At 43.0% G+C, this 286,263-nt stretch overlaps 7 protein-coding genes and 1 pseudogene across 33 annotated transcripts; 3 read left to right on the top strand and 5 right to left on the bottom strand.

Moving 5' to 3' along the window:
* Nucleotides 1–8,736: 8,736 nt before the first annotated feature.
* KPNA3 (karyopherin subunit alpha 3) lies at nt 8,737–63,186 on the top strand. Its single transcript, XM_074566215.1, has 17 exons — nt 8,737–9,053; nt 28,713–28,757; nt 42,490–42,579; nt 42,788–42,817; nt 42,903–42,955; nt 43,045–43,140; nt 45,565–45,650; nt 48,630–48,716; nt 49,115–49,284; nt 50,407–50,451; nt 53,028–53,159; nt 54,342–54,470; nt 56,209–56,313; nt 56,449–56,520; nt 56,621–56,783; nt 57,745–57,839; nt 60,443–63,186. The coding sequence occupies exons 1-17, from the start codon at nt 8,970–8,972 to the stop codon at nt 60,539–60,541; spliced, it is 1,581 nt and encodes a 526-aa protein (XP_074422316.1). The 5' UTR covers nt 8,737–8,969; the 3' UTR covers nt 60,542–63,186.
* A 9,578-nt stretch (nt 63,187–72,764) lies between these two features.
* ARL11 (ARF like GTPase 11) lies at nt 72,765–80,786 on the bottom strand. Its single transcript, XM_074566201.1, has one exon. It carries the CDS (start codon nt 80,444–80,446, stop codon nt 79,841–79,843), a length of 606 nt encoding a protein of 201 aa, XP_074422302.1. The 5' UTR covers nt 80,447–80,786; the 3' UTR covers nt 72,765–79,840.
* Nucleotides 80,787–89,546: 8,760 nt separating this feature from the next.
* On the top strand, nt 89,547–115,815 carry RCBTB1 (RCC1 and BTB domain containing protein 1). Of its 3 annotated transcripts, none has more exons than XM_074565974.1 (12): nt 89,547–89,746; nt 95,689–95,859; nt 96,464–96,614; nt 97,117–97,283; nt 99,637–99,795; nt 100,863–100,970; nt 101,878–102,020; nt 104,610–104,800; nt 108,673–108,799; nt 109,288–109,439; nt 110,131–110,261; nt 113,393–115,815. In XM_074565974.1, exons 2-12 carry the CDS (start codon nt 95,716–95,718, stop codon nt 113,531–113,533), a joined length of 1,614 nt encoding a protein of 537 aa, XP_074422075.1. In that variant the 5' UTR covers nt 89,547–89,746; nt 95,689–95,715; the 3' UTR covers nt 113,534–115,815. The 3 variants fall into 3 exon arrangements, with proteins under 3 accessions (XP_074422075.1, XP_074422095.1, XP_074422085.1); XM_074565994.1 differs by having other exon boundaries at nt 89,550–89,746; nt 95,709–95,859; XM_074565984.1 differs by lacking the exon at nt 89,547–89,746 and adding an exon at nt 94,565–94,582.
* On the bottom strand, nt 115,059–116,510 carry LOC141737628 (uncharacterized; annotated as a pseudogene).
* Nucleotides 116,511–122,045: 5,535 nt separating this feature from the next.
* Nucleotides 122,046–145,815, bottom strand: PHF11 (PHD finger protein 11). Of its 8 annotated transcripts, XM_074566133.1 has the most exons (13): nt 145,664–145,785; nt 142,293–142,436; nt 141,579–141,697; nt 140,554–140,689; nt 138,856–138,963; nt 137,911–138,044; nt 134,764–134,810; nt 131,495–131,553; nt 131,061–131,135; nt 130,306–130,372; nt 128,617–128,739; nt 126,940–127,011; nt 123,914–124,837 (listed from the first exon to the last, which is right to left on the bottom strand). In XM_074566133.1, the coding sequence occupies exons 4-13, from the start codon at nt 140,659–140,661 to the stop codon at nt 124,698–124,700; spliced, it is 933 nt and encodes a 310-aa protein (XP_074422234.1). In that variant the 5' UTR covers nt 140,662–140,689; nt 141,579–141,697; nt 142,293–142,436; nt 145,664–145,785; the 3' UTR covers nt 123,914–124,697. The 8 variants fall into 8 exon arrangements, with proteins under 8 accessions (XP_074422251.1, XP_074422234.1, XP_074422272.1 ...); XM_074566150.1 differs by lacking the exon at nt 131,061–131,135 and having other exon boundaries at nt 122,046–124,837; nt 145,664–145,815; XM_074566171.1 differs by lacking the exon at nt 140,554–140,689.
* A 5,800-nt stretch (nt 145,816–151,615) lies between these two features.
* SETDB2 (SET domain bifurcated histone lysine methyltransferase 2) lies at nt 151,616–173,103 on the bottom strand. Of its 5 annotated transcripts, XM_074565963.1 has the most exons (16): nt 172,970–173,103; nt 172,320–172,617; nt 171,440–171,499; nt 169,047–169,169; nt 167,593–167,658; nt 164,754–164,853; nt 163,498–164,064; nt 161,835–161,954; nt 160,464–160,633; nt 159,809–160,037; nt 157,746–157,830; nt 156,663–156,771; nt 155,536–155,867; nt 154,267–154,355; nt 152,255–152,331; nt 151,616–152,038 (listed from the first exon to the last, which is right to left on the bottom strand). In XM_074565963.1, the coding sequence occupies exons 2-16, from the start codon at nt 172,351–172,353 to the stop codon at nt 152,031–152,033; spliced, it is 2,169 nt and encodes a 722-aa protein (XP_074422064.1). In that variant the 5' UTR covers nt 172,354–172,617; nt 172,970–173,103; the 3' UTR covers nt 151,616–152,030. The 5 variants fall into 5 exon arrangements, with proteins under 5 accessions (XP_074422064.1, XP_074422027.1, XP_074422047.1 ...); XM_074565926.1 differs by lacking the exon at nt 152,255–152,331; XM_074565946.1 differs by lacking the exon at nt 152,255–152,331 and having other exon boundaries at nt 160,464–160,606.
* A 108-nt stretch (nt 173,104–173,211) lies between these two features.
* CAB39L (calcium binding protein 39 like) lies at nt 173,212–242,892 on the top strand. 13 transcript variants are annotated; one of them, XM_074566017.1, is made up of 11 exons: nt 173,260–173,310; nt 175,759–175,885; nt 194,817–195,036; nt 203,974–204,122; nt 216,994–217,158; nt 221,445–221,563; nt 227,144–227,312; nt 230,814–230,873; nt 232,456–232,521; nt 233,200–233,343; nt 241,040–242,892. In XM_074566017.1, exons 4-11 carry the CDS (start codon nt 204,021–204,023, stop codon nt 241,217–241,219), a joined length of 1,005 nt encoding a protein of 334 aa, XP_074422118.1. In that variant the 5' UTR covers nt 173,260–173,310; nt 175,759–175,885; nt 194,817–195,036; nt 203,974–204,020; the 3' UTR covers nt 241,220–242,892. The 13 variants fall into 13 exon arrangements, with proteins under 13 accessions (XP_074422199.1, XP_074422156.1, XP_074422118.1 ...); XM_074566078.1 differs by lacking the exon at nt 173,260–173,310 and adding an exon at nt 173,399–173,427; XM_074566098.1 differs by lacking the exon at nt 175,759–175,885 and having other exon boundaries at nt 173,212–173,310.
* A 7,746-nt stretch (nt 242,893–250,638) lies between these two features.
* On the bottom strand, nt 250,639–267,936 carry CDADC1 (cytidine and dCMP deaminase domain containing 1). Of its 2 annotated transcripts, XM_074565915.1 has the most exons (10): nt 267,822–267,936; nt 266,607–266,775; nt 264,211–264,305; nt 262,456–262,633; nt 261,060–261,638; nt 258,063–258,112; nt 256,623–256,792; nt 255,939–256,128; nt 255,212–255,272; nt 250,639–253,901 (listed from the first exon to the last, which is right to left on the bottom strand). In XM_074565915.1, exons 2-10 carry the CDS (start codon nt 266,632–266,634, stop codon nt 253,828–253,830), a joined length of 1,425 nt encoding a protein of 474 aa, XP_074422016.1. In that variant the 5' UTR covers nt 266,635–266,775; nt 267,822–267,936; the 3' UTR covers nt 250,639–253,827. The 2 variants fall into 2 exon arrangements, with proteins under 2 accessions (XP_074422016.1, XP_074422007.1); XM_074565906.1 differs by lacking the exon at nt 266,607–266,775 and having other exon boundaries at nt 267,822–267,934.
* Nucleotides 267,937–286,263: the final 18,327 nt, after the last annotated feature.

Raw genomic sequence — 286,263 nt, 5'->3', positions numbered from 1 at the left:
CCTGACTGGATGCCAGGTGCCCACCAAAAGCTGCTCTATCACTCCCCTCCTCAACGGACAGAGGGAGAAAAATACAACAAAAGGCTTGTGGGTCGAGATAAGGACAGGGAGATCACTCAGCAAGTACCATCACGGGCAAAACAGACTCAACCTGGGGCAATGAATTTAATTTATTGCAAATCAAATCAGAGTAGGAAAAAGAGAAATTAACCAAATCCTAAAACACCTCCCCCGCACTCCTCCCTCATTCTTCCCAGGCTCAACTTCACTCCTGACTTCTCTACCTCCTCCCCTTGAGCGGCACAGGGGGATGGGGAATGGGGGTTGTGGTCAGTTCATCACACGTTGTCTCTGTCACTCCTTCCTCCTTAGGGGGAGGATTCCTCACACTCTTCCCCTGCTCCAGTGTGGAGTCCATCCCATGGGCCGCAGTTCCTCATGAATTGCTCCAGCGTGGGTCCTTTCCATGGGGGTGCAGTCATTCAGGAACAGACTGCTCCAGCGTAGGTCCTCCACGGCGTCACAAGTCCTGCCAGCAAACCTGCTCCAGTGTGGGCTCCTCTCTCCACGGGTCACAGGTCCTGCCAGGAGCCTGCTCCAGTGCAGACTTCCCATGGGGTCACAGCCTCCTTCAGGCATCCACCTGCTCTAGCGTGGGGTCCTCCCCGGGCTGCAGATGGATATCTACTCCACATTAACCACCATGGGCCGCAGGGGGACAGCCTGCCTCACCATGGTCTTCACCACAAGCTGCAGGGGAATCTCTGCTCCGGTGCCTGGAGCACCTCTTCCTTCTCCTTCACTGACCTTGGTGTCTGCAGAGTTGTTGCCCTCACATATTCTCACTCCTCTCTTTGGCTGCAATTGTGCTGTTTCCTTTTTCCTCTTCTTAACTACGTTATCCCAGAGGCGCTACCACCGTCACTGACAGGCGCAGCCTTGGCCAGCAGTTGGTCCGTCTTGGAGCTGGCTGGCATTGGCTCTGTTGGACATAGGGGAAGTTTCTAGTATCTTCTCACAGAAGCCGCCCCTGTAGCCCTCCTGCTACAAAACCTTGCCACACAAACCCAGTACAGAGGGTAACGTGCTGGCCATTCACATCTGTGCTAGTTAAATACACCTGGCTTGGTGGATCAAACCACCATTTCCCCACCCATCCACAGACATTAACATGTGTCAGTTGATGTACATCACTCAGTACCTGTTCAAAACAGCAGTGTCATGGCAACATAGTGTTCAGGAATCTGGCAGTACATGGGGCTTTCAGCATGACTTCGCACTATGATTTGGAGGTGATGAAGGTCACTCCAACCACAGAGCTCCAAACCTCCAGTTTGTTTACTTCAGAAGTGATCCTCCAGTGCTGCCAAACCAAAGGCTACAAGAGAAGAGACATCTTCTTCCATTGTGCTGCTGAAAGGCAAAGAATTGTCTAATGTGCATCAAACCTCTCATTGCCTGGGGCTGTCAGCACAAGGGAGTTTGCGAGCTGAGGCCTGACCCAGCCGACTACCAGTGCTCCAGAGACATTTTAAGTGTTCATTAAAATGAGGTTGTCCTGTCTGGATTGCCTTTGGGAGACCAACTAGAGCAAACCAGGTCTCTCCTGTGTTTCATAGGCCAACTGTAGCCCTGAGCTGGGTATACAGGCTGGTCTGCAGGAGCTTCAATACCTCTGGGGAGGACAGGCCATGAACACCAGTCCCGCCAGCCAGCAGTAGAGTAGGCTGTGACAGAAGAGCTGCCCATGCACTGCTGAACTTCACCACCACTAGGCCCAGCTGGCACACCCAGCTCTGCATTGTCCATCTCGCGCACCTGCTGCAACCACATCAAAATGTGCAGTACCGTCACCCTGCTGCAAGTGATGCTGGTGAGGTCTGGCCACAGAGAATTGCCCCAAGCTCACCCACAGTCTTCAAGATGAGGTCAGATGGTTTGTAGCAGATGGATCCTCCTCATGCTAGAGCTTACAGGCTGAAATATGCCCTGTGGCTGATGACAGTTGTCCCCATGGGCCCAGTGGCCATCTTGTCATACATGGAGAGCAGCAACCTTCAGCTGGGCCCATGACTCTTGCAGTGTGGAGTACAGGGGGATTTGGGTGCCTAACCCTGAGTCCCAGGACTCCAAAGACAGGCTGTCCCTCACTCGCTGTGTCACTCTTGACTTCACCACAGTCTCCACAGCTTGCATGAGGACTTCAATGACTCCTTTACAGGGTTCCCCTGGTGGCGTCGGTACAGCTTGGCACTGCCATGGCTGATGGGCCTGCTTTACTAGCCAGGAGGGACACCTGTGAAGCCACATGATCATACAGTTGACACAGGGCTACCTGCACCACATTCCCAGGGTCACAACACGTGGATGTGTACCACCAAGGATATCACCCAGGGGCATTGACTCTCCCCTCCTTTTTGCCATGACACAGAAGTAATCCTCTCCTGCTCCAGAAAGTGAGGAATGTGGTACCCCATACCCTGTGACTAGCATGTTTAGAGGGGAGATCTTTATTATCTCTGCAGTTTCCCAAATAAGATGACATTATTTACCTGGTTGCAGACCACTTCTGCAGTTACATCCCTCCCAGACATGCTTCCCTCTCACTGTCTCTACTGCCATATTCTGTGCATCCATAATGAAGAGAAGAAAGAAAACCCCCAATTATGCCAATTAAATTATCCACTTTGAAATGTAAATTAAGAGAGCCATCCTGCGGACAGTCACTCCCAGGTCCTCAGGGACATTTCCTGTAAACTACATCCCTTTGCTGTCTCCTTCAGGCACAGCATAGTCTATGTTAGGGATTTCCTGGTCCTTTTTGGCTCTGGGGCTGGGCTTCAACCGGTGCATTGCTGGGCTGCCTGTGCCAAAGGCTCTGGGACATGGAGGAGACCGCCCGGAGCTGTTCCTACCAGGAAAACCAGCGAGCCGATCAGGTTTTGCTGTTCATGGCATGGCACAGCCCAGCCCAGCCTTCTGAGCGGCATCCTAAGGCCAAAGTCTAGGAGGCTGGTAGACCCAGCACTATGCAAACAGTATCTCAGGAGCTTTGCTTGGATCAAAGCTCTGGGTAGGATGGCATTCTGGCTCCTGATCACCATCTGCCTTAAATTTGGGAAAGCTGTTCAGGCCCTGGTGTAAGACTGTGACCCTTCTGGTTCTGCAGCAGCTGGGAGCTCAGACATCAGGAGAAAGGGATGTCTTCAGCTCCAGGTGGGTGCCCAAGCCCTGAGCATACCCCCCTCCTCCTGGGGCTTGGGCTGCCTGGGCCCAGGGCCAGCTTTGACAGTGCAGCTGGCTGGCCTTGAATCAAAGAGCTGTTTGAGAACAAGCTGTGAGGAGCCTCGGCGGGAACTCGCTCCCCTTATCTTGGGAACTGCTTTTAAGCAGGGCTCTTGCCCTTAGTGTCTGCCTGAGCTACATGGCAGCTGTGCCTGTGCCTGGCCATATAACTCACCAGTCTGGACCCTGATGTGACCTGGGACCTACCCCATCACTATGGTCTTGTCTGGTGATTGGGCTTTTGACTGACCTCAGCTACCATCGCCCAACCAAGCTCTTCTTGCTTGGGTACCGTGGCAGCAGGCCCTTGCTCATGAAGCCCCTACTGCATGCCCACCTTGCTGTCACCCTCAACCCTAGCTCACCTTCTCATATGGAGCTTCCTGACAGTGGGAAACAGCAGAAGATGAGGAACCAGTATGTACTTACTCTGAGGTTTCTTGTGAGAATAGCGGAGGAGGAAAGTGATGCTCTGTCCCAGAAGGAGCTTCCCCTAATTCTCCTCCCAAAGCGTGGACAAAGATGCTGAGACAGCAACTTGGCTCAGACTAAACACAGAGGGCTTATGAATAAAAAGAGGTTTTACGGTTCCTCCTTCACTAACAACATCCCCCAGAATCTGGAAACGCTAGCAGACCAGCCAGCTGCTCCCTCAGTGCTTCTGTTCCCGATCTGCAGATAATGAGGCATTTATAAATCCCAACCCTTGGGCTGTCCACTGGTTCTTCTGTCCACCAGGTCTTTGTGTTGCCCCCAGAAGCGACTTCTCCCAGCAGCAAGGGCAGCTCTCTGGGACTGGGACTGGTCCTGGCACAGATGTACGTGGGAGGGTGCTCATTTCCCTGAGCCCTGTACCAGTCCACACACCTCCTGACAGCCCTGTTTTCGCAAAACACCATTGACTGTGGGGCCTATGGGTAGCGGGATATGGTGTGCTGCTCCAGAAAGGTATTAAAGACTGCCAGGTCCATTGAGACACTGTTGAAGGACTAGGAAAGGACATCAGAGGGCCATTGTAGCCAGGGCAGGGATCTCTTGTTTGTACCATCCTAGCCTGTGGCTGGAGTTTTCTGCCAAAAAAAACCACCCATGGGGGTTTCGCCCCAGACTGGAGTCTGGCACTGCCCCCACGGCGGGTGGCTGGAGAACCTGGACCTTGGTGTGAAATGGGCAAAGTAGCAACAAGACAGCATGGTGACACCCATAACCTACTACTTCGAAAATGAAGGACCATACTGTACCTTGAGAGTATTCAGGTGCCAAATTCATACTGATATGGTTCACTGAGCACTAAATTGCTGGTGTAAATATAAGGACTATTCTGGGCCAGACCAAAAGCCGTCCTTTTCAGTATGGCATCTCCAACAGTCATCAGTAAATGGGTGTCTTAAGAAAAGCATAAGAACAGGAAAAAAGGTAATGCTTCCCCCAACGCTTTCCCAGCTTTCAGTCATTCAGATTAGGGGTTTCCTGATCTGGGTGTGGATCTTTGTACACAGCAACTTTCCATGGGCTTCTCTTTGGTGGACCTATCTCATCTCTCCTTGAGTGCATGTTACCTCTTCGCACCCATGGTATTTGATGGCAGCCTTTGACGAAGCTGGAGTCTTTACCAGGATTTACATCACATTCATTACTAAGCCTTAGTTACCATGAGGTAAGAACATAACTCTTTTCCTGTGAATTTACACTTCAGTGATGGAGAGAACTGCAAATGTGCATTAATAGTCTCACCAAAATGATAGGTGTATCTCAAAGGAAAATAAGTGTCGAAGGCATCGTTTGTAGGGGACTTTGACTTAGTTTTCTTTACGTGTTACTCATCCCTTTTTGTCAGAGAGCAACACCCAATGAGATGCTGCTCAGCCAGTTGCTGGAGAGCTGTACGTACAGTGGGGACAGCTGCAGACAAAGTGGGCAGGGACCCCGGCTGTGCGCGTGTCTGAGCCTGCGCCAGTCACGCTGCCTCTAACAGACCTGAGAAAGCAAGGCATGAAAGTTAACATCTGCTGGGAGTTAGAGACCATGTGAATAGTGGCAAATTTTGTAGGGAAAAGCTTTCCTCACTCTGCCGTGCCAATAGCACTACACAGTTACAGCTGTCAGAGATGCTTAGGCATCCCATTTTGAGACGGGTGAGCAAGACGCGAGACTCACGAGTGGTTTAGAACAAGTTAAAGGCTTAAATAACTGTCCTTGTACCTTTCCGTGATTACAAGTTGCATGACTGCATGACCACTGTTCTTGACAGGTGGTCTATCGCCAAGTCAGCAGCAGTAGTTTAAGATGATACCACCTTGTCAGCTGTCCCACTCCTCTGCTGGGAGCAGCAGGAGGCATCCACACCTCCTCCACCCCACAGGTCTTGGCTTCAGCTGCTTGTGGCTGTGAACAGCGAGACTGAGGAGCTGCCACATGTTTTATTTGCCCCTCCCTCCTCGCCTTGTAACATCCACTAGCAGGGTGGGACTGACAACAGGTAGCGTCTTAAAGCACTGCACCTAAATCTCTGCCATCCCTCTTGGAGGGACTGCCAGCAAGAGCATGACTCAGGTTCATTAGATTTCTTTTACATGCTAGTTTTCTTGCAGCTGTATCGACTGGTGGATATAGATAAAATCAGTGACTGCAAAAGAACAAGTGACCAGCTATCCCGGGGTGAGTGGCCTCTGACTCTGGAGGTGTAGGTGAGGTCATGAGCTGATCCCACGGACTTCCCAAAATACAGCAATATCACCTGCTCGTTTCATTTTGGTTTGCTGAAGCCAACAGATCATCCCAGAAACAAGCACAGCTCAACTCTGTTCAGTAATGGGACACCCAAAGAATTGTTATTGTCCCACATCTTTGAATTGTGAAAGATCTTTCTTCCCCATAGCTCTTTAAGATAAGAAGTGTTTACATTGTCAGGGCACTAAAGGCACCCACAGACCGCACTAGCCCTACCCAGCCTCTTTTTCTCCCCTTCACCCTTTCCCATCACCCCCAGCCCAGGACATCAGCCTGCGCATCTGGGCCGGGGCTGTGATGGAGCTGGAGACTGGCATCGCTGCAGCGTTGCTGGTGCAAGGGGCTGAAATGGAGTGTGTGTGGGGGGACCTTCTCAGGAACAGTAAATCCTATTAGTGTGCTCAAGGCCCTAACATATATCTTGCAGGTCTTGGCGACAAGAACACATTGATATGAAGCTCATATGGTGAGGAAGAAGGGCCACCCTGAACTGCATGGTTCATTCAGCTTTCAAAGTAGCAAAGTATTCGTTCCTCATATTTTAATAGTGTCTGTTAATTACAGTGCCAAAAAGTAGTATTTGCTTAAGTACATCAAAATGTTTTCTCTCTGAGTACATGCAATTTTAATTATCTAGTCAAGATCTTCACCAAGAAGCTTTATTCAGGCAGTAAAACTAATCAAACTTCCATGTAGCTCTGTCTAAGAGGCATTCAATTCCTGAGTGTCTACTAAGACTAATGAAATGCACTACAGAAACTCAGAAAGGCTTTTATCATCTATAGGAAAAAACGGGAAAGAAAAGACATCACCACCATTGTATCTATAAATCCTATCTAGTGGAATGGGTATAGATTTATGGATTGGTAAATTGAGTTGTCCCAGTCTGGAGACACTCCATTTTTTATTTGCAAGTTCCCCTTTTAGCTCACAGATTACGCTGGATGGATCTGAACAAAGCTCTTTTGCTCTTGGTAAGGTGGGCAGCTCCTTCAGAGGATAACTGCAACAACCCTGCCTAGCAGGGATGAGATCGGCATTGCTCTGATGCCCTAGCAGGCCTGAGTAAGCCACAACTGGCAGCTACGGCCACCTCCCTTGGCGGGTAAAACAAAGTTCTCAGCTATTGAACCTGCTTTAGCAGCTCTCTTGAAGACAGCTGGACAGCTGGATCCAATTCTCCTTCAAAAGAACAAGTGCCAGAGCCCACAAGCCATCTCTGACATCTCTTGACAACACACCGGTCACATTGGTTGTGCTGTTTGGCCTTCGCCCACTTCTGGCTCCTTCTTCTCTTCCATTGCTAGCAATAATGGTGCAGCACACCCAGACAAAGCTGTTGGGAAAAGGCACGGGGGAACGTGGATTGGGAGCCGAAACTACTTGGATACAAGGGAGATGGAAATGCTACATTGATCCCTCAGATAAGAACATTTGGCATGCAGCTGAACGACAGTGAAGAAGAGCATTAGTCTTCCAGATTTTTATTCATCTCCATCAGGCTGTAAGCCTTGTTTCACCAGAACTGTGAGTTACAAGTTACAGTCATTTGAATGATATAAAGAGGGGCTGGGGGAAGGCAGTTAAAAAGCCGAGCTGTCAGTTAGAGGGAGAGACTCTGAAAGAGGCCTGTGAAAAGCTTATATATAGCTATAAGGGTCTGCTGCAGAACCCAGGGTGGTATAAGATGAGCTAGATATGAACATTACATGGTTTTGTTATTTTGGGGTTTTGGTTTTCTTGGATACTTTTCTCCCAAAGACATAATACTGTGCTTTATGGAAGGTGTTAGATCACTGCTTACTGGTGTCTACGACTACCTTACATCACCCCCCCCCATTCTCTTTTCTAGCGTGGAAATACAATGTGCGACTTCGAGGCGCTGTGTTTGATCCAACCTGCTGTGCCCAGGCTACTGTCGATCTGGAGGTCCTGGGTCTGTTTGCTGCCTATACAACTACCACCGCAGCTGCACGGATGACTTGTTTGCAGTAATTTTGACGGTTTGAGGACAATTTGTTGGACTGGCAGAGGTGCCTGGTGCCCTGCATGATGGTAGATACAACGCCCAGGGGAAACAGGCAGCTGCTGTCTGCAGGCGTGGTGCAACAGGGCACCCTCACCAGGTGATGGATTTGCTTCCCAGGCAGGGCTCGCTCGCATGGCACACAAGCTGAGGGAGACTAGAGGTCTCGCAGAACGTCTGGATTTGCTGGATGCTTGTTGTGCAGGGTTTCTCCAGCGACACGCGTGTTCCTGCAAGTCTCTGGGAGCAGACCCTGGCACATCAAGGCCAGATTTGTGGGCGAGCCCACACCAGGGAGCTCACCGCTCGCCACATTTTGGGGGCCAAACCTGCAGCTGACAAGTGCATGGGGGCACTGGGCGCTTCCCGGCAGCCGGGGCGGCCCTGAGCCCACCACAGCTCCCCTCACACAGTTGATCCCGCCGGGGCAGGTAGGGCCCCAGGCCCCCTCAGGAGCATGAGGCCACGGACGAGAGTATGCCCGGCCCTCGGCGCTTCCCGGAGCCCCACGACGTTCAGCATCGAGCCGAAACCCGCTCAGTCGGGCCAAGCCGAGTGGCGGTGCCGGCGGCCATCCCGCCCGCCCGGCAGAGCGCGCCCCCGCCCGCTCCACGTGCCAGGCCGCCGCCCGCCCCCGCCGGGACTACAGCCCCCAGCATGCCCCGCGGCGGGGCGGGGCGAGGAGGGGCGGGCCCGGCCCGCCTATTGGCGGAGCCCGCCGGCGCTGCGTCACGTGCGCTCGGCGGCCGCGCTCCCCCGTCACTCAGCAACGGCCCCTCGCGCTCGTCACGGAGCGTCCCGCTCTCCCCCCGCCCCCCTTCTCCTCCCTCCTCCCCCCCCCCTCCCTCGCGCGAGCCGCCGGGAGCCGCCGCTGGAGCCGCCTCGCAGGAGCTGGGACCCGCCGCCGCCGCCGCGACCCGCCGCCGCCATGGCCGAGAACGCCGCTGCCGCCGCCGCCGGCCTGGAGAACCACCGCATCAAGAGCTTCAAGAACAAGGGCCGCGACGTAGAGGTAGGTGAAAGGAAGGAGGGCCGGCGGCGGCGAACCGGCCGGGCCCGGCCTCCCTCCCTCCGGCGGGTGAGAGAGGAGGGGCCGGGGCCTGGCGGCGCTGCCGGCGGCGGGCGGCGGGAAGGAGGCGGGGAGCGGCCGCCCGGGGCGGGCGGGCGGCGGGGAAAACGCCCGCGGGGTTTTTTTTTTTTTTCCTCCTCCGTCATGCGGGCGCGGCCGGCGGGGGGCGGAGGAGGCGGCGGCGGGGGGGAGGGTTGGGGCGGCCGGGCCCAGCGCGGCCCCGGCGTGCCGGCCCCCTCCGCCGCCTCCCCGGCATGCCGAGGTGCGCGAGGGCCCGCTGGGGCCCCGGCAGGGCCGGTCGGCGGCGGGATGAACTCCCCACCTTCTCCGTGCTGCCGCCCCGTCCTGCCGCCTCCCCGCCCCCGCGCTGGGCTCGGCGGGATCGGGGCTGGGATGGGGCGGACAATGGTGCCGGCCGCCTTTTGTGCCAGCTCCTCCGGGCGGTAATAGCTTTTTCCGCCGGGGCCGGGGGCTGCCCTGCCCGGCCCCCCCTCTCCTGCCCCGCCGTGCCGCTGCCGCACACGGAGGCCTGTGCTGGAGGCAGGGGCCGCTCCCACACTCCGATCTGCCTTTTTACACTGCGCTGTCCTGGCCCATTTTGCTTCTTGTACAGCCTTAAACCAACCTCATTTTTATTTTTTTTGAATGCTGGTAGGCACATAAGTAATCGTCTGCTGGGCGTCTCCATCTAAATCGGGAAGGAGTGTGGTGCTTACTAAGGCCGATGGGGTAGTAGTTTACTCCCCCGAATTTCAGAGGCGCTGTGTGATTAGAAGCTTATTCCCTGGAGGTGTCATTACCTCTGTGTCACTACCGGGGACGTCTTCAATTCTAGTGGCAGTCAAAAAGGGAGGAAATCCCAGATCTTGTGTTTAAGGTTCTGTGATAGGAAAGGAAGGGGGAGGGAGTTGTTCTGAAATCAGACTAGGATTGAAATCGGATTAGGATTCGCTGGAGTGAAAACCTAAATATGTGTGAGATTACATTGACATCACCCGAGGGGCTTTTCCATGCTTCTGTTGATTTTATTGCTTAAATTCACATCTGTGATCAGTAGGGCTGGAATTTTGGTCCTTTGAAAGGACGTTTTGTATCTTAGCAGAATTCACACCTCTGCTGCTATTGTTTGGGTGGAGACAATTTTATGCAGGTCAGGCTTAGCAGCAGCAGTGTCTTTAAGATGACATTCACAGTGTAAACTAATCTTTATCTTAATTTTTTTTGAACTTGGTGACAGTGAATCTTTCTCACAGAAAATGTTGTGTGTAAAGACTATGATAACTTCAGCACTTCTGGCTAACATTAGTAAATGTTAGAAAGTAACTAAAAATTGCCCATCCTTCTGTTTAGCAGTTGCTTTTCAGGGTAAGGAGGAGGCGTGGTGGGTTTCTTTTTCCCCTTATCATCCAGTGAGACTCTTCCTGCTGCTCCTCATTCATTTTGTCCTTGTCTCATCTCCCTGTATTGGTTACTGGCTTTGTTGCTGCTTTCTCAGTCACTGACTGGCCTGAATCCATCAGAGCTCTAAACAGGGAAAGGTTAGGTATGTTCATGCCTAGTGTGAACTGATCTGTCATCCATACTTGCTTATATTATAGCATGCCCAAGACTAGGGGAATTAAGTATCTGCCTCTGGGGGGGGGAGGAAGGGAAATGACTGCCTAAGCTTTACTGAAATTAGTTATACTAGACCAGCTAAGGTAGCTTAGCTCTCATTTCTTCCTGAAGGGGAGTAATTATTTTGGAATAGGGTATTTGCTGTTATGGAGAAGTCTATCCTCTAGGGTTATCTTCCAGTATGCTGACTGACTTCCTTTTGTGGCTGAGCCGAAGACTCTTTGGCAGATAGCTCCAACAATGTTAATGTGGTTAAAGCTTTCATCCACACTTTTGAAAAGAGTTAAAATCTAAGAACCATCTTTCTTTTGGGGACGACTTTAAACAGATTAAACACAGAAGTATGAAGAAAGTTGTGTACCCATGGAGATATGCTAAAATGATATAAACATGTCAGTGTCTTTCAAAACAAATTGATTTGTATTAAATGTCTGAAATTTTCTACTGTACCTCCTTTTTGACTTTTTTTCTGATCATGGTGCTTATTTAAAAGTTCATATTAGAAGTACCCTTCTAAGTAAACTTTATCTAACTTTAGTCTCTAGAAGTAGAGCAGTGTAGGTTTATGGTAGAGAATGAAGGAGAGCAGCACTGCTATGTAATTTCCATTACTTAGTGTGCTTCTCTTGAGATACTGCTGCACAGACTGGCTTGCTGACTGGACAGTTTGTCTGTACTTAGTGAAAGTTATCAGTTCTCCACAAAACGTGGTTTGTTTTTTTTTCTTCCTAAATCAAATATTATATGTAGTTCCCAACTGTCAGCTACTAAATACACTTGTTTTGGTCCCTGTGCAGCACTTTTCAGTAGGTAACTTTGGAATCCAGGAGGCATCAGTGCTATCATTGGCATTGACCTGCATCTACACATTTTGTCAAGTTCCAGCAATAAGAAAATAAGTGGTTAGGATGATGAAGGAATAAATTCTGGTCTGATATCTAGATTGTATCCTTTGGAAAATCTAAAATATTCTAAGCCGTATGCTCTGAAGTTCAGTTTGAAAACAGTGGCGTTTGAGTCACCTTCTGTCTGGAGACAGTCGCTGCCTTTGAACTCATCAGGCTTGAATACATTCTTTGGTAATATTCCTTTTGGCTTCTAATAAATAGTGATGAGTTGTTATTGATCCCCTCTGGGTACAGACTCTTCTGCCAGACCAAAATACTTACTCCTTTAATTTGTAGTTAACTGATATTTTATTACTGGGTTTGCTAGGCCATATAATTGTCTTTGCTTTTTTGTTAATGCAACTTTAAGGGAAACAAAAGATGAGTAAGTACTTCTGTTTTGTGTTAAGACAGACCTCGGTCCCCCATGCAACTTCTCACTGTGCTCCTTTTCTGAGAGCAAAGCGACATATCTGTTGAGCAGAAGTCAAAGCTTCTGAATCCTTGGCCTGCATGGGTTCACTCTGCTTTTCCTAGTTTCAGGTTTGGGTGGAAGTTTGTTACACTTTTGCTGGCTTCCTCTGTTAAGGAGATAAAGTTGTGTATATAGAACTGAAATTCTGATTTTGAGGTATTAATACTCCCAAAAAGTATTTAGCCCCCAAAAGGGGTAATAGCAAAATCGAATGCCAGAAATGAAGTGTTACTCACTTAATATGAGTTTGTGTTCTTGCTTTTATTAGTGAGACTCTTCTACTTTTATAGGTACATGTGATTAGCAGCAGACAGACCTAACCTGAACCTGCAGAGGTGAGCTATAAGGAGCCAAGACACTAGTGGCTTCATCTGGACAAACAACTGCCAGAACAGTTTCTCCTCACAATCTTCTCAATTTTGTATTCTCTAGAGATGTGAAAGGGCTTTTTAAACTGTCCCATATATAAAGAAAACTTCCCTGTGTTGCTCATAAGTGTATAGTCTTAAGTCTCAGTGGGTTTCTTCTAAATGTGTGGCTCTGATTATTCCAATACTATTGAGACTTTACAGGACAAGATTAAACAGTGCAATCACTTAATTCATAATATCCGTTGTAACTGATGGATTTATTTGGTTTTTTTGACGTCTAAGCTCACCTAGCTTTTAGAAAACCTAATTTGAACCTTCTGATCTTTCCATTTGCAGTTCTTCAACTTCATTCTTTGCTTAGTAACTTTCTTCTTAGACTTTTTTACTTCTCAACATTCTTGGACAGAACTGTTACTTATTCTTTATTACAGTAGCAGGCACCCATATGTTGGCTCACTGTTCTGATGTTTAAGGTGACAGATCAAACAATTCAGCCCATTTCTTTGTGTCAGGATTAGTCAGCATCCCTTACTAAAACTGAGGAAAGATTATTGATGAACAAAGATGTTATAATTTGTAGGGCTGTCTGCATGCCTTACTGTTATTTTTGTGTGTGGTACAATGAGACTATGTGATCATCTAATTAGAAAAACACACACTGCATCAAATGTAAAGTTCCATGTGCACTCATTAAAAAAACCCAAACAAACAACTAGCAAGGAGTTAGTGCCTTATAACCTAAATAACTTTCTGTAAAAACACTTCAGTGACTGGGATTAAAATTTCCTTTTTGTATACTTGTCATACACTTAATCATAAGTTAAAAGAACACAAGTCCTTGAACTTCTGTTGCTTAGGCTGTAGGATTAACCTCCTGAAATTTGTTGAAGATTGTTTAGCAAAAGGAGACATAGCCACTCTGTCATCTTTCACCTACTCCTGCTCTATTTGATTTTAAGATTCAGAGGCCCTGGCCACTGATGTCTTTTCCCCAGTTACTTTTTTTTGGGGGCAATTGTATCACCTTTGGGCGCAGGGACTTTGAAGGATCCATTTTTATTCTGTACCTTCAACATCCCGACCAAGAAAATGGGCTTAGCCCAGATCTCCATCATCAGCTCTGGCAGCTTCAGTGTATTTACTGTTGCTGCTTTGCTAACAGTGTGTATCTAGTTCTTGAGGATGCTTGAATTTATTCACATTTTTCTGTCATGCTGCCATAATTTTTTTTTTGCAAGAAGAGAAATACCGTCCTGGGGAGGCCAAATCTGTACAGTCTCTGGGCATCTGAGAAAGGTATAGGTTGACTTAAAGCCATGTTCCCGTCAGATATCAAAGGTTTATTGCAGTGGAGGTACCATAGCTGCACAGTGTTAAGAAATGAGCAGACATGCTGCTACCAGCTCATTTCTTGATGCTGTTCTGTGCACTGACTAGTGTTCTTGCTGTCTGCCTGTATTCCCCTCAAACACTGCATGGAACAAGTAAGGCTTGTAGCAATTCCAGAAAGTCTGTTACTCCCAGATACTTTGCAACAATCCAGTTTCTTTCAGGAGATGCCTTTTACCTGTGCTGGCTCAAAGAGGTCAGTGTGAAGGGGAGGAAGTATACCTTGTATAGTGGTATTTAACTATCGGATTGTTAGCTTTTCACAGTCGGAAAGATTGATCAGCTTTCTGCCTTTCACTTTGCTGGCACAGGAATGGATACTGGCAAAAGAAGGGCTGGGAGGGAGTAGGGCTGTAACAGCTGATTTAGGCTGGTTTAAGCTACTGTGGACGCACTGTCTTAATAGCCTCGCTGGCTTGGTGAATCTCAGTAGTTTAAGTGAAAACACAGGTGTCAGGTAGCTTGCTGTTGTGAACGGAGTTTAATAAAAGGTCCAGTACTCTCATGCAGAGTTTCTAAGCTCTGACTCCTGCAGCTTCTTTATTGCCCTTTCAGGCCAGTATACTCTTGGCAGAATAGAGGTGTACATGTTTGTACCTTGGAAAGAGTTACCTGGGTAGGAAGTAAGAGGTAGATGTGGAAAGCCTCCTCAGTTGCTATTGCTACAGAATTCTCCAAACTTTAGTTAGTTTGCAAGTGAGTAGTACAATGCTGTGAAACGTTTGTGACTTTTGGCAGAAAACAAACAGCTGATAGGTCCACTTAGATATACTCTCTTTTATTTTCCTTGTGAGGTTCAAAATCAACTGAAAGCATTGCATTTTAAAATACTTAAAGACACGGATACCTTAGAATCATAGAATGTGTTGGGTTGGAAGGGACCTTTAAAGGTCATCTAGTCCAGCCCCCCTGCAGTAAGCAGGGACATCTTCAACTAGATCAGGTTGCTCAGAGCCTCATCAAGCCTGGCCTTGAATGTCTCCAGGGACGGGGCCTCCACCACCTCTCTGGGCAACCTGTGCCAGTGTCTCACCACCCTCATTGTGCAGAACTTCTCCCTAATGTCTAATCTAAATGTACCCTGCTCTAGTTTAAAACCATTGCCCCTCATCCTATCACTACGTGCCCTTGCAAACAGGTAAGGTATGACCTTAGGAAGTCGTAGTTTATTTCAGAAATACCTGTGGAGAAAACAATTTGGAGATGGCATCTCATGATGAGCGTAATCTTCGTAAGCTGATTGGGATCTGTACTTGCTGGATTGAGGCCCAATTATTGCTGTTTGTTGTTGTGATATACCAAGCCTTAGCTAATCTTACTGTAATTACAGAATCTGTTTTTCTTCATTTGTGTGTATTTGTAACACTGCAGCAGTTGCACTAGTATCTCTAAAGTTTCTTCTATTAAAGAATTGATTTTTAGCTTGTAAACTGTCAAAGTTGGTAGCAGCATAACTGTCATACTAGTTTTAAGAGGCCTTTAGATATTTTTACATAAGTTCTTTGAGGCTGTAAAACCTGTATTTTCCAAGAATAGGGTCTATCAGCTGTTTCCAAAATACCCAGCAGTGTAAAACTCTGATACTGAATTGGTATTCCTGATTGCTTCTTTAATATCAGAAGCTGTGGGCTTTACATTCCATTTCACAAAATTTCATATGGGTAGTAAAAAGAGCTAGTTTCTTCCAGAAAGTTAGTCCTGCATCAGAACTGGCTGTGCGTTGGAGTGAACTAGCTACAAAGCTCTTTGTGTTTCTTTAATTTTCGGCTCCCTTAGCTTCCTGAGCCAGCCCTTCACGTCTGGGGAAGACCAGTGCTGGCTCAAAGAGGTCAGTGTGAAGGTGAGGAGGTATACCTTGTCTAGTGATACTTAGCTGTTGGATTGTTATCCTTTCACAGGCAGATTGACACCATTAAATCTGCTGGGGAAGCTCCATATCGTTTCTTCTGTGTCAGCTGACACTTGTCTCCTTTCTCAGGTTAAGCAAATGTTACAGTCAGTTTTAAACTTGATTGTGTGTGTGTAATAAATGCAGCAAGTACAAAATAGGAATATGTATACGCTGTATGAATGCCTGCAGAATGTGACACAGAATTAATATCTTCCCCATTCAAACACCTATTACTGAATTACTTGTTTCCCCATATTCTGTCATGTCTGACCAGCTGAGCATCTCTTCTTGTGCATTTTTAACCTTGCTTATTGTCAGATTCAGTAACAGGTGGATTTGGGAGGTAGTAATGGACTAGGTGATTTGCAAAATCAACTTGGAGAAATGGCTTCCTCATAGTTTGACTTGTTAGCCCTGATGGAGATGTATTTTAATGAGTGTTCAAGCCCCATTGCAAACTTGCTGCTGTGGAACGTACCCAAAGCTTGTTTTCATGAGGAGAAGATGGTTAGAAGGTGGTCAGACAGGTTGCTAGGGTGACTTGCATCCAGGTATTTCAGAGGTGCAGTAAGGGATTCCTGGCCAGGTACAATGTGAGATTTCAGGTTTGCAGTTCTCAGAAAGTCCTAGTCCTTGCCTTTTCTTAGTCAACTACAGTGCAAGTCAGAAAGTTGATGAAATTATGCAGAGAGACATTGTAGCTCTCTCCCAGGTAGGCTAAGGTCACCCTAACCAACAGATACTGTCTTTGCATGCAGCTTTTTGGCTTTAGGGTCCCTTGCTGCTTTTCATGCACACAAATGTTAAATGCAAAGTCAGTGGTAGTGATTTCTCTGCACCAGAAATGTGACTTGCAGCCAGATATAGAAGGCTTTTCACATCAAGAGAGAATCCTGAAACGAGAGCGCCCTGCTAGGGGTCAGTAGGATGCTGTTGACCACTGTTCGTCAAGTGTGCAAGAAGCACATGGGCTGGTAGTGGGTAGTGTTCATAACACACAACCGTCAGCAGTGAAGAGCAACCTTTCAGACAAGAAGAGACGTTTATGGAGCTCTGACACAAGCAATCAATGTGACAGTGTCTTTGAGCATCACGAGCTGCCAGCGGAAGTTCAGAACCTGTCAGTACCCTCTTCCCATGCCCATTGCCTGTAGGGGTATGGTCTGTGCTCTGTATACCTCTGTGCTCAGTGTAACCTGTGTTTTGATGGGCACTATAGCTGTGAGGTTTGAAGGAGTTTTGTATTGGTTCTTGTCCGTCAAAACCAGACCATTTCTGGTGGTCTAAGCAACTTTTTAGGGCTAGCCTTTTAATGGAAGGATGTCTAAATTGGAATATTTAGAAACCGAAGGTATCCTCGAGGAGAGAAGTATGATACCCAAAACGTTCAAATGGCAGAAACATGTAATCAGGGCTTATGTCATGTTAGAAAGTGAGGTAGAAGCATCTAGAATTCATGGTACTGAGATGATTAAATCAGAAGGGTTGCTGACAGGGTTCATAAAAGATCGTGGGGTGTTGCTGGAGTGTATTTTCTAATTCCTAATACTCCATCTTCTTCCTGGGTTATCCGCTGGGTTTGTTGTTTTCTCTTGCATCTTGAGCAGAATGATCTCTTCATAGATTTAATTAGGCAGCTAGCACGTTTAATCTTTTTTTCCCCTTTTGATTACGTCTTTCAAAAAATAATAAAAAAAAATCTGATTTTTATTTGAGCCATGTAATGGCTCATGTACACCAGAAAAGCTTACTGTGGTTGAATATATAGACTAGCTCTCTAAGGACTTGATTTGTTGTTTTTTTTTTTCATGGCACCCTGTGAATGTATGCAAATTGCAATTATTATTTCCCATTTTATAGATAGAATAATAGCACTTTTTTTTTTCCTCACTTCACAGGGAGGTGCTTATAAATATATCATAGAATCCTAGAATGATTGTCTGAGGTACTTTGATATTATAGTTGAAGACTTTAAGTATCTGGAAAGGGAGTGGCTTTGTTCAAACATAGATTGCACAAGAAGGTAGTATCTGGCTAGTAGGCTTTTTTTTGGTTTTTTTTGGTTTTGTTTTTTTTTTTTTTCCTAGGGGAAACTAGTATAAATATTTAGCAAGCTTAAGAATGTCTGGTCTTCTGCAGCATTTGCCCCAGAAGTCTGTGAGGTCTTTCCGACCAAATACTTCATTTTGTAATTAGATTCTTGAAAGGGGTTATCTACGATTTTATAAAAGCTTTTACATTTAAAAGGGCTTATTTATGTCTTTATGCTGATGTAAAGATCAAAATTCTGGTCTGATGTTTGCACCTAGTTACCGCGAACGGTAATTTTAATTTTTCTCTTCTGTTTTCTGTTTTCATGTCCTGTATACAAGTGAAGACTGTATTTTGGCTGTGAAATATGGCATTAAAAGTGGTGGATTTGGTTTCTGGTAACATCTGTTAGAAAAAACTGAACCTGTACCTCTGAATTGGGGTCAAGATTGTAGAAGGGGAAGGGGACTCCTGCTTTTTTGCAATGGCAATCGACTGTTCTGCTTATTCAACTGAATAGACAGGTTGGTGTACTTTCTCTTCTGGCTGAGGGAATGGGAGGGATGCTTGCCTAGAAATTCTAGGAGAGGACAGAGGTGGTGTCATGTCTTGAGAGAGACCAAGGAGTCATGTAGGTGCTTTCCTTGGTCTCTCTCAAGGACAGGATAAACTTCCATTTCTAGGATATTCTGAAGTGTCTGCCATGCTGTTTGTACAGTACAGGAAAATAATAAGTATCTTTTTAGTGTTCACGTATCTGCATAGAAATTTGTATACTCGTGAAAGCAGATTCCTGTAATATAAAACTGTACCAAATTTCAAATCCTTTTATGTATTTTAAGTGTTCCAAGAAGGCTTAGTCTTCTTTTTCTAAAAGTGTGACTAGGAATCACTTGTAATTAGGTTATCTTGGTTATCTACTGTTCTTGCCTATTTGGCATACCACAGTATTCGGATAAGGTAAAGCTGGCATAATTGTAAAATTCACTATGCCCTTCTGTTTCCAAAAAGTACAGGAAAAAATGAAAGACTTGTATACTTCAGACCAGTAGTTTCTATTGGGCTGTAGCATAAATGAGAAAACTCCACAGTTAAGTTCCTCAAGGTGGGCCCTTGTCAAAGCGGAGATAACAGTGGCTGCGTTGCCACCGCTCTTAGTAAAACTACGGACAGGTTTCTTGCTCTGTTAGGACCACAGGACAAAATGAATACTTTGAATTAGTTGGTGATCCTTGCTGCCTGCCTGTTGGTCTGTGCAGACCAACTGATGAGTTAGCTTGAGGTGCTGTGGGATTACCTGGAAACTTCAGTTTGACTTCAGATGGAGCAATGGAGCCCATATAGGGGCGATGTTGTGGTCTTTGGTCTGATGTCAGTAAAGGTATAATTAACAGTGTTAAGATCTATATCTTAATGGATATGCTGTAAAACTTTTGACTAGGTATGATGTCCTTCATTCACATGACTGCAGTAACTGGAAATCTTTTAGATTCTGTCTTCCTTCCCCCAGTTGAGTTTTGATGTTGAATTCTTTTATTCTATATTAAAACAGCAGATAACATGTTGATTGTATTCTGGACTGCTTTGTGTCCTTCAGCTTTGGTGCAATTTGTGTTGAATGCATCCAGCTAAATTGCTTCAGGTCCAGTCTCCTGAGGATTGTTTGATATGTCTGTACTTGTAAACTGGGTAATTGATATATGGAAATCAAAACATGAGCGCTCACATCTCAATTCTTTGCTGGTAGTAGCTCGGTAGGCAGGTTAAACAAATGCAGAGAGGATGTTGGGACCTTGAAGAATATGCTTGCAGAAGAGCTGGTAAGAAATAAATTTAGCAATTGCTTTTCTGCTGTCTTTTGGAGCAGTAGAAGTAGATAATGTGAATGGTCAGCTTTGTCTGCTTCCATAGGGCTTTCAGGTGAGTCTGCACCATGAAGCAACAATGATTGGAGGCTTGTGGCTTTCCATATTGGCATGCATGTGTGACTTCAGTGAGTCATTACCCATCACTAAATAAGAGAGTCACAGTGGATATCTGATGTATCCAGTTTGCTGAGACTAGCCAGGTTCAGATACTTGAATTGTCTTGCCACAGACTGGCTAACAAAAAGCAGCTGGTATTCATTTTAGGGGCCCCAAACTGGGGATTAAAAATCAAGTAGCTTGGCAGCTCCGACTGCATAAGAACTAGTTTTCCTTCAGCAGCCCTTACTAACCTTGAGGAACGCAAGTCCCAGACAGGTTATGGCATAAAATACAGTAGTGTAAATATGTCACTCTGCTCCTAATGTACCTAGTACTGCATTAAAGGTTATGAGCCAAAAGGAAACTTTCTAGCATTAAGGTTCTGCAGCACACAGAGAATCTGAACCAAGTTGTCATGCTTTCTGCAAAATAACAGAATGTTTCCCCAAAAGAGGAGCAAATACCTTTTGGTTCAAACAGCAATCAAAAGAAATAAAACTCTCTCGGAGTCTCAGGTCAGGGTACAGGCACATTGTAAGTGTATTTGGCTGCTTTGGTAGATCTGTTGCTTGTACTGTGGAATCCATGTCCCCTGCCTGCATTTCTAACTGGGTCAGCATAATTTAATATGGAGCTATGATAACAAAGCCAGAGGTGAAGTTGTTCTAACTTTGTAGTCTGTATGACTGAAAAACATCACTGTTTTTCTTAGAAGGACAATTTGGAGCTTTATGGGAGTACTTGGTAATTAGGTAAATCTCAAAATTGGGTGAGGGGAAGTGATTTGGTGAAAGAGTCTGCCTAGAACATACACTGAGGGGGGGTAAAAAAGGCTGGGTAGTAATCCATGATGCTTGTAACTAAAGGAATAAACCTAGTAGGAAGGGTTAATTTTGACTAAACACTTGTTTTAGTTTGGTATGGATGTCAAATCTTTTTGCACATCCAAAAGAAACAGAGGGTATTAATGTGTACAATGTCATTGGTTTTAGTTCTTTCAGTTGTGATTAAATAGTTGCATTCTGACCATCGTGTTGCTGTCTCAGAATTTCAATTTAGTAGTCTCAGAATTTTTCCTTCATATATTGTGATTTGCTTGCAATTCTTGGAGTAGGCTATATGCACTTTGAAAGCGTGAACAGGTAGAACAGCAGCATCACCTTCTATCAGCGTCCCTTTGTCTCTCTGGTTTTTGACTGAAGCTGCACAAGAACAAGTGGAACAATAACATCAGTTTAAGCCTCAACTTTACACATACTAACAAATTATATTCATATGCAAACATGGAATATTTAACTTCTAATGTTAACAAAAGATAGGCAGATGACAATCTTAATCATCTCAACTATTGTATACAAACAGGCACTTTAAAATTTTTTCCTGCCCAAAACCAGCCCAGCTCCCAGGCTTCTGCATTTTCATGTGCATTGCAGTATTTCATGCTTGTTAAAAGGTGTCAGAGAAGGAATAAGGAAAAAAGGCTAATAAAGCGATTTCTAGGGAAGAACAGCATTTACTTCATCAATGCAAACACCTTCTCCTTTCACTGTATTGCACCCGCACCTACATTGTGGAGTATTTAAACTGTACTCTAGGGTATGCTCATATGCAAGAGGGGAGGTATTAGTTAAATCCAATCCAGCTGTTGGAACTGGGCCAGTTTTCTTTTCTGTCAGTTAGGCAGGTGGAAGTAGCCTGGAATTGACTTGCAAATCCTAATCTCTTCGGGTACGCTGTATGTTTAATCAAGCTACTTTGCTATCCCAGCTATGTATTCAGGGTAGCTCTTTCCTGTAAGATTTGTATCTTCTGGTTTTCTGAGACCAGTTCCTGTAATGTTGAGAGGCAAGAGCAGAAAATAAAGAAATTTAAATGGCCGGTTATCTCTTAATGAAGTTTGTAGATGCGGAGAAATTAGAATCAGTCAGTGAACTTATTCTTTCTTTTCCACTTAATAGCTGAACTTTCAAAAGCAGCTAAATGCACATCTTACCAAAGTTCCTGAAAACTTAGGTTTTGTATCCAGAGAATAGCCAAAACTGATATTAGTGTGTAGTGTTCATCTTGTCAAGGTGAGCTTGGCTTTCCCGCTTATGTGGGCTAGCTGCAGGCTGATGCATGCTGGTTGGACAGCAGGAGGGCAGGGGTGGCCAAGCAGGAGAGCAGGGGTGGCCAGCTAAGTGCTTGTGGGGCAGCTGGCAGGCCAGCCGTGCTGGCAACATTGATATGCTGGCTGGCATAAAAACATCTGTTCCCTGCCTCTCCATCTCTGATGTTTTCTGGACTTGCTCCTGTTGCAGTGAAAGTGGTGTAAATGTGTTGATTAAAAGATGACGCTCCTCAGGTATCCCACTTAATGAAGTGGCTAGTCTGGGTGAGAACCACACTGAGCTCCAGATCTTGTTGTTACAATGGTAAGCAGATTTTTAGTCATTAGATGGTGATGCTTTCATCTTCCTTCTCACACAATTGACATAGCTAAAAACGGTTAAAATGTTTAAAATTCATGCCACTTACTGTTGCAGCATTTGATTATTTTTTTTTTTGCTGTACAGAGAATCTACATTATTAAACCTCTTGTACGTGAAACTTCATTTTTAATTTCATTTAAGAAATCTTTATCCCAGCATAACAAAGGGAATGTAATGACTTGAGCTTCTCACTAGTTGTGTCATTCATACATTTAATAGTTTTGATTTTCTGATTTGTACTGTAACGGGAGATGAAGTATAAACAGGTATCCAGAATTTCTTGTCTCTGAAAGTGATACTTAAGGGACTTTAAAGTGCTTATAATTGATTAAGATTGATTTTTAGATATGAAGTAGAAATTTCAAATTAACAGAAACCCTAAGACTAGTCCTGATATTTCATTGTGAATGAGATATAACTTGCATAAAATGGTACCAATGTTTTAAATCATTCTTTCGTAAATACAAGGACTCTTCTGACTGCTATGTCTCAAATGTGGTTTTGTCCTTTTGAATTAGCCTGAATTATTTTCCTGTAGTTTAGTATGTCTTTGGGAGAGGTTTGGTTTTTTGTTTCCCAGGAAAAACACTCTACGCTATGTATTTGCTACAGAGGGTTTTGGAACATGTGTTACTTTGTTCTGATGTATGTAAGACAGGTACAGCTGATTGGTTTTGGAATTCCTTGATTTTTTGGGGGTGTGTTTTTTTGGTTTTTTGGGGGGGTTGGTTTGTTGTTTGTTTGGTTGGTTGTTTTTTGGTTTTTGTTTTTTTTTTTTTTTTTTAGTTTACAGAAGCTATATCAGTTGCCTTTTGGGGTAATGTATTATACAGTTAAATGTTTTCTATGTTAAACAAAGGCTTAAGCAGCCAGAGAAGCTTGCTAGACTTAATTCTCTCCTCTAGAATCTCAATTCTATTCAAAACTTCAAAGTAGTCTTTTTTTTTTTTTATGTTTGCCAGGAGAGTACAGATAGGCTGTCTTAGGACATCAAGTGGTAGTGTTACAGCAGTGATTCTTGCTCTTTAAGTGAGTGTCTTGTGCACCTTTGTGCAGGGTTTCACAAATGGTACTTGTGAAGTATGTGTGGTTGAGCCAGAGGGTCCCAGATGTTCAGTCACTTAAAAATAATTGTTTGAATGTGCTGGCGGTAAGGGTTACTGTTACACTGATAATTCAGAATTGTCCGGGGTTCTCTTTAGCCATTGCTTATTGATATCAAGAATTTTATGTACAGTTTTGTCTTCTGTCATAAACCAAATATCAACTGAAAAATCAGTAAGACGTTTCCCTTCTCCACAGGTGGCTCTGAAATTGAGCTTTGAGTTTCCTGTCAGCCTCTTGTTGGAAGAGAAATACCAGAGCTGAAAGAGAGATACCAGAGCTGAAACGCTGATCTGATGAGGATGGCTGTATTCTCTGTCGCTTCTGCCCATTGAGTGTGTCAAAGGCAGTTTTACAGGGGCTAAGGCATTCCTTGAAGTCTTCTTTGAGGCTTGTTTTATTTTCAAGGTCTAGTGTCTCTTAAATCTCTTGTCTTTTGTCAGCTTAGCATTTTTGTGTTTTTTATTGGCCTGAAGCAAGGTTCCCTTACGGTCCGTAACACAACAGCCCTAATGTGCGTAGTGATTTTCTTTATTAGCGTATAAAACTAATTTCAGTTTTGATACTTCGATGGAACTAGGGATTATTTTTCTTTCAAGTGGAAGGTGCTAAGGAGAGATTCTTGGCACATAAACTTGGTATCTGGCTTTGGAAGGCTATTCAGAAATTCAAGGTAGAAGTGCGAATACTGGTGTATCTAACAGCATCTAGTAGATCTTTTGTTATGCAATTTATTATTTTTTTCTGGTTTATTTTATAAAATAACAAAATATCGGGGAAATTGAAATTAGAAATATTGCTGAACATCTACTTTGGGCTTGTTACAAGACTTAACGGTACTTGATGCGTTACTGTGGTTATGTCAGCCTGTCAAACACACTGGTAAGTAATTGTTCTTCACAGATAGTGAACTGGGGAGAAGAAATCTCTTGTTGCAAAAGCCTTATGAACTTAAGTCTGACTTGACTTGTAATGTTGTAGCACAATTTGGTAAGTGTTGTATGTTCTTATTTCTTAATAGTACATGCTGACTGATAGTTACTATTCACAATTTACACATACACCTTGTGTATGGTGCATTAATATCTCTGTTTTGGAGCAGCCTCACAGTTCGGATTCTGTGTGAATAAACTGTCATATTTTTTGTGATTTATAGGATTTTCCCTACGGGAAGTTTTGCCTTTCTGAGATTTGGAGTCTGGGGTTTTTTTAATTATTCAGCGAAACAGTTCAGATTTGTCTTGGGGGGTAGTTTTGAGATGTGCTGTTTGTGTGACATGAATTTTAGTACATTAAGCCAAGAAGTGACCGCGGTCAGATGCTGTGGATGTCAAACACTGTATTAGATCCATTGGTAACATCTCGCTAGACTTCAACTCATGTTGCATGTGTGCATGGTTGTCCTCCCAGCCTGAAAGCTGGTAATGAATCCGTGGGGTTAAGTTGCAGAATAATTCTGTGTCTTCTCTCTGTTTTAGCTGACCTGTGTCGGTTGGGGAAAATGTTCGACCTTTCTACTACTATATAAATCTCTTGTAAATGCCTATGAGTTCCCTACATGCTGGGACTTGCAGGTAGCATAAAAGTGTGTTATTTTGGATGCAGTGGTAATGCTTCCTTAAGGGGAGGCTTGCAGTGGTACTTAGGACTGCTTCTTTTATAAGCTATTGTATTATAGTATGTTTACTGCTTCTGAGGCTGTAGGAAGGTGCTGATAACCTGCTGTATTTCTAAAATGTTTCGTCTGAAACACAAGCTTTAAATACCTACCTTTTAAGAAATGCCAAGTCAGGACAAAAAATTAACTGGATCACTTAAGTCTGGGTTTTGGAGAGTAAAATTTGGGCTTTTCCCCCCACATCAGATAAGGTTAGAAGTTGTACCTTGTTTAAAATAAAACTTGCAAAAGCCTGGCAAGAGAGTCCAGTATATAGTATGGTGCTGTATGTATACGTGCATTTCCAGTAATCAAATGAGGTTGAAGCATGTTTTGGTCTTAAGAGTATGGTCTCTCAAGGCAAGGATAGCCAAATTGCAGACATTCAGAGGTCTATCATAGAGCAGTCCATCACTAATGTGGACTAGTCCATCAGCTCCTGTTGTAAAGAGGAGAAAATCAAGACGGGGAATAGTCTGAACAAATCCCAATTAAGTGGCAGGCATAAAACTAAGAAATCAGGCCACTTGCGAGTTCATACATTTGTTTTTCACATACCTTCTATAATTGCAACAATCGACATGTATGAAGTGAAATCCATGGTGTTAAATATGTTGGTATGTAATGGTCATCTCATATGTCAGGGACATGAAGTGGAACAGTAGTATCATCAAGTTAGAAATAATGTCAGCGTTACATCTAGCTGAGGGCACTGGTCATGATCCCACCATGGCAACCAAATTTAACTGCCGGAATGTACCATAGGCTCTTTGGGAACTTCAGTCCCATGTACTTGCAGGAAGACTGTAGCCCAAACACTGTACTACTGATTCCTGGATGATCCTGGTGATCCTGACGTGCTGAATTTTCAGAGATGCTGTGCCAGCAGCAAACTTTGCAAGATGGGAGCCCTTAGTTCAGTGCAGGCTGGATGAAACTCGTCAGTTCTGTGACATTGAGGCTAAGTGATATCCCCAGTTACCAGCCTACTTGCTTTGAGAGTGGAGAAGTGGCTCTGGATTTAGTGGTGACTACTACCTATTGTGCCTTTAAAGGAAGAAGGAGAAAAAAGATGATGTACTAGAGCTGTTTTGAAAGAGAAACTATATATAATAAGTTTAAAGGGAAATACAAAAGAACATCTAAAAGTATGAAACCCAGGTAGTATGGAGATTGCCTTAAGATGTGTATTAAAGCTCAGAAAATGTGTGCTACTGGTCAGCAAAAACATCCACGTAGTTGATGACCTTTTTTGAAGAGTCTTTCTAAAGAGGGGTAGCTTTCTAAATGAGGAAAAGACGAGAGATTCTTGCACGATAAATGTAAAGCCATAATGGAGTAGTCAAATATTTTGAAGGATCAGTTTGATAAAGGTGAAAAACTAGTAAAAAAATATTGAGACAAAATTGCAATAGGGTAGGATCAGTGGGGCTGAAATAATGGAAGTATGAAACAAAGATAAAACCCTAATTGAAAAGCTGAAAGAATTATTTGCCTTTAGAAAGAAGCGTAGAATCTTCCCAGTAGAGCCTTTATGGATGACTCTGAATAACTATCTTTAGTCCAAGCATTGTTAGAAGATGTTTTAGAGTAAATGGATGAAATGAATAGTAATGCCTTGCCAGAGATTGCACTGTATTTGGTTTGTTTTTTTTTGTAAACCAAAAATATTAATCTGCTGAACTCCTGAATACAGCTTATAGTCTTTCCTAAATCCACCTTGCTTCCAGAAGAATGGTGGGTGGCAAATGTTATCACTGTCCTCTGAAGAGCTTCAGATTTGATCTGATTTTCCTGCTTAGTAGGAAATATTCTAGAGTGTTATCACATGGATAAATGAAAAAATGTAGGAGTGAATTGTAATTACGGGGCAAATTTAAAAGTAAATTATGCCTTGCATCCATTAAATTTCAAATCTGGTACATACAATAGTGGATTTTGGGGAGAACATGCTAATGGACAATCAAGTTAACTGATTTGTCATGTGATGGCAAATTTAAGAAAAGTAGGAATAAAAGACTATATTTTAGGAAGAAGTGCGGCAATGTTACTAGTGAGAAGTTCTGCAAAGGATTCTGGTGTCTAGCACATTTGGAATGCTCAAGAAAGAGTTTTATAGCAGAAATGCAGCTAGAAAGACAGCCTTGTCTCACTATATTTTTCCATTGAAATGCAGAGTTATCATGGGGAAGACGTATTGAAAAACAGTTTAAGGCTATTTAGTGCCCTTACATTTGATGCCGTTTTTAAGATAATTCAAATATAAAACTCTAATATAGTGAGAAACTTGAATGACTGGTCTAGCTAGTTACATGTAATGACTTTTCAGGTTCTTCATTTGTCCATTCCCAACCTACCCAATGTTCTCCGATTCCCCATCAATCCTGTCCTGTCATACTGAGGTGCTGCAGCAGGCTCAGATGGTCGCAAGAATCAAATGGCTTAGCAAAGTGATGAGTAAATCAAATGTAGCTCTGGTAGATGCTCTGGTGCTCGTGTCCTCTTACTGTAATGAGGACTTGCTTTGTTTAAAGTAGTATAGTTCACGCTTGTAGATATAAGAGGAGAATTGTGTCTGTTGAGTGAGTTGGTTAATTGAGCAGTGGACAGGAAGACAAGCCTTCCTTACTCTCGGGTCAACCTAAAATAATTAAATGAACACTGCTGTACAAACTGGTTGGGAACAGTGAAGCTAAGACAAAATTCTAAGCACTGTAACTACATCCTGTATAGGTTCATGGTGTGAAATCTGCTCATTTCATTTACCTGTGTTTGAGCTTTAGCATGTTTGGTATTTCCTCTGCTGGATGACAGGGAGCACTGGTGTTTTCTCTGTACTGCTGCTTTTCACTGTTACTTTTGAGCTCAGAGAAGTTATTTGCCCTAACTCAAAAGGAACATGATAGTAGCAGTGAAGGTCAGTAGGAAGGATAGGACATAGAAAGTATTTTAAAAGGCTAATTTTAGTTAGTGTGGGTGATCTTTCTAGGCTGCCAGCAGTCATCCAGCCCTGATTTTCTCTGAATTGCATTCTGATGGTACATGTCTCTTCTGCTGATTGTAAAATGAACCTAGGGAGATTGTCTCCACTAAGCTAAAATTGTTCTTTCTCAGTCTTGTGATCTCTTTTAGCTAAGAGGTATAGCAGCATTGTAGGGAATGCGTTCTGAGTGCCCAGTATCTTAAAGGAGCCGAGGTGTTTATGGACTGGTTTTCTTTTACAGTGTTTAGGCTATAGATCCTAAGTAGACTCAATGTCACTGTACTTCTTTGTTTCCTTTTGCCACAAGCTGAATCTGTCTTGTTTTCATTGAGCTCAGTCATCTTCTGTCATTCGTGGTTGATTTCGGCGAGATAATTGGCATAGGTTACGTGCTTAGGTTGTGAATGTGAGACTGCCTCACCTGTATTTACTTCTTTCTTTAGTGTGCACCTATAAACGCTTGGAGAGTCATTACAGTGAAACTCTACAAGGAAGTCAATGTTTTCTGCCTTTGGGATACTTATTGTGGTTTATGACTAAGCTTTCTGTAAGGTGTATAATCTTGAAAAAAAAATAAAAAATAAAAGACACTAAAGAAACAACTCGACCTTTCCTAGCAAGATGCATGAGTTATAAATTACGCACACTGTTTTCCTCATCTTTTTGATGAATAGCTGCACTTTTGACCTAGAAAAAACTGACTCCAAAACAAAACACTTCTTTCTTTACATACAAATCTTTTTTATTCTTTATTTACAGACTATGAGAAGACACAGAAATGAAGTTACAATTGAATTGCGGAAGGTGAGTCTGCTTCTGTTTATCAACTGTGTTACTTTGCTAGTAATACTCTGATGTCTTAGCTAAATATTTTACCATAAGCTTTGCTTTATGGACCCAAACTTATATAAAAGCGTTGTAAGATTGTAGATTACTAATTGTGGATTCTAGTGGTAATTTTACTCTCCAACTCCTTAAGCTCAGTGCGGCAGAACAGTAGTGCCTTACTCCAGTGTATCGCTTGGAAATAATCCATATTCAGTTGCTGTATCAGTTCTTATATTATTACAGTGAAGCTGTCAGCTGTTCAAATGTTTTAAAGTCTCCAAATGGGAAAAGGGAGAGTTTTAGCATTTAGAAAGTGTGGATGTTCTTTTATTTGTTTTCTGGAAATTACTGTTTCTGTGCTGTAGAGGGAGTTAATTTTTAGGGTCAGATTTGGGTTATATTGGGTAAATACCAATATAGTTGGGAAGATCATGACCATGAGAGGTAATCTAGTTCAGTGCTCTGCCTAAATACAGGATTAGTTACATCGTTGTCATTCATAACACTTGGAGCAACCTTTCGAAGCACCTTAAAGGATTTGCTGCTGGAGGACATTTTCTCAAGCTAAACTACTCTTTGGCTGTGTGTGTAAAGAGAAGGGGTAACTGTTTATCTGCCTTTGTATACCTTCAGTATATTCGAGGACTGATACTGGCCCCTTTAGTTTTATCCTGTTGAGACAAATTGAGTTCTTCACTCTTTCCTTGAAAATTCTGTTTCCTGGATTTTGACTTGTTGCTGCTCCTCAGATCCAAATTGTCTGTATCTTTCTGGAAGCGTGGAAGTCTGGAAGGATGCAGGCCACAGCTGAGGTTTAAATGGCATAGTGAAAAAGCAATTCTTAACACAGTATTCCTATTTATATTGAGTATGTTGTTGACTTGCACTCAGCTTGTGATCCGTTATATCCTTCGGACGCTTTCTACAGTACTGCAAGGCAAGGGTAGTTGTTTACGTTCTCTATTCGCATAGTTAAATAAATGCAGAAGTTCTAAATGTGATTGCTTCTTGTCTTTTGAATTACATCTGCTTTTTCCAGACTTTCTTAACTTGAATTCCCATTCTGTTCCTCAGTATGCTTCAAAGCCTCCCTACCTTGGTGTCACACATGTTTTCTAATATTTTTGTTAATGACCTGATGGAAGTTTGTGCTTTCAATGTTCTAGATGTGGGCCAAGCTCCTTTGAGTTTCCCATTTGATGCATATCTCCAGTTTGCCTGTTGACTCATTTAGAGTCTGAGTGGGACTTGCTTAGGATTGCACACCCACCCAATTTAATCTAATTTTTTTTTCATTATTTGCAAACTGAGAGAGAAGACAAAAGCCTTGCTAAAATCATGGTGAAGGGTTTGTAAATAGAAGTTACGTTGATAGAAATTAACTTGGCTTGTTTTTGAGAAATTTTGTCTGCACTTATCACCTGATTATGTAGGAGCTACCAACAATCTTGTGCTAGTATTTTCTTGGGATCCTTCTACTCTTCTTTAAAAAGAGGCTTTTTCTTTTCTTTTCTTTTCTTTTTTTTCAGGTCTTGTAGATAAACTTCTGTATCTCATTACAGTATCAAAAATAAGTGTTTGTGAGATTCATCCTGAGACTCTAAAAATTAGTTGAAGAAAGCTAATTGGACCCAGATGACTGTGGAAAAAAATAATACTTACATGAGCATGATGCCTCATCTAAAAATTGTTTAATGCTTTCATGTTTTCCTAATCAAAGAAACTAGCTGAACATACCTGAATGTGTTGTGTGGCTTAAGCTGGCTATGGCCTCATCAGTACTGGCAAATGACTGAGGTGTGGAGAAAGCTACTTTTACATATGGCAGCAGGTACCAAGTGAAAAATGAAATTAGCTAGTTTTTGCTTAAAATGAGATTTTTGGTAATTAATTTTGACAACTGAATTATCAGTAGTTGAGGTTTATGCTGACATGCTAGAGGCCCTCTCTGTTCAGAACTCGGTGTAAAACTTGCTGTATTACCGTGGAATCTGCACTGGGAAGAGTCCTTCCTAGCACTTGGGCAGCCTATGCCTGCTAGCAAAGCAATGCTGTAAAAGATGGCTTAGCTAATGCAGCATATCCTCATGTATCTGGTTAAATTAAGACTGCATGCGAGCATTTCAGTGCAGTCTTTGGAGAAACCTTTGCGGTGCAAAGTGAGAATTTTAATTTAATCCTCATAGAATCATATGGTTGGAAGGGACCTCTGGAGATCATCTAGTCCAACCCCCCTGCCAGAGCAGGGTCACCTAGAGCAGGTTGCACAGGAATACATCCAGGCGGGTTTTGAATGTCTCCAGAGTTGGAGACTCCACCACCTCTCTGGGCAGCCTGTTCCAGTGCTCAAAGTCAAGAAGTTCCTCCTCATGTTTAGGTGGAACTTCCTATGTTCAAGTTTGTGCCCATTACCTCTTGTCCTGTCCCCGGGCACCACTGAAAAGAGCCTGGCCCCATCCTCCTGACACCCACCCTTTAAGTATTTATAAGTGTTGATAAGGTTCCCCCCTCAGTCGTCTTTTTCCCAGACTGAAGAGACCCAAATCCCTCAGCCTTTCTTCATAAGAGAGGTGTTCGAGTCCCCTAATCATCTTGGTAGCTCTCTGCTGCACCCTCTCCAGCAGTTCCCTGTCCTTCTTGAGCTGGGGAGCCCAGAACTGGACACAGTACTCCAGGTGCGGCCTCACCAAGGCAGAGTAGAGGGGGAGGATGACCTCCCTTGACCTGCTGGCCACACTCTTCTTGATGCAGCCCAGGATGCCATTGGCCGGCCTTTTTGGCCACAAGGGCACATTGCTGGCTCATGGTCGTCCTGTTGTCCACCAGGACTCCCAGGTCTCTTTCCACAGAGCTGCTCTCCAGCAGGTCAGCCCCCAACCTGTACTGCTGCATGGGGTTATTCCTCCCCAGGTGCAGCACCCTCCACTTGCCCTTGTTTAATTTCATAAGGTTCCTCTTTGCCCAACTCTCCAGCCTGTCCAGGTCTCTCTGTATGGTGGCACAGCCTTCCAGTGTGTCAGCCACTGCCCCCAGCTTTGTGTCATCAGCAAACTTGCTGAGGGTGCACTCTATCCCCTCGTCCAGGTCGTTGATGAATATATTGAAGAGGACTGGACCCAGTACTGACCCCTGAGGAACACCACTTGTCACTGACCTCCAACTAGACTCTGTGCCCCTAATCACTACCCTCTGAGCTCTGTCTTTCAGCCAGTTATCTGTCCACCTTACTGTCCATTCATCAAGCCCACTCTTCCTACGCTTCCCTATGAGGATGCTGTGGGGGACTGTTGTTGAATGCCTTGCTTAAGTCAAGGTAGACCACATCTACCGCCCTCCCCTCATATATCCATCCAGTCATGCCATCATAGAAGGCTATCAGATTAGTCAGATGTGATTTCCCCTTGGTGAATCCATGTTGAGTACTTCTGATAGCTTTCTTTTCCTCCACGTGCCTTGAGATGACACCCAGAACAAGCTGTTCCATCATCTTTCCAGGGATGGAGGTGAGGCTGAGCGGCCTGTAGTTCCCCAGCTCCTCCTTCTTGCCTTTTTTGAAGACTGGAGTGACGCTGGCTTTCCTCCAGTCCTCAGGCACTGTGCCTGTTCTCCAGGACCTTTCAAAGATGATGGAGAGCAGCCCAGCAATGACTTCCACCAGCTCCCTCAGCACTCTCGGGTGCATCCCATCAGGGCCTATGGACTTGTGAATATCTAATTGATTTAAATGATCCCTCACTCGATCTTCCTCAACCCAAGGGAAGTCGTCTTCTTTCCTCGTTACTTCCCCCAAAGCCTGGAACTCCTGAGGGCTGGGCTGAGCAGGAAAGACGGAAGCAAAGAAGGCATTCAGTAACTCCGCCTTTTCCGCATCCTCCATCACCATGGCTCCTGTTTCATTCAACAGTGGGCCCACGACTTCTCTGGTCTTCCTTTTGCCTCCAGTATACTTGTAGAAGCCCGTCCTGTTGAGCTTGACATCCCTAGCCAGGTTGAATTCCAAGGCGGCCTTGGCTTTCCTCGTTTCATCCCTGCACACTCTGGCGGCATTCTTGTAATCCTCCCAAGGGGTCATAATTGGTTTTTGTAACAGGTTACAATTTCAAGGCCATTTTATTACAGATGCATGGTGGGGAGTAAGTTGCATACTTAATACAAGGTGTGTCTGGGTGGAAGGAACCTTGTATGTGCCAGTAATACCTGAGTGAAAATGAGGAAGAGGTAGCCTATGAGCTGCTAGTGACTTTACACTGAAAACTGCACGTGCACAGATCAGTTATACGCTTCAAGAGGCCTTAGCACTGGATGTAGGTCAGGCTGTAAATCAAGAGTGCACAGCAGCTGCAGAACTCTTAAATGCAGGAAGCTGTGTTCTTCTGGAATGTTTGCTGAACATCTTCCCCTGCAGAGACCAGAAAAAATCTACTTTAATAAGAGATTCAGCATGTGTCCGAGTTGTTGGTGCAACTGAACTGGTGCTGGTGGGAACTGGTTTGCTGTGGGAACTCTGTGGCAGACGTGAGGCCGTTGCTTCTGGTACAGAATTGGGATTGAAATGTAAAGGGGTATATTCTATTAAGCTCCAGCAGTGGAAGGTGTAATATCATTGCTTCAGTCTTCGTCTTTATGGCTAACACTGCTACCCTAGCATGGGTATGCCAAATTCAAGAAATGTTTGTGTTGGTATGACCTCAGTAATCCACCAGTGCCCCTTCAAAACAAAGGAGTATCTTCCTTTTATCCCAGATATCCAGATGCTGAGTGTACACCTGGCTTTTGAAGAAAACAGGCAAACCGAGCGTATTCTTCATCTGTACAGTTGAAGCACTGTGTAGTCGTGGATTCATCTTTTTAATCAACTTTTGTATAAATATTAAATGAATGGATCTGATGAAGTTGCTTACATCTGTTTTGTAAGATGGAATAAATAAAATCACAGCTTTCAACAGTAGTAAACAGTTTCTGCATGCATTAGTGTGAGCTGTTTATTGTTTTGAGATTACAGACATCAAGGTGCATTTGCAACACATTCTGTGTTTCAAGAATGTATTATTTCTATTCACTATCTTCACACCATAGCTCTTATTCAGAAAGAAACTTTTTTTTTTTCCTTTTTTTTTCCTTTTCTTTTCCCAGTCACTTAAGATTTGATTAGGAATTGAGCTAACAAAGCTATCCCTGACATAAAAGGATAGGAGTCATCTGGCAGAATCCTGGCTGAGGCATGGGTTGGCACAGAGAGCCAGTCAGATGACACTCCTCATGGTCAGGTGCCCTTTTCTGATTCCATATTGGCCTTGCTGAGCATGTATTTCACGCATTTTGGGAATGGACCTCCTACAATTCTGGAAAGATGGTCTTATCTCTGGCTGTATTGTTAATGCAGCAGCAGGCCTAACAGCTTAAACAGTAGCCATTGCTCTTTCCAGACAGACAAGATAACGATGTCGCTTTTGGTGATGGAGACTGGACAAAGAGGAAAGAATTTAAACTTCTCAGTGAAGTCTGATTTGCAATGTTTATCACTTAATTTCAGCATCACAGAAACCCGAAGGATTAATTCTAGGGACCCTAGAATTAATTGGCTAACCTAGCTGATTATTCTCACTCTAAAGGGGAGTGGGGTGGGTGAGTAATAGTTAGGATTCAGTTTAAGGTTCCATACCTAAATGAAGCCTGTAACTCCATTGCTGTGAGAGATCCTTTTGTTCTAGGTGCTTGACTCTGAGGAGGAAGCTTGATTTGTGACTGCTTGTGTGCTTAGGTAGTCCTTAGCCAGGTCAATGCTATGGTGATTGAGTTAGATGCCACCTGTCAAAGGAAGCCTTAACAGTCCTAACCTCAGCAGAAACAGAGGATCATGTCCTCCTTTAAGGCCTGCTAACTGGAATCCTAGGAACCTTTGGGATCTCTCACACGGTTTATTTTTGACTTTCTTGGCAAACTCAGCTGCCTCTGAGAGCTCATAGATGTGGGCTCATGAAAGCTCTAATTGCCAATTAAGTTTGATGCAAGGCAAAGCAATTATTTGCTAAACAAGTGGTAGATTAAGGAGCAGTGGACATATGTGTTTTTTACCCATTTCTTGGGCATACTGTACTTGTCCCTGTTCTGATCTTCCTTAAAGAAGATTACTTATGTCTGCAGTAGCTCCAAAATAAAGTAGTGAGCCTTGAAGAACGGAGTCTGTCTTCATCATTCAAGGATCCCCTTCTCCATGTCCAGGAGCAAAGTATACCAACAAAGAGGAAGGCAGGAAAGAATGCTAGGAGACCTGCCTGGATGAACAAGGAGCTCCTGGACACGCTGTCACACAAAAAGAATCTTTACAAGGAGTGGAAGAAAGGACAGCTAGAATGGGGGGCATATAAGGAAGCTGTCCGAGCAGCAAGAGACCTGGTGAGAAAAGCTAAAGCTCAGTTAGAATTAAATCTAGCCAAGGAGATCAAGGGAAACAGCAAAAATTTCTATAGGTACATTAATGGTAAGAAGATGACTAGGGAAGGTGTGGGCCCCCTCAGAAAGGGAACGGGGGACCTGGTGACAAGTGACATGGAGAAGGCCAAGGTTCTCAACAACTTCTTTTCCTCAGTCTTCACTGGCAAGGGCTCCAGCCACACTCCTGGAGTCACAGAAGACAATGGCAGGGGTTGGACAGAACTGCCCATTGTAAGTGAAGATCCTAGGAGGAAGATTATATTCCTGGTGTATTCTTCTGGAGACTTACCTTGGAGGCTTGCTTGAGCCCATTTTAGTAAGAGCATGCTTTTGCCTAACTTAGCAGGCTTCAGTCTTTGCAATCTGTGCGTGGGGCTGTTGGGCCACACACTGTTGTACTACTTATTATGCATCTACTTATTTTTAGTCAACCTGCTCATCTTCTGAGAAGGATGTGCACAAGCCAAACAGGAACATTATGACTGCTGTCTCTTGTCACAAAGGTGAATTATCAGAACTCAAATGTACAAAAGTTGCCTTTGTCTTCTAACTGCATATCTGTAGCTGTGATCTTTATCTGAAGAACAGTATTGGAATCTATTTGACCACCTTTTGGTGGAAGGGATCTAGTTCGCTAGGCATGTAGGATATAATTTTGATATCTATTGATTGTAGGATCATCAGATTGACTTGTTCAGCCTTTTTACAGGTTTACGGTTTTCTTTTTTTTTTTTTTTAAATGTTTGTAGATGTTAATGAGTTCTAAGACAGAGAGTAGAACCAACTAATGGTCCTTTTCCAACCATTAAAGAAATTGAATCTTTCCCCAGGTTCATATCCAAGAGCTGTTACTAGAAATTCACTCAGGCTAGATAGCCCACCTAAGAAAACTTTAATTAAGAGGATATTCAGTAGAGGTTTTCAGGGCATCACTTTATCACAATGAGGTTGGGCTGGTAGGCATTTTCTTTTTCTTCACAATGGAGTGAGGCAGGTGCTCTCACCCCCCCACAAGTGAAATTGGAGATTACATATAAGTGAAACCTACAGGTTCAGCTCGGTCTGTCACAACAGCGGTAGCTTAAAAGTGATATCTAGACAACCTGAATCTATGTCCGGCACTGTCCTGATCCTTTAATCTTTCCTAGGATGTGAGAGCAGAGGAAAGAGCTGCTTCTTGTCATCTGTGGGTATAGCTAATGCTGGCTGGCACTCCAGTTCCTAATGTTGAGGCGTTTTTGAAGTTCTGCTCTTTGCCCACAGAAGACTCAAAACATCTTAACTTTCATGCCAAAAGAGCTGCTTCTTACTAGCCACTGAGTTCCTGAACCTTTCCCTGACCTGAAGAAGTGTTTTATAATGTTATTTGTTACCTGAGGGCAAAGATTTCTTGTTTATTTATTTTCCCTTTTGATCTTGAAGCTTTCCAATGAATTTGAGAGTCTTCATGGAGTTTTGCCCATCTGTCAAGTGCTGAAAAGCATGTATAAAGTTATATTTAACACCTTTCACAGCTCCATTAGAGTATCTTATTGGCCATGTCCTATAGTACTAAGTGGAATGCAGCGCGTAGCTTGATGGACATCCTCTTTGCCCACAAGGATTCTTCTTCTGTTACTCATGTTGTTTTTGAAATGTGTTTGCATCGGTGGGCATTTTTTTGAATCCTGTGGCCATCTCCCAAGAAGGTAAACAAGAAGTACTGCGATCTGCAGCATTTGCATTTACTGCTCAATGCAGCCTGATCTTCCCACTGTCAACAAAGCAAATGATGGGTATTTGTCATCAAAAACTCTTAACAGATTATCACACTGGGCAAGAAAGTGCACTTGTGGTATCATTATTGTTGTTTCTAACCATTTGGCATTTTTGCCTGGCACGTATGGCCACGTGCCTTTTGTTTGTATGGAAACCTGTTGTAGCAGGAGTACACAATGTTGACAAGCTCGTAACCAGCGTCAGCTGCTGTTTATAAACTTTCAGGCTTTATTGCTCATAGCACCTATGGTTTGGGTAGTGGTTGAGGATCTTCCCTTTTGAAGGAGAGCTTCTTAGTTTTGTTGGTGACAAGGTCTTACCCTTCATCAGGAATTACAGTCTGATGCCACTCCCTTTGAAAGGACTCTCTCACCAGTCTTTGAACAGGACAGCTGTATCCAGGTATGCTCATTTGTCTTCATTTTCACCACAGGAGCCTGCAGAGGAGGCTGGTGCTGTGATTTAGGTAAAAACTGTTTTAGTTTGTTAAAGTATGACAAAATGTGAGCATTTTAAGGTCATGCCAAGCTGCAAATCACGTTCTTTTACCTTACGCAGGTGAGTGATTGATCTATCAAATTACTGTATACAGTGGTTTAGGAGTTCAGGTATTGAACGCTTTTGCAAACGGACAAAGCTGTTTCAAGTAGCCTTAGAGCTACTTTTTAAGACTTTGACTTTATAAGAAATGCTAATAAGAATAGCTTTTCCTTAGTAAGAAGTTTTTAGTGCTTCTCAATAAATGCTAGCCTCTCTGCTTCAGGCTGCTGTGGAAGCTCCTCTATGTATGTTCTTGAGAGTGGTTTTCAGCGCAACCAACTGCAAACAGTGAGTAGTTACAAGAGCGTTCTTGCTCACTCTTTCCCTGGCTAAGGTCATTTTTTCTGGAGCCTGTTGTACCGTATGACTGACGGTCATACGGTGTTGCCTGCATTTGCAGAAATTCCAGCATCAGCCTGTGGTCAGTTATGTCCTGGGAAGTTCCTGAGAGTATCTTGGCATTAGAATATCCATGCTTACTCATACTTTTTTTGGTTAATGTTAGGGAGCATTCTCTTAGGCATACTCAAGTTGCTAAAGGAATTGGATAGATGTGTATGCAGGCATAAAAGGCTCTCTAAGGAGCTATTAACTTCCTTGCTGGAACAGGAGAGAACTAGGCTCTTGGTTAGCTCAGTTATGGTGTATCTTATGGCCATCTTTGACATGTAGCTACAAACGGAAGGCTTTTCAGTGTTACTCAGTCTTACCATGCTAAGATTTCTGATTAGTTTGATGCAGTTTTCCTCTTGTTGAGACACCCTGTCCCATAGTGGAATTTAAACCTAGATTATGTATGTTTGATGAACCAGAGTTTGAAATGTCATTCCTTGATTACCATGTTCACCATCACTGGTCTCCCAGTGGGATGTCTTTATTCCTGATAGCTTTATTTTTGTTAGTTGGAGCTCTGTTTTATTTAACCTCTCAGCCTACTGCCACCATTAGGAGAATAGTCTTTCAGTGTGTTCATCTAGGGATTCGTTGGACTATTCTCCTGGTAAATGGCGTTTTTGTGAGTAATACTATGTGCTGTTTGGAGATACTCACTGCATCAACATACATAGGCAAGGACATTGCTTGAAGGAGAGAGACAAGTTACTTATCTGTTACTATGCTTCTATAACTGTGTGTTCATTTACCACCTGCCCTTCTTTCTTCTTTGCCCAAGTCCCTGAGAGTTTTCCAGGGAGTTGGAAGAACTTAAAAAGAAACATGTTCACCGCCCATTTTATGGCCAGAAGAAGAGAGAATTTGTGCGTGCCCCTCTAAATGCTATTCAAGCAAATTATTTCAGCTAACGGTACTTGTATAGAAGTGCACATGCTGTGATGGTGACAAGCAGGTAGTCTTTCTGAAATTCTTCAGGTGAAGTGGCATGGAATAATTCAGTGCTTTGTCCACTAGCATGCTTTAGACTTACTGCCTGGTGTTTGTGGAAGGTGACTTTTCCAGCTGTTTGGCTCTTGAAGGCTGTGCAGGTCTTTCCTGCTGTTCTGTGAGGATGCTGTTCAGTCACCCAACGTGGGACTCTTGCTTTGTTCCACCTGTGTTCTCTGTATTCCAGCTGCTGCCATCCTGGTATTTCAGGATGTTTGAGTGAGGATATGAAGATACATCTTCATTGTTGCTTTCTGGAGTAACTGGATACCATAGCCCTCCAGCAGAGGCACAACTCTGACAAACACCAGTCACTCACAGGATGATGTAATTGTATATGTTGAAGAGACACACATCTAGAGAGGGGTACACATTCACATTCAGTACCACAGTTGTTGTAGTGTGACTTTGTTTTGCATCCAAAAACTTCTAGATCTTTCAAGCTAGAAAATGCATGATATAGTTTCAACTCTTTCTGGTTAATGTCTTTTTGGGAAGAAAAATATTGAGGGTGGAAGTAATATGCACGATAGATGCAGCCCACGTGTATGTGACTATCAAATGTTCTTACCCATTTTAATAGTGTGATCTTCATTCCGAATAGATGCCATCTATTTAATGTCAACACAGTTGAGAAGGTTTTGGCCTTATTTGAGTTTCCACTTACTATAGCGTGAAGTAATATGACTTTAAATGGCTCTTGCATACCCTCTGCATTTTGGAGGGATTTCAGTCAAAGCTTTCTGAGGTTCATCCATTCTGTGTCAGCATAGATGCTTTTGCGGGGAGCAACGTGGAATGGCGGTGTACCAGTTTCTATCCTCAAATATGCAGACAGTTCCTTAAGGTCAGAAGATACAGCGGTGGGGAAATCTAATAGGGTGGTGTGAAACACCGAAATGGGAGAATCTACTGTTTGAGCTCCTGAAAAGCTTTATCTTTTTCTTACTGACAGAAGAATCCTGAAAATAACAAATGAGATAATGTCACATTTCCTAACTGGAATTTTTTCTTTTCAATAAAAATAGTTCATTTGCTAAATTCTTGACTATTCTAGGTGTTTCATCGTGTTTTGAATCAAAGGATCTGCAAGAGGCTGGCATTTAAAAGGCTTTTTTACAGAAATTTAAAATAAAGGATAACCTGTCTTTATTGTAAGGTGTACAAACACATAGTTGAGCACCACTGGTGCCAAATTATTTGATAGAAAAATAGGTAGATATCACCAGCTGAATCAGTTGGGATAACAGTTCTTACATCAAACATATTTTAGAAAAACACTGCAAAGCTCTTTCCCTGAATTTTCTGAGCATGGGATGTAGAAAATCCAGCCAAATATTTTAGGAGGAACAGAATCAGAAAACCCTACCTTGTACCACAGTAGTTTGGTGATAATGAGAAAGAAATGTGACCCTTCCCAGTAAAAGATTTATATGAAACGTTTAACTTGCTCCAGCAGACAGTGGTGACAGTTCTGCTCTAAGACCCCAGTTCCTTCAGGCTGCACTTTTTCTGAAGACAAGGAGTGTCTGCTGGACTGGTGTCTGCCATCCTCATAACTAAATACATCTCCCTGTACATTCATGCGCGTGTGGACTTGCTCACCACCATGATCTGTGATGGTACCTCTGGGTAGGAAGAAGACAATTGACTAAAGACATCGGGACCCTCCTCCAGCTTCAGTCCCTTCTCCTGGTATTAACTTGTTTTACCACAACAGTGCAGGTGATCCTGTAGGAACCGTTCATCTGAGGCAGGAAGGAACTGCTTCCTCCGCGGGTGGATGGGTGTAGTAGTTGTGCACTGGGGAGAACAGCTGACGTGGTCATGGAGAGGGCTTCTGGAAATGGGGTCCGGTCCCTGAAGCTGGCAAAGTATAGGCTTTGGTTTAGACCAACAGTAGGAAAAGGACTTGCACCTGAGCAAAGCCAGATTGACTGGGGTTGAATGTTGTTTGTGTTTTCCTTAAACTGTCAGGGCGTAGTACTTGGTGTGGAAAAATAAGAAAAATACATTATAGGTCTTTATGGTGAATCCATCCATCAGTGTGTAGCTGATGCAGTTTGTCTGCATAACACTGTTTTCTCTGCATTTAACTGCCTGCTCGTTTCCATCTTCCTTCTTTCTAAAAACACTTGACAACGAAATACCTATAGTGCTTGTCTGTATGGATGTGCTCCACGAATGCTGCCGTTACTGTACAGCTCTGGAGAGGCTGCCGTAGCTGATCTAGGTGATCTTGTGCACTCTTTTGGGATTTAGTTTCTTAAACTTGACAAGAATTAAATTATGCTAAGTTTGTGGAATGTTGTCTTCCACATTAAAGGGTTATTTAATTCTAGTGCTTGTTTATTGCTTTAGCATTCTTTCATAAAAAAATCTTAATATATTGCTTGCTAGCCTTTCAGACTGAGTCTGGAAAAGTTTGGGGTTTTTTAATTCTTTTTAAAATGTCTAAAAAGTAAGCAGGCCCCAGAAATTTTGGACCTGAGGCTGCTGGTTTTTTTCCAACATAAAATAAAATATTGGTGACTCATTCGAAACGTGATTCTGTTGGAGGTTTTTTTTTTTAATATATATGACAAGCAAGGCGTGATATAATACAATCTCTATAATCAGTACTGCTTGGTTATCAGATAATTGTTTGGAGACTGGAAAGCCTGCCTTTCCTTGCTAGTATAATAGATATGTTTTAGGTGTTATGGCTGTTTGTTACATCTTTTCGATGTTTTGCCTTATTAGAGATTGAAATCTTAATGCACTTATAAAAAAAAAAAAAACAACAAACAAACACAAAAAGGTGTTCAGATATACATGCTGCGTCATTGTGTTCCTTGCCCTTTCTATCTTTGATTGTACCTCCAGACACACCAAGCAAAAGATAAAGTCTAAAATTTAGAAAAGACCGGTTCATGCTTTTGGAATAATGCTTTTAAGACATTTTAAATTTGTAAAAAAGTGCATTTGGATACAGTTACAATTGATTATTTGATTCCTTTTTTTTTAAATTAGGGCATTAGGTGTTCAAATATTCTAATTAAGCAAGGTAGAAATATTAAATGGGTACTTTACCACTGAAAAGGTATTTTTTTCTTCAGTAATTCCTTGAAGGAGCTAAGGCTGGGGAGGGTGCTTTTTTTAAAGTCAGAAACTAACAGTGTGAGTGGGAAATGCTCCAAGTGTCAGTGTACATGGAGCATGCTACTTTACACACAAGTTGAAAATACACGTAACCAGGGAATTTCAAAACAGGTTTAGCTGAAGACTAATCTTACACTGGAAAATAATTTCTGTTATGTGTGGCTAAATGTTAATGTCATGCAGATCTGTGTGTATTGTAAATGTTTGTTAGAAAATTGATCCCCAAACTATAAGTTTTGATTCATTCAAATGTTATGGATGGTCATAGTTCTGTCTGTGATTAGCAAGCTGCTAGATTCTTACAGCTGAAATACTGCAAATTCTATTTGCAGTTACAAATCTTCTTTTTAAAAAAAGCAAACTTACCTAAAGGCTTCTTTTGATAGGGGCCATTATATTGTCACCCTGTGCTAATAAGCACTAAGTGTCCTTATTTTTCATTATTCCTTTACAGAACAAAAGAGATGAACATCTTTTGAAAAAAAGAAATGTTCCTCAAGAAGAAAGTTTAGAAGATTCCGATGTTGATGCTGATTTCAAAGCAGTAAGTTCCTCAATTCTGGAATTATTTTTAAAACTTTGGTGGTGTCTCAAAACAATGTATTCTATTTTTACTTTAACACTAGAAGTCTTGCAGTTATTTGAAAGCAAAATTATGAACTGATACACTGTTAAAATTAGTTTGTATTAAATGTTTAAAAAGAATGTAATTTAGCAACAAAATTACTAAAACCTTTTTTTTTCTGTTCAAGCAAAACGTAACACTAGAAGCTATACTGCAGGTATGTTATATTTAACTTTTCTTTTTAATTATTATAAGTGCATGTTCTGTGCGTTTTTAGTTTTTACTGTTACTTGTTTTTTCAGAACGCCACAAGTGACAACCCAGTGATCCAACTGAGTGCTGTCCAAGCTGCAAGGTAAAAATAAATAAAAGCACAGAAATATATTTCCTATGCATTTTTTATGATGGAAGTTACTTATTTTATTTTTACATTTAATTTCACAGAAAACTCCTATCCAGTGACAGAAATCCACCTATTGATGACTTAATAAAATCAGGAATTTTACCAATTCTGGTAAAATGCCTAGAAAGGGATGATAAGTAAGTATACTTTTAAAAATGTTCACCTTTACTGAAAATCTGCATCCAAAAAATCATCTCATTATTTCAAATGAAGCTGAGGATTCGTAACACCATATAATCTCACACAGTGGATCATATTACATGATGATAAACCATAAATTCTCCAGGAGTGTTTATTCTGCCACTGAAATGTCATTTTATTTTTTAGAGCTTGCACAAGCATATCTAGCTAATGGAGAAAACCTTACTAAATTCCTCATTGGTTTTGAATATTGCAGACTTTTTTGTTACTTGTTGTTAAGAAACCTGTCTCAGATTTACTGTGTTTATTTGTGTGAAGGCAGAGAACATGCCTGGGTGTGAACAGGGCTCTTCTCTTTGCCAGAATACGCTTGTCATCTTTTTCATTAGGGTTATTAGCTTAAGTTTCTAGCTGCTTTCATTCTCACTGCGAGGTGGGTTTCCTCCTGGCTCTGTGCTGCTCCCCCATGTGATGGTACAACACAGTGAGCACGCTGTCTGTTATGATTCTTTGTTGGAAAACTTCGGTAAAGGAGGTAGAGAGCATTGAGCATGTAGTTGTAAGAATTTAATGATATGTAAGAAAAATGCCATATTCCACAATCCGTGAGCCCCTTATACACATAGGTGGGGATTAACACATTTGAGGTAAATGTTTTAGCCTATCTTTGAGGCAGCCATAAATGTATTTACAGTATTTCCATTTTCAAGGTTATTTCTGCAGCCATGAGGACTAGGAACTTCAAAAATGCAAATTGGCATTTTGGGTATAATTTGGTGGCTGCAAAAACATGAAGAGTGAGTAGCTTTGGTTTTAGCTTGTTTAGCAAAACAGTTGCTTAGAAGGCAGCTGGCAATAATGTTCAAATCGGGATAGCATTTTAAAATGGGTCATGAATGCCTGTCTGCTCTAGAAGTAAATGGTTCAGGGCTGTGAGAATTCTTTTAATTTGAATTTTCTGTCTGGTTTTTGTATGATTGACCTTTGTAAATGTTTAATAAGCCTTTTGAAATTGAACAAGCCTTTTGAAATTGAACTCAGTGTTTATCTTAAGTAGTCCTTCTAATTGTGATTGCTATATAATGTTTAGTGGAGGTAAACTCTGCAAAGATTTTGTGTAACAGATTGTTAAAGCTGTTGTTCATGTTATAACTTAGTTTATCACAAGAGGAGGAAGGACCAACCTAGAACTGTAATTTTAATGCATTTGATCCTAGAATGTGAAGGGTTATAGATAGCTGCTGACAGGTACTATTTGTTTTTACAAATCCATATTTACACATCTTAGGTCTTCCTATCTAATTATTTTCCAATCCAATCCACAATAAAACCTTAAAATGCTTTGGAAACTAATGCACCAAAAAAACTTAAAGAAAGCAGGTGCTATGACTATATATAAAACATAATTGATAAAGACCCAAAAAAGCATGGAAATGAAAAATAGTCACATAACAGTAAATATTCTCTGCTCCTCCCAAAGCCAGACATCTTGCTGTTACACTAACCACCATAAGCTGTAAACTCCGTTATAGCTTCTAGAACTCTTAACCTTTAGCATTTGCTGGAACAACAGTTTTCATGCAGACTCTTTTACTGAACTGCTGTTGGCATAGACAACATTTGACAGACATCTTGGAAGAGATGTTCCCCCAGCTTTCATAACATCTGTAACTAATTTTGTCTGCATTTAATAAGTCAGTTTTAATGCAGGTATGATGCTGTCTTTTGATATTGATGCTAGATCTTTCCCCTGTCTGTGATGAAGCAGAAAAATGTCTCTTTCCCAGTATCCCAGCTTACACTTGATCTGGGATGTAATGGTCATGTAATTAGTTATTATAGTCTGTATCTATATATTATAGTCTATATAGTCTATATAATATATATCCTATTATATTAGGATGTAATTAGTTATGGTCAGACATGATTAATTTATTGAGAACCACTAATGGCAGCAAGGCAGTTGCGCTTTCTTCACTAAATATAAATGGTGTTTGGATCAGCTGGAAGTGAGGAGGTCTCCGTTATCCATTAGAGAGGCATAATTAAATTTTATGATGAGGGGCGGTAGAAATCTTTCATACAGGAGATAATTAGTTGACTAAGGTAGCGATCAGCTTCACTGGTTGGTGTGTGCTTCAACAAGTATTACTGCTTTTATTTTTTTATTTTTTATTACTAATACGATGTCAGAATAATTGGTGGTTTACAAAAGGCCATAGAGGGTAAAATCTTTTTTTTTCTTACAGCTTTTCCTCTGAAATGTCCAGGCTTAGAGGTTTTCTTTAAAACTTTTAGTTCAGTGGCACTCTTAAATGTAGAGTGTCTTAGAGTAGATGCTGCTAGTAATATTGAAATGAACCATAAAATAATCTGCAAATCATGTTTCAATTTATTACTATAAAATTATTTCATTACAGTCCTTCATTACAATTTGAAGCCGCATGGGCATTGACTAACATAGCATCAGGCACTTCTGCACAGACTCAAGCTGTTGTACAGTCTAGTAAGTATCACAGTTTGTTTTCTGAGGGGTGGCGGATATTATGGGTAAAAGGGAAAAGGGGGTATGCGGATAACAAATGCCATTTGTTATCAAAATCATTAAAATAATAAATGCATGTCTGTCCTCTTTCTCAAAAAAAATTAAAAATCTACATTTGTTCTTAAACATTGATTTGTTTGTCACTAACAATTAAGGATCCCAGACCTGATTTTCCCATAATGAAGATACAGAATAACAGATAATATAAAGAGTTAATTAGTTTGTTAATGACTAACAAAAAATGTTAGTCCTTTCAAATTCTTGGGTTGATTTCTGAAATCATGTACCGTTAATTCCCCTGTGGCTAAAACTTATGTTAGCAAGTAATTCTTTCTACCTCCAAGGTATGTTCATAAATTTTATTAAAGTTGCTAAATACATATAGTTATGTAAGGTTGCCCATTTAAATACAAGGTTAAGAAAATTACCATCCTTTCCTTGCCCGTATGATTACTATCTCCTGTACACACTTGATTTTGTTGTGCTGCCTTCATTGCTTGCTTAGCCAGCCAGTGAGACTTCCATTACAAAAAGAAATAGGAAATAAATTCTAAAGTTAACTGAAGATAAATTATTCAAATTAATTTTTCAGGATTATATATATATCTTTTATGTATCAGCACGCTTATCTTAAAACAATCACCTTTATTCTAAATGCAACATTTTGTTGTTAAACAGGAGACTGTAGATAAGTAAATACATACTAAATTGTCTTGGCTTATTCATATTCAGTGTTTTTATATGGGAAAACGGTGAGTCAGTTATTTGATTTCCTTTTTTTTAAGTGCATGAACCTGCCTTTCAAATCAAAATGCTGTTTTGTACATTTAAATAGCTAATAAAATATCTCACTAATTGTTAGATTCTGTATAGTTAAGATATTGGAGCAATAGAACAAGAAGGCTTATCAAAATGAGCCTTTTAAAAAAAATAATAAATCAGTGTCTTGAATTTGTTTCAAAAAATCCTGATGTGATTTGGGCACCTCTGGTTTTAGATTGCTTTTCCGGTGTCTAAATATCTTTGAAAATCTATTCCCAAGTTTTTTCATCCTTCCCAACTTGTTCATTGGTTAGTCGTTGTTTTCTTCCTTTTTCAAGTCCCACAATGTTGTCATATTTGAAATGAATGAATCTAATGAAAAGACTGTTTATAGTGTTAGCTTTGCAGAAAAAAATCTGGAAAAAATCTTTAAGTAAAATTTAAAATCAGAATGAAAATATGTAGACCACAGCCAAAAGCGTTGCTGTTACCTGAACAATTACTAGAAGTTCAATCTGGCATACGTCTCTCCCAAAATCTGTTTAGCTAATGCTTGAAAAGAAGAAAATGTGATAAAATGACTTTAAAGAAGCAAAAAGCGTTTCTCAAGCTTTACTGTTTATATGTGTTGATATGACATGTGTTTAGTCGAAAAGTCTTGCTGCTTTGGCTGTGAGATGACGAAGGGAAAAGAGCCTCCCAACTCTGCTCCCTTTGAGTATGGGATGGTTTGAGGAAACAAAGCCATGGGCCCTTGCAGCTATAGAAGAGGCTGGTGCAGCCTAAATCCAAAGAAGGTGGCCTCCTGCCATCAAGAAGGACACAGGTGGCAGCTGGAAGGCCCAGCAAAAGAGGACAAATACTGTACAAACAAAATAAACCTTGGCAGGAGCCAATTTGGAGCAAAAGTAATTAATTCTTTGAGATTGGTAGATCAGATAACCTGCCACTCGCGCTTTCTCGGACTGTCCTCCTGCCTGCGTGCTGCTATGAAATGGTTTCATTCGTGCTTTTGAAAGCATAGAAGGATTGCAATCTAATACAAACTACGTACTTGACCCTCCTCTCTGAAGTATGTTGAATACACGTATGGCTGAAGTGTAATCTCAGTAATCACTGAGAAGGAAGCTAGAATATTCCATTTGAGCTAATGGAAGTGGGATGATTGTTACAAGAACAGCAACAGTGTTCTTAAGCAACAGTGTGTTGCTGTCCCTCCTAACTTGTCAGTTGTAGGCAATTGCTGAATTGCTCATCTAGGGCAGGAAGGAATTTTAGGTAGTCTTTATTCTTTGTATTTTTCAGGAAAATACGTCAGGGGTTTTTGACTCATTATCACACGTTAAAATTATCAACAGAATATTGATTCACAGTTGCTTACAAATTGTGTTGCAATTTTTTTAAATTTCTGAAGCTATTTCTGAAGCTATTTCTACAAGAAAAAATATTATTTCCTTCAATGGTATATAAATTGGTCTATTTTACTTTGCTCAGAAAGACTACAGGATGAATATGATCATATATAGATTTAAAAAATTGCTGCAAGAATTACTGTCTTTGGAACAGTGCGGGCTGTCCAAAGGGAAGTAGTGGACGGGAATAGTAGAGGGATGGTTTCTTAGCTCTGTTAAATTTATTTAATTCAGCAGAGACTGATATCTAAAATCAGTGTCACTTCCTTAATCTGGTATGTTGCTTGCGTTATATAAGAGCAAATTAAAATGTGTCTTAGGACTGGCAGATGGATTTAAATCTTCACTGCATATGGAAACTAACTATAGCCACCTCTTGGGAGGAAGCTATTTTCTTAAAGTCAAGATTTGAAGCACGTTTGCATGAATAGGCATGTCATTCTTCTAGGTATATAGTGGAAAAATCTGAATTACCAGGACATTAAACCTAGCACCTACATACTTGAGGCTCTTGCATATCACTTTGAGAAATATAGGGAAATGTTTAAATGTGGGGAGCATTGTTGCTTGTTCTCAAGTCTGTTTTTTCCCCTCTCTAGATACATACAGAAATCTTTGACTGAGGTTTTGTATGCTCTTCATAATAGAAACATCTATCTTAGTATAAGGCATGGTGCGAAAGTGTTTTGTGTTAATCAATGAAAGCATTGTGCATATACCATGTTCCAGTAAAACCAAATACAATCTTTGTCTGATCATTCTGTAGATGCAGTACCCCTCTTCTTGAGACTACTTCATTCACCACACCAGAACGTTTGTGAGCAAGCTGTCTGGGCTCTCGGAAATATTATAGGTAACTCTTGTTGTTATTACAAAGATTTGAATTCAGGGAGCGTTTCATTTTAGAATTTGACTTTTTGAACATTGGCATTATCATATGAGACTATGTTTCCTCTAAATTCTGTGGCTTAGTGTAATTTTTCATGTGGCCAGAATTATATATGTACGTCCTGTTTTCTCCTGAATAATAGTATCAATTGCTGCACAAAATATAAACTGGATAAATTTTCTGTCTCGTAAAATATACATACATATATATGTACGTATGTATATTTAACTGAACACAAACTGTTAGTAGTAGACTATTGGTGAGGAAACATAGAATTTCAGTATCCCAACATGTCATTGCATACATTTCAGGATTTTCCATTTTTAATGTAATTTCTTTTACAACAATTTTCATTTCTGTAGGTGATGGTCCTCAGTGTAGAGATTATGTCATATCACTGGGAGTTGTCAAACCTCTTCTGTCCTTCATCAATCCCTCCATTCCCATCACCTTCCTTCGGAACGTCACATGGGTCATTGTAAATCTCTGCAGGAATAAGGACCCCCCACCGCCTATGGAGACAGTCCAGGAGGTAAATAAAGAATTACAAGACAGATAATTTTTTATATTCTGGGCTAGAGGCCAAATGTTTTACATTGTCATACTATGAATTTATGCATGTTTTTTGCCACCTCTTGTGCCACTTACCAGTTGTTAAATGAAGTAATTTGACCAATTTGATGCTTCTTACAAAGGTTGTAGCAGAGGTATTTGTAACATCTGAAATTGAGTGAGACTAAAGACTGATGAGTCGTATATTAAAGTGAACGCAACAAAAAATTAACACATGATTAAGCGTTAACATACTCAGCACTTCATGTTTTTATCAAAAAAAGGCTATGAACATGATTTGTATATAGAAGTATTCAAATGTAATTATTTTTAGTAAGAGGAAATGTAACTAAACTAGTGAATGTAGTGTAGTTTGTGTTTTGACTAGCTGTGAACATGCAGTCAATGTAAGTCCCCACTTGAGAAGAGAAGCATCTGAAAATCCCTTTAGGCTGGCGAACAGAGCAAACGTGGTGTTTATAGAGAAGGCACAGCAAGTAGAGTGATGCTGTTTGACTAGAACTATAGTTGTATGTAAAGTTCTTCATTTTAAGATACATGCCGAAGTGTAGATATAGTTTTTGAAGCCACATGAAGTATCATATTGTTAGCAACTAAATTTTAATGAAATTTTTAAAATGAAGCAGAGAACAGGGAAACTTTTACCAAATTCTAAGCAGTCTTATCATGGCTCGGGTTTTTTTTTATATTTTCTCCATATGTGAACACAAAACCAAAATTTTACTTTAATCAAAGAGAGTTTAATATATTAGCCTAATGATTTTTATTATATTGTGTGGTAACAAAGCTTTCAAAATAGCAGGGGGATGTCCCTATCTCTGTTGTTATCTTGTTTTCCCTCAAAATATAGTCTGCTCTCTGTGTGTTTTTGAAATATAGTAGTCTTGTATGTATTTTTACAAATTTTAAATATAATATATATCTTTTTATACGTACTTTGAGGGAATGACCAGCTGCTGGGAAGTGTGTGAATACAATATGCTAATGCAGTCTCAAGCTATGTTTTGTGACTGCAGTACTTGGATTCATGATTGTACAGTCAATTTTATTCTACTGTAATGACTGATGAACTTCTTTTCAGATTTTGCCAGCATTGTGTGTTCTCATTTACCATACAGATATAAACGTAAGTAATTTCTAAACTTTTAGATATTTAGATTCTTTGTTTTCTCTAGAGAGAAAATGCTGCAAGATTGCGTTTAAGTGTCAAACTTGGTTTTGTGTATTAATTTATGTATAATTAAGTAGTAAATGCACAATTAAATATGAAGACTCATATAATTGTAATTATTTACAGCACGAAAAAGAAAGTGCTAACACCATTTCTGAAATATCTTTTTCTTAAAGTTTTTTTTTTATCCTTTACATTAGCAACTACACTAAAAAAAAATCCTACCTTGTGGAATTGAGCACTAGAAATTTAAAGTGCCAGCTTTACCATCAGCTTCACTTTAATTCTGCCCCAATTTATAATTTTGCATAGATGATATATAATGCATGTGTAGAAAAAGTATATCTAATTCTGGATATCAGTCCAACCAAATACTGTGATCATATGGGTAAATGTGACTTCTGTAACCTGTTGGGTGCCTGGCTTTGCAACCTGTCTAACTAAGGAAATCATGTACAAAATATACTTAAATAAACAACAATAAACTATTGTTTTGTGGCACCTTTGACAACTTTTCTTCAGGTTTCTAGTACTAAACCTTCAGTATTTCCCACATTCGTGATCCATGGGTTTACGTACATATTTTCTGTGTAAAGTCCTAGAGGGGTGGACTTAGCCTCCTGAAGTCTTATACTGGCACTTCAGGGACAAAGATCTGTGTCACTAAGGGATACTGAGCTGCTCTTCTCCTCCTCCTCCTCCTGTCAGGACTTTGTAATGTCTTTGACTTTTGCTTCTGATAGTGATCCTTCAATTTAGGGAAGCAGGAATTGAACCCTTGTGGTGGGTCTGGCGATAGAGCATAAGACTGGTGGAACTATCTTTCACTACTTCCGTGCTGTGGTAGTGGTGTTTCCACTGCTCTTTTAATGGGGAAGTGGGCTTGGCTCCACAAAATATTTACAAACAGTTTAATTTGGGATTTTGCCAGGGTTTTCCCAGTGTAATGTGAGTGGGAGACAGCACATGGTGACTTTCCAATTTGTAATTTGGACAAACCTGAATGGAAATTCATAGCAAAACCAAATATACTTCTACCCTATAGGCTTTTTTTTCACCTGCCAAATTTGAAAGCTTTTGCAAGGAATGATTGTGTGAGAGCTTCTTGAAGTAGATATGAGACTATGTGATGCCAGGTTTTGACTGATCTCAATTAGGGTGCCCGTCTTTTTGATCCTGAGAGTCAGGTGCTAGTTTGGAGGTACCAGTCTGGTCCCAGCCTCTCTGTACTGGAGCAGCAAACCTATCTTTGGAGATGAGTCAGTGATGCAGGTAGGTCAGCCAACAGTCCTGTGAGCGCTTCTGGCGGCTGCTGCTCTCGTCACCAACAGGGCTGTGGGGCAGCAAACTGGTGAGGCACCATCTCTCACTGCTTCTGCTGCGATACTGGCTCCACTGCAGCACATTCTGCTGTCCCTGTGGCGTTAGCAGGTGAGGGCAGCAGCAGGCTGTGCCAAGAAGGCATTAGATCTGTGCTGTCTGGTCCCTGGAGCTGGGCGGAAGCAGCCTGTGGGTCAGGACTTTAAAGTCCTTCTTTTCCGTACTGTTGTATTTAGCTATCTTAATAGCTGGAAATTTTAAATGGGTATCTATTTTAAAAGTAGAGTAGATCTAGGTACCTCAACAGGTGATGTCCTCAGTGGGGTCCGGATTTCTCTTCATGCAGTTCCTAACATCATCTCTAAGTCATGGGATATTCTTCTTTCTGCTGGCTTTGTTTCTGCTTCGGATACCACCTTTCAATGACTGTAACTTTTGTACCTTTCTTTCTTGGAGGGCTCTCAAATCATCCTTATCAAGTCATCAGTGACTTGGTCTTTGTATTCTTTGAGATAGTAAGATTGCCCTGCATGACAGTAATTTCTCTGTGGGTTTTCGCTTTGCTTGAACAGTTGCCACCTTACAATAGTTGCTAGTCCTTTAATTGGTATAAGAACTCCTTTCCTTTGCTGTGGATTTTAATCTTAATGTGAAGGCAAAAAAAGGCATATATCTAGAATAGTTTGCAGTTTCACTTCAGAACTGCACTATGGATCAGAGATACTAAGGTGTAGATAAGTGGGTTAGAGACTAAGGGGACTTAGGTGTCCTGTAATCAAAAGCAGAGCTCACAAATGACAGCAGTGCTAGGAGCCTGGGTCGGTATGTTCTTCAGAGAATTACTAGTACAACTGCTTATTTGTGCTGGTTGTCGTATCTTTGAAATGCAAACCAAGCCCAACAGTTTACCTTTGTGAGATGCTCTATGCTGTCACTTTATGCACCAAAATTTGGTATTCAATTTCAAAAATCTTTGAGAGAAGACATATAGAATTTATTATTATGGAACAAATGGCCCCAGTTTTCATAGTTGTACATAATAGTCTAACATTTTATTAATTAGGTCTCATTATAATGTTTGAGTTTTTCTGTAACTAAATTGCATGCTCTTTTCCAACCCCCAGACACGTGAAATGTTGTTCACTAAATTAGGACTCCGTTATACGGATTGTGCTGTTCAATGTGTAAACCATGTTCTTTCCAATTTTTAGATTCTTGTGGACACTGTTTGGGCTTTGTCCTACTTAACAGACGGTGGAAATGAACAGATACAGATGGTGATTGATTCAGGAGTTGTACCTTTTCTAGTTCCCCTTCTGAGTCATCAGGAGGTTAAAGTTCAAGTAAGTCTGGTTCAGTTGCTATTGAGTAGTCCTTTGTAAGCTGTTTTCTAAAAAATGTGCTTTAGATTATTTATTTGTGGAGTACTGAGATGAGCATTTATAGCTACATTTGTTACAGGTAAAACTGAACAAAAAACGTTATCCACCCTGGGGAAAAGAAGATTACTAAAATGAAAGAAAACTCTAAGAAAACAGTTCTAGTACAATTTTAAGTAAAATGACAGGTTAAACATTAACTTCCATTGTGTGATTATGAGGGGTGCCTTTCTTTTGTTGTCCTGAAATATTTAATGACAACAGATCTTCTGTTTAACAGAATTTAAGTTATATGCACTCTTTTCTGTTGCTGCATGGTTGTACGTATTCTGTCTGAATAATTTGTGGAAATCAATTAATATTTTGGGACCTGTTGAATGTTCAAATATTTGCAGATGCTGAGTCCTTTTAGTAAAGTAAATTTCTCATTAGCTACAAGAGGTAGATTAACTGAGCTTGTCTGTTTAATTTCAAAGACAAAGGGAACCCAAAAGTTAGTTAATGTGTGCTTGATTTTTGTAAATCAACTGTTGTAATTGGGAGCTCTTTTATGTATCTGTGCATTTGTCGTGTTTGTTTAGTTTGTACTTTGGATTAGACGTGGCTGTCTTGAAATTTGTCAGACCAGGTCACTTGATGAAAAGGAGTTTCTCCAGTATTCTGTCACTTGTAAAGCATTTACTAACCAACACATGAATTCCATTTCTGAAAGTCAACTGAGAGTCAATAAGAAGAGAAGCAGTCGTGGATTTTTTAATTCTGTAGTGGAGGGCTGAATGGAGGAGGAAGCAACCTTGGCAGATGTAGTCAAAACCTAGAAACAGTTAATGTAGTTGTAACTCAGATCAGATACGTGGCGAATTAACTCTTCCATTATTTTAATTTTCTTTTAATTTCTAATCTTTACACTTTTTGAGTTGAGCTGCAGTGCATCTATTCAGTAAAACGCTGTACCGGGTGTTGCTGTTTTGGTGAAACAGTACCCATTTTTAGGATGTAGCTCAGAGGATGAAGTACTAAATTGTATTTAGCAAAATACAGTGTTTTTATGAAAAGACATCTTAAAATGTTCTTTGTTTTAGCATAAGTAACAGCAATGCCTTTAACATGCAATTTTTTTTTTTCCTTCCTGCTTTGGATATTCAGACAGCAGCACTGAGAGCAGTAGGCAACATAGTAACTGGTACTGATGAACAGACACAAGTTGTTCTCAATTGTGATGTTTTGTCTTATTTCCCAAATCTCCTGACGCATCCAAAAGAGAAGATAAATAAGGTATCATTTGTTTCTTCCTAATTTAATGTTTTAGTGTAAGAAATAAAGCAGTAGTCTGTAGCATATTACAGAAGAATTTCTTCCAGCTATTATTGCCAGCATGTGAGCAATTTTGTATAAAGACGCAGCCTTTGAGGATGGTGCTGAATTAGGGCTAAAGCCAAACAGGCATAATGAGGATCCATGCAGTGGTGTTGATGCCTAGTGCTTTTTTGGGGGGACTGATGGTTTTTGCTTTGCAGTGTGATACTTTTCATTTGCAAAGTGAGTAACTGGCATTATAGTTTTTCATAACTAAAGTGTGTTACTTTTGGTTGAGTCCAGTGAGTTGAGTAAGATCGATTCAGATTTTCCACTCCATCTTTTCATAGTGGAGTTTGTTCTCTTGTCCATCTTCGCCTTCAAGGTCGTAGGGAACACCACTGTCTGTTTCTGAAAATGATCCCTGCATGTCCTCTCCTTCCTTTTGGCAGAGGGAACTTCGCTGCTGCAAGGACTCGGTCGAATAAGGGGAGTGAGATGAAAGAAAGTGATCAGTGCCCTCTTTTCCAGAGCTGTATTTCATGTTATTTGCATTTTTTTTTTAATCATTGAGCCATCTTCCACTGCAAAAATGGGGCTGGCTGAGGAGGAGGCTTTTTTGTTTAGCTTAGGTGATTCCGACGCTTATTGTACATTGAGAGGGGGAGTGTATTTGTGAGGAATCTCTGTTTCTTCAGGCCCTGTCAACTGTCAAGAGCTCTGAAGAAGTTACCTTTGATGGTTCAAACTGCTGTGATTTGTGTCTGCCTGCCCTTCTAGCTCTCACAAAAGAATGATGAAAAGCTCTTTTTGAATGCCAAAAAAAAAGGAATTAGTTTTGTATAATGGGAGTCTAAAAATGCTTTGAGTTTTAAGTGTATGTTGTGAGGGCCAAATGCAAATAAAACCAAGATACGCATCCCTAAAAAATGGAACCCATTACGTTTTTTTCCTGCGGTACTTCATAATTGTCTGCTTGCCACATCTGCTTGTTTTTTACTTAAGATTGGAGCCTTTTTAAGATGTTCTGGGTTGCTTTGACCAAGTATTCCCCCCTTTGTAACCAGGAATTTGTAACTGCCATTATAGGTGTTAGCTATGCCGATGTTATCCCCTGAAGGAGATAACTGCTGGGTAAAGTCTTGGGACTGAGAGTCCCATCTGATACTTGAATGAGTTTTGTGAGCTCCACTTCCATGTTTCAGGAAGAACATGGGAGCTGGAGTTGGTCTTCCTTGTATCAGCACAGAGAGCTGCTACTGAGCTGTCAGTAATAGGATTACAGGATAAGTCCTTTTTTTATTTGAGATTTTACCAGTTTTCCTATTTTCTTTGCAAAACTGATTAAAAGTTTAAAACATGGCTGTGACTGCAGTAGGTCAAAGTGCACATAAGGTTTAAGTCAGTATTGCTCCCGATGTATGGAGACCCTCCTTGTGTAAGTAATAACCTGGCCCCATGAATTAATCATATCATTTTACATTGATCCCTGCATGTTTGGCTTTCACAGTGCAATAAAAGGTTGTGTGCTAGAAATGCTATGGGGGAGGAAACCTGGAGATTCCGTTTAGTGATTGGTCATGGTACGATTTTAGGTTTTGAGGTTGTTTTGTTTAGTTTGGTTGGGGCTTTGGGGGTTGTTTTTGGTTGGTTTTTTTTTTTCATCTGTTGACTATTTTTTAAAAGTGTTTTGCTTTTTTGTTTTGTCCAATTGTAGGAAGCAGTTTGGTTCCTTTCCAATATCACAGCAGGAAACCAGCAACAAGTTCAGGCTGTAATAGATGCTGGGCTAATCCCTATGATCATACACCAGCTGGCTAAGGTCAGTCAAACTATCAGCTATGCAAGTTGTCATCCTCTTTTTATAAATCTGACATGAGTCGTCTGTGATTTTTAATAATAAGCTCGACAGATGTTTCCATGCTGATTTTAATGAGCTATTAATTTTATTTGTCAGGGGGACTTTGGAACACAAAAGGAAGCTGCTTGGGCAATTAGCAATTTGACAATAAGTGGGAGAAAAGATCAGGTATGTGTAGTGGGGTTTCAGATTGTCACCAAAACATTGCACATGCAGCCATTTGTAAGAAGCACAATGTTGAAAGCACATATTTTTTTTCATTATTTAGGTTGAATACCTTGTACAGCAAAATGTAATCCCACCATTCTGCAATCTACTCTCAGTAAAGGATTCTCAAGTGGTACAGGTGGTGCTGGATGGTCTGAAAAACATCCTGATAATGGCTGGCGATGAGGCTAGCACAATAGCTGAAATTATAGAAGAGTGTGGAGGTAAGTGCGTATTGGGCTTTTAAAAAATTTAATTTGCTGGCTTTATTCTGTCTTCCCCTTGTTGATGTTGATATTTACTACAGCATTTTTTTTTTTTACCATGGACTATTTGAATAAGCAAGTGAGGCTTTTGCATTGAGTGAGACGTTTTTTTTTTCTGTTTAGTTTGGTTTAGGGATTGTCGTGTTGGAAGCAATTGTTAAAGGGGCCTTCTGTAGCTTAGGTATTTTTTAGGTTTAAATGAGAATTTTACCTCTTTTAATTTGATTATTGCATATACTTCGTTCTGTGGTAAAACACACAATTCTTGCTTTCGTTTGTTGCCTTGGGAGCAGTTGTTAGGATCATAATAGCATTACAGACCAAAGCAGGATGAGTCGTCAGGCTTTTGGATATTGCAACCCAAGTTTTAACGCATGCTAATTAATGTATTATAGTAAGATAAGAGTAAAGGGATGTTTAAGAACTATGTTACTATACTGAAAGTTTTTGCATGTATTATACCATGTCCAGTATGAAAATGGAACTAGGGTTTTAAGCTGCTCTTGCCGTGAGTCTTTGTCACCTTGTTGTTTTAACTTCTACACAACACACAAACGAAACCACTGTCTTCTGGTGATACACAGAAAGCACAATGACTAGAACAAAAACTATCAAGTAGCTTATGTACTTAGTACATACTATGTATGTAGTTTTATCTAAAAAGAGAGAAGGTTCTATTATTCCTTCTTCAGAAAATGTGATATTCCATGTATGCAAAGGTCCACAAACTACTTTTTTTCCATCTTGGAGACAAAGATAGCTACTGTGTTAGACAATGTTTGCGAACTGAGCTACATCTTTTCTAGTATGTCTCAATAGTAATGTTTTGTTATTTTTCTTAGTTTATTTATTGTCAAAATAGTCAGTAATTCACTTCAGTTTAAACTTATAAAACTCTTCTCCATTTTCTTTTATCCAGGGCTAGAGAAAATTGAAGCCTTGCAACAGCATGAGAATGAAGACATTTATAAACTAGCATTTGAAATCATAGATCAGTATTTCTCTGGTGATGATGTAAGTATGCTAAAGATTGAATAGTGTATATGCTGTGCGGTTACTTAGGAAGTACATTGTCGTTGTTCCTTAGTTCCAGTTGTCATGGACATAGGCTATCTGGGAAGTCTGTTTTCCTGCTCCTTTTTCGGTAGAGCTTCCCTTAATTGAAAGCTACCTCTAGTGGGAGGTCCCTGCCCATGGCAGGGGGGTTGGAACTAGATGATCTTTAAGGTCCCTTCCAACCCAAACTATTCAATGATTCTGTGAAAGTCTTTGAAGAGTTTCTCAATGCCAAAAATTTTCTTTAGCAACATCAAGATGACTGCTCTGGTTTTGCCTAATAAATTGGTTGACGCTGACCTAATTTTGTCACACTGACATGTAAATTGACGCGTAATTACTTGTGATTAGAATCTAAACAGTTCTCTGGCTGTCCTTTTTGCTTTCTCATGCACCAGTCTTTGGAGTGGGGGCTGGATCCTTATTTTCAGATAGATTACGGTATTTCAGCGCTGTAGTTGCTCTGTCTGGATTCTGCATTGAGAAGAGTCATCAAAACTGTAACACTTTCTGCAGCTGATTGATCTAGATCATCTGATATTTTGTTGCACTGGGATTACGTATTTTGACCCTTTGGGTTCTAGCTCTTTTTGCTACTGGGTGCTTGTGAGTGCCTCAGAATCGCTTCAACAAGCAATTTAAAGACAAATACTAATTATCCTTTCTAGGCCATCCAGAGCGTCTGTAGTTCTGCAGCCTAGCAGAACTGTGTCTTCAGTTCTTCTCCTGAACTCTCCAGATACCAGCTCTAACTTTAAGACTTATTAATTTTCAGTCATCGTGTGATCCATCATGTGATTGCAAAGTTAGTCGCCAGAAGTTATTTGAGAAGTTCCCTATGCTCGTAGTGATTCTGTGAGCACTGTCTAATAGTCTCCATAATGGCTCTGACAGTTCTGGAGCTAACTAAAGAGCACAGTCTAGTTGGTGTGGGTGGGAAAATATCCATTTTGAGGTCAGTACTCCCTTATGTGCATTTACTTTTTAAGTAAACTAATGCAATTTAATCTATGCCTGATTTGCTGAATTTACCTCCTTCACTGAGGAGCAAAACTTTACTTCAGATTATTATTTATACTTCTGCCATGGTTTCTGGGGCTTCTGAAACTCAGAACTGTAGAAATTCCGTGACTGGGAGATAGGAGTTAAAACATAAAACCAGACAAATTTTCAGGCAGTGACCACATGTAGGAAAATAACCTTTGTCGTTTGAGGACCTCTGCAAAAATAACCCAGAAAAAAATCCAAATTGCCGTGGGGAGACAAGAGACTGGTTATTTTAGCCTGCTTGGCAGTGTTAAGATGGACTGCTCAGGAGCGTTCCTGCCTTCTGTCACTTCAGGATCTTCTGTATTCTCATGAGATGTTGCTGGCTACTAGATATCCCTTCATTGTTAATCCCATCAGCTCCTTTACTGAGCCCTATAAAATGCACAGGCATGTATTTTAGGACCAGCAAGTACGTGTTAAAGGCACGTAAAGTTAGGTAACATTACTTTGTAGTACCCCTGCAGAAGGCAGAAGGGCTAATTTATTAACTGACAAACATTTTGCAAAGCATTCTGAAACCACATTCGATCTTCATTTGGGCATTCCGTGCCCCACTCTTCCTCCTGAGGATTGTTGCTGTCACCAAAGCCTTAATCTCTCCCTCCAATTTAGGTATTGTCACCCAAAGTAAAGAGAAATAAAGGTTTTAGGTGAGTCGGTTCCGTCATCCACACGACTCCAAGGCTGTCGAAATGCCCCAGGCAAGGGCTCTTACCTGCATCAGGACGACACATGTTTTTAAACATGGCATATGGTTCCCACAGCCTGGCCTGTAGAAGTGGTGTGTTCAGAGAAGAGATGCAGCTGATGATTTGGAGGAGGATGGGTAGGGTTTGAAGTTGTGCATATCGATGCTACTGACTTGTGTTATTCGCTGTTCCTAGAGGCAGTAAATACCTAAATTCTAACAGCTCTGAGGAAGTTGGGTGAAGCTGGGTACTGATGCCTTTCATTCTGTATCCATAGAGTAATGAAGTACTACTGGTTTTTAAAAAAAAAAATCAGATTGTGCTTATGAGCGCTATGTAAAACTGCTCTGAAGTGAGTAATTCCAAATCCTTCAGATTCTGATAGGAAATACTGAGAACTCTTTTAAGCTTTGTGTAAGTATTTCTATCAGCTGCTGATAAAAATTATTTTCATGTTGAAAGAAAATGCGAGAAAGTACAAAACTAAGTTTGGAATTCACAACTAGTGATTTAGCCAAATCCAGAAGTACTAAAAATTGGCATTGAAAATTAAATCGCACAGCTAAAATAGCAACTGCTTTGACCAAGCAGCAACCCAGTCTCTAACCATTTCAATTTTTGTTTCCCTAATGGTATTAGAGCAGAGTTGATGTGTTGCTCTTTTTAAACATATTTGAGGAATTGAATTGGAAAAAAAGATCTAATTCGATTGCAATAATTTAAAAAAAAAAAGAAAAGATGAACATTTGTGAATCTCTTCTACGTGTACTGAATTGTGCAGAGAATTGGCCTCTCATGTGTTTTTGTTGTTGTATTTTATAGATTGATGAAGATCCCAGTCTCATTCCTGAAGCCACTCAAGGAGGTACTTACAACTTTGACCCAACGGCCAACCTTCAAACAAAAGAATTTAATTTTTAAGTTCAAAAAAATGCAGCTTCTCTGTCCCACACCAGTATGAAGCACCACCAGATGGCTACCAAGTGAAGAAACAAAAGGCTCCAAGACACACATGCCTCTTCGTTTTGATGCTTCTAAAGCAAGCCATGTATCGGTCACTTTGCAGTTGCCAAACGTCACTATCACATGGACTGTAAATGCATATGCATGATCTCTTAAACTGTTTCGGAATTCTTTTTAACAGTCCCAAGTACCTTTTTTTGCCTTTTTCCTGGTGCCACATGCTGACAACCGCAATCTGCAGTTTTGTTAGGAATATTCCATAGTGGTGGCACATTGGCTTTCCACGGAAAAGTAGCTTCTTTGGAAAATGGTGCGCTGTGGATCAAGACACTTTGGTATGATGCGTACATTTTGGAAGACTTTACAGGGGCCCAGTTTGCTCTGAGCCTCCATCATCGTCCTCCACAAACATATTTTCATATACTTTATGTGGAAGAATAGATTCAAAAATGCAAGCCAAAATTTCATTGGTGAAACTGAAATAAAAGTAACTTTAAAAAAAAGCAAAACAACAACACTTGGCAATTGATTAAACACTTAAGTTTAAAACAAACAAAAAAAAACTACTTCAGCTGTCAGTAATTGATGTGTGTTCATTAACTGCCTCAGAAACCAGGGTTGGAGAATGAACTGTAGATTTGGACTGGTAAAGCTTTTGCCATTATACCTAATTTTTGAGAACAGCGAGCCCTATTTGACCACTCACTTCAGCCTGTGTGTTCCTGCTGTTTTGAAGTAATCAAATGCTGTGCATGGTATTTTACCTGAGCTACAACCTGTTATGGACTTGAACTTCTGTTTAAGCTGAAAGCAAGAGTCCCAGACTGTAGAAAAAAAAATAAATTTCTGTCCAAAAATGTATTAGTTAAAAAGAATCTTGCTTTCAACTTTCAGTAGTCAATATATTTTGTTTTAAATTGATAATTGGATATGGTTGATTTATATTGGGTTTAAACTGTGGAGCTTTCATGTTTACTGTAATTTAGTCTTAAACTATTTTTTACTTAGTAACCAGTGCTTATGATGATGTGGTTGGCAACAAACCAGCAACTACTTAGAAGCGTCATAAAAGCTTCATTCTTGGAGTATTGGAAGAGTGATTCAGAAATTAGTCTCAAATCTTATTCACATGATTAAAAAAGATACAAACTGGTTGATGTGTGAGGCTGTATGGAAGCTGCCGTTGTTCAGCGTAAACCGGATGTGCAGCGCACATTAAATAACTTTACATAAGGTATGTGAGGTCATTGCTTTTGGAAAATCGTCCGACCCAGTCATTTTCAAAGGGATTTTGGTATTGCTGGGGTGAAGATCGATAATTTTGAAATTCTGTAAGCTATCACACAAACTGGTTTTGTTGCTGTTGTTTACTGGGTGTAATTTCCCAATGCATTGATGTGAAGGGATAGAAAAATCTAAACTAATTTAGTTATTGGATGTGGGTTGTATTTACTGTGATGAAGATAAGGACAGATGCCATCAGAGCTTTGTGGATCAGCTGTTTTTCCACTGATGAACAACGCATAGCAGGTGTGCATTCATTAAATATATATCTGCCAAGGTGGAGCCACTTTAAAGAGTGAGTTATCTTGTATCTCAACTGGATACAAGCGTATGTTTAAACTGCAAGATTTTTACTTGCTAGATAATCTGTTTTAATATAGTGGTTTGGCCTCTGATTATTTATAGGTTTTATAAATTTTAGAATCAATTTCTCTTTAAGGTGGCTCGGATTTTTCAACTCTTGTGCACATAAAATTGAGTTGAAGTTCATTGTGCCTTTTTTCTTTTCCCAAAAGTTGAGTTGAAGCTTCATATGGTAACTGCATCCTATTCACACACTATAGTCTAAAATCTTGAAACTGTGTGGTGTTCGCTAAAAAACTAAACAATAAAAAGTCAAAGTTAGGTAAGGTCACAAAGTTTTTGTGAAATTAGAGTTCCAGCAGATGTTATTGTGAACAAATATTTCCCCCCTTCTAATTCAATTTAGTCTCCCTATATGCCGTATAGACTGACGGATACCCTGTTCCGCCTGCACTCACTGTTATCCTAGCGATTACGTACAAATTGATATTTGAAACAACAGTTTTCCACTACTGTGAAGATTTGATCCTTTTCTTGCACTCAATGCATTACATTAAAAGTGAACATCGGAGAACTGGGTAAGGCAGGACCAAGCGTTTGCTCAGTTCTTTCTGTTGTGACCTTATCAGCTTTTGATTGGGATTGCACCATTTCATAGTTAATAAAGGAAACAAAGTATATTGCTGCACTTTTACGTTTTCAGAACAGTGTTTAAAATTGCATTGTTTTTATTATTTTTTTAAACTATCAGTTAAAATAGACTAAAACGTTCTTTCAAAGAGGCATCTAAATGTGTTCCTAATTTTGTATATGGGCTTAGGTTTTGTAACCAATAAAAAGCTGCTATCAAATACTATAAAAAAAAATTCAAGAACTTATTTTGAGGATTATGAAACTGCTTAGTCTTCACAGATTGACCTAGGGGGTTTTGTCTTTGACTCGCTAGTAGTTGGCAGAACTCCACATCAAAGTTTGAAGTATGTTTCAAGAATGAATAAAGTAAGCTAATGCAGTCATCTCTGAAACTTTGGATGCTGTTCCAGCACGTAGTTTTACACTTTTTAAGGAGCTGTTTCCCAAACGTGTGCAGGAGGCCGTGGTAAGTGGGCTGCGGCTGGTCCATAGAACTATATTAAATCGTGGCTTCAGTTTAAAGGTGCACCATAGCCTCAAGAAACTTCCGCGATCTTTTTCTGCCTCCAGAAACATCCTTTCCAGGCTCCCAGTGCTAGGCCCTGATTCAGCAGTAATTTTAAGCTCGGGCTGCTGTACAAGAAGGCCCTACTCCTCCTGCCGGCTGTGCCTTGGGAAGGGGTGTCCACCAAGACACGCTTTAGGAAGGAGACTGGCCAGAGATTTACCTTGTCCGGCAGCCCCCTAATTTGTGCAATTCTGCTTTAATTACGTGACCGCGCTAGCGGAGAAAAACCTCTTGAACTGCTTGAGAGGTTGCTGCGACTCTACAGCTGTCACCTGGAGAAGGCCCTCTCTCTCCATGGGTAGGTTGATGATGGAAGGTGAGCTTCCCGTGCCTTATTTTCATCTTGGCAAATGCTCTTCTGTGGGGATAGAAAGGAGAAAGATCTCCAAAGAAGCCAACCCCCATTTCCAAACACAGTTTAATCTCTTCAGTTCCTTCAGCTTTCAGTCAACAAAAAGAAACTCCTGAATCGTGGGGTTTTTGCAACCTGTTAGTTGTCCAGCAGGTCCTGCCTATTTGGCTTGAAAGACACTATATTGGAATAAAGAATGTGTGATTTTAAGAGACATTTAGAAATAATAAAACAGAGAATATCTCGATATTCCCCATACTTCTAAAAATATGAACACTCTCATTTTGTTTGCTTGACCTGCTAAACAGAGAAATGAGTAAGAAGATCATCTAAAAGGTATATTTTTTGGAAAAAAAAATAAATTAAAAAATTCAGTGGACTGAATGATAGTTCAGGCGCATTTTGTTATTCTAATCTGATCTATAATGTCCTCTGGATTCTGAGTGTGTTTCAAAGTAGACTTTTCTACCAAAACAGCCTAGTTGCGTTGTGTTCCTTCTATTTTGTTGTATTAAAAATACTCCCTTTTGTGGCATAATTACGCCTCTATTCAAACATATATAGGACAACAAATTACGCCAGGCCATTGGAAAGCACTTTTGAAGAAGAAAAGGGAAAAACCAGTAGAAAACCGTGGTCTCCGACAGGCAAAGTCATGGAAGGTTTTGCTGCAGGGGTTTGTCATGGTTGCCACCATCGGCTCCACGGCGGCGCGGGCAGGGGGAGCTGGAATCGCTCTGCTTTGGGGTTCTACGTTACTTCAGAGCGCTGTCCTGGTTTGGGGTAAAACAGAACCAACTTTCTGTCCAGTAATTTTTCTTCTTAGCTAGGCCTCTTCTAAGTCTCTGAAATTAATGGTATATTGTGCCAAAAACAGTTCATTCTCAGAGTGATAAGAGCAATGTTTACAGTTTGTGCCAAGGAATGGTACGCAGAGAGGCTCTTGCTTATATTTATTGCTATAACAACCAAGGTCAGCTAATTTCATTACTTGCCCTGTTGGAGGGTCAGAAGCAGAAAAGCGTAGAGGGGTCCCACCTGCGGGGAGGAGCCGACAGGAGATGTGACCCAAACCTGACCAACAGGGTATTCCATCCCATCTGCCCCATGCTCAGTATAAAAGCTGAGGGATCGAAGGGTCAGTTCTCTCCTCAATGGCCAATGTCCAAGGAGGACCCTGTCTGTTCATCTGCCTTTGATCCCGATCCGTGTGTTCTGGAATCCAGTTCCCACCCATCGCTGAGTCCAGTCTGGGACTTCCCTAGTGCCTGCCGGTGACGTCATCCTGGGAGCTTAATACGGTTTTGTATATACTGTATCTATTTCATTATTTCCTTTTTATTTTATTATTAATATTCAATTAGAGTAGTTTAGTTTCTTCTAAACTCATAAATATCTTTACGTCTTCTCCTCCTCCTCTCCGTGTGCGAGAGGTCGGGGGAGAGCATCTGTCGCCAGCCATTGGCTAATTTGGCCAAAACCCAGGACAAGCGCTCAGGAAAGTTGGCTGGTGTGAAGGTGTGGTTACGCACTGGAGCAGCTTTGCGCTTCCCTGGTTCTGGTTTGCGTAGGCATTATCCTGCAGGAGAAGGGGTGACGAGCAGGTCTGAGCTGTGCTGCTGGCTGAGAGACCCAGCGGCAGCACGAGCAGCTTCCTCTTCAGATGCATTCACGATACAGCTTTCTTGGGGAGCACGCAGCTTTATAAAGGAACACAGGAGCTGGGTTTTTTTCCAACCTTACTTTTAAAATAGTGCGTTGGGGACATTACAGCCCGGTGCATCACACCTAAGGGTATTAAAACTGTGATTCTTCTGTTTTTAAAATGAAGGCTGAAGTCTTTACTGCTCTCTGCCTCCACCCATCAGCAGTAAAATACGGTGAATGTCACCGTGCAACCTTCGGAGGAAAAATTTCGTGAAGGATTTAGATACCTCCCAAGGAGGGCTCTTCCCTGGACACAGGGAGGGAACTGCAGGAGGAGGTTAGTTGTTTTCAGTTTGCTGAATGTACATTAAGGAGGGCCCAGGGACACACGAAGATGCAGAAGATGGATTAGCCACCCTCCTCACTAAATGGGGTCCTGCAGGAGAGGGTGGTGGTTGTTGGATCCTTCTAATGTGCTGAAATGAAGCATAAGGGAGCTCGTGTCTGCATCCTAATTATTTGCAAGCTGATCATCTTTAGTGGCTTTTTTCCTTTTTTTTTCTTTTTTTTTTTTTTTCTTTTTTAACCCTACCTCATGAAGCCAGATGATGCCCCATACAAATTCTCTGTACGTGAAAAGGGAAGATGGAATTGAAGTGTTTTGCCAGTGGCTTCAGCAATTTCAGCTCTAGGTTTGTGCAGGGAGATGCTTGGGGCAGCTGCACCTCTTGCCCTGGGATTCGACCCATCGCTGTTCCTTTCTGTCCGATGCAGTTTACAGCTGGTTTCTCCTGCGTTTCATATTTCTGCATCCTGGTAGGGCTCCCTCAAATCTACACACTGCGTTTTGTATTGCAAATAAGGAATCAAGTCCTTCTCCTTGCCGTGGTGACCCAAGCTTACAGGAGAAACGACCGCAGTGAGGTCTGGCCCCGTCCCTGGAACTGTGAAGGAGTTGACATTAGTTCTCTGGGAATGGTTTGCGTGGTCTTGGCTTTTGTCGCCCTAAGCACGGCAGCACAGGAGGTCTCAGGGGATGAAATGTATGTACGGGGAGTCTTTGGACTTGTCAAATTCTCATGTTTAAATCAGACACATACAAACTCTTCCAAAAGTGTGGAGCTTCCTCAAAAATGTAGTCTTCCAGCTTTTGCATCCCTTGATCCCTGTAATGACAGGTCTCTGAGCCGTTGCCTTTACTGGTTTAGAACAAATATTAAAAATAAAAATTTTTTTAAAAAAATGAGTGTTTAAAAACCCAACTTCTTTTTCTGCCTGTTCAGAAGCGAACAAAAATGGTTCAACTGCTGCTAAAACACACACTGACGCTTGCGTCTCATACGGAAAAATTTCAGTCCAAAGGGCTCGTTTGTGAACACCTACAAGGCTTTGGATGTGCAAATACTCTGGGACACTTGGTGATAACAATACTCACTTCCAGCTCAGTCTGTAATCTCAGCATTTAAGGCCTATGTGCTGAAATGTTTAACCCTTTGCTGATAAAAGGGCACAGCCCGAGGGGAATATTTAGCGATATTTATACTCTGCAGCAGGAGCGTGTTCCCTCTCTCCCTGCCATCAAACTGCTGGGTTGTAAACCCGACCTCGGTGTCAGCAGCTCGGTGTGTCCGCACTGAGCTTTGCACGGCTATCGATATCCAGGGAGGTGTTTTTAGGGGAGCTCGACCAGAGGTCTGTGCGGGAAATATTAAAAACTGATGGAAAGGGAAGAAATCACTCTTTGTAGTGGTCACAGTTTTCCCTGTATTTGGTATTTTGGTCAACATCTGAGCTCTTGAAATACTCCAGGGGTTTTACTGGCCTAAGCAGTTGCAAATTAGCCTAAATTTAATAGAAGAAACATTTGGCCCTTAAAGATGGGAGAGAAAATTTGAAAATGTGAAAGCTACAGGTTTAGAAATAGAAGTTTAAAAAACTCCATGATTCTTCTTGATGTAACCCAGGGACTGCTTCTTGTGCTTCCAGTTGCAGGAATACTGCTACAGGTATTCATTCCTCAGAGCCTTGAGCCCATCAGTTTTTTGCTCTTACCCCAAACTCAATCACCTACTCAAAGAGAAATGCTGCATTAAAGCATTAAAGTCATAGAATCATAGAATCATTTAGGTTGGAAAAGACCTTTAAGATCATCAAGTCTAAGCATTAACCTAGCACTGCCAAGTTACCACTAAACCACGTCCCTCAGCACCACGTCTGCCCGTCTTCTAAATACCCCCAGGGATGGTGACTCAACCACTTCCTTGGGCAGCCTCTTCCAGTGCTAGGCAACCCTTTCAGTGAAAAAAATTTTTCTTTATATCCAATCCAAACTTTCCCTGGCTCAACTTGAGGCCATTTCCTCTTGTCTTATCACCTGTTGTTTGGGAGAAGAGACTGACCCCCACCTCACTACAGTCTCCTTTCAGGTAGTTGTAGAGGGCAGTGAGGTCTCCCCTCAGCCTCCTTTTCTCCAAGCTAAACAGCCCCAGTTCCCTCAGCTGCTCCTCATAAGGCTTGTTCTCCAGACCCCTCACCAGCTTCGTTGCCCTTCTGTGGAGCTGCTCCAGCACCTCAATGTCTTTCCTGTAGTGAGGGGCCCAAAACTGGACACAGCGCTCGAGGTGGGGCCTCACCAGTGCCGAGTACAGAGGCACGATCACTTCCCTGGTCCTGCTGGCCACACTATTCCTGATACATGCCGGGATGCTGTTGGCCTTCTGGGCCACCTGGGCACACTGCTGGCTCATATTCAGTCAGCAGTCAACCAGCACCCCCAGGTCCTCTTCCGCTGGGCAGCTTTCCAGCCACTCTTCCCCAATCCTGTAGCGCTGCATGGGGTTGTTGTGACCCAAGTGCAGGACCCAGTACTTGGCCTTGTTGAACCTCATGCCATTGGCCTCAGTCAATCACCGGAGAATCACCAGAGAAATACAAACTTTACCTTCCACCCTGTTTAAGGACAAGTCGGGAAGTGCCATGGGAGGAAGCCGGGGAGTGACCAGCAGACGTGGGCATGGCCAAGCCTCCTTGGCCTCTCCTCTTGCCCGGTGGGTGCCAGAAGCAACGTTTCACCAGGGCGATGGGTGATGAGGCCAGTGACTCCTCCAGTCTGCCGCCCAACTGTGTGAGCTGGGCAGAGAACGGGCAGTTGTAGCCTGGTTGCAGTACGGGAAAATAGTTTAGTTGAGATGGATCTCTCCCCACTTTATCATTGATCTGTCACATGTATTATAGTCATGCCTTTGGTATTCCTGTGCCCACAAAGCAATGCCCAAACTTGCTAAAATGGCTTGAAGTGCTCGGGGGAACATCACTCTGCAGGTTGAAAACCTTTTCAACAGAGCCAAGCCCCTGATCCACGCTACCCCCTGGCCACCTTGGGGGGCAAAATCCCGGTCCCTCATCCCCAGCCCTCGATGGAGAGCAGACTTGTAGGAAGTGGGAGGATGTGGGACAGACACATCTGGCCTGTCATGGAGCAGTGTGGGCACTCAGCCTCTTCAGATGCTTGCAGGGTGGCTAGCTGGAGGCTCGACCCCTCCAAATGTGCAGGGCACATTGGATGGACAGGTCCCCTTTTTTTTTTAGCTCCTGCATTTGGCTCGTTAGGTTATACAGAGAGAAAATTAGGAAGGCGAAAGCCCAGCTGGAGCTCAACTTGGCCACTAGCATTAAGGACAACAAAAAAAGCTTTTATAAATACATCAACAAAAAGAAAGCCAGGGAGAATCTCCATCCCTTACCGGATGCTGGGCAGAAAGTTGCAACCAATGACGAGGAGAAGGCTGAGATACTTACTGCCGCCTTTGCCTCCGTCTTCAATAGTCAGACCAGCTATCGCCAGGGTGCTCAGCCTCCTGAACTGGAAGATAAGGCTGGAGAGCAGAACAACCCACCCATAATCCAGGAGGAAGTAGTCAATGATCTGCTTCTGCACCTAGACACACATAAGTCTATGGGGCTTGATGGGATTCACCCAAGAGTACTCAGGGAGCTGGCAGGAGAGCTCACCAAGCCTCTCTCCATCATTTGTCAACAATCCTGGTCAACAGGGCAGGTGCCAGATGACCGGAGGGTGGCTAATGTAATGCCCATCTACAAGAAGGGTTGGAAGGAGGATCCAGGGAACTACAGGCCTGTCAGCCTGACCTCGGTACCAGGAAAGATCATGGAGAGGATCATCTTGAGTGAGCTCTCACGGCAAGTGCAGGGTAGCCAAGGGATCAGGGCCAGCCAGCATGGGTTTAGGAAGGGGAGGTCCTGCTTAACCAACCTGATCTCTTTCTATGAACATGTGACCCGCCTTCTGGATGAAGGGAAGGCTGTGGACGTTGTCTATCAGGACTTTGGTAAGGCCTTTGACACCGTCCCCCACAGCATTCTCCTGGAGAAGCTGGCAAATCATGGCATAGACAAGTGTACTCTTCGCTGGGTTAAAAACTGGCTGGATGGCCGTGCCCAGAGAGTTGTGATTAGTCAGGTGAAATCCTCTTGGCGGCCCGTCACCAGTGGTGTCCCTCAGGGCTCAGTTTTGGGGCCAGTTTTGTTTATCTTTATCGATGATCTGGATGAGGGGATTGAGTGCACCCTCAGTAAATTTGCAGATGACACCAAACTAGGTGGGAGTGTTGATCTGCTTGAGGGTAGGAAGGCTCTACAGAGGGACCTGGACAGGCTGGATCGATGGGCCAAGGCCAACTGTGTGAGGTTTAATAAGGCCAAGGGCCGGGTCCTGCATTTCAGTCCCAACAACCCCAAGCAACGCTACAGGCTTGGGGAACAGTGGCTGGAAAGCTGCCTGGCAGAAAAGGACCTGGGGGTGCTGGTGGCCAGCCAGCTTAACATGAGCCAGCAGTGTGCCCAGGTGGCCAAGAAGACCAACAGCATTCTGGCTTGTATCAGGAATAGCGTGGCCAGCGGGAGCTTGGAAGTGATGGTGCCTCTGTACTCAGCACTGGGGAGGCCTCACCTCGAGTCCTGTGTTCAGTTCTGGGCCCCTCTGTACAAGAGGGACATTGAGGTGCTGGCGCGTGTCCAGAGGAGAGCTACCAGGCTGGTGAGGGGTCTGGAGACCAGGTCATATGAGGAGAGGCTGAGGGAGCTGGGCATGTTTAGCTTGGAGAAGAGGAGGCTGAGGGGAGACCTCATTGCCCTCTACAACTACCTGAAAGGGGGTTGGAGAGAGGTGGGTGTTGGCCTCTTCTCCCAGGTGAATAATGACAGGACCAGAGGAAATGGTCTGAAGCTGCGGCAGGGGAGGTTTAGATTAGATATCAGGAAGAATTGCTTTACTGAAAGAGTGGTCAGGCACTGGAACAGCCTGCCCAGGGCGGTGGTTGAGTCACCATCCCTAGAGGTGTTTAAGAAACGTCTAGATGTGGCCCTTCAGGGCATGCTCTAGTGGCAGAGACTGTAGGTTGTTTGGTTGGACTCGATGATCTTAAGGGTCCTTTCCAACCATGAAGATTCTGTGATTCTGTGATTTCACATCTCTCTTGCAAAAGGAGATTCACTGTGCTGCTCCTCTCATGCAGGCTCCCAAAAGTCACACCCAGGTGTCATGTCAGTGCGGGCAGTGGCATGGCAAGGTAGCAGGAGGGGGTCTGTGCCCACCAGCCCATGTTAGGGCAGGACAGGTTTGTTGACGGCTGCAGCAGCCACTCCGCACCCCTCCATGCTGCCTGTGGTGGGACCAGCAGTCAGGGCACCCCTGTGCTGCCCACTTCCTTTTTTTATTCCTTTAATCTGACGTCTTCTGCTGGGCTTCATAAGATCTCCGTTAGCTCCATGGTGAATTAAATGCATTTCAGCCTGAGCAGCAGCGGCTGTTGGGCATGGTATTTCAGCTATGGCTGCGGACAGACCACTGCACGCTTCTGCAGCAATTCCTGCAGTGTGGGAATCTCGGCATCCGTAAGGTTTTCTGGAAATTTGCTCCCCAGATGGGTCCCTCGGCTTGAGAGCACCTTGTTCCCAGTGCCTCTTGCTTGTTGAGGGCATTCACCCAGCTGATAGCGGGTGTCAGGCAGGATGCTTCCACCAAGGAGCTTGGAGAGGACGCCAAGGGAAAAGCACATTCTTTTGCTTCCAGCTTATTTGGAAAAAAGAAGGTGTCCTCCTTACACAAAGCCTGCTGTGTCTGTAATGCACCAACTGCTAAACCAGCGTGGAAGGCACGGCAAGATTCCCACCGACCGTTCCTGCAGCTGACTCAGGTGAACGTCGCCCACACATCACCAAACCTGGACTGACAAAGTGTCCCACAAAAATGACTGGAGCTTTTAAAAGTTATTTTTATTTCACCACTTCTAAACCTTTAAAAATTAAAACGAAACTTTCACGGAGCACTGACCGTTTCTGTTTCTGGGGAGATCTTACTCCTGAAGCTCCAGCGCGGGGCAAGTACTGCAGTATCGGCTGCGGCTTATTCCCTGGGAATGGATGTGCCGGGTTCAGTCCCTGAGTACAGAGATGCGCAGCGCTGGGAATACGCAATGCTGTGGTCCAAACTAGGTATAAATAAACCAAAATCCGGGTAGGACACAACACAAACAAACAGTCTGACCCCAGCTTCTTAATTGTCTTGACTCCCTAGTTGATGACTTTAATGAGGCAGCCTGGTTTGGGCGTAGATTTTGTTTTGCAGATGAAACTTCCTCCACTGTCCCTGGTTTTTAGGGTTTGGGGGTTTGTTTTGTTTTTCTTTCTTTTTACAGATGTATTGTTTACATTGCCACTTTATCTTTTTTCCTTTTCAAAAGGTTGACATGGCTTTTAGTGCTGCACTTGTACTAGCATCATGGGTATAACACGGCATCTCGAAATTCACAGCAAATATGTTCTCAAGAGCTCTTTCCTTGCGCCTATTTTCTTTCCTGGGGCACATCAACTTCAAGAAAACATCAAGAAGCGCCATTAAGCTCCGGCACCAAAATGAGACTGAAATCATTTAATTAGGGTGCATCTCCCATGAGGAAGATGGCAGAGACCGTGAGATGCTCCTGTGTAGCTGCAGCACTCGTGGTCGTGAACTGGGCAGTTGTGGGACGGCATCGCAGCAGACTGCTGCCTGCTGGTGACGAGATCAAAGTGACAGACACAAGTAGGGCAACCTGGGGCCAGCCCCAAGGACGCAGTAAGGCACGGCCTGCCGTAAGCCAGTCTGTGGCATTTTTGGCTTCTCCCTCTGGCCGAGGCCCTGATCTTTCCCAGAGACTTAACGCCCACCAGGGCTCCCATCATATGTCAGAAAGGACCTGTCCTGTGATTTCCCTGCATGTTGTGGTTTAACCCCAGCCACCAGGTGGGACCACACAGCCCCCCGAGCTGGGAAGGGGGAGAGAACTGGAAGAGTAAAAGAGAGAAATAACTCGTGGGTTGAGACAGTTTAATAGGTAGAGCAAAAGCCCCGCACGCAACCAAAGCAAAACAAGGAATTTATTCACTGTTTCCCATCAGCAGGCAGGTGTTCAGCCATCTCCAGGAAAGCAGGGCTCCATCATGGTTTGGGAAGACAAACGCCGTAACTCCGAATGTCCTACCCTTCCCTCTTCTTACTCCGGTTTTATATACTGACCATGACATCATGTGGTACGGGGTATCCCTTTGGTCAGCTGGGGTCAGCTGTCCCACCTGTGTCTCCTCCCAACTTTCTGTGCACTCCCAGCCTCCTCACTGGCAGGACAGTATGAGCAGCAGAAAAGGCCTTGCCTGCTTAGCAACAACCAAAACCATCAGTGTTTACCAACACCGTTTTCATCCCAAATCCAAAGCACAGCGCTATACCAGCTGCTAGTGAGAAAGTCAACTCTACCCCAGCTGAAACCATGACCCTGGATCAGCGCTTTCTTGCCAGCAGCGGTGTGTGAGCTCCCATGCAGTGGTGGAGGTAGCTAATGGGACCTTCAGCTCGGCGAGCAGAGGGAACAACAAGGTCATTTGTTACCCCTGCTGATGGTGCTGGGAGGATAGATGGCAATCTGAGCAACTTTTTATATGGTGCTGGGAGGATAGATGGCAATCTGAGCGACTTTTTTATGTAGGATGAAGATAGGGTGCAGAAAAGGACCACAAAAATATTGAGGCTGTTCTCTTTATCGAAGACCGAACGGCATCTGGTTGAAGTCAGTCACAAGTGCTTCTTCCCAGGGAGAAAATATGAGAGAATAAAAGGAGAAAGGGAGAAAGCCCAGGGCGAAACTGAGGGGCCAAACCAGCGCCTTCCTGTTGGGCCATGGTGCCCGTGTTGCCCGAAGACCTGGGGTTGCCTGCAGGCTCCTCCACATGGACATGTCCCCAGCCCTCCCAGTCGTTCCCATGCACTGTCTTTGAAGACCTGCTTTTTCTCAGGGGCTCGGTGGACGTTGTCCCCGTGCCTCCTGGGGCAGCTCCGGAGGCTCAGGACCCACTTCCCCATGATTGCAGCCCCAAACGTGCTCTTCCTTGCTGAGCGTCCTTTGCTTTGCTGCTGACGGGCCCATCCTGTCTTGCAGAAATGGGGCATCCTCGGGAATGGTCTGTCATATTTTGCCTCCGCATTGACTTTCCCCCAGGTACAGGGGGAAGCTGCTTCTCCATCCTTGCGAAAGCTCAACCCTGAGGCACGCTGTGTGGACACAGCTCTGTGCGGTGCTGGACTCCTGCTCCAGCCCCGTACTGACCCAAACCTCATGTCTCGGAGCATGGACTTTTATCATTGGTCTTCATTTACGATATTATCAAAGAAAAAGGCCTAGTGTTAATTGCTGTCAAAAGCCAGAAAATAATGAGGTGTAAAGTGCTTGTCCTTATGAGCAGAACAGACCCTCGACTGACCATACACCCCCGGGAAATGAGGGCTCCATCTCTGCTCTCAGCTGGTATTTTTCTTCCCAAGGAAACCTCCAGTTTGATCTTTCCAAAGTCTTTTCCCTCCGTTATCAAACTTCACGTGGGCCCGTGGGGGTTTGTCCTCTCACTGCAAAAACCAGTGGCTTCGTAAGCCCACCACAGTTTGATTAAAAAGCAAACATTGGACCTATGTCCAAGGCCAAGTGGGTCGTTACCGCAGAGCCGCCCATCGCCAGGCCGGTTTTCTTTGTGCGAGTGGTTGTGGCTTGTTGGAAAAACCCTCGTTACCACATCCAAATGTGGTTAGCCAGCACAGGCCAAAAAAATTAAAAAAATAAAAATCTGAGGCCTAAGGGAGAATTTAAGAATGGTTCATCAGCTCTGGGAGCTCCAGGGAGATTGTTTCTCACAGCAATTAGCAGACAAGGCGATGGTGCCGGACTGATTTAAAGCATTGGAGCTTTGGAGGTGACAGACCTTGGATTGGGTCGGAGCCGAGGTTCGTGCTTCTGGTCTGACCACAGAGTCAGGCAAGGGCACAGGCAGAGGGGGATGCGCTTGTGGGGTCCGGGTTGGCATCGCCTTTCACAGCAGTTGGATAATTTATCTTTTTTTTTTCCTTTTTTCTTTTTGCAGGAACTTTATACAAATCTCATTGTGTGAAGTGTGAGGTGAGGGAATGACAAGCTCCCAGCCATGGATGCGTCACTGAGGTCCTAACCCAAACGCCAGCCTTCACCTGGCGTTTTTAGTGATGTCCGGACGGCAAGCTCAGGGCTGAGACTCAAGCAAATGCATCATTTAAAAATCAAGTATCGGAAAGTTTAGATGAAGGCCAGTTAATTAACCCTTTGAAGGCTATAATGTCTTAAACTGTAGTTTGTCATTTGTCTTAGTCATAATTGCATGACTGTTTTTTAGTACCATTTGGCGAGGATATTAATTTTTTTTTAAGAGGTGGCATCACCTGTGGTTTTACTCCTTGTTTTTTCTTGGTGAGTTACATGTGGTGAATTTTTACAGGTGGTATTTCAGGGTTTCTTTAAGAGGAGGAAATTAATTTACAGCCGTTAGGTGTATTAAAGTGATAATTAAGACATTCCATTGCATTATACAGCCTGTCTCCTAAGAAAAGGGCTTTTTTTTACAGTCTTCTTTATGTTGTAGCTCTTCTCAGCTTTTTAAAAAATTCTTATTGACCTTTTTTGCCCCCAGGCCTTTCCCAGGTCTCTGGCTGCTGCCCTAACACTCTTCTCCCGGGGTTACAGCCGGTCACAGCTCCCTCTCGCGTGTCCCGTGGCTGCCTGTTCCCTCTTTAAATAGTTCCTTGGCAACCGTTCATGTCCTCACCCTGCAGCCCTGGGATCGCCTGGTTCCCCTCTGATCTAAAGCCCTTCAGCAAGACCATCAGAGAAGCCCCATCGGTAACTGCTCAGCAAATGCCATGTAGGTCCATCCGAAAACAAAGAAACACTGCCAAGAGCAGAAGTGAGCCAACGTGCAAGTAGAAAGCGTTTTGTGTCATGGAATGGCTGAAATATGGAAGTTGTGAAGAGACCAGGGAAAAGGTGACTCGTCCTTCCTGTTACTGGTTTTTAGCATCGGTTGGGTTTTTTCCAGCTCTTTGCTTTCCTTCTCTCTGGGGGCGGATGGAAAACTCCTTGTCAGAAATTTAAAAAAAAAAAAAAAAAGGGGTTGTTGAAGCTGCTTTAAAAACCAGCCCTGCATAGAGGTTAGTAAGACAGTGAGTAATTAGCTGTGCCCTTTCATAAATAGTGTGCAAGATGACCAAAGTGTCTCGATGGCCGCAAAAGAGGCAGCAGGACCCGGAGGCAGCTCCTGCTGCAGTGATCTCCGCAAAGCTGAGAAGGGATGGGAGGTCTCAGGGGTGGAGGAGCTGATGGCCCTGGGCAAGGAGCACGCTCTGACAGCCCAAGCAAGGGCAGATACTTACCAGTATGGCTCTTCTCAGCGGAGTGACAGGGAAGATTAATGCACGATTATGAATTCCGGTTACATTACTGTAAGGTTAATACATACCAGAGTGCCTCTAAAGGCATTGGGTTGTTGAATCTCCGTCCTTGGAGACATTCAAAACTGCTGCACCAGGCCTTGAGCAACCTGATTTAAGCAGGGTATCGTACCAGATGTCCCTTCCAAACCTTACTATCCTATGAGTTGGCCACTTTTGGCAATACTTTTAGCTCATAACCACCAGATTCAAGATCACAGAAAAGCAGACCACATTAACAACTAAATACTGACCAGGTCAGCCAAAGAGAGAGACGACGAAACCGTAGGAAACTACTAGCAGAGTCTGGAGGCAGGATGCAAGTTACCGCAAGGGTGGTGGGGTCAAAAAAACAGCAGTGAAACTATTTCCAAGCAATGCTTTTCCTTTATAAAGAGAGCCAAATAAATACTTGTTGCTGAAAAAAACTAAAAGGAAATAAAAGGGAAACAACCTGCTGTTCCAAACACCTCCTTTTGGCATTGAGACAGCCAACACCAGGGATAGCAAGTGGATGGACTTAGCATCCAGAAAAACTGCTAAAAAGGAATCTCGAGCAACCAGAGTGGGCTCTGGGGCCAATAACCCAAAGGATATTTCAAATTTGTGAGGAACCTGAAACAAGAAAACGTCCCAAGGACTTTTCTTTTGTCTGCTACTAAGAGAGAAGCTGTGTTATTTTAGAAATCAGCGCAGAGGTTGTGACACCTATCACACACACAGGAAGATGGAAACTCTAAGTTCGAGGGTGCCCTCCTGGCTGGAGTCCGTAAGTGCAGACGTTTAAAGGATTAATACAGCTCCATGAGGCAGCAGCTCTCGGCAGCAGCAGAATTACTGAGAAAAAGAGGCAACAAACTTCCTTCCCTAGAGCTGGCTTCTTCCTGCAAACCCCCACGCTTCTCCCTGGCTTCTTCCTGCAACCCTCCACACTGCTCCCTTTGAACTGGGCGGGAGTTTTGACACTGAAGCATTTTAAGTGCCGTTGGGTGAGCGTCCTGCAAGCATTTGATGAGAGCAGAGCAGGGCTCGTTAGATTGGCTTGTTTTAACACGTTTTCCAGCGCTGGAGAAAAGAGAAAATAATTAGAAGTAAACTCCATGTTGCTGTTTCAAACATTATGACACAGCATCATTTTGACAGTCTCTAACAATAGCATAAATGAGCCGAGTAATGTGACCAAGCGTTTAGAAAAGCCTTATTCCGGAAAACAAGGATGTTAAATCACATGATGCCCCATGAGATGGGGTATTTTTCCAAATTACTGCTTCAAGGGAAGTGAGAACACTTTCAGTAACCGGGAGGTTGCTTCCTCAGTTTCAGGCATTCAGGGTTCCCACTGCCAAGAGCAACCTCTTCTTCCCCACCACCTATCCCGCTATTTTCATTTTTAATAAGTCATATTTACCAAAGGCTGGTGGTTACCTCTATTTGCTGCCAGAGGAGCCTATTTTTTTCTCTTTAAAGGGCTTAAAAAACACTCATGGGGAAATGGAAAGTTTTCAGTGCCCTTTTTCACCACCAGCAGACAATCCTGTAGAGTCAAATGCATACATCAAGAGCCAAGTAGGACTGAAACACCATCACGACAACCCTTCAGTCTGTGTTGGGTTTAAAGTATTGGTGATCCCCCACCCTGATGTACAATACTCGGCTTTGTACCACATGAGATACAAGACCGAAACAGCAGCAAACTCAATAAAGAGAAGGTTTTTGGCAGGGCAGTACCACACAGAGCCTTTTGCGTTGGATGGGTGCCAGAGAAGACATGGCTTTTTCATGTACTGGTGACCAGGTTGCATAGATGACCTGAGTTCATTCATCTCTATCTAGATACTAGCACGTGTGCTGTCTCACAAGAACTGCTCCGTCCCCCTCTGACAGTCAAATACCCAACACGTCCACTGGGGACTTGTGTGTTAGGAGCAAACGATGATCACCTACAACCAGCCAAAGGCAGATCAACCGGCTTATGTTAAATGCAAAGATTTAGAGATGTGATTTTGTCCTCCTTACCATGCACACAGCTTTGTCGTATAATTCATTATACCATTCAATGCTGTTTAAATATACCCATAACCATGACCACTGAGGCCAGCTCAGCACTGGAGTACTATTTCATAGCATATCACAGTTCTTATATATTAATGCTGCTAAAAAGTCTGGCTTTTTCCACTGGGAAGGATTTCTTTTATTGAGACCTTCCTATAAATGTCATATTCTGTTTCTTCATGACTGTTCAAACCTCATATTCCAGCTGCTGCCTTCAATGAAATGAGGCTAATAACAGTACCAATAACAGCTGGATGATTAATTCTTTAACAACTGTGAAGTGCTCTGGTATGAACAGAAGAGGATTTCACCATGTATTTCTCTTTGGTGTTTCTAGGTGGAATAAGTTCTGCCTCGAAAACGGCTGACTGCTGCTGCCTGAAAATTTTGTGTCCTTTCTCTCCTCTGCCCCCACCACTTCCATTCATTTCATAATAAAGTAGGGATTGCTAGGAAATTTCTTAATTTTAACCCTGAATAACAGAGTTTTGAGTACAGGTAGCTCTCAGGCACACATTTTACAGGTTTTTCCAATGGTAGGTTCAGCAGGATCAGACAAAGACCATCACTGCAAGAAGGGACCCAGCCCTGTCATGATCCACCAGGGGCATTTCAAGTGCCCCCGACACAGTTGGGTGTGGAAACCCCTTTGGTTACCAACCTGCCTGTGCCCAGAGGTGCCCATGGTTACCAATGTCCATAGAGTAGTCTCATCCAGTTTCAAAAAGTCTGAGAGACGGGACTTTGTCTTGGTTGTTCAGGCCACCATGAGGATATTTAAAGGTTGACTGGCCATGCAGGCATGTTTCCAAGCATCTAGAAGTCAGATTTCGTTTCTTTATATCCAAATATAATCCAAGGAAAGTGAGGTACCATTTTCATGAAATCAGTATTTGATAAAAATAACAAACGTAAAAGAAAGACCCAAAACAAGAAATGCAGAAATAAATATATACACATCCTTGAACCACATTACGCCATCCAATTCTGAGTCACATCGATGGTTTGAAGATTATACCCGTAGATGCCTCATTAAAACCAATTAGCTGTCGGTTGTTCGAAGTCCTGCACTTACACTGCTCCAGTTCAGCCCTTCCCTTTTAGCAGCTGCTGCTTTTCCAGATGATGAACAATGATGATTCGAGCTGAGCGAGAAGCGGCATGGGGCACGTTCAAACACCCGCCTGTGGGGATCACCCCATCAGGATAGATGCATTGGGGCTGGGAGCCATGGAAAGAAAATAACCCCCTCTGTCCCTTGTGTGCATCTCTGGTGTGATTTATACTGCTCTGGCAAAAAGCATCCCTGCGGAAGCACTGGACACACAAAATGGATGAGCAGAGCCTGGCGACTGCGGGAAAAGCTGCAGCCAGTGATAAGAGTCCAAGAGATGGAGCCAAAAATGCTCCACGGTGGGAGTTTTGCTCAAAGGTCTTCCTGGTGGATTTCGGTGGTGAGCGGCTGGCTGTTTTTCGGTGTTGCTTGTGCCAGCTGCTCATTTTAGGGGACACCTGGAGGCTGGGATCCTCCGCAGCAAACCTGCGGGCTGCAATGGGTGGGAAGGGTCTGCTCAAGGTTCAGGTTTGCCCCGGAGCTTGCCTCCTCCCCGTTGGCCCTGCAAGGGGCTGCTCTTGGGCTGGAGAACTCTGCTCCAGACCCCGCAGCAGCTCTCCCAGGATGGCCAGGACTTCCTGCAGGCCCTGTCCCGTGTGGGCACTGCAACCCCGGAGCACCCAGCGTCGCTCTACCAGCCGCCCCCGCTGCAGCATCTCCCCCAGCTCGGCGGGAGCCAGTGCTCCTGGCACCTCCTGCTTGTTGGCCAGGAGGAGGACGGGGACGCCAGCCATGCTGGGGTGGCTCAGCGCTTCCTCCAGCTCCGCTGCTGCTTCAGGCAGCCGGGCCGTGTCTGTGCTGTCGAGCACAAAGACGAGGGTACTAGTGTCCTCCAGGTAGTCAGGCCAGCTTGCCCGCAGGCTACCTTGTCCACCAACGTCCCAGAGGGTGAAGGATAAGCCACAAGGCGTTTGCAGAGACTCCACGTTGAAGCCCACCGTCGGGCAGGTCTCCACAGCCCGCCCACTCTTCAGTTTGTAGAGAAGGGTGGATTTGCCGGCGAAGTCAAGCCCCAGCATGACAACTCGAGCATCTCTTTTGCGCCAGCCTTTGGAGATCAGCTTCCCCATCAAGATGCTGTCACAAACGCGGCAAAAAAAAATCGCAGCCAAAAAAAAAGAAAGCAAGCGTATTTCCTCAATAATGTCAGTTAATAACAGAGTGCTCAGTTCTGCCTCTCCGAGAGGGCACCTTAGGTTTGCTGAAGAAAGACACAGGCAGCTTGCTTTTGCTTCTCTTCGTAGCTAAAATGAGGTAAGAGCTATTATTTATGAGGTGTGGAGCAGAGCCAGGGAGCGCCGCTGGAAACAACAATTTCTATATCCCAGCTCCGCTGCCGCTAACTTCCATTTCCATTCACGACCTGAAGTGATCAGTGCAAAAGAGAGCCAACTTTTTGCAGGAAGAGGTGGGGAGATGGTGGAGCAAGTTTCCTCCTCCTCTTCCTCCTCCTTCTCCTCCTCGCGTACAGAAATAAACGAGCTTTTGTTCATTGGCTTCTCTAGGGGAAATCCACCCCCTGGCAGGATAGGACAAGGAGGAACCCGGCTTTCGGACCAGAGTTACTCTGGGAATTTGCTGAATCACAGCTCAAGGGTGTGGATTTAAACATGAGCAACAAGACGACTGACAATTTTTCTGCCAGCCTTACGGTAGAAAGTACAAAACCAATCTCCGTAGCATGAGCTTTTACTACCTGTTGCACAGACGGTAACGACAGCAATTTAAAAAAAAATGCACACAAGCATGTTTTTTTATGTCTCGTTGATATATGACCAGTCAAAATGCCTTTGCTGGGGTGAAAATCTATAAAATTCTTTACATCAAGGCATTTACTACATTTTAACTTTTGTAAGTGAAGCAAAGTCAGTCCTCTGTGGCTGAGGGGGTAAAAAAAATCCCTTAAAAGAAGGGGAAAATGTTTAACGAGACAGCACTGCTTGAACTTTAAACGCCAGAGGCAAAAATGTGCTGCTGAAACAGCTCCGAGAGTCGCTTGTGTAAGAGCGGCTGATGGCAGCCAGGCAGAGGCCCAGCAAAGGCAGTGTTTACCTTCTTTATTGGATGGGTTTTTCTCCTAAAAGGCTGCTCAGAGGCAGAACTGAAAGCGGCTGTAAATCTCACATCACGGCACTAACGCAGAGCTGCTCTCCAGCCACAGTTACTTGAGGATGAAGAAGGAAATGTGATTCATCTGTGCTTCCCTGCGGGGGGTGGGGGCTTCCACGTGTCTCAGGATGCAGTTTCCCCAGCGATGATCTCCGCATGATGCCTCCATGTCGCAAGCCACCCTTGCTGGGATGAAATTCGGCATGTGGAAGGGACTGTCTGGTCAGCGACCAGGTCACTGGTGGCCAAACAGAGGCATATTTCTTACCCTGGGGGCAAGATGTGGCAGTTTTCCATCTTTTGAGGAAAGCAAGATGAATGAGAAACAGAACAAAACAAGGATTCCAGCCCAGATAGACTGCAGGGGATTGCAAAGGGTCCTACAGACCATGTTTTGTAAGATACTTCTGTGATACATGTCTCTCCTGTAGTTAACCCACAGAGCTGGTTGGCACCAAGAGCCTCCACAGGCTTTGTGCAGCTTGTGGATATGTAAAACGTGTTGCAATGGTCAGGCTTTAGGTTAACCCAAAAGCTACTGCTTATTTACAGCAGCTGTTGCAGAGTTAATCTAACAGTATAAATGCACCACCATGCATCTGAAACCAGTCTGTAAATGGAAAAAGGGCAGGAAGCTCTCTAGATGGGAATAAAAGAAGAGAAGTACAATGTGCAGCGGATCCTGATCCTTCAGGCAACCGTTTGCACACTCTGCAGTGCATGCTGCTACCCGAGGGTTACCCATTTGTCTGAGTTCTTTATTTTCAAAAATAAGTTAAATTGTTCTCTGGTTCCTCAACCTGCTTGTTCTCCATTTTGGGAAAACCTTCCTCCCCATATTTCATTGTACTGTAAGATCAATGTAGTTGGTATTTTTTGATGTACCAGTGGGTTGAGTGAATTGTCTCTTGATCTTTTCGTGTTTCTCCTGCCTCTGCTACTGCTCATCTTCTCTGAGGTTTGGTAGGAGACTGTGGTACGCAGCTGTTTCATCTGACCAGATATTCATAGCGCTGAAATTTCTTTTAAGTAAACTAGAATATAAATACAGGAAGCAAGGGTGGAAATCCTAGCATTCAATGAATAATTGAGTATTTGAAATATGATGTGATGGAGTCTTTATTGCAATGCTCTCTAACACGCTACAGAAATAGGCTGCTTCCGAAAAAAAAAAAGAAAAAGAAGAAATAAAATTAGAATTAAGAATGCAACTACGGTATCATTTTATTGAAGACTGCTTTCAGGTTTTCTATGGTACAGAACAGAGTAATACACGAGGAAATAGAGGCAACTCTATATTTTTCTGCAGCCTATTTTCTTTCTGCGTGCCAATTATTCCAAATATGGGGTACAAACTGTGCCTACAGAGTCTGTTCCACCCACAGCTATGTTATAAAAGCATAGTATTTCCAATAAATAATACATAGAAGCAATCGGAACGCTGTTTAAGAAAGAATGAAAGAAAAGCAAGTAAAAGCAGACGAGATGAGCTCTGAGTGAATCTATTGCTAGAGCAGAAAGGCCATACACTAAATAATTCAGAAATTGTGTTCAAAGATGAAGACAGCCTCTACCCCTGCTATGTGTTAACGTGGGCAGAATGAATGCACTTGCCTCGTGTTTCATGTCTCCCAATTCACAGGAGCAAAGCCAGTGGTCACTAATTCCATTTATAATTTCATAGAACTTCAGTCAATTTATTTGTTTGCTGTTTGTTAGGCATGCATTTCCCTGTATCCTAGACGTTCACCACAAAGAGCAATAATCAGGACTAGTATTATAGGAGAGAATCCCCCCTTCTCCCCATGCCCTAAATATTCCAGTACCTGGAATTTTGTCCCAATGACTATATTCACTGTCAAAGCACTTTGCCCTCACTCCATGGGGCGCAGACAGGAGGAAGAAAGAGAATTTGAACTGAAAGAGGGTTGATTTAGATTGGATATAAGGAGGAAATTGCTTTCAGTAAGGGTGGCGAGACACTGGCACAGGTTGCCCAGAGAAGCTGTGGATGCCCCATCAGGTTGCTCAGAGCCCCGTCCAACCTGACCTTGAATGTTTCCAGGGATGGGGTATCTACCTCCTCTCTGGACACTGGCACAGGTTGCCCAGAGAGGTAGTAGGTGCCCCATCTCTGGAAACATTCAAGGTCAGGTTGGACGGGGCTCTGAGCAACCTGATCTAGTTGAAGATATCCCTGCTCATTGCAGGGGAGGTTGGACTACATGACCTTTCAAGGTCCCTTCCAACCCAAGCTATTCTATAATTCCATGACTGCTCAAAGTTGTTGACTGACTACCAAACGTTCAGAGTGACAAGATTCACACAACAAAACACACAGCAGATGTTAAGCACCTGCCCTTCAGGTGCCCATCAAGCACTCTGAGAGAGGTGCTGGTACCTCCAGGGCATTCCTGGTGGGGTTGGAAATAGGACATTGTTCTGTCAGCCCAGCTCATCCTGTGATCTCTGTTTTGCCTCTGCTGCTTGGGACAAACATTTGATGAAGGAAAATGTTTTTTGGTAGCATAACTGGCAGTGGATACGCTACTGGCTTTGTGCATGCCTTATCACAGTTGACTCTGCCCAGAAGTGTATGACTCCAGCAGGAAAGCACAAAAAGTCACCTGCTATGCCCTCACTGATACCATGTCACAGTTTTCAAAGGAGAAAGCTGGCCGCGGCTAAGCTCTGAGGAGAAGAGCATACTTCTGAGCTCTGCCTTGCAGAACAACCACACAAGTTTCCCCCCATGTCACAGGTTTGGATTTGAAAACTACAGGATGGGAAATCTCAGTCCAAGACCTTCCCTACATGTGGCTATGGCCTCCAGCAGCCTCCTGCTTGTCATGAGTTCAGTGGCGCAACAGAAGCTCAGCTCCTTCTGTGGTTGGGCTCAGTGTTCACAGCAGGTTGAATGGACACAATGAGTTGGTCCTCGTACCTGCAAGTGTCAAGAGTGCCCTGGACGGGTCCAAATAGTCTTCATTTGAACTCCCATGAGTGATGTCCTCCCCACTGTGATGGACCAGCACTGCCTGAAACAGTGTCAATCATGACATAGCATTGATTTATTTGTCCTCCGTCGTCCAGAAAAGACATGATATAGGCTCCAGGGTATCTGGGAAAGGTTTGATGCCTCATACAGCCGGAACAGAAAGTTGTTGAGAAGATGTCAGGGCTCTGAGCGCTCCAGCCCATCCCCTTTCTCAGGCAGGTACCTGACGCCCAGGGCTGGGGCCATCCCTACATGCCCCCCAGCCTGCCTGGTCCCTGGCTGGGGACAGTGGGATGGGTCCTGGATGCCAGGCCCTGTCCTGATGCCCCCTTGGGAGCCCTCATTGCACCCTGACAGCGAGACAGATGTGGAGAAATATGTCACAGAGCAAAGACTTTTCTCTCGTGTTCTCATCCCTTAGCTGGCAGGTGTTGCAACAGCTGATGAGGAAAAGTACTTACCTTGCTTTGCTTTCTGTTTGAACTACTACACCTTTTGAATGCGACTGTAGAATATTTTTCATATTGTTACTGCAATCTCTGAATTTATAATTTCCAAAGCTGTTTAGAATTTTACCAGGACTCAGGTCCACTCTCGTTTATTCAAGTGCTACCCAAATTGTTTTAGTTTTTCCCATATAAATTAGCAATCCTCTGTACTCTTCTGCCTACACCACTGGGACTCTCATTCCAGGTCCTTCCTCTTATGTCTTAAATTCACAGATCTCTTTCTCCTTGACTCCTAACATCTCAGCTTTGCCTCCACAGCGCAATTCAAAACTGAGCTGGTTTGGCTTCCTTACCTACCCTAACACCACCACTCCCTTTTCTGAGCCTATTCGTTAACTCTTCCTCTTACAACTGGTCTCTATCCCAGTTTAGGTCATACATTCATCTATGCTACATACTGCATACACGCTGTTTTCACCTTAGAAACTAGTTAAAATACAGCTCTGACTATCTTGCAATGCCTTACTCTCAATTCTTTCATTATTCTTAATATTTCTAGTTGAAAAGAAGCGCAAAAGATGGGTAAACGTACAAAAATATCAATGTCATGTGTGCCAAAAAAAGGCTTTTACTCCACACTCTTAAGTACCCTAGTTGAATATATCTGTTGAATATAAAAGCTATGAAGCAAGGGCTGTTTTTTTTACTATTCCTTCAGTTGCTTTCAAGAGGAAGCCCTACAGAGGCTATCTAATGATGCTCAACCGTACTGCCTGCCTGCACATAATATAGGTAATATCTTATCTGTTACTTCTATGGGAAGTAAAAATTACAGCTTGGAGCTATGCTGATGAAGCTCAGCTTTCAAAATTAGTCTGGAGGAAATTCTGCTTTGGAATATACAAATCCAGTTCCTCTTATGGGGCCTTTCCTCCTTCCAGTGCCACAGGAAGAAATGTGATTAAAATGTCAATGTAAGCATGGACCTGAAAATGAGCTTCAATATAACTTGCCAAGTTCCAGAGCAACAGTGGAGTCTCACCCTCTGTGCTCCTCAGATTCAAGGGGTTTGGATGCAAGGTTTTGTTTGATCATTTTTTTTCAGTTTTTGTCTTAGCTTACGTGTTCAGGACATTTTATAACAATAAAGGAAATGTATTGAAGAGAGACTGGAAATTACCAACAGGAATGAAAACTACAAACTCATCTTTACTACCTTTCTGTCTGGTAAAATGGATGATGGCAAAGACAAACTGTGAAAATTCAGAAATTGCATTTTATCTGGCTGGCCACACAGTGTCACTGTTATCCCACACACGTCTCAATGGAGAGCCTCTCTCCAGCAGAATCGTCTCCTGCCAAACCGCAGATGACAGAGCTCCTGCTTTGACTAGGGGAGGACTTAGAGCCCTCAGGCCTTTGGCACGCTTTTGCAGCAGGACCACTTTGAAACAGGTTTTGCTGAACAACAGCTGTACGTATACGTTGTATACCTGTTCTCTCACATCCACAGAGAGTTGATGGTGAGGACTGTGCAACAGAGTTGGAGTACGTTGCCAGCTTCATGCAGATAACATTTAGCTACAGATTGTTTTCAAATCAGATTCAGTTGGTATCGTACCCTAGGACTGTGCAGATCGAATGAAAACAGTTAACTGACTGATGGAAAAAATAATGCTGAACGAGGAGGAGAGAATTGCTTTGAAAACTTTTCTTCTTTCAGTATCCTTTAACTAGTCACTGACAGTTGCCATCACGACTCTTCACTGTTTGTGGTCACTTACAGAGCTGCAGATACAAAACAGACTTTTTAATCTACAACTTACAGGATTATAAATTCTCCTAAGCTTGTATTTATCTGTGACTATGCACATATTTGTGATCTCCAGTTTTGACAATGTATACTTAGCAATGAAATTGATGCTTCAGGTTGGGGTGTAATTCCATGCCATGCTATTGTCTATTTCAAATCTCAAGTTTTCCCAGTTTGGTCACTTGAGAAAAGCACTTCACAATCACCTGCTACTGTTATCAAAAGAGCTGTAAGCTGAGACTATCAGTGTAAGAGAGAGAGGGGGATCAACACCTGAGCTAACCCACCAAAGTTAGCAACAAGTTACACACGTTATCTGTATGCTGTCTTAAGCAATCATTCCTTTTCTTCTACAAAACTTGTCTCTGAATATCATTGCTTTGCCTGGTTGTCCTATTAAACGCTTTCATAACATTTCCAGTCTGTCATAACTCTTCCAAGGCAGATATAAGGTTTCATATCCCTTTTCCTTCTAGAAAAAATAATGGGGGAAGGTTGCTTTCGGTTATTGCTGGCTTTTACAAAAAGTCAAACTGAAAGAAAAAGAACTGAAACTAGATATTCGCAAGATTATAAAATTACTTCTGCTCCATACAGAGCACTTTTTTAGCTGTTTCAGCTGATTGTAAACCTCATACACAGTGTAAACTGCCTGCAACTACTATTTAAGGACTTATTGCACACTGTAAAAACTAATTAGTGATGACTAATAACAAGAAACTTAAACCCACATGGATAAAAAAACCTGACTGGGGGCTTGTGTTCCAGTACTTGTTAAAACAACTGGATGTCTGTATATTGTAACTAAGCAGGTCTGTTCTACAATACTAAATAGGATCAAAGCTCTATTTACACAGCTCCACCTTTGCACCATTTCCGAGCAATGTCAGGAAAGGCAGTTGTTCTTGACAGATGATTCCTCTGCGTAGCCACAAACATGAGCTGAAAATAAGTGTTGTGTACGTTCCCTTTCCGGCTTTTTCAGGGCTTCCCATGGAGGCTCTGATGACACTTTTCCACTTATCTTCTTATTTATGCATTCTCCTTTTGTTGCTCCAGAATTTGCAGAACCTATTCCGTAGTGCCTTCCTGATGACAGCTGAAGTCACTCAACAGTGCAGTAAGCAGGAACTTGGCAGGGAAAACTTCTTTTTACCCTGGACCTACTGCTGTGCTTTCCTCGCCTCATATTCCAGGGCAGAATTTCTTCAGCATCACTGATTCTTTCTCAGAGCAACCCATCCACACTTGATTCCTGGGTACTGAAATTGATTTTTCTTTTCTCTTCCCCTTTTTTTTTTAACTTATAATTTCTTCTTTAAACAGCTTTCTTCTAAATTGACCACCTCCAAAGATAGATTGATACTTCCAGTTGGCTCTAAGCTACTCCTTTATGTTTCAGATCAATCAGCTCCACACTCACTGCAAACCCCAGCTGCCTTCTGACCCTGTGCACAGTCAGGAAAATAAGTAAATTTTAAGAAAAGCGGAAGCCATTTCCTGGTAACAACTTTGTGTAACAAAAGAGCTCTCCTGGGAGGGCTGGTCTCCAGTCTTCCATTTCCTGGATCCTCCCTGACAGCTCAATCTCCTACTTGATCTGCAGGTACAGACACAGAACTGTAAAGAGACAAGATTATGTTAATGCTAAGTTCTAACTGGTACTTACATACTAGCTAAAAACCCATGAGAACAGGCTGAGAGAGTTGGGGTTGTTCAGCCTGGAGAAGAGAAGGCTCCCAGGGAGACCTTATAGCGGCCTTCCAGTACCTGGAAGGGTCCAAGAAAGCTGGACAGAGACTTTTTACAAGGGCATGTAGTGATAGGACAAGGGGTAATGCTTCAAACTGGAAGAGGGATGATTTAGATTAGGCATCAGGAAGAAATTCTTCATTATGAGGGTGGCGAGGCACTGGAAGAGGTAGCTCTGGGAAGTTGTGAATGTTCCATCCCCGGAAGTGTTCAAGGCCAGGCTGGATGGGGCTTTGAGCAGCCTGGTCTAGCGGGAGGTGTCCCTGCCCACGGCAGGGGGTTGGAACTAGGTGACCTTTAAGATCTCTTCCAACCTAAACTGTTCTATGATTCTCTGAATGGAGAGAAGTCTTTATGTGACTGCATCAGAAGACTGTTAACACTATCTCTAGGATTCAAAGATCAGAAGCACTGGCCTTAAGCATAACCAGCACGGACCCTGCGACGGCCCTGTGAAATTCTGCCTGTCTGCGGCCAGGGCAGGAAGCCTGGGCTGGCTGCAACCCCACCTCGTTTTCCCCTTGGCTTCACGCCAGCGAGGGTGCTGAGGGCAGAAAGGTGCCATCCGCCATTGCCACTGGCCTGCCCCTGCCGCCACCCCAACGAGCAACAGCAGCCCGCGGCGCTGCTCGTTGGGCCCGGCCGGCCACAGTGCCCAGCCCCGAGGCCTCACACGAGCGACGAGACAGCAACCCTCAGGGCGATGCCTGCGGGGACGCTGGCCGGAAGAGGAGCCACAGCGGCGGAGGGGTCCGTAGGCCCTCGGGGCAGGCCCGGCCGCCGCCCACTCGCCCCTAAAGGCGCAACCCGCGGCCGCCGCGGCAGCACCTCCGCGCCTGAGGAGAGGCAGCTCGCGCGTGCGTGTCACGCGACCACGATGACAGCGTCCAATAGGCGGCAAGAAAATAGGGGGGGGGGGGGGGGAGCCGCCTACCGGCGGCCACGTGACGGTGCGCGCGAACGGTCAAGCGGGAGAGGCGCGCCCCCCCGCCGAGGCTTGAGATCACGTGACACGCGTCTCTGCCCACCGCCCCGCCCCGCCCCCTCGCGGTCCGCCGCTGTCACGTGGGCGGTGCCGGCGCGCCCTGCGCACCCCTTCGGCACCTCGGCGTGCGCTGAACCGCCGTAACGGTCCCAACGGCCCTAACGGCCGCGGCTGTGGCGAGGGTACCACGGAGGCAGCGGGAGCGCCCAGCCCGCCGGGCGGAGGGGCCGCAGGGAGCCGGCCGGGGGATGCGGCAGGGGCCGGGTGAGGGGCGCCGGGCGCGGGTGGGAGCGGGAGCTGTCGGCGGTGGAGAGAGGCTGGACGGAGGCCACCGCGGGGACCCCCGGCGAGGGTCTCTCAGGCTGGTGGTGGCCGCCCGGAGGAGGAGAGGGCCCTTCTCACGTAAACGGGGCTTGGTTGAGGGTCCTGACCCGAGTGACTTAGCGAAGCTTTCCCTTGGTCTGCCTGTGAATTCCCCCCTCCCCCCCCAGCTCTCTGGAAGTCTCTTCCTGCTTGGCGTAGCTTACAGTATTTTCATACAGGTTTTTTTCCTGATTCGTGGTGTTTCGGTTCATCCTTCCCTTTGTTGTCTGCTTCCTGAAGGCTGAGATCTCGCTTACTGAAAAAGCGAGGGCTCTCGACGATGTTTTTTTCCCTCACTGGGCTTTATATAAAGAATTAGTGTTTCTTCAGTTTTTAATACAGTTCTTCTAAATTAAATGTTAAAGGAGTGTTTACTTTTTTAAAGGAACTTACAGAGTTCTGATTTAAGACAGTTTAAGTGACCTCTTTCAGAAAGTATGTTGTTGTCTACTGATGAAAAATAAAATGGACTTTAATCGTTTAGCCTAGGGTTGGGGCTATGTGAACAAGACGCTAAACATCGTAAATGGAAATGTGTTTGGAGCACATTTGTTTTTTAGGAAAAACAGTGTTTGGAAGATGCAGTAATTCCTTAGAGGCTTAATATGAATGTTTTCCTTTGAATTCTTATTTCTGTATGCATCAGATTGAAATACAGGCATTGTTATAGAAAATGTATCATCCTGAGTGCTTGGCTTCAGTAAGGTCAGTAACGGCTTAGCTTAAAAAAAAAAGAAAGAAAAAGAAGGCATACTGTGATTGTAGTTACAGTTTTGTTATGGTGGGTGGATGACTGTCATCCTACTAAGAGTTTTTTTCCTATGTCTAAAACAGTCTTGTGTTCAATAGTATTCACGTGCGTGGTGGTTTTTGCTTGCTTCGATCTCTTTCAGCTGGTTACTCAAAGCAAATAGGGGGTCTAGTTGTCAGTCCTTAGATCAGCAGGGTTGTTTTCCCCTGTATTACTCATAAAAGGCATCCAAAAATAAATCATGCAGAGGTCTGAACACACAGATTTTGTCATAGAACTCTTGCCTTATGTAAGGTTTAAGGAAAGTAAGTTAAGGCACGTGATTTCAGGGAGTGCAATATCTTTTTGGTAGCAAGGAGAAAGCTGCAATAATACCACTTGGCTGTTGCATCTGATTAATGTCAATAGTATGAATTGTTTCCCTGTTCTTTCTCAATACTGAAATATGAGATTAAAAAAACCAAACATAAACTGGAGAAAACATGGGGAAGATTAGTGTTATGTCTAGGATTTGACTCTTTCTTGGTCGGCGTGTACTTAAAATTGAAAAAGGATCAAATTTGCCAGTCACTTCTTTTTGCTCTAAAGTCAGATATCCCAGCTTTTGTGTTCTCACTGCTGGTTTTAATTCCCATAGACAATTAGGAGAAATGAAGGCCTGAGCCTGCAGTTTCTTTCTGTGCTGTAGTAAGTCTGCCCAGCTAGAATAAACTGCAACATTGGAGCCTGAGGAAAGAGGGAAACAAACAAGCATGCAATTACGTTCAAATAGTCTTTACAAATAAGGGAATAATCTTTGAGGAGTTAAGTTTAGTTTTCTGTTGCAATGACAATTGGTACTGTTTTCCCTGTAGGATGTATTGTTAGGCTATTGTTCTTTCCAGCATGGCTTTGTTTAGCTGAACAATAAACTCTGTAAAACTTTATCTAAAATCATTTAACAAAACATTTTGTAAACACTGTCTTTTTTTTCTTTTTTTTTTTTAAGGCAAGGATTTATGTTTGCCTTATGTATGCCTACACCTATCACTGAGAATCAGCCTGCGCACTGTTTCTTTAGAAAGCAAACTAGTGAGAAGTTGAATGCATAGGCAGCAGTTTAGCACAGTGTTTGTGAAGGGCTTCTGTCTCTGAAAGCATGTGGCTTTTTTAAATTGTGAGCAGATCTAGATTTTTTTCCCCCTAATGTTGGTGAATGCTCTGAGTTCAATTTCTTTTTATCACAATATGCGGCCAGTTCAGTTTCCTACTGTACAAGTCATCCTTTCTTGCTTATTTTTAGCCTCACTGAAATTCAAACAATCATCTTTGTTTCTGCTCCTGTTTGTATACTGATATTGTTGAATAATTTCAAAGACGTCAAAGCAGTTAGAAGAGGTATTGTTGATACAAGCTCCCTCTGCTGGTTAGTTATGCAGTGGAAATAAAGCTATATGGTGTATAGTTATCACTGAATAATGCAGCAGACATGAAAAAGTTAAAATCAGTGACATACAGTATTTCTAAAAGCAACTATCTACGAGAACACCAAGTTTAAGCTTATGACTTTTATACTTATAAGGCTTTTAGTTACAGTTAACTTAAAATCTAGATGTTGATATGTAAGTGGCAGATACTCCTCAGAACTGCTGTTGCCATGTTGCATACAGAATCTAAACAATAGCTTGAGAGCTAATGTATTTAGACAGCTGTTTGCATACAGAATAATAACTTAATTACTTTGGACTCCATCTGGTACATTTGCTACAACATTGCACTTACAAACTTTCAGTTATGGTGCAGTCGTTGCACAGTATGTAATGTAGCAAGGTCCAGGCCCCTCATGATTATTAGGAGAAGTAAACAATCATCTTATCTCTCTTACTGATGCAGTACAGGAAGGGTGAGTGAAGGACACTGTGTTTCTCTGTGACACTGCTTGCAATGACATGACTGAAGTCTCCTAGGTCAACCTTTCGTAGTAAGGATTTGCCCGGAAGAAACTGCACACACCTTCCCCCCGTGTTCCGAAAAATGTTGTATAAGGATGAAGTTTGAGTGTGGTTGGTGTGAGAGGTCAGTAACAATTTTGCAGAGTGTCTACTCTTTTGGAAAGTGTGCAGTGTGTCTTAGCGGATGCTAAAATTAACACTGAGCTACTTTACTGACATCTCCATTTACAGTACTGTATATAAATATATGTTACCCCAATACTTTTTTCCCACTGTAGACCTTTTTTTCCCCTCTTCCTGTGGCGACTAGAACTTTTATTAGGAAAATTGGCTAAGGTTGTTAAGGAATCCATCTTTAGGGAGGAAGAAGGTGTTGCTTATGCTGAGACATTTATTTTATGTCAAAAATGGAGAATAAGTAGTTAAAAAAGCTTTCCATACACAGTTAAAGCTAAGACACAGTAGTCCATGTATAAACTCCAGCACTTTCAGGTTTGTATATTGTTTCACTCATTTAGATATAAGCATAAACAAAAATAGCTGCTGTTGCTATGGTAAAAATGTTGCAGATGAATGATGATAGGTACTCTAGCAAATGGCACCATCTAAGGACAGTAGTTAATATTTGTAGGGGAGGGGAAAAGGTTGCATGTTTGGGGAGAAACAGTACCTATTATATAAAAGAGGTGTGTTCTGTTTGGTTTTGGTTTTAAGGATTTTTGTTAACCTTTATTGGTTGCTAAACCTGGAGAGACTTCAGGATTTATTAAAGAAGCTATCCTGCCAGTGGCAGATGAATTGCATTGAAAACCTTTTAGGGAAAACTCTTGAAACAACTTTGTAGGATTGTAGTAACAGTTGAAATTGGAAATACACAGCATCATTTTAGATAAAACAGTGCTACACCTGGCAAAAATTGTAAGGTTCTTTATCTGTGGATGGAGTTCATTGTCTTCAATCTGGAAAGTCTTGTGTGCTTGAAAGCTTTTCTTTTATCTACTGGTATTGGCCCAAAGATCAGAAAGGGAGTAGCACATTTTAAACTGGTTACCTTTATAGTAGAATAGGTTCTCAGTGTGCTATAAAACTTGTTAATGTATATGTACTAGGACATTGTCTATTGAAATAACATTTTGTCTTCATGTCTTAAACTGACGATGTGTTGAAAAGAACTTCAGTGAAGAAAATATTTTTCTTAATGTCCGGTTTATGATATGTTTATGCCTTGCCAATTGTATATTATATGGGGCAAATTAAGTAGGTAAAGTCAGAAGGGACAATCACTTGGTCCGCTCAAAAGAACAAGTCATTGCTGTCTCCTTTGATTGATAGTGTCGTATGTTAAAAGATTTGCCAAAGTGAGGTAACAAACCTTAGCAGCTAACTAGCCTGAGTTTGGAACTGGACTAGAAATTAAGAAGGCTTAAATGCATTCAAATCTGTTTAGCTGTGTAGAATTTGCTGTGGTCTTGGCATCAGGTAGACTTTCAAAAGCTGTTCTACAAATACATCTATTATGAATGTGCCATCTGGAGACTTCTGGTGTTTTCAAGACCTGCTTCAAATGTGAGATGCAGAATGAAGTCAGTGTCTTGGCGAGAGGTGTGCGTATAGCGCAGAACTGGGTTTGTTGGAGCAAGGTTACAAAATTTGATAAGGAGACACGTGTGGGTTTTGCTTGTATTGGGTTTTTTTGTACATGTGACAATCAGTGTTTCTGTTTGTCACAGACAAACACTGTGACATCAGTGTTTCTGAAACTTTTTAAAAAATAATAATAATAAACCCCCTCCTCCCAAAAAGATTTGCACTGAACAACCTGTGTTTTAGGATTGACTACTGCTCTTGAATAGCTTTCTGAAGCCATGTCTTACTTAGTTTTTAAAACTATACTGACATTGGAAGCAAAGGAAAGATGCTCTCTTGTGTTCTCACTGTTTTCTCTAACTGATACCCAGGCACCATAAAGAAGAAGCCTGACTTGAAAGCAGTAAAGCAAAGAATAGGGGGATGGAATAGGACCGAAGCAAACAAGCGAAACGGAAGGAACTAAAGGTTAATGAGAGGATGGCATCTGGATAGAAACTGTATTTCTTACCCATTGAATGGTTCCTTAGCCACCCCCTTTTTTTTTTTTTTTTTTGATGGTTTGTTGTGTTTTGTATCATGTCACTGACATTCTGAGTAATTCTCTACCCTAGTGCTTTTCAGATTTCACAAAACTTGCTGATAACCCTGTAGCATGGTTCATAGATTGTCAGTGGCAGAATCCCTTCAGGGTATGAGTGGTGTTACCATTTTTATGTGCTGAAAGACTGAAGACCTAAATAAGCTCTGTGTTGACTGTTAGCTTTGTTCTTGAGCTGATGCGATTGCCCTGAGGAAACTGGGAAGATGGAGCATTGTGGAAGGATGGATGGTATACATCTGTGTTCATTGACAGATAATATCTATACCCAGCCATGTTTCCAGTTTTTGATGTGGTCCATCTTGTTTATAAGTAACAGATCATGGCAATTGTACTTAATCGCTTTTCTCTGATGTGTTTCACTGCTTAATTGTACAAACTCAATAATTTATCTCACGCTTTTGTGCTCTCACAAATAGTTTTTGACCATAAGAACAGCTTTTGATTGCATAAGACGTGGCAGATTTGGGTCATATGCTCAAATGACCCAAATCATTTGAGGTCCAGCTTTACTTTTATTTGCAGGATTCATATATGCATCAACAGCTTGTTTACATGGCATATACAAGTTATAAGACTACAAAAAAAATTCACAAGTGAAAATTTTATAAGTGAGAATTTCAACTGAAATTCCCTCTGAAAATGCCCTCAGAAATCCACTCTGCCACCAGTGGATATTTACTAGATCACAAGCTTTTAACAAATTTGCTTATAGAACAGCAGATATTCGGTTGTACTGAATACAGTTTACTTAAATATCTTGTTAAGAAAAGATGTGTTCTTCCAACGTCCTACCAGTGACTTGCTATTTGTTCACCTTAATGCATGAAAATATAGTTACATATTTCATATAAAATAGAATGTTACACTTTCAGAGACACAACATGTGTCTTTCATTTAAAGGAGATTATCTTGCTGCCTGTTAATGAAAGTGCAAAATAAACCTTTTAATAAGCTTTTGTTCTTATTACAGCAGTGTCATCTTACTTGTAGAAACGTCATGACACACAGCAGCATCATGGTGGATGTAGGAAAGTGGCCGATATTTACCTTGCTGTCACCTCAAGAAATAGCATCTATTCGTAAAGCATGTGTATTTGGTACATCAGCCAATGAAGCTATATACATAACGCACAATGATGAGGTAAGGCTGTAATAAAGTATAACATATACTCCACAATTAGCTTTTTTCAGAGGCCATTGAATACTTGTAAATTAATAGCTTCTCAAAAGCATTGTGTGAAATTTGTATATTTCAAAACATGTTGGATGTAACTTGTAATTTTTTTTTTAGTCTATTGGGGACAATATAGATGGAGTATTTAGAAAACTTACAAATGACAAAGGCCAGGATGGATTACATGCACTTTTGAAGACAGTCAGAATTGAAAAGAAGTTGTGGTAGCTTGAAATTAAGTGCAAGTACTCCAGGTATGAAGATGAGGTTATGGCTTGCTCTTTATAAACTGCTTTTAAAAGGTGGTGGTATCTTCTGCTTTCACAATTTAATGTGTTTTATAGTACAGTTCCATCAAATGAGAAGCCTAGCTTCCAGGTGTGCATTCAGACTCATCAGCTAACTTTTAAAGTGTTCTCATGCTGACTCTTGAGCTTATTAACTTCCATGAGGGAAGTCTCAGGCCCTCAAGAGTCCGTGGCAAAACTGGCTTTATGAAGATCTGGACATTACCACATTTATGCATACCTGAGTATAAATCACTTGAAATGAGTATTCCTCTGTTTTTCAGGTATTTGTTTTTGGACTGAATTGCAGTAATTGTTTGGGAACTGGAGATAATCAGAGCACAATAGTACCAAAGAAATTGGAAGCCTTATGTGGAAAGAAGATTTCCAGTCTCAGTTATGGAAGTGGACCCCATGTTGTACTTTGCACTGAAGGTAGAAAATTCACAATTAGTATAGAAACATAAGTTACAGATTTTAAGTTCCGCTTGCATGTAACAAGAATGGATTAAGGTGTAATTGTATTAACTTGTTAATTGGGTAATGTACACTAAGGGGTTCTCATTGGTCTTAAGTGGAAGTAAATGTATTCTGTAATAGGTAAAGTATGTTTCTCTTACATTTCCATTATGTTGCAACTGTATCGGTTTACTCTATCATTATGACATACTCAGTCTTACCTGTGCACTTTCACGTATTTCTACAATAAATCTAGACGTTATACTGTGATACATGTATCTAAAATAGTTGTATACAAAATATATAATTTTTTAGTGTACAGATGTCGTGATTTTAGCTGGATTCTTGTAATAGTTTCACTGTTTGTTAATGTCCATTCACTTTCATGTTGTCATTTTCTAATTTCTTAGAATTCTGTTTATCTTAACTTCCTTGGAATTTTTGGTGGTTTTTATCATAAACTTAAGTATTTTTGCAGATGGTGAAGTGTATGCTTGGGGACATAATGGTTACAGCCAACTTGGGAATGGCACAACCAATCAGGGCATTACTCCGCTTCAAGTTTGCACAAATCTGTTAGTAAAGAAAGTGGTGGAAGTAGCCTGTGGCTCTCATCATTCCATGGCGCTGTCGTTTGATGGGGATGTAAGTTGAAACCTGTTCAAATCTCTTAATCTCCTTGAAGTGAATAGTGCAGGTGACCTTGCAGGCTGAAGTTCTCTCTTTCTCTGCAATATAATTACAACATGACCTTTTCTCCTGCCTCAAACTAGGGTGTCTTTTTCTTCAGAGCAGACTTGAAAACAACTCAAAAAAAAAAAAAAAACCCACCCACAAACTCCCAACAAAAAAAAACCCCAGCCTAACCACAAAAAGAGGAGAATAAAAGCTTGGTAAACTTTTACATCTTTCATTTGTTGTATGTCTCACAGGGATGAGACCAGAAAGCTGTGCCACTTACATTTTGCACCTTATAAGCCATTCTTTCACCTGTAACATTGTTACTTGCTTGCAATTCTGTTATTGAAGGGGTATATTGAGTTGTTTGTATTCACTGGTTATCGTTTAGTCTGTTACTTGTAGTCTTCTTGGTTTCCACACTGGTACTGTGAAAGAATTTGGCTATGCGCACCTCTGAATACCTTTGTGTGTAGCTAATGAAAGAGCACTTGGTAATATCCAGGTCTGCTTTATGCTTTTTGTTTATGTGGCTTAAGGCAGTGTGTCATGGGAAACATGTACAATTAGTTTCCAGTTAGTCAGATTTCACCAGTGTATCTGATTCGAGTTGCATGTTGCTGCACGGAGGAAAGCCTGGTTTCAGCTCTACTTTAACAGAAGAGGGTTCTAATTTTAAAACCTTCCAAACAATGAAAATGGAAACTACAGTTCTTTCCATCCTGGTAATCTGACCACATCTGTGTTAGGGTTTATTATGGCATCATAGTGCAACAGCAATACAAAGTAGTAAATCAGTATTTTGAGGGTAGGAAAGAGACATTGGGTTAATTTAAGTGGTCTGTGTTATATCTGAAAGGAGAGCCTATGCTTAGGAAAGATCTTCATGTTGTCATGTTTGTCTTGGTTAAACTATAAAATTTGGTTCGTGTGTGTGAAGGCAAGGGTGTTCGTGTATTAAACTAGTGGTGCCAGCCACTGTGTGGTAGTGCCGTGATGGCCACACTGTCTCTTGTAATAAATGTAACATGCTTGAAATCTCAATGGAAGTGGGGAAGTTTCTTTGTATTTAGCACGGAGTTGGTATTTGTGGATTGATTGCCATTGTGGCTAGTTAACGTACTATAAATCTATTCCTAGCATAACTTGCAGTAGCTTAGTCTACTTGTGCTCTGAGGTTTTATCTGTACCAGAATTGGTTATTCTGAAAGTAGCAAAATGTGCTAAGTGGAGTTTTATTTATGGAAAGTTTTAGCTGCAAAAACCCTTGTGACTTGATATATCTGGAGTTTCAGAGAGGCATTGAAGTTGGAAGTATTTGTGGAAATACTTGGCATAGTTGGCTTGTATTTTTTTGGTGGCAAGGGAGGTGTTTCTTTCTAGTGACTGACTTTTGGTTTGGTGTCACAGTAAAGAGGTGCCTTCTGGCACCAAAGGATGTGCAGACTTCAGATTAGGGTATCTATCAGTGTGGTTTTACTGGCTAGCATGTCTGTGGCTGGGTATTTCCAAGAGGACAAACTTTTTAACTGGGTGAAGTGCCAGGGAATGAACTATCAGAAGCAGTTTTATGCCAAACTTGTGTGCATACACACAATAAAAATTGAAGGAACTGAAAATACAAAGCTATAAATATTTTTTTTAATAGCAAACTGCTTCCCTGTCTTCTGGACTTTTAGATGAAAGGAACCAGTATTTTTGTTTTTATTATTAGTAGCTTGCCGCTGTCAAACTTTGAATTGTCAGAGATGGTGCTTTTTTGGTAATGCCGTTGTGTAAGAAAGTTTTGTTATTGTGAAATGCTATCTGACAAAACCATCTCCTTTCATAGCTCTTGAAAAATATAAAAGAGGTATGATGGGTGTCCAGCAATAACCTGGTTTAGAGTTCTATGAAGAAAAATAAATAGCTGTAAATTGGGGAGTTCAGCTTGTCTGGGAAATGAATGACATTCTGGCTTGCATTCCTTTTTCCAACATCATGAAAGTATAAAGACAGTCCACTCACTATGCTCTTTGTCTTAGTCTGACTTATATTTAATATGGAAATTTTTTCCTTTTCCTTTTGTTTCCTCTTGTAGTCAGTTGCTCTGGTTCTGTAGCAAGAAGCTGAAAAAATGTGCTATATTCATATTTGCTAGATCAGTCCTATTGCTGTTTATAACTTTCAGCTGTTGAAAATAATTTTAAGCGTTTTATCTCATTAAATAAGATAGTTTACTCAATCTGATGTTGACTACAACAAGATTAGAATTTATTGCTATCATTACTATTATTAAGGCTTAAACTTCATTTTTTTGTTTGTTTGGTTTTATGGACAGCTGTATGCTTGGGGCTATAATAACTGTGGTCAAGTTGGATCTGGATCTACAGCAAACCAGCCAACTCCTCGTAGAGTTTCAAACTGTTTACAGTGTAAAATGGTAGTTGGCATTGCTTGTGGTCAGACCTCCTCCATGGCTGTAGTAAACAATGGTGAGGTAAGTATTGTTACCCGAATTTAGAAAGTTAATGTCTGAACATGGAGAAATGCTGACATGGAGTACTCAAGTTATAGAGTTGTATTGATAGAGTTATATGGATAACTTCTGTGAGACCAATTTAAGGAAAACTGCAATTAACTGAAGATGGTGTCTTTACGCTAAACAATCATTATTGCAAGGCTTTATTGGAACATAATTCTTACTGAGTTTTGCAACTGCAAGAATCGGAACAGTTGTATTAAGGATGTCTGTCTGCTTTATTTTAACAGATGGATAACATGTCTCATGTACGCTTTCAAAAAAATCTAATTAATTAAATAGTTAATCCATCTGCCAGAATACGCTGACTGATCCTGGTTCTTAAACACATTGCTTAATTGCCAGCAACAAAACCAAACCAAGCTTTTGAACATTCCCCTAGTATTGTGCTACTGTTCCGTTTCGTGTAAGCTTATAGTGTTGCCTTGCTTCTAGGTGTGAACTGTCACCTCAAGTTTACTACATTTCACCAAACTTCACCACCAAACTACATTTCACCAGCACAGCATTTCTTTGTGACTGGACGGACTGTGAAAGCTGTTGAGCTTTCATTGTATATGCTTTGGTCTTGATGCGTCCGCCATAACACAACTAAAGGAACTTGGAGCTAAACTGGGGACTTCACTTTAAACTAATCTAGTAGCTCATCAGCTGATTTCTTGTTTTCTTAAAAAAAAAAAAAAAGAAAAAGTAATAAGGAGAAAGGAAGGTGTAAAAGTCAACAAAAATGTTGACACTGTGGGAGAGATTTTGATGTATTGGAAGTTTATTGCAAAATTTCTAGTACTTCAAAGACAAATCTATTTTAGAATGCTTCTTGAAAAGGTAAATAAAGGATTGAAAAGTTGAATACAGTCAGTCATTGCAGTATTTTTAAAATCTTTCAGCCTTTTCTATATTGCTCTTGAAATAGTGTACAGTTTTTTAAGATGATGTACTTTTTTGATTTGTGCTTGGTACTAAGTCTTAAACGTTCTGTAGTTCTACAGAGAAGTGACTGACTTTTGTTTTCCTTTTGCAATCAGGTTTATGGCTGGGGTTACAATGGTAATGGTCAGCTAGGTCTTGGAAACAACGGCAATCAACTAACGCCATGCAGAGTGGCAGCATTACATGGTGTGTGTGTACTCCAGGTATGTCTAACGTGGAAACAAAAATGCATTCATGTTTCTAGCATCTGCTAAAACTGCATCTTCGGAATCTTAAACCACCTTCTAGATTTCAGAATTCAAATACTGAATTTTTTTAGCTCCTATAAATTATATTAGGCTTCTAAAAAGTGCAAGTGAGCTGTAAAACACTTGCTTTTGTGAATGTTCTCAGTGATTTAAAGTTAGCTAGTATAAGTAAACTATTCTATAGATTCAAATTGTATCTTTGTTACAAAGCTGAATGAATGAAATAAGCTTGGCAAAGACAAGAAATGAAGGGGAGCAAGGTGTTCAAATTAGATTCTACGTTAATATTCTAATTCACCCTTCAGAAGTGAGGGGAGAGGGAAAATAAGAGTCATGGGTGTGGGTTTGGTTGTTTGGAGGTTGGATTTTTTGATTTATGTTTTGGGGTTTTTTTTTTCCAGCTAAACAATAAAACTAAAAATTGGTGTTTCCTGGGTTTTTAGTAAAGTTCTTTGGAGTTTCATGTGATAACTTGGGTTGAATGCTTTTTGGCCATTGAACTGCAGCTCTCATAGTTTGTATAGTATTCAAAATAGCAAATTCTGGAAGTATTTCAGAATGGCAAGATGTGATGATGAATTTCACTGTTCTTTGTGTGAAGAGTCTGCAACTGAAAGCAAGTAAAGGCTAGGGAGACTTTGCAAGAGTGCAGTAAATTATTTAGGAGTAACCAATGAACACTAAATTAATGAAGTTGGGACTTTTCCAGTACTTACAGTTAATGTATTTTATGTTAGCTTTAAGTACTGAGAAATAACACGTAGTGCTAAATGAATAATGCCTGAACTAAGGTAATGTGTGTGATAATTTTGTTTCTCCTGTCTGTTTTGTTTAGTAGTAATGCTTATACATTTACTTACAGATTGCCTGTGGCTATGCGCACACACTAGCACTAACAGATGAGGGTTTGCTCTATGCCTGGGGAGCTAACACTTATGGGCAGCTGGGAACTGGCAATAAAAGTAACCAGCTAAGCCCGGTGCAGATCATGATGGAAAAAGAAAGGTAATCTTGCTGAAGCTGTTTTTGGATGGATAAGTCTGAGCATGTGTTATGCAGTCTTTAGCACTAGAAGCATGTATGTGTAGGCTTGGTGGATTGTTTTTCTATTGCTTATGTTAAAAGCATAGGAAAAGATGGTAACTTACTCTTTACTGAGTGCTTTTTGCTATCTGTAATGATTATTGAAAGTAAACGTAGTTTATATTTACCTGATACTGAAAGATAATGAATGACTGTTAGGCTATTCCAAATATGGTTCCTTTGATTACAAATTTGAAGCTATGAAAGCAGTAAGCCAAGCCTTTAAGCTGTATTGAGGCCTACATTTAATTAAAAAAAAAAAAAAAAAAAAGGAAGTGCCACCTTTGCACCTTTGTAAGAAGTGACATGTGAGGAAAAAACAATTTTCAGAAAGGCTGAGAATAGCCAACCATGAAAACAGAACTCGATTTGCAATGTTGCAGGAGTTAGGGGCACACAATGCTGCTTTTATCAGTTACCAGTTAGTAGTTTGTAGTTTCTTAGCTTCCTAGACTCATAAAAGAATAACCGTAACCCTTGTCCGCCCTCTTTCAGCACCCTTGTCGTTCTGATATTTGGGATGGCTCTTCTGCTGTTCACCTACAGACTTAGACATCAGTCCTTTTCTCTGGGCCCATGTGTATACCTGTAGATTAATGTACCTCAGTTTGGAAACCTCTTAGTCTATAAATCCCTTAACCTGTAAATCTCTTAACTTGTAATCTCCTCTTAACTAGGAAACACTTGTGGTCAGTTTTTGTTCTCCATTTCTGAACTGTCTTTCTGGGAAGTCATTCCTGTTTCTCACACTTAACATTAAATGAAAAGTTGCACAGTACTGCGATTATTCAGGAGTTTAAAAAATGGGTGGGGGGAAAGAAGAAAGGAACCATCACAATAGGTGAGGCTGGCTTGTCTGTGAAGGAACTGACATCACCCAAGCAAAATAAAATATTCTTCAAAAAAGCACTGGAAGATAAATGTGTATGCTTGCAAATAGATCAACTTTGTTTTCTTAGTGATTTATTTCTTGAGTGAACTAAGGGGAACTGTTGCATTTAGAACTGTATGTGAACTCAAGCATGGAATTATAATAAAACTGTCATTTGTTCAACGACTAAAGGAGGGAGAAAATATTGTAGAACTTCTGCTTGGAATCTAAGGGAGAGATAAGTCACTTGAACTTACTCATCTTGCTTGACTTGGCTCCCTTGGAAACAGAGCTGTAAGTGCCTGAGCTGTCATTTCCCATTAAGCATATTACTGCTGCTTCTCCTGGTCTTTTCATTTATATACCTCTTTTGTCATTTATATGTAATGCTGGTGTATAGTTATTCTAAAAATAAGAATTTATTCTGCTAAGGAAAGAAAGTTTGGGAAAGGAAGCAGTTTAGGTGGATAGCTATGATGCACAATAAGTTGTCCCTAAAATAATTACTTTATGATGCCTCATATAGAGGTGCTGAAAGATCTCGATGTTGCATAGAGGTTCAGAAGTTGATAATGGTGTAAAAGGACCCATTAGTCTTTTATCTGCCAAAAACTGTTGATACAAATACTGAAAGTGATTGTATATTCTTTCTGTGTTTTATCTTGAAATAATTTTTGCACTTAAAAATGCGGACTTCATGCTAAAAAAGCTTTTTGCCTAAAAGGCTAACTCTTTGTGGATATTGTTCTGTAAAAAAAATAAACATTTTGATATGCATATTCTTAGACTGCTCGGAAAGACATTTATTTGTCCCCGTTGGTCTGTTTCTGGCACAAAAGCATCAAATCCTCTGATGCATTTTTAGTGTGGAGAAAAAACAGGAAAACGTAGCGTTTATTTTGAACTAGCACTGGAACTAACCATGGCTCTTCAAGAATGTGGAGTTAATTGCGTGTATTCACCTCTCCTCAAATGAAGCACTGTCCATGTTCCGCAATGAATCTCAGGGTTGAGGAAAGGAAACTATTAGCAAAATAAGAAGTCAGAAATACAGGCAGTACATCAGATGTCTGCCTACATCAAAAAACAGATTAAAGGTGAGGCAGAAGAGTTTCTTAATAAAGAATTTATTGAAAAATACATAGGATCTTAATCTCAAAATGAGAGAAATTTTGCAACATCTGTTTGAAAGAAGTTCTGAAAAATGCTCTGCAAAAATCTTGGTAGTATAACTTTCCTGCCTGTTCCCTGACTGGAAGTTTCATAAGCTCCATAAGCATTTCTTCTTGAGAATAGTTGTCTGATGTGCATTGGTTTTAAAGGGGAAAACAAAAACTTTGTTTTGCTTCATCCTTTTCCCATGGTAGTGGAAGAAAAGCAGGAATGTCAACTGATGAGAATGACATAATTAAAGCAATATCATCTTACGACAAAATCTACAAGCAACCTGAAAATGTTATTGCAGTTTTTAACTGTTGATCCATTCAAACAGTATCACATTCATGCAAGACAAAGAAAAACATACAGGAGTATAGAGGCATAGTTTGTTTGGCTGTTATTTTGGTGAGGCATTTGGAAAGTCCTGTACTTTAAGAAGATTCCGTACCTGTAAGTATCTTACAAGGTTTATTCTGTTTCAGGGTTGTGGAGATTGCAGCCTGCCACTCTGCTCACACGTCAGCTGCCAAGACCCAGAGCGGCCAGGTGTACATGTGGGGCCAATGCCGTGGGCAGTCAGTGATCTTTCCCCACCTCACTCACTTTTCCTGTACTGACGATGTGTTTGCTTGCTTTGCTACCCCTGCGGTTATGTGGCGTCTTCTATCAGTAGGTGAGAACAAGCTGCGAGATGACAGCCAGTGCTGTAGTCTCTGTGTGCGTTTGTAGTGCTTAGTACAGGATACCACTTTTGTAGCAAGGTGGTTTCTGCTTTGAGGAGAAACCTCAAGCCATTAAAACTCTCTCTTTTAGCTAGGTTTTTTCTTCTCAAGAAAGCACTCTACTTCAGCCGTTAAGGATCCAGAATAGGGTTAACAAGATTGATTGTTTGCCAGTACACATCTGGAGAGAACCCTGTTTTACCATTGTACTCTGACTATTGTGTATTTCCTACATTTGTATTGTTTGAGCTCCAGCTCAGGACTGGGAAGGACTCCTGGATCATTAAACATAACTTTTTTCTCTTGAAACTATTCCTACTTGGAAGACTGCTCCTGTTGCTTGTTACTTTGGTATCTAACAACTTTGAATTATAAGTGTTGTCTCTAGCTTTCCCTCCTTTGTATTTACCCTTTCAACATGAATATGAAGGAGCGAATCTCTCTCCTATGTTTCATGTTAGGAAAGTAAAGTAACAGAATTCCCAGTTTTCATTCTGTGAGATCATTTCACAGAATCATAGAATAGTTTGGGTTGGAAGGTACCTTTAAGGGTCATCTAGTCCAACCCTCTGCAATGAGCAGGGACGATATCAACTAGATCTGGTTGCTTAGAGCCCCGTCCAACCTGACCTTGAACGTTTCCAGGGACAGGGCATCTACCATGTCCTTAGCATAGCTTCTAGGAGGATCTGTTCCATGATCTTCCCAGGCATGGAGGTGATGCTGACAGGTCGGTCTTTCCCAGCATCCTCCTTCCTACCCTTTTTAAAATGGTGCAATGTTTCCCTTTTTCCAGTCACCAGGGATTTCACCTGACTGCCATGACTTTTCAAATGTCATGAAGAGCGACTTGGCAGCTACGTCAGCCAATTCCCTTAGGACTCTGGGATGCATCTCATCAGGTCCCATAGATTTCTGTGTGTTCAGATTCCTCAGGTGGTCATGAGCCTGATCTTCTCTTACAGTGGGAGGGACTTTGCTTCCCCAGCGCCCGTCTTGCGGTCCATCGACTTGAGAGGTGTGGGGAGAGAGGTTGCCAGTGAAGACTGATGCAGAAAAGCTGTTGAGTACATCAGCCTTCTCCTCGTCCATTTCTCTCAACTGGATTTAGTTTGACTTTCCCCAAAGACAGGCAGACTTGTAAATAATAGTCCCAGAATGATAAGACTCTAATATAATTGTTTTCTCTGTAGGAACTCTCCTCTTATACTGCCTTGGATTACACTTTGGGATGCAGTCTCTATAAGCCCAAGCATTTCTTCTTGATTATGTTTGATTGACATGCTGCTAATTCTTATTTGACCCCAAATATGCTATAAAGTGCTTAGCTTGGACTTAGCTTTCACTTCCTTGAAAACACAAAAGTGTTTTCATCTTAGATCTGCCACTTCAGTTATCGAGATCATTTAGGATCGTTTAGGACAACAGATCCTAATTTTGTTAGTCCCTGTACAAAATTCATTTTGTGGAGGGATCACATCCTAAGTAACCTTTCTCCAGACTCAAGCTTTATCTTTTCATGTGGCTTGTCCTAACCCAGCTTTTCCATCTTAACTTCTCACTTAGCATGTTATCACATTACAAAGGTCCAGATAATAGCATCTCGTCTAGAGAGGAAATCTGAATAGTTTTGCTAAAGAGAGAGAAGATTAGCTTGGAGTTATCTGCTTCTGGGTAAATCCAAGTCTTGTTTTATCCCACTTCTCACTTTCTCCATTCTCTAATCCTCTGCGATATGTGTTAGTCTTACCCTCTGTAGAGGTCTGATGATTGTCCAGGTCAGTTGCCTTTTGCTGATGGTGAAGGCTGTTTAAATGACATCTCCCCATTTTCACTACTTTACAAGTTCCTGATTTTTATGAAGTATTCCCAGACTGAGTATAACAAGGTATTTAAATTTTGTTTCTGGTTCCTGTATTTTAATTCCTCTTAGCCTTTGGGGGTTCTTCCTCTCTTATTCTGATAATCCTACTTTTGGGGGAATTTTTCTCCATTTTCCATAAGCATTTTTTTCTTTCCTCACCTTTTTTTATTGATATAGGTTTAAAAAAAACCCAACTTTTTTTTTTATGGTGCTGCAGTTTTTTTTTTTTTCCCTTAGTGAGAGTTAATTCTGTGTAAAGGTTATTGTTCTACTTCCAGTTATGATGGCTCTGCCAAAAAAATGAATTGGTGACTCAGGATTGGCTGTGGCAAAGCACAAATCTGCAGCCTTTTTTGAGGAATGAACTGAAGGTATTTGGAGTGAAAGTTGATCTACTGCATAGCTTAAGCTAAGCTGATGGCCTAGAAAAAGAATCACATGAGCAAATGGAGGGGGATTGGAGCATGGTTTAGCTAACCCTAATGGCGGAGAATAATTTGTGGATTGTATATTGTGTGAGCTGGTGCAGGCAGGGCGCAGGAACAGCCATAAAACCATGGATGAAATGCAAAGAGTAAATTTTTTTCATTATCTCACCAACTGGGGATACCTGAAGCAGCACCCAGGCAGAGGCACACAGGTGGGGATGCAGGCAGCACAGAGCATGATCCATGCTAGAGGATCCCCGAACCTGCTGTTTTCACCTGGTTACCAGGGATTCATGCAGACCTAGTTTACCACTGTGCTTTGATCTTTCCTACAGCAGGGTGGGAATCTCAAGCATGTTCAATAGGGTGCCTCTAAGTCTATCAAAGGCCTATGTTGTCTAAACACAGGTGTTCTACTTGTTCAACACACAAGGCTAAACAACAATTAGTATGATGTGTGTGTTTTTCTACACCACAGCTGCAAATCACCTGAGCATGTTTGCAGTCCTCCTCGCCAGTCTTCCATTATTTCCTTACATATATGGATGAACAATAGGTAGTTCTGTGGGACACAGATCATATCCCATTATAGTGTAAATACACTTACTTTTTCTTTTTCATACTTTGCAGCTTATAAGCCATGTGTTTTGAAACACACCTTTAAGATGCAACAACAGAAGCTTCAAATAGTGGGTTAAATTAGGCTTTCTAAAACTTCAGAGTTCTTACTTTACCACAAGCCTTAGCCAGCTGGCGCTGCAACTCTTGTATGATTTCTAGAGACACAGAATGGGACCTCTGTGGGACCAGTGCTATAGGCCTTAATAGAAAGAACTGCCAAAGAGCTTTAGTCCACTTCCAAATTGCTAGAGTCCTGTGTCCTTGGTTGTACCAAGAACACAGTATCTACTGTCTTTCTTCAACAGCACTGCTTTTGGATTTTCTATTGTCATAACTGACAAAGGAGTTTAATGTTGTCAGTGATAGTTCATGTTAGTGAGCCCTGGCAGAGACCTTAACAGACAACCTGCAGGCTACATCCAATCTGCCAGCACAAACAAGTGACCAATTGGTGACACGTTTTCTTACTATTTAGGCCCAGATCACACCGTGTCTCAATTGAGTTGCAGGTGATGCTGTAGACTCCCATTACCACCAGTTTGCAGGTTGCAGAACTGAGCCGATCCAGCACTAGCTGCCAGGAGGCTGGCAATTTCATGGGTGGTACCCAGGAGGAGAATGAGAGAGGAAGTTCTCCAGGTGCTTTTCTTGCTGCTGTGCTACCTCTGTGTAATGAGCTGGAATGGGAACTGCTAACCTCTGCTGCCTGTAGTTGTTGTGGAGCAGTCCTTGCCAACAGGAAATGGTATTGGATTAATTCCTTCTTTCCATTTTACTGCTTAAGCCAATGGAGCCCTGATACTGACCTATTTTATTTGACATGCTCTTAGTTGAGCTGCTAGCTTTAGTTAGTGATGTGTGCATTCTGTTTGAGATACTTAACATGTTTGTTTTAAAATTGTTTCTGTAGAGCATGAAGACTTTTTAACAGTAGCGGAATCTCTGAAGAAAGAGTTTGACAGCCTAGAAACCTCGGACCTAAAGTTTCGTGTGGATGGAAAATACATCCATGTCCACAAAGCTGTTCTGAAAATCAGGTAGTTGTCACGTCTCACGGTTCTTGTTTATACAGAATAACCTTTTAGTATTGTGTGCAAGGGAGGGGGGCAAAGTAAGGGATAGGGAGGGACCCGTAAACCTGTAGCATGTATGTACCAACAATCACTTTAAATGAAGTGATTGTAAAGGGAGTTGAATCAAAACTCTGTCTTAAAATGGTCCATATTCAGTTTTCACTAAGCCTGTTTGTTGTTTCCAGGATAATAAATTCTGTTAAATTTGTCTGATTGCAGTGTATACGCATACGTTTCTGTAGCATAGATCAAAATAAGAGTTTTATCTTGATGCACAACTGTAAAAATGCCCACACTATTAGGAAACAAAGTGTGGACCACTGGCTGTGCTGGGGTGTGGTAAAATATGTGTGAACATCGCAGTGTGTACCAAATACGCATTTCAGGGGGACTGTAATATAACATTCATGTGTACATATGATGGTGTTCGAGATAGTGTCTTTGTCTCTTAGGTGTGAACACTTCAGAACCATGTTCCAGTCATACTGGAATGAGGATATGAAGGAAGTGATAGAAATAGACCAGTTTTCTTATCCTGTGTATCGTGCCTTTCTTGAGTACTTGTATACAGACAGCGTTGACCTTCCACCTGAAGACGCAATAGGTACTGCTTATCGTCCAATTCTGTTAGAAAGCAGCATCCAGAAAAACTGAGACAGAGGATGCAGAATAAATGTATTAACGTAGGCTTCTAAGTCTAGCCTACAATGCATTTTACTGGTGGTTAATTAATCTGTCTTTAAAATACTGTTGTAGCAAACGTACTACAGCAAAAGTGTTGCATATTTAGAAATAAACTATGAGCAGTTTTTTCAAGGTTGGGAGAGAAACTATTTCTCTGGGTTAAAATACTTGCATATTTTACTAAATTGAGTCAATTATTGTTTAGGATAATATGAAAGAATCTCAATAGATCTAACAGGAAACTTGGACAGCGGAGCAAAGAGCAAGTTGTAATTCAAGCATAGATTTTTATAACAGTAGCTTTTTGCGCATGTTGTGGTGCCTGTTTTGTGACAGTTCTACTGCAAGCAGTTAGGTATGCAAATCAGTCAAACAGCTTGCGTATTTACAGAGATTAACAGGAGTGTGGCTTGAGGTAATAAAAGGCCTTTCTTCCTGTGTAATGGTAAAATAATTTTTTCTGAATAGTGACCTACTTGCAAAAAGCATGTTGTAGACATATAGAGCATTGCATAGAGACTACAGATGCAACTGTACCCCAGGAGCATAAACTGTTGTTGAAAGAGCAGAGATAGTTACAACGGACTAACACAATGGCACTTTAATTGCAGGGCTTTTGGATTTGGCTACTTCGTACTGTGAAAATAGACTGAAAAAACTGTGTCAACACATCATCAAGAGAGGAATTACTGTGGAAAACGCATTTTCATTGCTCTCTGCTGCTGTCAGATATGATGCAGAGGTAAACTTCTAAACTTCAGTCTCTTAAATAGGTGGCTGCTTTCTGACTTAAACTATGGAGAAAAGCAGCCAGTTGTATTTTCGTATAAACTCTCTCTCACTTACTACCAGATAATACTATTTGACATTTTCAGAATTTGAGAATGCTGGAGTTACAAAAACTGTATTTGTGATGAGAGATGTATTATTTTATTTTTTTCTTTTCATAAACCAGCACTGGGAAGGTGAACTAGTACACAGATATCAAAACATGACTTAAGTCCCAGGCTGAGGCTCGGTATCTGTAAATGCTTGCATTTCTTAATTTCATGGTAAAAGGTAATGACACTGTGCCAAGTTTCATGAATTACTATTTTGTAGGGGAGAGGGAAACTATAACAAAAAATTTCTGGAGATAAAACCACTAACTCTGAAACAAGGGAAAGGTTTAAATACAAAACAAAAGACATAACATTATGAAAATCAGACTTGTAAGCTTTAAGTTACTTATTTGCAAGGTTGCGTGGTGTGTGTGTGATGTCATATGGTGGTAGGTTTGGGGACTGAGTGCATTTGGGTTTTTTTTGGTTGGCAGGGTGGGTTTTTTGGTTGGCTTTTTTGTTTGTTTATTTTGTTTAGCTACAGTCAGTCTTTCGGTCTCCATGGTATGCTAATGAAATATCAGGATAAGAACTACTGTATGGGCCTAATAAAATTTGAACACAGAGAAACACTGTGTGAAAAGGGGGGAAGGCTAGCAAAACTTCCCTACTGCGTAATGTCTGATTTCACTACTAGATCACTAACATGCTGCTTTGTGAACTAATTGGGAAGTATTCCTGGGCTTGCTTCGGCTCTCTGTGTTCAGCATAGTATCTATGCATCGTGTTTGCAACTGGTTAGTTTTTAACTTGCTACTTATGCTTATAAAGCAGTTTCGGTACTCAGTAAATCAACTCATTGCTTTTTCTTGTACTTAATATTCAGCAATTGGCATGCAGATGCCCTAATTTATTTCAGAACCTTGTCACGTGTTGCTTGTTTGATATACCTTACCCAAAGGGCTGTGTTACAGTCTGAATTGTGGCTTCAGCTCTACTGTGAATAACAATTTCTTTGGTGGAAGTTCATGGAAGATAGAAAGACTTCCATATTTTAGCTTTGAAAGATTGTTAGCAGGATGGGTCTTCAGTGTGTGATTTATTCCACTTGTAAAGGTTAGAAAAAACCCAGTTACTACGCCTTGGCTGTACCTCACTAGCTAAATGAAGTTAGAAGTAAAGTTCAAACAGTAGGCCTAAGTGCTACATCAGGGAAAGAGTGGGTGACACTGAGGGGTTGAGTTTGAGTAGAAAGTGATTTTTACGTGCAGTAATGTTAGATGGGGGCTTGAAATTGCTTGGGTGATGTAGTTTCTTCAAGGGACTGTACATCTGGAAGACAACGGTTAAAAGAAGCTGCTTCACTAATTTAAAATACCTCCATGACCTGAAACTCTCCTGTACTTTCATTTGGTGACTGAGTGAATTGAAGTGGCTGGAATTAGGTCAGGTCTGGCTTCTTATAGTAGCTTTTAAAATAATATTTGGATGTACGTTGTGCCTTTATTCACTTAAGTCTATATTAAGTACAGTTTGCTGGGGTGCATCCATCTGCAAATGAAATTCAGCCTTTTTTAATACAGAACTTTAAATTTTCCAAAGTTACTTACTAATACTACAGTATTTATGTTTATTGTATGCTTCTGTTGCATTGACTTGGAAAATGAATTTTTTAATAAAGCAGTGCAAAATATTGTAATGTGTATGATGTAATTTTGTTTAAAATGCTAGTTCATTCTGTTATTTAAAAAAAAACAAACAAACCCTCAGTGTTCAGTTCTAATAAGCTTGTCTTTTTTCGTTGCACAGATGCCACACAAGTCAAGATCTGCAGCTTCAGAATGCCTGGTTTTAGGCCAGGATATATTTTTATATTATTATTGTGTCAAGAACACTCACTGGCACACAGTTGCCGTAGCTTTCAGTATTGACCTTAAGTGAAAACATGAGTATTAGTTAGTCTTTCATACCTCCTGTGGCTTAAAGAGCTCTGCACATTTGTTATGCCTTACTGCAGTGCCCAGTCTGCTGCACAGCTAAGGAAGGGTGTGTTCTCATGTATAAAGTACTAGTTCTACACATTTATAACATAATGAAGAAATTAGAACAGGGTGGGGAGTTGCTATTTTGTAAGGGCTGCAGCACCCTCCTTATAGCATCTTAGATCTGCACCACGAAGAGTAGATTTCCTCCTCAGAAGAGGAGTTGGAAACAATCTGAGTGGGAAGCGTTCTGTGGTCATCCTTATATTGACAATGACTGTCTCTTGTTTTTTTTAGACATCCTTTCTGTCTGACATCATGCGGGTGCAATGATGGTTGTCTGTGAGGCTTTTCTAATCCATAAATAGAAGGCACTTCCAAGTAGACTCAAATATCCAGAACCCTGCTTTCTGCAAGATTTGTTGTGCTGTATTGTGTCACTGTACTTCTTTTGAATCAGTTTTGGGATATCTGTGAAATACTTTGTAACACGAGTCTGGTTTTAATGCACAAAAAGGCCTTCTGCCTAAAGTGTGCCTTGAAGCTATCCAGTTGGTATATGCTTGCATTGAGTCTGGTGACATGTAATTTTGAGGCTTTAGTTAAGCCCTTAACTAAGCAGGAAGTCAAGCAACCTTACATATAGATTTGAGCTTGTATTATGAAATGGAAGAGTTGAATTTTCTTAATCCACAGTCTTGGTTATATATGATTACACCAAGGCCTCCTACCTGTATTGGATTTTAATAGTCAGCGGATGCAGATGAAAATCTTCAAGTGGGAAAACTCTCAAAATATATATTGTTCAGAACAGCTGATTTTTGTGACTGCAGCTATATAGTGAGAACCCAATTATAGTTACTTTTCCCTTTGTAACCATATGGGTAGAATTACTATTTTCCGTTGCATTTACATAATGACTGTGGGGAAAAATATTGAGAGACACTGGGTTAATGTGTTTGTCTAATTCTCTGCAAAATTAAAGTATATACAGGCATTTTTGCCTGAGTGTAACTTTCTACAATGGATGCGAAAATAATAAGATTTTTTGTTTGTTTGTTTCTGTTTAGGACTTAGAGGAATTCTGCTTTAAGTTTTGTGTCAATCATTTGACGGAAGTGACACAAACTACAGCATTTTGGCAAATGGATGGTCCCCTGCTGAAGGAATTCATTGCTAAAGCCAGTAAATGTGGAGCCTTTAAAAACTGAAGTGAGGCTGTAAGTTACGGGTCTCTGTAGGGTTTTTTTGCAGTTGTAACAGGATGTCCTAATTGTACGGGTAAAAGCAAGTGTTACCTGACCTCTTGTACCAGAAGATGTGAAAGGCACAGTAAAAACAAATGATTTCTGTGCTCAAGAATGAACTGTTGTAAAAATGTCAAGCAAAGTACTCATTTGCATTTAGCAAACCTGGATGGTGGAACCAGCTGAAGATTGCAGGCGGAGAGAGGAAACACTGCGATGTGCAAAAAATGCCAGTCGGTGTTATGGACTTACCTTTTTAGCCTAGAAAATCTCAGTTCTAGCACCATCTATTAATATTTTCAGTTTACTTCGTGGGGTTGGAGAATAGTCTGACCTGAGCCACTGAATGATGTCACTTAAATCATTAACTCCCTGGGATTATAGGGAAGCAAATGGCATGCATATCTTTTACTGCATTTGCATGATTGTGAATGAATTTGCCGTTTGCTGTGTATAATTAACCAAGTGTATCCAGTGCTTAGAAAAGTGTGCAAAAATAATATATCCTCAAAGCCTGTGCAAGTGACTTTGAAGAAAGGGGTAATTAGCAAATCTAATTGGAAGTAAATCTCTGTATTTGGCTATACCTTAATATAAGTTGTAATGTTGTCCCGGGTGGAGTCATGCACTTCACTCATAAGAGAGAAGCAACAATTTACTTTATTGGTACAAACCAGCAAGTTAACACAGTGCCATGGTAAATGGGTCAGTGGTTGAACAAGACTGGATGGCAAGGTACACTTGGTTATTTACTGCATAGAAGCCAGGGTCAGACAGTCTGTCAGGGAGACCCTCCCGTTGAGTCGTGGGGTTCAGAAAGGACCCCCTTGGTTTCTAAACTCTTCTCAGAGAGGAGTCGAGGTGCGGCTGGATCCACTCCTAGTCCCAGACTTGACCAACAGTTTATGTCTAAAGGATTATATACGTGCAATCAGCTCTTTATATCACTTAGCTAAGATTTCAAAGTTTAGCATGCTATTAATCACTTACAGATTATCTGACACAATAAGGATTCTCTCAACCTCAAGGAGTAACCTTGAGATGTGTCCCTGCTCAAGGGGGATCCTGGCGTGCAGCCTGTTGCCCTGCGGGAGAGCTCAAAGGGCCCTTGGGCTGTTCACTATTTATGGGATAAGACGATTGACTCATAGTCATATTTTCATACTGACTGTAGAAGTTAGTTTTGTCCAAATTTGGCTTGAGTCAGACGTTGACCAGCACTGTGCTTAGGTGGGCGTATTGCCATAAATTAACCCTTGGCTATTGTCTCCCCTGAATCCACTTTGAGAGAGGTGCATCCATCACAACCAGATGCATCCATCATGACCACCACCAGTGGTTATGGCTAGCGCAAGGTTATGGGAAATGTCAGGTTGGGGGTGGGGAGGTAGCACACAATCACACTCCACCCCGTGACTATAGTCACAGAATGGTGGTACGATCACCTCTTGCCTCTGTGCCATAAATAGTGTATTGATAATTTATGTGCTTACAGATCCACAGCAAGTAGATAGGGAAGTATTGCTATTTGCTCTGTATTAGTTTGTATGTTTTGGGTGGTTGGAGTTTGGGTTATTTGTCTTATCATGTAACAAACCTTTATATACAATATAATTATAAGCAATAAACATATTAAAGTCAGAGTTAGTAAAATCGCAACTGGGTGAAGCATAAGATTAAACACTCCCGTTGCTGTTGGTGACCATCCAAGAAGAGTTTCCCACCAATGGTGTTCTCCACCCTTCTTCACTCTTTCCAAGACGTGGTGTATCTCTTCTGTATCATGATGAATGGTGATTAGAGTTTTGTGTCCGTGGTTTTGGACATGTTCTAGCAGTTGACACAGGTCATCGTGTTGTAGTAGTTTCTTCACCAATGTAAGATTCATTCTGAAGGGAGTATGCAATAAATCTTAACTCAGTGTATAATTTGATTGTAACAATTGGTAAGACATAACAGGAGATGAATAATTAAAGTCGCATCCCATAATTTTAGTAAAGTTACAAATATTTGAGTGATTGCTTATATCTACAGCAAAGTTATCTTACCAATATAAAATCACAGAGGGTTCTCATACAAACACATCCTTTTCCAATGTACACAAGTACAGTTTCAGGGGTTTCATTGGGATGTATTTCAAAATGACAAACATTTTGTTCATTGCCAAGGCAAATGTCTTGGGTTTTGGTGGTGTTACTCTCACAAATAAATCCTTGTTGTTCCTGTACAACGCATGTGGCAACATCAACAATTTACCATTTGTTTCCATTTTGTTGGGCCCACGCTCTATGTTGGGATGGATATAGTTCCATGGTGATTTAATCCTAGCACAATGATCAGGAATGTGGTATATACCAAAGCATGGCATATGGTTAAGACAAAAGCTGTGGTCTTACTGTTGATGGGTTCATAAGTGAAACTGACTGAATACCACTAGGCCTGGAATTCTTTCTCAAATTCAGTTGCATTATCCCAAATTGCCTTTCAAATTTCAGTGGGTAAGGTGCCTTCTTCAGCTTCTCTTATAATTGCTGCTGCCGTAGATTGCATCCGCAGCTGAGCTTGGATACAACTAAGAGCTAGAGAAGCATTATTTTGGGCTGCATCCACGATCAATTGGTGGTTCCTTTCATTAATTCTTTTCCATTGAAGCAATAGATCAAATAAGAGCCATTGGTTAGTTCCCAATGCTAATAGAGAAGACCGTAATGGGTGTTCTGATTTGTTTAAGTCACTTGTTGTGCCTAGTTTATTTATGAGTACTTCAGCATCTATACTATTTAAGACTCCTAATCCTGTCCCTATAGTACCAATCACATCTCTCCTTGTTTGTCTTCGAGAGGTGAGGGTTCACCCATGTAACCATGCTAACCATCCTGCATAGGACATACTTAGGAATGGTGAAACAGGTCAGTTTGATTATAGATATATTGATTTGCATCAATAGTTCAACTTGTTTAAGAGACCATGATGGATTAAATAACACTCGTTAGCCTGTATTTTTGATCACATATAGTCCAATTTCAGAAATTTATGGGGACAGTTTTCTTATCCTTTAGAATCAGGGTGGTTGATGTTGTACTAGGCTCAGTAACGTCTATTTTAAATTTAAATTATAGTCCCATGCTACGGTGAGCCCAGAGGCAGACTACAAAAACAGTTTGTACTAAGATAAAATTGTACTAACAGTCCAACTTGTCAGAGGCACAAAGTTTCGTATTGTTGGCTGTTGGATTTGATGTAATGTTTCACACTGAAATCTGAGAGGCCTTGTGATGGGTAGACCCATTGATCCTTGGGCATCCTATTTTAATTTCTTTTGCTGCTGGTTCCCTGAAGTCAGGGAACTTTTTTATCAGCTTCATCTTTATCCCAGCTCCATTAATTTTCTAAGTATATTTCAGTTCCATGTATGACCATGGTGGAAAGGTTTAAACCTCCCGTACTAGAGTGCATTCCCATACTCCCGGTGTACTTAACACAAGCTTGAGACCATGGCCGCTCTAGGGTTCTTTGACCACAGGTTGAGGAGCAGCATCATTAGCATTTGAAATAGTAACATGAACACAGCATTTCCATTTGCCGTCTTGCAGGCTGCTGTAGGAGAAAACTTGTTTTGGTGGGGAGAGTCTGAACAGGCTTTCCCATTAAGAATAAGGAAAAATCCATCGTGCACTAATTCTGTTTTGCACCATTACTATTGGTAACTTCCCACGCAAGTGGGCCACGAGCTTTAGTTGAAGTCATAGGCACGGTACAGATGGATGGCAGATTGACCATCACAGGCTGTCCTGCCTGTAACGTAGTCAGATATTCTCTTTTCCTAGTAGGTGGAGTGCTAGGCTCAGTTTTTACAAAGAATGCTCAGTTTACAGGACTTCCAGTAGGCTGTATCGATTACTTAGTTGATGGAATGTTTTGGGAAGTCTCATATCCCGTTGAGCCTCATGTGGTTTGAGATTCCTTTTCAGTAAGCCGTTAGCTCTTTCTGCCATCCCATTTTGAGGGTAGCATGGGGTGTGGAATACCCATTTAAATCCCTCTTGTTTTGCCCAATCTTGCACTTCATTACATGAAAAATACGAGCCGTTAACACTTTGGGTAACATCAGGAGCAGGTAGATTTGAGAACCAAAACAATAGCCCTTGCACCGTATTTCGCCCATTGACTTTCTGACACTTAGTAGCCATACACAAGCCAGAGACTTCTTCCACTCCTGCGAGGATGTGTCAATATCCCGCCAAGGCTTTGAATGATTCAATATAATCAATTTGCCATGTAGACCATGAAGTTTTCCCTTCTTTGATATGTAGAGGTGGTGCTTGAGCAGGATGATCTGCTTGTAATTGCAATCTGCACTGGGGACATTCTGTAAGAATAGCTTTGTAATAAATAGCCAGATCCCTTAAACAGAAATGGCACTTATTTTATTATAGGGACAAAGTCAATAAAGCAAAAGCACAGCGCTGGGTGCATGACTCAAGTCAGAGGCATACCAGCTAACACTTCAACCATGTCTTACATACATTCAATATTGCATACGTATTCACTATTTTAGGCAGAGTAATTGTTTATAATGATTGATTGTTATTATTCCTTTTTCTCTTCTATTTCTGTGTTTCCTTCTGAATTGTTTCTGAGGATCAATGATCTTCAGTTCCCTTTTGCCATGCATCTGTTTCCTTCTGGTAGGATCAGCTCCCTTTTCCCATGCATGTGTTTCCTTCTGGTAGGATCGATTATCATCAGCTCCCTTCTCCTATGCATCTGTTTCCTTCTGTTAATCACTTGTGGAGTCTTTTGGAGAAGTTCTCTTTTGTTTCTCTCGGATGTTTTTCTTCATGATGTTTTTCTTCATAGTTGCTGTTAGTTGTTATCTTTGAGGTTTCTCATGTTTCCTAATTTACTAAAGGTTAGTTATCCTTATAAGTCAAAGATTTATAGCCTTGTTATTATGGCGAAAGCAAACAATACCTTCACTATTTTTCACAGTTTCATGAGTTTTTCTGTTTATAGGCCAGCATTTACTTTGTGCAGCAAAGTGCTTCTTCACCTGCGTGGCCTGGGTTTTGATGTAACCATTCTTCTAATTGATACCACTCAGGATTTAAGGTGATTCTCCTAATTTTAGTTAGCTCATCTACCTTTTGGTTCCACTTTGTGGCTGGTTGGTCATCCTTAGCATGAGCTTTTACCCGTCCTGTTTTGAAAGGTGTTTTCCTGGCTATATCTAGTAATAATTGCCAGTCCTTGTTTCTCCAAACTGGACATCCGTTTACTTCCCAATTCAAAGTTTCCCATTGACAGAGCCGCTGTGTGGCACTGGCCCACACAGCCTAACGGTCTACATGTATGATTTTTTGCTTCATCCTGTGCTGCCAAAATAACTGCTCTTATTTCTCCTACTTGTGCACTGCCTTCACCTTCTTCTATTACTTGTTTGCCAGTGGTAATATCTAACGCAACAGCCTAATGTTGCCATTGACCGTTTACTCTTTTTGCTGAAGCATGCCTAAACCAAATGTTTTCTGTTGGTGTACCCTCAGTGAAGGGTGGTGCATCCAGAACGGGTGAAAGGTTAAAAGGCTGTTGTAACGCTAAAGGGTCGTTTATGGGCACCTGCAATTCAGAAACCTTAGTGTGTGCTTCAGTTAATTGTGTATTTTCTGCAACTGTCGTTAGGTAGGCACACCATTTTCTGATAGTGGGGTTTTATACAAGTCCTTCTGGGGGAGCAGTCCCCTTTAAGATTGCTTCCAGTAAATTAAATGGTCTTCTAGTTTGCACAGGTCCCCTAATGTATTTTCTCAACTGCAAAGAGGTGAGAAACTGTTCTCAGCTGCTAAAAATAAAAGTCCCTTTCCCCATTCAGAGTATCGTTCTTCTGTTTCTTTGCGGTTGAGCTAAACAATAAAGGTTTTCTTGGCCCATCAGGGCCAGTTTGGAACAGATAGAGTAAGTAGCATGTTCAGCAAAACCCCATTTGGCTGTAACAGCGTTGTGGGGGTGTACTGGTCCCAGTGACTGATATGTCTTTAATTTTTCGATTAGAGTTTTGGCTGCCTCATTATGTTTTAATTTCCACTGTCAGGGTTTGCCTTTCCATAAGATGAAATGGTAGAAAATCCAGGCAAGTGGTTCCCCCAATATCCTGAAGTTCCCATTAATTGTTGTAACACTTGCCTTGATTGGGGCATTTGCAGCTCTTCGATTTTTCTTAAGGTGTCTGGAGGAATAGCTGCAGTGCCTGCTACCCACTAAGTACCTGAAAATTTTACTTCTTTACTTGGTCCCTGCCATTTTCCAGGTGGAATCTCATTTTCTGCTTTATTTAGTGCTTGCCGTACTGCTGCTGCTTTCCCTTCTCAGGTGACGTTCCTCCAGTCAGAATATCATCTGTATGCTGGGGTTGTCCCTAAAAAGAAGGGTTCCTCACCCGGTGCGCAAGAGCCAATCAACACAGTGAGCTGATGTGTTTGTCTTTATTTCAATTCTGCAGAACAAATAGGGTGCTAGGCATCGAACGCAGCCAGCACACCCCTTGGGAAACACAGAGGGCCTTTAATACAAAAAGGTAACGAGGAAGAAATCACATTAAAATAGCTGATTGGTCACTTGTAATTATATAGCAAAAACTCGTTTGAACATGTCCCAATTTCTCTCTGGCTCATTATACCAAGGTGCTCTCACATTTATATACAAAATCTCATCTTGGAGATGTGATTTTTAGTATTAAAATTATCTCAGTTAACTGGAGGTTATACCTTCATCCTATCAGCTACCACCGAGTTACTGTTTAACCTTCTCTTCTCTTGGGGTTCCAATTGGAGCAATGGCTGACTTCAAAATTGGGTTATTTATAGTCATGGGCTTTTTGTTGTAGGGACTTTCTATTCCCCTTGCCATGGTTTCAGAGCAGGCCGTCACGGTGGAATTTTAGCTCTTCTCGACATCATTGGTACAGTTTGACATCTTGGGGGAGGAGTGATACTAGAAGTTCAGCAAGTGCAGCACGAGCAATTGTGGGTGAGTGTTTCTACACCTCCCCTGTTGGAGTCTGTTGAAAGTATATTGTATTCCCTCCCAAGTGAAAGCAAATTTCTCTTTATCCTCCTCCTTCAAGGGAACCATAAAGAACACGCCTTTCACATCCAGCGCTGCCATCGGTGGGTGTGCAGCTGCTGGCAAAGTAGCTGTTAAGGTTGCGATGTTTGATATAGCAGCCGTTAGCGGCGTCATATTGGCATTGGCGCCTGTTAAATGCCACCTCCCGTCGGGTTTCTGAACTGGCCAGACAGGTGAGTTATATGGGGGTGCGTTCTGGAGATAATTTGTCTTTTCTCCATATGGGGGTGCGTTCTGGAGGTAACTTGTCTTTTCTCCAAATCAGCTACAACTTCAGAAATTCCATTTTGCGCTATTGCGGTGCGTTAGCAATCGTTGAATCAGGGAGCGCAGGGGCTGCGTGAAGCACCCGCACTCCTGGTTTCTGCTGGGGCTGGGGGTGCTGTTTGAGCTGAAGGACCACACACTGCCATTCGTCACGTGCCTGGTTCATCTGTCTAAAATATCAAAACTTAAAATATTTTCATTATGAGCTTCAATTGCAGTGATTAGTCGACATGCACTTCTCACCTGGGAGCCATAAATTGACCTTGGCAGTTTGGCACACGATACTCGCTCCATTCACACCAGTAATGTTAACTCTTTGCCATCCGGATTGCACGCCCAGCCTCTCGGCATCTTGTGTTAGTATTGAAATTTGTGCTCCCGTAAAAACTTCAAATTAAGATGCATGAGCCATCATCACTTATCCACTGATAAGCCTCCACTTTCCGGACAGGCAGGCCCAGTTGCCTTCCGGACATCACTCATGTTGGTTTTGGCTTCATGCCCTGAAATTCCTCCCTATGGGGGGGGGTGAGGGGAGAGGAAAGGTTTGTCTCCCTTTCTGGGGACTGGTGCTGGAGGAGATGAATGTTGTCATCTCCTTCCCGGGGCTTCAGGTTTTATTTTCCAGCTGGTGCATGTCCCAGCCCATTTCAGGGCTATAATTAGCAGGGCCGCACATTAATTCTGCCCATGCAGGGAGCTCCTTGTGGGCATATTGAGTGTTACCACCTAATCCCTCACTGTGTTCCGTGTCTTTCTTGGTCTCATCCTGTTTTGCAACTAGATGGGCTTTAAGAATTGCTGGGGCTCTTCTGATCAGTGGGTTTAATGTTGCGAAATCAAATGTAGCAGATAGTGGAACGTTATGGGGAGGCCTCATTTGTGCATGGCTCGTATGCAGGTGGCTTTTGGGATGGCTGTAGAGAGCTCACTTGGAGCTTCCCAACTATGGCAACTGTCACGAGCCCATGCTTCTGAGAAGCTGGGACTCTTCAATCCATGCCTCTGTAAATAATCAGTCATACTGCTTGCCATCGTGCCAGCTACACCAATTTGTCATGGATGGAGTCATGCACTTCACTCATAAGAGAGAAGCAACAATTTACTTTATTGGTACAAACCAGCGAGTTAACACAGTGCCATGGTAAATGGGTCAGTGGTTGAACAAGACTGGATGGCAAGGTACACTTGGTTATTTACTGCATAGAAGCCAGGGTCAGACAGTCTGTCAGGGAGACCCTCCCGTTGAGTCGTGGGGTTCAGAAAGGACCCCCTTGGTTTCTAAACTCTTCTCAGAGAGGAGTCGAGGTGCGGCTGGATCCACTCCTAGTCCCAGACTTGACCAACAGCTTATGTCTAAAGGATTATATACATGCAATCAGCTCTTTATATCACTTAGCTAAGATTTCAAAGTTTCAGTGCGCTTATTCCCAATTCACTTACAGATTATCTGACACAATAAGGATTCTCTCAACCTCAAGGAGTAACCTTGAGAGGTGTCCCTGCTCAAGGGGGATCCTGGCGTGCAGCCTGTTGCCCTGCGGGAGAGCTCAAAGGGCCCTTGGGCTGTTCGCTATTTATAAAGCTGATTGCCCTACAGTCATATTTGCCTATTTGCGATGCCGCCACAGAGGAGAAGGGATACGCTGTTCTGAAAGTGGGGGCTTTGCATGTAAGTGGTGTGTAAATTTAAACTACATGTAATAAAATTCACTTTTTTTTGTACCTGTTCACTAATGAATTTCTTTGGACTTCTTTGAAGAAAATTGCAAGCTTTTTGTATTACATACAGCATATCAGTTGCTTTACTTAAAAAAAAAAACAAAAACCAAAACGCCCCGAACAACAAAGCCAAAACCAGACTATGTATTACTGAATCCTACTGATTTCACTGTGCTTGACAAATACCCGTGATTTCAATTTCAGAAAACAGCAAATTCATTTGTGGGCACTAATATACACCTCAGTGACTGCAATCTATAATGTGATTATTTTTTTTCACTAAGAATTCTGTATGTGACCATAACCGTTACAGCAGCTATGCCTGGACATACACGCCTACTATTTTTATTTCGCGCTTTTGAAGCCCCACCAAATCCAGGGTACAGCAGAGAAACTGGAAACCTCAGAGTTGAAGTTTAGGTTAACTAAAGTCAGTTTTGGGGTTACGACTTTGCTAAGTTTCACGAAGTCTAGAATTTTGTATTGTTGATAGAGGCCAGGGAGCTTCTGTAGCATGACGTTGAGAGTTCGGGCTAGGATAGTCTGAGAAGATACTTGCAAATGTGTCATAAATGTTTTGAATAAACAACTTGTTTTGGATCGCTAACACTAGACTCAAGGTCAAGCTTGGCAGGGGGTGGATTAGAAGAGTACAGGATTTGTCCTCTAAGCTGCTGTCAGTAATTCGGATTGCTGCTATAGGGAAAAAAAGCACTCACTTGAGTGTTTGTGTTTTTCCAGGACAGTGGATTTGCATCTTTCTTTGTTCCTGAATAAATAAATCCATGCTCCACGTTAATACACTTTTGTTTTAGGCGGGAGTTTTCTAGGCAGGATAGCTGTGAGCAGCACCTGAGGCCTTGGCTCAGGCAGTAAACTGGTTGTGTTTCTAGTCCTGGACAGCCAGCAGGCCAGAACTGTATAAACAAGTAAAAATATTAGTACTTTGTACTATTGGGCACAGCTAGTAGTTCTGAAACTTGTTAATTCTGTGCTTATTGATCTCCGCCCTCATACAGAACAAGCTCAAGTTATGAATTTTTACTAGTTATGGAGAGAGTACAGCTGTTTTAACAGGATGGTGCTGCAGCCTGTTCGGCTGCAGGATCACGCCGGTCCGGCTGCGCTTGCTGCTGAGAGACAAGGCGCAGTTAAACGACGGCGTGACAGCATCCCCCCCTCCTCATCCACATCCCATGCACCAGCGGGGCTAGCGAGCACGACTAAACATGCAGCTTTCTGAAAAACATTTTATTTTGTTAACTTATCCTTTTGTAGCTAAACAATGCTTTTCTGTATTCAAACAATTTATTTACTTTTTTTTTTTTAAGACAAAAGATGTGGAAGTCATATCCTTTCTTAATGGAGAAAGGAAGATACAGTTCATTGATCCATTTTACATGTTGTTTATAGAGTATGATGCCCAACCGTTTCTGGTCTGCCTTCAAACAGTAGAACGAGTTATACATTAGGCAGTCAACCAAGAATCATTTAATTAAAAAACCCACCAACTCCTGTTTGTAATTCAGAAGGCTTCTTTGAGTGCAAGTTCTGCTAATTTATCTTCTTTGGAAAGCCAAAGCAGCCACACGATCCTTAGAACATCACCGTCTAGATGCAGACAGTGAAGCAGCTACCGCACACAGAAGAGGGCTCCCACAGTTAAAGTGACTTTAACAAGTGTTCTGTGGCAGCTCATAGTTTCTTAAAACTCTCTTGGTTTTAAAAAAAAAAAAAAAAAAAAAGTCTTCATTGGAGGGTTTGGCTGAGCTTTAAAAAAAGCTAAATTTGGTGCATAACCCTCATTGATCCGTGGTTAAAATTTAAAGAAAGGGACAACTTAAAATTATTGCAACAGTGAGGTATAAAACCGGGTAAAATACACGCAGTTCCTGCTTGTGTCCCTATCTTGCAGGGAGGGGAGGGAATTACTTAGACACTGACCAGACGTGCGCTATGGTTTCTATCATTAGAAGATCCTAAATATTGACACCGTTACAGACACACTTAAGGGTTAGTCAGACACCGTACTAGATGTACTAGCGGTGTTCTCTTGGGTAGGAAGGATGACTTCTTTTAAGTCCTGCAGTAGCTCAATCTTGTTATCCAGTCTTTTCCTGCTTTCCAGAAGTTCCTGGATTTTCTCCTCTGTCCCTATTAGGAAAAAGAAAGGGATAAAAGCTTTTATTCATGGGTAATGCTTATCAATTTAAAATACATGTTATACAAGCGTTAGCACTGCAGAGGCTATCAATACTTAGTTTAACCTACAATAAAACCTCTGCCTCTCTGAAGCAAAGTCCTCAGCCTGACACCACCGATGGACCCTGTGTTGTATGAACGAGACGAGCTGAAGTATGTGAGTGTCGAAAGAAAACACAACGCAGCAGAGTTACATACTTTGTCATCTACATACTAGCATCTCAAAAGTAGCTACATCATAGATTGAATTTAAACCATCACAGCAAACGTAAAAATTATTAGTTTAGTTACTAGCCCCGCGTTACTTGGCACATGAGCTTTAACAGTTCCATTTTCAGAATCCATCTGTATCCTCCAATAAAGATGCATTTTAAATCTTTAAAGAGAACACCTCTGAATTACACACTTAAAGCAAATCTACAAGCCTAATGGATTTTAGCCAACGACAGCAACAAAAAAAGTTAAATGTAAAAAGAGATGGTTTGGACAACTGCATTGAACAGCTAGATTCTCAAAAACATGACTCAAGGGCATTTGATGTTCCTGCTTCTGGCAGAATAGTCATCGCCGGTGTGCTGAGGGCATTCACTACGGTCCTGACCTATTTGCAAAGCCCTGCCTGACCGGGCTTCTGCTTCTCTCTACCGCTTCCATTTTCCTAATTAGGGTTAAAAATTGTTGAACTCGGCGAGAGCTCAGTAACAGGCCTTACTAGAATTCAGCAGCATTGCCGTAAGTGTTACATTGTTAATTGCAACTTGCTAAATGAAGCACTTGCTTTGTTCAGTACCAGAAGACACAGAGGCGTCGGTGACCTCTGAGCAGCAAAGTTAGTGAACAGCAAACAAGTTTTCCTCACAGTGTGTGGGAATGTCAGAGTTCAGATTTTAGTGAGAAGCAAAAGGTGTTTTGTACAAACCTGAAAGTATTTTTCTCTTTTTTTTTTTTTTTTTTTTTTTTTGGGGGGGTGGGAGGGGAGAGATTGAAGGAGGTCTCCAGAGTTTTAATGGGTAGAGCAGGAAAAGTAGCTCCAGCTGTTTACCCCTGTTCATTCTGAATTACAGAGCCTGAACCATCCTTAACTGTGACTGCCTTTAAACCAAGGTTGCGTCACACGAGGAGTTTTGAGCAGAGATGTTTTAGTGCCCTCAGGTGAGGCCCTGGTGGAACCCTGTGTCGGAAAACTCTGCCACACCAGTCACTCCTGTTGCCAAGAGAGGAATCTAAATGGAAGAACGGGAGGCTGAAGCGAGGAGCCTGGCTTTCTCAGTCGAGTGAAGGGGAAACAGCAAACTTTAGCAAACATCACCTTTACACAGTGAAACTCAGCATAAGCTAATTAAAACCCCTTTCCCTTTTCACAGGGATAAATTAAAGCAGAAGTTAGGACGAGGCTGCTGTTACGGAGGGAAATGGGAGCGAGGGACTTGCCTATCTGAGAAACAGTTCGAACCCTGTTGCTTACAACAGCCGAGAGTGGAGTCCAAGCCCCACAGTGTCCTTCCACAACCGTGCTCCCAAGCGCCCGCTCCTGCCCCTGTTTTCATTTCATTCTGAGCATTCTCAGCTTGATTTTCCAAGCACGTTACAATTGCCATTGGGTCCAGGTCAGTTCTGCTCCTAGCATTTAACGCTCTTAGCCAAAGCACAACAGCCCGTCTGAACAGCATTCATCAGAACGGAGCAGAGCTGTAACGCCGGCAAGCTGCTGAAGGGAGGCTGCGGAGAAGGAAGGGAAATAACCCGCAGAAACAGGACACGAGTGCACCCTGCAGGAGAGGGATGTTCCTCTGGGGCAGAGACCTTTTGGTCTTTTAAAGCTGTGGAACTGTCACTTGCTTCCCTCTTCAGGTCAGCCAGCCAGATTTGACATACCCTGTTTCTAAAGATTCAGGTACAATTGGCTTTTATTCAATTATTTATATAATGTTGAGAGAAAAGTTCCTTGGAATTTTCATTTTAAATGGTCAATTTATCAAAATGCTCAGAAGAATGACGTCAATGCCAAAACCCACACCAACTGCTACTGCTCTGACAGCTTTTTTTCCACGTACCTGAATGAATATTTGTCAGTATATTTTCAAACAGTCCACAGTCAAAGAGTGACATCACTGTCTCTTCATACTCTGGGGAAAAAGAAAGTTTCATTTAGTATAATTTAGTAAAGGTTTACAGCACCCTCACGTTAATGCAGAGCCCTACATTAGAAGTAGCACAAAACAGTAATTACTTATTTTATATCATACTGACTGAGATTTTAAGACATCTTCCTTCTCATATAATGTACATTGAGAAAGTAGGATCAGCTATTTATTTTTTTTTTTAGTTTTATACAGAAAATAGGAAAGCGGCCCTACCTGTAATTCCCTCTTGGGGTCTGCACCACGTGAACAGTCCGTTTAAAAAATGAGCAATATACTTAAGTCATATTTCATTCCACCGTGCCGGGACTGCACGTGTAACGGCAGGGCTGACCACACCAGTGCCTCTTGACAGATCGTGTGACATGTGGGACGGTGCTATCACTGTTCCATGTTGAAAACCAGCCCAGAATTATGCCTCGGTTTCATAACTGAGGCCTCCCATGAAAAAAAATACAGAGTTTGCAGCACCGTTAGGGGGTTCGCTTACTAGTGAAAGCCTTCGAACCCCTCACGTGACCTAATGGGCTTCACTACTGCTTCTGGCAGCTGCTGTCATCTTACGCACAAGCTGCTCGTGAGGAAAATTCCCCTTTCCGTGCATGCGCTTCGGCTGCTTTGCATAAATTAGCATTCTTTATCCAAAGGTATTATTCCTAATTAAGGTATTATTATTAATAAAGGTATTATTCAGTGGTTTCCAGCAACAGGACAAGGGGCAACAGGCGCAAGCTGGAACACGGGAAATCCCATCTCAATGTGAGGAGGAACTTCTTTACCCTGAGGGTGGCAGAGCACTGGCACAGGCTGCCCAGAGAGGTGGTGGAGTCTCCTTCTCTGGAGACATTCAAAACCCGCCTGGACGTGTTCCTGTGCAACCTGCTCTGGGTGACCCTGCTCTGGCAGGGGGGCTGGGCTAGATATCTCCGAAGGTCTCTTCCAACCCCCACCATTCTGTGATTCTGTAAAGCCAGGAGGACAATAGGAGGGGAAGGTCTGACACTTTCTTTTTTTGCTGTGTTGTGGACAAAGCAACATTAGAGTGGAACCCTCCAAGAACAAAATGCTTCACACAAGCTGATACTTAAAGCGATGAAACCCCCAAATACACATTAACAATTGACAAAAAGGTTCTAACTGATCATCCAAAGACTTTAAATGTACATACTCAGGGATTTTTCCCTCAAAAGAGTGTCAATATTAACAGACAGCTGGTCCCTCTGTGAAGCTGTAACAACAACATAGGCTTATGATCCAAATAAAACCTTCTGCTCTCTTCAGGACCCCTCTCTTCTTCAGTGCCTGGGAGAAGAGGTCAGGCTGAACCTACCTATGCTTATGCCAACAGGTAAAAGCTGGCTTCAAAAATTCAAAGTTAGGATGCCTTACTAGGGCACGCTGAGTTGGCAGCTCTTCCCCTTCTGCCAACACAAGTATACCAAAAAAACCTCTGCAGGTGGAGAAATAAGGCAGGACCCAGTTATTTAGCACTACAGAAATATCTCCAGAAAGGTGACCCAGGGCCAAGTGCCTGGCATTCAGATCAGCATTTCTGCTCTGAAAGTGGAGTCCCCCCGTGGGGCTCCATACCTGTTTCTGAAGTGTTGTCATCCATCAGCTTCTCCTGCGCCAGGTGAAGCGTGTCCAGCATTTCTTCAAATATGTCATCCAGAAGCCCGGCTTGCTTGCATTTTCTAAGAAAGTCTATTCGGACTGTTAAAACACAAAACCACACGCTTTTATACAGAAGCGATCCTGACCACAGCTGCACGGGCTCATTTCAGAAATTATAACTTTGGCCTAAGTCCCCCTTCCAGTAACAAATACTTATGCAAATCTCTGGCTCTTCCAGCTACCCTCTCAGCCCTTTCCAGTGGGAACAAGAACACGCTGAGGCGAACGTAAGCATTGCGCTGGGTATAAAATTACCTAAGTTCTAGATTTGTCTCCATTCATCAGAAGCAAGTATCTCCACAACTCTAAACGCACCATTCCTAAAGCCTCCTGATACCCCGTAGTATAGGAATACAAGTGATTTGTCGAGCTGGTTTTCCTTCCAGTCCTCAGGACCACACCATGGACTGAACAGGCTAAAGGATAGACAATGGTGCAAGAAGCAAATCGGTATTGGATTTGTTAAGAGAATTAAGGGTACTTTTACTCCAAGTGATCCAGGCATTAAAGTTGTTTATTACAGCCCATTTTATACATCTATTTTGTCAGATCTGGATCGCTAGGGAAATAGCTACCTATTTTTTCCTTCATCTCGGAGCAGCAGGTCAGTGACAGGTTTCAGTAAGATCAATTCAATGGTCTGTTCAAAAGGAAAGAGCGATCAGAGAGCTCGCACAAGCCTGCCAGACTTAACCCATTAAAAAAATGTTACTTTTTACTGGAGGCATTTGTGAGAAAAGAAATGTCGTTTCACTTACACTAGATGCCCTACAAGTATTCCAGGATTCTTTATAGGCTCCCTGTCCTTTATAGTGGTAGTAAAAATTCAGAAAAAAACATTAGGCAGGCACCTACTATTACTACACCGTGCCCATGTACTAAGCATGGCCATGGGAAGGTGACTAATCCCCACTAAACCCTTCCAAACTTCCAAGTGACAGCATAATCCCGACAAGCAACTGCAGCAGGATTTTTGGGGTAACATGAAAACTGCAGAACTGAAGGATGGGTCCAGTAGTTGATTTCACTGCTGTCATACCATATTTATGTGGTAAAATACTATATTGTGTTAAGCACCCTATACGCACCTAGGGTTCAAAGGGTAAGATAAGCGTGCGGTGGCAGAGGTAACCGTAGCAGTGTTCAGCGAGCCCCATTCCCACCCAGTGAGCTGGAGCTCCTGTTCACGGTGCGCTGAAATCCTCTCTCACCGCTGGGTCGCTGCTCAACCCCCAGCTCCTCACAGCACCTCCTCTGCTAACCCATTCCAAAGCATTCACCTGCCAGAACTGCACCCCTCTCCTTCCAGAGGGGCTCAGCGCAGGGAGACCGAGATGGAGGAGGACTGATTCCCTTTTAAATTTAACTGTATGGATAGGGGAAGGGGGTGGCAAAGCACAGAGATTTGTTTGCTGCATTATTAAGACCTGCACAGTCATTCTGCAAATCAGACTTCTGCTCCCTCACCAAAGCATGGAGTCACCCATCTCAGGAGAATAATAAAGATACATCTGCAGCACGGCTGTTATCAAACATCTCCACGCTCTGAACTTCAGCGTAACAGAGGGCAGTTATGTCCTAGATGTTCTATAAACCGAGTCGCACCTTTATGCCTGTTGTTTTTCCTTTTCAGTATTCGTAAACTGTTTTCTTCTGCTGTCTCTTCTGTGCTCTGCAAGAAAATCAAACCACCATATTTTTACATCAAACTGACATTTACTGCTTTGTTTGCATTCTCTTACCTCTATATTAGCAGAAAGATAAAAAGCAGCCCATATTTCTGTGAATACAGTCAGCTTCTCTGCAGAGCTAATGATATTCCTCTCCAGACATTCCATTTTTAAAAACAGAAGGAAAAATTACTTCAAAGCAAAAGCTCTTTAAGAAAAGCCCAACACCTGGGACACCACCCTCCTTAATTATTGCCTTTGCAAATAGCACAGATGGTAACAAACGCCTACTGCTAACTCCCAGTGCAAATGATGGTTAGTGCCCTAGACCTGGTGTAATACTAGAAACTATTGAGAGGAGAGGGGGAATATTTTTCTTTTCTGTTGGACAGGACACAGTCACTCTCCGTACCACAGTGGTACAAATAATTCTTAAGCTCTGCCACTAAGCTCCACCAGTGTAAAAATGCATTGCTTATCCAATGGTAAGCAATTTATCCCGCAATGGTAAATCCTGGAGCCCCTCAGCTTCTTATTTGCAGTGTTTGTATTGATTTCCGAGATCACTAGCACTGAAGAGCAGCAGAAACAGCACATTACCATGGGTAACAGGTCAAATAAATCCCAGGTATAATACCAGGAATGTAAGAGTATTTTCAGCTGAGAAATTCTTGGAGACAAATAACCTACCCTTATGAGAGTACTACATAAAAGCTGCAAAGATCGTCCACGTCGCCTCACGTGACCTCCCTTTAATTTCAAGACCTGGGAAAGACAGAAGGGAAAGGCCTGGGAGAGGCCTAGTACTTCCAAGGAAAAGGAGCCCCCAAAGGGAAGCTCTTTCTGATCATGTCAAGATCCCAGCCACCGAGTCAGCCTAGTTCAGAGGTTCCTATCACCTTTGTGCCACGTTACCCGAGGGCAGCATTGGCTGTGCCTGAAGCAAATGCAAAGTTTTGTTTTGACAGAATGGCAAGATCAAAACAAGGCAGCTGTAAAGGCAAAATTATTGCTTCTGTGAGGAAGTCTCTTCCTGAAAACACTGTCAAAATGCTCTACTAAAGAAGTCCTTTGCTGTAGCAGATGTGAGTTCCTGTTTCAGAGCTACTTAACGTCAGAATTACCACTTGTTCCGTGATGGTGGAAGGTTTCAATGCATGTCTTCTCCTTTTACTAGCTGCACCTAGGAATCAGGAAACAACAAAGTAACAATTGTGTCAACCTCAGACTGACAATTTCACATCAAATTCTCCCTTTTCCCAAAAAACTACAAAAGGGAGGCACTTTGGGCAGCAAGTATGTTTCAGCTTCCCCAAATACCTCACATTTCAGTGAAATTCACATTATTTCCACAGAAGAAAAGTTATGAGCCTGAACCATTAGGAAGAAATGCAAATCACTGTAGCGTTAGGATATCACTTTGCCTTTTAAACTCAGTATAAAGCAAATCCCAGTTTTTAACATAAGCATCTTGACCGTGGCAGAGTGAACTTACTCTCCCCAGCAGCACCACTACCTCTAACTGGTAAAAAGTTCAGGAAAATTTAAGAAAGATGAATACGGTTTTTTTCAGCCAATTCTTGTTTATGTTAATACACCCTCAAAACTAAGACTACATACAGAATTATTTTAGGTGTTCCAAAGACATACAAATGCCATGAGGTTTTTCATCAACATAATAACCTCCTAGAAAGCCTCCAGAAGCAATTTGACTTGCAAGTTTAATATTGTTTATGCTACAAAGTGTTTTTAGTGACGTGGTACAAGATCTCTGCAAAATCACCTGCTTTCACTCTGTTCTTTCTATCAGCATGCGCCAGCCTCTCTCCAACATCACGAAAACAGCTACAGCATCACAAGGAGAGAAGGATAACTCTGCCAAAGAAGACATGGCAGGAGCAGAGAAAGCTACAGAAGACTTCAACCACCCACCAAAACCTGAGGGTTATATATGCAGTGGGGTTATATGCTCCCTTCCCGTTTAAGTCTACATCTTTTGGGCCTCAACTAGTAAGGTTTTTCCTATGAGAAATCATCCTGTTAAGAGGAATGAGGAATTACTGTTGGTAACGGAAGGCTGTTGAAACAAGTTTGGGTTTTGGGTACTCTTCTTTCCCTACGGTGCTGTAGATTTGCATTTTTCCTGGCTTGAAAGGAAGTCATAGCCTCTCACTTCATCCAAAATAACACTGGGTGGCCTAATTTGGAGCAGTCCAGGAGACACTGATGTAGGCACAGTGTTGCTTGCTGTCTAGCGGGACATCTTTGATCTGTGGTAGGATTTTCTCAGCTCTTCTTGATGTTTGCTTTAGGGATGCCTTATAAAACAAGACGAACGCAGTCCGAAGAGCAGCCCAGCTCTTCCTGCTCCCCATAGCGTTCTCTGCTCTTCTACGTTTGTCAGCCTTTACTCTGGGTACATCCAACATTTCCAGTTAAGCTGAGGTTGGAGCCTGTTTCCAAGTCCAAAGTGCTCTCCCATTCCTGCTGTACAGAGCTGCAAGGAGACCTTGTGGCTCCTAAGGCACTCTGTCTCCTTTCAATCACACAGCAGGGCCCTGACATTTCAGCACAGGAATGTCGTCTGGACCAAGAACAAGGAGATGTTCCTTGACGCCGTTTTCTCCAAGCTACTGGGAAAACAAGCCTGGAGAGGCAGCTCTTTTCTACCAGCTCCTGCTCCCACACAGCCCAGCACAGAGGAACGGCTGAGCTACTTCACCAGGCTGGATCCTGAAAGTCAAAACTCCACCGTGGAGCCACAGCACCTCCATCCCAGCCTGTCTCACTCCCCCCTGCTGTGTGGGCCTGCAAACACACTCAGCACTGATGTCCCCTGCCTGCCTAGATGGGCCAGAGAGAGTACCTGCCAACTCACCAGCAGATACCCCTGGCTATTCAGAGTGCCACACAAGCATCCGAGAGCTACTCGGAGGCAGGAGACATTGGGATGGGGAACCAAGTGCCATTTACCCAACTCTCCCAGCTGCTCCCCACCTCCTGGGGTACAGCCGCCCTCTCAGACAGAGGTGGGAGAAGTTCATTCAGGAGGCAGGGCAGACACTGCCAGCAGAATCCATTTACCCCTCATAAACAGAGGGTCTCCAAATTAAGTGCCTCTGGAAGATCTCCTCTAGGAGAAGACTCTCTGCTCAGGGAACAGGCCATACATTGTACATGCAGCTCTTGAAGACACCAAGACCTTCAACCTCATAAGATTTAAGCCTTGGGGGTGGTCTACAAGGCCTTAATCTCAAGGAAACAAAGCAAACACAGCCCTGTCTAGTACTTGGGCAGGAGACCACCTGGGACACTGGACAGACCCACCAGACTGACAACCATTAGACCACAGAAATCAAATTAATTTTAAAAAGGGAGGGAATGTCAGGCCTCAAAACTATGGATAAGTAAAAAGCAAAACCACTAAGTGAAATAAGAAGCTGCATTTTGTCAGTGAACCACGGCAATATCAGTGTTAAATGGACTGTACGTCTGGCTAAGAAGCCCCAGACCCTGTGACTAAAAGTTTAAATGATAATCACCTAACCCGCTCCTTGAGTGGCATCAGGGGGGAGCCGGACTTTGTCAAGAAAATTAGCCAAAGTTCGCTAGACCTCAATGGCAGCACACCACTCTTCGCATTAGTGCTCACAGTTCGATTGAGCTTAACTTCAAAGTGAAGGCCATTCTAGGACCCACTGTGTTTCGAGCATGACTGTATGCATTAGGTTAACGAAGTCACAGCTTTGATTGGTTAATTCAGTGGGATTCCTGACAACCTCTGAATCGGCAAGGACCAGGACTGCCAAATTAAGCTGCATTTCTGTAGCAGAGGAAGCAATCCTTAAATAGGGGTTGTATAACCCTTTTGTTACACTTAAAAAGCTCTTTGGGATCCTTCAGAATGAAAGGCCCTATTTAAAAAACTACTTCAGTGAGTACAGAAGATGCAAATGTTAACGTTTTAACATAACTACAGATGAAAATCCTAAGGTTACCACTCCTCTAACAGCCCTCTCTTTGCTAATCAAGTGCAAGCTTGTGCATCACTTGTTAGCGTGGCTGTCATATCTCACATGGATTTTACAAGCTGCTTGGGCCTACCTGCCCGCACAGAGTCAGAATAATTCCATAAAGGATCAGGTCCACAGTGTTTTAGGTCAGTATTGAGGGAGATTCAGGGAAGATCAAATATAAACATTTCCTACTTCAAAAAACCTTCTAAATTCTTCTGCATATGCATGGATCTCAACCAAGCCACTCCTGCGAGATTAGAAATCCACCACTCAATTACAAAGGTGGAGTAACATTTATTTTGTTCAAATGAGTTATTGACTGTAGGATGCAAACTTGTAAAACAAATGAAATCAATGAAGCCATTAAAGAAACTCACCACAGTGATTGGTCCTATTGCCTGGGTCATGTTTTGGGCAGAACACTCTAAAATTTAAGTTCAATTTTAAGAAAAAGAGAAAAAGTATTAATAAATATGTAAACAGAGTTATGGTGACTGATTTTTAACAGATATTTTCCCCTCTTTTCATTGAACATAAACTGAAAGACACAAAAAAATTATCAGAATTTTTGTTTAGAGTTACCCACCTAGGAAAGCATCTGCTGCAAAGTCACATACATGCACAAGCTTGTATTTGTACTTTCAGAGCCTCAATGGACTCTAAACACTGAAGCTTTGAATTATCACTTCCATTACCCAGCTCTGTTTGGACTCATTTACTGTTCAAATCCTAAGTCAGACACGTTTCATCTGGTGTGGCAATCAAACACTGTGGCAGAGGCACCCTTATTGAAACACCTGATTAAAATGAGATTCATGCTGTCACGATGAAAGACCACAGTAATAGTAATGCTTGACTGTAGCTACTGCTGTTCTGCCCCCTTGCCCTGGACCACTACCTCTTTAGATGTACCTGCTTACCAGTCAGCTGGAACTTATAAGCCCTGCATGACGTGCTGGCACAGCCACATGGCACTGTATCACCATGCACAGTACCAGTGACTTGCTTGGAGATCTCTGTGCCCCCCCCTCTTTCCGCTGCCCAGTGCTGATGAGGTGGTCCCCAAATCCCGAGGAAGCAGGGCAGCCCCTTTGAGATCCAGTAGCTTACACCTGTTCAATCCATTTGTACCTTAAAGACTTTAGTAATACATGAGATGGGAATATTTTCTCTGGTTCTAGGAGAGCTATGTGAATGCCTTGGAAGAGGCAAAAGGCAACAAATACAGCTGGAAATAATTCTTAACTTCTGGAAACAATAATATGAACCAGCTTCTATAACATGCCTTTCTTACCGAAGGATCCCAAATCACTTTTTAAGCAAAATTGCCTTGTCAAGAGTGTTGTTTAGCTAAATTCTTCATTACAAATATATTTGCCAAGACTAATGCTCACGTGTTTGGAAGCAATCTTTAAGAGGAACTGCATTTACTAGGACATTCTCTAATTATTGTCATTCTTGTATTTTAACAAAATAGAAACACTGACCTTAGAAATGCAGTCTGTTTCCTTGTCAAGACAGCTTTTTTTTTGCATTAAATTACTTTTGATGCACAAAACCCCCCAGATTTATGCATGCCTAACAATTCAGTCGGAAAGCTAAGTACTGGAGGCATCTCATTTATTTACACCCCTGAATTTCTAAGATTGCCCTTTGGAGGCTGTTTTTTTTTCTCCCCTCCCTTTAATTCTACTCTTTCCCAGTTAAAAACAACCTTCCTAAGTACAAGATCATCTTATAAAGAACAGATAATACCTTTTACTACTCAGTCCACTTAATGTGGGAGCACTTCCCTACTATCATTTTTGTAAGATGGCAGTACAAGTTACACTTATTTCCTCACCTCTATTCTTCCTAGCCACTTCCATAGCACTGTATGCCTTCTCTTTTTTGTTCTGCTCTATTTGTTTTCATAATCACTACTCATCATCACAATGATGGCAACTCAGAATTTAAAAACACCATCTCTCTCTCGCGTGACAGAATTTTATCTTTTGACATGCTTTTCAGTATGTTATATTTCACCATGAAGAAGTGTAGGGGGCTGTCAATCCATGTCCACTGTTTTTCAAGTCTTGTTCACCACCTCTCCCATAATTTCAGGCTAGCTCCAAATTTTGTGCTTTATTTGTGCCACTGATGCTGTGCAAAAGTCTTTGGGTTTGAATCCCTGAAACCTGCCTCACCATCTTTCTCCAATTCAGTCCTTTTTCACCTCTTCAACAAAGGTTGCTATAGCCTAGTTTTCTACATTTCTATATAGGCCAAGCAACTAGTCTCACAGAGTGACTTAATACAAGGCATTTTTAAGGGTCCCTCTTCCAAACCTCCAAGGTCACCAGCTCAGAAAACAACCAAATCAAACTATATATTCAACCACTTCTTTACCAGTTTGTATCTAGACTGGTATCAGTCCCATTCGTTTTTCAACATCTTGAGTTCAGTCATCTTCAGCCTGAGGTATCCTTTCTAAAGCCATACGATGAGAGCCACTTATTGTGTGATCATAGAAAGTTTACGTATTCCCAGCTACGCTCTTTCACGAGCTTTGCAGAATTTTGAAGACTTTATAAACACAAACTAAACATCATCTGCTGGGCGTACAGCCTTGCAGAAATGCGTATTTATTTTGGACTGAGAGCCCTACTGAGGCAGCCAGGAGTGCAAATGTTCTGACACAAAGGACTCATCTTCCACTACTACTAAGGACTGCATTAGTCCACTTCTTCCTGAAACAAGTAGTGATTAGATGGTCTACCAGACTAATCTAAGACTAACACAGCCTGTGATCTCTCTGGCCTTGCACAGAAATGGTTATCAGGGGTTTTATGCACCTCAGACTTTACTATAACTTCAGCACTCCAAAAGGTCCCTAAAGTCCCAATTTCTCAACCCCTTCATCTGCATCCTTCAACCAACTTGTTCCATCTAATGGCAACGCAAGCAGCCCAAGGGCAGCGGACACCAGGACTAGCATGATCAGGACAGAAAATTTACTAAAAGTCTGTTTAATTGCGTTAATGTTAGCAAGGTACTTGAAATGTAGGGCGGCCTTTGGTGGGAATACAGAGCTCTCTACTAGCATACGGAGGGAAAATTACCAGAACTTGCCTATTGTGAACAGATCCAGAAGCACTATAGCCCGCTCAGTGCTCAAACCACATTTACTGAAGCTTCTGAACCAACAGAAATTAAGACTTAGAGTCATATTAATAAAAATCTTGGTCCTTGAAGACTAGCTAGATAGCCAGTAAGGACTGACTTCCTCAGTGTTGGCCTAGTGATCTTTCAGGTGCATTGCAGGCTCAGACACCAAATAGATTCCTTCCCACTGCTGTGATGTTTTCCTGTGAAAGGAAAACATTTTCCCTATTGCTCGTGAATAGAGGATCAAGCATCACTTTAAGAGAGGAAAACAAATTTCCTTTTTAAAAAAACTTCTAAAACCATACAATTTTTAAGTCTGCCTTCCTGACGCCACCACCAAAACCTTGACAATAATTAGAAAATATTTGGTTAAATACCGGTAGACTCCATTTACTTCATCCGTTTCTATTGCTGCATCATCGCAGAGTGCACAGAAGTAGTGATAACTTCTGCGACAGGCTCTTTCCTCGCATCCCACAGTGGCTCCTTTCTTGCGACAGAAGTTGCACACCTAGAAGAGGATGAGGTTTAGCAGGTAAGCATTACAGACAGCTACTGAAAATCCTCCCACACAAGGCAAATACTATCCTCTGTGGGAAAATCAAATCTTTCGTTGAGAGTCGCCTCTGACTCATCAGGCAAGTTCACTCCTGCAAACTCCTACCCTGGTCATTATTTCAGCAACCTTTTTGCTATTTTACCTCTATTTCATATTGATGAATTTGTCAAATGATGCAAAGAGCCATGTGAGGGCACTTAGCAGCTTCCCCCCCTTCCCTAAATGTTCCCCAAATTATTTCAATACCTATTGGTATTAGTGCTTGTATTTCTTGTATTAATGTTTTCTGGGCTAACCTTGTAATAAAGAGAGCTCCACCCAGGATGTAAGGGAGGAGGGCAGCTGAGGACAAAGACAACATGAAAAGCCTCATATAAACAATCTTCCTTCTGCTAAAACTAGAGCGTATTTCCTTTTACACTTATGGATTGCATAATCTTGTTTCAGGCACTGGCTTCGTCCTTTACCAAAATCTCTCAGGAAACTTAGACTAAGGACTTTGTTTCTTAGTCTTTTCTCTTGGGAGGCGGGGCAGGGAGGGAGAAGGCCAGAAAACCCAATGCATTTTAACACTAAATGAACGAAATTTCGCCAAATACAATGTCAAATCAATGTTTCTAACTCTAAATCTGTAATTTCCCTAATCTTAGTAGAAGAGAAGGACCAAGTACTTTTCTGCATTTTTTTCAAGCATGAAAGAGGCCAGACAACCTTTAGTACTATGAGACAGGAATAAGTGCAGATTCAGAAAGAAACTCCTTACCAGCCGCTTTCCTCTCTTGAGTTCTTTCAACACTGATGCCACATCAAACCTTATATCCATATTTTCTGGGTTATACTCTTCAGATTCCACGAATCCTGAGGAAAATAACTAAAGACAAAAGAGATGGTATTAAGAATTAATACAGGGACTCAGTCACCAGTGCAGAAAAGAGAGGAAGGGTACATCTTTTCTTCTTGCACTTGCCCTACCTAAGAAGGCTGATTTTTCTCTGTGGTTCAAGAGGTTTCACCTACATCAAACAAGGAGCTGTGCTTAAACCTTTTCCCAATCAAAAGAAGTTCCTCTGCCTATACAGGAGATTTCACATGACCTGAAGCTGAACTAAGAAAAGATAACAAGGTAATAAAGCGAACTTAGTAAGAAGTGTGAATGAAGAAAGTCTGGAAGTCCAGGCTGCCCAGAGTGAGGAGGAGAAGCTCTTCAGCTGACAGACCTCCACACCTTGAACATCTTGTTACCTGCCCAATTGTTCAGCCTTACAGCGGGACGCAACATTCCTCTGTAATAAAATTTCCATACAGCCCAATGCTGACAACAGTTGACTGCATGAGAAACACAGGAACACCGTACAAAGCCTGAGAGAAACCCACAAAAAATGTACACGTGTGTATTCGGGCCACTTTAATTCCCATAGAAGTGCTGAGCCATCACAATAAGTGAGGAAGGGGAAGTTCTTAGCAACTTTTTTCTAATCATTATATACAGCTAATTCCAAACAAAAGTAAGAAGCTACCCTTATGTTAACTGTCAGGCACAGTCTGTCTGCTCACAAGGTGACAGCTAACTGCAAAAAACCCAAACAGCACAGAGAAATTAGTAAAGTTATTGGGGGAGGAGGGGAAGAAAAAGAGAGTTTCAATATTGAAGCAACATTACAGTCCTGTTTCAAACAAAACATCAAATTAACACTGTAAAATAGATATCAGATGTTTCTAAAACATTTCTGCTAAAAAAAAAAATAAATAAAGTAGTAGAAGAACAAAAGATGTAAACACAAAACCTGCGAGAGAAAGCAGGCTGCAACAGTGAAAGTCAGAAAGCTGTTCTAGCAGATGGACCTCCCGCACTAAGCAACCCTCACTGAAGGGAGAATATGGCATCTGTAATTGATTCTGCACACCAAGAACCAGCTAAAGGGGAGGCATTTTGACCGCAAGAAGAGTACATATATTCTAGGATCACAGCATGCTTAGAGCTTCACAGATATTTTCATATAATCAACTTCTGATAATTTTTATTCCATATTTTATGTAAAGCACAGACTGGGCAGTTTTTCACCTTGATATATCAAGTGATGTGACTATTTTCCTGCAAATGTTTAAGCACACAACTTTCTGTGGTCTGAGAAGCCTCATTCAATTTGGTGTCTCAAGAAGACCTATTTCTACGGCTAGACTGTATGTGTGTCTAGAACTATTGATCAGGAGCAGACACGCGTAAAAGCATCACAAAGCAACATGTCCAGCTGTGCAGCCGTGTCCTCCCCCTCTCCAAAATTCTAGCCAAGCCCTGTTGCTTTTCATAGCTTTTCAGTTTAATATAAGGTTGAGGGCTTGGCTAACCAACCTTTTAATTCAGACACCATTCTAGAGTCAAAAATAGACAAGTCCTGGAAGCTTCCCCTTTAGCCCCTCTTCTTCATTTCTCTTAGGTACTGACCAACTAGAAGCCACTCACCAGACAATGCTGATGAGCTGCAATATTTCGCTCTTTGGCAATATACATTACAGAAACAGCCTCCCCTTCTGGACAAAACGCACATGTTCTTCTCACCATCTTCGCCATTATTTGGAAAACACCTAGAGCAGGAAAACTGGGACAAAACACAAAGCAATTGATGGAACTATCATACACCAAGCAGAATGAACAGAGGAAAGCAGACGTTGCTAGCACTTGCCCTCTACCTGCTCCTTCACCTACACCCCCTGAACCTTGGTGCTTTGCTCCTCCAGATACAACTACTAGTAGAACAGGCAAAGCCATCTCTTGGGACCGCAGAGGGATGGAAACCAGCTCCCAGGATCTCCAGGTGTTAGAGTGGGAGGAAAACTGGTTTATTTCCTGTTGGAAAGTCACTAAGAAGTCATGGGGGGGTGATACAAGAGCTTCCAAGCTTGCTTGGCAATGTCCGCTCCAACAGCAGGCCCAAGAGTGGGCTGGCAAGACATGGCCTAGTTGTGAAACCCCTTTTATTTGGAGGTCAATCATTCATAGCAGTGCTTTCCTTAGGCTAGCTCTGCCACATGTGGGTCTGCAAGTCAACTGAGGAAAGAAAAATAGCTTCCCCAAACTTCTCCAGTGCCTTCCAGGAGGTCACAGGAGGAACACTAATTTCTTACTGTAAAAAGAACGTAGCAAAGAAGCATGGAGAGGCTTGCAAGTAAAAGGGGGCAGAAGACAGAGTCAGAAATGAGAGATTTGAACATTTTCTCTCAGTGAGGTAGACGGGTAACATGAGCAACATATTTTTCGCTACACTCTGGGATTTGCCCCATGGACATCTGTCCTCTTTTTCTGGCCATATCCACTCAAGTCTTAATTATTCTTCTTCACAGTCTCTCTTTTCCCCCCAGCAGCTGCAAGATTTTAAGGCCAGCTACTTATTTCACAAAACAGTCTAAATGCTTCTGGAAAAGCTTTTACCCGCATCCCCCACCAGTAGTTTAGAGCATCACGCCACACACTATTAGCAAAAGTTTTACTTTGTCTGTGGTTTTTGTGCAAGTCCACCGCAGAAATCTTCAACAACTTCGCACTCCTACTAGGTGTGATACTCCAAACTGCCCTTTGCTGGAGATGTCACCTCTGACAGCACAAACTCCTGTAGGATACAGGAAAGAAAAGTCTGATTTTACTTTCAAGAAATAAGAATATTTGAAGTGAAATTATTCTAGTGAGAAAGGGGCAGTAAGGTCCAAGTACAAAACAAGCAGGACATCTCACAGCCCAGCAAATCTCGCACACCTTTCTGTGGCTTTCAACAGACAACCTTTGTTTTCATTAGTTCCCATCTCCCTTCCATAAAGTGGAGGGGGTAGTCTCAAGTAAGAACACCAGAGTAGAAGGGGATTTTAATTTTTTTTTTCCCCCCTCTGGCTCTGCCACTGAGAATTTACTTAATCACAGCAAGTCACTCCACCTCCATGCACATCTGGGTTTTTTCCCCCCGTCCTTCTCTCTCTTGCAAGCAAGGTAGGGTAGGGACTGATTTCGTATCCATCTATGCAGCGACCATCATGTCAGTCTCAGAACTCAAGCATTAAACAAATACTATAGAAACAAATAGAAATGTATAGAAATAGTAATATTATAAATACAAGAGAAAACAAAGACGGAAAGAAATTAAAAAGCAGAACAAGCTAGAGTTTGAATGGTCTAGAACTCAGGAAAACTAATTCTAATTAGCAAGCTAATACCTGGAATCGATGCAGATACATAGGCCCTGCTCAGGCCCAGTCAGAGGATCCAGCTCCGAGGGCTCTGAGAATTTCGTGAGGAAGAGGCTAAAGGTGGAGTCTAGAGTCCTTGGTGTTCTTACAGGCTCAGGAAAAATCCTGGTGCTGCAGGAGAACAAAGGACACTCAGTCAAGGTCAGCCTTGGGGTTACTCCAGTGCCTTTGCAGGAATCCTGAAGCAGGGGAAGGACAGCTCTTGGCCATTCCCCACCGCAGAAAAAGCCAACCTGCACCCACTGCCTTGTTTAGCTTAGTTTGGTCCTATGTTCTTCTCTAGCTTTCTGCTACAGACTACTGCCAGGAAGAGGGTACTGAGCTAACCAGGGCAACGGATCTGGCTGGCTGCTCTCAAGTGGGAAGGGAAAGTCTAAGGGCACGGTTCCAGTTCCATAGTTTAACTACATTTTACCTAAACAACCCCTTGCTTTTGCAGGTCTTAAGCCTGCTGCTCGTGGATTCCATTTGACACCCAAGGATCTGTCTGAAAAGGCAAGAAATCATTATTCCTTACTCAGCTACACCCATGACAGCACAGACTGTTATTCTTTCTCCTACTGTCTCTTTTTCAAGTTGAAGAAACTGAAACTATTTAGTTGTTCCTTGTCAGAAGCTGCTCCACATCTTTGACCATGCCTGTCACTTCTCAATCTCTTCTCTTCTCCTGCTATGTTCCAAGAGGAGCAAATGACCTTCCATAGGGTGGGCTACCATTTTGTCATGGTTTAACCCTAACTGGCAACCAGGACCACACAGCTGCTCGCTCATTCTCCCCCCAGTGGCATGGGGGAGAGTATCAGAAGAGTAAAAGCGAGAAAACTCATGGGTTGAGATAAAGACAGTTTAGTAAGTAATCCAAAAGCTGTGCATGCAAGCAAAACAAACCAAGGAATTCATTCACTGCTTCCCATCAACAGGCAGGTGTTCAGCCATCTCCAGGAAAGCAGGGCTTCATCATGCGTAACTGTTACTTGGGAAGACAAATGCCGTAACTCTGAACATCCCTCCCTTCCTTCATCTTTCCCCAGCTTTTATTGCTGAGCATGATGTCATATGGTATGGAATATTCCTTTGGTCAGTTGGGGTCAGCTGTCTCAGCTGTGTCCCCTCCCAACTTTTTGTGCACGCCCAGCCGACTCGCTGGCGGGGTGGCGTGAGGAGCAGAAAAGGCCTTGAGTGCCAAGCAACAACCAAAAACATCAGTGTGCAGCCCAAACACAAAACACAGCACCATATCAGCCACCAGTAAGAAAGTCTACTCTACCCCAGCCCGAACAAGCACACATTTACAACACAAATTCACAATGGTGCTCTGTATTTCTCTTCTTTTCTTAGTAATTCTTAATATTTCAGCCACATTTTAGCCTGCTTCTGAGCACGGAGATGACACTTTCGTAGAACTATGTATTGTAGTCCCCCAGATCTCTTTCCTAAGCGGTATCAAATTGTACGGAGGGCGCCAGCATTATGATTGTTGTTCTCACACATGCATCATTTTCCACTTATCAATGCTGGATTTTCACTTGCTATTTTATAATCAAATCACTTGCTATTTTATAATCAAATCACTTGCTGTCACAAAGTCCTTCTGCAACTCTTCACAGACAGCTTTCACTTTCACTGCCACAGAAGCAGACTGCAGAACCTATGGTGACTAAAATCATCTATCAGAGCTGGAAGCCCTTCCACTGCCCTCCAGTAATGACAGAGCAAATGAAGCTGCAAAATAGAGAAGACAGAGGAGAAACAGCTGAGGGAAAGAAATAGTCACGTGCCTCTGGCTGCTTCTCTGATACCTGTGCCGTTTCCTACAAGCAGCGTTGGTGTTTCGTTTTTTTTGCAACAGCGACAAAATGGAAGAAACCAAGAAATGAAACAGAAAGTAAAAAGGGATGAGAATATTGCTGGCAAGTGCATAGGGATTGTGCCACTTCCAAATACACCTTATTGAAACATTACCAGTTTCACTAAGTAGTATTTCCTCTCCAGAACCAATTCTGAAAGTATCCTGGCATGTAAATACACACTTTTTACACAGGAGGAAACTAAGGCACAGAATGTCACTCGCCATATCTGCAGGGTAGCCAGGAAAAGAACCCAAGTCCCCTGACTTCCAGCGCACTACAGAAACCCAGTGCCCTAGCTCCTGCTCTGCTCTCCTCCAAATAGGATTTGATCTATTGAAGTAGGGAGAAAGAAGGAAATTACACACCAGTTACCCCACACTCACTGTGTTCTCCATTTGCACTTTGTGGGGAAAGAAACACTGTTGGTCATGACCTACACAATCACCCTCTCCATTCTCCCCCAAGTCATTAGCAGCACAAACACACCCAGCCTTTGCAAGGTTTTCAGAACAAAGAAATCTATCTTTCTGATTAGCTTTCACTTGCTACAGGAGAAATATTTTTAAGAATATAAAAACATATTTTCTTTAGAAAGGTATATGTTAACATATCTGATCCAAGCGATGAGGGTGACTGGAGGGTTCCTCATTAGATCTAAACTCTCACCTATTCTCAAGATCGCAAAATCAGAGAATGGTTTGGACTGCAAAGCACCTTTGAAGATCATCTCATTCCAAACGCCCTGCCCTGGGCAAGGGACATCTTTAACTAGACCAGGTTGCTCGAAGTCCCATCCAACCTGGCCTTGAACACTTCCAGGGATGGGGCACCCACAACTTCTTTGGGCAACCCGTGCCAGGGTGTCACCACCCTTAATGTAAAAAATACCTTCCTTACATCCAACCTAAACCTACCCTCTCTCAGTTTAAAACTGTTGCCCTTTCTCCTGTCACTAAAGGCCTCAGTAAAAAGTCCCTCTCCATCTTTCTGACAGGCCCCCTTTGTATATTGACAGGCCGCTATAAGGTCTCCCTGGAGCCTTCTCTTCTCCAGGCTGAACAACTCCAACTCTCCCAGCCTGTCCTCATAGGAGAGGTGACCCATTCCTCTGATCATTTTTGTGACACTCCTCTGGGACATGTCTGGTCCATGTCCATCTTTGAGGCCTAGTGGGGCGAGGTGCCACCTGACTGGGCCTGCCTCGGCCCTGAGCCTCCCGGGGCGGCTCTACTCAGGGCCGAGGCAGGCCCGATGGCGGGGGGTGCCTCCAGGGCAACGGCCGCCACCGCCGCTGAGGGAAATCCGGTGTCGCCCCTCACAGCCCTGCTCCCCCCCGGGCTCCAGCCGGGCGCATTCATTGTGACTCCGGGGCGGGGGGGGGGGAGGATGAGGGGGGGGTGACGGGGGGAGGAAGACAACTGAAGTTTGTCGAACACCGGCTAGGCCTAGTTCCCTCCCGCCCATCCGCGCTTCGGCAGCGACACTTACCGCGGGCCGGCGGCAACCATCCACCCCGGTCCTCACAGCCCGGCCCGCTACAGCCACCACTTCCGCGATCGGTCGCCACCTCCTCCACCCCAGCCACTCTCCCGCGCGGAAGTGGGCGTGCCCAGCCGCCGCACCGAGCATGCTCAGTGGGCGCCCACCCGTCCGGCCTCCGCGTGCTGCACTCCCCCCGCGCCGCTGATTGGCTGCGGCTCCGGCGTAAAGGGTGGGAGGGGGAACGGAGGCGCTGTTGGGTGTGCCGGGGTCGGGGAAATCGAGTTCGATACCCGCGCCCGGCACTCCCGGTGGCCACCGTCAGGCGGCCATTTCCCAAAGGATTTTCCCACTGGGAAGGGGATATCTTGCATCCTCCCATCGCCCCCCATTCATTTTTGGACGTCCCTTAGTCAGGGCAGGGGGATGACGGGTGAGGGGCCCAATGTGATGGGGAGGTCGCCCTGGGTGCCCAATGTGGGGCTGGCAGGGTGACATCTGACCAAGCTGCTGATTTGAGAGATGAACTGGAAAGGCCGGGACAAGGCCGTGTATCTCCTGCAGCCATCAGGCCCTCGTTCGATCGGTCCCTCGGCCATGGAGGAGGAGGCAGCTGCGGTGCCTTTTCTTCGTACCCAGCCATCATGGTGCTCATCCAGCACATGAAGGACCAGGCCATCCCAGTGCTGGTGGTCAGTGCTTTCCTTGGTCAGGAGGTCAAAGACAGGCTCGTCCTCAGGCAACCAGGGATGTAAATCTGTCTACTGTGACTTCTCTGCAGGGCTTCGGTGGTGCTTCCTTGCGCGTAAGGCTGATGGTTCATACCTAGGCTGGTCCCCTCCACCTGCCCATGTAAACAGCTGACGAGAGCACACCAGCCACTGGCAAAGCGTAAGCAATACTGGGAGAAGATCATTGCTCTGCAGGTCCCAACACAACACACACCACAGAGAGATTTTCCTCTTCCTGCTTTACACGATGTTCTGTTGAGCATCATCAGTTTAGGGCAAAATCTCATGCCAGTGAGACCAAGGTTTAGGCCTACGTGAAGTTCCTCAGCTTTGCATGGAAGAATTAAACAAAGCCTAGATTTCCCCTCCCATACAGCTCACCAGCCACGCCATAACGGGCATGTTCCAGCCCATCGGGAGGCAACAGCAAGCACAACATGGAGTCCATTTAGATTAGTTCCCTTCACCAGCTAGAACAGCTTTGGTTTTTCAGCTTTGCTGGCGTTATTCCAGCTGCTTTCCCAAATCCCTTTGCGCTTGCCCAGACACAGCATTTCAGAGCTAAGGCCAGCCCCTGTGTCCAGGCTTGCAATTAAATTGTATCGATTAGCCAGATGCTGCCACAGAACACCAACCCCTGAATCTGTTATCTGGATGGTACTCGAATGAGTCAACCGGATTCAAGAATCCTCACAGGTGCGTAACTAGGAAAATTTTCATAACGCAAGTCTGTTCTTCAACACAGAAAAAATAATTTCTCTGTGGAGGAAAACCAACTGCAAAGCTCCTGTCATCTTCCTCTTCTTCCAAACCCCCACTCTACAGAACCATACAGTTCTGCCAAAATGGGCGGAGCTGGAAATTAGTGCTCAGTAATTTTCTGGCGAAAAAATAAATCAGTGTAATGTGCTCCAATCCAGTTCCTTTCATACCTATGCCATAGGTGATCTTCAGCTGTCTTTGCATTTGTATGCTCACTTTGGGCACTAATATTTATTTCCCGGTAGGTCATGCAGCCCCTACATGTCCTCACATCCCTACTGTCCCTCCGTTGGGACAGTCCTGCTCACTGTCCCGCTCACCAGGAGAATCAGCAATGTCCACATGGCATGGCTGGATGACACCATTTCACAGGAACAAGGTACCACCCTGAAAAAGCCCAAATTGGTTTCAGAATTCCCCCTTAATCTGCCAGTCCTCTATCAGCGCTGGAAAACCTTCGGTCCCCTGCAGGTCAATAGAAACTGTGATTTCAGGGCATCTCCATAGCTCTGCTTCACATCTAAATGCAACTAATTCCCATCATTCCCAAGCAGTCCTGAACGCATCACTCCACAGGTGCTTTTGAGTGCTTCACTTGGAACATAGAATGGTTCAGGTTCGAAGGCACCTTAAAGATCATCTAGTTCCACCTATTCTTCCATTTCATTTCCACCTATTCTTCCATCGGTGCTTGTGCTTGGTGCTTTTACATGACACTCTTCTAAAGCACAGGTGGCACGAGGGGCTATGTTCAGAAACACACCCATCTGTACACCCATGTGTATCAGAGGAACTGAGAGCTGAGCAGAGAGCAAGTTTGGATGAGCACTCTCCCAATGTCTATCAAACTGGCACAGCAATTATCTGCAGAGGATACTTGCCAGCCACCTTCAGCAGAACCCATTCTAATAAAATCATAAAAACAGGCGGAAAACATACCTTGTAAGGTAGGTTTGCAAGAGGATATGTTACAATCTCTCATCTAGTATGTCAGATTCACGAGCAGTGAAAGCATCAGACTGCAAGGGGACCAGAAGCTGGGTTGCAACTGCTTTATCTCCTGTATCCTCACGTGGAGGACAATGAAGAAGCACCAGCCTGAAGACAGACCTGATAAACACAGCTAGCCAAAAAGCCCTGTCTCATACACATACCTACTGTAAAATCCACGCTGACAGCAGGCTCTCGGACAGTTGCAGACCACACGGAGCAAGTGAATGCTTTATCTTTTGAAACATCAGCTCTGTTTTCTGCAGCAAGAAACAGAGCATTTCCTCCCCACCTCAGCACCGTAATTCCTACCATCCATCTGGGAAATACAATTAACAGCAGTAAAATGTACTCCCCCCACCCCACCCCCGATGCTTTAATGACATTCCCATCTGCTTTTCCACATTCAAGTCGAGCTTAAGGATAGATATTTTCCCCGTCTCTACTTGTGTGAAAGGCTGTCACGGTTTGGTCTGGGCTGGCCTGGCCACTAAACAAACGACAGATGCTCTCTTTAATAACAGAGAGACACTTACGGGTTAAAAAGAAACTAAACTACTTTAATGAAATATTAATAATAAAAAGAAAACATAATAATATTAATAAGAAAATAATGAAATATATACAATACATACAAAACCAGTATCGATCTCCTGGGATGATGATCACGTCACCGGCAGGCACTGGGAAAGTCCCAGACTGGACTCAATGATGGACGGGAACTGGATTCTGGAACTGGATTCCAGAACACACGGATCAGAATCCAAGGCAGACGAACAGAGTGCTCCTTGGATGCCGGCCAGCGAAGAGCGAGCCTGATCCCTTTGATCCCTCAGCTTTTATACCGAGCATGATGCAGGTGGCACGGAATACCCTGTTGGTCAGTTTTAGGTCACCTGTCCTGCCCACTCCTCCCCACAGGTGCGACCCCTCTACGCTCTTCCGCCTCCGACCCTCCAATGGGGCAAATAAGAAAGTGCGCCGACATTGGCTGTTATAGCGATAAGCATAGGCAGGAGCCTCTCTGCATACCATGCCTTGGTATTCACTAGAAACATCAGACCTTATCTGCTAGATAAGATGTCTGAAAAGTACACTGTTAATTTCAGAGAGTTAGAAGAGGCTTAACTGAAAAGTAAAATTACTGAAAATTGGTTCCGTTCTACCTCAAGCCAGGACAAAGTCTTACACCACTGCTGGGTTACCAGTGGGCTTACCACACCATTCCGTATGTCTATGGAGGTTTTTACACTGCACAATGTTATCCTAAGGCATATTATGTTCCCTCTGAGACAGATCTTCAATGAAGGAAGAAGCAATCAAGCTGAACGCTGACTGCTGATAACACGGTGGAGCTCCTCAGTGACAAAGGGGTGGAGGGGGATGGATCAGGACAAAAGTGTGTGGCTCTGACCTTTTGAAGCGGTATTGCACCAACATCGGGGGTAACATCGCTCTTCTGCATTTAGCCCTGACGATGCATGATGAAACCACACACAAGCCCGCAGTGCGACAACTGGGACAAAAACTAAGGAGAGGTTTGCTTGATGGATGTGCCAAGGTCTCAAACAAGGCGATGGGAGAGAAGAACTGAGGCTTCATTGTGAGCAGAACATTTCACAGGTCTGATACCTCTGTTAAAGGACCACTTTTAACAGGCGTAAATTCCTCACGCATGCTGAGACTGCTGAAAAATGTGAGAGCATCATCTGTTGCAGCATAACCCCATGTTTTTTTAAGCTTGACACATCCAAACCAAACTCAAAAAACAGCTTAGAGCCACAGGTACCATGTTTGTCCACTACAGCTACACAGCAGAGATGAAACCAAATCAAAAGAGGGCTAACCCTAAGCCATGTGGACATAAGCCATCTGTTACCTCTTGGCCTCAGGGCTGAGGAACTGGTTCCTGCTCCTCTTTCATTTTGCAGTATAGCTGTAGGCTTGAAATCTCTACTCCGTGGCCACGGCAGTCTCTCACAGCATATGTTTCATTCCCATATATGATTACCTAAATCATCACTAACTCTTGCAAACAGTACTTCCCTCTGCTCTGTAAAATAGGAAATCCAATGACAAAATCTGCTAATGGCTGAGCAAATTACCAACAGACAATTCTGTATGATCTGCCATGCATGGCCTCCCACAAATTCAGGAAGTCAAGGTAAGGTGAAGTCAAGGTAAGGACCAGCTTTCAATCAGATGATCTTTAAGGTCCCTTCTAACCTGAACCATTCTATGATTCTATAAATCCATCTGTGATAGATACACTTGACTCCTTGACCAAACTAGCAGTAGTTTGGTTCAGTCTCCAAGAGAAGCAAAGGCCTGGGCTATAACTGGGCCAAAAACTTCTCTAGTTCCAACCTGTTCTCTGAAAACCCTCACAGGAACAGGGTGACATGGTGAGCACTGATGCATATGGGCTTGGAAACTAGAACACCGACCATGCGATTAACATATGAACAGTAGGTGGTTTTTCCAAGACTCATTTATCAAGGAATGAAGGAATTTGTGGGTACAAGGAGTCTCATGCTTACCTTTTCCAGCACAGGTAATTTGACAACATGCCAACCACTTTATTCCGTAAATATGACAGCCTGAGTGAGCCTTCTTTGAGTTCTGCCTGCTGGGCAGCATGGCTGCAGGGCGCTGATCTCCCCTTGAGCTGAGACACTTCTCAAGGTTACTCCTTGAGGCTGAGACCCCTGACCAACTGCAGGTCTTTGGTAAGTGACCGACATCACACATTATAACCTTGTATTAAAGTGCACTAAGATTTTGTGTTGGTAAGTTTAAATCAGTATCATATACTCTGCAGTAAGTAACAGTGAACCTTGCCATTGAACTCTGTTAAGTATCACTTTTACAACATCTTACTTCAATAAAACCACTTTTGTTGATACCTTTGGCGCTGGTTCTTCAATAAGTCTAAATCACCTGTCCGTGACACCACCTTCTTTACAGAGGGCTCCAACACATTCAAAAGCCACACATCTGCACGCTCACCCCTTGCTCCATTTCAGAGCCGCCTCCTGCACCTACACTACTCAGTGTCACCTAATGTAGCTTGTTTCTCCCTCACCAACAAACCACATGGCAAGGACTTCTGTGGCACAGCTGTCCCACACTACCCAACACAGCACTGAAATGAGGCACGCTGGATTTCTCAAGGATTTCTCTGTGTCACAAACATGGAGAGGGACACAACCCAACAAAAACCAGTCATTTCTCTCCTGCAGGAGCAGGACTTGCCCAGCTCACTTTGTAGCATGAACACAGCTCTGCAGAACTGTTCTAATTAATCTCATCTCTCTCCGAGATTATCTGTCCCGCTGGATTCATCATGCTTAGCTGTATTTTAATAATTCTTAGCTTCCAAACAGGCAGACTTGCATTCATAATGAGTTTCAGAAAACTGAGTTTTGCTAACTCAGCATTGTGGAAGGGCACAGAAAACATCAACTAACCACTGCTCTGCATCAGTCATGTCTCTGCTGCAGATGGCAGAACTTTATTCGTGAATGAAAAGGGGGGCAGGGGTGGAAGACTAGGAGCAGAGACATTATCTGGGAAGTTTGATGCCTGTTATGACAAACAGGTCTAACTCTGTAAACCACAAAAGTGGCATTTAAATGTAAATTTAAAAAATGATCAGGTGAAAGGCATTTTAGTTGAATAGAATTAGCACCACTGACTTAAGTGTACTGTTCGCTGTACAGAAGTCCATTCCAGCATATAAATCTCCAGGTACGTGATGTGTTGACAGCAGGAAAGCTTTGCCTATAAGGTTTTTTTCCTGCACTTCGGAACTCCACACTGACAGGAAATCTCTGTCTCTGGCATGCTTCCAGCTTCATAACCATAATCCCACGTGAGTTCAGTTCCAGCTTTCACATGCCTAAGAAATAAAACACTCGGTCAACTGGTTTGAACTACGTGAAACAGTACTGTGCTTATAATTTGTCACCAACAACTTGCATGCAAACCCCAAAATATTAGGGGGCAGGGAGTATCACACAGGCAGCTTGTTGGGAGAAAACCAAGAGATATAATGAGTCTCTGGCACGTGCATGCTGCTTTGCCTACCAGAGCTATGGAGAGTGTGAATACTCACACGCAGGAGAAAAGAACTTATCAAGCAGTGCAATAGGATCAGAGTCTAAGCAACCTGCTCTAACTTCGAGGCAAATTCTGGGAAAAAAACAAATCAAACAATAAAACGGAAAAAACGCTTAAGTGAATACATCTAAATGAGAACACAGTTTTGTTATTTTTACTATGTACAGTGCATCACTGAGGTTTGAACAGATCTCTAGATACACTGGTGATGAAAACTATCGTCTTTGGTCTGACAAGCTACATTTTAATGCAATTGCACCATTTATGTGCACAAAGCCTAACACTCATAATTAAACACATGCTCCTCATGAACCAGCTGCTCTGGCAGTACATGAAAGAGAAGAAATTTCTAAGGTAGGAAATTCATTGCCCAAAATGAATGCTAAATTAAATACCCGAGACTAAGATGCTGAGGGACAACTGAGGGAAAATACAACAAAATGTGAGTATTACAAAGAAGAGAGTAGTTCTCTGAAACTTCTCACTGGATACAATATAAGAGACTTCCAGTGAATTACCAGGCAGCAGGGTGAGAACAAACCAAATGAGGACATAATTGCAACCTGACATTTGCCACCTTAAGATGTTCTGGAGACCAAAAATATAAAACAGATAGAAAGGTGACTGGGCAAGTCCACAGAAGCTATTCAATTCAGCTCGATGATCCAGATGCAGTCCTTAATTTAGAAAAGTTGTTAAAGGGTGACTGCCAGAAAGCAAGAGGGCCAGCCAGGGGAACATCCCTTCAACAATCTTCCTCCCTAAGTGTCTTCTGCTGACCACTAGCTCCTCCTCCACTGGCCTCAGTGCCCACTACACACTTCTTCACCAAGTACCTAAGCAAGAAAGACTCTAGCTAAAACAAAATCTTTTTTCTGACATATTTCAAACCATTGTCTTCACAGTTCTTGGAAGCTCTCTTCACAGTGCAATTCACAGCACCTGTGTCAGTATGGACCAGGGCTGCAGGGCTCTGCAGAGGACTAGTGTTCCCTAGGGTTGATTTGTCTGGAATGAATCCTCTGCTCTCAATTGTAAGTTCTCACCCAGTACTCCCACTGTCACGTGCATCAGCTAGCTTCATTCATACAATTAATCTTTCCCCTCCTGGGTTTAGCTGCCACTTTCCTGTGTCTCGCTGGCACCAGCTCTCCGTACCTCCTGTACGTCCCCTAAGGGAAGACCCACATCTTCTGCTTTCAGAGGAAGCTTTCATCTCTGAGTGTCCTAGTGCCACCTTGTGAGGACTGTGTGCAGTTTTGGACCCCTCACTACAGGAAAGACATTGAGATTTTGGAGTGATCCCAGAGAAGGGCAACAAAGCTGGTGAGGGGTCTGGAGAACAAGTCTTATGAGGAGCGGCTGAGGGAACTGGGGTTGTTTAGGCTGGAGAAAAGGAGGCTGAGGGCAGACCTTGTCGCTCCCTACAACTACCTGAAAGGAGGGCGTAGCGAGGTGGGGGTCGGTCTCTTCTCCCAAGTAACAGGCGATACGACAAGAGGAAGTGGCCTCAAGTTGCACCAGGGGAGGTTTAGATTAGATATCAGGAAAAATTTTTACACTGAAAGGGTTATTAAGCATTGGAACAGGCTGCCCATGGAAGTGGTTGAGGCACCATCCCTGGAGGTATTTAAAAGACGGGTAGATGTAGTGCTTAGCGATACTGTCTAGTGATGGTTTTGGTCAGAGTTAGGTTGATGGTTGGACTCGATGATCTGAAAGGTCCCCAGGCAATTCTATGATTCTAAGATTATCACTGAAATTGATGCATCAAAATTAAGTTTCTTCACTTTACATTTCAGTGCAAAACTGAAAAAAAACCCCTCATTAGTGATAATCAACAGCTCTATTTCTTCAGTCTTCAGTGCAAAATAAGAAGTCACCAATAAGAAGGTAGTTTTATGGTTTCATGATCTAAGCGTCTCCATCCCCTTAGCATAATTATTTCCTAATAACTGAGCACCCCTAGTACCTGGAATGAACGGCATTAAATTTTCAGAAATTCACCTGTTTGTGAAGAATGCCACCCATGGGAAACTTCTGTTGTGAGTCTCTACAAACACGCTTTGTGCAAAGAGATTTGGGCAGCAGCTGTGCTGTAAAACAGAATATTTGAATTAGAAACAGTGAAACACCTCATTGTTGAAGAATCTATTTTGTGTCAGATATCTGTCACTAGTAAAGGCAGTTTCTTCCTTCCCTTCTTCAGCACACACATAATTCCTATTACTCAGTTCCATTGCTGCTTATTTTTGCGGTAACTATGTCTCTTTAAAGTATTATTTCCATCATATTACGGAATTACTTTTGCCTAGGAAAACCAAGTTCTTTTATCAAGCTGTGCTCCAGAAATTTATGGTGAGAATTCATCTTTGATTCAGGATGCACCACAAATAATCAGTATGGGACAGATGTATCTCGCTGTCAGCCAGGGAAGCAGTGCTAGGGAGCAAGCAATAGATTAAATGATTGCATATGTTGGCAAAGAGATACAAAACATGAAAGGTCATTCAGGTGCACGCAGAAACATGTGTATGGTCATGGATGCAGATGAAAGGTTTCAGCAAGATGCACTACTAATCTTAACACTGTATTACTTTTGCAATGAAGAACAGCTTAAACATATGCAAGGATTTTGCTGTAGGACACATGTTCATGCCAACAAAGAGAAGTACTTGCAGAGTACATGCAGACGCGTCTATGAAACATTCGCCTTAGTTGGAGGTACTTAGTAATTCACTACTATTTCTTGGCGAGTCAAAATTGAGAGACTTTAGCAGATACATACACAGTATGACGGACCATTTTCTGAACCTATGATTGAACGCTGCAGAAATTTCCTACAAGACCACAACACTTATCCTAAATCAGCACAAGCTAGAATTTACAGTGGTTGCGGAACAAAAAATGAGGTTGGGGGAAGGCTTGTGGTTCAACAAAATGGGACATTTGCTCTCTAGACCCCCAAAACAGGCTGTTCAAAAGTTCAGGAGAAAGATGTCTCTCCTTACTGGGGAATACTTCACTCAGGAACCTAGTGGTGCCAAAAACTACAGCTAGTATGCAGCATGCATCATTTTATGGAGGCACTAACAGACAGTGTGACCCAACTTGCTGTTCTGTCACTTCAGAGTGCAGGGAGCACCACATAGCCTGCCTTGTCATGCACCTACCACATATATAGTTTAAGCGCAAAAGCTTTCTAGTTTATGCAAATACATCATTTATTTATTTAAGCTAAGACAACTAAAAGAACGCATGCAAATTTTTACTTACGTTAAGAAAACGACCCACATTTCCTTCTTTTGTGGCATCCAGTACATAAATATTTTCTTCATCAGCATTCTTCAGAAGCGTCCTGTCACCATCAGCCTCCTCACAAAATGCATCTTGTTTTGACTGCCTGTGATTCTCCTCTTTGCAGTCAGCTTTTAGGGCTATGTTTTTGGATGGCCCCACAACACACGTGTCACGCGGCACACCTGACTTGCCACAATCAACACCCTGCAGAGACAGACTCTTTTTTTTGCATTCTGCACTGTCCACGTCAGCAGGCTCAGTCCGTCTAATTTCCATCGGATGTTCCTCCTTCTGCTGATGAGTGGATTCTGTCAACAGACACATAAGTTATTCTTCAACGTCAGTTTAAGGCTAAAGCCTTTCCCTTCTTTGTCCCTGAACTCTTATCCACCCACTCTTTGCTCTCCAAAACGTACACAGCTTCCTTGCTATTTACAAGTCTATAACACAACTGTCCTTTTCCACGTCTCATCAATCCTCCCACAAATGACTGCTCCCTGCTGTGGTGCTGAAAGCACTTGCTCAAGGGTCCTGTGAGTGACCTAGACTCTCCCTTCTTTTCAAATCCCGCTCCAAATTGATTCCTTCCACATAGCATTTTATCATCATTCTCCACATTAATTCCTGAGAGAATCACAAACTGTAATTAAGACAGAAACAAGATGCACGTGCAAATAGCATCAGTTTCACACTGCTTCTCCAGCTTGAGGTCCTCCCACCCCTGCACTATATCCTGTTCCAGTTTCGTCGACTGGAACCTGTATTGGGTGTGACACAGTAAGATTTGCAAGACTGACTTTTCCACAATTGCACCGTATTTGAGAAGCTGCTGTCAGGACTGTTCAACATGTCCCAAGATCAACTTTGCAGGCAAAAGATTGCCCTGTACCAGTTAATGCACTGTATTATGCAAGGCAGCAATAACTTCTGTACCGCTGACCTCTCGTGGAGACAGCCTGAGCATGACGCGGGCAACACCATTCTACTCTGAGAACAGGCCTGCCCACGTCCAGAGGTCACTTTCTACATTTTAAATCTATTTAAATCACCTCATGGGGCACAAGTGTGCTAAGAGTGCAGTATTTATAGCTCTGCAAACCTACTTTCTTTTCCTTTCTTTGTTCCACTGGTTAGTTTTGTTTTGCTTGACTGATGAATCTGAGAACTATTATCTTCATCTGAGCTGGCAGCGCGCACCAGTGTATCAATTTCCTTTAAACAGAATAAAAGATAATGAAAAGGCTGTGATGTATTGTTGCTGTATGCAAATCTAGGTCAACACAGGATAGCAAGTGGCTTTTAGGACTCCAGGGGTGAAGTTTCAAACCTACTGTAATGCATAGTTTCATGCATTCATGGCTGAGTTTCAAAAGTTCATACATTTATACTGCAATGCAACATTTATCTTAGTTTCAAATTATCCTTCAGAATAACCTGGAAGGAGCTTCCCACTCAACAAATTATTTAAGTGCGTGCTTAAGTCCCAACAATTTAATCAGAATTTAAACACGTTTGTGTAAGTTGCTGAACCAAAGTCCAAACATGCTTTTTACACAGTTTCAATAAAATGAACACAAGTGGCAAGATTTCTCATCTCCCACCACAAAAAGGCAATTAGTTATGGGAGAATGGACGGCGCTGCCAAACATTAGCATGAAAATCCCATGTGCATTTCTTAAGTGCAATGAAACAGAGTAAGTTTACCCCAGTTTCCCTCCTTTGCATGCATTTGCAGGTAACACTTCACACCCAGGTCAGATCAAATTCTCCCAACTGCACCACTGCATGAGAAAACCGCATCCAACTCCTGAGATTTTCTTCTCTCCCTGCTATGTAATTTTTCGGGGAGACATTACAAAAATATTACCACAATGACCCCCTAACCCTGCAGTCAGTTACAACAGGGGGTGGGAGAGGAGAATGGGTTTTTAAGACTCTCAAGGCTGGAGTATAAGTGAAGGGTGGAGAAGGGAAGGCTGTGAGAGTAGTGGTCTCAGGGAACACCTTGAAGGACTGGAGATAATGGAGAAGGGATGGGGTATAGCTTCCAGCATGCCAGCTTAGCTCACAGTGTGACACAATCTCATGAAGGAAGATCATTAGCACTATTTAAAAGTAGAAGATGAAAAGGTCAAAATTAACATATATATATTCAGCACAGTGAAAAATTAACCTATTATTATTACCATTTTTAGCTGGTCATTATGAAAAACAGCTATTCTAGTTCCAGGTCTCCTCGCGGTTGCAATACTTGAATTCTTTGCACGAACTCTGTACAGAAAGGTCAGAAGGAAATTACAAAAGACAAAAAGACTTATAAATAACTCTCACAACGCACATTTCTTGAACAGTCTCTAGTTCATAAAGAACAGACTACACCAGAGCTTGCAGTCCGGCCTCATCCCAGGTTCTGTGAGTATTTTGCCTTTAAGAATGGAGGAGCTAGGTTAGTTTCTCAATAGTATTTGTAAAAAAAAAAAAAGTTGTTCATACTTTTTTGAGAGATCAGCATCTGCTTTTACATCCTTTTGCAGTTCTCCTGCTGAAAACTGAATTCTCTGTTGTTTTATTATATCAGATCATCTCAAAATAGAGCACCTACAGACAGAGTTTTGCCTTTTTTCTGCTACCACTTTCAACATTTTTGACAGTGTAGCTTTCAAACAGGAAAGGACATTGCAGGGACAAAGGATAGAGGGGGAGGACAGAGAGGGAGACAGCGGGTGAGACGGTCAACATACGGCAGATACAGAAAATACTCTCCCACAAAAGAACCTCACTCCTTCACATCAGGAGAAGACTGAAGGATGGGTAGCACGGTTCTTCTGGCATATACAATATCAAAAACTGCATTCATTTGGATTACGTCCACTGTGCAGTAGAAAACACCAGTTTCAAAACTAATCTTAGTATCTGTATGAAGTCTAGCAATAAGTAACAGCTCTTATTGAAGAAAACTTACAACTTTAGTATGTATTTTCTTGCCACAAAACCCATCATGGTATTACTGATGATGGCAACAAATACTACTCTTTAAGGCTTTCTTAAGATTTAAACCCCTTTGTAAATTCAGAAGGTGCAGCAGCCACAAGAACTTATGACATTATTACATGATTACATTGTTTGTCCTTATAAAGGCAATCTGTTTGGGTGGACGACATGTCAGGCTTAGCACACTGATGTCCTCTCAGATCAGCTGGATTGTCATTTCTTAAGAGGCACCTAACGAAGTCTTTTTGTCTGTCATATTTTTTACACAGCCCACATGTGAAACATTTTTATTCTCAGGAAAGAAAATGTACGAGATTTAAGGCAGAAGGACAGTAAATGCAACTTTAAATCTGTGGTTCCCTGCAATTTTTAGTAAAAGCACTTAGTAGAAGTAAAATCCAGTTGATTGCTGATAATTATGTAATTTAGACAATGAATAATTCATTAGGTTTCCAAGATACTGAAATGCAAGCGAGAATATATTGGCAGATATTTTAAAGAGTTTCCATTTGCAATTTCACGGTTCTTCTCAAAGATCCACAATAAGCTTCTACTAGGCAATGAGCAAGAATTTGCAATCATTTATGAGCAATGGAAAGTGTTCACAAAGCAGTGTGGCAGAGCAAGGAATAAAGTTTAAGAAAAAAGCTCCTGACTTCCTTCTGAAAGGACTACAGCATGATATTGACAAAGCCACAAGGCTATTTTGCAGCAATTTTATTTTAGGAATCCCGATAGGCTATGAGGCCCTGACTGTAAAATGTAAACAGGAACAGAACTTCTGCATAATTCACTGCAAAAGCAATGTGTTGTCAGACTCTTAACAGGAAAGGTTAAGACTCCTAGCAGAAACGATTACAAAGAACAAGAGGTTTAGAGACTGGGAGCAAAGGACAGGACAGTTAATGGCTGATTTGTTATAAAAACCTTCAGTGTCATCAAGTATCTTTATCTCAAGTATCTTTCATTAATTCTTTCAAATTAGCATACTGATTAATGCCCTGAACAGATCAAGTACAACCAGGAGATGAACTGGATTTCTAGAAAATGCCGAGTGGTACACAGAGGAAGTAAAATCAGTATAGAGGAAAAAATTCTCTCCCACTAGAAGAAATAATCAGGAACTAACAAAAAAGCTGTGAAAGAAAAAAATCCCACCCTCTGAAGACATGCAGTTCTACTCTAAGTTTTACAAAGGACTCTCTAGAATAGCAGAGTATTAGCTTTGTTATGCTTCTGTTTGTTTTGGTAAACTTACGGGGTTAATTTATTTTCATTATCCACAGTCTGAGACAAAGACTGCTGCTTCTCAAGAATGTCAGTTTTGTCAGTCTGTACTAGTTCAATTACGGAGTCTGAACAATCAGTGTCAAGTTTTCTTTTTTTGGAAAAAAAGCCATTGCCTCTGTCATTCACAGCACTCTTCTCTTTCAGCCCTTGACCAGCATCCCCCAATACTTGAACTTCAGCTCTGCTCATTAATCTGCCTGGAAGAAAAAGAAAAGATTGTATTTTTTTTAAAATTGTTTGTTTGCCAAGATGGATCACGCTCACTATTGCAGTGCAAACTTACATTAAAAAAAAATACAAGACCATTACTTGTGAAAGCAAAATACAAATGCATGTATACTCAAGGAAAACTAGCTGTGGCACACAATGCACAGGCCTGTGAGGGAAAAATACACAGTCTGAGATAGGCTTTGCTCCAGAATGCTTTGATTGTTTATCTGACACCACTGTATTGCAGAGTTCTCCAAGGTTCTTCCGTCTGTTTGATCATCTTGCAAGTTAAGATTATATCGACTCACTTCTCTTCCAACCCCCTATTTCCCTGTTTGTTTCACAAAGAAAATTCCAGGTCACAGGAAAGGGAGAATTATGCTATGCGTCTTCCACTGGTCACCTTCTGTTACCTGAGTAAGTGCAAACAAACGTCCCCTTGTCGATATCGTCTAGGCAGCGGACACCCCAGCCTTTCTTTTCTGTGTTGAACACTTGCAACCTGACTTGAATGCCATGCTGTACAACTCTATTCTGACACATCATCTTGTCACACCTGCACAACACACTACACTCATAAATTCTGTCAAGAGGAAGCAAAACAAAACACAATATAAAAGAATGCATTACTAAAACAAATTTGCTATTATTAATTTCCCTCCTGAACATTAATAAGGCAGTTAACTGAAAAAAATAAAGACTCCGGCTAAAACTGATTTTGCATCAGTGCTCTGATGCTCATGACTTTCTTGACTGCCGATTTATGAATTTTAAGAGTCTGTCAGGCAGATTTTGGTATAAGTAGACAAGAAAAATAAATCCTACCTTTTTATTTTATTGAAGTAAATCACACAGAAGCAGAAATCCCTATGAAGCACCTCATTCTATGCTGTAACAGATTTTATTGAAGACAACCTGTCTCCCTGGACCTCAGCACAGTTGTCATGAGTTTTAGGATTTAACAAAATATTTCTAAAAGAATTCACAATTGTGCTTTTTTTTGCATTTGTTTCTGGGTTTGCTGGCAGCTTTAATTCTGCACACCAACAATAAATTAACACCACACAGTACAAAGGACTGAAAGGGGCTCCTTAAGCCTGGGGTTTCAGCCCTTGGCCGCTGCAGAAAGCTACCTTGCACAATTCCTCTCCTAAACACCTGAGCTTACTGGCACCTTCCCCAGGCCACATACTAATCCGCGGGAGCTAAATAAGAGAAAGGGTGAACACTTGCAGCTTTGGGATGGCTTTGGAGACTCTCAGAAGAGTCACATGTAACAGAGTCTGGCAACATCAGCTGGCTGATACTTCCTTAGGACTCTGGTCAAATGGGTGGACAAGATACAGGACAAAACCCAAGGGTGGCTACTGCTTCCCACTTCTTCCGCTGTTATACACTGTCATGGTCTTGTGATAGAACTCCTTCCTTTGTGGCAGGCTTCCTTCCCCTCTCCTTTCTTCCCTTGGCATGCCTGAATGAACCAGCTCATGGTCCAGCCATCGCCTGAGCTCCTGGACCAGTAACAGTGTGTTACTGTTTACACTTTTCTTGGACCTTGAACTAAGCTGTGAAAATTGCAGTATCTTCAGTACAAAAATGTTTTTTTCCCCATCCTATTACTCAAGTCACATTAATTATTTTTTGTCATCCTGATCTGGTGACAAAAATTGAAGGTTTCAGTAATCCCGAAACTGCAGTTATTTTAGTCCTGTAGTACTTACAACTCCAGGAGTAAAATAAGAGCATACAAATAAAATAACAGTTAATAGTTCTGTCTTTCTTACCCACTAGGAACAGGTCCCTCCAGTCTTTTGTAACTGTATCCATGGCATGTTTTACTACGTGGAGACAGAGAAATTTTACTACAGCCTCTTGCAGTTAGCTGTAGGCATGCACATTTTGACCTAGAAGATAACAGTAAAACACCTCAGAATGTATTTGGGGCAGCGTAAATCAAACATAAATCCAGAAAATTTAAGATGTACTTGACTATACACACACAGTTTTATACATACCTATGTTTTTCCCCCCATCACTTTTCTCCACAAGGCCACTTCAGGCACCCTACCCTTCTCTTTGTCTCTTGCCTGGTTATGCAAGTTTACAATCATCATGTTCTCTCCACCCCAACCCAACCCCATTCTTCCACCAAGCTCTGTAAAAGGCGCATGCAAACAGCTCGAGTACGACAGAAATTTATCATAAATAGGACACTGCCAAATGGCTTGAATGAATGAATTAAAATCACCTGTTCTGGCACAGCATTCCAGCTTGTTAGCCACTCCTTCATTACCTTCCTCCCACCCTAGGCCCCAGGAAATGAAGCATTTCACACTGCGGAGTGGAGAACTCAAGCAATAATGCTGGTATTTACCTAGTCATGACAACACCAAAGACCCACAGCGTTTGAGCAAACAGCAACAGACCAAATCCTGAACCCCAAAACTGCACGTCAAAAGCACCTCAACTGTTGAGGGAGTTCAGTGCAAAGAAGCAGCAGGATATGTGCTTGCTGTTCCCCACCATTCAGCTGAAACTAAATAACTTTAATTACTGAAGCTTCATTATACTAGGCTGTGATTTCAAGCTTTTGTTGGGTCACGGGCAATTATACTGCACACCAGCACATGCAACTGCCCTAGCTATCAACAGTACAAAATGGATTCAACACCAAATAACACCTACAGGCAGAGATCAGGTCAAAGACAAACACCCTTCAAGAAAGTGGACAAAATTATCACCAAACTCGCATATGTTAACCGTGGCAGGTTCCCACAGAGTAATACGTAGCCCAGAGTTACTGGGCTTTTTCTCAAGACAGCAATGAGCAACAGCATTTGAACTGCTCAGAGCACAAATGTCTTCTGTGACTACTTCTGTTTCTGTTGAGACAAGGGGAAGGATGGGATGTAGAGGTTGTGAACAGGGATGTTTCTTCCTCTGCCCTCAGCAACCTTCCAAGTTCCAAATGATCTGATCTCTCCAGGCTGTCCCATCCTGTCTCCAGGATATGATCCCAGAGCAGGAGCTGCAGCAGAAGCTGTAATGCAGGATCCTTCCCTGTCTGCCAGGAAAATGAGCCTTCCTCTGCTGGCACAAGACTCCCTTCCTCACTCCTTTCCCAAAGCTGAGAGATCTGCTTGCCAGCTTCACCTGGAGGAGAAGCATTGCCAATTTGGGAAGAAAGGGAAAAGAACACAATAATACACCTGTTGATCGCTTCCTTCCCTACAACAGGGGCTGGAGGGGTACGAGCACCCAAGTTCTGGAGAAGATAAAGACACAGTGGTGTCAGTCAACACACAGCATGGCACAAGACAACTACCACAGATATTCCAGCAGTGTTTGTCCCTCATTATTTGGTACTGTGCACCTTCACACTTACACCACCACCCTACTATTGCGGCATCACACATCGCTTGTCTGGGATTAGATTTTTATACCTACCTATCAATGCAGCCATCTGTGCAGTCACATGAATCAACAAACATGCTGGAGAAATTGTTGAGATAATAAGCACGTGGCCACGATGCCCTCCGATATTTGAAATAAGGTAATCTTGCGCGGTCAAGATCGTTACAGAAAGAAACAGGCACAGACTCGGCTCCATTGCTAATATCAAAATCGAACACAAGGGGTTCGGGATTTACAGTGTTCCTGCCCAACAGTACGTATGTGTTGAAGGAGAAGTGATCAACAAATAAGAAGTTGCACTCCGTTTCAAACAAATAATTTTGCACATCTTGAAAGCTTCTCAGACTTCGACCGCAAGGAGCTTTATAATTCACATCCAGTGATTTCGAAAGGCAGTCCGCTTTTGCATGGCGCCTTTGAAAGTGAAACAGGATTGGTATCTTAAGAGGATTTTCACCCTTGAAGGAGCCCGCTGATCTGTTGGCAAGACAAGCACTAGAGCACTTGTGCTTCTTATACTGCAGGTTTAAGGGTAAATCTTGAATTTTACCAGATGCTTCTTTACTCCCTGAACCTGTTTTTTCCATCTCCTCTTTTTTTCTATTTGGAATAAAAAAGGAGAAAAAAAAAGAAAAGAAAAAAGAGCAGCATCTTAGGCAACCAGTAAAATGCTCATTTATTTAGTGGTTCAATGTTATTAACACAGGAAAGAAAAAGACCATTGCTAGAAGGCCAAGGGTTTCACTGAATCACTACTCATATTGAGTTACTGTCCTAACATCATAGGAAGACATATTCAGGGGCATTAAAAACCAAAGACAACAGCTTCTTCACAGAAAGAACACTAAAAAAAAACACCAAACAAACAAAAAAAAAAGGAATTATATCATTACCCCCATCTTCCAAATCAGTACCTGAGACTAAAAACAGAGAGACTAAGTCATGTGTGTAACAATCTGCACAGTTTGTGAAAGCCTGAGAACTGAACACAAAAATGGTTACGTCCTAACCCTGATAATCCTGTTAATACTTGTGGATCTTTATTCATAATCTAATGACCTGTTTTACTCTGCAATGTTCTCACGTGGCAAATTAGACACGTCTACTAAAAGCCTCAAGTTTTCCACGTAGGTCAAGTTAAAAATATTTTCACTTTGAAAACTGGCAGGATTCAAAACTGGGTTTAAAACATTGTATTTAGAAATACAAGAGAGAGATTAAAATACCTCTTGAATGCACTAAAGAATATGTCAAATAAGGAACTGGAATAAACTAGTAAATACACTGACCTGTGAGAACCTTCTACGGAGTCTGCAGTGTTGTCATCTGTAAGACACTGCAATTTGGGTTTGGTTTCCCGTACACCATCTCTATCAAACACATCACTTCCTGAAAAAATTTGTATGCAAGCAAAAACTTCAGCAATCCACATTTCAATTTATAATCAAACTTACTTTAGTTACTAAAGAGATAATTGCCAAAATACATTAAAAGAAATGCATTGCTATGACCTGCAGCTAACAAAGAGCATGGTAGCAAGTGCCCTACTGAAAAAAGCAGCTGTTTTTCATAACTTATACAAAATTCACGTTTGCATATAGAATCATAGGGTTGGAAGGGACCTCTGGAGATCATCTAGTCCAACCCCCCTGCCAGAGCAGGGTCACCTTAGAGCAGGTTGCACAGGAACATGTCCAGGTGGGTTTTGAATGTCACCAGAGTTGGAGACTCCACCACCTCTCTGGGCAGCCTGTTCCAGTGCTCTGCCACCCTCAAAGAAGTTCCTCCTCATGTTTAGGTGGAACTTCCTATGTTCAAGTTTGTGCCCATTACCTCTTGTCCTGCCCCCAGGCACCACTGAAAAGAGCCTGGCCCCATCCTCCTGACACCCACCCTTTAAGTATTTATAAGTGTTGATAAGGTCCCCCCTCAGTCGTCTTTTTTCCAGACTGAAGAAACCCAAATCCCTCAGCCTTTCTTCCTAAGAGAGGTGTTCCAGTCCCCTAATCATCTTGGTAGCTCTCTGCTGCACCCTCTCCAGCAGTTCCCTGTCCTTCTTGAGCCGGGGAGCCCAGAACTGGACACAGTACTCCAGGTGCAGCCTCACCAAGGCAGAGTAGAGGGGGAGGATGACCTCCCTCAACCTGCTGGCCACACTCTTCTTGATGCACCCCAGGATGCCATTGGCCGGCCTTTTTGGCCACAAGGGCACATTGCTGGCTCATGGTCATCCTGTTGTCCACCAGGACTCCCAGGTCTCTTTCCACAGAGCTGCTCTCCAGCAGGTCAGCCCCCAACCTGTACTGCTGCATGGGGTTATTCCTCCCCAGGTGCAGCACCCTACACTTGCTCTTCTTGAATTTCATAAGGTTCCTCTTTGCCCAACTCTCCAGCCTGTCCAGGGCTCTCTGTATGGCAGCACAGCCTTCCAGTGTGTCAGCCACTGCCCCCAGCTTTGCGTCATCAGCGAACTTGCTGAGGGTGCACTCTATCCCCTCGTCCAGGTCATTGATGAATATATTGAAGAGGACTGGACCCAGTACTGACCCCTGGGGAACACCACTTGTCACTGACCTCCAACTAGACTCTGTGCCCCTAATCACTACCCTCTGAGCTCTGTCTTTCAACCAGTCATCTATCCACCTTACTGTCCATTCATCGAGCCCACTCTTCCTAAGCTTCCCTATGAGGATGCTGTGGGAGACCATGTCGAACGCCTTGCTTAAGTCAAGGTAGACCACATCTACCGCCCTCCCCTCATATATCCATCCAGTCATGCCATCATAGAAGGCTATCAGATTAGTCAGATGTGATTTCCCCTTGGTGAATCCATGTTGAGTACTTCTGATAGCTTTCTTTTCCTCCACATGCCTTGAGATGACACCCAGAACAAGCTGTTCCATCATCTTTCCAGGGATGGAGGTGAGGCTGAGCGGCCTGTAGTTCCCCAGCTCCTCCTTCTTGCCTTTTTTGAAGACTGGAGTGACGCTGGCTTTCCTCCAGTCCTCAGGCACCTCGCCTGTTCTCCAGGACCTTTCAAAGATGATGGAGAGCAGCCCAGCAATGACTTCCTGGTGGAAGTCCCTCAGCACTCTCAGGTGCATCCCATCAGGGCCCATGGACTTGTGAATATCTAATTGATCTAATTGATCCCTCACTCGATCTTCCTCAACCCAAGGGAAGTCGTCTTCTTTCCCCATTACTTCCCCCAAAGCCTGGAACTCCTGAGGGCTAGGCTGAGCAGTAAAGACTGAAGCAAAGAAGGCATTCAGTAACTCCGCCTGCTCCGCATCCTCCATCACCATGGCTCCTGTTTCATTCAACAGTGGGCCCACGACTTCTCTGGTCTTCCTTTTGCCTCCAGTATACTTGTAGAAACCCTTCCTGTTGAGCTTGACATCCCTAGCCAGGTTTAATTCCAAGGCGGCCTTGGCTTTCCTCGTTTCATCCCTGCACACTCTGGCGGCATTCTTGTAATCCTCCCAAGGGGTCAGTCCCTTCTTCCACTTATTGTAGACTTCCTTCTTCAAGGTATGCAAGTGAGCGACTAGCTGACACACGACACATGCTCTCTCACCTTCTCTCCTGCTCCTCCTCTCCCTGCTTCCTTTTCCCCAAAAAGGAAAAACTTAGGTGTGCATTGACAAAGTTGAGGCAGAAATGCATCATGAAGATTTACCCTTTTTCACACACCACCAGGTGATTTGTGCTTTAAAATCTTCCACATAGCTTTCAAAGCGCATGGAGGCAACACACATATGAAACGCATATACAGATTTCTCTTTGTTATTTAAGGCAAAAGGATGCCAGGGTACTACAGTCAGTGGAGCCACGCACAAGATGATTCTGCTTGCAGCCAGCTCAGGTTCATCAGGGCTTACTGGTTCAAACTCTCTTCACTTGGTACAAGCCATATACACATACACACAAACCACAGAAGTATGAACCCAGGTGAGAGTCCACAGCCCAGAAACTGAGGAAACTAATAATTATGTTTTTTACCTTGTAATGCTAACCGGCTTCTCAGATCTATTTTATTGATTTCAACAAAGGGAAATAAGCTTCTGGTGAGTAAAATAAGACAAAATAAATCCACATACCAAATAAATACAATCAAGATGCACATACCATTTGTCAAAGATAAGAGATCACCTAAATTAGCTTCATTCACCAGCATCCAAGCCTGCCAGCATTCTATGCAAAAACCAAAACAGATATGAAATGTAAATAACAGGGACAACGATAATAGGGAAAACAAGGTGTAAGGCCTCCAGAGACACTTGTTTCCTCACTATGCTAATCGAGAGCATTGCAAGACTGATATTATTAGAAACCTTTTGCACCACAGTCCTTAATAGTCACATCTTCGAATTACAATAGAATTACAGCTCATATTAGTAGTTGTGAATCAGCGTGCTTTTGGAAAGCTGCTGGAATATTTCCAAACACACAGAAACCAGTAGCCTCCAGCGGCAGTAACATACATAAAGACAATTTAGTCTAAGTTTCTCTCTTTACTTTGTCATCAGACTAGTCATCTTCCTGCTAAGAAGGGCTGGATCTTGGAAGACTGAATTAATGCTACTCCTAAATTGGTGGAAATGGCATTCAGATAGAATTGGCTTCTTGTTTGTGTTGTTACTATCTCAACCCCTAACCCCATGCAACAAATATTACAAGGTGGCGCCATATGTCAGCAAAATCCATGTTAATACTTTAGTTTGAAATTTTTACAGAACAAAGCATAGAAAAATTCAAATTCAACTATGTTACAGATTCATTGTGTCAACTGGGTATTCAACTTTTATCTATGCACTGCTGTAATATTTTGTCAAAAAAACCAAGATGTGGTAGTTTAAGCACACAAAAAATTGTGCTGCCAATTTAGAGCAAGTAGTACAATGCAGAGTGTGTGATTATACCAGTTTAAAAGCATCTTACACTACTGTACATTTTCTTGCACAAAAAAAGCGGTAAGATCCATAGATTACATTTAAATGGGCGACTTCATTAAAAAAAAAGTGATTTTTATGTATTAAATAAAGCAGTAAAAAAAAAACAATCAGGAACAATCTTAAACGTATTGCTGTCGCATTTTTCTACTAGTGTTACAAGTTATAATGGTGTCTCTGCCATGAAATAATACTTATAGTCCCACCCCAAACCATTCAGTTTACTGAGATCAGTTTACAGTTTACTGAGAACAGTTTACAGTTTACTGAGAACAGTTTACAGTTTACTGAGAACAGCTTGAAAGGCTAAAACTTCTGATGATAAACAAAACAGAAGGCACTGCAGACATTTCATTACTTCTCAAGAATAAACATTTCAGTTCCATGTGCTTAAGAGCCACGCATTGTTTGAAAAAGTACACAGGCAAAATGAGAAAATGGCACAATGCACATGAAATGATTAGTCTTTTTTTAAAAGGCGATATATATTTTTAAAAGTGCTTAAAAACACCAACTACTAAGTAATTTAAATTCAGAGATATCTGAATTGTGGCACGTATCGCACAGCCCTATACAAAGCAGGCCACAGCTCCTCTGCAGCCCAGCTTAACTGTTACAATGGTTTCAAACCTTGGTTTGTGGCAGTTCCGTTCTTGATCTTTTGCTTCAGTAACAGCAGCACATTTTGCACTTGCTCAAATATGACATCCACTCTTCTACCTCCCAACTGTGTCCAAAACATCTTCAAGTCACCTGAAATGCAAATTTCCATTTACAAGTCTGTACAGCTCCCAGGAAGTCTAAAAACCTAAAACCACAAGTAGCTCCTAGTGGCCTGTTCAACGACTCTGACTCATTTCAGGATCGCTGCCTCCTTTTGTAGGCTTAAACTTTCAGAAGTCTATTCCTAAACCTAATAATGAAAGTGAAACAGAAGTGACGAACTGGAGTGACTTATGATGGTCCATGATGTTCAAGTAACTTTTCAAGCATCTCTACAAAGACTGTTGTGAAAGCCTTTCTCCACACACCAGCAAATTACTCCCACTATAAATTAGTCATGACTGAAACTCATGGAAGTGACACAGGAGAATATTTTCTACTGAATTAACTGAACATAGACATTTGGAAATTTTTTTATAGCTGTAACCTCCCTTAGCTACGCAAGCTGACTATGCTGTCTCACTGACATTTTTGGTATGTTTTCTAGGGAAAAAATGTTCAAGATATTTTCAGTTTGATAAATTTTGTTCACCAAGTGATATCAGTTGCAATAATTAATACACCCCTTATATCATGCCTCCTTCCTCCGCTAAAAATATTTATAAAGAACATTTTGTTTAAAGAAATGTTTTTTAGGCTAGTGGTTCAGAACCTCTTCTCTTCCAAGTCTATGTACCTTGGAGGTATTAAGCCCACTCATGAAAGCTCTTGTTAAAAAACATTAGCAGTGCATCTTTGGCCAGGACTCTGGAAAGGGCATATGATTCAGCACGTCAACAGACACCACCAGAAAAGAGAACAGGCTCTCTCTCATGGCTAACATTTCTCTTCTTCGATGATCAAGCACAAAAGAACAAGTAAATCTGGTTTCCTACTCTCCTTCTAGAGGCAGAGTCCACTGTCACCATACTAGGTTTACATTCCACTTTCAGACAGCAAATCTCAGTTGGCATATGTGCTAGGGTGACACCTCCCCAGCAGTCATGAGATACTTTTTACTAGCCTTACAAGAATGCAGTGTTTCCTTAACTTTCGACTTAGCAGAGAATGACTTCTGTTGTCCAGGATACCAGAAGCTAAGCAATGCTATGGCAGTACAGAATCTATGGTTGCTTTCAAAAGCATCATGACAACAGTAAAGAAAGTAACAATCTTTTGCCACCACAGCCCCAGCTGCTTATGTTGCCAGCAGCTAAGAGCATCATATTTAATATCAACAGGCAATGTTGAAAGTACTTTATCTTGTAAAACAACTGATTTGGCACTAACTCTCAACATCATTTCATATTCACAGAAATTAAAAAAAAAAAAAGTGAAAAGGTCAAAGTCACAACACAAAAAACACCCACAACACTTTCTGGAAAACTAGACTACTGCTCCAAAAGACATCATCTGCCCTGTGCCATTCTCATCCTTTTGATGTGCATGACAGTATCACAAATTTAAAATACCAAGAAATAAGCATATTTAATATCTGTATTTAAAAAAAAACATTCAGAAATTCTAGTAAGAAGTTCCACCACTGCAGATTAAAACTGCTGTCCTTACTTCTTATCTGTTTTCAGATATTTCAATGCATTTACTAAGTCCGGATAGCACTGGTGTATAGATTACTTCAGAGGATGGGCGACAGAACACCGTTTTTAATTTCTGGGTCATCAGTTATAATCTCGTGTAGGCCAAAAGGAAATAAACCCTATACTAGAATGTGCAGTGCTCAAACCACTCACTCACCTTGGAAACGCTTCCCCAACTCTCATGCTGGAGTGCCCTGAAACTCTAGCAGCAAAAACTCGGTTTTGCATGGAGAAGAAAAGATTTCATATGAAGTTCATAACATAATTTTCATTTCAAAAAAGACAGATTTCCACATCACTAATCTCTCCTCCATCCAGTGTTAACGCTGCTACTGTCAACCCCAGCCAGGAGGACAAGGAATGAACAAGACACAGGATGCATCTACTTCACCAGCATTCAAAATGATCTCACCAGCTGACAACTCAGGGTGCGGGCTGGCATCTGCTGGCAGTAGTTCTAAACCTGCCTGAGGCCATTACCTCTGCAGGGATTTTCTTTTCCCTCTACAGCATCCTTGTCACCATACATCTCTTTTTTCAGCATTGTGCAGGGGAACGATGCCAGCGCAAGAAACAAACAGCCAAGGCCAGGGCTACTTATGCCAGCTACCAGAAAAAATACGAACATCTTACACATACACCATAAAAGGCATTTTCACACCAGAAGTGGTGCCAAATATATACTACTTTTCCTTTTCCCTCCATAAATCCAAATTATACTACCTTCAGTCTTCTCCTCCCTGGAACTGGTAAGGTTCTCCACTTCAAAGCAGTCACACAGCACTGCAAGAGGTGCAGAATGGACAAGTAAGTAAGAGATCAGGTGAGAAATTAAAACGGTTGTAGCTACTTAATTTTTCAAAATTTATACAAGTAAATACTACAGTGGGTATCAGTGGCAGCACTGTATGAGAAAGCATTGTAGTGAAATAGTCATCCCACTTTCAAATAGTTATCCCCCGTCTTGTCAAGACCTAGCTGAAGAACACTCAAATGAAACAACCTGTGCGAGGAATTTTTTTTTATTGTTACATAGGTCGTTTCTTGTTATCTCTCAAGCATGAAGCTGTCACAAGATGACCCATACTTTCCAGCATATTCATTTGAGCCTACATAATCCCTGCTTCCTATTAGCTCCCATTTATCTTTTTTCTTTTTTTTTTAAATCAATGCTGTCAGTACAGCAGCACTGCAACTAAACTCATTTATTCAGGAAAAAATTAAGGTTTTTTTAGGTAAAAAAAAAATACAGTGTCTGTTTCTCAACAGATGCAAGATAAAGCAAGACATCTCCCCTGTAACAACACTAAGTAAGGCAGCATTCTTCAACCACATTGAAGATAAAAAAATTTCTGACTATCATCACTAATGATACAGAAAAACATAAAAGACACCTTAGTTATAAGTTAGGTAGTTAATCTTTTCTATGCTGTAACTGAAAAAAACATTTCCATTCATTCTGGCACAGAAATTTAATTTGGTTGACTGGGTAAAGAGGTTAAGTGAAGACTGCTGATTCCTAGAAAATCTTTTCAAAAGATCTGCCTAACGACTGCGCAAAACACATTTTACGGGGGTTTTCTTGGTTTTTTTTAAGGCTTACTTTTTTTCTCTTCCATCTTCTGGGGCGGCTGCATGGAGGGCTGCTACACTCACTGGGCTACTGCCAGCACCAAGCTCAGGCAGGTTGATCTTGCTGTCCCCGGGCGGGGTGCGGGGCCTGGGGACAGGAGCCCGGCCGCCTGTCGGGTTGGGAGCCCACGGCTGACATGGGGTCACCCGGCCTGTGGCGGGGGACAACCTCCCTCCTGGGGGCTCGACTCTCTCTGGTCAGGGGCCACCCTGGGCCACCCGCGGCCTGGCCCCAGCACCTTCCTCCGGCCCAACTCCTCTCAGCTTATCTGGGGAATGAAGGAGAGATAAGGATTAAAGCCGCGCGGCGCCGACCCAAGGACAGGCCGCCGCGCTGAGGCGCGGGGGAAGTGGGGGTGTGCGTGTCACCCGGTCCCACGCCTCTGCATTCCGTCAGGCGTGCGGGGACCCCGGAGGAGGCCGGGCCCATCCCCCCCCCCCGCCGGGTGCCAGCCCCCACAGGGCCCCTCCTGCCGCACCCGGCGCTACTCACCGCCGCCACGGAGCTCGTAGGGGCAGCCTACCCAGCGCCCAGGGGGCTTTCCTAAGGGCCGGGCCCCGACCAGTCGCCCTCCCTCCTCGCTCGCCCCCGCCCCCGAGCCCGCCCCCGCTTAACGGTACCTGCGGGCCGGGCCGCGCCGCGCCGCGCCGCGCTCCCCCGCGCCGCCCGGGCACGCTGCGCCGCCGCCGGCCGCCAGGGGGCGCCGCCCCGCCAAGGAGGCGAGCACCCGTCACTGCGCCTGCGCACTAAGGCCCACGCGCCCGCCGCCGGGCTGGGGGAAGGGAGTGCGCATGCGCAGAGGCGATATCTCCCCTTCCCCCCCCCGCGGCGCAAGTCCTTTGGTGATTGGACGCCGGGCCTTACGGGTTTATGGGTTTATGGCTCTGCGCCGGCGTCTCCGCGCTGATACGCATGCGCGAGGCGAGGCCGGGCCGCACAAACGAATGGCTGCGCGTAGGAGGTGGGCCTTTCTTCGTTACTATTGGGCGCGGTGCGGGCCAATGGGGCGGCGCTGGAGGGGGAGAAGGGAGGGGCCATGTGGCCGCGGAGAGGAGGGGGAAGAGCCGAGAGGCAGCAGGTGCGTCCGCCATTTTGGGGGCGGGGCGATGGTAGGGGGCGGGGCCTCCCGGGGTGTGGGCGGGGCGCTGGCGAGGCGGGTCGGGGCCTGTGGGGGCGCTGCCATCTTGTCAGAGCAGCGGCCGGCCGCGGAGGGCGAGAGGGCAAGGGCTAGGTCAGGCGGTCGGTCCGCGGGCGTGAGCGTTAGGCTGCGGGGGTGACTCTGGCTGTTGTTTTGGGCCATGTGGGGCCCGCCTGGCCTGAGGTGCTGGGTGATGTGGTGGCTCTCTCAGCGTGTGGGGCGGGGGTGGTGTGGGGAGAGGCGAGGCGGCCTGCCGTGCCCACTCTTGTGTGTGGGGCTTCCCACAGCTGGCATGGATCCTGGCAGTTGCTAGGCCCCTGTGGGAAGTTGTCTTGGCCAAAGGGGTGCTGCTGGCTGGCTGAATGCAGTGGGGCTGCCGGCACATGGCTGGGAGAATAAAAGCAAGTTACTGGAGGGGTATTGGGGCCTTTGATTGCCGTCCACCAAATTAAAATATTTGGTAAAGTGAATATTTGGTAAGTGAATGAGTTGCTGAACTCCACTGCTGGCCCCTGCTATTTGCCTTTTCTGGCTGCAGCTGTACCCTATGAAGTGCTAAATTATTACCACTTCTTTGATTCACAGTGTGAAAATAAAAAAAAAAAGTTTACGTTGCCCTTAAAATTTTCAGCAGTGTTACTTTACAAGTGTTTGCGTTGTGGCTGTGTAAAGGGACTTTTCAGAGAGGCAAACATTAACCCACGCTTAAAAGGTGGTGAGGGTGGTTTGTCATCACTTTTTTGCCACTTCTTTTTTTACCACCACTTTAAACTGGAGAGATAAACATAATATGCTCAAATATTTGTCAAAACATTTCCAATCTTGGGGATACTATTAAAAGTATTTCTTTAGTTGGGGGAGGGGGATAAGGTTAAAATTTAATTTGTCTGTGGGGGGATGCTGAGTTTACATGCCTTGGAGCTCTGGTCAGACCCAGGATCCTCCAGAAGATTTTGATGTCCAGTATCTGCTTTGTACTTTTATAAAACCTTTTAAATGTTTATATAGGCATGCCTACATCTGTGCCTGTGTTTGAAGTTCACTGATTAGTCCATGAGTACTGCCTAACTCTACAGAGAGAAATGAGACAACTAACAATAACATTGTTGGGAACAGGGTGGCTCAGCATTACTAATGTGCTGACAAATCTCCCAATAAAACCAGTAGTTTATGTTTTAAAAAGAGAGATTTCTCTCCTGTAGTTGTAAATTATGTACAAGCTTTTCTTGCTGTTGGAATATACAGCATTATGAGCTGATGATTGCAGATTAAGTAGTTTCATTTTACTGAATTATTAATACATGTGCACGTGCAAGTGAATACCGAGAGTTAAGAAACACTTGTGGTGCTACAAATTGTATATAAGGTATATATCAAACACAGAGAAGATGGAGCCAAATCATCATAATGATTGTATTAATTAGAATTTATTTTAAAAGATGATTTCCTCATACATTTTTATTTCCTTAAATGCCTTCTAAATGGCCTCCTGTGTTTGCCTGCACGCTTTGAAACTATGTGGTATGCATTAGTCAGCAATATGGAGACGGTATAGCAATCTCATAAATAATGAGTTGTTAAATAATCATATTTACGTTTGGGTAACAGGTTTGTATATATCTGCTTGCCTGATATGGTTAGGAAATGATTGGAGTTTTGAGATGATAATGTTGTCATATGCTGTGGAGGGGTCTTTCTCTTGACAGCGAACACGCATTGTGCTGGTCACTTGGGGTGAGGCCAGGCTCCCGAAAAGAGAGCAGGGAAGTGGTGAGGCTGACCCTGGAGGCTAATGCAAGGAATCCACTAAAATGGGTTTTAAGACCAGTTGAAATCAGACTTTTGCATTATTCATGTATCTATAAGTGTTTTATGTCAGTGTGATTGGAAAGGCAGTTTTCTGCATCTTAGGAAGTGAATGCAGAGGACATGTAGTGAAGAGGTGACACTGGTGTAATCTGTGTTATTCCCTATAAAGTGTCAGTAGCACTCAAAAGTGCTTTTATTAGCAACTGGGAGTGATGGAAGAAGCTGGAAGCATGTGACTGCATGCCTCAGACAAAACCAATATAATTTGCTTGTTATTTGAAGGAAAAGGAATGGGAAATACATCTTTCTTAAAACAAAGATTAATGACTCTGAATCAGTTTTGAAACATATCTGAGTTTGCTTGGTTTTGCTTTTATCTAGAACTGTAAGATAGGCTTTCTGCAGCATCACAGCGGATTCTGCTGGTGAGCCAGTAAGCTCAGTTCTTCCCAAACTTGTTAGGTGGCAGAAGCTCACAAGCAATGCTGATCTGACGTCCCAGTAACCTGCCTGCAGCACTCCTCTAGCAGCCGTGTCAGCTTCGTGGGGCTCTGCTGTCTAGACCTGGACTGAGTAACAGCATCCAGAGGTGAGGACAGCTCGTTCCATGTGCTTACACGTTTGTGAGCACCTTTGTTTGGGTGGCAATGAAAGGGCTGACTGTCCTGATGAATGGTGCTGTTGATTGAGTCGCTGAATTATGCTTTTGTGTTGCATAGTTCTGGTCATATTTAGGGACTTTAGATGAACGATTGCATAGACAGGGAGAATGCAAATGGCTCCTTTGAGTGGGAAGAGATGAAGCTGGTACAAAAGGAACTATCTCAACCAGTTCTCTTCTCTAGGGAGGTTTTATCATCTTGAATGTGGTGGGGATTTGGGTCTGTCCTCATATGGCCAAATAGGCTTGGGTGAGGTAGAGAGACATCGGTCAGATTCCAGAAAATAGCAAAGCAGTCAAAGCCATGGACCTTGGAAAGCTGTGGGCATTTGGAAAATGTTTTATAATTCTCATTTACCTTTTTGTCCTTTTCTGACTGGATTGGTTCTTTGTTTTATTGAGTCTTTTCTTCTTAAAGTATCTTTATCTTCTTAAAGTATGAGTACTCTTACCTGGTCTGTCACATCCTCCCTGTTATCCTTCTTGGTGATTTAACTTGATCCCTCATAGATAAGCATCCACACCTCATTATTTCAAAATGCAAGTTTAACATAATGTTTTATTACACTTAAGTATAGTTTATAAGTAGTCCCTTGTTTTTCACTCATCTCGTCTGTCTTAACTAAGATAACAGACAGATCAGAGAACAGATAGATTTAAACAGATCATTGCTTCTTTACAAAACTTTTTCAGTGGGGCATCCTTTGGCTTATCGTGGAAGTTTTGCTGTAACCCATCATTATTTATGAAGATACATACTAATATTTATTCCCTGTAGGTATGTTGCTTACTAATTAGACTTGTCACAGACTATTTACAGGTCCCCAGTGCTGTGTGTTGTAATGCTGTTGCTATTGTAGATATGTTAGGGTTTAGGTATTATTAGGTTATTTGGATACTAATTTTCCCAGCTATTAAATCAAAGAAAGGGGAGATTTGGGATCTCTGAGAAGCCACTCAGCCTGTAAAATGATTTTGTTCTACCTGTGATGTAAGCACATTTGCATTCCTGGCAACTAAAAGTCAAACAAATTGTCTGTTTGAGAAGTGGAGCTTCTAAAATCATACACTGTTGTGGTCCTAAGGGAATCTTAAAACACAGGCAGAGACTGGCTATGAAACGAAAAGGAAAAATTTGTGTCACTGTTTCAACAATAGACTTCTTTCATGTGGAGGACCTAGATGTCTGTTAATTACCAACTGGCTTGAGGGTTTTGGAGTCTGGCCCAACATGCTGAAACTCTTAACCATCCACTAGCTGGCATATCCTTCAAGGTCTACATTTGGAGACTGGTAATGTAATGGATTTCATCTTTATAGACTGTTTATGTAGTAGAAACGTTTTAATTTTTAGCTATATTTCTGTCTTACAGTCTCAGCATTCATTGCCAACACAGATTCCAGACAGTTGCATGAACACAGAAAGAAAGGACTGGTTTAAATGTTAGATAATGCTGGACTAGGTCAAGCAGCATGTGTTGTCTCTGCTGTGCCACAGCCCCCACCGCCCCACCCCCACCCCCTGCAAGGCACTGATCAAGACCTAAAACTGTGTCCTCTAATTTTGGGTGACTCAGATGAATTAACAAGATCTGAAAGCCTGTGATTATAGTTGCACTTGAAAGGGCCTGAGATCTCTGGAGACCAGGCAGTAGATGTATATGATGAAAGGAACCCAAAATAAATGCATGTCTAAAAACCTTTTTATCTTAATTTCTCCATGTGAACGTAACTATACATTTATCTGAAACAAATTTTCACTGGTATTTTCTGAAGTAAAGCTAGTGGTTGTAAAGTATTCTGACCCTTTTGATGGGCTCTGTTTGTGGGTTTTCATGCAGATTGAAGTATGTGAACCAAGTATTTTCATCAAATGAAGATGCAGCAGACAAAAATTTCTAAGCAGTCTTCAAGATTTGTTGAATTTGTGGTGTTCCCACTCTTAAGAGATGTTCTGTGGAGTGCTCCACAATTTCTTTTTGATTTGCCTTTTATTTTTCAAATGGAAGCGTGGAGGAAGCTGCCCTTGTGATGCCGGCTGATGTAAGGCTGATGGTCTTGGTAGTAGCTGTACAAAGGCGAGGGAGTGAGTGCCTGGCATAGAATTGGACGGGACCTAATAAAAGCCATCAAAAGGAGGCATATGGGAAAAACTTGAAGTCATTATTGCCTATAGATGGAATAACCGCTTTCAAATAAAATTGAAGCCTATAAGTTTTCAAGTGTACTAAAAGGAATTTGATTGCAACAACAGAAAACAGGTAAATACATGTCGTGGTGTAGAGGCTCAACAACGGGGCTCTTAAAAGAACATTCTGGACTTAGTTGCAGCCTCCTGTGGGGAAAACTAATTTAGCTGAAGAAAACCCTATTTTTTGAGTTGATTGTTTTTCCTGACCCAGTTCACTGTGCTGCATCAGTGGTTGTTTTGGCCTAACTTTGTAGAGGTGTGGAAACTGGCACTAAGGTGTGGAGAATAGGAGGAGCAAGGATGGGAAGCAGTGTTGCCCTATTAATATTTATTGCATTTGGTTTTGTTGGTGAGCATTACGAAGGATCAGGGAATCCACAGTCCCCTGAACATTTTAAATTGACACTGGCAAAGAGAGAAAGAATTTTTTTCTCCCTGTGCTTCTCAGCCCTCCCCTGTTCGTTTGTCATTGCTCAGGGAACTGATTGGGGTTTAAAAAAAAATAAAAATACATATTTGGCTCAGCTAATTTTATCTGAATAACTTTCCACATCTAATTTGCTGTGCTGCTACTTGGTATTTCTACTTCTCTCAGGGAACTGGGTTCTACTTCTCTCAGGGTGCCTAGGGGCAAAATGAGCACCTGGAGATAGATGTATTGATTTCTAATTTTATTGTCAGTGTCATTTATCCCAGTTTAAAGTGTTTGGGCAACTACTTCTTTGGTATGAGCAAAGTGCTGATATGGGCAGAACACTTACTGTATCTGAGTTATTGCGGACGGTCGTCAGTGCAGAGCAGAGCTGTCCTCAGCCTGGATCTCTCTGTGTTCTCAGTTGTGCCAGACTGAAAAGCTCTCCTGCTTTTTCAGACAGTGGAGATGAATGGGCTTCTTTTTGGAGAGACTGAATTTAACTTTGTTGTTGTTATTTTTCTGTAAAATTCTTGAATGACTGGAACCAAAGAAGTGATGTTGAAAATGTGTGAGACATCCTTTTAGCAGCACTGAATAAGCAAAGAGAAGTGTGGGCCAAAACCTTTGCAACGCTTTTCCTAAGAAATGTTACTTAAGTGACTCTAATGTATGAGTTTGGCACTCCTTTCACAGAATTAGATAGGTATGCTATTGTTACAAAGTAATACCAAAGCTAATTCAGACTGCATGCAGACTGACATTAAAAAAAAAAAAAGAAGAAGAAGAAAAAAGCTTTAGTAAGATTGAGTGCTGTTAGACAAATAGGTTTCATGTGTATCTGCCAAAAAAAAAAAAAAAGTCCACTAAATACTGCTGGTTAGCTTAGTTTAGTGTGCAGATATGATTTCGGTCAAGTTTCTGACAAACCAGGTGAGTGAGTTGTGGTTTGGTAACATAAGTTTTAAGTGAAGGATTATTTTTAAGATGAATTGATTTTGTTAATGAATTCATAGCAAGGTGCTGCAACCCTTGCGTCAGCAGATCAAGATGTGTGGTTGCAGCCTAGGTATAGGAACGAGGAAGAAGGAACAGGATCTCTCTCTTTTTTAAAAAAATAATAAAAAAAAACCAAACCAAAACCTGTTTTTGCTACCACACGTTGTAGAAATATTTTAAAACTGCATCCCCCCTCCTCCAAAAAAGTGTTCATGATTAGATGGATTTTTTCTTTTTTTTGTTCTTTTAGTATTGTAGCCGGGATTATCCATTTTAGAAATGACTGACAAAAGTAGTTCCAAAACTTTCACACAAGTTGTTGTCCCTAAATGAGGGTTCTTCACCTGGTGTGCGAGAGCCAGTCAACACACTGAGTCGCGATATTTGTTTTTATTTCAATTCTGCAGAATCAGGTGCCGGGCATTTAACAACAGCCAGCACACAACACATTTCTGACAGTCCAGTATTCATAGTGATAAGATACAGCTGACTGGTGAGTCAGTACAGTTCCTTTGCCATCCCTCATCATACATATGCATTCAAGTTAATGTTTTAAACATTTTGGGAGATCCCTTTAATTAACGTGCTCACGATTTACAAGAGGGTGTACATTTTGGTATTCTAATCTCCTAAGGCTCCTCTCGGACACACTCTTATCTCAACTCCGTTCCAGAGACTACGTCTTGTCATCCTACACTTAGATCGGAGACCGGGAGCATACTTCCTCCATGGGCCTTCAGTAAGCTCTCGATATGGTAGTCCTTCAACAATTCAGTTTCTTTGATTTAAGTTTCAGTTAACTGTTTCTACGTCTAGTGCAGGTGCAAAAGGCCCAATTAAGTTTTAATTTTGGGAGTTCAGCTGAAGTTCAGTCAAAGTTCTGTTACAATTTTATACAAAGCGCTTGTGTAACTTTTTAACCATATTCTTTTGACATCAAAGTTACACTTAGGAAGTTCCTTCCACAGTTCCTCTCACTTCTCCAGAAGCTGTATTTTTAGGGAAAGTAAGAGGAGTTTGGTTTTTTCCAGCTGTTAAATTTTCAGGGTGCCTGGCAGGCTGGTCTGTCTCCCTCTGCAGTCATGCCATTCCTAGAATTGGTGCAAGGGAGGTGATGGCAGGCAGGGCACAGCTTCCCTTTTTGGCAGCAATCTAATCTTAGAGCAATTCAGTCAATTGTGAAGCAACATCTTGAAATTATTTTACAGCGTGAGTTTAAAAAAACCTCCTGATATCTCAGTAATGTTTATGCCTTATGTTTCCTCTTGCAAGAGACGATAATTAGGATGGAAGAAAGTACTGCTGCGTAACCGGACTTTGAAATGTGGGGACAGTTGAGTGACAACTATTGGATTGGGTGATCTTTGTAAAAGACCCCATGTCAATCTAGTACAAAAGCACTTGTACAAATTTATACGTACAAATTTATTGCAGCAAAGAATGCAGTTCGCTTGCTCTTAAGTTCGGGAAGGGAGTTGTGTGGGGCTTTTTAAGGGCAGGCACTGATGACTACTGAATAGGGAGAGATTAAAATTATGTGGAAAGAGAGTTTGCTTCCAGCAGCTCTAGTGTTCTGAGCAACATGTAACATTCCGCTATTTGTTACACTTTTTTTCATATGTCAGCGGGGAGGCATGGCTGTATCAACTTTCCCTCCTCAAGTGTACCTTTTAATTGTATGCTTTCACTTTATGCAGTTCATTGGCAGTCAGGCAGCTGTCTTTAACTTCTGCAAATAAGCAAAAGACTACCAATTCATGGTGGTCATTGACTACCTGTTGCTTTTGGATACAGGAGAAGCATCTGCAATATATGATTTATTTGTTGTTAAAATAAGACACGGAATTTAAGTTTATAGGCGAGGGCAGGATTGCAGGCTGGTTGTAGTCCTGTGTTACAGCAAATATTGTCTATATCACATAATCCCTGGGAAGAGTCTATGGGTTTGAGGGGTTTTTTTATCATTTTTGTTTGGTTTGCTTTGTGGTGGGGTTTTTTTGACAAATTGTTTTAAGCAAATGAGTTAAGTAAGGCTGAACCTTTTAAACATGAGCTTATTACATAGAAATTTTGTTGGCCTTTGGTCCTCCTCCTTCTCATCTGCAGGTCATAGGTCTTGTCTTTTACATTACAATGCACGTTCAGGTCTGTAACTGCCTGCGACATCTGTACTCCTCTATTGCAAGCGTTGCGCACAGCCTTGTCAAAATATGAAAGTAAAAGACAAAGTGCTTTTGGTCAAAGGCAGTTTGAATGAAGGCAGGTTTGTGTGCACTCTGAGGTCAGGTTGGCTTGGTAGTCTTTAGGATATGTGCTGTTTGGAAAAGGTTTTTCCCTTCAAAAAAACCCAACACTAATGGAAGGAGATATGCGACCCTATAATTCATCTATGTTCCACCCTCTTTTGTCAGGGAAATGAAGATGTTGCCAGAGGATTTCCCAAGATATCCTCATGCTATTCTAGTTTCTTGTGCAGCAGTTAAATGTGTAGAAAACATGCAGAGAGATGTTGCCCATTGTTTTTCCTCTCACTGAACTCTCTCTACCCTGTAATCTGAGTATCACCGCAGTGCAGTTCATAAGGTCATGGGAGAAGATGGCTGCAAAAGTATGTGACATTTCTGTCTTTGAGGACGGAAAACATGGGGGACTAAGCAAATCTTTAGTTCTGCATTATGTGACGTACTGTTATATTTCTAACATCATTTACACGAGTCTCTCTCAAAGTTGGGGCAGGGAAAGTGTGAGAACATCTGGCTATCTAGAATGTGCAGAGCCAAATACTAAGAGATAATTTAAACAAAGGAAGAGTCCCATCTTGATTTAGAAGATGTTCGAGGGCACCAGACAATATATAGGAATAAGTATAAGTAATTTTTTATAAAGATGATTAAATAAAACCCTTCAGATTTTCTTTAGGGTCTAGGGCTAATGAGAAGTTCTAAAAATACCAGGAACAAAAAGAACAGTGATATACATCTGATGGTTGCTCTAAAGTTGTCAACAACGATGCTGAAAAGACAGAACTGTTATGTACATCTGTAGTGAGAACAAAGCCGAGTATTACAAATAATCATATAATGGTGAACAAATCCATCATATTAGATCAATAAATAAAGACCGAAAGAAGACTTTTGAAATTTTGTGTTACAAATTTAGGGAGATGGAGGAGTACTTTTTTTTTTAACGGCTAATGTAAAACTGTCTAAAATCTTAAGGACTGACATGTAGCAAGTGCTATTCAATATGATTAATACAAAACAGGTATTATAAAATGTTTATTTTATCAGTTAGATTAAGTGTTTGAGCTCGTCTGTCTAAGAAACTGACTTCTGAAAATGTTACACTCAACGAAGAATCATTGAATTAAGATAAAATTTTCTGATCTTTGGTTGTTGCATGTTTGTTTGCAAAAAAACCCCAACCCTAAATGAACACACAGTTGGAAGAAAATGCAAAATCCTTCCTGACAGTTTTATCTAGGCCATGTAGAGTAGAAAAATGACAAATGGTGTCATGGTATTTGATTGAATTAAAGAGCACATTAGCCGACTCTTTTGAAAGATGGACACAAACCTTTGGGAAGTTAATCACAATGAAAGAAGGCTGGATGCACCCTAAGGATGAGGAACACTATTCTAAAAAACAGCACTGCAAGGTATTGAGGCTCACGGTCAACAGTCAGTGGACAAGACACTCCCTGTAGATAAGCAGCAGCCAAGAGCTGATAGTAGTTGAGCATGCTGGACACAGAATGGGAGATTTCCTTTCCAATGTTATTGATCTCACTTCTGGAATATGATCAGGTTTGATGGATTCCCTTCAAGACATGTTCTTAAATCGAAGACAGTACTGGTTGTAGGTGTTGGAAAAACGTATCTATACACTTAATGTAGATCGCGATGAAGAAGTGGATTCTGAGTTTACGGAAGTTATTTGATCATGTGCCTATCCATAAGCAAAATGGAGAGCCTTCAAAGAGCACGCATTTGCAAATACAGGAGTCACAGCAGCAAGAAGCAGTAGGTAAAAAAGAATATGAACTTGTATAAAGTGAAAAAATATTTTAAGCAATAACTAGTTAACTGTTGCACTAGTTTGTTGATGGACTTCATAGATTCTCCAACACTTGAAATTAATGTCAAGATCCAAGATCTCTTAAAAACCTGCTCTTCAAGAAGCTGTTGAGCTACATCAGACAATAATTCATGCTTTGTGAGAACTGCAGTAGATCTTTGCAATTTTTAAATTCTTTTGTTGGTAGCAGCAATATTAATTTTTTGTTTTGAGAAGAGGAAAAAATCTGTTTCTTTTTTTTCCAAAAAAGGTCTTAATTCTATAGGAAGCAGTGGAGCTCTCTGCAATTTCAGTTCTGTGTAAATTATCACAGGTCCTCATTATGTGTTATTTTTAAACTTCTTAATCATGTCATCTATATTCTTTTTAAATAGAAAAATGTAAAAACAGGTAGCGTGGTTGTTGGGTTAAATGACAAGGTATTAAATAGCTTTGGTTTACGTCTTTAGTTACTTGGCTAATATGCAGCTGTTTGGATACAGATCTTTCTCTTTGGATACAGGTCTTTGTGTGCCGAAATCTTTCAGTGGAAGGTCTTGTACTTGTGAAAGTAATGTCATTCCGTGATGACAGCTAGTAGGGACTGTCTTGCTGTGGTCATGGAAAGTTAAACTAGTATGATTCTTATTAGGTGACCTTCTCACAGGATTCTGCCTGCTCTCAGAAAACAAGCCATTTCTTTTCCCTGGTGCTTGGGTGGAAACTCCAAAATTGTCAATAATACCAGACATAATTTTATGTCCTTATGAGCACTGCTGTTGTGAAAGAAATGTTTCTGTGACTTGTTTCTCTCAGTTCCTCTGTCAGGCCTACAACTCTGACTTCTTGGGTTTGGGAATCTCTGCTCAATTTAGTAGATATGAAATGTTGTCTCCTTGTGATGCTACGCTTGGACATGACATTGAGGAATGTCATACAAGAAAGAGAATTAAGGTCTTGAATGCATATTTGATATTAGAAAATGTGTTCTGCCAGTGTTCGGACTCCGATAGCTTCTGACTATGACACAAGCATTATTTTTTTGCAAAGATACTGAATAACTTCTCGTCTCTGGGCTGATACAGCTTGAGACTCCTTTTTTATTTGTGAGGGGGTACACCTTATACGCTTTCAGTGCTAATCACGACTTTTTTTTTTATTGGACAGTAGCAGTCTTTTACCCTTCAGAAGTGTAGATTTTGATGGCAGATAAAGTTGTTTTGTGAATGCACACTGCAGAAACACACACAGAGGAGAAAAACTATCCATTGCTTCTGTAGGAAGAGAGCAGATATGTAAACTACCATTAGCAGGAGAAAACTGTCATTTCTTAAACTATTTCCAGAGGGCGTGACAATGTTTGTAAGTACAGATCTGTATGCTGTGTAATAAAGGAGCTGTCAGATTTCATTGAGAAATGTGTAGAGGAGCGATGTTTGCCAAGAACATTTCCAGGAGTACATTTGACCTGATACAACCTATATATCTAGAGCTTGCCATTTATGTCATGTGGCGAGTCATTTTCTTCCAGATATCCAGAGCCTGTCAGGGATCCTCACTGTTGAGGCTGCCAAGGAGGAGAGTTGAATCAAAGCACACCCAGGTGCCTCAGCTGTGCTCCCTCCAAAACAGAAATCGTCCTGAAGACGAGCACACTGCTGCATGTTGGTCCTTGTTCAGGGCAGGCTTCCCACGCTAAAAAATGCCAGCCTGCAGTGTGCCTGCTGCCATTTAAGGAATTCCAGGAGTGACCCTGGTTTACTAATTAAAACTGAAGGAACTCAGCCCTTAGTTGGACACTTAGTGGTTGTGTGTGTCTGACATAACATTTAATTTGTAATGTCAGTTGTTGGGCGACACAGATGGGGAGAACAGTGGATGAATTTTTGGTAGGGTGGGAATGTGCATGGTTTGGCTTGCCCCAATGGGGCGTAACAGTATTGAACTTCATAGAATACTGTATAGGTTAATTGGCTCAACATCGTCAACTTTTGGTGAGAACGGACTACATAGCTCTTTAGGGAGGCACTGGAGGCTCTGTCCTGGGACCAGAAGAATATGTGTCTAAAATCTGCAACAGAGGATTTGTGAAAATGGGGACCATTCATCACCTAACAGGTAGGATCATCCCATTATAGTCATGTTATAGTCATGGCTTGAGAGCAGCCGTGAGGAGAAGGACTTGGGGGTGCTGGTGGACGAGAAGCTCAACATGAGCCGGCAATGCACGCTTGCAGCCCAGAGAGCCAACCGCATCCTGGGCTGCATTAGAAGCGTGGCCAGCAGATCGAGGGAGGTCGTTCTGCCCCTCTACTCTGCTCTGGTGAGACCCCACCTGGAGTACTGTGTCCAGCTCTGGAGTCCTCAGCACAAGAAGGACATGGACCTGTTGGAGTGGGTCCAGCGGAGGGCCGTGAAGATGATCAGAGGCCTGGAGCACCTCTGCTATGAGGACAGGCTGAGAGAGTTGGGGTTGTTCAGCCTGGAGAAGAGAAGGCTTCAAGGAGACCTTATAGCAGCCTTCCAGTACTTAAAGGGGGCCTATAAGAAAGCTGGGGAGGGACTCTTTATCAGGGAGTGTTATGATAGGACATGGGGTAACGGCTTCAAGTTGAGAGAGGGTAGATTTAGATTGGATATCAGGAAAAAATTGTTTACTGTGAGGGTAGTGAGGCACTGGAACAGGTTGCCCAGGGAAGCTGTCAATGCCCCATCCCTGGAAGTGTTCAAGGCCAGGCTGGATGGGGCTTTGAGCAGCCTGGTCTAGTGGGAGGTGTCCCTGCCCAGGGCAGGGGGTTGGAACTAGATGATCTTTAAGGTCCCTTCCAACCCGAACCATTCTGTGATTCTGTGATGTTACAATCCTTATTGTGGGACAGAAAGTGCAAGCATCCAGTGTTGCATGACGGACCGTGTATCTGTCACACGAAGGCAAATGTATTTGCAATCTGACAAGTGATGAATATACTTAATTGTTTGTCAGGAGGAATGACTTTGGGGTACTTGTGAAGACAATGTCTCCCTGTGCAATTTGAGATTGATGAATTCTCAAGGTTCCCTATCCTGATCAAATATTTTAAACTAACATAGTACTAGACAAAAACTGGTAAAGAATAAAGCAGGAAAAAGAACTGCATTCTCTTCTCCAGGGCAACAGTGTTGACTGATGGAGATTTTCTTGTGTGACTTCGGGCAAGTCAGTTTAGAGCGACACTTGCTTAAAAATAACAGATGTTTTTCATGAATTATAATAATGCTTAGATTTCATTATTTGACACTGGAAAAAAAAATTAATTCTTCATCTGAAAGCAGCAGTTTAGACTCTTTTAGCCTAGTAGTATTCTGGTTTTGGTTCAACAGTTCTGCTTTAGTAGGATTCTTAACTCGCATGAGAAGAGACTCAGAAATTTGTTCTGTCTTGGGGTATGGTTTCTGGAGATGTGCAAGATTGTTATCCCAGGCTACAACAAAAGGATGCAGCAAGCTGGGAACTGCCTGGTATGTTTGTTTGGGTTCCAACACTATAGTGTCAAAGCATCTTATGGTCTTGAATGCATTTGTTTTCCCATGGGGAGACTAAGTGGCTTTTCCAAGATCACATAGAAATGTGTGACACAAATAATAGGAACTGACTCTTGGTTTCTTTGGTCTGAACTCATTTCGTCATCGGTACAACACACTGCCTCTGTGTGGGACTTTCTGGTAGTAGTTGTTCTCTTGTCTGGGGCAAGCACTTGAAAAATACAGTGTTCTGCAGGTAAGTCCTGGCCTTTACTGCCCCGAAGATGTTACTAACTGCAGTTCAGTAAATCATTGATGGTGCTGATTTCTTGTTCGATCTCTCATCTAGAGAAAATATCAGTCTCTGAGCTCTCTTGGCTGCTCCGTCTTGAGAGTCAGAAGCAATCTGTTGTATCTAACTATTGCAGATATGATTTCAGACTCCCCCAAGAAGAGGAACAGTTGCTCTTTTAGGGTCTTTAAAGTGAACAGGCATGGAGCCATTTGTAGCTATTTAGCATGGTGATTTTGGAGTGACACTTCAGCAAACCTCTAAGGGGCTAATTGCCAGAAGCAGAAGAGCAGAGTCATCATTCTTTTGGTATATATTTCTTTTTCTACTTTGCACTTGGTGTCAGCTGCTCTTGGAGGTGGGATTTGATGGATCTTTGTCTGATCTGGAATGATGGTTCCTATCTATTGACGTTCTTTAACAGTACATTTTAGAGTGTACATCTTTGAGTGTTTGCTTAGTGCCACCTCAGTTTCCTCATGCTAAAGTGGGTGTTATATTCAGTGCCTCACAGGAGCCTTTAACTTGTATTTCAAATAAAGCCTTATTTTGTTTGTTTGCAAGTCGTCTTGAGACCATCTGATGAAAAATGCCTTAGACTTCTATAGGAGGGGTTAATAGAGGAAAAGTCTTAATCCCAAACTGCCTTCCACCTTGTCAGAAACGGAGCCACGCATTATGTATACAGGAATTACTATCATCAAAAGTCAATTGATCTGCGTGGTATTTTCATTGCATGTCACCGTTAGTGAGATGAATATGCAGTAATACACCTTTCAGCTTCGGGCACTATTAGGAAGTGTAGAGCTCTAGTTAGGGATGCTCCATTGACTTTCGCCACCAGGGAAGTTGCAGGAAACATAGATGTGTTTTTTGCACACGTGAGCATGCTGTCTGACTAACTCATGCCTAACATTAAGAAAATTGCTCGCTAAAGTCATGTGGAAACCAGCAACCAAATTTCAGTATTTGCAAGACGACTGAACAGTATTAATATTGTTTGAATGTTTGAGAAATGGGAGATGGCACATAAATGCTCATATACACACGAAAGAATTTTGCAATCTAGTGAAGAAAAATGCCAGCAGTGATGCAAGGACCATCTTCCAGCATACTAGACAGCAAGGGCTTATTTGGCCATGTATAACTATTTGTTGCTACTGTAAATAACTTTTTTTTTACAGTATGCTGCGATACAAACTGTAAGATTGAGCCTCTCATGGTACACGTATGATGAGAAGCTAAATTTTAGATCTTTGGCAAAGCTCTTTTTCTTGTTTCTTCTGAAATGAGCTTTCCTTTTCCCATTTTTAATTCTGTGAACAGATTGTAAACAAACAAACATGGCCACTGAAGCCATTGACTGTACAGAGCTGGCGTAGAAGCAGTTTGGAGAGGTGAAGGCTTTAATTGTATTAAAACCACCTGCTTAGCTCTTTAGGGAGTTAATGGTTTTGGGGACTACTTTCTGTTTGCATATGTCCGCAGGTAAAAAGCCCGATATTGTCATGAGTTCACTGTTCCTCCACTCATAAAAGTGGGAGGGCAGGTATGGTTCTTAATTGTGTTTTGAGACACAGTAGATAAGGGACGTGATTAACATTTTATAAGTGACCCTTTAAAACACACATAAAATTTTAATCTGTTTTGTTTTTCAGCTGTTGGGCTTTTACTAAAGCCTGTTTAGATGTAATTCCTGTTTGGTGTGGGGACGTACGGGGAAACAGATTCATTTCATCTGAATTTCTCTAAGCTGATGGATGCCTTTAAAATGAGTAAAATTTTAAATATGCTGGCCCGTATGTAAAGTATTTAATGCATAAAGGTTTCTGGTAGAAAGGCCAGTGTCAGTGTGTGATTGCTGGAGTGATGTACATGTGAATAATATGTTCAGAAAACACTCACGAGCAGTTTATAAGAGTTGGTGCAGCTCTTTAAAAAAAAAAATCTTACCAACTGTTTATATTTGTATTAAATAAAACAGGAAGGAAAAGGCAGTATGTGCTTAAAAGCACTAGAGGGAGCCAGGAGGAAGAAGAGGGGAAAATCATAGAAGACGTGTTTGCATTTTCAGGCATAGCTTATACAAAGCATTCATTTAAATCCCCCTGCTTACTTCAGCTCAAATGCAGCTACAGATCTGCTGCTGCCTCTGGCTTCTTTCTGTTCCCCCACGCTTCACGAAAGAAATTTCAGTTTCCCAGTCGTGAGAGAGGCCAGAAGCTTTGTGGCTTTTTTTTTAATGACCGTAGGGAAAGCCACCTGCCCCTCTGTACCCCTGTAGCCTGTATCCCTTTTTTTTTTGTCTTGTTTTGTAGTGGGATGAGCAGCCAAATGTTAATTTGCCTTTTGGTGCTGGTGGCTGTTTTGGGGGGATTGGTATATGGTCTCAGGTCTGAGCTTGTCTGCCTCCGAGATTGTCTGAAGGAGAAAGAATGAAAGTGGGGGTGTTGGTGTATGTCTGTATTGGGGATCAATTAGATGAAGAAGAGTTTTAATGGCATTAATTTGGAGTGGCCACACTGCTTTTGCAGGGGATATGTGGAAAATGAGTATCTGCGAACTTGTAGAAGAACATGCAAGCGCGAAGTTACTGTAAAGTCTCTCCTCTTATTTTATGAGGTTTTAGAAGTGTTGTTGGGCACGCTTTTTATATTGCTTTATCGTAAAGCGAAATGCCTTGAGTTAAAGTGTAACAGCTTTATGATGTAGATAATGTAAGTAACTTGTTTTTAGTTCCCTCCACCCTGATAAATTGCCATAATGTTGATATCTTGGGATCTGTAAGGGTAGGACAAAATCCCTTGTTAGGGGTTTTTTCTTTAGTTTTCAGGTTTTGGAGGGCGGGGGAATCTTTTTAGAACCCTAAAGTTTCTCTTCTTGATAATCCAGTATTACACAACTAAACCTGTCACTGTAGAGAATTGAATTTTGATGGCCTGGGGCCTTGGCATTGAGCAGTTTTGGGGGAAAAGAAGGAAATTTTGTGTTGTTACTATCTGAGACTGCTTAGGGCTTTGGAATGCTGGAAGTCATCTCGGAGGAGGTAGACAGACTGGAAGTGGATGATTAAATGAGAAGAATTAATATATATGTACTGTATGTTTATCATCCGTCTCTGTAATTTATTGCTAAATTGCTTGAACTCATTGTTCAAGCTCCCTAATTTCTCTCTTCCACTTTAGAAAACAAATGGAAAGAGCAGGAATAATGGACTGGGGTTTTCTTCCTCTGGTCTTTATTAGATGGCATGATTTTAAGTTACGAAAACAAGGACAAACATTTCTCAAAAGTACTCTAACCATGCTTTAGCCTGAGGACTGTGCTCACTTTAAAGGAAATAAATATAATGGAATTTAAATATGTGGAGCCTGGAGTCCTTTAGCAGTCCACAGAGATTTTTTTTTTCAGTGTACTTTGAGACTATAAAGAATTGTTGGCTGTTCATAATTACGTCATTCCACGTTTGAAATGGTGACAAATTATGAACTGAAGAAAACATTTCCTTTGAAATATTTAATAACCTCTTGGCAACAAAAAAAACCAAACAGGTAAGAGCACTAAGTAATTACGGTTTAATTCCTGTTGGACAGTTCAAAGCCTTTTCCTGTCATCTGAGAATTAACTGCACTGAAGATGAAACAGAGTATTGGAAAAGCTGAGATTTTTTTTTTTTCCCTGCCCCTTTAGCTACTCTGCTTTGCACCGTTTTTCCTGCTGCAATGCAGGGATGGGGACAGGCATGTTTCTTGCTCGCCCAGTGCATAGAGGGCTCCTAGAATCATAGAATCTTCATGGTTGGAAAGGACCTTTGAGATCATCGAGTCCAACCATACACACACCAAAAAGCCCCCTACAGTCTCTGCCACTAGAGCATGCCCTGAAGTGCCACATCTAGATGTTTCTTAAACACCTCTAGGGATGGTGACTCAACCACCGCCCTGGGCAGGCTGTTCCAGTGCCTGACCACTCTTTCAGTAAAGTAATTCTTCCTAATATCTAATCTAAACCTCCCCTGCCGCAACTTCAGACCATTTCCTCTGGTCCTGTCATTATTCACCTGGGAGAAGAGGCCAACACCCACCTCTCTCCAACCTCCTTTCGGGTAGTTGTAGAGGGCAATGAGGTCTCCCCTCAGCCTCCTCTTCTCCAAGCTAAACATGCCCAGCTCCCTCAGCCTCTCCTCATATGACCTGGTCTCCAGACCCCTCACCAGCCTGGTAGCTCTCCTCTGGAGACGCTCCAGCACCTCAATGTCCCTCTTGTACAGAGGGGCCCAGAACTGAACACAGGACTCGAGGTGAGGCCTCACCAGTGCCGAGTACAGAGGCACCATCACTTGCCTGCTCCCGCTGGCCACACTATTCCTGATACAAGCCAGAATGCTGTTGGCCTTCTTGGCCACCTGGGCACACTGCTGGCTCATGTTAAGCTGGCCAGCCACCAGCACCCCCAGGTCCTTTTCTGCTGGGCAGCTTTCCAGCCACTCTTCCCCAAGCCTGTAGCGTTGCTTGGGGTTGTTGTGACCAAAATGCAGGACCTGGCACTTGGCTTTATTAAACCTCATAGAGTTGGCCTTGGCCCATCGATCCAGCCTGTCCAGGTCCCTCTGTAGAGCCTTCCTGCCCTCAAGCAGATCAACACTCCCTCCTAGTTTGGTGTCATCTGCAAACTTACTGAGGGTGCACTCAATCCCCTATTAAAAGTCCAGAAGTATTTCCTAAGGTAGAAGATTGCAGAATTGAACTGTAAAGTGCATGCATATTAGATTTACTCCTCAGAACCAGGAAAGCAGGCATATTTATTCTGAAACAGAGGGCAGTAATTTTTTAGATAAAAGTTCTTATGCTTCCAAAGGGCTGCTTACTCAGAATGTGTGGTGAATACTTCAGGGAAGCCGGTGACACACAGATTATCCTGTGGGGCCTCTTAATGTGCAACTAAAACAGCTTTTTTGTAATCATTCAATCATTTCTGTGATTATTCAACTGCAGGGTAGCACGTGCCAATGTTTAAATCTGTGGGGTGACAGAGGGATGTCTTTTTACCTGTTGAAGTAGTAGTGGATGCACTACGGAAAGGATGTGATTTCCCTCAGGAGAGGAAAAAAAGGAGTTAGTCTCTTAAAAACACACAGTGAAGATTAATGACATAACATGCCTAGATTTTTGTGTTGCCTTAGGAAAAGCTGGTACCTTCAGTAGCAGCCCAAGAGCAGTGTTTTTATCGTTTCACTTTCACTATGGCGTTTACCTGACGGCCACGGTATCCAATAAAAAAGAAAGGGCCAACCCTGGAGTGGGTGGAAGGTGCTGCAGGGCAGATTGCCCCTTCCCTTGCCTGCCCACCCATGAATCAGTGCCCAATGCTGGTTTCCCCCCCACCAAGTCCTTCATGTTGTGAAACGTCAGCCTGCGCTGGTTGTCCCCATGCCTGCTAAGCTTCGTGGAGAAAGATGCCACTTTGGAGGGTTGCTCGTTCCACTCCAAGCTTGGTGTCCACAGCGTCCCTCGCTCTCTTTGGAGAGAGAGAGAGGAGAGAGAGAGAGCTCTCTGGAGCTCTCTCTGGAGGTGGCCTGGAGAGGAAACCTGGCCCGGGTGTCTCATGTGAAGCCTTTAATTCTGTGCTGGAACAATATCTCACTACAGGTTTGGAGCAGAGATTGCCACTTGGTGTCACTTGTTGCAGCGCTTTTGGGTGCAGCGGGAGCAGCACCAGTGCCTGTTCCCAGCACTGTTCAGGGCAGCCTGAAAACATGGGGCGGAGGTATCCTGATGGTCTGCTAGGTACAGTGTAAGCACAGACGGTGGCACGCTTTGCAGATAAGTTGAGAGCACAAATCTGCTGATCTGAGGTGGGCTCGGCACCTCCTGTGCAAAGGCAGGAGGAAATGCGGGGAGGTTAAGGGAGCAGGGACTGCTGCTGGCTCCCTGAGTCTGGGAGGGACAGGGAGTGACTGAAGTTGGCCAGATCCATGGCTTTTCCCACTGAGGATTTGAGATACTCCTGCTTACCTCGGTTAGGAACTGGGATCGCTAGCAAAGGATGTTAGCCCTTTAAAAGGTGTCTGTTTCATCTGTATTCCTCAGAAATGAGATTTCTTGTGCTTTTTTAGTTGCCTCCAATGTAGAGCTGTGCACAGCTACTGCAGGTGAGCCGTAAATTAAGATCTGATGTGACTGTAGCGCTGGTATGCGGCAAGGGCTGAGATTAGCTCCCCAAGCAAATGTAGTATACAGAATTATGTTTAATAATATGGGACTTTGGCTGGGCTTTGCCCCAAGGAAGAGGGAATGGGAGGTGAAATCTTGCCCCGACCTGGTGAGCTCAGCATAGTTACGTGCTGGGCTCTCATCCCTGCTGGGGCTTGGCTGAGATCCGTGTGAGGATGGGATTTAAATCCCCATCCTGCAGTGCCCACGGTGGATGGTAAAGCATCCTCCTTTCCTTGCTTTCAATGCCTGTTAGACAGCTGGGGGGAGCAGGGGGGAAGGCATTTACAGTTCCCTTTGGGAATATGTGGTGCTTGCTGAGCAATAGCTGCCAAGAGAGAAGAGTGAAGCATTAAAAAATTCTTTTAATTGAATTTTGCTGTATTTGTGTGCTTGATAATAGCTGGTAGCACTTGTTTCAGAATATTTTAATTGCATGATTTTATTTTTTTCCCCCCCTTCACATTAGCCTTTGAAAAAATACTTTAGGCTAATGCGTTTCTTCAGTGGGATTTAAATTTTGCTTAGGCTATACTGCAGTGTTTTTTTCCCACCCCCCAGTATTATTGTGAAAAAAGTATTATCTTTATGTTATAATTTATAGTCAGGCAGGAAGGAGCTTAACTTTGGCTTCTCTGGGCAGGACTGTGCTGAAAGATGTGGTGCGTGAGCATGTTGATTTTATTATTATCTTGTAACAGCAGCCGGCTGTTGGGCTCCCTTATTTGCATTCCCAGCAGGACGGCAAGGTGAATAATTTAATTCCAGCAGTCTCCGCCACGTGATGGTGTGAGGACCCGGCAGCGGTGCCTCCCCTACACCCACAGACTTCGGTGGGGAATGGAAACTTACAGAAGCGATGCGAAATCGTCGCATCTCCTCCCTTAACCCTGGAGAAAACTCTCGGCGGAGCGATCGCTTCTTCTTTCCTTTGCTTTTCCAGGCATTCCTCTGACGTGGAGTTTAGGGGGGGTGTGTGCGGGGTGGGTGTGAGCCTGCCAGCCAGACGAGGAGCGAGGGAGTGGGAAGCGGGGAGGGCAGTGGGGAAAAACTGCACACCCAGCCACGGAGCTGGCGGGAGCGGGGAACAGCGAGGAGCTCCGGAGCGAGGCCGGGAGACCGGGGAGTGGAAATTTACAGCTGCTTGTGAGCGCCTGTGCGTGTTCCAGCCATCCTTTCTGCTAACGCTTTCCCAGAGGCTGACGGTCGCCCGGCAGAAGAAGAGCGGGAGGCCGAGTCCGTAGGATCCCTTGTCTCTGCCACGTGTCGGTGATCAGCCAGGGAGAAGGGGGAATAAGGCGGAATTAAATGGAAGACCACTGACAGCAGCAGCGGGGAGGCGGCAGAGCCAGGTCTTCAGCCCCTGGCCATGGGGCTGCGCGGAGCTGCCTAGGACCCCCCACCTTTCTCCACGCAGTAAGTGTCAGCTGAGATGATGTCCTTCCGAGTGACGGGAAGTTAAGTGATTTAACACAACTTTTTTTTTTTTTTTTTTTTTTTTTTTTTCCAGCAAGCACCAGCCTTTTTCGTAACAAGCCGCTTGTCTGCCTGTTCTCAATAGTTAACGCTGGTAGCTTTTTATAGCTTTGTAAACTGTGTTACCAGGAGTGGCTTTTTAAAGCAGGCGACCCTAAACAATGCTCCTCCTGTTACATAAGGCGCTGGCTTCACGACCCAGCGCTCGGTGTCCATGGAATATCTCTGGAAATGGCTTTATTTACAGTGCCGTTTCCAAAAATAAAATATCTGCAATATATCATTTCACTTGCTGCTCTCCACTGACTGCCTGCAGCTGTGGGCTGGCTCTCGAGATGCAGAGGAATGAGAGCATGGCCACTTGCATAAGACAGCGGGAAATGGTTAGAGACGAAGGGAAGATGAGCGCGCGCGTGAACCGTCACCAGAAACGGTGCATGGAAATTAACCATCTCGTTATTTGTAATCAATTGGTCTCTGTCAACTTGGAATGCTAATTCTGTGCAATGGGCTATTCCTGAAGTTGTTATCAGGCACAACTTCCATTGAGCCAAAGGGGAGTTTTATTTCTGAGCAAAGAGTCTTTCTTGGGTTAATATTAGTAGTAAAGTGAAATTACTGCTATAGCAAATTATTTTAGTGTGGTATGAAGCTGTTGAAAGTAACCCAGCAGGCTTGCTAAGGACATGGTCAAATGAATGCTGTGTAGAGAGGTAACTTTCAGTAATATTGAACAAAAAGCAAAAATAGTAGTCACGTTCCTCGCTAATGGGTTTAGAGGAAGGCCTATTCCCTCTTGGCTGCTGCCTGTGTTATTTAAATTGTATTACCAGTTTCCATTATTTCTGCTGTTGTTATTACTACTAGAAATGGAGATTTAACTTGATTTCTCTTTTACTTAAGTAAGTGAAAAGCTGTTAAGGGCTGTTACCTTAGAATTGTGTGTACTTAAGAGACATTAGTTAAGAGACCTCTTTCTGCACGACTGAGCTCGTGGGAGTTTTGCTATGGATTACAGTTAGGCGTGGAATTCAGTTCTTTAATTTTTTTAGGTTTAAAAGACCTCCATGGTGACAAATGGAAATAAGAATCCCAAATATTCTTGACTCATCAATCCTGCATATTTCATGGCTGTAAAATCTGCTGGTTTCATATCTTTCTAGTTTTATTCAACATAAAGTAATAATCTACTACTTGTATTCAATTTGTTAGCATGAGTGGGAGCATCTCTGTAGCACATAATCCAGAGGTGACTGATGAAGGTGTGAGTATGGTGCTACGGGACGCTGCTTCTGCATGGGTTTAGAATCTGAATATTACCTGGCATTGCGGTGTGCAAATATTATTTTATAGTAAATATTTTATAATAATAATAGACGTGGTAGCACAGGACTTGCTGCAATAAAAGGATACTAGGCAGCAGAGTCAAACACTCAGAAAGTTCCTAACTTTAATTCTGGCATTTACCTGTGCCAATGTAGGCTGTGCTCTGTACCCCACCTAGGCTACTTATATTAACTTTCTGTCTGGTTTTGTATCATTGCACATTTATACCCCTTTTCCCCTCATCTCTGCCCCCTTCTGGGTTTGGCTGGTGAACATTTGAGCTGTAGCATCTGCTCCAGCAGCCCCATCTCTCCACTCTCCTTCCACCCCCTTCATCCCCTCTTGTGCTGGTACGGCTCCTTGTAAGGCTGTGTGGAGAACTGGACTGGAAACCTGTGTGACCGTTTTTTCCCCACCAGGCTGTTTTTTGTTAACCTGGGTCGGTTCCCTGACCTGGCTCGCCATGTGGCCCTGCGAACAGCGGTACCGCCCCAACAGAGCCTGTAGGGATGTGAACAGATGTGGGGCAGGGTGGTATCATCACGGAACAAAGCACTTATCAAACTGCAGCCCCTGTGACCAGATAGCTATTCGGTGTTTCATTTTATTCCCCGTGTTTGCTGAGAGACTATATAGGCTTTTTGGTTTTTTTTTGATGAATGAGCATTCAAGCACTCAATTAAAACCAGAATTATTAATTTCTTTGAGTGCTTCCATAGAGGTACACCACAACGCTTGAGTGGAGCATCACCATGGGTGCCTTCAGTTCCATAACACTATCAAACAACTACATGATATTATTATTATTCTCATTCTGAAGAGGTGGTCAGGTGCCTACTTATTTTACATGTCTGATCTTCAGGATGCTTGCCACCTATTAAAAAAAGGCGTTTGTGGCGGTGGTAGACATTACTGCAATTACTGCATTGTTTTGTGTGTTCCTGGTGAAGCTTCAGCCAGTATCCATCTTCATTCCAGGTAATGCAACACATAGCCAACAGCAAGGCTTATGATGGGTAAATGGTTGGTATATGGTTGGACTAGATGATCTGAAAGGTCTCTTCCAACTAGGCGATTCTATGATTGTAAATTCTTGAGTTTTTGGAATAATTTTGTTGCCAAGCAGAGACAGCATTCATTCACCTTGACCATAAAACCGTCCTCTCTCTTGGTAATCTCTTTTCTCATTTGCAATGTGCATTCCAAAATCTGCAACTCCTTGAGGATTTGCAGAGAAGTTATGTGTTGTGTAGCCCTGATTCCTTCTGTGTACTGAATGAAATGTGGGTTGTGTGAGTGGACAGCATGGGGGAAGACGGATTGGACTTCTCCAGGTGATCAGATGGCTTCCATCCTCTGGTTTGAGTACGTGACTCTGTAGTAATTGCAACAGCTTTCCCAAATATTGTGGGAGGGGGAAATGAGGGAATAAGGCATCTCTTTTATTATTTAGGCAATATTACGAAGAAAGTGTGCTCATTCAGGCCCCAAATATATGAGTCTTAAGCGCACTGGGTTGAATAGAAAATGAAGGGGTTTTTTCCCTTAGAGAAGCTCTCACCCAATACAAGTTACTGAAATGTTTTGATCCTGATCAATAAGTAGATGAAGGTTAGGAACTAAGACAAGACAGATGTCTGATACTTGAAGGGAAGGAAATTTTTTGCTCATTCATGTTTTGAAGAGCAAATGGCTTGTCTGGAGGAACATCTGCGAAGAGTGCATGGATGGGCTCACGTGCCCTCTGTCATTGTTGCCTTCGTGGGCAGGAGGAAGTGTTTGTTGCTGAGCTGCTTAATTGAGTCACTTCACAGTGGGATGGGCCGGTGAATAGAGTGACGTTGCCATCTGCATTTTTCCTTCATCGTGCTTACAAGCTCAGTTGCGCTGTAATCTTTTGAGAAATTATATGATTAAGAGCAAAGAAATAGGTGAGAGTGCCTATAAACAGAACTAGATCTCTTAGTGTACTTTATAGTTGTATTAAAGAGCTTAAGTTACACTAATTATCTTTTTTTTAGTGCATTCCCCTTATGAGCAAATAAACTGTCAGAAGAGATACTTTGAAGACTGATAAAGCATAGGCTTTGGTGTTGAATGACCTAGCTTTCATTCCTGACACAGCCACTGGTTTTTTTTTTTGTTGTGTGGCCTTGGGTGAGTCTTTCTATCTTTCTATGCTTCAGCTTCTCCCTTTGGAGAGGAGGCAGAAAAACAGCAAGTATATATAGGGGTTTTCTTGAAGTGTGTTTTCCATCTTGGTTAAATGTTTGCAGAGTTGGAGGCCTCTGAGGGAAGGTATGCCCTGAGTACGAAGGGATGTTATGTTATGTTTGACAGGCTACTGAATACCCTAAAACTCACATCTTGTAAACCTCGTCCACCTTTGGATTCAACTTGCTGCTTTAGTCTGTGTGATTTTATTTTTTTTCTTTTTTTCTGACTTGGACAGAAACAGCCAAACATTTAGAAAGTGGTGCTTTAAAATTGCCTTTTGGTGTTTCTGTCAGTTACCTAAAATAAAATCAGTGCCATTTTTTTTTTCTCTCAAACAAAAATGGAATTATATTCCCTGAAAGTATTTTTGTAAAAGTATGGCTCGTAAAATGCACTGGACTCTCCAGCTCTGGCGCCTGAAATGTCCTGTTAATACTGATGGCAACGGCAGGCTTTGGAAACCACCGTTCCTTCTACAGCGTTGCTGGGGCGTTCACCCCACGACAACCTCCCAGGCCAGGAGAGTTGGTCTGGTGAGATACAGCTGTTTCTTTCCTTGGTCTCATAAGCTCCTCACGAGAGCACCGGTGAAATATCATCACAACTAAATGTTTCAGAACTTGGCTGGTCCCCCATTATGAATTCAGGAGTGTCCACAGTGCGTTTCTGATGTTATAAAAACATATGCTGTTGAATAACCATTAGATGGAAAAAGTTTTCCTAGAAAGTAGGAAAGAAAGGGGCTCATTCAGCCCTGTCCCTTGCTGCCAGACAGCAGTGTCAAAAATTTATGAACAGATGCTCTGTAGTGTGCCTGGTAGAGGAGGTCATTTCAAAATCTTAACTTTCCAAAGGTTGGAAACGTTTATATTTTCATTTTATATTTTCAGCTTAAGTTTATTCATCGGCAGTTTATAGCCATTTGTTTCTGCATAAATAAAGTGTTATTGTTATTTAACCTGAAGTAACTTCTTTTTTTTCTTGTATTTTTAGAAGAAAACTTGTATTTTTCTTCTAAGCTTACCAAGGCGAGCAGTTTTAGCCTCCTAGAGATGCTGGTTTTCCCATTTGTCTGGACAGTCTAGGGTCCTTCTCTGCACCCGCTCTAATCTCTGTTGATTTTACTTGACTGTGGGTGTTCAGGATTGTGTACAATGTTCCATATGAAGTTCCATCAAGACTTTGTACGAAGACATGCATACCTTTGTATTTCTACTGGTTACTTTCTTAATTCATCAGGGATTTGTGTCTGTAAAACACCAGTGTAGTCATTGGGTGAGTATATGTCTTTGTCATTTCTCGTTGGTAAGTCCTCAGCTTGAAGCAGATATTCATAGAATGGTTTGGGTTGGAAGGGACATTTAAAGGTCATCTAGTCCAACCCCCCTGCAGTAAGCAGGGACATCTTCAACTAGATCAGGTTGCTCAGAGCCCGGTCCAACCTGACCTTGAACGTTTCCAGGGATGGGCCATGTACATCTTCTCCCGTTCAGCATTATCTGATACTTGTTACTCTTAATTTTTATCCCATTTTTATTATCTCCATCCTTGAGGCCATCCAGTTTCTCAGGTAATGATATTCCAGTCCTCTTCTGTGTTGATAATATCTTCCTATTTTGAGTCACCACAATTTTTGGGTAGGCTCTTAATTCCCATTCCTCTCTAAATAAGATCCCATTTCCAAATTGCTCTCACCTTCTCAGATGATCAGTCTCCCTTTGCATGGTAATTTTCCTTCAACTATTTAATTTTCTATTATATTCAGTTTAGTGTATTTCCATGTCAGATGCATGGATTCTACAGTGTTTTCTCTGTCTAAAAATTTATTAACAAGGGATTGTAGTATGAGCCTGTGGTTGTATTCTTTTCAGTTGTCATTCATCTTTGTATTTCAGTTATTTTTAGAGCGGTTTCTTGAGGAAATGAAGCTTATCTGGACATGCTGTCCATCTCATCCTACTTCTCTTTGTGTGGTAACTTCTGAACGAAGTCCTACTGGATGATTTCAAGCAACCTTGACAGAGGGCTAGATGCCCGGAAAATACCGAGTTCCAAAAACCAAACTGAAAATAGGTGATGAAAGGAGTAGGGAATTTAAACCAAATGAGTGCCTCTACTGACGAGACCTTCCAAGTAGAGCTTAGAGAGCAGAGAGCTGATGTAAAGAGAGGACACAGCAGAAACGCCCCAGCTGTGCTATGAGTTTTAGCAAGAGCTCGTGCTTTTTTTGATGCTAGAGAATCCAATCATGAGGAGCAAAGCTGGAGGAGAAGAGTCCTTGTTCTGCCATGTGCCTTATGGAATAGCCATCCAAAAGACATCACATCCTAAATCTCAGCAAAGCGACTTTACCCCCATTTACTTCTCCCTGTAATTGTGAATAGCACATCCTCCCTAGGGGATTCCTGCATGGAGAAGCAAAAGGGACCATAACCTGCAGCTGCCAGTATAGATTTTTCTGGATGCATCATCTTTTGTCAGCTGCTGATGGGTTAAAAACTGTGTCGTGGAAAGGGGTAAATACATAAATGTTCTTCGATGCACATCTGGGGCTCTTCCCCTTTTTCTCTCTGTCTCCCTCCACTTGCATACAGTGGATGCTTTGCTTTGTATGTAAGACTGATAAATGAAGTGAAGCAGAGACTTGGCTCTGTTCAGCGGAGGGATGAACTAAACAGTCTCTTGAGTCCCTTCCTGCCCTATTATCAGTGATTTTGCTGTTGCGATTAGGAGACTTGGTAGGGTGTGAAGAGGAATGGTATTTTATCGCTGAGCAGTGCTGTGGTGGCTTGGCGGTGAGACTGGAAGTATACGGTGGAAAAGTGCTAGCCTGGCTCTTGGAGTTTTATGGCAAAATGAGTGATTATTTAAATACAGACACCATACTCTAGACAGCTATGTAAGTTACTTTTTGGGAGGAAAATGTGTTTATAATTTATAGTCAACATTTAAGTTAGACATGTGGACTTCTGTTTTTTTTTTTAAATCTCAGAACCTCTAGCTCATGAGTATTTCAATTTAAAAATCAAATTTTCTCCACCTTTGCTTTTCTTTGTGTGGAGACTTCTAAAAGGGGAAGATAAAGGGATATCTTCAGCAATCTGAATAAGCCTACCCCACCTTGGATGAAAATACTGCTTTTCTGAAACGCAACGTGCCTGTTAAGCTGCTGCTCTCAGACTCTGTCTCTCTTCTGCACGTTCACGTCCTCATGCAGTGTCTTCACAGATAATGAAAACTTGCAGAATCAGGTCCTTCTCAAAGTGTGTTGTGAATTAGTAATCTTCTAATTGCAGCACATGTGGGATTATGGGGTGCTTGGTGCTTGCTAGCAGTGTTTAAACAAATGTATTGCATAATACTGGCATCCCAGTCTTTTGCAGTGCTTGTATGTAGCTGAACATGCCCAAAGGAGTTAGTTGTTAGCATACCCAGTCTTCAGTCTTGCACGTTGGCAAGTTGAGGTGTGACTCTGCTCGGTTGCTGGTCGGATGGTGCTGCCAAAGCTCGCAGTTGTGAGCTCCATGGGAGCAGGAGTCCTCAGCTCAGAGCTCAGCCAAGTAATGAAGGTTACGTAGCCAAAACTGCAGAAATAAAAATGAGTTTGAACTGAACCGTGAGGAGCTTGACAATGGAAATCCGAAAGAGGTGAGCTTTCAGATGTTGGATGGGAAAATATTTCTGTAAAACTGACCTAGCAACAAATGAGAAGCTATACACAAATTCCCCTGCTCTGGACACTATAAAGAAACTTTTGGTTTAAATAAGACATTTAAAACTATTTCCTGCGTGTCATAGAAACTGTTCTTGTAAAGATAATCTGCAAAAATATTTTGAAATGTTTTTAATAAGATGTTAGGACACAGTCCGTTTAGGTTTTTTTTTTAATTTCTTTTTTAAAGTACTCCTCTATGGTTTGAATTTTATACTTGGCTGTTTTATATGGTTGCTATTTATAGTTGCAATAGAATGTATATCTAATCTGGGTATTAATTCCATAGGATATTTGGGGATTAGTAACACATGGATGTATGGCACAAATGGGGTCATACTTCATGGTGGACTCTGTAATGTGTGAGTAGTAACAAGGAAGCCTGAAGGGAGTGGGTGCTTTGGGACAACTGGGAAACCGTTACACCATTGTTTTCTTCTTTGTACTGTGTGTATTGTGCTCATTTAGTTCTCTCCTTTAAAACCTCTTCTATAAAGCTTTTTTTTTTAAATTGTAAAAGTTGAAGAAGAATAAGGAGATTGAAGTGGTTTGTGTATATAGTTATGTTTTCACAGCTTACCTTGTAAATGTGTGTGTGGAGGGATGGTGATGGTTGTCTTTTGTTGTGGAAAGAGATGAAAGTTTGACATTATTTTTGCCTTTTTTTTTTTTTAACCTCTTCTTTGTTACTGTACAAACTGGAATACAGTCCAGAACGGTGCTGTTCTCTCCCTGGAAAGTGGTATTGCCTGAACCAGAGCATGTTCCCATCTGTAGTCTGTCTATTGACTTCATTTGTATCGGACCCTCAGCAAAACCCATGGGAATTCAGAACTTGATGCTATGTAGGATCAGAAACTAAGCTACTTGGTTTCTTTCATGTATAAATACAGTGATGTGGTATTTGCCTTTTTAACCATATAGAGGAAGAATGTTTTAAATGTAACAAACAACCCCATTTTTGTTCGAATGCTCAGTTTTTCATTTAAATGTCATGAAAACATTTGTGTCCATATTTGGGCCTGACCTTCTATTCCTTATTTAATTCAGGCAATGTTTTACACAAGTGAGATCTGACCCACAGATTCTTGAAGTCTGTCAGACTTAGGGGGTAGCTTCTACTGCTGCTTCTCGAGAAGCTTTAGGCTGAGAAAGAAAAGCAGCTGAAGAACAAGGAGCGATGGTGGAGAAGCTGGGGCCTTATCTTGCAATGCTCTAAACAAAGGACGCTTTTGGTATGCTGGCGTCTACAGTTGGTTATCTGCATCGTGATGAAGCCGGTGAAGTTTGGCAGAAACCCCTATCAGAAATCTAGTGGAGCCTGCCAGATATGCAGTGTCCAAAAAAACATTGGGCATAGACATAGACTCGCTGGAGCACCGACCTGTAGGTCAGGGGCCTTTAGGAAGCATCCAGCTCCTGCGCAGGTGCTGAGTAGCTGCTTTCCACATGCTAATGGTGGCTTGTGACTGTACGTGAGAACTTTTACTGCCCTACTGAGTAGCCGAAGCAAAATATAGTGCCTGAGGCATAACCTTTTCTTATTCATAATGTCTTTGTGTGTTTTTGTTGCATTTTCTTATAAACCTTAAGAGCTATTTTTGTTTCTTGTTTCTTTTAAGGCAGTCCTCTTCTATCCTGAAGGAAGAAATCCAGGTGAAGAAAAACCATGCCTTTGTTTAGTAAATCACACAAAAACCCTGCTGAGATTGTGAAAATTCTGAAAGAAAACATGGCCATATTGGAAAAACAAGAAAAAAAGACAGACAAGGTATGAGGTAATGTTGGGGAAGACAAATAAGGTTTTTATGCTGGGGAAACAGTAGAATAAGGGGAATAAAATAGCATTCACTTACTGCCCTGATTCTGCAAGTGCTTGCACATGTCGGTAGCTTTGTGTTTGAACGGTCCTGCTGAAATGAGGGGCTTTTGCATAAGTGAAGTACAACAGATCTGGAGGTCAAACAGAAAGTGTTAAGATCTAGGAGCCTCAGCCAAAACAAAGGGTGATGTCCTACTACTTCAAATAGTAATGCCTCTAACAAAACTGCTTGGAAGGCTATTTGAAAACTATTATACCGTTAATTGGTTTAGCAGGATAACCAATGAGACTGCAAATTAATGTGTAGGTACCCACAGAGCAAAACTTACTTCTGATGAATGTTGTTTGCATAAAACAGCGAACCTGTTTGTATTCAGATGTACATAAAAGAGTCTCACTCTCTTGATCCTTTCCTATCTTCTGGGTGCTAGTGAGCTAAATGAGCTGCACTACTCGTATTCTAATTATAGCACTAGGTTTTTGCTAATGCTATTGCTCTCCTCTAACTCTGTGACACAGACCTGAGTTACTTTTGCCACTCTTCCGATGAGCAGTGGAGAAGATGAACCCCAGCGTACAAAGTGCTCCCAGTTAGGAATTTATGCTTACATAAAATCAAATAATTTAATTTTTATTTTTTTTTTGCACCTGAGGCTCTGGCCCTTTATATTATTACTGTAGTAGAAGTGTATGATTTTAATTAACAACAAACTTTTTAGGTTAAAACTGAAGGTCAGTGCAAACAGAAATAGCTAATAAGTGACATGAATGCAGTTTTCGTGCAGCTGATGTTTGTGTGCGCATGTTGCGCTTCCCCCACCTTGTGCAGAAGTCTGTATTAGAATGAACCCACCCAAAAGGTAAGCATGGAGCCCTTTGTGCCCTCAGTGAAACCCTCTTAAAATTTTCTGGTTCAAAGCAAGTAGCTCAGTGTGTGTTAATTATGTAAGATCAGTCACAGGGATTTCAGGGAGGCCTCTGGTATTTGATGTCTCATGCTGAAATGCCATCAATTAACTGAAGAGCACTGAGAGAATCTGACTCTGAACTAAAACTTAAAATAAGTAACTAAATAAACCAGCAGTGTCTGCCCTCCTCTGCTGAATTCATCCTTCAGAGCCTCATTAAAGAAGACATTCAAAGCAGAAGCTCTGGACTCAGATTTCTTTTCGATTTGCTTTGCAGCATGACTCCTCTGGGTTGTGGTTTTGAGGATTTTTGGCTTTGAGCTGGTTTGTTTATTTGGGTGTCGGTGACAAAGGAGGAGAAATTTGGACTTCTTAGAAAATCAAGAACCCAATGTAAATTTTTCATAAACGTCAGAACAGCTGGCGTGTGTTTTCCTCACAAAGCGAAAGAGCGTTACCCCAGCGTATTAGGATGGAAACAGCTCACGAATTTAGCGACGATGTTTATTTTACAGGAGGAGTTTGGTTTTCAGTATTTTCTGCTGTACTTTTTATCACTATGGGACGGAGACTGTTCTGGGGTCAATGCTGGGTGACTGGGGGAGAGGAGGGAGGGAGGGGACAAGGCAGTCGCTTCAGTGGCAAGGCAGAAAGTGAAGAAAGCGGCCTTTTTTGGACAGTATTTACACATAGGCTTTACGTGGCTTGTTGACTCAGGACTTTGCACTCCGATGTAGAGGCAGCACGCAGGGCCTTTCTCCCTTCAGAAGGGAAGATGTGAGACTCCTTGGTAAGGCTACCTTTCATCTAAAGTGTTGCACTGAGCTGTCCTGAAATAAATCCCTATTAAAGAAAAGAGCCAGATTCGTGGTCCTGAGTTTAGGGAAGTAAATCATAAGGAATATCTTTAGTACTGTGACAACGATAAACTTTAAAAAATGGCAGGAAAATTAACTCTTGCAAAAACAATCACCCCATCACATCTCTTACTATCCATACAGGTTTGTGGGCTTAGTAAAACCATTTTTAAGTGTTGTTGTTTGCCTTTTGAATTGGAGAAGAAAAGATGATGGGCAGACTTCCAGTGGCACACAGATTTTCAAAACTTACTCCCTTAGTAGTACTCGTGAATAACATCTTGTCTTTTCGTGAGTATGATTAGAGAAATTTAACTGAAAACAAAGGCAAACAAAACCAAAGCACAGTGCTGTACTCTGTGCTCTTCAAAACCTGGCAAGGTTTTTAAATTTACCTGATTTGATTTCCAAAGGGAGATGAAACATGTCAAACTTCCATAAAAGGGCACAGAGATCTGGTTGCTGCAAGAGCCAGAGACCCTGGATATCCCAGAACTGGTTTTGGACCCTGTGGGCCTGTGAACGCAGAAGTTTGGGAATCAGGGCTCTCTTTTCAGATTCCTGTCTTGTCTCCTTGTCTGCTGCGAGCACTGGAAGGGTGCTGTTGTGCCTCACTATAAAACCAAGGTTCCCAGTATTTCTGGGGTACAACTCCACGGCATTCCTGATGTTGCTCGCGTGCAGAATAGCTTCCAACTAGGACTTGCCTCACATGCGTAAACAAGAAGATTTACCCTCTGACAATTGAGCTGTTATTGTAGTACAGTCAATGTGGTATGTGGGCTGAGACAGCTAAAAGCTGCTAATACAGCCGGAATTGTCAGAGAAGTGTGGCAAAGCCTAAATTAACTGCAGGGCTAGTGGGGAACCTTCTTGTTTCCTTTCCCAGTTAAGAAATAGTAAGTACGAGGTGAAGATGCCCTGGGCAGCTTTGGGGGAGGTGGCATGAGGTTGGACAAGGAGAGGCTTGACGCTTCTAATACAACTTTGTGCAACTTTCAGCAGGAACCATCCATGCCTCGAAGGGGCCGTTTTTAAATAATGCAAAAATGACCGTTCCTACCAAGTTGTGCAGGATGCAGGTAGAGGGAGCCTTACAGCTCAGTTAAAACTTTCTGAGTAATGGTAAGGGGTGGGGGGGACGACACAAATTGATACACAGGATGCAGAGAAGCCACTTGTAAGTGTAAAGATGTATTATACATTTTTTCCGAGACACATTTCCATGTGTACACGTAATATACAGAAGTTTGCACTCTTTCTTAATGATGCTTTTTGTTAGTCATAGAACAGGGCTCAGTCAGACTTTGAACTCTGTGGACTGCACCAGCATCTGTCTTCTTAGATAAGGATTGAATTTGACCCGGTTCCTCCCTGTGTCTTTTTCTTTTTTTTAAAAAAACATATTAATGTGTATACTGTTGCCATAATGCTTTTTAAACACTCTCAACTGAAAAATAGGCTAAGTTTGAATATTTGGTTCTTACTTTTATTTTATGGGTGGGATTTTTTTGTTTGTTTGTTTGCATGGATATATGCAAACAAACATATCCATATGCATGGATATGGCTATCTACCTGAAGGCATGGCTAACTGGGGAGGTCCCAATGGACTGGAGGGTAGCAAATGTAGTGCCCATCTACAAAAAAGGCAGAAAGGAGGATCCGGGAAACTATAGGCCTGTCTGACCTCGGTAGCAGGGAAGGTCACGGAGCAGATCATCTTGAGTGCCATTACAAGTCATATAATGGACAAGCAGGGGATCAGGCCTAGTCAGCATGGGTTTATGAAAGGCAGGTCCTGCCTGATGAACCAGATCTCCTTCTATGACAGATGACCCGATTATTGGATGAGGGAAAGGCTGTGGACATTGTCTACCTAGACTTTCGAAAAGCATTTGACACGGTCCCCCATAGAATTCTCATGGAAAAACTGGCGGCTCATGGCCTGGGAGAGCATACAATCTGCTGGATCAAGCACTGGCTGGATGGGCGGTCACAAAGAGTGGTGGTCAATGGAGTTAAATCCAGCTGGCGACCGGTCACAAGTGGTGTCCCTCAGGGCTCAGTGTTGGGACCATTTCTGTTTAACATCTTTATTGACGACCTTGATAAGGATGTAGAGTGTATCATCAGCAAGTTTGCAGATGACACGAAGCTAAGCAGGAGTGTTGATCTACATGAGGATAGGGAGGCTCTACAGAGAGACTTGGATAGATTGGACCGATGGGCCAATGCTAATGGAATGTGCTTCAACAAGGCCAAGTGCCGGGTCCTGCACTTAGGTCACAACAACCCCATGCATCGCTACAGGCTTGGGGAAGTGTGGCTGGAGAGCTTTCTGGCAGAAAAGGACCTGGGGGTTCTAATTGACAAGCGGCTGAACATGAGCCAGCAGTGTGCCCAGGTGGCCAAGAGGGCCAATGGCATCCTGGCTTGTATTAGAAATAGTGTGACCAGCAGAAGGAGGGAGGTGATTGTCCCCCTGTACTCAGCACTGGTGAGGCCACACCTTGAGTATTGTGTCCAGTTCTGGGCACCTCAATATGAGAGAGGTCTCGAGGTGCTGGAGCGAGTGCCGAGGAGAGCAACGAAGCTGGTGAAGGGCCTGGAGAATAAATCTTATGAGGAGCGATTGAAGGAGCTGGGACTGTTTAGTTTGAGGAAGAGGAGGCTGAGGGGAGACCTCATCACTCTCTACAACTACTTGAAAGGACATTGTAGAGAGGTTGGTGCTGGCCTCTTCTCACAGGTAATTAGTGATAGAACAAGAGGGAATGGGTTCAAGCTGCAGCAGGGTAGGTTTAGGCTGGACATTAGGAAACAATTCTTCACAGAAAGAGTGGTCAGACACTGGAATAGGCTGCCCAGGGAGGTGGTGGAGTCACCATCCCTGAATGTGTTTGAGTCGTTTAGATGTGGTGTTAAGCGATATGGTGTAAGGGAGAACTTTGTAGAGTGGAGTTGATGGTTGGACTCAATGATCCCAAGGGTCTTTTCCAACCTAAATGATTCTGTGTGTGCATGAAGCTTTGCCATTTTCTCAGCTACATTCTGATGGTTGATGGACCACAGGTTGAGAAGTGCTATCACATGTGACTCCTCCTCCTCTGAAGTGCTTTTTCTAATACCTTATTTTTATTTTTTTTAAAATAACATTTATTTTAAAGAAGGTATTGCAGCACTGGAAAATCTAATGTAACAATTGGGAGATTAAGTAGGCTAAGACAGAGCTGGAAAAGTGGACTAAAGCCTTCTTCATCAACCATCCTCCTCTCTTCTAACAGCTGAAATAAATAAGGTGTTCTTGTGGCACGTACAATTGCTGACATCCTGTTCTGGCTTTGATGAGGTGAAGAACAATTAATTATGTTTTATTACAGAATTCTATAAATGCTATAAAAAGTTAATCTCAGCCATGCAGAACCAAACTGTGCTTGGATTTAATGAGAAATATCCATTCTGGAATTAACTAGAAAAGCAAGGAAGTATTTAAATACCTAGGAAATGAAGCCTTCAGAGCTTAGACTTGCTTCCTTCTTTCTGGCACAAACTCCTGGAGCGTTCAGAGGATACATGTAAATAGGGAGCAGAGGAGGAACAACCCTGATACCAGGTGGACAGATCTGTTGAACCTGAGGAAGAATGGACAGCATATGACACGCTGGTCATACTGCTTCATTTATGACTGATATGCTGCCATGTCTTTTGTTGATGGATGTTGTAAAAGAATATAGAATCATAGAATTGTCTAGGTTGGGATGGACCTTTAAAATTGATTCCAACCATCAGCCTAACACTGTCAAAGGCACCGCTAAACCACGTCCCTAAGCACCACATCTGCTTGTCTTTTAAATGCCTCCAGGGATGGTGATTTACACCACTTCCCTGGGCAGCCTGTTTCAATGTTTGATAACCCTCCCATCTCACAAAAAAAGGGGAGTGACATCCCGACTTCTCAAAGTCTTGTGTTCAGCTGCAAGCCCGGTCAGCACAAAGCAGTGCAGGTGGCCTCCAGTATGTCACCAAAGGACGTGGATGTCCTTGAACACATCACCCTCTCACTGCTAACCAAACACCGTGGGTGCGGCACCCATGACTCAGTGCCATCTGCTGTGCCTACAGGTTTGGTAACATTTTCTGAACCTGCCCTGCAGCAAAAGCCTTCAAAGTGTCCCAGGCTGGTAATTTAGTGAAGCAAACGGATCTAGGGTCAGTTGAAACTTGGCCTAGATGGGCTGAAAGACTTGCAGTTTCAAGAACAGCTGATCCAAGACTTGGGTTTTTTCGTGAAAGATGACCCCAAGCGAGTTAGAGCTGGTTCCAGGCGCCATGCTGAGTGTCACCGTTCAGGAACGTAGCGAGGTTACCTGTAAAATAACCTGAAGTGTGTAGCTTCTTCCCCTTTCACTCAAATATATCTAACAAGACTGCTTGTTGAGCAGGTCACTGTAATCTGTCCTCTGTTTCATCTCTGTGTATTGTAACAAATTTGGTATTGTTCAGAAGGGTCAGGAGAGCAGCATTTCATTAAGGCTGCAGTTAAAAGACTTTAAGATTTCCAGAACAAACATTTATATCAATAAATCCAGCTTTTTTGCATAGCAACAGTGAAGCCATTATCAGCTCCTGTTCATCTTGCTCGCTGCTGTGCTGATAAAGCGGCTGGGGACCGGGGTGTGAGATGAGGTGTGTGTGGAGGACATGCTGTGCATTTGCATGGAAGAATGGTTGCGTGACTGCTGCGGACGCCGATACCCATAGATCTGATTCTGCAGCTGCCAAAGTCAGCTGCAAAATTGCCTTCTACTTCATTGCCATGCACTGAAACCAAGGGAATGAGATAAGAAGGGCTTGGCACCCCTTCCTTCCAGCTCTGCATGTCCTGGGGTTTCGTGGAACGTTTCATGTTTCAGCTTCCCTGTTCTGCTAAGGCTTGTTATTGCTCTAGAGATGGGAGAAACTCCAGATACTATCAGGTGCTGGTGCCAGGAGTTTAAAGCCTGTCTTTTCTGGTTGCTTTTTTCTTATTTTTGAGGACCTTACAGCCTTTGGTTCTGCCTTAAGTGCAGGATTAACAGTGGGAAAAGAATTTTATGTCCAGGTGGGGCAAACCTGTCTCTTCCATTTAATCATATGTCCTTTTAAAAGGCGTTTCCCTGTCATGCCTGCTTGGCCAAATTGTCTTTGCCAGCTTCCTTGAATACTAGGCCATAATATTTTGCTAAATGACAGAGTTCATGCCTCCTGATCCAAAATGTCCACAATTTGTTCCCGTATATCTGTTTATCATGAAATTGTACCAAGAATAAGTCTGTTGGGATGATCCTGAAGCTACATGGATGTTGGATTCACATTCTGCTAATGGCTCTTCTTGGGAGTCCTTGCAGTTGCATATAGAGAAAGTTATGCTGGCACTGTTCTTTTAGGAGAAAAATTGGTTTGAATCACACAGTGTAAATATTTTTAAGCGTAACTGTAAACTAAGACAAGACAAAGCCAGACCAAGGAACATTATGTTTTTTGTTGTAATGTATAGCGTGGAGTACTGGCCGTTCACTGAGTCACACATTGGAGTATTTAACATCACGCTGGCAGGCATCTGTGTGTGTTAGTGTCTGCTGCTGTGCAAGATAGCAACAGTTTAGAAAGATATTTTTTCACTGGAAGTTTGCTAGTACACTAGCAGAAGCTGTAGAATCCTACTCACCATATTCTTATGAAGAATTGAGGATTTTCTGATCTCTATGCAGAAGCCAGATGTCAGGCATCCTGTGTTTTTCTTATGTATATTTGGTATCTGGGTTGGGAAAGGTGGAAAAAGTTAATGCAATCTGTTTTTTCTTCACTGTTACAGTTGGTCATAAATGTTATATTAATTCCCTGGATGAATAAAAGTAAGAATAAGCCCTTCTGACCTGTAACATACGTACGCATGTGTGAAACCACTAACCTCTTGGTGAAACAGAGGTAAAATAGAGACAAGCCACTGAAAGCTTTGAAAAGTTGTAGTTCAGGTGTAGCAGCTCGGACTGTTGATTATTCAAGGCTTGATACTTTTCCCCTTAGGGTTTGTGTAGTCATCCTTGGAGAGGAGTAAAAAGGAGCGGTGAATCTACATTGCGTAGCAGGAGATCCACCTCTCTGCCTCTCTGGCAAGCATAACAGGTCTGAATCATGAGCACTTAATATTGGCACTTTTAAGATAAATGTGAAATTGTCATAAGCAGCTAAGGAGAGGGGAAGGGCAAGGTTTGTAAGTAGAGGTGACTTTTATTAAGCCAGTTGGAATATGTAAAAATTTAAGTTGCTGAAATTGGGGACTCTTGGTAAAGCATCTCTGTGGTGTGCTAATAGGATTTTTCAAAAATGCCTTTTTATGAAGTTTTGATTTCTGAAGCAGAAGATCTGCTTTGTTTATTTTGCTATATCACGCACAAGCAGTGCTGGAGATAAAAAAGCTTAGCTTTTGAGTATGGAAAGTCACAACTCATGTAATTATGGAAATAAAAATTCAGTTTTCTGCGTGAACAAAGATCAGACCTTTGTTTTAGCCTTCCATGCTATTCTCTAAAATCTCTCTGGAAGATTTTAGAAGAACAGAAAAATTTTAACATTTGGAGGATTTATTTATAGTCCCTTAATGAAAAAAAACAAGAAACTCCTTATTGAACTGTCTTGTATAATTGTGGAATATAGAGAAAAAATTAACTGTTTTGTAGCATTCCTTAATAATGTTAAATTACTGCCCTAAGAACATTGTCATCCTCTTGGGCCTCCTGTAGAGATCAGTCAAAAAAACCCATAGATGAAACTCAGAAATTTTCTTCTAGACCTGGCAAAGTTAAACCAAAGAACCCAATATTAGCACTGTGGGCAAGGAAGATCAACACTGAAGTACGGAAATATTTCAGTATAGGCATAGTAGTGTTACCTATTCTTTAATAAAGACTGGACCTTTGCAACAAAATTGGCTGGTCTTCACATGTGCATTACGCTGCGGAGAGGAGAGTCTTGAGGTCTTTCAAGGAAGAATTTTTTTTTCCATGTAGAATTTCAGGGAATAATGTCTTCATAAACTCCTTTCTTTGTGTTATGAACCTATTAAGTCAACAATGACAAGACTTTGATCTATGATGAAAACAAGCTTGGGAACAAATATCTTCGACTTAACAGTTTCCAGCTCTCGTTGTGGAATCTGTTGGTAGGTTTGGAGAGACACATTAATGCTGACAAACTCCTGACTTCATAAGCAGTGGTGACTGAGCACTTTTATAATTTAACTTGGATAAGTTATATAAGTTTATCTATGCTGTCACTTCTCAAATTCCAAAGCTATTGTACGTCATCGAGTCCAGTAGGGTTAGCAAAGTAGTCCAAGAATTGTTAGACTTCAACATTTACACAAGATGTTATGGTTCAAAATGGACCCAGAAACCTCTTGTGGGTTGCCGGTCACTATAAACTATACTCTGTGGATAAAGAGTTATTTCCTGTTGGAAATAACTTGTTGTTAGTCCTGCGTTAGTCCAAAGTAGAGAAGAAATGGCCATCATTATAAAAACTGCCTTCATTGCACAGGTCGGTATGGGCTGTGTTCTCCTTCACTCCCCTTACACAGCTATTGCAAGTCAGCCTTGGAACTCATTTGTGACTTACCCAGGTACCCACCCTGAATTTCAGTGTTCTGCAGTGGAATTGGATCCTCTCAAGTTTGGACGTTGTGAACTGAGATGCCTGTAGATTAGAAACCTGTGAGTTGCTTCAGGAGGTCAAGATCCTGATGCCTGTGCAGTTCAGTGACAGCAGCACAAACGTTAAATTGACGTGTGTGCTGGGAATCAGCTTGCATTTCATCTTGTGCTTTGTAGTCCTTGTCCCTTTAATTGCCCAAAGTTCAGTGTATCCCACTTTTGACATTTGTATGTAATATACGTAAGCTGTTCTGTTTGGGATTCTGTGTACAGTTCTCTCCTCTCCCTCTTTTTTGTCCTCTGCTCACATCGACTTCTCCAAATATAACGGCATAAATTCAGTCATGATGTAAAGGACTCATAGCTAGAGGATAGAAGGAAAATTCTGGAAAGCAGATTGTACATAACTGCAAGAACAAGGCAAATGACTTAAAGTGCTTAGATATTTCATGAAACCTTTTCTTTTGATCTCTAGCTTCTGCTGAAGTGAGAGTTGCAGCGCTTTGCTTTTGTGGCTGTTGCCACTGATGGAGAATAAATAGTAGTACGGAAATCATAATAGACTTTGGCATTTCTATCAAATCTCTCTTTTTGTCACTGAAATTGTGTTAGTTTTTGCAAATTTTCCTAAGGCGAGTCAGGACCAGTCTGGTTTCTTACGACAAGCTGTTCTGCAGCTCCGTTTCTGTTGTCTCGTATTTTCCATGTATTTGAGTGAATATACTTGCTTTGTTGTTTGTTTTGGACAGATCTTGCGTCTTTAGATCTTGGAATGTCTTTTTTTTTTTTTTTTTTTTCCCCCTGAGTCTTGAGCAAGTTTCCATCCCAGAAACAGTGCTTATGTACTTAGGGTATTATGCTAAAACTGCTGTAAGATTAAGTGGAAATGTCAAAGTGGAGGCTAGAAGTGGCTGTTAAATTTAAGAATCTGTGTTTGGGATTATGCTTTTTCTCCAGATAGTTTATGAGGGATAGGCACAGAAGGGCAGTCCTTAGACTTGACCAGGAATAGTTTTCGGTGGCATGTTGAATGTCAAACCACAGACTATCCAGAGGACATGAAGGGGGAGGAAGTTAAACACAAAATGCAAATTGCATGTAGAAAAGCCGAGAAGATGAGTGTGTGGGATGGCAGGTGATTAGAGAGATACAGCTGTGGTGCCCAGTTGTGCCCATCAACACCACAGTGTTCTGTATTTTCTTTTTCTCCTGCAGCACTTTACTTTTTGGCCTCCTTTTTGAGAATTAAATCTAAAGCTGTGTCTTGCAGATATTTTTCTACATATCAGGAAGGAATACTTATACTTGAAAGGAACAGTATTAATTTTTTATTTTTTTTACCCACAGAATGCCAGAGGTATTCACACCCTGCCCATCAGAGTGGGTGAAAAGCCAAAAATGTATGGGTTTTTCCTTTGATATGAAAATATTTGCACAGCTCTTATAAAGATTGATTGCTTTAGTTTCCAAGATAGCACCCCTGTTGTTAATCCCATCTGTACTCTGTGGGATATCTCTAGTGACATACCACTAACATTTGAGGTAAAAATAGGCTCTCTTGCTGAGCGACGGTAAGGAACAAGACTTCTGCTGTGGTTAAAGTTATCACATAGTCATATTCATTTACATGCTGCTCATGCTGACCTATCTCAACTAGCAGAAAACTGAGAGTAGGTACAAACAGATTGGGGAAGAAAATTTTTTGATGCTGTGCAAAATCAATCCTTGAATCTTCCGGGTAGATGCAATGTGAAAGTGGGTTTTTAGTGTTTTGGGTTTTTTTTTAGGATTTCTAGGCTTTTTCTAGGCTTTTTATTCACTAACATGAATAAAATCTGTGATTTAAATCAGTATTAAAGTGTTGGGCGTCCGGCAGCAGTTGAGAGATGTCTCTCCTGAGCACTCTGGGGTTATTTTTGCAGATTGATGGGGTGGTATTTGAAACGATTTTTCCTGTCAGTTTATGTGAGAGATGTATTGAAATTATTGATCTGGCTTTGAACACCCATTAATGTCCAGTTAGCTTTTACAAATGACTCTTGGGTTTTCTGTGTGTGTCTTGATTATTTATTTTTTTTTTCTCCTGCTAAGTTAATGAAACACTCATTTCAAATAAACGTTTTGCAATAGAGATGTGAAATGCTGTCCTATCTTCAGCATCTTTAACGATCTCGCCTGGCACTTTCCTGTCATTCCCAGCTTTGCTTTCAAACTCCCTTACTTCCTTCCCACTCCCTGCCAAAAAATCCAACCAGGCTTGCTGCGGGTCACACGGATATAAAATATGCCCTGACCCAGAAAGAGCTATTGCCTCCATAGCCCCATGGCTAGAGCAGGTGGGATGTAAAGCACACACGCATGTGAAAAAATAATGCTTTTGCTCCATGGAGTCTTTATTTATACGAAGTGGAGCAAACCTGGGAGCAGAATGTGAGCCAGTGCTGCTGTGCAGTGGCCAGCGGTCATTTCCCTTGGGAGGTGGGACGCTATCATGCGCATCTGATTTAAAGCCACTGACTGCCATGAATGCCAAGCTGTTACCTGTTTATACGTGTTTCTCTTTCATTTGCCTGTTTTAAGCTTTCTAGTCAAGATATTTGGTAAGGTAATTCCTGATTTGTCTTCTACATTAGGTACCTGAAATATTGCATGGAATTAGTATACAGCAGGTGGGAGAAAAAAGATGAAAGCTCCTTTTAGTTTGCCTGGTGGGAGCTGTGGAGCTTTACTAGAGCAAGTTGTTTAATTTAATTAATTTCCCAACCTGAGACTGAAGCGCCTGTGCGCTCAGTAGGCAAATCCCTTGCAGAAGATGCTGGCTCAAACCACACATGAGGAGAAATACATAGGTGGTGGCAATGCAGAGCTGGCATGGATACAAGGATTTATTTGGGCTACCAGTAGAGGAGCCAGGAGTCATCAGCAAGCAGTTGATGGGGAAGCGGCCACCAGTTTGGTACCTCCGTCTGGCACCTCTCGCACCACGTGTGTTGATGGAGCCCATGGGGCAGCGATGGTGAAAGTGCTGCCCCTTCTGCGGGGCAGCGCCTGTCTCCAAACCCATAAAGGATCTTGCTGATGCCAGTTGGTAATTGCACTCCTGCCCTTATTTTATGTCTGTGGTCTGTAAGTGTTTAAATTGAATATATTTGTGTGCGTGTGTAGGACCTGCAGGATCCAGTGTGGACACTCCAACCTCAGTGAATATGTAAAATTATTAAACCATTTTACAATAGATAATGATCATTGTAAGTACAATTAGAAGCTTTTGTTTTGAACTGCTTGTCTTCTAAAATAAAACAGTTTTTTTTTCTTTTTTTCTTTTTTTTTTTTAAACAAACCCCTTATCTGCTGGCAAACAGGCATCGGAGGAAGTGTCAAAATCTCTGCAAGCGATGAAGGAAATTCTGTGTGGGACCACAGACAAGGAGCCACCTACAGAAATTGTGGCTCAGCTGGCACAAGAGCTATACAACAGTGGCCTTCTAGTGACCCTTATTGCTAACCTGCAGCTGATAGATTTTGAGGTAGGTAGCATCCATAAGCCTTTTCATATCCTTGGTCTCAGTGTTGTCAATGAGTATAGCTGTATTTTTATGAAATCTAAATAATTTTATTCTATTCAAAACTGTTTTCTGCATGCTGAAGAATGTAGCCGCTGTAGGTTGGTCAGTGTCCTGATAGATGTGCTCATATACTGGAAGTAAATGGAACACATCTGATTTCAATCTCTTGATTTTCTTAAAACAAAACTAAGACAGAAATATTGCTATGTATATCTAAACAAGATAGGAAATGATGCTGAGAATACTGTCTATGACTGACCTTGTAATCCGCAGTGATTAACCTCTTGCTTTGGGATAGTACAACTAGAGTCAGCCACCAACTCTGACGAGTGTGTCCGATTTAGAAGGGGTCCAGGGACATGCAATAAAATTAATTGGAAGCATGGGAAAATCTCATGTGAAAAAGCTTGAAAAAAATTGGGATGGTTTATTTGAGAGGAAAGGAGTTGAAAAAGGTGTTAAAAACTGAGGGCAGGTGGCAAGGTAAATTGGGTTGCCCCCACTTAGTTCTTTGGATTAAAAGAAGAAAGGAATATCACTTTTTTTGCTAGCAGAAAGATTAATATGGAAAAAAATGAATACGTGTATATATAAAAATAATTATATATTCCATGGATCTCTTTGCCAGTTTTGTTGCTAAAGCCAAGAACTTAGTAGGTAACTACTAAGACAACTTAGTTACTTGTAATTAAGGAGAAGAAGAGTTATGGGAGAAGAGATTGCAGTAATTCAGGATAAATATAAACCGTTTTAATTGACCTTTGACTGGCAGGGACTGGGAATAAACTTCGTCACTGGCAGGTCATTATAGTATTCCTGTGGTCTACGGTCAGCTGGGATAGTGGTTCCCCAGGGACTGCCGTTATGAGTCCTATGACTTCTATGACTCCTGGGTGCTGGTGAATCATCACAAGTGTCCGAGCGTCTCCGAGCAGGCAGAAATCCCCAGCTCTCAGGAACCAAACCTCCACTGCCGAGGTCTGCAGCAGGGGCAGTACCCAATGTGTAGAACAGGGCAACCACTGAATTTAAAAATCAGTTCCCAGGGAGATCGTCTGATGCTCTCAGGGCCACCTTTTGTGGGAGTTACTTTCTTATGGAAGATTTTTCATGATACTGAAGTCATTTGTTGTTACTTTACTTTTCTTTCCATTTTGTAAATGAATGAAAGGGAGGAACAATAGGAGATTCTCCCCCCTCCCCCTTCCCCCCACCTCCAGCAAAGCCAGCATTCAAGGGACTGCTTTATTTTGTATTAAGTTTTGAAAATGTTGTTAGTGGAGTTCTCTCACTCTTCCTCAGGTCTTAAATTCAGGAGATTATTTTTTTTAATGCTAGAATTTTTTCAGATCCTTTCTTCAGATCCTTTCAGTCTTCTCCCTGCCACACCTGGTTACTGCTAAATGTCTTCATTACAAAAAAAACGAACCCCAACAACCCAAACGCCTAAAAATCCAGTAATTTATTTATTTGTTGTTAAGAAAAAAGAAGGGGGGGCAGGGGGAGAAGACACTGTTAGCAAATACACCACAGAAGGGAAACTACTGCCTTATTTTAGTTGCCTGACACTCTGTATTGCTTTTGTCAGACAAAAAATTCTGGACATATTAAACCCCCAGTCAAATGCAACCACTGGATGAAATATCAAATCTGTTGCTGAATTACTGTTATTATGAACAATTCTAATAACTTTTGTTGCAAAATAGATTTTTCCATGCTAAAACCTTTTCAATCATTTAGCAAAACTGTTTTACATACTCTTTTTAGCAAACAGTAGAAACACAATGTCGTTGAACAAGAGGACAGTAAGAGCATGTGCTGCTTGGTCTTCATATTCCCATTGGCTTTTTCAGTTTATCAGCTTTTTTGCTTCCATTTTGTTACATCGCTGTCCATAGTTGCCATTTAGGTTTTTTTGTTGAACAAGCAATTTCATCACTTTGTAACACACAAATTAATTTTTTGATCCGCATGTAATGGTAGAAAGCAAGGTCAGAAATTACTTGAAAATCTGATTTGTGTAGGGAATAATGTTTATGTCAGTTACTTCATTTTGTCCTGACTCCCTGTCTCCTCCTCACCAACCCTGCTGCCCACTTTGATCCCAGTTTTGCACAGCTGTATTTAACTTTTGAAGATGTGTTTTCAAAGACTTCAGGAAACTTGATTGCTCTGTTTATCAGCGTGAGACCAGAGCAAATTGCCCCAACAAGAAAAAGGCAGAAGCTGAGACTCGAGTCTCATTGTTGAACTTTGAAGAACTGAAGAAAGTGTGTATAGACGAAAAGTTAATTAAAATAAACGATGTTACTAAGTGTCTGTAAGCCTTTAGGTTCACAAACTGTAAAGCCACTCAAAGAGGTAGTAAATAGCCATAAGCCCAGGACTGGTCACATTAGAAGCTTTCCCTTACTTTGTCTTGAAATAGGAGCTAAGTTATGGTATAGGAATCACACAATTTTTTATTTATATAATGGCATTCTTTGCAGTTTTTTTGTTCTTGTCTAGCCACTTTCTCTCCATGCTGCCTTATCTTGTGCTTCAATGGCCATATGTATTTTATTATAAGGCAAAAATCAAATTGCAGATCCAAAAGTGTTGCAAAAGTATTCCAACAATTTTTATGGATGTCTGGTGGTGAGGGAAGTCTGCCTTGGTTCTCTCCATTCCCTCGAGGAGAACCCAGAGAGACCAGTTTCTTTGGCTTTCACCGTTGCCAGTCTCTAGAACATTGGATATAATTGGATATATCTGTGAGATATATACCTATGTATATATATCTCCTCTCTGCTATTGGATATAATGCTGCAGTGCACCTAATATTAAGTAACTAATGTAAAATTTGGCATAGCAGAGAGGATCACTTAATTTTTGGCCATTTTTACCTCACCCTTTCAATAGCTTTTCTCTGTCTGGATTGTTTTTGTCTTGGAGTAACTGCTGAAGCCGCTGGGGATCACAGGATTCCAGACATATGTTACGGGTGTTGTAAAGATGGAGAAGAATGGGATGGCTTTATAAAGAATTAGCCTAATGAAGAGAATGTCCAAGGGTCAAAAGTGTTGCAGACAAAGGTGGATGGACTGGCCTGCTCTGATTTGATTTTCTTATTTAATTCCCTGAGTCTCCAAGCCAGCTGGGTTGGAATGAGTAGGAAAGCAGAATATTTTGTGTTTCTCAGCAGTGATTTATTTGTAGAGGTGAAACCAGGGAATTTCGCTCTGTGTGAAACTATCTGCTCCTTGGCTTCAAGCGTTCAATAAGTTCTCCGCCAAGGAATGTTTGTCCTCTCAAGACAGATCAACGGGCACGTACAGATTATTAGTAACCTTTGCTTCAGCCTGCCCTGTGCATAGTGACCCGCTGTTGACTCAGTGCCTTGGTTACTGGTCGTTAGTGCAGCAGTCTCCCGTGGCCTTGGGAGAAAGCGGTCTCTATTTGTCTCCTGTGGCCAGAGGAGAAAGCGGTGGGGGGAGGATGAGGACTTCTAATGCAAGATGTATTGGCAAACCCTGTGGCTCAATAGGACATAAATTGGAAGGGCCTTCTGAAAAGCTGTTTGCACGGGGAAGCATTCAAAGACAAAATGTGATTGTGCACATGTGTGTATATAGGAGAAAATTAGGATGAAGTGAAGGATCTTAGTTGTGACTGAAGCAGACATGTATGTGATGCAGCCTTTCTATCAGTAGCAATTATTTCACTCTTCGTGGTAAAATAATGGACGCAGTTTTAAATTTAACGCTGATTCTCAAAAATGCAGTCACACTTGGCATTGATTACATTTGAATAGTGAAAAGCTTTAGCTTTGTAAGTCTAGGCTGTGGGGCAGTGTACTTGGTACTACCTTGACAACTTAAATTTGGAGGCGGTGGGAGCAATAGTACACGCTGCAAAAACTTGTTTGGCTCAGGGTAGTGGCTTGCTTTTTTGGTGCTTTAATGTTGCTATTTAAGATAGCCAGGGATTTGCTTGACAGAATAAGGGGGATGCACATCTTCATTTAGAAAGAGAGAGGTGTAAATGCGAGTGGGGAGATGGGTAGTCTTCAGAGCCACCCGACGGAGGAAGCCTTCTTGTGGCGTTGAAGAAACAGCAAGTATGAGGTGGTGGGACTGTGGAGAGCCCAGAAAAAGAGACTGACTTGTTTTGTTTTCAATTTCATTTCCACTTTAAGTAAAGATTATAGTGAATGGTCATTTGTTCATGTTTTTTCTTGTTGAAGATACGTTTTGCTTCTTTAACAGGGCAAAAAGGACGTTTCCCAGATATTTAACAACATCTTGAGAAGACAAATTGGCACACGCAGCCCTACTGTGGAATACATTAGTGCCCATCCGCATATCCTATTCATGCTTCTAAAAGGGTGGGTGCTTTAATTTGATTTTCATTAAAGAGCGTTGCCTGGAACATGCTGGCATTGCAGTTGATATACTTCCTCACTTTTATTTTTTAAAAAAAAGGATTTTCAGATTTTATTCCAGATTTCTTATTTTGTTTCTCTCATATTAACTTTTGTTTTACTTATCTGTATACTTTTTAACAACTGGATTATTTTATTTGGCTGTTATTTCTTCACCAAACTTCATGTTGGAATAATTATGTGCTGGTTGTTTTTGACGGCTCCCCACATGACATGTACTTCAGTTCTTGCCTTAAACACTTGTGTAGCATTGTTGATGACTGCTGAGTTTCATTTAGACCTTTTTGCATTGCAGGAGTGACTTATAATGGTGTCTGTAAATAACTGGAGTCAAATGCTGGACCACCATGTGGTGGAATGGAGAGAAGGCAAAATGCATAAAAAGAATATTTGTGTCTGTGGGGCAGACTTCTCCAATGCTTGTAGCCACGTGTGAACAACTTTAAATTAATTCTGTAATGAACTCCACAACCTTCAGCATTAAATCTTTTTTTTTTTTTTTTTTTTTTTTTTTGTCTTTTAACCTTTGAGGGGGAGTCAGTGCTCAGCTGTAACCTGGTAGTTCCCAAGGTAAGTTGGCCAAGGAGGAGGGAGTAGACTGCCATGTGGAGAGGACTGTATAGTTGTGGAGAGGACTATATAGTTGCATTCAGCAGTGCAAAGTGTTGGCCTAAAACTCTTGAGGTTTCTGTCCCCTTTGCTTTTGGCCAAAGGCACCTTCCATTCAGCAAGAAGGTTTGCTTTTCCAACCCCTGCAATCTACTGTTTTCTGCTCAGTTTTCTGTGGTTTTCTAAACCACAGAAGCCAAAGAATCCAAAGAAGCCAAAACTTTAGTATTTTGTTTATTTTTCCCTAAGGAAAGGAGAATATATGTGATCGGGATTAAAGAACTGATGTAGAAATAAGTACATTTATTAGCTGATGGGTATGAAACAACATGGACTCTTATAGTAGTTGTATGATCACACTAGTAACAGCCATTGAAAAACATGACATAAGCCTTTTAAACTAATGGTTCTTAAAAGAATGAATTTTTTTTAAATGTCCTTCTTGCTCTTGAGGCTTAAGATTTGCATTTTTACCATGTGCTTCACAGCCAGAGTTAGGAAAATACTTAAGCACCATCTAAGATTTGTGCATGACGAGGCTGCAGCCCCAAGGGTAAAATTCCCTTCAGCCTCCCGCCTCTCCCAGGCGGAGACCCGAGCCAGGAGAGAGAGAGAGAGGCACCGGGGTCCTCTAAAATAGTTATTTCCTTCAAAATTGGCCACATTCCAGCACAGCTGAGCAGGGAAAAAAGTAACAGAGAGAACTAGTCCAGCGATTTCAAGAACAAGTACCAGGGATTTCAAGAACCATGAGCTTGTAATTGACGGTGGTGGCAAAGCTCTTGGTTGATGCAGTGGGAGGAGGTCTGGACCTGCTGCCTTCCTCGCAGGGAGGGCCGTGGGGAGCCCGGGCAGGTGGCTGGGCTGAGCTACGTCTTGCTCTTACAAGTATAGTGTTTTGTTGTGATTTAGCTTTAATTTTGAAACTCTTGACTTGTTTTGTGTTACTAAACGCCAGCTTCCTTGGAAAGGAAACCGGTAAGCTAGTTAAATATATTTTGGTTTCGTTTGTTCATTAAAACTCACCATTTAGATAAACCTCAAACTAGTTTTTTCAGGACAGTGATGATAATTCTCTCAGTCATCGTTAAGTTGTACAACTGTTTTCAATTTCACGTATAGATAGAATCATTTTCTTCCCTTTTCTCTGTCTTTGCTTTTTCAATTTTCCACTCATTTTGTTTTTGCACGTTGCACGTGTATCGCTACCATATGTCTGGGCTTTATTTAAAGTTAAAAAATATTTTTGGATCATGTCCCAGATATTCTTTGTCATCTGTAACAACCAAGAATATTAAGATGATAGTAAGGATTTTATGTTATGTGTATGTGCTGCTGCCAGACATTTTACTGTAGGTGACCCGCCATTTAAATGGCATTACTTAGATGCCTTTTGGAGACTACTGCTGCGTGCAGCGGCGTGTCTGTGTTAGTTTGGTCCTCAGGCTCCTTGTTCTTGATTTCTTGCTATCTCTCTGCAGCACTGCACTGTATCAGAGTTGCCGTTTCTGGAGTTCCTTATTAGAAAGTGCTGTTGAATTCATCAGCGATAGTCCAGACGATAGTCCTGTCCAGCCCTCATGGTACCTGAGCCGTTGCTGCAGGACAGTGTAATGATGTCAGACAGGATGCCTTCTTACCTGCCTACGTCCTGCTGCCAGGACTTTCAAAAAAATGATACTTAAAATATGTGCCTAAAGCAAAGGTAGGGCCCCGAACACACGGCTTGCTGGGTGCAGGCAATGTGCGGTGCTCGTGTGCAATCAGCCATGGGACTGGGAAACACACACTTCATGTTGGACATCACCACTTGAAAACGTGACTTGAGGATGAAGTTAAATGAAATATAATAATACCAAAATCTGCTTAAAGGAAAGGACAGTAGATTTGGCTGGCTTGTACCATTCAGTGTTTGTTATGACATTATTTGGAGAGAAAAAAATACTTTTCAACCGTGACTGTAGAAGAAACAGCCCATGACTACTGTGAAGACTTGTCGTTGTTTCACTTGTACTAGAGGCAAAATTTCCTCTGCCCCCCGACAGTCAGTTCATAACAGCATCAACAAAAGGTTGCTTTCTCGTTGCATAATGTGAGCTCTGTTGAGTGGGAAGGATCCTGAATCAGAGCTCCCGCCCAGTGTTTCCTGCCTAATACTCCAGCGGCACTGCCAGCTTGAGATAACTGTTCTTACCTTTTAGGCTTCGTTTTACTTGCTGGCTACTTCCTTCCAGCTTCCCAGCTTCAGAAAAATATACAGCACATCGTTCACTACCTTTTTTTTTTCTTTTTTTTTTTTTTTAGTAGGTTAATTGACCTTCCTGCTGCATGAGGACTTGCTCTAATAGTATCTTCTTTTCTGTGTGTGCAGGCTTTGTGTATGAATAGGTTTTCAGATGAATACAATATTGGGTGTATATAGAGTACTGGGTATATTTGGGCCAAATTTTTCTCCGGTGTCAGCATATTGCATTAGCCCAGAAATAACTTTGGTCCTTTGTAATTTAAAATATTTTCCCTCTAGTACCGTGACTATAGAGGACTTGAAGTTTGTGGCACTTGCATCGTTTCTCACAAGTGACAAATTTATAAGCTCCTTTTTCAATATATATCATACCACATGCTATCTAATGTACCTAGTCACTTGCCTCAGTCGGTTTTGTGATGATCTCTTCGTATCACAGTGCAGTTAAAGCTTTAATGATATATTGGCTAAAGTTGCAGAATTCCCCTTGAGTTTATCTAAGGATAAACTCCTTTTCTGAGGATAAACTCAAGCTATAGAAGTTAGTGTAAAGTCAGATCAGAATATAGCTGTTTGTCATGACCTTGTGTCTCCCAGGCTCGATGCCTTCCTAATCTGCCTGTGCTCCTTACCTTGTACCATCTTCTGCACTAGCTACATAAGTATGATTCCCTTCGCGCTGAGATGCGTCTCTGCTCTCAGTCTCGCCTCTTTCAGCCTCCACAAGAAGTACTTTGAAATATTTCAAGTCCACTATTGCCTTTTCTGGTTGCCCCTGGTCGTCAGTGTGCAGGGCTTTCTTGAGGTTGTAAGTTCATCCGAACAAAGAAGTAGTCTGTATTTTTTTCTGCTGCAGGAGTATGTCTGCATAGAGCACTAATTGCTCATTAGAAGGGATTTTGAAGCACATATCTATCATTCCCGCCTGATGGTTTTGCATGTGAGTGTGGGTGCAGAGAACATGCCAGTTATGCCCAGGCAGAATGTAAACTTCTTCCAGGCATATTCCAGGAGCCAAACCCAACTTCCCTCACTTATGTGAACAGCCAAAGGTCCTTACCCACTTCCAGATAATGGAGCATTTGACTAAGAATGATTCTGTTGATACTTGTGTTTTAAAAAGTTATTGTGCTGGAAACAATGTAATTTGCTTTTATTCCAACCAAAATATTCCGTAGCCAGCTATTAAATATTTTCCTGGCTGCACGCCTAGGAGCAGCTCCGCCTCTTTTTGCTTGAAAATTAGTATTCCTGTTAATGGAGTCAAGGAGAGGGTACGCCTCAACAGAAAACATCAGTGAATCTCTGTTGTCTAAAGAGTTATAAATTCATGTTTGCAAATGTTTCCCAAAAGGAAACAAATATAGGGGCCTGAGTGCCTGCATTTCCTTGAGGGTGGGAAGTTTCGTTTGCCTGTTTGGAATAGCAATTCATTTTTCATTAAACCAAGTATTGTTGACATCAGGTTGAAGTATGCAGCTCTGGTATGCTCACAAAACACTACCATTCTTTTAAACTGCAAGCTGGTGGTAAATTTGAAGGCCCACTCACTTACAGCACAGATGGCGTTTTGTGTTTTTCTTTGGGGTTTTTTTTTTGTTTTTTTTGTTTTTTTTTCTCTTTTGGCCTAGTGATAGGAATTAATTGTGCAAAGGAAACATGATGCTGATAAGCTCTGGGTGATAATACACAGTTCTGATATAGTATAACCAGCTTATTGAAACAGAGCGTGCTCTCTGTCCCTTTGGACTTCTCTGCTTGCACATGACTGAAGATTGCTGGAAGGAGTTCATTTTAAGTCCTCCTGGCTGTTGGATTTTGTCCTTTCTTTCTTTTTTTTTTTTTTTAAAGTTATGTTTCTGACAGTTTTGCTTCAGATTAATTTCAGCTTTAAAGAAATCAAAACTTTATAGAAATAGAAGATGATCCGAATTGCCTCTCCGCTCCCTCAGTCTCCAGGATCGAGTGCTGGCTCCTGGCTACGGCAGTGTGTGTGCCATAACAGGATTGTAACTTGAGGAATGAATTTTTGTCTCCTGAACAAAGTCGTAGCCTCTGCAGAGGAGGGATTGAGCAGAACTCCTCCTAAACTGCAAAAAAATGATCTTCAGAGCTACAGAAAGCTTAATCCTGTGTAGACTGCCTGGATAGACCCTTTCTACCTTCATCATTACGCATTAATATTCTAGAGCGATGCTCTCTAGAAGAGGAGTGGGAGGTGATGGATGGTCATAAGATGTTATAGTCTTCTTGGATAAACTGAGGAGCTCAGAAATAAATCTGAAAAGTAAGATTATTATATTGTATGCGCTTTGCTTTCTCAGAAATCTAAAAAGGTGAAAGAGCTCTGTTGAAACATTATGCACGGCCCACGGTCTTTCTGCAGAGAGGAGGTGTAAGGCACATTTACACCAAAATGTGTTTTGGTTTGCAAAGGCAGAGGTTTGCGATGGGAAGCGCTGTCAGCCTTATCTGTGCAACTGCTCCTTAGCTTTGAGCGGAGGTCCTGAAGCTGGGTACAGTGCTCCGGCTGGAAGCTGCTGTCTGTGTGTCGTGTTGCCTCTGGCACACAAGCTTCCTATGCTACAAAGTTCCCCGTTGCTAGAAAAGTGCCCGTTTATCTTTGTTCTTCTACAATTTGACCTTTTCTGTTTCTTTTCATTCTTCAGATATGAATCCCCAAATATTGCCTTACGCTGTGGAATTATGCTGAGAGAGTGTATCCGGCATGAACCCTTGGCCAAAATCATACTTTTTTCGGAACAGTTCAGAGACTTTTTTAAATATGTGGAAATGTCAACATTTGATATAGCTTCTGATGCCTTTGCTACATTCAAGGTAAATTACTCGATACCTGTGTCATAGCATTGTGTCAAAAATGGCAGTCCCTCAGTAGTCATCGCTCAATGTTGTGTTGCCTTTAAATTGCGTGGCTTTTTTACTGTTCAGTAAAGGATATGATTAATCCTTGGTCTGTTTGTAATAGGATTCATAACAATGATCAAGTCTGCAAAGAATCTTTAATTCAATACAGATTTACATTTCACTAATGTTCTTCATCTTGATAACCCAAGGCCTTTTATGCAACCATTTAAAACTCAAATTAATCACGTATTATGTATAGTTCTTGTAAAATGCATAACCTTTTTCTCTCCCTACCTTCCCCCAGAGACAAAACCACTACCCATCATGACCACGACCAGTAAATAGAAGGAATCATTCAAAATTCACTTTTAAAGTCCTGTAATTTTTGCTGACCCTTCTGAGTTTGGCAGTCAAGTTTAGACTAATGCCGTGCTTGCTGATTATTTTACGAATTATTTGTATGCTTACCTTTGTGAGCTATTGTTCAGTGTGAAAGCACCGCATAGACCCTGTATAGAGTCTCTGTATTGCATTAAAAATGAAGTTGGGTGAAGCTTGCCAAATTTCTTGGAGTTACTATGTGGCCATCATCTTGCCTTCAAGGTGCTCTAGTCTTCCATAGACCTTCAAGGTCAATGGTCTTTGAGCAAAATTTGGTGCCTATGAGCTTAATACACAGGGAAGATTAGTCTATTTATGAAAAATTATTTAAGAAAGCTGGGGAAAATTCTTTTCAGGTAAAGATTCTTCTAAATATAGACATAACTCCTCTTTTCTTCTATCAGTGGGTTGCTTGCTGTCATAGAAACACGTTGTTCATTCTTTCCTCTCAAAGCTAATTAGAAACATGAGTAGATAGACCTTAGGAATAACTGTAAGGAATATTAAGAGTTCAGCTCAGAGATTCAATGCATACTGAAACCCGGCCTCAGTTTTTACTAATCTACTGAATGGGGTAAAGATTTGCATAATGGAGATAATGAGTTGAGCAGGATTACCAATTCAAACACCCGTTAATCAATAGCAGCATCTTTCAGTTATTTTAAGTTGCACTGTCATTGTGTTCATTAGGTAAATGTTATGAAGGTGGAAGTAGCACAGAAATACTGACAAGTAAACACACATGTGTAGGACTGTATAAAAATGCAACTGAGGTATTAAAATCCTCCGTCTCTGGCATTTTACCCTATGCTCAGAAGAGTACTTGTCTCTGGTCAGAAAAAGTGCTCCTGAACTCTGTTCCCAGCTTGGCAGAAGAGCTTTTCAGCTTTTGCCCAGGTCACAATGTGTTGTGGGTGATGGACAGTCTTCACCCCAACCAGGGGTCCGGATGGGGACAAAGGGCAGTTAAGCTGTGGCAAGGACCACAGACTACTCCAACCCTCCCCAAAAAAGAGGGATTGATGCTGTTCATGGATCTACAGCTGTGGAACTTACTTCTGTCCCCTGTGATCCGAGTGTATTTTTAGCAGGATTTAAAAATAGGATTCTACATCTTCACGTGCACTGGAAAGACAGGAGTATGAGGGCAGTTCAGATATAGGTCAGAAATCACCTTTTAAAGTGTGTGGGGAAAATCTATAAACGGCATTTTTATTAAATTGCCTCTTATTTTAAATTGCCTGACTTGATACATGGTCAGTTCTGGAAATAAACCAGCTGTTCATCTCACCTCCTATTTGTCTGTTGCTCTGAATAGCTCGAACAGCAAGAAGTGATTTGGAAGGAACTGAATCGTGAAATGTGGAGCTACCTTGTTTCTAGTACCGTAAAAATAAGTGCTATGATTGCTCGCTGTCTGGATTACTGAACTCGTGTTTTCAGTTCTGTTTCCCCCTTGTTGGGTTTGTAGTGTTGCCACCAGGGTGTCTGGTTCAGAGCTGAAAGCCTTGGGATAGTCTATGCGCCAGAGGAGGGCTTAATTAAATGTGCATTAAAGTCTGAGGATATTTATAGTAGGGAAGTATTGGAATTTTTGACGATCTGGAGATGTACTTCTTAATTAAATTCAGCCAGGTGCACTGCAGTGAGGAAACAGAGCTGCTAAAAATGCTGAGGAAAATGGCTTGTATTTAGAGATGCAGTCGGCTGTGGGAGGGTACCAGCAGCAGCTGGAAAGAGTGCTGATTGAATACTGCTGCTCCACGCTCTCTCGTGATTTTGTATGGAAAAACTCATTTTGGATTATATTCCATTTGTGCCCCCTATTGAAAAATGTTGTACTTGCCTCCTAAGTGCCCTGCATAAAAGCTCGTGAATCACATTTGTTGCACTGAGCCTTTTAAACTGCTATCATTGCAGTCCTGCTAAATAAAGGCATGTATTAAAAACACATACTTGGATTTTATAGCACTCTGCTTTCCTCTTATAATTGATGGTAAAAATAAATTAAAGGATTAGTATGTAAAGGATTTCTTTTATTTGTGATGCTGTAGAGGATGTGTCTGCGCATCTGCTTCAGCTACTCATCAGCTTCGGTCTCTGACTGTGGGTAAGGAAACCAAGGAAAAGATGATGAAAAAGATAGCAACCCATTCACCGGAAAAATATCAACTTGAATAGAATTAATCAGGCATTTATTGTGATCAGTGTTATGTTTTAAAGGAGGCAATAAGATAGAAATTAAACTTAAAGGCCTCAAACTGGACACTTCATTTCGTGGCTGTTCATCCAGTAAAGAGACTTGATTTCTTCTGGAGCTGAACATTTGCATCTCTGTCGCTGAGCACCATGTTCCCATTCCGTGGGAGAGGTTGCTTTAATTTAAATTTGAATTGGTTGGCCTTTTAGGATGGGATGCCTCCTAGGAAGCTTCAGCTGTCTTGAAGGTCTGCTACTGCTTGTGTCAATAAGTCCACCTTGGGCAGAAAAGCAGCCACAGAAGAAATTCATCACACCTACCTGAGACCCCTTTCTGGGGATGCAGTGGCTGTGGAGGGAACCTGGGTGGTTAGCTTAGATTGGTGCCTAACTTTTAGGCTTTAAAGAAATAAATGTATATATACAGTGGTTGAATTTGAGTCTGCCTTGTTGTATTCACTGGAGATGAGCAATAGCAATTGATTAAACTTAGCGTAATTTTCCAGCTGCAAGGTAGCATGGAGATCACTTTTGGCTTTGGGACCATAGCTGCTCCCTCCATAAGGGTTAATTTACTTTCTTCCTTTCCCCCACCCCAGTTTATCATAAATACTGTGCACGATGACCTTAAGAAAAGGTGGGAGTGGAAAGGAATATAAAGAGCGAGTGTTAGAATACTTTTATATTGGTTCTGTGAGCATTCACTGAATTCTCCTTAAAATCCTGATAAATGCAGAATGCAGTTTTGTTTTTAAATGCTCTCAATCTATAGAAATCATGTTGTAAATACCTTCTAAATGACAACCTGGTAAAAAATGCTAAAATACATTGGAGAATCAAGGGACAATCAAATGAGCATGCTCTCTCAGGTAACCTTTCTCTGTTCTTCACCAGGACCTGTTAACGCGACACAAATTGTTGGTAGCAGAATTTCTGGAACAGAATTATGATGCGGTAAGTGTAAATGATAGAGCAATTTTTTTTTTTAAATCTGTTCGTGCTTAGCTGGCAAAAGCCCGCTTTCGATAGCGGAGGGTTTAAGTGATCCACATGAAATAGTCACACAGGACTGCAAAACTAAGCATTGCTTTTACTAAAGCAGAATCCTTGTGTGGCATTTGAAATACAGATACCTCCTCTGCACACACATGGGGACACACACCAAGGTTTCAGGAGCACCCACAGTTTAAAGGCAAGTTGTGTTCCCCTCTGCGTGCATCGTATCTCCTCGGATGTGAACACAACTATCAACTTTGTATGTAAATAGATCATGGGGAAAAAAGCGTGCACATTTTTAAAGGGTTTTGTGATATTCCAGCACCACTGGTGTCATATATCATAGGGGCCACACTGGTGTTATATATAATACTTTGGGACAGAGAAGAGTTACCTCAAGAACTTTTAGCATTTCTGGAAATTACATGTACCTAACTGGGGACTGAGCTCTTACCATCCTAAGGCAATTACCTCTTACCATCCTAAGGCAGTTAGTCCCTTGGTTTCCTGCCATTTCTCACTTTGATTTTTTGTCTCGGTTTTGAACAAAATGTAGGTCAGAAAAATTCCATTGGAATCAACTAAAATTGGACTGATATGGATCACAGAATTAGACTACGGGTTATGTTCTTACGTTACCTGAAGCGTTCTTTATTTCATTGCCAAAGTGAAAAGGCCGAAGACTATTTCTTTCATTCTAGAGTTACCAAGAAGGTTATATAAAGATATTGCTGAGTCACAAATGCAACTTAACTGGAGCAAAATTAGCGTCTCTGCTAATCTTTTCTCTTAGTCCTGAAGCACTGCATTGGAACAATCCCACTTTACCTTTATTTAACATTTAAAATTTTAAGTATAAATTGTGGAAGTGAGCATTCTGTTAGATGATTCTTGGGCAGCAGTGTTGGGGTTTTTTGCTTGCTTGGTAGATGGTTTGAACATATGGTAGCCTTCTCTCTCAGTAGTCTTGACCACAAGATTCCCTTGGCCCGATCCCACAAAAAGCCAGCACACGTTGTACTCCTAGTGACCCTCGTTGGGCAAACAGCTTTAATGAGCTGCTCAAGGCAGGTGGCACCTGACAAAAGGAGGTTTTGGCATACACCAGTGTGGGATGCACCATCACCAGTTTGGGGTATTGTGTTGAATCAAAAAGCAAGTCATGACCACGAAATGAGTGAGTTGGACGAGTTACATGCTGGACCCGTGTGTCCTGGCAGCAGATTCACCCTCCTGTAAGAGAAGGTGGTACAGGCACTGGCTTGCCTCTGTCCTAGTTGGCTCACACTGGCTCCTGTTATATCCAGTCCATATGTGGTATCCCTCTTTACAGTATTTGGAAGAGGAGTGTTCCTGGGCATTAATACACTGTGTGATAACCAGCCAAGAAAAAAGGCCATGAGAGCTGTGCCTGGCGTGTCAGTGAAGCGTTAGAGGCCGGCACTGCTGCAGCCTCTGCTGCTCCCCTGGGGTGGGAAGGACCGGGAGGAGGAAGGATGGACATGAATTGGATGCATTTTGTGTTTTCTTGTTACTTTAGATCTTTGAGGATTATGAAAAACTCCTTCACTCTGAGAATTATGTAACAAAGAGACAATCTTTGAAGGTAAAGTGAAGATTCTCAGCACTTTTCTTCTAAATGTGAACTGTGAGTTCTGCAGAATATCAAGATGCATGTGTGGCAATGGAGCAGCCGTGTATTTCGAATAAAAAAGAGCTTAGTGCTTGAGGATGCTGCTCCTACAGTGCTCAAGTGTGACTTTTCTTTCTGGGATCTCTAGTGAAGCATCAGGCCGTTTCTATGGAACAAGCACTATCATTTTTCCTCTGACCTCAGATCTGTACTTTGGTTCAGAACGTAGTTTAAAACGAGCTTGAGAGTAATGTGGTAGTCTCTGTGTGTGTGGTGCTGCTTAGTGCTACAGCACCAAGTCTGACACGACCTGCAGATGGGACCAGATAGGCGTGTTGATGTAACATCAGAATGAAATGAAGGTGTCTTCGTGGGACAGCTGCACCACGCTTGCTTCTGTCCTGGCTGGTTCACGCCAGCTCCTATTACACCCAGCCCATCTGTGGGACCCCTCTCTGTAGTATTTAGAAGATGAGCATTACTGGGCATTAAGTAACTCACTGCACGATAACAAGTCTAGTTACTTGTTTTTAAAGGTAGTGATAATTGAAACCTCTTAGGCAAGCATTAAAATATGTCGCTGCTTTCTTTACATCCAAAAATAATGTGGCGGATTAAAAAACACCTGGGTTTCTTTAATTGTCTCTATAGCTCCTGGGTGAATTGATTCTGGACCGACATAATTTTGCCATCATGACAAAATATATCAGCAAACCAGAAAATCTGAAGCTGATGATGAACTTGCTGCGAGATAAAAGCCCCAACATTCAGTTTGAAGCATTCCACGTGTTCAAGGTGAGTCAGCATGAGCTGTAGAAGTGGCAGACTTCCTCTTTTCCTCATAAAAGTGTCTTTCAAGGTGGGCAAGAGAAAGCCCAGAAAATTAAGGCAAAGGTTGGGGTTTACAGTCACTTCCAGTATTTGAGAATGCCTTAATTGACAACCTTTCTATCGTGCAGCCTCTGATTTCTGTTTGCCTTCCTTCAGGGGAGATCTAAAGCAGCAGCGTTTTGGTTTGGGCTGAAGGTAGTCACTCAAGTAGTGACGAGGTGGATGCTACAGGTAACAAAACATGCAGCTTCTAGGTGGTATCCAGGGTACCTTCCCCCAACTCTTAGGTCATTTTCCATGTGATTCTGCGTAAAAAAAAAAAAAAAAAAAAAAAAAAAAAAAAAAAAAAGTCTTTAAACTCTACATTAAGACTAAAAGTAGATAGTGCTAGCACTGTGCATCAGTACAAACACAATTTGCTTTTAAAGGTATTAAAAAGATTTGGTAAATCTGAGCTTGAAATAAGTTTAATCCTTCCGTCCTTTTGCAGTGATCATTAATGCAGTCTTAAACAATTACCAGAGCCAACCGGTGTCCCTTTTTTCATGATGATTAATGTTAATAAGTGAAAAGTTTACCATTTTCCTAGCAAGAAAGTTCTCGGCTCTGGGGCAGAGGGTGAGTTGGATTGTTACTATGCAAAGCTGCCTTTAATTTGGAATGAACACATTAATTTCGAGCTATGTAAATAGAGTTGTTAATGATTTTCAGAAGAGGAAAATTAAGCCTGTAAGGATGTCCTTCCCCAAGATGGTTAAGAAAGATACCAGATCACACCAAAAGGCATGCTATTGCGAAAAGGTTACATCACCCACCACAAATTCAGGGTGACTTGTTGAGTTTTGTACTCCTGCCATTTCTGCTTTGGAAAAAAAGCTTTCAGATCTTCAGCGTGGAGGCTTAGGGAATGTGCAGCTTCTTCAAAAATCTTTTCATTTAAAAAAAAAAAAAAACCACCATGCTTCAAGGAGGATTAAAAAAATTCCCTCCCTGAAATAAGCAGCTTGGTAAGCTGTTCCCGTGCTGACTTTCTCCATAGTCAGCTGAACTGCTGTGAGTAACTTCTACTCCTCTTCCTTATCGGGATGTACGTGGCTCCAAGATAAGAGAGCAGTCAGGCTCCCAACACTTGCAGCCTTTGTGATGCCTATGGAGGGAAGGCACCAGAGGACTGGGCTCTCTTAGCCACTCTGTGAATAAATGCCAGATTTTTATGTATGAAAAACGTGAGTTGCTGTTCCTGAAATAATTATAGGTATGGCCCAGGCCTTGGGAACAGCTGATTTTACTTATTTTAAGAGGCATTTGAAAGGATTTGGAATAACTTGAAAGGATTCTAGTGTGCAACCATGTCATGCATTGCTGTTTCTCCCATTTTGCCTTCCCACTCCTCCCTTCCATTCCTCTTCCAGTATATTGCATCCCATTTCCAGTTAAGAGTGGAGATACTGTAGGCTTGGCCTTGCTTGACTGCTTGTGATTGCTACCACGTGGACGTAATGCTGAGGCCTTCGGGTGCTCAGCAAAACAAACAGTCCGCAGTGGTAATGTTGCGTCTCTTCAGTTCAAAGGGCCAAACTCTGTCCTCAGATAGTCACCTCCATGGGATGGTGTTGGTTTTTTCCAGCGGTACCTGTCAGCAGCATTTAAGCGGTGCCATGGTGTGCCTCACGCTATCTCACATGCATGCTGCTCGTTGTGGGGAAATTGCAGACTCAGAGCAGAACCTCATCAGCTGGAAATTGCTCGTTTATTACCACCAGCAGCACACTAGAGCTGCAGCAGAGCTTCCCTTTTAGGCCCTCGCTGAGGATCCGGGCTATCTGGATGTAGGAGCACTCAGCTTCTCCCCGGAGGGCAGGGTAGTTACAGAGTGTTATAGAAAATTGCAGTGTGAATTAGCTTTGTAGAGCGGGTAGGAGAAGAGCGTTTTCCTCTGATTACACTTCTTAAATTGAATTCTGGCTTCGTGAGAAGTACTAAAAGAAATCCTTAAATATTTACGAGAATGGGGGGAAAAAACTACTGGCTGGTTGTGCCCTGTTCTGCAGCATCCCTGCCTCCTGTTTCTGGGTTAGTGTCCAACAGCCCAGTTCTCCTGTCAGCTGTAATAATTCCATGCTAATGTAACTGGGAGAGGAATCTTGTCCTCAGCTCTTAATCTCATAAATTTTAAACTGTGCCTGCATTTTTAAATTGTGCTTGCAAAATACCTGTGCAGTCCTGGTTGAAATTACAGTAGACTCAACACAGTGATTTGAAATCAAAAGTCTGCTGAGAAGTGGATACTTGCTTCTCTGTCTGAGATGCCAAAAGATTTGGGTTTAAATTACCTGATTTAGATGTCTCACTAGTTAGACACAGTTGAAATGAAAAAGTGCTTGTTTTGTAAGCATCCAAATTCCAACACTCCCATGCCCCAGCTGACCCAAAAAAGCATATGACTCTTACCTCCCTGAGGCAATTTCTAATTACTGAAGATTCAAAAATGTAAGAGATGAAAACGATGAGCACCTCTAGTGCAAAAATACATTGCAGGAACACTTTGTGGCTGAAAATGTCAGTACCTCTTTAAGCTCTGAGAACGTTTCACTCATCCAGGGTGCTTTGGGTGGGAAATGGAAGACAAACAGGGTGCCCACTTGCAGTGCTTCCTTCCATTCTCCATTGAGGAGATGCTTGATCTTCCTCCTAGCTCCAGCTGCTTCTCTTTCTTTTGCCTGAGCAAAATGGAGCTTCTGCCTTGCGGCACCATCCTGAAGGCCTGCAGCTACTTTGTAAAGCTGGATGTCTCAGACAACGTATGCATGAGGGTTAGCCAGTATTTAATCATTAGGAAAAGCTAACACACCTCACCCTCTTCCTCCTCCTCCATAAAAATATTGAGGTGCTGGAGCGTGTCCAGAGAAGGGTGAGGGGTCTGGAGCACAAGTCTTATGAGGAGCAGCTGAGGGAACTGGGCTTGTTTAGCCTGGAGAAAAGGAGGCTGAGGGGAGACCTTATCACTCTCTACAACTACCTGAAAGGAGGTTGTAGCGAGGTGGGGTCTCTTCTACCAAGGAACAGGCGATAGGACAAGAGGAAACGGCTTCAAGTTGCGCCAGGGGAGGTTTAGGATGGATATTAGGAAAAATTTCTTCACTGAAAGGTTATCAAGCATTGGCACAGGCTGCCCAGGGAAGTGTCAGAATTGTCATCCCTGGGGATATTTAAAAGATGGGTAGACATGGTGCTTAGGGACATGGTTTAGTGATGGTTTTGGTCAGAGTTATGTTGATGGTTGGACTCAATGATCTGAAAGGTCCCTTCCAACCCAGGCAATTCTATGATTCATGTAAGGGCTCTCCAGTTCCTGTGATGGATTTGTGAGAGTTATTAGTGGAGGCTGCTTTGAGTTTGCCTGTAGGGGAGAACAAAGCTTTCAGACATCTGTGAATGTGGTGCAGATATTCCTTTGACCTTATGCATTTACAAATAAAGGCTCTCATAAATTTCTCATATGGGGAACCAACAAGCTTTCTTGGCTTTCACATAAACAATTAGATTATTTTGAGGAAAGCACCCTGTAGCGGTGAATTGGGATTATGCAACCTTCTTGTTCTTAAGCAGACATTTAGCAAGATACATTTTACTGTGTATATCTAAAAATAGAATGGGTACACTGTGTTTTGTGACCTTAGTTTCATTTTTCCATTCATTTCATGCACAGTACAGAGCTACCTCCTGCAGCTTGCTCTGCAAATGGTCTCACATAATTTGACCGTACTGACAATTTCCTCTTGGTAAGAAGCTGAAACCACGTTTGTGGGGATGTGTCCTCTCTGTTTCTTGGCTGGAGAGTTTATAGGGCAAGAAGTGTTATGTGAAGCAGTAAACCATAAGCAACGTGAACACTAAGGCACTTCTGTGTGCAGTTTCCTGACAGTAAGATTGTGCGTGACCCCAGAGTAAGTCTTAAAATACCTAACCCGGGGTATCCAGCCTCTGCAATCGCTTTTGCTCTGCTGTAGTCCCAGAGGGTGGTGACGCCTGGTTATTAATTGTAAGGAAACAAGGTCAGATTCTCTAATCAAGGGATTTCGGTATTTGTTTGGAGAAATCCAGTGTATGACTTTTAATGGACAAGAGGTCAACGGTTCCACTTTGGACAGCTTTTGAAGCTTCAGAGTTGATTTTCATTCCAGGCCTTTTACAAATATTCACAAAACGGAACTGTGCTGAAAAGGCTATTTTTAGAGTTGGAATTTTAATATGAGTACTCTCTTCATTTTGGTCTCTGTCTCTCTCTCATATCTGAATTAAGTGCTCTAGAACACGCAACCTTTCATAATAAAACCACAGGTGAAACAAAGCTCTCTGTGAAGTGTTTTCGCTTCAGTTACATTTCATTTTAGTAGAAAAGTTCCAGATAACGTTAATAATGATTTCCGTTTTCAGGGGTTTATCTGCTCCTCTGTGACAATACAGAGTTCTGAATGTGGGGGGCTCCTTTAAAAAAAGTAAAGTCTTGTGGTGGTCCTAATCCTGGGCTTTGTGAAGCTGATTAGTTGATACTGGCAGAATTGATTCTGTTTGCTTAGCCAAACTATTGAATAACATTTCAGGAATTTTCTGGTCCTTTAACATTCTCTCTTTACGAGCCCCTGTTGACACTGAGCAAGACTGGCAGTCAAGATGATCTTTGTTTGAATGCTCAGTGTGACAGTTTTGCAAGGGAAAGATTATAATCTATAAATAATTGAGCAGGAAGATAAACAGGATGTGATGTCTTCTATTAAACTAAGTTGTTTGCTATGGTAATACTAGTTGTAGGACCAATATGAAATGCTGGTATTTACTAGGTTTACCGCTAAAACTTTCCAGTTCTCTTTGCAGACCAGATAGCTTGATTTAGATTTCTTCATTTTGAGAGTCAGCCTTCAGTTATCTTTGTAAGGAGGCCTAATATTCATTGAAGGAAGATGTTCAGCACTTCAAGGTCAGGCCTTCTTTAATGGATCCCATTTGCACCACAATCAGATTTTTTTTCTGAAAATGCAGGTCCTGTCAGTGTACTTAATGGTTTTCTTCTCCTGGTCACAAAGGGGGAACTGAACTTCGAAATCAAAAACTTTTAATGAGGATCCGTAATGGTTACATTCCTCATCCCCGTCTGTAGGCTTACCTGCTGCTTTTCTCAAAGGAAACTGGTCCAGATGACTGGGGGCGTATCACCGTCCAAATGCTGGAAGTATCCAGCCTCCACCAGCGTAGTGTCCTGCCGTAGGTCAGCACCTGGGGAGCTGCATCGTGGGGCTGCTCGAGCCGAGGGCAGCAACTGCCGCAGTCTCAGCCAGAGCCAAACAATCGTACCCCCGAGATTTCAGGATTTGTATTCCCTAGATAAGGCGCGGACTGGAAAGCTCTAAAGTACATTCAGTAGTGATTTACATACCCAAACCCTTTATTTCTCATATGGGGAACCAACGCACCAATAGCAGCATATCAAAGTTGTTTGCAAGGGAGGGGATTTTGCTTTCGGATGCTGCGGGCAGCCACAGAACCATCAGCTATCGACAGTCCATGAGAGCTGTGAACTGGGTGTCTGACCCACGGACAGATGTATCCCTTGTAAGATGTTGCATTTCAAGTGCTTGGAGCGTCACGCAGGAAAGCTGTTATTTTAGGGTGGCTGCTCCGAAGGGATCCTTGGGAGGTGGGGCTGTTGGCACTACTTTTGGGAAGTTTCAGGTGGCAAGTAGGCATAAAAAGAAATTATTTAATGTTATAGCTCAAAGTATCCTGAGAAAGGCAATGTGGAGGCCTGTGCAAAGAGGGTGGGAATAACTGTAGATATTTTAATACTGTCACAGGGACCGCGGCCTGGCCACTAGATCAAGGAAAACTTTGTAAAAGACTTGGGGCCTGCGAGCGTTCACCCAGCGTGGCAGAGGCTGCAGCTCTTTCCCCAGAGGAAAAAATACCTGGAAGCAGGGACTCCTAGGAGCCACCTGAGGGGGTGGGATGCAGGGGAGACAAAAAGCACAGGCGGGGATTAGGGCTCTTACGGCATCAGGATGCCAGGGTTTAAGATTACTTTCCTTCACCTTTGTGGAACAAAAAAATTATAGTCTCACCTCTCTGTCTGGCCAGAAGTACTTCGTGTGGCACTGCTGATGTGTGCTGAGCTCCACTCCTTCCACGTATCCCCCACATGCCTCATTTTCTACCTCATTCGTATAACATCCCCTAATTGGGATGTATGAAGCCTAACGATGGGTCTGGTCTAAATCCTGTCCCAGACTTTACCAGATGTTGTTTCTGGGGGCAAGGGGCTGTAACGCAGCCCCCCAGGAGGGTGGGTGCGTGTTCTTCATCACGTAACATGGCAGCTCCCTGCACAGCTGGACATGGCCTGGGTTTTCATGTGGGAACAATCTCAGTGGAGATAAATGAACCTGCAGAAGAGCCCTAGGTCTAAAGCCAGCAGCCCCGGGGACGGGTGAGTGGTGGTGCCTCCTGCGCTCGGACAACGTGCCATTCTGTGCTGTCGGCAGATGTTTGTTTTCATTCTGGTTTGAACAGGCTTGGAGGGAAACTGGCCCTTTTCCAGTCCCGTCCATCCTTAATTTCTTCTCATCGGGTAGAGAATAACTCGAGTTATTTATGTCGTTGCACAAGCGCTCGGGCGGTGTTTTGTTGACCAGCCATGGTAACCTCGGAAGCGAGCCAGATGTGGGAGCTTCTCCTGGGGTGGCCGGGGATGTGCTGCGTGTGTGCTCCTGCTGTCCCATCTGCCCCCCGTGACTGGTGTCCACAGAGCCCGCGTGTCCGCGGCATCCTGAGGCCCCTGGGAAGAGCCTGTCACCGCTGGCCTTTACAACTGGCCTTAAGTTTCCTGTCATCAGCCAGCGCGTAAGGCAGAGAAAATGTTAAAGAAACGGTGTCACAGCATAGGGGGTCATGTCCAGAGCTGGAAAACTCTGCAGCTTTAGGCTTTGCAGGAGGGAAGATCAGAGCACGGCTAGGTTTATCCTTAAAAACTGCTATTTGAGGTGACCAGTAAGCCCCCAGTGCTGGGCTGGCTGCGCCGGGTGATAGCATCCCCTCCCTGCATTGCCACCCTCCTCTGCTCGGGGAGGGCAGCGAAGGCACCGAGCGCACCACAGTGCTCCTGCTCCTGCTGCTGGAAATTTCCACGCTCCCCGTGAATGGATTAGGCAGAGGGAAGTGGAGCCTCTGACATATTTTTCCAAACCAAAACAAAGCTGGCAAATCTAATTTTAGGCCTGGTTTAGTATGGAAATGATATCAATACTGACACAAAGCTTTTCCGTTCTCCTGATAATTAATTACTACGTATTTAAGTCTTGCATGTGGAAGAGGCTGAGAATTGATAGCCTGCTCTCGACAGCTGGGTTTACAATCAAATGCTTTTATCAACAAAGAGCAAAATTAAAGGGAAGTGATACCACACGCAGGCGTAGCTTTGCCTCAATTTGCTGTTGAACCAACATGTTTGTAACTCCTCTCTCTGTGCCTTGGGACAAGGCGTGCGGCAGGAGAGCGTCTGCCTGCCAGCCTTTGGCTGGCTTGTTAGGAAATAACTTACGGGGATGTTGTGACTGATGCTCCTCTCTCTCTCTGTGTCTCCCTGTGCCTGGTTTTGTTTGCATGTTAGGTTTTTGTGGCCAGTCCAAACAAAACACAGCCTATTGTGGAGATCCTGCTGAAAAACCAACCCAAGCTAATCGAGTTTCTGAGCAATTTCCAGAAAGAGAGGACGGATGACGAGCAATTCACCGATGAGAAGAACTACCTGATTAAGCAAATCCGAGACTTGAAAAAGCCAACGGCATGAAGAACTCCCCTCGTTTTCCACTGTAGGCATTAATCTCAATTGTTAAGTTCCTCTGTGTCCCTTAAACACCACAATAGTGCTTGAGAAGGCACAGCACGTGCCTGGTTTTTATTTTGTCTTTGTTCCTAGATGTCAAGAGTATAGGGGTTTTACATGAAAATTAAAAAAAACAAAAACAAAAATCTAGAATAATATATTATTTTTAATCAAGACTATAATTATTTATGTCAGTTTAGACTCTCTCTGTAATAGAAGCTGGTTTGACGGATTTTCATTTGTGCTCAAGAAGAATGGACCTCTTTGCTTAACTTTATCAGCAAACTCAAGCTGTGGGTGAGAGCACAGAGTAGGTCTTCTGAGGACCGTGCCGTTGTTCCTTTGCACCTGTAGTTGTGACTTTGTTCTAGTGCTGCACACACACACACAAGACTGTGAAAGAGTACGTTCGTCTCTGGAGTTAGCCGCACTTACAGATTGAGTTCTTCAGTCAAAACAGTGGGAGATGAAAAAGCAGTAAAGGTCACGTTTTCGCTTTATGTTTGCGTTCTTTCATCTTTAAAAAGTTCTCTTTTTCCCCTTGATCGGAGGTTTTGTATTCAGTGCTAGGGAATGGGTGAAGACATCAGCCAGACGAGCTGTTGCTGCCTGCCTCCCATCTTCCTGTTCATGATCTGCCTTGTGCTACAGCACAGGCTCTTCCCACCAGCTCCCAAGCAGACTGATGAGGAGCCGCCCCGGGTACGCGGTGCCCGTGTACACCCCAATGGGAAGAAGGCAAGGGGAAACTTTGCTGTATTGCTAATAAACTCAACAAATAACAGTTTTAGTGGGAATAACTTGGGGTGGTGGCCAGAGCTACGTGATTGAATCGTGCCGAGCGCTGAGCCCCGGCCCCAGTGTGAGAGGAGGCTCCTCAGCATCTTCCCATCCACATTCAAATCCCGGTTGAGCCGAGTTCGGCAAGGGGATGCTGAACTGGCCTCAGCCTGAACCCCTGAGTGGCCCGGGGAGCCGGGGCTGCAGGTGCTCTCAAAGCTGACAGCATTTATCGGAAACCTAAATCAAGTGCGGGAGGCCATTTAGCAGCCCCAGGCACCAAAGGCAACTTGTAGTCTGGTGTTTTCTGTCCTTCTTCATCCTGGTGTGAATTCAGGTTCTGCGTTGAAGTTGTAGGAAGGGGAAATCGTTGCACTGTTAATGTTTCAAGTTTAATAAGCTCTGTGGTCCAAACAGTGTTTCCCAGGTGTGTTTGAAGAGTTTTTGGTGGTCTTTGGTTTTCTAGCGGGAAATGGAAATGTTACTCTGATGCTATATTAGGAAGTGGAGTTTGAGAGCAGGGAGCGGAAATTTCTTGAATTTTTCTAGACAGCTCAAGTTCTGAGTTTTCCTGTTTGTTGTAAGACAGTTATCGAGCTAAAACTTTAGCTAATGCTTCAGATAAAAAGGTGACACTGAATTGTAAAAACAGAACAAGACTTTTTCCTTCATAAAACTGTTGTATATTGGGGTGACTGATACTTTAATTTATGTGCTTTAGAAAAGGGATGAAACGGAACAGATTGTGGACTCATGGTTTTTTCAGATGTCAGATATACACAACAAATGTACATCTTAGTTGCCTGGAATTAAAAAAAATATATATATTTACAAGCTATTAAAAGCATGATTACCAATCACCCTTTATATCTATCTGGTTTTTTCCTCTTGCCTTTCTGGATAGCCAGGCTCTGCGCAATGCTAAATTCTTTCTCTCCTTTGCCAACCAGTTTCAGCAGATGGAAAGAGAGAGAGAGAGAGATGAGCGCTTTCTTCAGAGCTAATGCACTCTGCAAAGCATGGCGTCCGCAGCCCTGGCTGGCAGGGGCCTGGCAACGCAGGATGCAGTCCAGCTTAGCCTGACTGCCATCTTCTCCCCCAGCCCCGTGGGTGGTGCTCGCTATCAGAGGTAGCTCGCGGGTCGATAAAGGACCGTCTCCAGAATCGCAGTCCTCAGAGCTTGTCGTTTTAAGTCTGATCCTCTGAGATTTGGAGCCTGAAACCGAAGGGCACTTGGCTGTGCTCTGAGCTCCCAGGGTGGGGCTGTCTCCAGGGCTGGATTAGCACAGAGACACGTGTCCGTTGCCTCAGCCTCTGGAGTCGCATGAGAACATCGGGCTTCCAGCCCGCGCTCGGAAAAAGTGTCTAATGGTGTATGGCTGGGGAATGCCTGCCCTTGGCAATGCGAGTGTAACCCATGCCGAGGTGCCCAGTGCATCCGTGAGGGTGGTCAGTGCCATGAGCTGCTCTCGTCTGCGTGGTCTGGACGCAGAAGAGCACTTGAAGACATCATAACCTGGCTGTAATATGAGCCTACACCCACCCCCCGGTGTTTGCGTAGGCAGAGATGTGGCAGGCCAGCAGGGAACAGAGCGATGGGCCCCATCCCTGCAAAGGCAGCCTTTTCCAGTGCGGGCAGTCATCAGACCACAGGAGTAAGCGGTAAGGAGGGCTTGTGGAAAAAGGAGGGGGCGTGCATCTGTGTCTGCGAGAGACGGGGGAAAAAAGGGGTGGTGTTACAGTAAAATGCCATGTGCCGGGCTCCTTGCAGCTTATCATACAAGAAGCCGGTCCTGAAGTAGATATTGCCAACACACCTCAAAGTAATTGAGTCTTCCCCAAGCTCAGCTTGCTTAGCTCTTTGAAAGAAGCAGCAGCAAAAGAAATGGTGAAGCAGAAATTAAGCACCATAATAATATTTCACAGCAGGTGGGGACACATCCCTAATTAAACGAAAATGAAGTCTTTTCTAATGCAACTTTGAAATAACAATAGAACTCCCAATTTCCTTTGCCGCATTCATTCAAGGTGATTCTTCTGCCTAAGTCACTGCTCCCACCAGGAACTCACTATTTCTCTGATATTAATATCCGGGGGAGCTGTGTGATTGCAGGACACAGTTCATCAGAGTGAAGACAGGGAAGAAGATTATAGTCCAGAGACAAAGAAGCTGGAGGATGCTTGGGCTGCAGCCTCTCCATTCCAATCCCCACCCAGAATTCAGGGGGGTTTGGATCGTATGAATGAATCTCTGCCAAGATGCGATGTATGATCCTGCACATAAAACCTTATTTGATACAGCAGAGTGCCAGGAATCTTTGAACCATAAGCGTCTGTCCTGGGATTTGGGCAGCTTTTCCTACTAAGAGAAATCTGGTTAGAAGCGGCAATGGCCTCCCCTGCCTCTAATGGCACGCACGCCGGCAGGTGTGAACCCGGGGGCAGGATGCAGGACTCTGGCCTTCAAGAAATGTAGGTGTTAAGACCGCTTGAGCCTCTTAATCTGCATGCTCCAGGGACGAGATCAGATGAGAAGGAAAGAATGACTTGGACCTTGTAATCTAATGATAAAGGCAGTCGCGTGAGGGAGAGATCTGGATCCCATTTGTGCTTTAGTGCGTGCTTTGCTCTTGTCTATGAAATTGGAGAAGGACTAAGAGAATGCAGGCTCCTTTCCAAAGGATGCAGTGATGTTTGGTCAGTAGAGAGGCTTTTTCTCTAGGCCAACAAATGCTTAATTTTTCTGTCTGAAGTAGAAGCACTTCAACATTTTGGCTGGAAGGACCTTCCTGCAGAACCTCTTCTGCCTGGCAGTGCAGGCTGTTACGAGGCAGAGGGGACGTGGGTTGTGGTCTCAGTGATGTGAAAGGGAATTGTACTTAGCTCTCCCTCTTCTTGACTAAGCACCCTGGCATAAAAATATGTGTTTCCATGGCCTTCCACCAGTTTTGGACTTGCATTTTGGCACCTGCCACTTTCCCTGTGTGGAGCTCACACTGGGTTACCTTGAGCATCACCCAATGGACTTGTACACATTGCCTGCAGCTGAACAGCATCAAGCAACTGAGGGATTACGTAGACCACAAGGATTTGTTGCATCTACTGCCAAGCAATGAAAGCCCATTTCATAGCTCTTGCGCTGATGGACCTGAAGTGGTCAGTTGCCTTCCTGCCAGAGCAGACAGGTGGCGGAAGTTCTATTGGGCTGCAGTGCTCCTGGGGCCTGAGCAGGAGACACCCAGCACTCACTGATGCTCGGTGATGAACGCAGGCTCCTAAGGGCCTTCACTGCTGGAGCCCAAGTCCTGGAGCTGCTGGCTTATAACAGTTTTTGGCATAAATTCAGGCCCGACCTTATAGGAGCTGACACGTTCCCCCTTCCAGGCAGAGAGCTCAGCCAGTCTTTCTACCTGTTTAGAGCAAACCCAGGGCTCTTTTCCCACTCGGCGACAAGCCCAGTGAGCTGTGGAGTTACTCAGGCTCACTGCATGTATATTCCGTACACACACACCCAGTGGAGCAGCACAAGATGTTAAGTCTGGGCGTGAGGTGTCCCAGAGCCTCTAGTGGGAGGTCCAACTCCATAGCGAGCGAGGCAATCCCGCTGGTGAGGGCTGCTGTAGCCTGGGGAAGAGAAGGAGCTAAAGCCCCTGCCACCCCAGCCCATGCTGAAGGGGAGCCCTGCCTCCTGCAAAGGCTGGAGTCCCTCAGCCTGTGGTGCGTGAGGCCACAAGAGGCCCAGTCCAAGCCAGCTCTGAGTGCGGCTGGTGCTGGGCAAGCAATGTGGGAGGAGGCTAAGAGAAAGCCCGGGACAAGGTTAGCAGTTTTGGCGGTGTGGTTCAGCTGTACGCCAAGCATCTCACGGGGCTGTGACTTGGCCCGGCTCCCCCCAGAGCCCCAGGCAGAGAGAGGCAGGCGGCGAGCCCAGCCCTCCTGACTCACGGTCCCGCTCCACAGCGGCGCTTTCCCGCTGGCCCCTCTTTCCAGGAATATGAGAGGAAGAAAAACAAGCAAACAAGCAACCCCTTCCCTATGGCATCGGTTGTGAGTGACTTTGCAAAGCCACAGGAAAAACAACCTTTTCCAGCTCAGGGTGTGTTGCAGCGAGTGGCAGTACGGGGAACGCCTGCGCCCAGGGCGCAGCGCCAGCTCGGCTCTCGCCAAGCCACAGCCATGGCCAGCTGTGCCACCGGGGGGAGGTGGTTCCCCCTGCCCCCAAAACCCACACCCACCTGCCTTAGTATTGACTGGTGTGCTGGGGATGGGGACAGGGATGTCCCAGCGCATCCTTTGAGATGGCGTTCTGCCCTGCATCATGCAGCTGAACACTGCAATTCACCATTGCTGCAAGAGCCCCATGGCTGTTTTTCACCACCGTATGGCACTGACAACAGCTGGGAGGGCTTTGCCACTGAGCCTTAGCCCCAGGAAAGCATCGTGCTGCCCTGGCCGTCCGTGAGACTGCAGGTATCTGCGGTGCAGCACATGAGGTATGGCCCCATGTGTGTCCCATGTCCCTCAGCCTCCTCCCTCCCTTGGTGTGCCTGTTTTGCTCCCTGGTAGTGATGCTCACAGGGGTATGGGATCGTCCGTGCTTTTCTTCAGATCCTTTCCCCCAAGTGCAGATTTGGGAATGAAGCCTCATTGTTCCACGGCCAAACGTCTAATCTATGTGTTTTAACTGTCACCTCGTGCCAGCATGTTGAGGTTTTTCAAGTAGTTGGACACAACAAGCACCTGACCACCAAGGTGACAGGTACGAACAGAGTCTTTTGGCTGCACGACAGGCACCAGCCCAGTCACAGCACCATAGCCCAGCTCCTTGTAGCTGAAGAAACAAAACCCACCCAACTCCCCAGCGCGGCTCTCCTGGGGAGAGCTACCAGTCTGCTAATGAATAGTGTCATTTCTTCCGAGGGACAGAGAAGACAGGAACGTATCTTTGGCATCATGACGTGCCTTGCTCAACTCTTACGAATAGAGGCCCTTTATTTCCAAATTGCTGGGTATGTTACCTCCACCGACACACAGCTTTGCCAATGCCCTTCAACTCGCTTGTAGAACAGCTGGCTTGACGAGGGTTTGGAGCGGATTTAAAAATACCCTTGTCAAAGCAGAAGCCCTTGCATCTGTTCAGAGCTTTGTGCAAACACGCAGGCAGGGTTAGCCTTTCAGCAGGCGGCACACCCAGGCACAGCCCTGCCCCGGCGGCTAGCGGGGAGCAAACAAACCCGTCATTTGCTCAGGCAGATGGTCAGATGCCCGACGGGCTCTGCATGCGTGGGACAAGCAGGAGCCTGCAGGGAGCAGGGCTCATGAACTCCCATGGGGGAAGCGGAGAAAGGCACCTCCTCCCCGTTTTAAAGCTGGGTGTGGGGGGAAAACAATATTCACAGAGGGACTCGCCTTGTGCCCCACGGAGTGTCAAGGGCAGAGCCGCAATTAGCTCATGGGATAGGGCAGGTTCTCGCTGTGGGGGCTGACAGCAATGGCTCGTGCTTCCCGTCAAAGGCAGGCGACACTGGGGACAGGCCTACTGGCAGGCAAGAAAGCTGTATGTCCCAGGGGACGGCAGGCATCGCAGAGGGAAGAGAGACATATGTTCGTTCCAACAAAAGAGCCAGCTCTCCTGCTAATAAATACCACTTCCAGCCACGCAGCTGAGCCCCTCTGCTTCTACTGGGGTTTGTTTTCTCCAGCTAAATCTGTCTTGCCCCATGATGGGAATGAAAGACTAACTGCAGGTGACCGTGCTGGCATTCACACGGTCTTACCTACATCTTTCAGGTAGTTCTGGAAGGACATTGGGGGGGCGGAGGATGTGTCTACGCTGGCATTTGTGTAACACGTCCCTAAGGCCTGGCTCTTGCTGAAGTTATTGTTCAAATGCTTCGTGGTTTCCCCAGGCTTCTTCAACCCTTTATTTTTCCTCCAAGTTAGAAATATAGCTGCCCTGGGGGAAAATTTACTGGCAAAGCCGTGAGGTGACCTCACCAGAGCCAAAGTAAAGATAAGTTGAGCAATGAAGGCGAAGGAGGAGAAAAAAAAAAAACAACCAAACACAGGCAGACTGCAAAGGCTTCGTTATTGGTAATAAACCTCTCTAGCGCCAGTGATGAACGTGTCGCAGAAGTACCATCGCCATCAAAGTGGGACCAGACCCCATCCCTTCACCAGCGGTGGGAAACGCAGAGTGGGAGGACGCCCAGCGCTGAGGCAGAGCCCGGCTCCTCAGAGGAGCGCAGGGGAAAATTTCAGGCACGGACAGACGACACTCGGAGCGCAGAAGGTCAATGTCACGCTGCAAAATATCCCGGGGAAGAGCCGTGCCCAGCGCTTTCCTCAGCATGTCTGTTCCTAGCCCAAACGCGGCTAAGCCTGTGCCGATGCGAGTCGGGCAATGCCCTTTACCTACACCACAGCCCCGCCAGCCTCCTTTTTTTTCCCTCTTCCCGAGTTTTGAGCCGCCTCAGGCGGCCTGGGCTGTTCAGCGAGCGCCGGCGCGCCTTTGTCTTTTGCTGCCCGGCAGCAGGAGGATTCCCTGGGTCCCTGCCGCAGTGCTGACGGTGACACACATCCCCGCGGCGGCAGCCGGACCGACACCCGCTCTCCCCCGCCTCCTCCCTCGCCCCGCTGTCGGCCGCCGCCCGGTGCCAGCGGGCTCCGTCCCCGCGGCCCCCGGCCCGCACCGTTCCCCTCATACCAGCGCCCCCTGGCGGCTGCGGCGCAGCCCCGCACACCGCGGCCTGACGGTTACCGCCGGCAGGGAGTAGGAGCGCGTCTCCCTTGAATCATAGAGTTGTTCGGGTTGGAAGGGACCTTAAAGATCTCCTAGTTCCAACCCCCTGCCATGGGCAGGGACACCTCCCACTAGACCAGGCTGCTCAAAGCCCCATCCAGCCTGGCCTTGAACACTTCCAGGGATGGGGCATCCACAGCTTCTCTGGGCAACCTGTTCCAGTGTCTCACCACCTTCACAGTAAAGAATTTCTTCCTGATACCTAATCTAAATCTACCCTCCTCCAGTTTGAAGCCATTACCCCTCATCCTATCGCTACATGCCCTTGTAAAAAGTCCCTCCCCATCTCTCCTGTAGGCCCCCTTCAGGTATTGGAAGGCCACTATAAGGTCTCCCTGGAGCCTTCTCTTCTCCAGGCTGAACAACCCCAACTCTCTCAGCCTGTCCTCACAGGAGAGGTGCTCCAGCCCTCGGATCACATTATCAGGAGGAGGTTGATTCCAGCAGAAGACATTTCATGCTACCAGCCCCTTTCCCCTTCACAGAGGGAACAAAAGGGCAAAACGCTGAGCAGCACATTCTGCCCAACATCTGAAAATGCTTAGGACTAGATGCTGCCTGCAGATATGTACACGGCACACACAGCGGGGCTATGAGCAGATAGCTACGCAGGTCTGGGAAGACAGAAGGATCCCGAGCGAGGTCAGCCAAGTGTTTGACAGCAGTTCTCTGCAATTACCTTTCTGCGCAGAACGGAGCTCAGCTCTGCATATGTGGCACTGTGACCATCTTCATTAATGACACCGTAATAGACATCTGTTAGAAATCGGCATGCGCTATCTGCTGCCTTTGCTTTTTTAGTGTCCAAGAAATGTCGCTTACTGGATCTAACAAATTAAAGTCAAAACAGGTTATTTGAAGTCTGGTTTGCAGGCATAATGGCTGAAACAAACAAAAAAAGCTGTTTAGAGGACTGCAAAGCTTTTCAGAGTAATACTTGCATTAAACATGGCTCTGGGAAGCCTGTTCCATTGCCAGCTCAGGTGACCATGTCCCGCTGACTGCTCACTGTGTGTCTACAATGACATTTCAGTTCAAGAGCCCTTCTGAAATGCATCTCCCATCTGTCCCCGCTTACTGCGTGTGGCTCCATGACACAAGCCAGTCTTGGAATGCATCAAGCGAATTCCTTTCAGATGAAGCTAAACAGGAAAACAAACTGTAGGAATAGCCCTGACGCGCTCCGCTGACTAATGGGCCTTCTGTCCACATGCCCGGGCTAGAGCTAGGTGGATGTAAAACCCCTGATGGGTCAGGCCTTCAGCATCACCTGCTTCATGCTACGGACTCGCTCCCCTTCAGCCACACTGCTGACCAGCATAGCCCCGACCACCACAGCGATCCCCCTCTGCGGTGACTATGAATCAAGACGTCTGCATATGCCCATACAGGTAATTTGGGGCAGCAAGGCAGGAGGCGCACCAGGAACCAATTCTACTGCTGGATGGTCGAAGCTTCACCCACTTCTGTCCCTTCCAAGCAAGAAACAGACTGCGGAGGTGGCAGCTCACGCAACGCTCCCTGAGGCAGTTCTTACTCTCCCAAGGAGGAGGGAATTAATGCTCGTTAATGCTCACAGGGCCGAGGGAGGGGACCCTAGCCCTTCCCCCCGGGGCTGGCAGGAGGCACACTCTCATGTTGAGACAAATTCTTCAGGCAGAGCAGAGGGAGGTGACGCAGCTCAGCGAACAGCTGGGACTGCAGGAACAAGGACAGCACTGGGCTGGTAAAGGGCGTGAGCCATTTCAAAGCACTCTGTAATGTTTCTATTAATCCAAAACACTTCAAAATACACTTCGGTACTTACTGTCAGGTTAATTTATTAGCAGAAAACATGTTTTGCTGTAAGGCAGACAATTAACAGAGAATTTTCGTAATTCTCAGTCAAGAGGCCAAATCATTACTGATAGTTAATACCTGCAATTAAAATGACTGCTCTGAAATGAATGGAAGAGACCCAAAATGCATATGGAAATTTCATACAATATATAAAATATATAGCTTTTGCGTTTCTTAATTTTAAATACATTGTTCTTTTTATGGAAGAAACAAACATTCTAGAGTTCATTTGCAAAATAAGCACTGCAGGAGATGTCCGGTCTTCCGTGGCTCTCCCTGGTAAGCAGATGACATGCACAGCAGCGCCTACAGAGTCCACGGGTTCAGAGAGAAACCCCAATCACATTGTCCCTGTTGTCCAGGATAAAGACCCTACTTTGTAATCCCAGCAAGAATTAAAAGAAGTAGAGTTACACTGATAATCAGAGCCTACAGTAATTTGAGAGCATCTGGAGGAATCTGTAGAGATACAGCAAGGCAGAAATAAAGCCAGACTTGCAAGCCATCAGCCATACAAGCAATTCAAGATTTCATGGAAAGTTTTGTACAAAAATCCTCTTTTAAAAAAAACGATAAAAAGTAAAGGTAAAATCTTAACTCCTCAGGAAGTACAGGTTACCAGCAGCATTCCCTGAAGTGTAGTTATTTAATGTGTGTGACATTTGACTTTTATCTTGATTTACCCCTCCATGTACCCAGGCCACCTATGATGTTTCAGGGCCTTTTCAATTTCAGCTGTTTCTATAAAGACACAGACTTCTTTCCTGATTTTGATACCAGCTGATTGATCAGTATAAAACTTGAAGGGGCATTAAACCTGCCCCTGTTTGGTTTTTTTTCCCTGCTTGTACCTCAAGTAGAAGAGCACTGCCGATGGATGATGGAAACAAGAAGGTTTCAGTGGGTGGGGCAGACTTTTTACTCTAATTTGGACAGCGTTCCTCTGATCTGTAGGAAAGCCAAGAGTAATTATTCTAACACATGATGCTTAAAAGAAGTGCCAAAGTAAAATATTTATGATTTAAAAACAGATTATAATCTTGCTTATGAAACACCAATGTTTGACTTTAACCTCATATGGAACTTACAAACAATGAAACTATATAATCCTTGATGAGAGGAAAAAACTGTCTTTCTGAGGTTCGTACAGCATCCAGGGTAATTCCCAGGCCCTGGGCTCTGGATCTGACAGGTGAGACATAGAGCTCTTGCAGCCGGATCTGCTGGCCCCAAGTTCAGGACCCCAGTTCCTCCACACTAGATTCCAAGACCTAGTGAAGTGGCAGTTCAGCTATTTCCTCCCGAGGTACTGTGAATAAGCACTCTTTTGTGGTGTGATGCAAAAATGGATTTCACCATCCTTCCCTTCGCTGACAAACAGCATCAGATTTTTCTCCTTCCTCCACTACCTGGTCCTGGAAAACGAAGCTGCACGTACCCTGCTTAGCAAGACAGTGGTGCCTGCAGGAGGTCAGCTAGCTGCCTGATGAGATTTCTGCTGCTAACTCTGCATGCACCGCACTCAACCAGAAGCCCTAGAGTAGCCTTCAAGTCTAACCAGGCTCAGAGAAACAGCTGCTTCTCCAGCTCCACTCAGAGTGAATTCTCATGACGGTAAGAGGATATAAGCATTCCCCAGTTCTGAAGGCCAGGTACTCAAGAATGAAGTTCTGCTATGAGCCATGGGGAATCACAGCTCCTTGCCGCAGCTCCAAGCATCAAGAACTGTACCTTGAGTTACAGGACCAGCAGCAGCTGTTGGGGTCTGTGTGAGAACACACCCTATATAATTAATGCCATGTTAAGGATGCTTTGCATGCTATCCGATCACAGCTTTGCTATCTAGTTCCAACCTTTTCCAACGCCTAAAAGAAACAAACCAAACTTACAGCAGCATCTTAAGAGACGAATCCCTTTCCAAGACTTTAAAGAGGGCAGCAAAGACAAGATGTATGAAATAACTGGGAAAAAGCTGTTTCTATATTCTACCAGCAGCAGCAGAAAAAGGCTTACAGTGTTTGCATTTGAGAGCTCAGCGGAGGAGTGAACAGAAAGTCTTGGAACATCTGCTAAAACAAAAAAACAGAGGTCATATTCAAAGCAGCAAACAGATGAGAACAAGGAGCGTGACCTCTCAAAAGCTGCTGGGTAAACTCTCTGTTCTGTTTACCTGTTACCTACCCAGCAGCCCCTCAAACTAGCTACAACATTAGACTGCAGTTTCACTGGCTGTTTTAACGTCACCCTTGCTCCATGTGTAGTCACCCAAGAGATTGGCACCTGAAAAGATTCAGGCTATTCCACTGGTTCCATCCTATCTAAGAAACAACAGGAAATCTGGCACTTCAGTAGCTTCTATAGTCCTAGAGGCCTGTTAGCAAAGATTAACAAAACCAAAACACTAGCAATCTGCACACAGTATGTCGGGGCCAGTGAGATGCATACCACCAAATTATTTTATGCCTGCATCCAGAAGCTGAGAAAAAGCAAAGCTGATCTTTGTCTACATTAATTCAGATGGGACGCACGTGAGGAAGAACACAGAGCAGCAATGCAATACCACAAAACCGAATAGCTCTGCTGCTATGGTAGTTGGAAAAGAGTATGTATGAGAGACAAGCTTGATCTCCAAATCACTTACCTAACAATGATTGCCATCCCAATGACTTTGTCTCCTTTATACAAGCAGACTGAGAAGCAAAAGCCACTTTCAGAAACAGGAATTGCTGGTGACTATCTACCATTTCCTACAAGATTCCCTTGATGACTGTACTAATAAGAACTAGGGCTTATTTCTGCATTCTGCTAGCTCAGAACTTAGAAATCCATTCCCCCAATCCATACACCAAGCAAAAAAGATACCATTTTATTATTACTCTGATCTACCAGCAATAAACTTTCAGTATTTTTTTTAATGCGTTAACAATAATTACCCACCCAGTTACTTTCAGAGAAAATACAAGCAGCATTTTTTTTCCAGGAACTTCTAAATTAAAAAGACCTTCAGGTAATTCCATAAAACATTTAAAACATCATAAATAAACTTATTTAAAAGTCACTTTCCAAACAATAAATAAAACTCTTCCTTATTTGAAAGTGCAAACAGGCTGCATTATAAAACGTACAAAGCAAGACTGCAGAAGTGCTTAATTATTCAATAGTGACCAAGACACAGTTTCTTGTTTTGGTGTTGCTGGTCATCTAGTGATTTTGTTTTCTGGACCCCATCTAAAGAAAAAAAAATACGTGTGAAACTTTAATACAATAGTAAGCAGTCTAAATACTCAACACATACAGGCATGCTGGAATAACACTGGGTGAGGGGCTTGGGTGGGGGAGCTTGTCTTCTTCTCCATACAGAAGAACATGCAATAATTATAGTAAAAGAAACATACTAAGGAAAAATAGCAACTTAACAGTTCAGTGTTGAAAATGCAAGCATACCATCTCAAAGAAAACACTGTTAGAAAAATGAGCCCTGTTAAAGGTTGTCAAACAAAGTAGCCCACGATGAATCTTTCTCCAGCTGGGCCTAAAGATCGTTACCAGAGAGAGGGACAAACAGGACCTAACATTTTACAGTGATTACTAATACCATAAACACTACTCCTGAGACCTTCCCTCCCCTCTTTCCCCCTGACTCATAAGGAAATAGCTAACAAAGAGACTTCTCCACTAATCTACCTCACTATATATTAGGAATTAGCTTGCAGTACGTGGCTATTCATGTGCTACAAAACCCACCTTCAGCCTTTTTTATGCTCCCAGCATGGTGCTCAGTGCTTTGCGTAACTGCCAACTCCCTATCTTTACGCTCCGTATCTTCATGCTTGAGGCACAAAAATTATTTAGCTTCTTTTTCCACATTATTTTCCCCTCTGGATGAGAAACATTTTAAGGACTGGTAGCTCACAGTAGATGCCAATGGTGGGTTCCCTTTGTAGCACAAAAGGCTTCAACAAAAGACTCATCTAAACTCTGTTTTCCGAAGATGAAGCTCCCTTGCTATCAGGGTGCAGATCGACAAGGATTTTGTGGCCTTTGTATTATATATGTGTATATATACACACAAAAATAAATGTTGATTGAAAAGCATTGGCATAGATTCTACTTCATAAAAGAAGCACTGAAGTGTTCTGCAGAACATATTTAAATGACTTGGAGGAGTTCAATTTCTATTCAAAAAGAATGGCACTCTTCTAGAACACAATATAAAAAGTCTTTATAGAACAAAATTTAAAACATGATTAGTCGGAAATGATCTATGTGCGAAACAGCATATTGTCGACCTTGATAACTGCATTGCTAGATTTTGTAACCTGTGTGTCAATGCCAAGCATTTGTTAAAACAAGCTTGGTTTCGACTTACCATTAGTTTATTTATTCAAAAAGCTCAAAGAAGTTTTCAGAGCAAAATTTAACTAATCGAAATCAAGATTAATTAAGACTGACCAATACCAGAGAGATTCAGGTTTGTTTAAAACATGATCTTACTTATTGACTTCAGTCATAAAATGAATTAATGAAAAAATACTTACTTTCCCTGGCTGTAGGGTCATGGAATTCGAGGGCATTATTGTGCAATGGATTCAGTTGCCACTGGTAAATGAAGAAGAAAAAGTTTACTTATTCCAGAAGACAAAAGAAAGAGTAAAAGGAGGAAAAAACCAAAAGTAGCCTACAGTCCTTCACTGTAAGACACGACTAGGGGTGAGGTGGGAAACAAAGGGCTACCCCTCCAACACATTCTTGCTTTGAGGATAAAAAGATATTAAGGGATACATGGTCATTTACACCGTTGAGAAGGGGAAACAAGCCTGCTCAAACTGACAGTGCCGCAGCTTGTCATGGTGTGCACCGTGAGCACAGGTGCACTCGGCCACCTTCCAAACCCACCGCAGCTCTTTCAGGAGCTACTGGAAGGGCCTACAAAATCACACAGTGATCTCCCACATCAGCTGCTGTCCTGTGACAGGGAGGTTTGGAGAGAAATTCAGAGTGTGAAGAGACCACATCAAACAACGGCAACGAGTTAGAGGGAAATCTGCAAGGAAATTACAGAAAACAGACACACTTGCCCCCACCACGTGGCATATGGCACAGCACTTCTCCCCAGTGTCGTGACAGAGCAACCTCTCAATTCCACTCACTTGACTAAACAGCACAAGAAAACACTCCTCTATGCTGGCTGCAGATGACTGCTCACTCCGTCCTCCCCCCAGTGCTGCCCAGAGTTTTCAGAATATAGGATATTTAGAGACTTACTGTAAATTTGCTTACACCCTCAAGTTCACCAAACTTCATATAGGATATGTCTGCTTTCTTTTTTCCAGCATCAACGTCTCCTGCATAAATCTGCTTGATACCAGCCCCTTTGATTAAAGGGACACATTCATCACATGGACATTTCGTCACAAATATCATGCTTCTCTCATCTGGCTTTATTTCTCGGCACCTACAAGCAGTCAGAAAACAGAATTTCAGAGTTTATATCTTGATAGTTTTGAAAGGTGACAAACTTGGTACCTCACAAGAGCAAGCTAAGAAGTGTTGTGCTATCTACTCTCAGAAGCCACTTATTCCTAATCAAGTGCACAAACACAACAGTATCTGGTTTGGTTTTACTATCTGTGAAAAAAACACCCATCCCACCTCTCCATTCGTATAATTGTCGAAAGCCTCAACAATTGCCGGTAGCAGAGGCAGTGGCTTGCATCTGAAGGACAGCTGCCATGCACTGGAGTGATATCCTTTATAAGCCAAGCTCACTTAAGAAGTCTGAAGAAATGAAAGAGGCTGACTGTGTCCATGCACATCCAAGTTCTGCATCATAGGTATAAACAAGACTGTGATTGCAATCCACACTTCATCACAGTGGCACCATGCGTTTGTGATGGAATTGTTTCTGAACCATCTCATTCTTTTCTATGGTAAAAATAAAGCCATTACCTGAATGTCAAGGCGTTCTGCTCCGCATGTATAATGTATCTGAACTTTCTGATTTCCCGATCTTTTTGTTTATCATCCATGTGAGGAAAATCAGCATATTCAGATCCAACAGGAAAGGCATTGTAACCACAGCCTACAAAATACATTGCTCCTGTTCCATCACAGCTTCTCTGCAACAGTAAGCAAAGCATCGGATTTGGAGACATTTAAACTGAGTACTAAGTCAGCGTTGTGCAATGTATGCTTTCACATTATCAGTGCATGCCAAGTTACACGAGTTAAGAGAACTCGGCTCTTGCTAACAGCTCCACATCTGTGTGGAGCTTTTCCACTAAGGTACATAGGAGCTGCATGGGCAAACTGTAACACCGAGGACAACACACTGCACCAGACTTCAGAGGCTTTGCTTTTAGCAAGTAATACTAATTCCAAGCAGGAACAAAAAGTCTGAAGGATTTAGGCTTTAAACCGTTCTGCAATGTACAAAATTAAAGACAGATGGAGTTAGTCCCTGATGTGACAGAGACCGTGCTTCACCTGTCTCTCAACAGACCCAGTGACCAGCGGGCTGACCAAGTAGCAATCTGCAAATGAAATCAGAACAAGAAACAAAACAGCAATAAGCAGCTGATGATTAAAGCGCTAAAAACAAATGAAGAATATGTTGCAGTTGCATGAAGAATGAGGCTTCCTGGGATCGGTAACATGCATAATCAGAGACATAAAGAAATAAAAACTTTACGTTTGGATGGGAAAAAGCACAGTAAAATTATTTGTGGAAAAATATCACTTTGATCCAAAAAGAAATGTGCTAAAGCCAGTACTGCATTTCAACTGCAACAAAACACGTTGCCCAGAGAAGCTGTGGATGCCCCATCCCTGAGGGTGTTCAAGGCCAGGCTGGATGGGGCTTTGAGCAGCCTGGTCTAGTGGGAGGTGTCCCTGCCCGTGGCAGGGGGGTTGGAACTGGGTGACCTTTAAGGTCCCTTCTAACCCGAACCATTCTGTGATTCTATGATTCTAAAAATCCTAAAGTGATTGTCAGGCTCCGATTGCACTGAAACCTCTCCAAAAAAGAGCTGCAAAGAGGGACCATGCAGAGCAGGTACATCCTGCCTGACTAGCAGCTCTGGCAAAACTTCATAGTGCCAGGACACCTGGAATAACTGACAATGACGAGGGAAGCAAGCACACTGAAAAGCTAGGCAGAGACACTGCGGTAGTTACTAAACTCATGTATACTTCCCCTTCATCTTGACAGTGTAACAATGAACTAGTCATTAGCTTAATTACTAAAGAATGAGAAGTCCAAGCTTTCTATAGCGCTGTGTGTGTACGAAAAACACACGTGTATAAACTTAAAGCAAAATAACAAACTCAAAGCAGATACAAGTATATGAATTGTTAGTGTGAGAAAAAGTAACTTTTTTCAATACTTACTGATTTTTCTTCTGCCCAAATAATAGCTCCAACTCCTGTTTTATGATCCTCTAAAATACATAAAATTTTAGCAGTAAATAACAAATAAAGCACTTCTGAGTTACCTATACATTAACGTATGACATCCTAGAATAAGGAATAACATTCATTGTTGCTTCATGGACAGGAGAAAAGAAATGCAGAAAGATTAAAAGCTTCAAAGTCATATAAGTCTACTGCAAAAGCTGGGTGTGCTTTAACCGCAAGGCCAGCCATTCTGAGACTTTGCTACATACATTTGTTCACAAATACTAAGAAGCTACCAATACATGTATCAGATAAGAAAATGTGTGCCAAGAACATATGTGGACAGGTTCACTGGTGTGAGATGGCAAACTGATAAAAACCTTCTCATAAACACCAAACTAGGTGGGAGTGTTGATCTGCTTGAGGGCAGGAAGGCTCTACAGAGGGACCTGGACAGGCTGGATCGATGGGCCAAGGCCAACTCTATGAGGTTTAATAAGGCCAAGTGCCGGGTCCTGCGTTTCGGTCCCAACAACCCCAAGCAACGCTACAGGCTTGGGGAAGAGTGGCTGGAAAGCTGCCCAGCAGAAAAGGACCTGGGGGTGCTGGTGGCTGGCCAGCTTAACATGAGCCAGCAGTGTGCCCAGGTGGCCGAGAAGGCCAACAGCATTCTGGCTTGTATCAGGAATAGCGTGGCCAGCAGGAGCAGGGAAGTGATGGTGCCTCTGTACTCGGCACTGGGGAGGCCTCACCTCGAGTCCTGTGTTCAGTTCTGGGCCCCTCTGTACAAGAGGGACATTGAGGTGCTGGAGCGTGTCCAGAGGAGAGCTACCAGGCTGGTGAGGGGTCTGGAGACCAGGTCATATGAGGAGAGGCTGAGGGAGCTGGGCATGTTTAGCTTGGAGAAGAGGAGGCTGAGGGGAGACCTCATTGCCCTCTACAACTACCTGAAAGGAGGTTGGAGAGAGGTGGGTGTTGGCCTCTTCTCCCAGGTGAATAATGACAGGACCAGAGGAAATGGTCTGAAGTTGCGGCAGGGGAGGTTTAGATTAGATATTAGGAAGAATTACTTTACTGAAAGAGTGGTCAGGCACTGGAACAGCCTGCCCAGGGAGGTGGTTGAGTCACCATCCCTAGAGGTATTTAAGAAACATCTAGATTTGGCACTTCAGGGCATGCTCTAGTGGCAGAGACTGTAGGTTGTTTGGTTGGACTCGATGATCTCAAAGGTCCTTTCCAACCATGAAGATTCTATGATTCTATTCTATGATTGTTTACTACTTAATTTAACTACTTAATTTCTGCCATTCTTTGAGTTTATGGTTCTGTGGTCTGAATTCATATCAACATATTTTATGCCTGATTGAGCGTCAAAATGTTAACAATCGGATTTTGAGGGGTGTTTCCTATCACCACTACAGGAAAACTGGAACAGAACTTTCATTATGTGACTTGGAAGATTTTTATGGAACTTGAAAATCTCCCTCAGTAGTTATTGATGAGAGTCTTGAACAGTTAAAACAGAGCATATCAAGAAGAAAAAATGTTTCAGGCTTCCAGTGATTAATATTGTAAAAGACGCTGTTCCAGTTACCCATTTCCATCATCCTTAGTATCACTCCCATATACAATCATTTAAAGAGGGTCTTTCCTGCCAAAGATGTTTTATGGAGGATGACTTTATTTATATTCTGTGTATTTATTAGTCACTGGTGTACATTAAGCCAACATAGAAAACATCCTGTGATCTTGCTCCCCTTATATCCACCTATATAATAATGTAAAGCATCTAAATATGTGTGTGTGCTGTTACTTATTTTAATTTAATTACAGGACTAAAGTGGAGTAAGAGTTTGCTCAAAAACCAGACCTGAGTCCAGGCTGAACAGCACAGATAAAACTGAATTTTGCTGCCCCAAGAATGAGTACTCAAGCTTGGTCATCCTGTCTTGCTCTGTAAAACAGCAATTGTACAAATGACTCACAACTGGTTCCATGAAACTTCTGAATTACTTCTGAAAACACAATCTCCTCTGCAACTTTTAGTGACCAAATTTGCGGAGGGTACCCCAAAAAAAAACCCAAACCCAAACCACAAAAGGGAACTGTTCTAAAATATGAAGATTCACCTTTACAAATAACCAAGTCTGAATAAGCACATTCAGCACCTGACTTGATTGGTTGGTTTTGTGTGTGTATGTTGGGGGATTAGTTTGGTTTTAAGTTTTAAATGTGTACTATTTCTTTGTTTACAAGGGTTTTTAAAAAGCAACTATCCTATCTAGATGAAAAAAGCATCACCAAGGAGTACCGCCAAGTTTTAAGTCTTCATATTCTGTTCTTTGGAAGAACTTACCAGTTTTCTGCATTGCTATCCAGACAGAATAAAGTAGTTAGCAGAAGTCATCTGTATCAAAAGATAGTCAATAACTACCCTTCCACCCTGAACGCCTGTACATCAAAACTCCAGCATCTTTGCAAAGAAAACCCCCATCAGATATATAATCACTTTCACTAATAAGATTGGAACTAGGAAGCGTAGTATAACTGTACTTTATGCCCTACTGGAAGGATATTATTTCATTGCTGTTTTCTGAAGAAGTGTACATAATATGCTTAAAATATTGGCACTTATTTGATAACAAAAACATCTTGTGAAACCTCCATAAAAAAGAGCCTCAGAGCAGCTTGAAGAATTTAAATGTCATTGTATTCTATTTTTAGATAGGTGTTGGACATGTTGGCAGGGCAGGCTTTGCCAGCACTGTATGTGAAATACCTGTCCTGATTTTCCCTTGGAAAGCTCGGTGCATTCACACACAATACTATGTACCCCTGTGGAGATTTTACTACTACTGCTGCTCCTGTTTCACCGATGTAGGAATGGAATTCAGCACGTGCTCAAAGAAGTATTTGGAAGAAGTAAGACTGAAATCAGGAACTCACTCTACTCAGGAGACCCATTCTTCCTCCACTGCTGTAACAACTCACCTGTTCGGTACGCAAGTAGTCTGGCTTGTATCATACAGTGCCTTGCAATTTCTTGGGGCAAACCCTGATGGTCTGTTTCATTTGTTCGCCGTGATTCGCTGTTGTAAAATCCAAAGTATCCGAAGTCAGGGACGCTGGCAGCCACTGTTGCCAAGACCAAGACAAGATCTTTCATATTTTGCCTGAGGTTGCTGAAGTATGGATTTTCACAGAGGTTCTCCAGTCCTATTGTCATCAATATTTGCTTGTGTGTTTCCTCATTTGAAATTAGGAATAAACTTTCATACTCTTTTATTCTCTCTTGTCTACATGCAGTGTAAAAGTCGGTATTAGAGTCAGGCTGAGATTTTGCTATTTTTTGAATAAAATCAAACTTGGTGGAAGTTTCTTCGACAAATTGCACCATATAGCATACCAAGGGCTGAAGCAACACACACACTCGAGCACGACTGTTTGACTTCAGTCTTTCTACTGCTTTGGCATCTAGCTTTGCATCGTCAGTAGTCATGGGATTGGATGCCTCATTCTGCAAGCTGATTTCAGGATCTGCAGGCCAGTAAGAAATCCTGTTCACCCCAGCTGGAAGAGAAGACAATGCAGCAGAAGGAACCATGCAAGCACAGTGGAACATAAACCTCATTTTCAACACACTACTGCCTAACCCTGTTTTTACTCCTTTTAGGTCGTGAGTGCTGTTTCAGTAGCATCAAGACAACAAAAATGCTAGCATATACAAGCATCAAGATTTTATCAGACTTGATAAACAGACTATAGACAAAAATCGGAATTTCCTAAGTTCTAAGAGCTTTGTGGTGGTGTAATTTTGCATCTTACCTACAACAGATACATTAACACCACACACAAAAAGTTAGCACTAACAGAAGCTGCTGCTGAGATTAAAAAAACAATACTTGCAGAAGGGTTGTACCAGCAGACCCCATTTCAGGAAGTGAATAATCTCATTTGTCTTCATCCTACTTGGCAAAAGGAAACCGTAAAGTCCTCCCTGTGATTTACGCATAAAAAACACCCTTCCTCTGGTGCCACTGACAAGCAATGGGAGAGCAAGGAAAAATGTACTAATCTAGGCCTGGTCATCAGGCTTAGGGTTGCACTGGCAAATCTCAGCTGTACATCCCAACGAAGAGACAAGCACACCAGTAATAATAGCTGCACTGAGAAACAGGGTCTCAGTAGCAAACCCTATTTCTTGCTCATCAGCTCCAGGAAATGTACATTCAATATTGTTCTCAGCCTTGTGGAAAATGCCAGTGCAGGCTACACAAATTAGGGATTGGCATTCACAATTGGGACAGTCCAAAGAGAAAACAGGCTTTCTGATACCACCGATCACAAGCATAACATGTACTTCTACTCTACTACAGTCATTGCTTACCGTTTACAATCATTTTTAAACAAGTCGAACATGGTTTTCTGGAAAAATAAAGATCACAGTTTTTAAGTCTTGACCCGTGTTTAATGAGTGCAATCTGGCCAGCATGCAAGTCTGTACTGGAACAATGAAGACCAATAATCTTCATGTTTTTCACCACAACTAGTCCACTCTTCTTTACCTACAGAAAAATGCAGCATCATTATTATTATTATTATTATTATTATTATTATTATTATTATTATTATTATTTCAACATCGAGTCCATAGCGGTGTTACAGCTCTTCCTTGGGTAACACAGACAGGATCAGAGCATATAGGTCTTCAGTACAAATTGTGATATCATTAAATCATTAAACAATCTCTGTTACACTTCCCCCAAGCAGATTTTTTTTGGTGTGGTTTCTACATGTGCCTGTTAAAATCAGTGGTGTGCCCCTGTCAAACTTCCAATAGGGACTTTTGCAGGAATGTTGCAAATTCCTGATTTTTCTGGTCATTGCTTTGCCCATAACAACACCCAGAAGCAGCACAGAAAATTCTGTCAATTATAGCTGAAAACCCCTCTGAATCATCCAGCACCTGGAAATGCTCTTGAATTTAATTTCTGTCTTAATCTTGACCGTCCTGGGAGCCAATAGCTTCTCTAGCTTTATTTCTGTCTCTTCATTTATAGAAATGAATCCTGGTTCTAAAGAACCTTCCATGGAAAAAGTCTGCATACCACAGACAACAGCTCTTACATCTGGATTCCAATGTATTGTAAGGAAACTGAATACAGGCTAGTTTGATGAAGGTGGTGAAACAGATCTCATTATGTTATCCTGCTGCTACCAGAACACTGTTGCCTTAGATCTGTAAATTATTAAATTTCATTGAGGTTACAGAAATGAGGCTGTAGTAAAGCCCTACATGTAACCCAAATGCCACTCCTAACTGAATTACTAAATTTGAAACTGCTTTTGAAGTCTGCATGGTGCTCATCTATCCCTCTTTCAGACCTAGTCTGGGACTTACCAAGCTCGGAAAATTAGGCCTAATTGTCACTCAAATTATTTTCCTATCTTTCCTTGTCCTGGCTGATACACGTGCTATGGATCTTACTATGCCCTGCACAAAGTGGCAATCATTTTAAAGAGCACAGTAAGGAAAAGAGCACAAAAGGAAACAACCTGTTCCAGGACAGTCTGAAAATGCCCCTCTACTTTGAAGTGTAACTGGCAGCTATTTAGAAGACCCGTTCTCAAGGACGGTTTCTTTTCATTGTCATTAAGGGTAGTTATCTACAAGTTCTTGATCAGCAAACGTTTCAAGTAGTTCTGCGCACCTCCACTGTATAAGAGAACTCTTCTACAATCACGAACATCAACATTTTAAAGAATATCTCTACACAATCAACAACACTGATTTAAAAATTATAATTAGTATATACTAAGAAGTACACGGTATACACCATGCATCCCTTGTTAACCTCTTCAAAATACTCACCAGCATTTTTTACTGTTTGCTTCACCTGTCGGGGCATACCTTGCCTTTCAAAGTTTGTCAGAACTCGTATGCTATTTAACATTTTGATATTTTTCTCCCACTAGTGGACTTTCTTCTACTTCTAAGAAATATGTGAAAAACATTTATCAGTCTTTTTTGTTTTTTCCCTATAGACTATCTGTCATGTAGAAGCTGTTAGGTTAAATTCACTGCAGGAGCTATTAGCATCTGTTCAGAAAGACCAATTAACGGTAAACATAGACATTTTACCTGTGATTTTTTCTGTTGCTCAGATGAGGGAAAGAGCTCCATCCAGAGACTGAACAAAGTAAAAAGATTGACCTTAGAAAGTCTTGGCATTTGACCTGTTATTAGAAGAAAAATAATTAAATATTTATTAAAAAATCTTTATCAAGAACCCCCACATTGTTGAACAATATTTTCCAAGTCTTCTACACCACAGCTGCTACAGAAGCTAGTTCATCAACCACTTCTGCTATTACAGCAGCTAAATCCACACTGTCCTCTTCAGGGCAGTAGCTGTCAACTCAGCATGCTCGCATCTGGATGCAGAGATCAGATTTGTGCGACAAGAGAAAGTGATGAAACTTTCACTGAAATTCAGTCAGTTAATTCTACGGAGAGGTGAAGAACAGAAATCACAGATCTGATCCCACATAATTTAACGTGCTCAAATGATTCACAGATGCTTACAGAAATTTGAGACATAGGTTGTGATTCAGCTTCAGGCTCACCACAGAAGACAGCAAAAATATCTAGGCACACATCATGATCGCACACTGACACCCGCAGCAAAAGTGGACGAGCCATTGTGAAACCTTCCAGTTATATCAGTTCTGAAGAAAGCTGCTTCTGGATTTTTACAAACTGCTTAAATTTTGGTTAGATTTTTACAAAAATTTAAATCTATTTCTCAGGCTGTCACTTCTGACTAAATAACTAAAAGGTAGCAAAGAATCCCTCCCTGGACCACCACCTTGTGCTGTGTTGTGCTTCTACTCAAAATCTGGACATTGTCCTGTGAGGGCCAGTGCTCAGCATTACTGAGTGTCCCACAAATGAAAAAGGAGGAAGTATGGCATTGCTCACTAATGCTTGCACCATTACAGATGTAAAGCTGTCTTGCCTCACACCGGGCAAGAAGTTAATTGAGTCTTCGAAAAAGCTCCAGTCCCTATTTCAGGGGTGCTTGCAGAGTGCTGTAATGAACAGGTATTCCTCCACAGGTCTCACATCTGCTGTCTGACAATAGCATTATTTCTGTTTTTATCCTTTCCTGCAAACTTTCAAGTTTTTGCAAAGAGTAAAAGCAGAGGCAAGAATAGAAAAGAGAAAAATACTTGTTTAAGTAGTTCCAGCAGTTTGGAAGAGATATAATCAGATACTAAGATTGCTTCGGTGGGGGAGACGGTTAGTTTAATGACATGTCTGTGAACCCAAACAATTAGGACAGCAGATAAACATATGCAATCCATGACTGGAATACCATTTTCAGACAGTATTTTAGCAGCTTTTTTTTCACACAGAAGTGTGATTTTGGAAAACAACTATAGACCTCTCAGCAAGCACCATCTGATACCACACTGTCCACTACTCCTTAGGCTGCCCAGCTATGCTGTGCCACCGTGCACAAGCACCGCAAGGGGCACCTGGTTGGCACAATCAGGTATGTATGCTAGAAATGTACATGGCAAGTAGAGGACACGAAGATTTTTTATCACTTGTACTAAAAAAAAAAACCCTGTAAAAGTAAGTCTGCAAGCCACATCGAAATAAGTAGAATTTGTTGTCTTAAATGAGAGTTTGAGTTCATTCTCCTCACAGCCCCTGTTCACTCCTGTTGCAGCACATGCATGTACAGTTCCCAAATGGCAAGCTAAAATAAACAATGCAATTTATACCAACTCACATGTATATCATCATGTTTTCTAAAATAGATTTCAATTTGGCATACAGAGTAGATTTAAAACAGAAGACACCAGAAACAAGTTTGTTTTCTTGGACCTAATTTGAGTGTGACCTGTCAAACACATGGGAAACAAACTGAAGAATGTACCAGTTCACAACTCTGTTGCGAATTAACATGAAACCTTGGGGCCTGCAGGAGAGATGGGGAGGGACTCTTTATAAGGCAGTGTAGTGATAGGACAAGGGGTAACGGTTTTAAACTGAAAGAGGGGAGATTTAGATTCAATATTAGGAAGAAATTCTTTACCGTGAGGGTGGTGAGGCACTGGAACAGGTTGCCCAGAGAAGCTGTGGATGCCCCATCCCTGGAAGTGTTCAAGGCCAGGCTGGATGGGGCTTTGAGCAGCCTGGTCTAGTGGGAGGTGTCCCTGCCCATGGCAGCAGGGTTGGAACCAGATGATCTTTAAGGTCCCTTCCAACCCGAACCATTCTATGATTCTATGAATTTATAATGAGAAGCAGGAGAAAATTATGATGAAAAAGGGAAGACCTGTGGTCACAGGTATCGTATCTACGTATCTGCATCTTTATTGACTTAGGTAGTTAAATGTCCCCTTAAGTTCAACAAAATGAAGAGAATACTGATTAAAGTGGCCTAGAAAAAAGCTAGAAGGCAGCAACAGAAGATTGGGAAATAAAAAGAATCAGGCTCTTTGCTACTGAGAGCAAAACCGTACATGAAAGGAGCGCTCTTTTCAGGTGCATCAAGTCCTCACAGCTTCCCTGCTTCACACAAAGGTACGACTTTATTCCTCCAGATTAGGGATCTCGCTCCAGTAAGGCAAAGTATGCTCCAGGGAAAGCATGCTGTGAAGGCCAGTGTCGAAAACCCTGCTGCTCCTGCACCTGCAAGCAAAAAGGAGCAGGGCACTGCCCATCCAGACATGGCTCAGATACAGGATTATGTCATGGTTGCAATGTAGGAGTCCCTAGAGGAAAGTCTGACAGACTTGTAAGAAGTCATCTTGCAAGTACAAAACAAACACTGCTTTGACACCATCAAGGAGGAGGAAAGCAGTGATACCGCTCTGCTGTCTGGGAAAAGGAAACTAGAAACCATTTTCAGAATTCATTTTCTTTGCTCACTTGGAAGCAGGATTTTCATAAAAGCAGGAAGAAACAAACCCCATTTACCCACCAAGGAGGCCTATCATGGTCCTCAGTCTGAGAGCTATTTATACAGCCCAGGGGTGATCTGTACATCCCCTGGGACTGCAGCGATGGGATATATGAAATCTATCAAAATTTGCTTCATCTGGGCATCCCCAGCCTTGTGAGAAACTTGCGGTCCACTAAATTCGTACCTGGGCCCTGCTATAGGAGTTACTAAGATCACCCTTCAGAAAGCAAGCAGTTTTATATACATTATATTTTAAGCGCATTGAGTATATATGGTATAGAACTGGATGAAGAAATCATTTTGATGGGGGGGGGGATGCGAAATACAAACATATGTTACCCAAAGGCCTTATGAATACGAGCGCTGGCAAGCGGGGGGCATAGCGGGGGGGGGGGGGGGGGGGGGGGGGGGGGCGCGGAAATACTTTATCGCACGGTCTGTAACGGGCAGGAGCACTCTGTGAAATAGCAGAGGAGGAGGGGGTAGGCCGGAGCTCTCTGCCCAGCCCCCCGGAGGGAAGAGCCTCACCGGCGCCCTGAGGAGAGGACAAACCGGACGGCTCCGGGCATGTCGTTAAACACCTCGGAGCACCCGGTGGGCAAGAAGACACCCGCGGAGGGGCGGGGTCAGCGCACACCCTCCTCCCCTCCCCACCAGCCGTTATCGCCCGCGGGGCTGCGGCTCCCTCACAGCCGGGGCAGGCCCCGGCCCCGCTCCCTCCCCTCCCGCCCCGCAGCCAGGCCCCTCACGGCGGGCACAGGGAGGCGCTCACCGGCCATGCTGTCGGTCTGCGTGCTCGCCGCGCTCACCCGCGACCCCCCCGCCGCCACCGCCTCCTCTGCGCCGTGCATGGGTGCCGGTGGCGGTGCCGCCCGGTGCCCCCCCCGCCCCGCCCCCATGGCGGCCTCCGCTCCTCCCTCAGGGCGTCGCCGTGGCGGGGGCGTCCGCATGGCAACGGCCGCTGACGGGCGGGCACCTCGGCCAATAGAAAGCCGGAGTGGAAGGGGAGGGTGGGGCTTGTCCTGAGGGGGCGGGCCAGCGGCTGAGGCGCGGCGGTGGCGGCTCCCGGTGAGAGGCGCCGGGTTCTCTCGTCTGTAGCGGGATTTTAACCTTGAAATACACCGCGCCGCCCCGCTCTCCGTAGCGGGGTTTCACCCCTCGGAGAGCCGGGAGGTTTCGGTGGTGGTTGTCGAGCGTCAGCCCCCTGCAGCGTGGGCCCGGGTCGGGCCCTCGGCGACCTGCCCGGGGAAAATCCAAGCCGGCAGGCAAAAAAGGGATCCCCCGGCACAGATGTTGCTTCTGCAGCCGGTTTGCCAAACAGGTGGCTTGTGGTGTGAGGTTTTTTGTTTGTTGAGATCATCTCTCTAAATGTTTTGCTAGTTTAACTGCCTTGGTTAAGTGTGTGGAAAATCCTGTTCTTTTCTGTCGTTGCTGCAGCACAGCCGTTCTTCAAGGGAGATGTTACACCGGCAAAACCCATCCTGTCACCCACACCGCTCGCTTCCTCTGGGGAACAAGAGTGGAGCTTCCCCAGGTGGTTTTGTTGGTAGAAACTGTGTCTTTCCAGTGTGGATTTGTGATATGATGATTGCATCTGTGCAGGAAAAGTGAGCAAGGCCTTGTCTGTATAGAGCAAGCTATGAAAATGGATCTTTTTTCATCTTTTAATGTATGTGTTATGGCTGCTGTGACTAGCTGACAGCAGCCAGTAGAGATACCAAAGCTTCATCGTGTATAAATTGATGTTCCAACTGTGGAAGACTGGCTCTGGGCTTGCTGCTTTGACTGTCTAAGGCCATAGTGAGACAAAGGTTGGAAGAGAGCAGAAAAGTGTTGGGTTTTTTTTGTTGGGTTTTTCTGTTTCTTTGTTACTGTTTTTTTTTTGTGTGTGTTTTGTTGTTGTTTATCAATCTTTGCCTTGATTTGAGTCAATAATTAAGGATATATGTACTTCTTGGATATCAAGGCATTGGGCTCCTGAAAGCTGAGCTAGTTTGGTGGGATTTGACTGCATCTGTTCCTGGGCTATCAGGTTAATGGATGTTAAATTATAATATACCCAGACTTCATATTTAATCTCTTCTATGAAGAGAATGACTTATAATTAACTGGATAACTCTTACTAATTACAAAAGGTCTGTAGTATGCAATAGCTTCGAGATTTTGAAGCTTAACACAAGGGAGTTACTTCATCCCAAAGGTGTGCATACTTATGAAGAACAAGCAATGGTTTGTGGAAGAAACGTGATACATCCCTGAAAGTGGTTGACATATCAGTTGAAAGTACATGAAGTTTTATGGTCCCAGGAGGGCTGTAGATGGAGTCTGGAGTGAAGAAAAAGAGGAGGAGAATCAGCTGTATGTTGCAGTCATTAAAAATAAATGCCCAAATCCTTTTCCAGGAAATAATTCTCCAAGAGCAGGCTTTCAGAAGGAGCCCGGTGCCCACAGAAGGAATTCAGACTTTTTGCTTGTGTTCATGGGTCAAATCTCTGGACAAGGCTGTGGAGAGATGAAAAACAGACAAGGTACTAGCAGGAAAATCTGCTGCACAGCTGAGGTGATGTTAATGTCCCCTAATTAGGTTGCAACTTGGGTTTATCCTCCTTTTTCTCTGGTGAAGAAATGCATGTAGGATTCAAGGCCAGAAGGTTTTTTACCTCCCTGGGAACTTTGTTAGAAATAATGACTGTTCAGAGGAAGATCTGAAAATGCAGCTGAAGTTGCCCTTGTGACGTTTCCAGGAACGTTAAATCAGGATGCATTCGATGGTAGCGCTGAAGTAGCTGGGCCTCAATGGAGAGGCCGAATCACCCTGTCTTAGAAGTGCTGGCCCCAAAGTTTGGACTGCTTGCCAGGGAAACAGTGCAGCAAAAGTATGCTTGTGAAAGTCATCTCCCCCTGAAAGTTATGGTTGTGGGTGTTTGTGCAAGTGTCATGTTTAATATATTTTAATTTCTTTGTACTTAACTCAGAGGTATTTGTCTGCTGCCTCATCTCACCACTCCTAGCAACTGCTTGTAAAACTGTGATGTTTGGGTCGTGTTGGCTCTGAACAACTGTGGTTAACTGGAAAGCAATTTTGGCCGTCTCGTGTAGTGGCCAAGAATATAGTTTTAAGAGTTCAGTGGTGTTTACCCTTCCAGGAGACTGCAGCTACCTGCCTCGACAGGTCAGCCAGACTGGAAGGGGGTCCCAGAAAGTTATTTTGCGCAACAGGCAGCTCAGTTGCAAATGGTGCAGCTGAACCAAGAACCAGAGCCTCTGCTACTATGCTTTACTTTCTGGTGTTATGAGGGATGTGGGGTTTGTGCTCTGGTAGAGTTTATTCAGCTTTCACCATAGGCGTCTAGAGGGATCAGCCTTCATTAGTAACCTTGGCTGAGCTTCATGGTCTGTATAAATCAAGGCATCTACCTATGACCTATGGATATTTTGACCAGAGCCTTCGTGGTGGACTGTTTAATGTCTCTGCCACTTTTTCTAAATATCAGGGTATGTAAAAGCTTCTCTGTGGCTAAATTTTCAGAGATAAATCCATAAAGTGCTGTCAAGTATAAAAAACCAAAATAATTATTTGGAGACAGTGATTATAAAATTCCATCTTGAAGAGTTTCAGAAGTGAGTCCTAGACCACCTAGACTAAAAGGACTAAAAATGACTTAAAGGATTCCCGAGGATGTGACCTAAAGCGATGTAGAATCTTTTGTGAGTCTCGAATGAAGTCAATATAAGTCTAGAAACTAGATGAGAGCATGAATTAAGTTATGAATTGTTTCTTTTTGAGGATCCTTTTGTTTCCTGTGTGGCCTAAACCAGATTCCTGTGCTGTTCAAGTTACTGCTTATTGCATGACTATCTAAGATGAAATTTTTTCCCATTTGGAAAAATTCCTTTCTAGACCCTGTCTCTATGAAAGACTACAAAATTACGTGTGCATTTTCACTTACCAATCTCCCAAATTGCTGAAAACAGAGGAGAGACATTTAGTATTAAAATAGACCTGCAGCAAGCTAAATCTGTTGGGTAACACCTTTCAGTATGATCATCTCCTGGTAACCCAAACTCAAATGTTGTAGTGTTTTTTTTTTTTCCACTGCGTTGGAGACTCAGCTTCTCACACAAGTACCTTGTTGATTTGGATCACAGTTTTTTGACTTGTGTGCCTAACTGGTTCCATTCACAGCTGGGGATGGAAGTGGGGTTTTCAGAGGTCAGCAAGCCTAAAGTAAGTGTAAATAAACTTCACAATAAGTTGCAGTTACCTCACTGTGCAGGAGTCTTCCTCACAGGAGGTGAGGCAGCACAACTTACAGATGTGTCCCATCCTGTGCTGGTTTTTCATCGAGTTCTGATCTTGAATTTGAAAGCTCTCAGTGGATCGGGACAAAAGGATTTGCTGCTCCTGTTTGCTTCGCTCCAAAAGCTGCAGTTTAAAGCTAGAGGGCAGCTGATGACAGCATCTGCGTGGAGCATGAAGAGGGCGCTCACTTACTTCAGGACCAGGAAAGACCACATCGTTCCTGAACATCTGTCAAAAGGAGAATGGCACCAACCCTAATGCAGAAAGCATCCCTGCCCAGGGACTAAGTGTGCTTTTTTTGGCAAAATATCCGTAGAGAAGAGGATGGTAGAAGAAGATAATGAGGAAAAAGGGTTCTTAGGCTCACTGTCCCTCTTATATACAATTCAAGACAATTCTGCCTTTCCAGTTAACCGGTATGTTAGCCTCAGAGCTGCCATTTCGAGTATGTCACTTTGCAGGTCAGCAAGAATTTCTGGATGGCCCGTTTCTGCTGGAAAAACCTACTGCTTCTTTTGACAGCTGCAGTTTGTTGCTGCATCTGTGTCTTAAAAACACAATTCATTCAAGTGATTAATTGCATAACACCCTCCCCCCCCCGCCTTTTTCTTTACTTAGCAGACCCATTTGCTAGGATTTCTCATTTTTAAGTGCCCCCGGAAGGCTCACGTCTCTGATGTATTATGTTTTGATCTGGTAGGTGAGAGAAAGGCCGTTCCTAAAGCTTGCTCTGCCAAAATGTCCTGTGGAAGTTGTCATGTCAAATTGTCACATTGATTGTGTTCTCAGACCTTTGACATGTTTCCATTTGTGAAGGTACCTTGTGATACCTTCAGTGCTATGGAGCTGTTTGATCGTCTTGGCTGACAAACTCAAGGATTTTATCCTAGTTAATATATCCATTCAATATAACAATGTTTACTCAGAATTTGCTGGGCTTTTCTGGTGCTTCTTGTATTACTGTCAGTACATTTTTATACCCTCATCTTGATGGTATCCATAGACTGAGAATCTCATTCCATATCTCATTCCTTATCACCACCTCTTTTGGAGTTGATTTGCTGAGAAAACTGATGCCTGCATCACAATTACCTGCTTTGCAGTGTCTTTCTGCATCTCTGCACTACAAATAGTAGATCCTGAAACATGGTTTCCTGCACTACCATTCATCCTCTTAACGCAAATGCTTTACACCTACCCCAAAGTCTTAGTTGGAGCATAATGAAATAGAATGAAGCTGATCATCTGTTTGAACACTAGTAAGAGGAGCTTACTGTGCTTAATTCCTAGAGTTTTGAGTCTTTATTCATCTCTAGTAGTTTCACTCTGACCCTTGGTTTACCTTCTATATTTAAAAAAAAAAACAAACCCAAACACAACAGGACACTCCTCTTAAAAAGTTTTATCAGTGAGCTGTTAAACTTCACTGTAACAGCTAGGCCCGTCAGTTCATACAGGAGATATCTGCTATTTGTTTGTACCATGCGAGTACAACAAGCTTCTCGTTTTATCTCTGCAAGCCATGTTTAAGGAGTTTCTGCTGGTGATATGTTTTTTGACAACTCATTAGAAGAAAGCTTTTGTGCTGCTGTCAGGCAAAACCTGATAACGTCCTTCAGCCTCATCAGTCTGTTAAGTATGAAAAAAATCTGTTAATCTAATAATTGAAATAAAATCAAGCAAGCAAACAGTCAGGAATTAATTACATTAATTAAAACAATTAAGACAGGAAAATAAATCAATTTATAAGGAAGATGGCAATTTCTTCCTTCCAGTGCATTGCATTAAGAAGGGTTGTTGTGTACCTGTAGGAGGATAGGCCCTCACCTAGGGACAGAGGCATCTGCAAAACATCAGCTCAGCCACTGAGTGGTGGCTTGGAGCCACTGAGCCACAGCTTGGTGCTCCAATGGAATGTAAACTGGGAGTTCTGATGCTCCAGACTGAGAGTCAAGCTGGTGCTCTGATCTCTGCAGCTGCCATGTTTCACCTCTGCGATGGGTGCACTCGACTCCTTGACCAAATTAGCAGTAGTTTGGTTCAGTCTCCAAAGGAAGCAAAGGCCTGGGCCGTAACCAGGCCAAAAACTTCTCTAAATCCAACTTGTCTGGAAACCCTCACAGGAACCGTGTTACATGGTGAGTATTGATGCATATGGGCTTGGAAAGTGTAACACCGACCGTGTGATTAACACAGGAATAGCATAGGTGATTCTTCCAAGACTTACTTACCAAGGAACAAAGGAAGTTGTGGGCACAAGGAGTCTTACTACCTTCTCAATCACAGGTAATTTGACTACAAGCCTACCACTTTATTCCATAAATATGACAGCCTGAATGAGCCGCCTTTGAGCTCTCCCTTCTAAGCAGCTGACTGTACAGCGCTGATCTCCCCTTGAGCTGGGACATCTCTCAATGTTACTCCTTGAGGCTGAAAGGCCCCTGACCAGCTGCAGCTCTTTGGTAAGTGGCTGGTATCACACATAACCTTGTATTATAGTGCACTAAGATTTTTGTATTGGTAAGTCTGAATCATTATTATATACTCTGCAGTAAGTAATAAGAGTGAATGTTGCTATCAAACTGTAAGTCTCACTTTCATAATGCCTTACTTCAATAAAACCACTTTTGCTGATACCTTTGGCAGTGGTTCTTTACGTGGTCTAATTCCCCCCCGTGACAAACTCAGATGTCTCTGCTTTCTCATGAAGCTGTCCCTGTGCCTAGTTTGTGTATCTGTTGGGAGCAGTAGAGGGTAGATGTTGCTATATAGTGAGGGTGTCTTTGCTTAGACACAGTAAAGACACAGTGTTGCTCTGGTATCAGAAAGGCAATCAGTTTTGGACCTTGCTAAGGTTATATTCAGCAGCTGAGTAACGAACCGTTTTTTCACCAAGCCATATTAACTGCATTTTATACCCATATTATGCATTTAATCTGCAGTGCTATCTGAGGTTCCTTCAGATACTCGCATGCACATACCCACACCTTTGCAGATATGACGGGAACACAAGAATTTATTGAGGCATTGCTACTGTGTTAATTAACACAAATTAACTTTTTAATTCCCAACAAACACTCAATGGTGTCCTAGGCATCAAAATGTCACGACAGGATTTTATGTTACAAAATATGACTTGGTAAAAGATTAAAAATAAACCTTTCAGAAGTGGCTGGGATAAATGGCAAACATTTTCCATGTGTTTAAATTCTTTTAAGAAACTGTTTGTATAACTCTGATACAGATAACAACCCGGATATCACACAAACAGAACCTGTATAAATGACCTCGGAACAGACAACAGAGTGCTTGCTTTATAAAGCAGTGTACTGAAGTATGCACAGTAGAAAGGGAAACATTTAGAGTGTGTGGTGGCAGGAGCACGATTTGTGACAGTGAGATGCTGTGCAGGGAAACCTGCCCCATGCAGGAGCCCCTCTGAGAGCCCAGTCCTGGGGACATTACCAGGGGAACGTGATGGGGTTTCAGCCGATCTCACAGGCTGAAACAGCACATTGGCTATGCCTGGATTGCAGTATAAGAGCAATCTTTCCAGTGGCTGTAAAAAGAGTGCTTCACTGTTTTCTCAGTTTCCATCTATATGGCTGCTATATGGTCTTTGCAGGTGGCCATGGTGAGGGTACGGGCATGGTGGGTTTTGTTGGACGCCTGAGATCCATGGTGCTGTGCAGGCTGTGCCTGCTACAAGCTTTTAATATAGATTCTGGTGCTGAGCGTGGCTGTCCATAACATGGCACAGAGCTTGGGCATCATAGAATTGTCAGGGTTGGAAGGGACCTTAAAGATCATCTAGTTCCAACCCCCCTGCCATGGGCAGGGACATCTCCCACTAGATCAGGTTGCTCAGAGCCCCATCCAGCCTGGCCTTAAAAACTTCCAGGGACGGGGCTTCCACCACCCCTCTGGGCAACCTGTTCCAGTGTCTCACCACCCTCATGGTGAAGAACTTCTTCCTAACATCCAGTCTGAATTGACCCATCTCTAGTTTTAATCCATTCCCTCTAGTCCTACCATCACCCGACATCCTAAGAAGTCCCTCAGCAGCTTTCTTGTAGGCCCCCTTAAGATACTGGTAGGCCACTCTAAGGTCTCCTCGGAGCCTTCTTTTCTCCAGACTGAACAACCCTAACTCTCTCAGTCTGTCTTCGTAGGAGAGGTGCTCCAGCCCTCTGATCACCCTTGTGGCCCTTCTCTGGACACGCTCCAGCATGTCCATATCCCTCTTGTAGTAGGGGCTCCAGAATTGGACGCAGTACTCCAGGTGGGGTCTCATGAGAGTGGAGTAGAGGGGGAGAATCACCTCCCTCGACCTGCTGGCTACACTTCTCCTGATGCAGCCCAGGATACGATTGGCTTTCTGGGCTGCTAGTGCACACTGACGGCTCATGTTGAGCCTCTTGTCCACCAGCACCCCCAAGTCCTTTTCTTCAGGGCTGCTCTCAAGCCAGTCACTGCCCAGCCTATATTGGTGCTTGGGATTGCCCCGACCCAGATGGAGGATCCTGCACTTGGTCTTGTTGAACTTCATGAGATTGGCATGGGCCCACCTCTCCAGCCTGTCAAGGTCCCTCTGGATGGCATCCCTTCCCTCCAGCGTGTCAGCTGCCCCACACAGCTTGGCGTTGTTGGCAAACTTGCTGAGGGTGCACTCTATGCCACTGTCCGTGTCGCTGACAAAGATGTTAAACAAGACCGGTCCCAGTACTGATCCTTGAGGGACTCCACTTGTCACTGGCCTCCACTTGGACATGGACCCATTGACAGCCACTCCTTGGGTGCGGCCTTCAAGCCAGTTCTTTATCCACTGAATTGTCCGTCCATCAAACCCATATTTTATCAGCTGGGAGACCAGGATGTCATGCGGGACAGTGTCAAAGGCTTTGCTCAGGTCCAGGTAAATGACATCAGTTGCTCTCCCCTTGTCTGTTGATGTGACTTCTCATAGAAGGCCTCCAGGTTTGTCAGGCATGATTTGCCCTTGGTGAAGCCGTGTTGATTGTACCCAATCACCTATTTGTTATTCTTCTGCCTCAGCAGTGCCTCCAGGAGGATCTGCTCCATAATCTTACCAGGCATGGAGGTGAGACTGACTGGCCTATAGCTCCCTGGTTCCTCCTTCTTTCGCTTTTCGAAAATGGGGATTATGTTTCCCCTTTTCCAGTCAGTGAGGACTTCACCAGACTGCCATGACTTTTGGAATATAATAGAGAGTGGTTTAGCAACCTCATCCACCGGTTCCTTCAGTACCCATAGGTGTATTCCATCAGGTCCCATGGACTTGTTCACTTTCAGGTTCATCAGATGGTCACAAACCTGATCTTCACTTACAATGGGCAGTTCTGTCCAACCCCTGCCATTTTCTTCTGTGACTCCAGGAGTGTGGCTGGAGCCCTTGCCAGTGAAGACTGAAGAAAAGAAGTCATTGAGAACCTCGGCCTTCTCCATGTCACTTGTCACCAGTTCTCCCATTTCCTTTCTGAGGGGGCCCACACCTTCCCTAGTCGTCTTCTTACCATCGATGTACCTATAGAAATTTTTGCTGTTTCCCTTGATCTCCTTGGCTAGATTTAATTCTAACTGAGCTTTAGCTTTTCTCACCAGGTCTCTTGCTGCTTGGACAGCTTCCTTATATGCCCCCCATTCTAGCTGTCCTTTCTTCCACTCCTTGTAAAGATTCTTTTTGTGTGACAGCGTGTCCAGGAGCTCCTTGTTCATCCAGGCAGGTCTCCTAGCATTCTTTCCTGCCTTCCTCTTTGTTGGTATACTTTGCTCCTGGACACGGAGAAGGTGATCCTTGAATACTGGCCAGCTGTCCTGGGCCCCCCTTCCCTCTAGGGCTTTGTCCCGCAGCACTTTGGCCAGCAGATCCCCGAAGCAATCAAAGTCTGCATGCCTAAAGTCCAGGGTCGTAAGCTTGGAACACATCCTCCTAGTTGCCCTGAGGATCTTAAATTCTATTGCTTCGTGGTCACTGCAGCCAAGGTTATCCCTGAGCCTCACGTTGGTCACCAGCCCTTCCCTGTTGGTGAGAACGAGGTCCAACATAGCACCTTTTCTTGTTGGTTCCTCTGCCATTTGGAGGAGGAAGTTGTCATCTCTGCATTCCAGGAACATCCTGGATTGCTGGTGCCTTCCTGTGCTGTCCCTCCAGCAGATGTCAGGGTGGTTGAAATCCCCCACGAGGACCAGGGCCTGTGAGCACGAAGCCACTTCTATCTGCCTATGGAGGGCCTCATCTGCTTGGCTCTGCTGGTCAGGTGGCCTGTAGCAGATCCCTACTGTAACATCACCTTCCCCTGTCTTCCCTTTAATCTTAACCCATACACTCTCAACCAGCTCATCGTCCTTCCCAATGTGGAGCTCCATCAATTCTAGCTGGTCACTGATGTAGAGGGCAACACCTCCTCCCCTCCTACCCTGCCGGTCCTTCCTAAAAAGCTTGTATCCCTCTATCCCTACACTACATCCTAGCTGTGGGAGTCATCCCACCAAGTTTCAGTAATAGCCACTATGTAGTGGCTTTCCAGCAGCACACTGGCCCTTAATTCATCCTGTTTATTGCCCAAGCTGTGTGCTTTCGCGTAGAGGCACTTCAGCTGGGCTGGCCGTGTCACCCTCTTGCGCGAATCCCCCTTGATTCCCTTGGGGTGTCCCGGTGCATCGTCCCTGGCTTGCCTCAGGGCAACAAGTTGAGCGCCCTTACTAGGACTCCATCTCTCTGCCCCTGATGTGCTGCCCCACTGTTTGTCACAGGCAAGCATGAAATTATTGACCCCTTTCCCCTTCAAATCTAGTTTAAAGGTCTATCAATGAGCCCTGCCAACTCCTTCCCCAGAATCCTTTTCCTCCTCTGGGACAAGTGCATCCCATTAGCTGCTCGCAGCTCTGGTGCCTCATATACCAAGCCGTGATTGTAAAATCCAAAGCCCTGTCGATGACACCAGTCCCGGAGCCACGAATTGACCTGTTCACTCCTCCTATGTATTCCCTCATCCATCGCTGATGTCAGAGGGATGGAGGAGAACACAACTTGAGCTCCTGATCCCTTTACCAGTTGCACTAAGGTCCTGAAATCTTTTTCTGTTGATTGCGAGCCTCTCATTGCGGATCATCCTGTCCACTCTCCTACCACAAGTCACCCAGCCTGGCTTCCATGCTCTCGCCCTGCTGCAAGTGGAGACCAAGGATGGTAGTGCTGAGGTGAGAGGTCCAGGCCCAAGGGCTTGGCTCCTGGGGCTGCTTTTTGGCCGACAGTATTTCAGCTTCTGAAATCCTTGCTTTTCCAGGAGAATGTGAGACACTTCTCTTGCGGCTTGTCCTGCTGGGCAAGCTACAGGGAGGGTAAAAAGGAGAGAGATGAACCAGTGACCTTGTCCAAAAGCTTGGGCTTTAAGTCTCTGCATCTGACTCTGTCTTTAGCACTTGCTGCCTTTTTCATTGCTCTGAAAAACAGCAAGATTAGGAACTGTGTAGAAGTCAGTTTGATGGCAATGAAGACAGTGTCTGTCAACCCCACAAAATGGGGGCAGCAAAAATGGCTGCACAAACCCTCCACCTCTCTCCTGCTGTAAAAGGCATGGGTCTTAGTCCTTCCCTTGTGAGAGGAGAGTTCAACGTCCTGCTGTGCTGGAACCGCTGGTAACTGGGTTACGAACCATGCTGGTCACCCAAAGTTGCTAGTGATGCCTTTTTCTTCCTCCGAACAGGGCCAGGCTTGTGCTGACAGCCTGGAAGCAATCGCTTTTACCCACAGATGCTTGGAGTCCAACGCTGGCCTGGTTATACTTTCTAGAAAATAACAACCACTAAGGCGCGGAGGACATGTCCTACGAGGCGGTGAGCATCCCTTGGCTGCGTTGGGGTTCCTTCCAAATGGGACCAAGCACTAGCAAGGTCCTTGGGATGCTCAGCAACCACTCCAAGTTTACTCCAGTGGCTTGAACATGAGCATAAGGTCTTGTCTACTCCACGCCACCACCCTGCCCAGTCCAACTCCCAGACCAACTCATTCACAGTCCAACTCCCCTGAGCTCAGGCATGGGATTTTGTTCCCTGTCGCTTGTGTGATAAAGCTTGTAATTTCTGTTGTGCAAATATCCCAAAGGCTGCCCAGCACAAAACCAGCACCCCATCTGCTCTTCCAGTCTGCAAGCCAACAGATGCAATTTCTTTTAATATTGTCTTTTTGGACATTGGTTATAATGCAGTGATGTGTGCTGTCAAATGGTCTGACTTTTATTTTTATCCCATTCCATAACAGAGATTACCTGTCAGTTTTTCTTACTGCTATGTGTTTCATTTGACAGTTCTGCCCTGTGTTTCGGCGGCAAGGAGGCAAGAATTCAATTTTGTTTCCCTATTTAGAAATAAATGCAGTATTCCTAGAGCCTAGATTAAAATGAAATACATTTGATACTTCCACATGGAAAAGTGTCCCGGAGACAGATTGCCTCTCGCACACACATGTACTTTACAAAGCAAGAAGTGTCTGAAAAGAAGGAAACAAATTGAAAATGAAGACTCTGGCTATTACGCTCCCGTCAAGAGCTGTTGTTTCTCAACAACAGCTGCAAAATGGACTCTGGAGATGAAATCAGTCAGTGAAGAGAAAATACGTAAGGAGGGAATAGAGCACACAAGGAAGAAATGAGGCTGGGTGGGTCTCTTCTGTGTGGTGGAGGGGTTCTGCTCTATGGGACCACCTCCTGCTGCTCTTCCTGTGCCTTCCCCTGGCTTGTCTCAGCCAGAGCTGTTTTCAATTCCATCCTCCTTTCCTTCCTTCCCATTCCTAGGTTCTGCAGGAGGGATCTCCACAACAAGCAGGATGCTGGGGTAAGTGGATGAGGTGATTGCCTTGCACAGATAAGGCTTGTCCAGGTCAGTCCAGCAGGCTCTGATGAAGTCTGAAATGGAGCGCTGTGAAGAGGCAATGCCTACAAGCCTCACATAACTTCCAGGGTCAGGAATTCTGCCTGACTTGGTGTCAGCAGAATTGAAACCCTGGCTTAAGAAAATGTTCCCTGTGCTGTGCTCAGCTGCTGCAGGAGAGGGGGAAACCCAGCCTCTCTCCAGATTCCTCCTCTTTTTCCTCTTCTTTGTGGACAGCCCCTGCTTTCACAGTGTCAAAACACAGCTTGCCTTTGGGGTGTATTTGTGTGGCACAGACAAAGAGCAGACCTAAATTCAAATTAGGGAACTGATTTCCTTGTTAAGATGGGCAAAACTTGTACAGGAGCTACACATTTGTTGGTCCTTACGCTTCCCTTTATAATCAGTTTAGCTGCAGGCTGGTCCGTGCTGGTATCCTTAATTTACAGCAGAAGCCGGGCCATTGTTTTGTTTGTTTGTTTGTTTGTTTTGGGGTTTTTTTTGGTTTTGGGTTTTTTTTTGTTGTCGTTGCTTTCAAAGACTTCCTGGAATTGCTTTGCAACTTCTGCAGAGCTTCAGAGTGCAGAAACATTGCAGAGTGCACGGATACCCCCGATATACCAGCAGGCAGGTACTGAGTCTTGTGGAGCTGTCATGGGCTTTGTGACACTCAGCAGGAGTCTGACATCACAGCCGACTTTCTGAGAGCGCTGACAGAGATGAGCCTCTTCTGCTCTGGCAACTATAAACCCATTAGTGACTGGGAGGGCAGGGTGTGAGGGCACCTGGGGTCCTGCCTTGCCACATAGGGTATCTTAAATAAGTTTGGGGTGGGGGGGGGAAGTTACTTTTATACTTTTGCTGCCTTTTCTCTCCTGCTCTGGCCAGGGTAGGTGTCATCTCTGATACGGCGACTGCACCACCCCCCAGAGGGATCTGACTGCCTCGTGTGGCATCCATACACTGGTGGCGGTTCTCCTTGCATCCCAGATAAATACACCCTCTCATCTGGCTCGTGTTTCTGCCTCTCTACTGGTTTCAGGGATTTCTAGGTGACGCCTCTCACGTGGGTTCACTGTGCTGAATTTGGGCTCTTTGTTGCTAACGGCAGTGTTTTTGGTGAAGTCCCAGACACCATTGTAGTACATTACATTGGACTTGTACCCAGCTCTGGCTTTGGTTTGGAGACTTTTCAATAAGCATCACAATAAAGGTGAGTTCTTAAGGAGAGATTTGAAGGATGATGATGATCAGCTTCGAGCGCATTAGGGAGAGACCTCTTCCCAGCCATGCAGGTGGGCTGGGGCAACAAAACTATGGTCTAGGAACTCCCTTCACCCACCTGCAGCAAGTGTGGATATGAAGGTGGGCATCACAGGATGCTTGGCAGCAGTGTCAGCCTCTGTATAGCAGAGAGAGATGACTGGCAAGATGAGAGCAAAGCCATGAAGAGCCCAAAAAGTGACTTTTGTTTTTGTTTACTTCTATTTAGTGTTTCTATTTGAAGTTCTCAGTCCCCAACAACTTTGCTGGGGATTGAGCACGACTTTCCCCTACCTCCATGTCTGCCAGGGTCACCAGACTTCTTGGTTTTAATCTTCACTGCACTTTAGGAGTCTCAGGTTTTGCTCACTTAATTGAGGTGTATCTATTACTTTTTGACTCCCTGACAATCACAGAAATGACCTATTGCATTTAAACATGTCTGAGAGATTGGTCGAGGACTCCTCACGTTTTTTGCTGTGCTCGGGGACGCTTCATCGCTCTTAGAGGATTCCCCAGAGGGTTCATGGAGTCTGAGAAAATCTTCCCTAAAACTATGTTCTACCCTACTATTTCTCAATGTACCTCAATGTATGGCATTGAAGAAATGGTAACCCAGAGTTCCGTGGTGTCCTATAGTTAGGACAACTTTCCCCTTGAGGCTGGACAGCCCTTCTCTGAGGCAGCGAGGGAAGCCACGAGCCCCCAGCCTGCCACTGGGGCTGGTGAGCTCAGCTGTGCCGGCCGCGAAGGGAAGGGGAGTGAGGGGTCTGAGTGAACCTTGGGCACCTCAGGAGGCTCCAGCTGGCCCATCACAGCAGGAAAATGTGAGGTGAGACCTCCCTATGGAGCAGCCGGTGGCTGGGATGCAAAGATGCAGCCTGAGCTGAACATTGACATTGTTGGAACATCCCTGGCTGCACCCAGGGGATGTGCTGGGGCTTGGGGGTGGCTGTGGGGTGGGATGAGGAGACCTGCAGCTGGTTGTCTACTGGGGCACTCCTGGAGTGACATATGTTTGTTTTCCTTCATCTTCTTTTCAGAAAGAAAAATGGGTCCAATGAGACAAAATGTGTGACACTGAGATTTAAACCCAACAGACAAGATCGAGGGAGGCAAATCTGCTCCCAGCAAGAGTCTTGAGTCTTTCTAGGCCTCTTAGTGCTCCACGCTGAGACCCTCTGGTGACAGCAAAAGTGGAACCTCTGGCTCGAGACCAACTGAGTAGAGGTGACTTTGTTTGCTGGCTCAATTTGCCTTGAAGTGTCATGGGAAGAGACTTTGATTTTCCTCTCTTGCCCTGCCTTTTTTCCTGAGCTACGCTCGGTCCTGTGGGTCCCAGGACAGTGTCCACGAGCGGCTGTGTGTCAGGATGGGACCCATGTGCAACAGCTGCTCTTCCAGGGTGAACTTTCCCACCTCTAACTGCTAATCCAGACAGAACTGAGATTTGTTGTGGCTGCTGGGAGTTTGAAGTTGGGTTTAGTGCCCCAGACCTGAAGGCACATAAAGCAAGGGCTTCCTTCCTCCTCATCTTGGGGAAAAAAAAAATCTACTCAGCCCTTCTTAAGGGTTAGTCTTTTTTTTAACACCAGCTTTGGTTGGTGTTAAAAGCTTTAAACAATTTTAACGCGAGCTCATCCAGGCTCGTGGCTGATGGGGACAGGCTGTGGTCAAGGCATCTGGCTCACCACCAGCCCCTGGCAGCCTGGGCGAGACCCTTGGCAGAGGTATTTGTCACAGACAGCCTCCGAAAGGGAAATAAATGAATCCCTCTGGTGAGTCCTGGCTGGAAGGAGGAAAGGGAAAAGGAGGGAGAGCAGACAGGGTTATCCGTGCTCCACAGCGAGGGGAGGCAGATGCCAGATGGAGTCCAAAGGTGGAGATAGAAGTAGGGGGGGCTCACCTTGGAGAAGGGGTGGCATGCAGAGGGGGTGATCTGAGGGGAAGATGAAGCAAGTGAGAGGCAGGAGAGAGCGTCAGCCCCACTGCTCTCTGTCTTCTCCCTGGGTATATGCCATTGGACTTCTGCTGTCCAAGGGGGCCTGAGAGCCCTCAGCCACTCTGAAGAAGACTGAGGTGAAGGGTAGGGGAGCTCTGCCCCCGGCTGTGGGGGACTGAGGACAGTGACTCTTGGATGTGGCCATCCCCAGGATGGATGGAGCAGTGGGTCTTGCTGCTTAGAGCTGCTTCAGGAGGAGGTTCAGAGCTCATCTCTGTTAGGTACGTCCCCACCTGGTCCTCCACTTTCTGGTCCAAGGCTGGCTTTTCTAAATGCCGTGGGAAGCCACTGACTTAGGTGCAGTGCCTGGAGATTTGTGTGGCCCGAGGAAGCACTGGATGGCATCAGCCATGATATTTAGGGTCACCAGAGGGTAGGGACACTGAGCAGAAGACAGTGTTGCTTTTGCTGCCAGTGGTTGCAGGCTCATTGGGGTTCCATCAGTGACATCTGGGTAGGTTCCAGAGATCCTTGGTCACTTGGTATTCACCCCGTTATTGCAAACCCTGCCTGCCTTATCATCGGAGACACTGAGCCTGCATCAGCAATAAACAATACACAACAACTGGATTGAGCCTGTGGCATAGTGGAAATGCTGTGCTTTGCCCCATGAGAAAATATGTTAAGATCTACTGGTACAAAGTGCCTGAGAGGTTTAATTTCGTATCTGCCCCCCCAGCACCTTAAATGCAAACCTTGCCCCCAGGTACAGCATTTTCCCCCTGTTTTCTTTTGAGCTGCAGAAAACCCCCACCAGAGCTCGAGTACAGCATCACGGTACCCAGGGGCATATAGTAACAGCAAACCAGTCTGTAAATAGTTCCCTAAAGCAGCGGGGATATATCTATGGGCACTAATTTTAAGACAAAATTGGCTTCTTTTGGTGAAGTTAAGCCTGTTCCTACATCAAATAGGAGGTGGCACCGCAGGGATGCTGGGGGTTGTTCCCATCAGGCTCGACTGATCCGAAGCCAGAGCGATGTTCAGCTGGTTTAGCTAATTCGGCGCAGTTTTGGTCACACCTGCATCACTTTATGCCCTGCTCTTTTTCCACTTACTTTGTATCATCTCTTTGAACTGCAGAGATGGCCTTAGGCTTTGTGTTTCCTGTGGGAGCGATGCAGCACAGTACCAAATGGGATTTTAAGGGGAGGAAGAAAACACGTGTCCCTGCCCCTCTCCGTTTTGGCAAGACAGCTGCAAAGTGCCTTTGGAGACGGCATCATTTTAAGCAAGTAAAAGAGCAGCTCTCAACTGGGAAAGTCTTTGTTCACCAAAAGGTCAGTTGCCGTGAGCGTGCCAAACCCTTGTATAAAACAGCGATGGTGCTGAGGTTCTGGTGCCCCTCTGGCTAGTTGTCTCTTTATTTTATTATTATTTTTTTTAAATTCTAATTGATACATTGAAAACAGACAACAAAAGCCTCTTTTATTTTCAGACCCAGGCCAGTGCCAGCCAAGGGGAAAGCCCGTGATAGGAGAGGGTAGGTGACACATGGAGGTTGGTGAAGGAGGTGACAGTCCCCTCACCCTGCCCTGATGACAAAATCCCACAGGCAGTGGCAAGCGGGGAAGGAGTTGCCCGTGGGATGCCCCAGCGCCGCTCTGCACAGCCCCGAGTGGGTCTTTGCTGCTGCCCCGGGCTCTTCACAGCACCATGCTTTCTCCCTGGAAGGATCCTGCAAAGCCAGTGCCGCTACCCGGTTTCTGGCAATTACTTTTTGGAATGGCAGCATTTGGAAGCCCATCTTTAAAGGTTTAAATTCCTTGCAGGAGATGCCCTTGGAAGAAAGCTTGTTTGCTTGGTTCACAAGACTTCCAAAGAGACAGGGGAAAGGAAAATAGGATTTGTTTGTCTTTCTGTAATAAAGCACTGTAGAAGTCTTTGTAAATTTTAAGTCAATTGGTGAAAAACCAAATGCAGATGCTCCACAAGGACCAGAAGACCCATGTGTTTCCAGTCCAGAAGAAGTTTTAGTAAACTGAGTACCTCACACATTTTGTACATTTTGCTGAGTGGGAAATAAGCAATAAACCTTGAAGTGTCAACTTACTAGGAGTGAAAGCTGCTTTGATTCCCTCATAAGATCAGGCTATCCGATTGAATAGAGGAGAGAAATATTGGTTCTTACAGTAAGAAACAACTAGTTTTCCATGTGTCTTTCTTTTAGAATAGAAATTCCATTTTTTAGAACAGATTTTTAACAGCTATGGTATAATTTAGATAGTCTAATATATATTTAATTTAGAGTCATGTTAAGTGAAATGGTGACGTAGTGTTATGCTGCAAATGTAAACGAAATTACATTACAGCCAGGGAGTATCATACCCCAAAATTATTGTGGAGTTATATACACCACGTACAGCTGTTTAATGAATATGTAAATTTAGATAGAAAATAGGAAGATTGTCAAGTGACTTTCTGGCACTTGTCCTAGCATTGCTGGTTGCAGTGGCTGCTGCTTTCCCCATTTCTGACACACTGGGATCGTAAGCATGAGAAGACTTGACTTGTTGGAATGAACCTGGGTCTTAGCCACAGACGTGCTTAACCGAAGCTAACGGAATATACAAACGTGTTTTCCCAATCACTTCAGCAGCTTTGTTTATGCCTGCTTAAGGGGACGGCTTAACAGATGTGACAAACTACTGACTTAAAACAGGTATCAATAAACTTATGAAGGAGTCACAGCAGCCTTCAGAGCGGGCTCCCGGGAGGCTGGACACGCAAGCAGCCGGGGGTAGATCTCGTTCTAAT

Source organism: Larus michahellis, chromosome 1 (genome assembly GCF_964199755.1).
Source record: "Larus michahellis chromosome 1, bLarMic1.1, whole genome shotgun sequence".
Classification (NCBI taxonomy): domain Eukaryota; kingdom Metazoa; phylum Chordata; class Aves; order Charadriiformes; family Laridae; genus Larus; species Larus michahellis.
Note: the sequence above shows the minus strand (reverse complement) of the source record. Positions and strands in the feature narration are given on the sequence as shown.

What these genes read in the sequence shown, in the direction of transcription:
- KPNA3 (XM_074566215.1), top strand. Translation starts at nt 8,970, where the DNA reads ATGGCCGAGAACGCCGCTGCCGCCGCCGCCGGCCTGGAGAACCACCGC. An exon ending in GGCTCTCGGAAATATTATAG is followed by an intron (nt 48,717 to 49,114) that starts GTAACTCTTGTT and finishes TCATTTCTGTAG; the next exon opens with GTGATGGTCCTCAGTGTAGA. An exon ending in TCATACACCAGCTGGCTAAG is followed by an intron (nt 56,314 to 56,448) that starts GTCAGTCAAACT and finishes TTTATTTGTCAG; the next exon opens with GGGGACTTTGGAACACAAAA.
- CDADC1 (XM_074565906.1), bottom strand. Translation starts at nt 267,900, where the DNA reads ATGCACGGCGCAGAGGAGGCGGTGGCGGCGGGGGGGTCGCGGGTGAGC. An exon ending in AGCAACAGAAAAAATCACAG is followed by an intron (nt 262,634 to 264,210) that starts GTAAAATGTCTA and finishes ATTTTTCTGTAG; the next exon opens with GTAAAGAAGAGTGGACTAGT. An exon ending in TGACCCTACAGCCAGGGAAA is followed by an intron (nt 253,902 to 255,211) that starts GTAAGTATTTTT and finishes TTTTTTCTTTAG; the next exon opens with ATGGGGTCCAGAAAACAAAA.
- SETDB2 (XM_074565926.1), bottom strand. Translation starts at nt 172,353, where the DNA reads ATGCAGCCGCCCCAGAAGATGGAAGAGAAAAAAA. An exon ending in GTTTGTTTGCACTTACTCAG is followed by an intron (nt 160,038 to 160,463) that starts GTAACAGAAGGT and finishes TTTTTCTTCCAG; the next exon opens with GCAGATTAATGAGCAGAGCT. An exon ending in ATAATGACCAGCTAAAAATG is followed by an intron (nt 156,772 to 157,745) that starts GTAATAATAATA and finishes TTCTGTTTAAAG; the next exon opens with GAAATTGATACACTGGTGCG.
- PHF11 (XM_074566133.1), bottom strand. Translation starts at nt 140,661, where the DNA reads ATGGCGAAGATGGTGAGAAGAACATGTGCGTTTTGTCCAGAAGGGGAG. An exon ending in CAGCTCATCAGCATTGTCTG is followed by an intron (nt 138,964 to 140,553) that starts GTGAGTGGCTTC and finishes TTTTGTCTTTAG; the next exon opens with TTATTTTCCTCAGGATTCGT. An exon ending in CAATAGGACCAATCACTGTG is followed by an intron (nt 131,554 to 134,763) that starts GTGAGTTTCTTT and finishes CCTGATTCCTAG; the next exon opens with GTGCAGCTAGTAAAAGGAGA.
- ARL11 (XM_074566201.1), bottom strand. Translation starts at nt 80,446, where the DNA reads ATGGGGAAGCTGATCTCCAAAGGCTGGCGCAAAAGAGATGCTCGAGTT.
- CAB39L (XM_074566098.1), top strand. Translation starts at nt 204,021, where the DNA reads ATGCCTTTGTTTAGTAAATCACACAAAAACCCTGCTGAGATTGTGAAA. An exon ending in TGCAGCTGATAGATTTTGAG is followed by an intron (nt 217,159 to 221,444) that starts GTAGGTAGCATC and finishes CTTCTTTAACAG; the next exon opens with GGCAAAAAGGACGTTTCCCA. An exon ending in ATGCCTTTGCTACATTCAAG is followed by an intron (nt 227,313 to 230,813) that starts GTAAATTACTCG and finishes GTTCTTCACCAG; the next exon opens with GACCTGTTAACGCGACACAA.
- RCBTB1 (XM_074565974.1), top strand. Translation starts at nt 95,716, where the DNA reads ATGACACACAGCAGCATCATGGTGGATGTAGGAAAGTGGCCGATATTT. An exon ending in ATGGTGTGTGTGTACTCCAG is followed by an intron (nt 100,971 to 101,877) that starts GTATGTCTAACG and finishes ATTTACTTACAG; the next exon opens with ATTGCCTGTGGCTATGCGCA. An exon ending in ATCATGATGGAAAAAGAAAG is followed by an intron (nt 102,021 to 104,609) that starts GTAATCTTGCTG and finishes ATTCTGTTTCAG; the next exon opens with GGTTGTGGAGATTGCAGCCT.